Raw genomic sequence first — 288,358 nt, forward strand, 5'->3', positions numbered from 1 at the left:
ACGATAAGCCACAAGATCCCAGACAGGTCATGGCAAACAGTTGCTACTGATCTGTTCATATGGAACTATGAGAACTAAATGGTCACAGTACACGACTGCAGCAGGTACTGTATTTCTAGCTCGACAAACTACATAGCACAACAATCTCTGCGGTGATACTGAAATTGAAAGCACACTTCACCAGACACCATGCACCAGAGACTCTTACATCTGATATTGACCCTCAGTACAAATACAGGGTTCAAAATTGTTGCCAGCACCTTGGAGTTTACCTATATAACCATCAGTCTGCACCATCCCCAAATCAATGGCCTCACTGAGAAATCTGTGCTGGCTGCCAAATTGTTCATTGAAAATGGATTGCCAAATCGTTTATGGAGAGACCCCTCGCTGAGTCTCCAGCTGACAGCTTCAGATCACCAGCCCAGCTGTTTGTGAGTCGTCGCTTATGCTCAGTCCTACCCAACACCTACCAGCAGCTTCAGCCAAAGGTGATCAGCCATAGAGACAAGGTATGGATGGGATATCAAGTCGAGAAATATTCTGGATTCATAAGAATATATAAAATGGTGTAGACTGACTGCTACCCTTACACATACACACACACACACACACACACACACACACACACACACACACACAAATGTAATGTTACTGCTTGATATTGAGTTACACTAAATATATGTTTCTACAATCCAGTGTGTAAGCAAATTAAGTCATAGCTGAAAAAAAATGTTGTAGTGGTCATGTTTAAGTGTTGCATTATTATTGAGTTGTTTTTTTTTTGTTTTTTTTTTACAATATAAATTAGTTATCATTATTAACACCACACTGATAACATTAACAGGCTGCCTTCAGAAACATGTACATTGGTTATTTTCTTTAAAACAAGGTTTGACAAGGGTTGAGAGTGTTTGAGTTTGTTTGAGTCTGTCAGCGCAGCCTCAGTGTGAATGTTAAGCACACCTTCCTGCGAGACAGTCAACATGTATGCAAATAAATCCTTTGAGTTGTAGCACATCGTCATCTGGAGTTAATCGAGGCACACATTGCACAAAACAAGACAGACACTTCATGCCAGTGCAGGACCATCATCTGCCAAGTAGCAGGATGCTGCAGCCTGGATGTGCTGATCTGCATTCACTTGAATCTCTTCTGTTTCTATTCTCCACTGGATCACTCTAAAAAGTTAGTTACATTTTACATTCAAATTTTATAATATGAATAAACAAAGAAGCACAATTGGACACGTGGTTACATTTCTGTACATATCGTATGTAAATCTGAAGTCATTTGAATGCCCAGTGATGCGCATTTGCACACCCTGTGTATCACACCCGACTCTAAATTTGCAAATGTATAAACTGCAAACATCTGTAAGTTAGTCAGTAGTCAACATAGCAGGGATTGTTTCTAGCCTTGAGGAGCTTTGTATTAGCAAATATTAGCATGCATAATAATGCTGGTGCTGAATGGAATTTCAGCCCTGTTGAGTGAAACGAAAGCAAGCATGTGTTCAGCACCACAATACTGTATAAGTTCAGGATCCTTTTGTAGCCAAACAGCCAAGTCAAGGCTACTCTACAGAAAGCATGGCTGCAAACAGAGCCAGCTCTGTCCATACAATTATATTTTGCCTCATTAGCTGCATGTTAAACATATGCTTCAGGTTCTGCTCGTGCAGTTCCGGTTATGCACAGCGTTGTCTGCTTATCCTGATTATGTGAACCTGACTTCCCAAAGCAAAGGTTTTCCAGTTCAATAGAAACAGATGGCAATGAGCCACTCCCTAGAAAAGCATTTAGCGTGAAATGTATAGCAATACCTTTTTTATGCTAACAACAGCTTGGCTTACATAGTGTCTTCTTGTTAACTCTGCATGCAAATGCACACAAGTACACACACACACACACACACATCAAGCGAACAGAAGCACACAGCTCTTGACTCAAGGGCATTCAGCATATACTACCATCCTCCTCCTCGGCAAATAATTACAGTGCCATGACATGCTGTGCTGCAATAACATTGATGCAAGAGTAGGGAATGAGAGAGACATTTTTGAAATCCTGACGGCCAATGGATCACTTCACTCACTCCTCTGTAGCACAGTACCAGGCATGGTTGGAGAGGGTCGCCAAATCTCCCCAAGGGCAAACTCTTAATACACCTCTAAAGGTTTATTAAGTCCCACGTAATGGACTTTGCTTGACCTCCACTGGACATTCCTGGAGAACAGGGGTCACAAGCAGTAGCTGCCCCAACCTGTGTCTATTTTTATTGCTGTATTTTATAGCTTCTATTCGCTGCAGGGCTTTGTGATTGATGTGACATTGCTACTGTTCGAAAGACTGTATTTACCAACAGCTCCATTTGTTAACTTTATTAAAGCTGGTCAAAAGTCACGGGAGAGAGAGTGAATTATTATCCAATCACCCACCTCCTACCCTGCACCACTTTTGTTTGTTTTTTTGTTTTTTTTAAAGATAGCATGCAATCAACTCAATGAGTGCAAAGCAAAATTAGGTGTCTGGAAATTGTACCCACAAGTCATTCTGTCACAAATCTTCCTTGACATCAGAGGACACATTCAAATTGGCTTTGCCATCACAGAAAGCCATCTCCCTGGTGACTGGCGAGCACTGCTGCAAGAGCAAGTGTTTGTCACGGTGTGAGCTGTGCTATCATGCTCCCAAAACTGCTGACAATCTAACCACAGGTGGGCAATATGAGTGTGTGCAGGAGGATTATGTGTACAGGGAGCTAAGCTGACTACAAAAAAAAAAAAAAAAAAAAAAAAAAACCTTTGCTTTTGAATTATACATTAAGCAGAAGAATTTTGTAAACATTTTTGACACTTTTCAAATATTGTGACACAGGCAACATTCAGCCTTCAAGTTCTCAGGAACCTGTTTATTTATTTATTTATTTATTTGGAGGGATGATGCGAGATAATGAATTGATTCTAAACCATTTCAAAATGAAACCCTTCAACTGGGCAATTACTATTAATGATAACAAATCGCATGTGCCAGGCTGGAAGCACTCCATACTATTAGGCTACAATCAGTTTTCCTGCCAGTGTTAGGGAATGGACCGAAGATAATTGCTGCTATCTGAATGAATCCCACAAAGGCTTGGTGGGTAAATAATGCAGAGCTAATTGATTGGAAATACTCCCAATCGATTGGGATACGGAGGCCAGTGAATAAACTCAACGTCACTGGTGTGTGTGTGTGTGTGGCGTGCATGTGTGAAAGACACTGTACCAGCTTGCAAGCATTTACACACAAACACTCTGGTATGCAGAGCGCATATAGAGGGGCATGTCCTACTTATGATAGAGGGGAAACCCGTCCTCATTCTAGCAGTCATCAGCCTTGCACATCTCAGCTTTACTCTCCATTTATTTCCAGCGGTTTGTGCACAAGAGGCCATTACTCTTTGATCAGCAACAATCCGCTTTGTCAGGGGTAAGCAAGATTGAGGAGGAAAGATGCTGTTGCAGCGAAAGGGAAGAGGTCAGTATCCACGGTGTAAACGACTCACTGAGCCGCTTTATCAATTTGTCCCCGTACTATGCAGTGATTAACCTCGACCACGAGCTGTAAATCAGCGGGGAAGGAAATAGATAACATTTAGAGGGAGGCTCGGGGACAGATGCGACTAACAACCTGGCTAGCGCCGCAAAGCATCGTCTACCAGCCAAGCAGACAGACTGGCACTGTGGACGGTCTAGCACGTGTGGACTCAATGCTTGTGTTATTTGCCAGATTGGGGAGCTTGTTTGTTCATCTGCTGTTTTTCATGAAACTGGTGTATGCGCTAGACTTGCATTTTATTTGTCATTATTCTGCAGCGCTAATAGGGAGTGTATTCAGAGTCGCCGCTTTGGCAGTCAAACCCTTGTAATTGTGACAAGTTTGTGTACATAAGCCTGGAGCGCCAAGGGTAACTCAGAGTTTTACCTAATGACAACTTGGTTGTTTGTTTTCTTCTCTTTCCCTCAAATATGAACCAGGGAGTCTGCTTTAATTATAGGCTGTATGAATTTTGAATGAAAGAGATGTATTAATTTAGTCCTCAAGCTCAAACTGAGCAACTCTGGGTCAATGCGCGTCATTTGTGGCGCTTCCCTCGACGGCTGAGGAAGGACTTGCAATCACCTCATCAGTGAGACTCACAGCAGCGCCTCCTCTTGTCTCATGTCAGCTCAACTGAGGATTGCCTCCAAGCATCTGGGTAGAATAAAAGTTTGAATTATTTATCTAATTTGGTCTGCATGACACAGCCACCGCTCCATCAGCTGTCATAACACCGGGCAGAGTGAGTCTGTTTGCACTGCAAATCAGATTTGCTTGTGTTGGGACCAATCTAATTTGATAGGATACACCTCAACAAAGCTTGGAAATCTTCCAGCGATTACAGCCAAATAAATTTGGATCCAACATGCTGTGGATTGATAAAGTGAGTCGGAAGTTGGAGTCGGAGCTTTGAGCAGCCAATAACAGTATTTGTGGGATCTTACTTAAATTACAGTGTGACTGCTTCTTGTCAATGACTTTGCTGGTATAAACATAAAAATTTAGTAGATGTCTACTGGAGTATATTTTTGATATTTACTGATTTATACATCACTTAAATAGGTAATGCATTCACTGCTCTGTGTAAAAGTGGGCTATCCATAGTCAAAAAGATCCTGAGCGATATGAAAGCCAAAGCAAAGATGTGACACTGAAATGACAAGTCGTGCTCACGCTCAGTGAGATGTTGCCTGTCTCTGTCACATGGAATAGCATCTGACATTACAATAAGACACATGAGGGAATTTAAATATGTAAAGTTTTCAGCTCGGCTCTCAAGTCTCTCTTTGAAGATTACAAAATTATCCAACATATTTTATGAATGTGTTACTTGTATGGAATCCAGAGGGGGGGGGATATGAAGACTCAATCAGTGAATTTTTTTTTTTTTTTCACATATCAAAGACATGATGGCTTTGTCACTCAGGCAAGGACGCACTTGAATGAAGACCCTAAGCAAAGAAAATTTGTGGAAGATGGATAGAGTAGTGTGTATTTGATGGAGAAAATAAAAATGTGTCACCTTGAAAAAACTGGCTTTTACAGTTTTTATAGCTGAGGACAAAAAGCAAGAGGCATGTTCTTCATGTAACTAAGTTATGGCATTTTTCACGATTAAAGTTAATCAAATATCTTCATCCATTCCTCTGCCTTTGAAACCATTTTCACCTGTGGTAAAACAGCTCTCAGGCAAAGTATGCAGAAAACGGATCCATTTAAGCTGTGGAACAAAATATTTAGGTCAGTAATTTTGTCTAGTGCGCGTTGTTGACAGATGGAGACACATTTAGGCAGGAGCATCTTCCCCAAGCAGTGCTTTTCACTTATTAAAAGATCAATCAAATATTTATTGCACAAGCATGCCTTTCACAAGACAGAGGAACATGCTCATAGATTTCCAGTCATGTATGCTTTAGCAGTTTGGCTTAGACCATAAATGATGAATCCATTTCATTCTGTCTGCTTCACTAACTCTTCAGCCAACCATCTTTAACAATGCAGGATCACTTCCGTTTAAAACAAAGACAGACCCTTGAGGACAATTACTGATTCAAAGGAGGGGCATCCATTCCTGCGGTGCATTATCCGCTAATGTGCGGTGACTGATTTTGTATTCACAGTGGCAGGATTGTAATTCGCGGGTTTGAGAAACTCTTGCTGGGAGAAGCCAATTAGGATGCCAAAGAAGGGGCTGTGTAATAAGATTCTGTCGCTCTTTAATGGAGTGACAGGGCTGGTAATGAGGCTGGCACATGTCTCACGCTCTCACATTGAACAGGTTCCAATCAGGATCATCCTGGGAAGCATCAGTTGCCATTAAAGGGGAAGCCTTTCCTGGAGCAACCACCTACTTTGAGAATTGTGAAAGACGACGCTCTGCCCTCTTCAGATGTATGATTCATCGCACAGTTTCTACAATGCACAGAAGATATACAATATATAGCCGAAGAGGCTCTTGGAATGAGATATTCATGATTTAAAAAAAAAAAAAAGGCATCTTTGCTATTGGGCAATGAATGTGAAACATATATAACCCAACTGTACTACAGAGGGCAAGTCCATTCAAAGCTGTTTTAAGGGAACAAGAACAGTGTCAACATGAACTTGATGGTGTCATCTGAACTTTCTTGAAACTGGTCATCTGCCTTATTTAGTGTATTGCAAGTACCAGCTCCTTGCAACAAAGTGATTACAATCCATTAAAAGATCTTAAGAATAAGATTTTATCACACACTATTTAAGTACTTTGGCAAAATGTCCACAATGGTATCTAACTCTGTCTGGGGTATGATGTGGTATGAACATAATTACACTTTGCTCACTAAAAATTTCACTTAGGAAAGCACAGTGCAGTTGCTTTTTAATTATCTCCCTGGCATTTATTTTGAAATAACATTCAGGCCAAAGATGACAATGTATACAATAACCATTTGTTATGTAGTGTAAAATCACTAAGTAGTCAAAGGCATCTAAGATTGCATGGCTCTTTAGATCGTAGGTAGTTTTAGCAACTCTAAAAAAGAAAAGAAAAGAAAATCTAAAAGTAATTTTTGCTGTCTTTTAAAGACAGCAAAACTAATTCTTATGTCTGTCAAGATTGCGAATTTTCCTGCATGCATTAAACAACACAGCGAGTTGATGAATCCAAACTGTTCTCTGCAAGACTAAAGAGCACTTGAATTGATACGTGGTGACTCATGGCAGAGACACAGAAGAAAAGCAATTGAGATTCTGCAGGGTCGAGCGAAGCACTATTTACCTTGCCTGCCCAGAGCGAGCCTCTGGGCACAAAACAGCCGATGCCACAAGCAAAAATGTGCGCTGCAATCTCTCATGATGATCAAGAGGGTATTTAGGAAAAGATTTTCGCAGATATTCTATATTGTTGTGACCATTTGGGGCGTTTAGCTTCAGTAACACGTTTTGTGGTACTGAAACAGCTGTGGAAAATGTCTTCTCTTGGAAGTTCTTGTATTTAAATTGCCTATATATTCCCTATTGAAAGAAATGTATTACTTTTTTCACTCTGCAGTGGTTTTAAACAGTTTGAAAATGAACTTTGTGGACACATCAAGACAGTAAGCACTGTGCATTTGGCCAGGGAGAAATTGCCTGGTGAGTGGTGGAAACTCACACCCGACCCTTTGTAATCATTTGATGGTCGCTTCATCAGTCCTCTGAGACCAGCTTCCCATCTCAGTTTAAAAGCAACGTTGGCTAATTTATTCATTGCTGCAGATTTCCTGTAGATGACTGCATGTGTGCGCCGAGTGGCTAAACCCAACGTGGCTGCAGCCTCACATGCCAGATAATCTCTTGATTCACAACACCGTCTCGCTCGCAAAACTAATGGGGCGGTGGGTTAGAGGAGTGAAATTTTTTCGTGCTCATTGACTATGGATGAGCATCTGGTCAATGTGGGTGTGTGAACTGATCACTGTGCTCCTCCTAAGAGCATCACAGTCTGTTCCCTTATGCACAAAGACAAACATGCTGACTTAAAGAAGCCACAGAGTCACGCATTGCACACACACCGTCTTCTATGGTCACATCCTGATGCAAGTTTCACCTGACTTGATTCAGCTGGACGTTCTTTAACAAATGAACCAAGCATAGCAACTATAGAAAGCAAATTTGATTGTAAAACACAAGAAATATACATTAATCCTATTATAGTGAGTGGTTTAGTTAAGATTCTATGAGTAAGCCTCCTCCAGAGGTGGAAAAAACTGATTCATCCGGTCATAAAGAGACTAAATCTGATGCTGATGTAAGAAATGGACTTTGTGAACACTTAAACTGTACTCCTGTGATTTTATATGGATGCAGACACATGTTGTACCTCATAAATGTTGGTGCTAGAATGAAATATAGCTCATTTGGCTCTAGAGTCCACACACTTCATCTCTAGTGAGTCCATTATAATGTTCTCCAGCCCATGTAAATGGAACAGCCCTGGGTTTTGTCTCTTGATTACATAAAAATCCTTGGTTCTCTTCTAGCTGTGAAAGAGCTGGTCCCTTCCAGATTCCTGCCTGAGCTGTCTAAATCATTGAGTTAGCATGTGAATCTTATTTTGGAATGTATGTCTGCTTTAGCACTCTTTTCAAGTAAGAAAACACTGCTCACACACTTTTGATTTTTAGTATTCTGGTATCCGAAGACATAGACGGCTTGTCTTGAGCGATAAAACCACACTTTTTGTTGTCAACATAATTGCAGACTGTTGCATATGTATTCAATTTTTCCAGGACAACAGTCAGCAAAAGCCGGTGGCATTACCATGGGCAATTTTAATTATAAACTGTTTTGCAGGAGAGGTTCTGGCGCTGTGTCACTATTGGATGATCTTTATTCAGTAGACTTACACTGGCCATTCTGATTATTTATGTATGCTATGCTCTGTCTTTTAATTTTTGTGACCTTCCGTCCTTTTTCAGCTTTGGTTTGGCCAACTTAACTGATGTTCATGAAATAATTACATAAAAGCACCCTGATGTTCCAACTTTATCCAATTTATCATGTAAACATTTCTATTTGACATATTTACACTTTTTTGACTTAATTTGGATGCATCTCATCTATCTCCGCCACAGACGCTCATTTACATGAAGCCTCTGCACAGGTTTGCCAAACAGCATTTTTCAATTTGTCTTACGGATGTGAAACAACCTGCATTCTACCAAGGAAGTGTGGATGAACTGAAAATAAAACCAATCCATTTTTCAAGCACAATTTGATGATACAGAAAGTAACAACACGTTTTTTCTGGCTGAATCCATTATTACACTGCATTGTGTCTGTTTGAGGCATGGCCTCTGCTCTGTTCTTTGCCCTATCATCCATTTAAGTTCATTTTAAGCAAAGCAGAGGTCATTTTGTACTGTCAACAAGTTACATAATCATACTTCTGTTTTATGCTATACTTTAAAGGCATGACTAATCTGGTCTGGACATCCTCTGATGTGTAATGGCTGGAAAATAGCCTTCCGCACTCCAGGCAATACTCCAGAGTACTTCCATCTCGATAGACACAATCAAGACAAATGAACTAAGTGCCATCGAGCAGCGCGGTAAACACTGTCATGATTTATGTCAGCTACAGGACAACTAAAATAATTAACCCACGCCCACAGCCTGAGGTGAAAGTAAAGGGCTTTGGTTTCAAGGATGTACAGGAAGCATGTCTTGAGACGTTTTAGCAGCCAAGACCCCGGCTACTGGAACCATAAAGTGGAATAAAATGTCACCAGAGTTTCCTTCACTCTGCGCTCTACCCCTCTCAACTTTCACACTGTTTCAAAAAAGGAAACAACACACTCTCAATTTTTGTGGTGTTAATATTTGATAGATATGACTTCACCATGATGTGTGGCTATATATGAGCTGGTGCTGATGCATTCTGCAGGCTGAATTACCGCTGGGCATTGAATGCAAGCTACGTGAGCAAATACACAACTAAAGATGCACAGAAATATATGATACAGCAGTTGCTGACTTGTGAAACTGATAGTTCAGCAATATAGCATTTACCATAACGAAAAAAATAATATACTTACAGAGACATACTTGTGCTTTCACAAATTATTTTGCTGTGTAATATGAAGTATTTTTTTTATGCCTGAAATAGCATTAATACACTATATACATCCCCTGATGTCAGTATTCCTGCAATCCAAAACATTTGTCTCAAATTTTGAGAAATCAATTCATGATGAAAGAAAGTTGGCAGTCCAAACTTATCAGTGATTACATTTGTTCATCCCCGTTCACAGCAGACCAATGCAAGTACTGCACCAAGAAGTAAAAATAGTTACAAGTATACAGTAGTAGGCAAAAAAACTCAAATAAACATTCCAATCAACTTTAAATTAATTAAGTAATTAATCTTAATTAATTAATCAACATCTCACTTAAGGTGAACTTATGCAGTAGGATTTTCCTAATGATTTGAAATCATTAGGGTTTCACACACCACTTTTAAAGATAAAGGGAATAATCCTTTGTCAACCACTTGCTCACAGGTCTTTTGTGTTTTTTTTTGTTTTTTTTTTTCCAGTGCATACATCCTATTTGTGATTGCCACTTTGGTGCTTTATTAATTTAAAAAGTGTTGTCATGTGAGTTAGTAAGACAGTTTCTGATGCAGTTCTAGAGCAGAGATAAGTGAACACAAGGGTAAAAGTGTCAGAAGTCAGTTGGGGGCACAGATGGTGATCTTTCAAAAATGACTCACAGCATGAGCGGACGGATGGCTTATTGACGTTGTCCTTCTATTTACGGGAATGGACAACTTAGTACAAAGCCAATAAGTAAATGTAAAATATTTGATAAAATTTGTAGAAAAAAAAGACCAAAATTGATATCACAGTAGTCTCCATTACTTGCTGAACACCTGCAATGCCAACCAAGCCTGATTTCATTCTCAGAGTTTTTTTTTTTTTTTTTTTTAGTCCAAAAGTCAACGGTCTGCATTCATTCTACGCAGTTTGGGGGGCAGGTTGTCCTCTGGCCGACCCCCTGCCAACGGGATCTGTACTGAGGTCGGGGTTGGGGCAGCAATGAGGCTAAGAGCTGATGGCAGTCTGTGTTTCTCCACCTCCTCCTCCTCAGGATCTCCGTCCAGGGCCAGCAGCTGGACCTGCTCCTCAGGCTGCGCTTGCCTCGCAGCAGGGATAGAGCTGGATCTCAACCTCTGGATGCTCAGCGGCAGGTCTCCCGTGCTGGAGGCCTTCTCCCCGGGCAAGGCTGTCCCAGACCTCAGCACCCTGCGGAAGTGCTCCTCTTTGGTGGAGCTCATGCGCTGGAGTTTGCTGGGCAGCCTGTGTCCCTGGTCTTCTATATGGTCTGCGCAGTCCGCTGACAGCAGCCTTTCCCTGCGGCCTCCTCGGCCACCGTTACCCAGCGGAGGGGAGTTGGGGGTGGGTGCAGCGGGCAGAGGGTTGGGCGAATTCAGGGAGGACTTCTCCTCCTGTTCTTTGACACTGTATGGAGGTGTTGGGACCTCAAAGGTGTTGTGGAACTGAGAGTAGTCAACTCTGAAGAAACCCTCTTCCAGGGACATGACAGGAAGGAAGCGATGGCCCCACAGCACTTCATCCTCGGTGTAAGATGTCCGCGCCTGGCATGTCATACCTAGAATAGACACAGAAGGTTCGAGGAAAAATCAGAGGGTGAGAGACAGTGATTTAGCAAAAAAAATTATCAAAAGAAAAGGGGAACAAGAGGACAAGAAATATATAAAGGGGAGAGGAATAAAAGATGGAAGCAAAATTGCAGAGAAAAAATAGTAGAAAGTAGGCTATTCAAAAAAGATGGACAGAGAAATGGGGTTCAGAAATTAATGTGAAGAAGTGCTTGGAGGAAGAAAGACAGAGGTACTGGAAAAAGCGATCGAGACAGAGAAGAGCTTGTGCTATTGAATATTTAAAGACCATGAAATTAAATATTCTGTTAAATATTTGTACTTTTTGTACTAGGCTAAGGGCTAAATGGTACTGAAAAGACAGATGAGGGGGGAAAGCCTATTCAAAGTTACATTTTTTTTTTAAATGTCCTAAAAAAAAATCTGCTCTAACCTGTGGTTTCCACAATGCCCTCTAGGATGACAACGATCTCAAACTGCTCGTTCATGAGGGAGCGCTGCGACAGATCGAAGAACGGGCTCTTGGTGTTGATCTCATGACAGATGGTGAGGGGCGACACTAAGAAGAGCTGATCGGCCCCTGTCCCAAAGCCCACATCCAGCTCACACTGGTCCAGGGGCAGGAACTCCCCCTCTGGGGTCTGACGAGACTGGAAACACAAATGATCAGGACATTTTACATTTACATTTCAGGCATTTAGCCAACACTCTGGCCCAGAGCAGCTGACAGAGATCAGTTTATGTGACACTAGATTGATCCCTGTAGGATAATTCTCTATTAACTTGCAGAGCTAATTGTCAGCTATAGCAGTGGTTCCCAAAACGGGGTGCAGGGAGACGCAGGGGTCTTTGAATGGATTGAAATGGAAGTTTAACTTAAAAAAAAAAAAAAAGTTAGCACAAAAACATGACAACACCTATTGTGATCAGAGGTTTCACATCTGCAATATAAATCATGCTCAAAGACACTAACAGGGCAGATGTTTGCCAACGAAGGGACTTGAACCCAGGTACTCCGATAGAAAGGCCACTGGACCATCAGAGTCTTGTTTCACAACATTTTAACAGGACACATGACTGTTGATATGTCAAAGTTAAAATGAAGCAGCATTTTGAGAGCCTCTTGCTTCCTGAAAGTAGAGGTAATTTGATTGTCATATAGAAAAACAAACACACGAGCATGAAAAGGCATTTATTGTTAAATAAGTCAATATTCTGGCATGAAGATACATTTTACTGTTACTTTGGCCTGTTTAACTATGCTGCTCCCACTAGTGTGTTTGTCATTGCTGTATGGCCAATCTTTATTTATTTATTTATTTATTTATTTATTTATTTAAATTCTAGTAGAGATCCCAAGGTTTCCAAAACTACTAAATATGTCCCAAATATGTACAAAATGATGCTGAAGACGTCTAGCTCTTTTCTTTTTGATGTGATGGTACAGCCAAAAAACAATGGCATCTTGAGTTTGCATGCTTCTCTCAATATGAACATGATACACAGTACCTTTAAATGGTGTGTTACAGATATAGAGTATGCATGTGATGCCATATGATATGACCTTTGAAGCTATTTTTTTTTAAAAATGAAGTGAAACACAGAAATCAGAGTCTGACAGTATGCTATTTCAGGTGGATAATATGTGCCATTTTGCCTTACAGTTTTATATGTGCATACATTTTTTGCTGGTGTGATCCCGGTGGGAGCGAAACCTCTATATCTGAGGTATACCTGCCTGTTAGAGCTGAGCATAAGGATGTAAACGCAGCTTGAATCAAACACAGGAGGACTGCTTGGTCTTCCACTTGGTTTTTACATCATATTTGTCGAATTCCCCTGTGCGAATCTCATATCTCTGACAGAGAGGATAGGCACTGGGATCTTTTGTAATATGGAATACTTTATGATAACCATTTTCTCTGTGGATGCCTCCTCGTTCCCAGCACATCAGGGCTGCTTTGAAACTCTCTGCATTAGCCTGGCCTCCAACACAAGTATCATTAGATTATAAAGAAGACACTAGTGGTGCTTGCTCTTACTTCAAATGAGACAGCAAGTTTTTTTGAGTGGAACACACCAGAGTGAGATAAAGTATTATACTCCATTTGCTATCAAATTAAAATATGCAATTATGGAGAAGACTCAAGGAAGGGGAGCAAATTTGATACTTAGAGCTTATAAATCCTCTTTTCCTTTCAATCGCATGCCTCTAAATCCATCCGATATGCAAACGAGAAGATCATCCACAAAGGAAGGAGTGTTATTACAGAAGAAATGAAGCCAGTGGCTTTCCTGCACCCAGAAGATAGTGAAATGGTTTTAGAACCCCATAGGCCAAAGATAAAAAAAAAAAAAAAAAAAAAAAAAAACCCTGCAACTCATGTCTAGACTTTGCCTCTTGTTCTTTGATCTCCATAAATCCCACTGAATAAAATGCTAAAAATAACAAATAAAATCCTCCGTCCCCACAGATAACATTCATTACCCAGTCTAAGTTACTTTCTGCAGTAGCTCACTACAAATGGTTCTGCCCGCTGCCCTGTGTTCACTTGTATGCAAGGTGGGTGCCCTGGCCCTTTGAGCGAGGAGCCACTTGGCCCACAGATGGCAAACAGACTGTGATTTGTATTCACAGTAATGTTGAGGACAGAAGGGTGTGACATTTCACAGGAAGACGTCTGTGCCCACAGATCCCTGGCTTGCCTCGGTGAGGGAAAGCTGCTTCCTTCACCCTCTGCCAGAACGCCGTGTCAACCATCACGCCGTATATAAGTCATTTTTGCTCTCGGAACATGCAGACAGGGAGGATATAGTGCCTGTGTCACATGTGAATCGCATTTATTGCCAAGATAAATCTCTGAAAGAAAGAGGGATTAGGATAAAGGCTGATGTTTCGCAGCAAAGTGGGGAAGAGTGAGAAAGTGGATGGCTGAAGAGAAAGTCGAGGAAAAAATTCTTAATTTGAGAGCAAATGGAGTCACTGACAAGAACGACTGCAGAGAAACGCACCGCTTGTCTCTCCCTTAACCTCTCTGGCTTCAAAGGGAAGAATCTTGCAAGAAATCACACACCTTCCTGCAAAATATTCCCCAGAGTAAATCTGAGAGTCAGCAACATCATATTCCAGAGTTAACTGCAAACTATAAGCACTATAACCCGTCTCTTCATGTATCACCTGCTTGTGTTCTGCAGAAACTTGCAGATCGATGTTATTTTGATGTAACCGCGTACACTGACCCAGATTTGCTAAAAACTGAGTGGGTACTAAAATGTTTTCCATGTTCAAAGTCGGCATTAACACACGTCACTGGCGCAAGACCATCTTCATGATCAATCAGGGGTTATGTAATTGGCTTAAAGTTTTTGTGGACATTAAAGGCTTCAGCAAGACCGTGCCTTTGTTGTATCTCTACCTAAGGACTACTAATATAAACCCCAATAACAATAATAATAATAATAGTAATAATAACATCATGATAAACATTTTGAAATGACATTGAAGCTGCTCATTAGTCTCAATCTGTAATTTTAAAATAATTCTATCGCGATGAATGAAGGATAAAACCTGCTTGACAGTGAATGTTACAACAAGGTGGCAGATGGATTACTGATGCTAAAGAGTTGGTGCCACAAGGGGGGAATTAATGGCCTTCGGAAGAGGACCTGATATAGAGGGAATGCTTCATTTACCAAGCCACCTGAGATTCAGGTTGAGTGAAAGCAGGCCCCTTCCCCAGTGACTCACTTCCTCCACTGTGACAGCGTTTGCGTGCGTCTGTGTACGCTTGCGTCCTTGCATGTGTGCACACGCCCGTGCGTCTGCTCCTGTTTGAATTCAGCTGTGCGCTACTAAATGTTCCAGCTGGCCATCAGGTTTGAGCTTGTGTTCCCAATCTCTCACCAGCGCCGCAAGAACTAATTCAACTGTTCCCATTTCCCTTTACATCCCTCCTTCTCCCTCTCTCGTCTGACAGTTAGACCATGGCAGACGTGTCGAGTCACATTGACATGCTTGTCTGTCTAGCTGAATGCCTGCATCTCTGCCTGCCTATCCCACCAATGCTGTCCCTTATCAATTACCCCCTGCAATGCACCCACCTCGCTCAGAAAAGCTTCTGTCGGCACTGACAAGTACCACCCAGCTGTCAGTCTTTCTCGCTGTCTCTCCATCTTTTTTGTTCTTGCCATTTTGCCACACTGCACCATTTCTTTTCCCTCCTGTCCAAGCACTTTTATTGCCTGCCTAGTGATGAGGATGCTTCCCCAGTGCACTGCGAGGAAACTGGATTCTAACTGATGCAAAAATGATGCTCAGTTTTAAAAATGATATTGTGCCGATGGCGAATGGGTTGTTGCATCACTGCATTCTGTTGATTCCTAAATCAAAGCCACATAAACACTACTGGACAATCAAGGACAATTATCTTTTCAAAGGGATGCGCAGTGGTTATTGAGAAATACACAGCCATGCCAGGGCATAATTTGGCATCCTCTGATAATTCAATTTTTTTTATTAAATTCAAAAATTGCATAGTAGGAACTTGCAAGTCAGTGAACATGGACACCCTAATGGTCTGCCTTCACTGCTAATTTCAAGTGCTCTCTGGTCTGAGTGTTATGTCATTATAAGCTGCTGTTTAATGGCTTTTCGTGTGCAGTCTTTGCATAACCTTTATGCCAAGTGCTGCCCAGTGCACAACGCTTCCCAAAAATCATTTAGACATGGAACAGATATTTATATGATGGATGGTACCCACTAAAAAAAAAAATAATAATACAGTGCCAAAAGTTGAGAAAACATCTGTGGTCTGGTGCAGCTGGGTCTTCACTTTGTGAAATCAGGGTCTAAATATCAGAGATTAATTGGGAGAGATTACTTTTCCAATGCTGTTTAAATAGGATTTTTTTTTTTTTTTTAACTTCAGCATAACATCATGCTGTGAAACGTCTGATGATTTGCATGCTTTTCAGAAATTATACTTTGCTTTGAGAAGAAATTATGCCTTAAACTTCACCAAGAAAAAAATGTACAGAGATGTGAATTTCAGGTTTGTGCATGGGTTTTTACCTTTTTCCAATTTTTTGCTCATCACTAACCAAATAACCGTGTTGAGGTTTGCTCACATATTATTTCATTAAGCATGCAAACATTCAGGCAGCTCTCCAGCACAGTCATTATACTGTATTGTAAACAATATGTGAGCTCACCATTAATGTGATGAACCTTAACTGTTGGCACAGGTATCCAAGTCCCACAGGAATTTATTACCCATAAGTAGAGCCCAACCGATACTGGATTTTTGGGGCCAATGCCAATACCCATATTAGGGAGTAAAAAAAAAAATCCAATATTGATATATCTGCCAATACATGCATAAACACACATAAACACATTTTTTTGCAGTGATTCCTCAAATATTGTTAACAAAGACTTCTGACAAAGATAGGTAATGGAGACAGATATTTTACAGTTTAACAATAACAAACTTTATTGTCCAATATGGCATCAGTGCACTGATGTCAACTTCACTAGGAATTTGAGAATTATAAATAACTACAAATAAAAACACATATAACCACACATATAACAATATCTAAATCTCTCTATATCTGTTTATCTATCTCTATAGAGATGTCTATTTTTTGTCTATCTATCTATCTATCTATCTATCATGCTTTATTAAACTTTAATTAAGTCAAAGGATCAAATATTTATTTCTAAATTAGCCAATGCATCTTTTTTTCATATCAGCACATATCACACAAAATATATGCTGATACTGTTATATAACGATATACAGTATTTGTGAAAGGCCAATATCAGCTGATAATATCAGCCAACAGGTATATCGGTCGAGCTCTGTCCATGAGTATCGCTGACAAATGACTGCAGTTGTCATGTTGCAGTGCTTTTACACGGCTGCATGATTAGGATTTACTGCAACATGCCTCATTTCTCTTGTCAGCCCTGTTGGCAGCCCATCTGATAGTGACCTTGAGATGTGTGTTACCTCAATACCAGTCATGACATGGCTTCCACAGTTAAAGTGGAATACTGGAGAGTGATGTAGAGTCAATCTACTGTGCTTTATTGCTACTTTCACTGTGCAGCCTGTCACCACAGTTGCACTGAAATGTGTGCTGTAAAATCATCACTGTCATTTTGCTGGCAATACTGTTACCATAAAAGAAAGTTACAAATTCATAGCCATGGAAGAAGCCCTCCACTTTGCATTTATTCTATACTAATCCTGCAGTGGAATACTGCATACATGATCCATCTTAACAGGACTTTTAATCCTAAATAAAAATTAAAAATGCCAATTATCTCAAATATCAGCAAATGAGCTTTGAGCTTTCATTTTCTTTTTTTTCTGATTTGGGTTCATTTATTTTGAGAATTTTCTCAGCAAAAGTTCCCATATCTTAAGAAGCAGCTCAGTCTATTTGTTCCAACATGCTTGATAAATTGAATTACATTGGAGGTGACTAAAACTATAGAAGGCACTTGATAGAGCTCAAACTTCCACCAAATTGAAAAGCTGCAGCTTTTGTAATTGTTTATGTTAGATTATCATTTACTTTTTGGGGTTGATTTTCTGATTCAAGAGTATGTGAAAACAATACAGTTGAGCAACTGATGTGGAAGTCCCAGATGTGGGCCTTTCCAATCCGGTACTTGAACACAGCAGAATGGCTACAAACGGGAAAGGATAATCATCTAATCTCAGATATCCAAAATCCGGATCATCTCCAAAATGTAATCAATATCCTTTAGCCAAGGACTATCTGTCCACCTCATTTAATCCAAATCCATTAGTTACCTTCTGAGATATCTTTCTAACAAACATTACATGTGTTGCTGGGGGTAATTATCTTACCCTCCAGGCAGGTTCAGATTTCTTGTTTTAAGACAAAGGCTTTAGAATTAAATGCAAGACTTGCTATGATAAAGATCTTTTTGCAATGTAGCATCGTGTTGGTTCCCATTCCTGCACCTGCCCTGCGTTAGTATTGCAGCAGTGGCTGCACTTTGTTCCACTTTGAACGTTATGACTAGAGCTGAATAGGCACAAATCTGTCTCTCACACTACTTGTTGTCACTCTGTTCCTTGGGGCCTTCAGGTGTCAAAAAATAGAACATAATTTGAATTCAGCTAACAATTCCCCTCTCAACAAGAATCTGTCCTGTAACAAAGTGTTCTACAGTAGAATATACCAGGAAATGGCATATTCTATTGCTATCACTATATTCTCCCATTAAGTTTTCATTCTTCTGCAAATAACAGAACTAAAAATAACTTCAGTACTATCTCCTGCTGAAGATGGCGGGATATGTTGTGCAACACAGTGGTTACTATATGCAGTGGAGGGAATGCTACTTTATCCATCTTCTGCAAGGGCAGAAAACCAGAAAATACTGTGTTCAGTCTTTCAGCTCAAAACATTACACTGAAAAAGAGAATAAATGTCCTTTGGAGCATTCAGTAGTGCTGCATACTTTTTCACTGCATTAATTCCCTCTGGTGCTGTATTGACACACTGGTGCAAAGAGATTTCTTTGCATATCAAGGCTTTTAGTGCAAAACCAGAACATTTTTTTAAAGGTCCTCAGGAATACAGCATAAATGAAAGCACTTAGTTACTGGCTTTTTTTTTTTTTTTTTTTTTTTTTTTTATAACCGATTTCAACTGCTATTACTCTAAGGGATGCTATTTCATCTTTATGCAGTGGTCAAATGAAAGGTGTCAAATCAAAGTGATATTTAATACTCAGTAAATTATATTATATGCCAGGATAAAAACCATAATACTTTCTACAACACAAAACATTAATAATATTGTCTTGTGGCACAGGATTAATGATATCATCTTATACTGGAAGCTTTCTGGTGTTTCCCCACCCTTGCTTGTACCCTGAAGACTCTTCCCTAAAGGTTTATGTCATAAACTGTCACTTGAGATCGTCACGCTACTCAGCAAAGTGGACAAAACCACTTCTAGCCTGTCACAACAAAGCACGGCTGTCCTTTAGACATTCGCAAGTGTTTGGACTCTAGAAAAGAAGATTTCATGTATAAAAGATGCCTGCTAGTGAGCCAATGCAGAGCTGTGGCTGGCAAAAATGTTGACAAAAAAAATCATTTACTATTTATTGTGCTTAGTATGATGAATGTCAAAGTGTTGCTCCAGTTGTAGGTCATGGATTCTACACAGAACACATATTGTGAGGAGGAGTCAGACATTGCTTTCCACTGATAATAAAACAAACAGATGCATTTTGGAAATTACAGCGGCTCATATGGCAAATGCTGCGCCTTCCACAACAAAGTGTGCTCCTGTTCCCTTTTATCATAGCCAGGCCAACACAGCAGCTGTCTCAGCTCACCTTTCATCCTCGTTGCTGAAGCGACCATATTGAGACCAGAATACACTTCTTTTTAAAATCTCAGTAATCCAGATTAGTGGCACTTTTGTCTTTATGCAAGAGTGGCCATAGATAATCCAGTCAACACTTCATGGTGACTGATTAAGTATACAAGGAGAATTGGTTCAATACATCTTTTAGTCAATAAGCCCGGTTCCCCACCTACTGTCCCCCGGGGGGCCATACATCTCATCTACAGACAGTTGATGCAGAGGCTGATGTTGGATATATGGCCCGCTGACTGCCGTTCTGCTGACTGGAGGGACAATGACCCCCAGTGTACCAGAGAACAGACTCAGCATATCAAAATGAAGAGGGAGTGAAGGAAAAAGAGACAGACACATAGCAAGTTTACTGTGAGAGACTGTGTCCACGGCAGAGTCCATAACTGGCAAAGTGTAATTCGTGCAAGGGGGGGTTAATGTAAAATGGGCACTCATTAAAATACATCTTATTTTGGAACCTCAGGCAAATACAGCAGCCTCTGTGAAAATTCATCTTGTGGCCCTTAAGGGATGCAGTCAATTCTGGAGATGAATGGCAATCCAATGCATGAGTTGGAAAGCACTCATAAAGCATAATGGGTAATTTCAGAACACATTAAAGTGAATGTCAATTAATCTTGTGTCATGCTGAACGGGACTGGATCTTATTTCAGCCTTGATGGTATGAAAAGTGTTGAAATGGGGCACGAAGCAAACAGTTTTCAGCCTATTTCCACTGCGCCTCGGTGTTTTTTTTTTTTTTTTTTTTTTTTTAATTTGGACATGTTTTGTGCACCTTAACTGTTACCTGTAGCCTACCTTGATGAGCTTGCACCTGATCTGCGCGGACACCATGTGGCTGTTCCGCAGGTTCCCCACTCGGAACATGAGGCACAACTTCCCGTCCCGCTGCGAGATGACCGCGTCCTGGCTGAACATCAGCGTCTCTGCGCGCTTCTTCGGCTGCGACATCTTGATGAACATGCAGCCGATGAGAAAGGCGTCCACGATGGAACCCAGCAGCGACTGGAAGAGGAACAAGATGATCCCCTCGGGGCACTTCTCCGTGATGTAGCGATAGCCGTAGCCGATGGTCGCCTCCGTCTCAATGAAGAACAGGAACGCGGAGGGAAAGTTGTACACGTTGGCGACGCACGGGGTGTAGGACGAGTCGTGGCCGCCGTGGCTCAGGTCACCACGGATGTAGGCGATAACCCACCACATTGAAGCCATAACCAGCCATGCAACTGTGTAGGTGAGGATGAAGATGAGTAGGTTCCAGCGCCACTTGAGGTCCACCAGCGTGGTGAAGAGATCAGAGATGTACCGGCTGGTCTCCCCGCCAAGGTTACCGTGCTGGACGTTGCAGCGGCCGTTCTTCTCCACAAAGCGCTGTCTCTTTCTCTTCACCGGCGCAGAAAAAGTCATGCCCCGGTTAGTGTTCACCACCTGGTAGTCCTCGCCAAATTTCCTCCGTATCGCCGACATAATCAATACTTGTCTCTAATCAGATAGGCTACCCCTTTTGCGCAAGTTTGGCACCCCTACCCAAAAAACAATGCAATAACATTTAACACACCGCTCGCATCCTGTGAGATGGAGATGCGTCTCTCTCCTTGTAAATCACTCGCAAGTGAGTGGAGATTCTGCGCAATACATGTTTCGACTCTGGCATTTACGCAAAGGAGCTTATTGACCCCTGCAGCTGTCCCCGGCAAGTGCCAACTTTTTTAATTCACGTCTTAACATCCACGCGAAATATATAAAAGCAGTTCATACCAATACATATATAAAAGAACCTCACTTAATGGAAAAGCTGTGTCCTTGGTTGGTCCGCTGGTGTGCAGTCCGCATCCCTGCTATAAGCGTCCAGGCTGTAGAGCAGTGCGCACTTCTATCTGGGGACACGTTCAAGTACGACTGACTTCCAATTAAAGTCTTGAGAGGAACTGCGGCACCAGTGGCAAAAAACGCTTTTACTTTAGGGGGAGGGGAGCTGGTACACAGAGGAAAAAATGCTTTTTGGCCCATACCCAATCAGGTAAAAGCAACCGAGAGAACAAACAGAGCAGTAATAACATCATAACCCTGGACATCCTTTCACTACCTTGCTGTATTCTGAGACATCTAACACTTTGGAATGAGTTTGCGACAAAGATCTCTACCTTGATAGACATACACATACTATAAAGTGATTAATCTGGGGGAATATGTCGATTGGCAGCTATTTGGTTCCCTCTAGTGTTAACCAAGCGGAAGTACTAGTATCTGTTAAGAGTATTTTTTTTTTTTTTTTTTTTTTTTTCAGCCAGGATTCAGATGAACACTCCACTATTGTATCATCCTAAATCTACAGCTATTAATCAAGCTATGTAGTGGCCCTAGATTAATTATAAATTAAATTATAAATAGGCCTTGTAGCAGCTTTTGCACTGTGGTGATTCCCTCTGCAGATGATTCAGCTGTCAAGTAATAATCCCACTCTCCTCAAACATTTCACCAATCATGCTGTTTTCATTCAGAGAAAGAAGAGAGAGAGAAAGTATGAGGATCATAGGAAGCATCCGATGAGACTGAAGTGTAACACACTGCAAAAATCTCCATCTACGCAAGTCATTTACTCATAATCCTTCTTAAAATTGTGTTTTTATTAAAACAAGTGAATAAATTTGACAGTGGGGTGAGATTATTTCACTTGTTTCCAATGCTGATCACCTCGTTTGAGGAATTTTCTTGAATCAAATGTCATTCTCTTCATGCTAGATGGCTGATCTGCCTTATTTCTGCCCTGTTTCAGCATATTTATGTGTTCCCAGAGAAAAAAAAAAAATCCGGAAAACTGCAAGAAAACAAGTATCTCACCCCACTGTCTCAGTGCATGTGAAGGGTTACTTTCCAAACTGTTTATGTGCAATCAGAGTCAGAGATACTAAACTTTCTCTTACACTTTATTACACATTATCCTTCCACACACAAGTTCCATTTCCCATCCATGGTCTGTTGTGACCTCTATTTTGTAGCACACACACACACACACACACACACACACACACACACACACAGAGAGAGAGAGAGAGAGAGAGAGAGAGAGAGAGAGAGAGAGAGAGAGAGAGAGAGAGAGAGAGAGAGAGAGAGAGAGAGAGACAAACAAACAACCCGTGGGCTCTCATGTAACATCAGCTTCAGTTTCATCTAGTTGGTCCTTTTTCACAAATAGGTCTGAAGGAGGCACCATGTTACTACACTTCAGACACAATCACTTTGACCTCACCTCACAATGTGCAATATGTTAAAAATAATTAAAATAATATTAATAACTAACAAAAGCAACACTAAATAGGTCAAAGGTAATTAGTTTCCAAAATGTCACTGAGTGAACTTAAGACAATGAGTTCAGGTCACATTGACAAGTGACTGTCAGTTTAATCTACTGGCTGACAAACTGCATTCCAGTGTGATTTAGTCTTTAGCTTGTGTAGGTTTTGGTGTCACTCACTCATGTGTCAAGAGTGAATCGACTGGAGTGACACTGAAATTGACCTGAAATGACCCTGGATACCAAGAAGTGAGCAGCTGCCTCTGCACTGACTCAAGTGCAAGAGGTGTATACAGTATTTGGCAAACTTGTAGAGTAGACATTTGTAGAGATTGACATAGATACCATTTTTCTTTATGTTTGAACTTATTTTCATTTTAATCAGAAATAGAGGTAAGATTCACTTAACATACACACATGACAAGACTCTGTGCTGTAGCTTTAATTTAGATTCAGCTGTTGATCAGTTTAGTGAATGCTTGGTAACAAGTGCCCTCAAAAATATAGAAAACCAGTGCAGTTTCCTTAAAAAAAAAATAATAATAAAAATGAAAAAAAAATGCACTGGTGGGCATTGTCCGTGGGGGAAAAAAATCCTGCACATAACTTCAACTCACACCTTTTATCCCCAAGTCATGAACTCATAGTTGATAACAATCAGTTATGATTTGAAAGTTACAAACACATCTATATACACTGGGCTGATAAGCAAGCTGTTTTCACTGAACTGCATTATGTGTATGTGTATAAACTGTTACAGGCTCTGTTACTCTAACACAATGAACCACACCAAGTTATTTCACACACTATTTTCAGGACCTCAAAAACACACACTGGGAAGACATCACAACACGCAATAAGTCAGTCTCCTCTTTATGTATGTTTTTTATTGTGTTATTTGCAAGTAAAATATGTTATGAATGTGAAAAAAATCATTACAAACACCAGAGAGCAAAGAGAAACTGACGTCATTCAGAAACACATAAAGCCTGTCAGTAGGCTACTGTGTAGTTTGAAAATCCAAATAAACTTTGAATTGTTAGATGTATTTGTACTTTACACTGATCATGAGAAAGCATTCAGGTTAATAAAAAATAAGAATTCAGTTTTCAGTTGTTTCCCTTCAATTATTTAAGAATTCAGAATTGTTGGTGTTTTTGTTTTCTTGTTTGTTTGTTTGCTTTTTAACTGTGTGTCTACCTCAACCTAAGTTTAATATTGTGTAATAAACAAAAATAAAAAGCCACTCGTCTCTGAGAAGGTCCTCTGTCATTACAGACATGGCTGTTAAACTGAGATGATCCATCTGCCTTTAAATCAGTCCTAGAACATTTGATAAGTCTGTTACAAAATTAGATAACCACCATCTGAAAACAATAATAGCTTCTCCTAAAAAGTGGTTGATTGCGATCACAATGTTCTGTCCATTAAATCAAATTAGGCCTGTGTTATTTTGCAATAGGTGATGAGTATGGTTGACAAAATGTTTTTAGAAGCTTCAACGTGTCTATTTAAGAAACACGGACTAATACAATAGATAGAGGTCACGATTTTCAGCCAAAATGCCTTCATCAAGTCTTCATCTCTGTCTTTGTCTTTGTATATTGCTCGTGAAGGGGCCCGCGCGGAATGATCCATATTGGCTCAGATGGCCCATATCGACACACCGTGTGCTGCTGATTGTCCAGCTGAGGACTGCGTGGGTACATGTCTGCCTGTAAACTCGTCCATGCCCACAGATTTGTAGCAGTGTCCACTCAGGCTCTCACAAACTTGTGCAGCCCTCGCCTGTCTCCTCTCACGACCCGTCCGCTACACCCATAATTCCCCGCGCCAGGACAAGATGGAAGAAAGCAGCGACCGCCGGAGAACAATGTTTTGGCAATAAAACCCCGAAGCGGCGACTAAGGACGGAATATACGCACGTTTAAACCCAACTGCGGTCATGTGTAGGTAAGTGGGGAGGCAAAGCGACCTTTATTCGCGGATAGTGTTGGGGTTTTGTCGAGATTTACGCGATGGACTTGTCAAGCAAAACGCTCGGCGCAAACGGGAGATGCACTGAAAGCCAGCATCATTGTTTCTGTTGCATGGGCCGTAATGCGGGTTTTCACTGTGAGCGGCTAGCACTTAGCTAGCTCGTGGACGCTTGATTGTTATAAACACAACTGGCTCACAGGGTCCAGTTTTATTTAGCTCAGTCGTGGGATCTAATGTCCGCATGGACCACAAACGTCGAGGAATGTATTGCTAACTAAATGTAGTGAATGGCGTCCGGCTATAATTATAGCTAGCTATCAATAAATAGAGCGCCAGCTTTGCTTGCTGCCAGACAGATTTGATTTCACGAGTCTCATCAAAGCTTGGGAATTGGAGAATGACTAATTCGTGCCTTTGACTTTAAAGCAAGCTTTGCTAGCCATATATTCAACTAATCCACTATTAAAATGCAGCGTGTATTAGGATAAGTTAAATTTTACGGTTCGCCCCAACAATATTGCTGCTTTTAGTCTCACAACTACGTTTTATGGCACCAAATAATACCCATGTTAGCGGTGGCTAGCTTGGTAGCAACACTAGGTTAACAGGCTGAAATGGTACAATAGTTTGCTTTTAACAGGTCATCTCGTCAAATATTTGACGATAGTGTGCATTATTTCCAGCCACGTCGTTGTAAATGCCCGCATGGTTTTATCTAAATGATTGGCTGTGGCTTACATTATGGCTAAGGCAGCCTAGCCGATTGTTTTGATTGAGGACTTGGAGGTGCATTGATTGTGTCTCATTGTGGCTAGCTAACAATGCTAACTAGCTAGCGGGCTAACTACTATGCATCACAAAAGCTCATCCGCTTTCTGCAGAATTCAATGTCGCAAAGCCAAATGGTCGACAGGCTTTAGTCTTGTCCAAAAAACAAATCCCCCCTCCATTCATTCACGTTTGCTTGCGTCGATACACGTCCCGGTTAGATACTCGAGTAAGAACACCGCAAATGATTTAAATCTCCAGCTTGTTTTGACCTAAATATCGTTTGTTGTAGCCAAGTGTTTTGAACCGACGAGTTTGCCAATATTGCAGCCAACGTTAGGCACCAGCGTCTTCATTCATGCTAGGTAAATGGCCAAACGGGGCAAGTGTTTTTTGTACAGCATGAATTTATGAGAAGTATATTATAACCCACTGTACAAAAACAATTTTGTTATTGACAGTGATTGCAGTAGCAGAACAGATATTTTTTTGGCGACAGTCCAAGTTGCATGTGATACAAAATGTCGCACGTAGAGTAACACGTGATTTGCGTGAAATATTTTAAAGGCATAGTTTAATTAAATTCTTACCTCTTGCTGAACAGGAGACACAAAATGATATATATATATTTTAATTCGCAGTACAAAATATCAAATCACGGATTCTGTATTTTGTTGCGTTTACACGGCTTCACAGATCCGCTTTAGTGTAGGGTCATCTGATGGTCAAATATATAATGTATCACTGTTGATTTTTCACCTCTATGGTCTGTGTCTAAGTCTTTAGGTCGATTTATGAAGGGCACTGATGTTTTTATTTACCAGTATGCAGGAAATGGAATTTTAAGAAGTTATATCCCTGATGTTTATTCTTCAAAAGCTGCATGTGTATGTTGATTTGGGTTTGATATTAAACTCAGTGTAATGTAATATCTGTCTGTACCCGAGTTGACGGCATACAAGGTTTTTTTGAAATTCTAATCTTTGGCATGGTTTACTTAGGTTGTTTCTTTAATCTTTGGTGACCCATTGAGATAAAGATTTGAAGTGGCCAGCAAAGGGTTGTCCTGTGCTGATGATATGTCCAGTGTTTCTAGTGTATCCATATTGTCTCATTCCTGAGCTGAGGTAGAGGTATTAAGTGTGCAAGGCCTAATATAGTAGCCACTAAATGCTTTGCCTTTTGTTAGACATTTCATTGTGCACTTCAGTATTTCACAAAACCATAGTCAGGTGGGTGGAAGTTAAGCATGTATCGTGTCAGAATGAAATGTGTGTAAATGTTTGTTCGATAAAACACATTATAAGTGGACAGGTGTTGACCGAGTGTCCCAGAAACCAACAACTTTGCACCTGGTGTTCCATTTAGGCAAAGCCCAATAAATCCTATCAAGTCATTATTGGGTTACTGAGAAGAAATGTTGAGGACACAGTAATCTTTTGCTATGAAGACTATGTAGGTGTTACAAGCTAAATTTCCCTCATGAAAAGGACTTGCTATTTGATTGATCTTTCTGATGTTCAGATTGCCCAAACTATCTTAAATATCAAGATATTCACTCAGAACGAAAGGTGCTTGTTATTTGATCTTGTGGATCTATTTCTCATTTTCTGTATCAATACTTAACTTTTCATTTCCATCTCTGCCCTCTTTTACAGGATATCCTCTCCCTGCATTCCTTACTAGTTTTCTTGCCCTCCTTCCCCCTGCACGAAACAAAAACACCGCCATGAGTATTATCCAGGACAAACTAGGCAACGAGTTTCTGCGCAACGGTGGCATGGACCCCAACTTTGCTCCAGGCATGCTCATGTTTAGCCACCTGCCGCCCGTCACCAGCTTCACACGGCTGGCCTCCCAGTCCGTTATGGGCGAGCTGCCCCAGGAGATGATCCTCAAGAAGGAGCGTGACTCCCCCCCTGAACACCAGGGTGCCGCTGCCGCCAACACTGGGGGTTTCCTCCATGGCATGGGCATTAAGCAGGAGCGGCTGAGCGAACTGGACTACCGCATGCCCCTCTATAGTGGGGGTGGAGGAGGTGGAGGAGCAGGGGTGAACTGTGCTGGAGGGGGCGCGGGGAAGAGTGGCGCTGACATGCTGGAGATGTCCTTTGGCAGCCACCACCACAACCACCAGAACATGCTTCTGCATGATCTCAGCCTCAGCAACGTTCGGGCCATTGGAGAACCGGTGAGGAGGCGGGGGTCATTCTCTGTCCTGCTCTGTTGGCATATTAAGTGCCTCAGAAGTACTTGTGTCTAGTTGACATTGACATTTTAGTGATTACGTTTCTCTTCCTTGGTGCGTAGGAGATTATTGTCCAGTTGTTTGGAGAATCTACTAATACTTAACAGGCTTTTATTCACTCATGGAGTTGTCATTGCTGCCTCTGTCAGCGCCCCTTTGACTTTTATGTACTTTGTCCTCAGATGCCTGGAAGACCAGGAAAAGAGCCAAAAGAGTCTGCAGGTAGAAGAGGGCGGAGGAGCAACGGGGACGGGCAGGGAGGCAAAGCCCGCAGGAAACGCAGTGATGCCACAAAGGTCAAAGCCCTTTGTATTTTACCCATCTGAACTATACACACCAGAAAATGTTTCATATTTTTCAGCAAGAAAAAATTGGCGTATGATAACAGTAGTATTGCATCAATGTATTTATTTGATAAGCTGTAGTGTGATGATAGGTCATTAAATATTAATAATTTTTAGGACATAATGTAACCTCTTGAATTTCTTTTTCTTTTTCTTTTTTTTTTACAGGCCATGATGCTAGATGCAGATGGGGCCTGCCTGTCCCCCAACTCAAAACCACATATCTGTGAGCACTGCAACGCTGCCTTCCGCAGCTCCTACCACTTGCGCAGACACGTGCTCATCCACACAGGTGAGAGACTCTCAGTGCCTGAGAGATTTTTTCCCTTAGTCTGTGAGTATTTTCCCAGAACTGAGTATAAGCTAAAGGCACATTTATGCTCCTGTGTCAGATGCCTCTGTAGCTACACAGGAGGTGGCTGCAGTGCCTGCGTAGCCCGCAGAGGCAGCCACCCTAGGTTACCTGCTCCTCTCCAAAAATGCAGCTGTGCATAGGATGATGTAATACTTCAAGAACTGTGATTGGGTCTGCTTGACTGCTTTGTACCTGTTTCACCATGTTTCCTGCTGATTTCCATTAGTAGTAAAAGCAACATGAAGCCTACCGAAGTCTCAATATATTCATTTTATGACACCCCATCTCCACATTATAAAAATCATCAGTTTAGACACACCAGTGTGTCAAACTATTGACTCTTTTTTTTGGAGATACTTTGACATAAAACCATAATCAAGCTTATGCCATAGTCAAAATTGCTTTATTTTAACTATTTCTCACTTTTCAAACATAATGTGTTAGTCTGTTTGTTTTTGGCTTTGGCCATTGATAACATTTCATCATACTCTTGGATTGAGTTCTGTGACAACAGGATCAACGGCAGTATCAGATTTGCGTGTCTTCTATTACTTTACTATGCTTTAGCATGTTTAGTGAGTACAAGCTTCAAGAGCATTATTTCAAGTATTGCCAAATGCACCAGTGCACAGCACATACTGAATACACAGGGGTGAAGATGCTACCACTATTTATTGTACAGTATGAAGCTGATGAGATTTTGTTTGCCCCAAAATTCTGATATTGGTTTAAGAAGCAACACAGCAGCACATGCTTCCCTTTGCTGCAATTCCCACATCAGACCACAATACAGCTGACAGATCAATAATGTAATTAAAGCATCATTGTGCTGATGAGTCCTTTGCAATGTCGATGAAATTTGCAGACATAGCTGAAGCTGAAGTAAATGGAAATGTGCAAACGGACACCAGTCTGTTACTGAGGGGGACAAAGGAGTATAATACTTGATTTTCCATCTCCAAGTTATTCAGGACAGATTGAAAATAAATTTCAAATGTCCAGTGAAGAACATACTGTTCACTATCACTCAGCAGTGTTTATTCCTTTCAGCCTCACGAGTGACTGAGACCTTATGTACAACCAGACAGTTGCTAAAGTTAGGGATGAGTATGTAGTGACTCATGTATTTCAGGACATGTTAGTCATGCTCTTGCTGGGAATTCCTCACTAAGCTCTTTGAACTTGAACTCATAAAAGCCTTAACTAATTTCCTTGTTTTGTCTTTATTGCTCTTGATAATTTCCATTTGATAAATTACTGTTACTGAATTTGAATCCCCAAAAGAAAACTTTTTTTTTTTTTTTTTTTTTTTATACAGTTAGCTGCATCACAAAAATCTGTCAATCTGTCACAGTTGATCAAAAACTGAAAGCATTTGTACGTGACAAGTGAGACATCTTTTCAGAAGCACATATTGTGGATTTTAGTGGCCTTTTCCCTGCCAACGTATTTTCTGTATATTTTTAACAAGAAAAGGTAGTTCTTCTGGTATTCCCCCCCCCCTCTCAATCAATTGGTCGCTCGTTTTGCTGTTCCAAGATATATATAGTGCAACATCACAGGTTTGCTTCAACACATCCACTAACAGCCACTGTAGGGCATAGACCTATAGGACATAATTTACGAGGTAATCATGCTTTAGGTTTTTGATCGAATGTCACAGTTTCATTATTATTGTGAGCATATGGTGAACACAGTCATGTCTTGCTGGCCTCCAAGACAGGCCGAGCATTAATTAACGTGATGAGCGGATGGTTGTATTGTTGATCGCACAGGTGAGAGGCCTTTCCGGTGCAGCCAGTGCAACATGAGCTTCATTCAGAAGTATCTGCTGCAGCGGCACGAAAAGATCCACAGTGGTGAGTTTCTGTGTCTTCAGACATGAAAAGCTTCAATTTCAAGTTTTAATTCTATATTTTGTTGTCTGTTATCTTCCTAAAGTGGTTGCTAAAATATGACCCTAGAATAAGACAACCAACCAAAAACATATAAATGGCAAATAAAAGCAAAATTAGACAAATGAACAATTGATATTATTGAAAATTTGTCCAGAATTATGTCCAGAATCTAAGGCAAACTTTACTTTAACAGTAGAGTCACAGTAAAACATAACATCTCAATATTTAATTGATTAAAGGTTTTTGTTTTCAACATTATATTTTTGAGGTTAGTCAGTTTGGGTGTATAATCAGTGAAACCGTTGATTTCCAATAGCAACAGTTTACAGACTCTTGGAGCAATATTATGCCTTAACGCTGTCAATGCTCTCTATGTCTTTTGCAGGGGAGAAGCCTTTTAGCTGTGACCAGTGTAACATGCGCTTCATCCAGAAGTACCATATGGAGCGGCACAAAAGGACACACAGTGGCGAGAAGCCATATCGATGCGATACCTGCCAACAAGTATGCAACATGTAGCCTGTTGGCTAAATAGATTATCACTGTTTTTGCCCCTATTTCCTGCATTTTATTTTTATTTACTTTTTTCTGTTGATGTTTCTTTTAATTTTCTTTTTTTACACACTTTGATATTTGCTTTTAAGGAATAGTTCACACTATGCATTATCATTAGCAACATCTAGACAACTCAACAGTCCTCACTTCTCAATCTAACAGTTTATATCTAGTATAAAGCCATGGCCAGATTAGTTTTGCCAGAGGAGGCCAGGTAATGTAATTTTCACCAGTGTAATTTAGTTATCTTTAGTCCAGTACAGAATAAAAGTTACTTGTCACCATTACAGTATGTGGCAGTAAAGCTTACAAATAGCCCCTCTATACTTAGCAAACTCTGATGTCCCCTATCAGTTGTTAGTGCCATCTGAAATGAAGTCTGTGCCTGATTTAAAAAAAAAAAAAAAAAAAAAAAATGGTGCAGTAATTTTAAGAATTTTTTTTTAACATCATGTCCTGTTTATTGATAAATATAACTGTATGTAGCGTAATTTCAAGTTAGGTTTGTTCCTTCTCTGCTGAGAAGAATTGGGCTGAAGTAGTCTGTGATATTATTCTAAAAATGACCCCTTAAGTCATTTGTGGGAAAAAATAATAGTAGATAGTAGGTAAATCCCATGCAGATAAAACATTGATATGCTATGAAAGCAATGTCATTATGTCATAATGTCATTGACATTGTCCTGTAATATTAATAATTTCATTTTAATTTCAGATGAAGCTCACTTGCGATGTAGTCAGGCTTTTAAATGCCTTTTCTGATTTAAGCACTTAATTAATAATGGAATATTTTGTCATTCTGTCATCATAAACCTGCTGCTGCGTGCGCACTGGGCTTCACTGATGCACATTTTTCTTGTGGCATAACAGCTTTTCTCAGAAACACAGAATTTCATGTGTCTTTAACATTTAAATAAACGTATTTTTACACTGTTTCATTTTTGTCTTTACTCATCTGTGTCATCTTTCTCCCCTCTGTCTTTAGTTTTTCTCAAGAACAGACCGGTTACTGAAGCACAAACGGACTTGTGGAGAAGCCATAAAGAAGGGCCTGGACCCCAACATGCTGGAGCTCAGCGAGGCAGAGCTAGGCCAGGGCAGCTATTCACTCACTCAGGGAAACGCTACCACCTCTGGACGTAAGAGGGCCAAGTCCAAAAACAGCGAGGGCGGCGAGCGTAAGAGGAAGAAGAATGCCTCAGCAGTGGGGGGGGTGGCAGCGGCCTCGTCCTCTGGGGAGATGGCCCGTGACCTGGGCCTACAGGACTTCAGCATGGAACAACCCTCAGGCTCCGGCCCCCCCATGCAGGGGCGCACTCCCAAATTAGTCTTCAAAAAAGCCGGCCGTAAGGGTCTGGACAAGGGCCTCCTCTCCCTGGAAGACGGTGCCGAGTCCTCCACCTCCCTCCACGGACAGAAGCTGCTGTCCCAGAAACCAGGCTCGATGGATCATGTGGGGGGTGCAGGCCTGGATAACATGGGGCTGCTCCAGGGAGCAGGGGGCACCAAGCAAGGGCCCACCACCAGCAGCAACTATGACGACGCAATGCAGTTTGTGAAAAAGCGGCGCTACCTCCATGCGGCCAACAGTGACTACGGAGCCAGCTCACTGCATATGGCACCCCAGGGCAGTAGTGTAATCCAGGGCTCCCTGGGGCCTGAGCCTACTCTGGCCATGCTGGACTCCTCGCCTTTGGAACTCAAGCATGACAAGTCGGGCATCCCAGATGAGGTGCTGCAGAGCCTACTGGACCATTACAGCCACAAGCCAGAAGGCACACACCACCACGATGTGACTTTCGACCTGTCAGACCACCCGCACCATGTGGACCTGCAGCCCGCCGCCCCTGTCACCCCCGAGCTCGAGGATGACTCACCCAACAGTGGAGACAAAACAGTAGTGATGAGCGAGTACTCAAAGTTCCTTCTACAGGCTTTGGAGCGCACCAGCCACAGTGGACCCTTCCCAAGCCTGGGCCCCACTGGGCCCTTCCCACTCCTATCCAGCAGCTCCAGTCCCACAGGGCCCCTCTTTTCCGATAAGCATGTCTATACCACATCACCGCTGGAGTGCGGCTACCCGCCTGCCGTCTCCTCCCCAGTACCCATTGCCGCTCCCTCATCAACCTCCTCATCCTCTTCTTCCAAGTCCCACTTTGGCATGCTGGTTGGCTCTCCCTCCCAGGCGGGCTACCACCTCAGCTTGGAGTCAACCAGCCACCAGCAGCTTACTCCATCTCAGGAGCTGACCGAGCAGTTGGAGAAGCAACACTCCCCCGGCGCCTTTAACCTACCTCCCCAGGACCTGACTGCCCCGGCAGAGGGCCCAAAGGGGCAGCAGGTCAAGGCTGGAGGGAGCACCGCACCCACCAACGGCTCCAGCTACCCAGATCTGTCCCCACTGAACCCCCCCAAGGAAACCACATACCAGATTGAGAACTTCGCTCAGGCTTTTGGCTCCCAGTTCAAGTCGGGGCGCCGAACCCCTCTGAGCTACGGCAGCGATCCTGGGGCAGAGGTCGACCCCCGAATACGGACTCCAGTGTCAGAATTCTCAGGGTATACCAGTTTGTTAGCTGACGTCAGTGAGCCAGTGAGTACAGGATCGAAAACCCCGACAAGCCAAAGTTTCAGATAAGGGTCAAACGAGGTGAACCCAGTTGGGGGCTGTTCTATTACTCTCCGTGCTGTCCCTATACCCATCTTAATTTTGTTCTTGTAGCGAAGTAATTTTTTTAAAACACTGCCATTAAATGTTGATACAAAAAACTACCAGGGAGGGTCTTCCATGGCCTCAAATGCAATTTTTTAAATATTCTCTTTTTCATTATGTATTTAGTCGCTTAATTTTGTTTAGAGTAGTGGATATGATATGAACGTAAACCGTAGATTTAAACGTAATTTAAAACATTTAGAGGGTAGCTATGAACTTGCTTGATTGTTTCTTTTTCTTTCTCTGAACCCTTGTGTTTTACCAATCATCATACCATTGTAAAGTAATAATGAATAATGTTGATAATTTCAATAATAATAATGTTTGTGGCAGGGAAAGGCCCAGAATTCAAATGGCAAAAAAGTATATATTGTCTGTTACAAGAAACGTATTAACTCAGGAAATAGGCAAAATTGTGTAATAAGACTTTGTATTATGAGATGCAATTAGCACACTTTTTACAGGTGTACTTTGAGACTACAAAGCTTTCTTTTTTTCTTTTCTTTCTTTCTTTTCTTTTTTTTTTTTCTACTCATCAGAACAACAAAATACAATACGTGATCGTCCTGTTCGGTTTCTACTGCGTTTAGCTTTGTGGAGATTATGGTACTGTTGTGTCAATGTGAAGACATCCACTGACATTTTTTAAGAGCCACACTTGTACATGAGGTAGTATGGATTCTTGTGGATTTTTAACCCATGGTGTGCACACAGCATGTTCTGATCAGAAGAGGATGTTAATGACTGTTGTTTTGTCAGTATACAGTGTCAGTTGATGAAGACCGCCTAACCATGCACTCCTTCTGGTTGCGCCCTCCAGTGGCCCGTACAAGACACGTAAGCCTAGACAAAATCCTACCCAAAAGTCAAACTTCTCACTGAAGGCCGCTGCTCATTGGCATCATGGCCCTCCGTTTCCGAATGCAATGGACAACAGTCCTCCTTGATCTAGTAATCACTTCATCATGCTGTTGCCGACTTGATTTTTTTTCTCACCACTTTCAACTCCTTGCTGTTCATTTCTTATCAACGGAATCAAACAAGCACTTTTTTTTAACAAATCATTGGAAACGACAACAACCCATTCAAATTGCATATGTGATAAAAGTGATTATTATGATGATGATTATTAATATTATTTTAAGAGGAGAAAACTGTGAAAGAGGGTTGGGTGGGAGGGAGGGTGGGAGGGAGGGAGGGCGGCAGAGCGGGTTGGATGATTGTTTCATGGGGTTAGATAGGGGTTGACTAGGCATGACCATGGGCATTTAGATGTATATTGTTGCTTTTATTTTTTCCAAGGGTAGAAGGGAGGGGTGGGGGATTTCTTTTGTCCTTTATTGTTTTGATGGTTTGTCGGGTGATGTAAAAAGATGATTTGCCATAATTTTGTTATACAATATTCTGAGAGTACCTCTTTTGTATTTAAGTTGTTCTGTGAGAGGGGCTGATATGCTGGAACCTTTTTTTTTTTTTCAAACCCTCTGGGGATGATGGATGCATACCCAAACCCTTTTTATTTATTCTCAACTAGCCACAGCAGAACTCAGTAGCAGATATTTTTGGCAAGTAATCACCGGACCTACACCCCTATTCCCCTCTTTTTACTTTTTTTTTAAACCCCACAGTTTAAATAATTGCAAACTGGCTTCAGTGATACAACCTGAAAAGTTAAGGTATACCCCCCCACCCCCACCCCAAAATGCAGTCCTGCACTCACAAGAATAAACAATGGCCTTCTTTGTCTTCCATGGCTAAAGCCATTCTACCCCGGCAGCCAGGGTTGATATTTAATTTAGTTCATTTCCTGTGAGCCGTACCCCCCTTCCTTTTCCTATGTCTGTGAGCTCCACAGCCAAGAGACTTTGAAGCTGCTCAGATCGCAGGGAACAAAGACTGACTGACTGGCCACTTCACTCGAAACACACACTATGCTTTTAAAAGAGAGGAAAAAAAAGAGTGGGTGAGATGGAGATAAAAAAAGACAATAGGATTGACCTAAATATACCTCATATCACTAAAGCGTAAGAAAGCAGGGACACGCGTTTCATGTATTTAGTGGAAATATTTGTAGTATAGGTTTGACATATTGTATAATCATTTAACACCGCCTGTGTTTACAATTATAGAGAGCAATTGACTCGTCAAAATGCAAATGTATTATCTTATTTCTTTTTTCTTTTTTTTTTGTCTGTAAAAGCATTCACACCAAGCAGTGTTGCATTCTAGATGCCTGATAGAACGTTCATTTTTTTCATGTTATATCCCTTATTTTTGTTACTTGCCATAATGTGTTTTGATATGATCTCTAGAAGGATATTGTTTACAAAATGTACAAAAACACTAAAAATGTGTGTTCTCTCTCTCTCTCCCTCTCTTTTGTTTTTTGTTTTTGTTTTTGTTTTGTTTTTTTAGTTTTCTCCAATATGCATGATATGACATTTTTGTATGGCTTTTTTCTGACCGTCACCTCAACACCAAATTTTGTAGCAGAAGCCTCCCCTATCCCTATGTCTTATTTGTTCTAGACCCCTTGTGATATGATTTCCAGGGCTGTACCTGTTATCGAGATGACAAACGGATTAGAGAAGCCAATAAAAACTTTTTGTTACAAAAAAGTACTTGTGTTTGTTTTTTATTGCCTCTAAAAACATAATTTATGTTGCTTTATGTAGAGAGCATAAAATGAGGAAATTAGATACTAAAATCAGACACCAAATGTGTACTGCATATCAGATATCAAAGTAAAGTGCTTATTTTTCTTTAAACATAAAATATTAATTTATGATATCAGAGATTATTGATCTTTGTCTTTATTAGTCAGGAGAAAGTAATGGATTGGTATACTGTGCTGGCCAAAACTAATTTAATGCATTAATAATGCAGTAATAATAATAGCACTTCTCATAATGTTATATAGTGTTCATTTCATATTTTTTCCCTGCTGTTCTAATGCATAGTGCACACTGAACAGAGATAGTGTGATGATGTCATGCTATTCATTGGCTGCACACTCAACCATTAAAGCATGTCAGCTTGTTGGACCTGTATCACTGTCTCCAACCTCACAGGGCATTCTACATTTCAAGGTGCAGCCAGCATTTCTTCATCTGTCATTATAATCTGAACTACAGCTACAATATAAGTTACACTGTGTGGTTGACAGGGACCCTTTGACTAGGAGCAGATGAGGAGTAGATGCTTTATGTACATGGTTCATGGGATCCCAAGGCGTTCCCAGGCCATCCGGGATACATACTCCCCCCAGCAGGTCCTGGGTTTGCCCACGGGTCTCCTCCCCAGTGGTCGTGCCTGGAACACCTCCACCGGGAGGCGACAAGGAGGCATACTAACTAGATGCCTGAACCACCTCAAGTGGCTCCGCTCAAATGAAATCATGAAGTTTCAAACAGAGGTTTGAAAGTACATAATTACGTCCTGTTTTAAAGAATGTGAACCCCTTGAGCAGTTTAAAGTTTTCTGTTGTTTTACCATGATTTTATTTATTTATTTTTTATCATCACCAGTTTTTCATATATATATTTAATTGCATGCCCTTGTTTAGAGGGAATTGTGTGGGTAGCCAAAAAACTACCTGAAACATTGAATTAGTATATGTGCAAATGTAAGTGAACCCGTAGCTCCATTGGTAAAGTCAAGCAGGTAATAGATTCAGGTGAAATACATATGGATGCTTAATTAATCAATTAAGCAGACCAATCAAATGAGACATGGGAAAATGAGACTTAGAAAAGGGTTGGGCAACACTGATTGAAAAAGAGAGAAAACCAACCAAACCACTGTCGTGCTAAGGTGTACCCACACAGATGAAAAATGGGTCACAATCAAAACCACCATGTTTGGAGAAAACATTGCATATCAAGAAATGACCCTCCTCCAAATAGTCAAGCACGGCGGTGGAAATGTGAACGTCTGGGGCTTCTTTTCTGCTTCTAGACCTGGACAACTCCATATTTTCCAAGGAAACATGAATTCTCAGGCCTGTCAACAAATTCTTGATCAGAATCTCCTGCTGTCAGTCAGAGTTGAAGCTGGGCTGAAAATGCAACAAGACAATGACCCAAAGCATTCCAGCAAAACTACCAAGGAATGACCTACTTTTGCAGATGTCAGATTTTCAGTTTTTGTGAGATAAAGCAGTTTTATTGAATATAAATCATTGAAGTATTTTTTTCTCTGTGTGTCCATTATTTGGAAAGGTTTTTTTTTTTTTGCTTGTTTGTTGTTGTTGTTGTTGTTGTTGTTGTTGTTGTTTTTATAAAAGCAATGACCATATCTGGAGGGTTCACAAGCACTGGATATATTGAATTCTTATACTTTTGCCAAAGTTGTAATTTAGGCATTATAATACAGCAACTTTATTCTACTTTAACTTGGATGCCAGAAAAAAACTCACTCATTTTTGATGAAACATAACAATTCAACAGCTACAGCTGCTTAATTGTTGAATTTAGTTCAGTGTCTCAGTGTGTAGGCTATCATATAGTACCTGATAACCAGCTGCAAAGTGTTTTAAGAATGAGCCTGCAGAGGGCAGTATGAGAGAGGCTCCAATCACTGTATTGAAATGCATGTTATCCTTCTATTTGCTTCTGGTCCCAGCAAATAGTTCAACACATACCAGGGATTCCCCGTTGCGAGGTAACATAGAAATGTTGCATAGAGTAAAATCACAGCAGGAGTCATGGCTCGCCCCTGGCTTAGAGTCATTTCACAATCGCAACTTTGAATGTGGGATATAGTCACCCTTAACCAATTGGTTACTAAACTCCAATCTAATGCAGGGTTAGCTCTACTTTTTGGGGATGTCTCAGAAAAACTGGAGTTAAGGTCAGCAGTGTGAATCAAGGTGAGAACACTAACAAGGCAAGCCTTTGTATTTTGACTTGTAAATTCGTAACCTGGGGCTTACAGTATGAGTCCACCTCATTAATCTTGTAAAAAATGTTCTCTCTTCATCAGTATTGCATATGTTTTTTCACATGATCTATGAATATGCTAGTCCCTGTCCACAGCCCTGGCCACAAACCAGCTTCTAACTTGTATCGTATTTTATAATCTATCCATTAAAAAAAATACTCTGAGCTACACTAATATTGTTTATGTGAAGCAGCCATTTTTCAGTTGGTCTTGTTGAATTTTTCATAAACCTGGCCTGTCTGAATCTGGATTTTTGAGACTGTCCTTGGTGCACTGCAGGTTCAGAGCGGAAAATCTCAGCCATGGCTCTGACTGCTTATTTTGCTCCTGCTTTGTCCTATAGCATATCAGAAACACAACATGGGCATGTTAACAAGAAAAACTTGATTTTCATCAGAGGAGGTTTTTAAGCATAAATGTGCACAAGCCCAGGGCTGAAGTTAGCCTAGGTCTAAGAAATTCAAATGTGAAACCAGGTAAATAGAAAAGCAAGAAACACTTTTTTTGTTTTGTTTTGTTTTGTTTAAGAGCAATATTAATATAATAGCTTATGAATCTTACCCACCAAAATGATATCAGTAATTAAAACTCTGCTTAGAGTTTAAGTGAACAGACTGTAAACAGAGGAGCAACAGTTGCAAAACTGCAGCAAACTGAGATTTTCCCCCTTTTTCTGGGATCTTAAATCTTTCAAGCAGGGACCTAAACTTTTGACCATTAAAATGATACCATACTATTATTCTTACCATGTAGGAACCTACCAGAAACAGAAACAGGTTTATGGTCAATTTTGGACTCTGTTCTGTACTTTAACCCCCTTGACATCCTTTTGAGTTGCTTCATCAGTAGAATAAACTTTTTTCCCCCCTCATATTATATGTCAGTGTCAGATACATATTCTCTATCTACTTGTTCTAACATGTCATTGAAGCTTTATTACACTTAAAATGAGTGAAATACTTAAAACCCTGATGGCATATTTTTGGATCATAACAGAATGGGTAAATTGAATGGGATATATTTAGACTTCTTGTGCACAATTTTATTTATTTATTGTATTTCAGCAGGACATATGTGATATCTCTGGAAACATTTGTATCTTGATAAGGATTTAAAATAAAGTTCTATGCGTTTGAGCCAAAGTTTTGCCACGAAACCTGTGTTTGTAATGACAGAGCCACTGCTGGGACCAGAAGAGCTGAAAAGGTGAAGAGTCACCATGTTATCTAGATCTAGGCTCGCAATGGACCTCATCCTCAGCAACGTTAAATTCCCACACAATGATGTGAAATTGATAATTGGGTCATTCAGATTGGTCACAGTGCATTGGAGAAAGATTACACAGCAGGCAACTCTACCTGAAGGTCGTTTAGGCAGTGGCAACTCAAGTGAACATCATGTTCCAACCCTAATCATCACCTCATTGCCAGGAAGGCATGTTTGGGCGTGGAACAGAGATGGCCATAACTGTAAATGACTTTGGACTTTACCATGGCAAAAAGACACGAAGGCAGTCCAGCAGCTAATCTCAACTATCAGCCTCTCCTCTGTTGACATTCTTCAAACAAACTGTTCATAAAACCATGTAAAAGAAGGAAAGCTCCATTGGACCATTGGATTTGTCACATAAAATGGCTATAAACAGAAACCCTAAACTAAATTGTTTTGTTTATAGCTTTGTGTAATTCAGTTGCTGACTTGCTGAGTGGACTTAAAAACATACAGAATTCTTATTTTTATGTATATTTTATGTGTATTTGCACTCTAAATAGTTCTGTTGAGCCTTTTTGAGTAGGTCATATTTATCTTCAATATTAGTTTGTTTTGATAGTATTATTTCATAGCACTCAAATAGGAAGGAGCTTGTGTATGCTTTTTTTTTTTTTTTTTTTTGACAACACACTGATGTGTAAAAATGCTACATATAGCACCGTTATTAAGTTGTCTGGTGTTCTGTTTTATCTTGTGACATTCTAACTCACCACATAGGTATTCATTTTTTTTTTTTTAGTCATATACTGAAATACTGTATATCTTTAGAGGGAAGATCAGATTACCACATGTGAGGGTAAAAATAGTGTCAAATAGAAACAGTGCTAGGTGCAGGGAGGAGAGCTGGGCTGGAGCTATAAGGGTCCACTGCTTGGGTTTTGAATTTCAAATTAACAACCACATAAGAGTAGTGAAGGTAGTTCAGGTGGGTGGTGACTTCAGGGATGATAACAAGGCTGAGGAGACTGTAGGACCCCTACCAGCACTGCACCAGTACCCGTCCCAATACTACCATTTGCACAATGCTTTAAAGAACCTGTAGCCACGTAATGCGGATTGGTGTTTGCACTAATTTAGCTCAAGTTGCAGCACACCTCTTTTGCTCTTTAGGTCATTTCAATCTTTTTCCACTAACGCCCTTGATGACGTTAAAGTGGCATAACAGTTGCGCCGTGCCTTAGCTCAGGTATGTAATTGGGATCAAAGGTAACTTAGAGATAATATCATTTCATGGATGATGAGTTGATAACTCAGGACTCAGGACTTACACAGGACTCTTACACTAAATAATAGGAATTTAAAAATATTACTCTGGGCTTAACATCCATAAGGCTACAGTCTGAACAACTTTTTAATATTTCTAACCTAGTGTTTCAGCTGTCATGTTTCATCTTTCCACATCTTCCCACGTTTGTTTTAGCTGCTTTACAGGAGACCACAAGATCTTAATCTGCTCATGACATCTTTGAGCCAAAGGTCGGGATATTGGTAGAGGCCACCCTCTCGCTGCTGTTCCCTGGCCACTTAGTTTATAGATAATATTGTTGTCAGTGGGGTCAATCAGTTTCTGAAGTCACATTTTTCTGTGCCAACGCCTGGTTTTACATCAGTCCTTTTGACCATAGCCTTTTCACTGTTGTGGAGCTGTGACTAACTTAACTGAGCCTGTGTTGAAACTGTGTTTGTAGAAAGGTGGCTGGCAAAACTGATATGAATTCATAAAATGAGTGGCATGGAATGTGATCGTTGTCCCTCTTTTACAGCCACAGGCAATTATCACCTTTGTCAGTAACTTATAAAGTTGCAGCCTATAGAGCCTATAGATCTTTCAAAATAAGAATTGAGATCACAGCTACATTGTGCCATTTGTGCTGGCAGGGAGCTGTCGATTATTCAAAAGTGCATCCTGGGTTTCGGCATTCCCATTAATGCTAGAGGTGATCAAACATACAAATATTAAAGAAAATGACTTGATACAGCAAGTGATGGCATGTATGTATTAAGTGATGTTTGAAAACTACAAATTATGCTCCTTTGGCTGTTGGTCTGCTGTCAGGACAAAGGCTGATCAAGCATTTGCAGTTTGGACCCTGAAATTTAACTTCTTCACCTCTGCTGCTCCCATCAGGGCTTTCATCATTACAAATGCATGCTGCCTTGTTTAAACCCACTGAACTTTTATAGTTCTAATGCAGATCCCGAGGTTTCCAAAGATGCCAAATATGTGTTGCTGAATGACAGGGAAATGTGTATAAAATGGTGCACAAGACAGCTGGATATTTTCTACTTGATGTAATGGTGCAGCCATAAAACAATGGGCTCTTGGGTTTGAATATTTGACCAGAAGATACAGAATATTAATGTAATATATGTACACAATATAAATTGTGTATGGAAAACTCTTTTTTTTTTTTTTTTTTTTTTTACTTTGAAGCCATTTAAGATGAAATTTTGAGACTGAGAAATGTGACATGGGGTGCTGAAGGGGTAGCATGGAGTTTTGGCATGGTGGCTTATAGGGATTGTTGGGTAGGCAACCATAATTTAAATTAATTTAATTTACTTAACTTCAAGGTGCAATAATAATAACTACCTACAACTCGTCACATGAACCCCCTTCAATGAAAGAGCTAGACTCCTCCACGACCAGTGAGTTCAAACCAGGACCAAGACTTGCTGCTATACTATAGAATCACTGGGCATTTCTCAAAGCTGTTGATTTATATAATTTACATTGTAACATACTAATCCAAACCTCTAATCCCCACTATATGCACTACAAAGCTATGTGCTCTTAACATCAGACCTCTTACAAATGAATTTTTGATTTATGATCTTCTTTCCATGCATAATGTTGGCATTCTTCCTTGCTTGTAAAGGCCAATGAAGGGCACATGAGCATGAAAACTGTCATATCTAAGAACGTTTTGGTATATTTGTATATTTCGGACTAGTAACATTTTTTTTCCATTAGATTTTTTTTTTTTTTTTAAGAGTAGCAGCTGCCACCCATGTGGAGAACCTTATTTCAGTGAAATTGGGTGGTAATGTCAGCCTTCAGGCTCTTTACACAACTCTGCACTTTTGGAACAAACAAATTAACAAAAACAGATAGACAGACAGACAGACAGACATATAGATTATGCTTTGTTACCCTCAATCAAGTCATTTCTCTGTTATTGCGCCGTCGCCCAGTGGAGAGCTATGTTTCGGACTGATGTTTGGGCTGGTTGTGATGGAAACTGGGCTTCCGGGGCCACATGTGTCCATGTTGAGACAGACATGAAGACAGTGCCTCCCATGTGAGGAGTGGCTAATGAAGACAAGTGGCCGGACAGCCACCTGAGCCCTGCACACTCGCGTTTGTTAGACTATTAAACCTTTGTCCTCCCACAGCGCTGCCAGTGTTTCTGTCCGTCCTGCGGAGAAGTTGATCTGTTGTAATGGCCGGACGTATGGCGCGTAAACTCCTCATACTCCTCTGTCTTGCTGTGGCCGTTTATGGCTTTGGTAAGTAACCAAAAATTACTATTAGGCCTATTAATTTAAATTTTCATCGTGTGCAAAATCTTTTTCGGCCTATACAGAGCGGATATGGTCTCGTGTGTTAAGGTAGCCTACATGGCAAATTTATTAAGGGTGATATTCTTTCCTTTTAATTTAGTCTTATGAAATAATGCAATCAGCCAAGAATAAAAATTATCATAAGTATAGCTACATTAAAAATGTGATTTTAGGCTGCATATGCCACTGAGTTTTTTTCCTCCCATATTCGCAGTTCATTAGGTCACAGTAAATTGGTTGAAGAATACTGAAGTAATTATTAAGAGAATATAATCTATAAAGACTTAATTAGTGGTCTCAACATGTATATCTTTTGGTCTAAATCAAATTATTGCAGCTTAATCAAACTTAGCTACTATGTTATTATTCATAAATTACAGCTATGTTTGAAATGAACAAGGTTTTTGATGAAGTTCCCCTCAACAGGTGGTATTCTGTCTGTATCTGTACTATATCAATTTTCAAACATGTTTATTGTGATTTCCAACCACTGTTTACATATTTCAGGGTAAATGTAAGTTATTGCCCCTGTGTTTACCTAGTTTTAATGGAAAGTAGGCTAAGTAAACTTGCAGTAATGGGAACTGGTTGTGGTGCTTATGATGCCACAGGAGAGGAGCACCAGGTCATTTTTCTTTCATTTTTCTCTTCTTCATAAGGGAAATATTGTGTCCGTACATTTACTGGAGTATAGGTCACTTAGTATTGCGAAAGACTTTTTCATCCAGGGTTATTCTTATTTTTACCTCAGTTTCCAGACCGCCACAGAACACAAATTTCAAACAATCTGGGAATGAGCATTTACTATAAAGGCAGAAATTGCATAATGGTGTCAAAGTATGTCCTCCATCCACTCTTTACCGCAGGATTAAATCTGTGTTCACAGGCAACAGACAAATATTTGACCATTGTCTTGGTGCAGACAACCTGACCTCACTGGCCCTTTCTCAACCTGCCATTGGAAGGCTATTGCAATAGAGGAAGTCTTTTGGTTCCACTCAAAATCCACTGGTCTGGTTAATGCTTTACATGTTTACAACCAAAGTGAGCTGCAGAAAGCCTCTTTTATGACTTGAGGCCTGTCGCAGTTGTGATCCATATGGAGCGGATGAAAGATCTCCAGAAACTAAGTGTGTTTTAGCCTTGCATGAATGACCACAGTGCCTCTACAAACCTTGTTTGGGAAGTTCTTCATGTTATCAGGTGTATCCAAACTGAAATGACTTGGTGTGGTGGGCAGAACATTTTCATTTAGACGTGTTAGGTATCCTCATAAAATTTATGTGCCTTACAGGTAAAATAAAAGTGAAGTTATCAATCAAACAAGCAAAACAAACAAAACTTTATTGAGAAGCTTATTTGAAGGTTCGTAAATCGTCCTATGATAAAGTCCAGTCTTTTGAGAAGAATTGTTTCTGAACATGTTAAAAACTGAAATGATTCTTAACACACTCTTCTACTGGAAAACTTAACAACTTTTCCCTGTCTCAGTTTCAGTGTATGCATTGGAGAGTTTGACCAGTTCTGCCTAATAAAATAGCCACTAACCTATATATTCACTCAAAAAACCTGTTAAAATATACTCCAAACCCATTTGTTAAAAACACCATAAAGGTCTGGTATGGAGCACAGATACATGTGGATACATCATGAGGTCTTTTGGGCTTTACTCCAATTTGGAGAATTCACTTAGTTAAATTATGGATCTAAATAATAGAAATTCTTTAGCAGTAACTCAACAGCAGTCTGTTCAGTGTTATCAAATTGGTGTTATCAATTCTTGAAGAAGTAGTTGCTGGAAAACTGCATGGCCATGTTCAGGTGTCCCACATATACAGCATTTCAGTAGACAGCTCTAAGGAATCCTCAGAGAAGAAAAGAATTGGACAAATGTTGTACAAATTTAATGTCAATAACTCAGATACCTGCATTAATTGTGGGTCAGGAGAGGGAATATTGTACCATTGCATATGGGAATGTACTGAAATCCCAAACTTCTGGACAAATCTTATAAAAAAAATAATAATAATAAAAAAAAAAATGGTCTCACAGATAGCTGACAGTACAGCACCCTCGTGTCCACGCCTGTTTTTTCCAGGATCATTTTCAGAAGAGATCAAACTCCCCAGTATGACTCCTGCTTGGATCTAAATTCAAACAAAGTGCTTGAAGTGAGTGATGTGATAAATATGTTAAAATTCAATCAATACAGTGTTAAAAAAAAGAAAGAAAGAAAAGATAGCCACTGCGTTAGGAAAGGGCCCTTTATCCCGGGGATCCCAGCATAACCAGGAGATGTTTCTATGGTAATTTAGGATGGGACTCGGGACAGTGACTCAGCAGGTTACACTGAACAGCTGGCTCCTTCCAGGTCTTCTTCACACAACATGGCGTGGCAACACCTCGTCCACCGTCCACCTTAAGAGCCGATGTTTGTAGTTGCTATGTTTTGGTCCTCCTCTCTCCCAGTTAATGGCAAATCTGTGTCCATAAAAGCATAAATAATACTGCTATATCAGCAAGCTTGGGTTGTTATTATCCTAATCCATTACAGCATGTCGTATGATCCTGGTACACGGGCTTGACTTGAACTTTTATGACTTGATTCGTCTTGTATAACGATTGCTAACATCATGAAGAATCCTGTGACAAGTGTTGACCAAATCATAGACTGTGGCCGACAATATATTGCGTCTCCTGACTTTTTGTTGGAGTAAAGCAGTACCATTCATTGTTTACTGGGCCAGCTTCCAATGGGAGATTTCTATGAGATCTGCCCACCATACATGTACATACTCTCTCTCATAGTCAAGGATCTCCTTATCGATGATTTCCATGGGTCACGCTGAATTGTGAGCAAATGTGAAAGAATTCAAATCTGCTACTAACTACTATTATCAGAATCAGAATCAGAAATACTTTATTTATCTGCAAGAGGGAATTGGGGAAAAAAGAAATGAATGTCAAGAAAGTGACACTTTTTTTTTTTTTTTTTCAAACAAAATGACTACATTTTAACATCAATAAATCACCACCACTTTCAGGTTTGAAATGTTGGCATTTTAACTGAAAACAAATGAGACCATCACAGAGAAATCATCAACCTATCTTTTTATGTTGGATGCTACTGGATCAGATATCTCAGGAAATCTGGTGGATTGAGGACAAAATCGCTATTCTTCCAGCACAGGCAAAATGTTTGCCTGTTACATGTATGTAATGTATGTTTTTGTTTTTTTTTCAATGATAGGTGGTGCAACAAGTAGATTTGGATTGTGGAAAATCACTCCAGCATGTGTATTCTGTCGTGTAAAGCAAAAGAGGAAACCTTTGACAGTAGAATTTGACCATAGAAAGTGGCACAACAGGAACAGGAAGCATTTTCATTTTGAGAAATGCTCGCCCAAACAATACCCTTGGTATGACATAGAGCCCACCAGTCAGCTCCACTTTGGTATCATGTGTTTATGGGAATAAACATCCTGTGAAATTAAATTCAGATTGTTATATAGCCTTTTTTATCTGGGAGGCTAAATGTAGGAAAAACATACAGGGGATGATACAAGGAAGTCACTCAACCATTTCCTACACTCAGTATCCGTCCTTCTTCCACCAGCAGCTAGTGGCGAGTTTTCCATCCTCTTTTCCTGTTTGTTGGAGTTAAAAAAATACTGAAGCCAAACTTTTGGACAGCATCATCATCTGTAGTGTGTCATTTATTAATTACCTGTCACTGCGAGATCATTTGCCCCGCTGCCATCAGCTGGGACAGACTTCTTGCTTGACAGTGTTAGTGTACCCGTGGTTAACAACTCCTGAGCTCTTATGGAAACGCACCTGCCAAAGTGTATCCATGACTTTACAGTCTCTGTGACATTACACAAAGTCATTGACCTTTACTGTATCAGTTATAAAGGAGCAAAATAAAATATAACCTTTTTATCCCTTTGTAATCATGCAGTAATTTTCTTTTCTGTCACTGTACTGAACAGTGTGCTAGTCTCACAAACAAGAGCCGTGCATGATATTGCAATGAAACTTAAGCCAGGGGTTCTGGTGCTGTCAGGCTTGACTTTACAACCCTCCTACCTGGAAGCCAAGCTTTCTGTCTCACGCAACGGAACTGGTTTGTGATTAGAAAGATGTGTTGCACAACAGTAAATAGTGATTAAATGACACTGAATGATAACGCATGATTATTCTAGGGACAGAGGAATATGTGACTTGTCGGCCAGTTGTTGACATTGAGGTATAGTTTACCAGTAGTATTTTTAACCAGTATTAATACTTATTACCTCAAATAAAGAAAATGTCAGATGCCCCCAATTTACATGTAAGAGTCATATTTAACTATGTCAGGTGTTTAATTGCTCTTTTGGGTGTAAACCACCCAGAGGGGGGATGAGCACATTCAGCATATCTCTAATGGTTCAGAAAAGTCTGTTCTGAAAGGCCTGAGCAATTCCACTCCCATCTTTATTTCCCTAACCCTGGGCTTGGTTTACTGTAAATGACACTAAAGTACAAATCGAAACTTAAACATTAAGCTACTTTTATGATCCTTAATGACCATGTGACATGGTGAGGCAGCCTGCTTATGTGGAAACCCTGCAATGGGCAAAGATGGCACTGCATCAGTGGCGATATGCTGCTGAACTCACATTTTAGCTTATACTTAACTGAGATAGGTGTCACTTTGGAGGACATAATGCTTGCAGAAAATTTGGGATCCTGCTAAATCAAAGAAAGAAAGTTGTCCCAACTGTGGGAAAAAGAAGAAACTGAAATGCACAAAATGTTACAAGGAACAATATGCAAACCATAGTCACAAATGGAAATCTATTCATTTGTAGAGCATAGATTAAAAAATAAATAAATAAATAAATAAAAAATCTTGCTTTGGTTTGAGGTGCTAAGATTGTACCTGTGAGGCTGAAAATGCTACTTGCTAGAGTTGTTATAAAAATATTGGTTATACATCTTGGGACAGTCCACTGTCCATTCACAACTTCCTAATAAGTACACAGTAAAATAGGCTGAAACAGTAAGATGCTTTGAAAGAATGTTATGTTATGGAATGTTATTGAAATAATGAAAGGAATATATTTTTGGTAAATATGACCCTTAATCAAATACTCATTTGATACCAGTGATACCGTTTCACTCCCACCCATTTATACTAATGCTTTATCACAGATTCCACAAATTACCATCTTATCAAAGGCTGATCTAGACTGAGAATTTATGGCTTCCACAGGTCAATTATAAGCGGTTACAAATACATTATAGTTGTAGCAACAGCTCAGAAATATTTGATAAAACAAGTCACTTCATCTGTTTCTTGCAATGATTTTATTCTTCATCTGTTCCCTGTTTGTCTATGGGCAGAACAGCGTCCAGGAGTGTAGAATAGATTCAGGCTGTAAAACTAATATCCTGAAGGGAATACATCAGCTGCTTTGCAAGCTGGCTTTTTGTACAGTATTTGTTGGATGAAAAGACTGATAGCAGTTTCACCTTTGTGTGTCCACAGAGGAGGATACATGGGAAGCCACAGCAAAACCTTCAGAAACGCCTGACTTGAGCACGCCCAGCGTTCCACCCTCAGAAAACTCCACTGAAGCCACCAGTTCAGCTCCACCAAGTCCAACCGATCCAGAGCCCACAGACTCAGAACTGGGTATGTTCACCACCATATGATAGCCTCATTTCTAACCACAGCAACTGTCTTCCCAGTGTTGGGAAGGTTACTTTTGAAATGCAACAGGTTTCATATAAAAATGGAATTACTTCTTCAAAGTTATGTAACTGACTTACTTTTTGATTACTTTTCCAACAAATGTTTTAAACGGGGTAAAAAAAAAGTCCTAACAACCAAAAATTTAAACCATGCAGTGTAAACCTCACAGCAGTACCCATCACTGACTGTCAAACTTTTATTTAAACCTCCGCAATATAACTTGAAATAAGATTGCCATGCTTTAATTTTTAAGCACAACCACGAAAGTAAATCACAAGTCTGTAGGTCACAAACAACAAACCGCCTTGACGTGGCAGAAATGCACATTGATTTGATGGGCAGTGGAAATTCAAACAAGACAACCAATCAACAGCAACACTCAGACATTGAATGCGTACTGCCAAATGAAAAGAGCCTGTCTAGACGTAGAGATGGCTCCTGGGACTACCCTTGATGGTGTTGTGCTCAAATTTGTCCCAGTGGCTTTGCTGACCTGCGTTGTCCAGAAATCTGCCACAAGAAGGCATTTTTCCATGTCGAAAAGATGTAAAGCAACATAATGAACCTTACATTCTACATATAAGCTTTTCACCGAAAAGAATATATTTCAGTGTAACCCCTTTCTAATCACCAACATTTTGATTAGTATCTGCATTTTAATTACTTGTTTTTTTTTCCCTCAGTCACTTGGATTGAATTACAATTACACTTATTTTGTAATTTAATTGCATGTAACTAGTCACTCCCAATCACTGCTATCTCCATAGCAATGAGTAGTTTTAAGTGCTTACATACAATTAATGTGTGCTTTCTTTGACTTTAAAGATCCCTGTACCTCAAATCCATGTGGCAGTGGGAGCACTTGTGAAGCTCGCTACAATAACACCCATATTTGTTTGTGTTTGGCTGGCCAAATCTACGGTAATGGAATCTGTAGCCCCGGTGAGTGCTAGTAGTACCACTATGATGCTCTTGTTTTTTGCTCAGTGAGAAGATCTTGTAGAAAAACGTGGGCAACAATGAATGAGATGACTAAATGAAGGTTACTTACAATGCCAGAGTGTGACCTCTGGGATGTCATTAATTAAAAGCCCAGTTCACACAGGAATATTGTAGACTAGAGAGATTATTTTAAATTCATTCTGGTTTTTAGATCGCTGAAATCTGGTTTTATGGGGCCTGTACCAGACTAGCTCCTGTGAACCTGAATGGAAATAAGTATGTATGGAAAATGAATGATGAATGAATGAATGTTGGAAGACCAGTGCTATTCTAACCTTTGCATGGAAGACACTTCAACAACAGGCATAAAAAGGTATGGGAGCAGTACTTGTGGGACATTATAAAATGCTAATGTTTTTCTTTTTCAGCCAAGGTTTTCCCCGGAAACCTTGACACCGATATACCATATGATAGTAAAATGGAGAACATGAAATCAAAGGAATTCCAAGAAGCAGCTGATAAAATTACTGATTCAGTAAGCAATCACATTACCCCTCTTTTTTCATGTAATGGTGTTGCTGTCTTTGCAGCCACTAGATTATGTTGTTGTATAGATCAGTACTTGTGACTATCTTTCACTGATTTCTCTCTTTTTTGTTTATGCTTTAGACATATGACCTTTTCCTCATTAAACAGCTGTATACATAGGCACGGGTGGAGGGCCCTGTCCAACGCTGCTTGCAGCTTTAAGACTATAAGAGACAGATGCTTCTGATTGCTAAGCAGAAACAGAAGTGTGCCACTGTTAAGAGCAACAAACAGTGCGTGGAGAAAGCTGTGAACTGCATTGTTCGTAGTGATAATTTAGCCACCACTTTACCATAAGACTACCCTTATAAAGGGTTTATGAATGGTTTACAGTTAGGTAATTAATTAGGTTGGAAACACTTGGAAAGTCATTAATCAGCAGTTATAAATAAGGTGTAACACTGCTTTCATACATCAATGCAAGCTCACTATTTTGCAAGATCAAGTTATTGCTGCATTGCTTCTATTCTGTTGAATCTCAGATCTTTTGTTGCTAGTTGCTTACATTATCTTGTCCCTTTATTAGGCAGTCATCCATGGTATCTCTGATGATGTAAGAAAACTGTGTTATAACTAGTTTATAAGTGTTTTGTAAAGCATTTAATATCTAATTAACAACTTAATTATATACCATTCATAAAACCTCTACAAAAGTAGTCTTATGGTAAAGTGGTACCCTAAAGCGATGGGAATGGTGGTGAATGTACTTTACCAGATAATATTATTACACAATATTAATACTACAATATTATTACTATACCACAGTTGTAAAATAGCAAAATGATTTTAGAACTGAAAATTAACTTAGGGGACAGTTCATGTCCAGTCAAATGATGACCTAAACAAAATGACATTTTTCCTTCCAAAATACAGCTGGCGCTGGCCCTCAAAGAGACTGGTTACATTACATCTGTAGTGCTGAAGATCACGTAAGTGATAGAGTGACAATTATAAATCCCATCTCTTTGCAATATCTTTATGTATTGTCAGTGTAAAGCGTTTAATATTTATCCAAACTATTTAGTCACCTAACTATTTAATCTGATCACACTTCATGAGATCTGCCTTAACAACTGCAGAATACAGCCAACCTTAACTCTGCTTGTCACCCATACAGGCCCATACCAAAAGGAAAATACTGGTCACTAAGGAAGGATGAGCTTGTCAGTGCATCTGTAGAGAACATCTACGAACTACAATCTGACATCACAGAGGAAAAGATTACTGAGAACATTAAAAATAAAGTACCGGGAGCAACTTTCAATGGTATACTCAATTATCTTACCTAAACATGGGAGCTCATCGTCCCAAATAATGTCAGGATTCAATCACCCAAATAATCTTGTTTTCATGCAGTAAATAACTACATAATTATATATTAAAATGCTATATACCACTCCTATTATTATCATTAAAGGTATCTAGCGGAAACACACAGATGATTTTGGTGAAAATCCTCTCAGCTGTTGGTTAGGTGATCAGTGGTACAAACTCACAACATACTGATGTAGCCCTTTTAAAATATAATACTGCCATTGTCCAGATGTTAAACATGAAAAACATTTATCTGCCTATGCCTGGAGGTGTGGCTCATCCACTGGAGGCTCTAATTCTTTAACCCTAAACAAAATGATCTAGTCAGGGCATCAAGTCAAACGGAGGATAATATCTCACTTTGGAAAGTCTCTGTTTGTATCACGCTGAAATAGATGGAAAGAAATAGCTGTCTGGATTGTTGGAAAGCACATTCAGCCTTGCAAAGCAGTATGGTATGCTTTGTAAAATGGTCAATAGTAATTTAAAGTGTATGCGAGTTGCAGTAAATGGTTTAAAACACATTTCAGCTCCAACATTAATCTCGTAAAACATATTTTGCAAGTCATCAGCCGTGATGAACATATGAATAGGTATATATTTGTATTGCCCCTAGGTGTGCATGTGTGCGTGGATGTGTCTGTGTGTCTGTGTCAACCTTCAGGGTGTGTCCCTGTCCTCTGCGCAGTGAGCACTGGGATAGGCTTTGGCACCCTGCGGCCCTGATTGGGATAAGCAGCTTGGAGAATGAATGAATGAATGAATGAATGAATGAATGAATGAATATATTAGTAGACCGTCTGCTTGCACATATTGTGAAATTGCCCAGCCATTATCACAAAAAATACAGCAAACACTGAAAAAGTTCATCATGTTTTAAGTTCTCTGATAGATACTCGTTAATTGAGGCTTTCTGGACAAAGTTTTACTAAGATTGCCCTCTTCTGGTTCCTTCATTTATAGCCACAGATCTCTGTGACAGTAATGCCTGCGACTCTAACACGACTACATGTGAGGCTCGCTCTGGCGACTTCAACTGTACCTGTAAAAAGGGTTACGTTAAGTCCACCTATAGCACCAGAATATGCACAGGTAAGTGCAACTGTTTGAGATTTGTGCAAGAGCACAGATTTGTAAGTGCATTCTAGAGTGTGTGTGTGTGTGTGTGTGTGTGTGTGTGTGTGTGTGTGTGTGTGTGTGTGTGTGTGTGTGTGTGTGTGTGTGTGTCTGTGTGTGGGATGGGGGAGGACATAATTTGATCCTCTCTTATGTATACTGCAAACTAAATTAGAGAGCACTGTTACATTTGGTCATCTCATTTTCCACTCCTGCAGCTTGTCCCAGTGGTGAAAAAGCACCGGACGACAATACCCGCCCATGTGTCCCGTAAGTCTATCTATCTATCTATCTGTCTATCTATCTATCTATCTATCTATCTTGTTTGTAAAAGATAGGTGCTAAAAAACACACTGAAAAGAAAAGATAAGAAGAAGCTTAAAAAAACATTGGTTCTCCTTGTCTTTCAGTTGTCCCTTTGGATATTCTGGTTTCAACTGCAATGAATGTGAGTATTTTACAAATGAAAATTGATGAAAGCAAATTAGAAGCCTTCCGTGACATTTTGAAAGCCCTTATGCCAAAGTGTCACAGTGTTATTACAGTAAAGTGACTTTTTTTTTTTTTTTTTTTTGCTGTGTCTTTTTTGTTGTTGTGATTTTAAAGTGCTCTCAAAAGTTACAACAAAAAAGTCATTTAATTATTGTAGTCCTGTTGCTGACTTTTTATGTGCTGCATTGTCAATCTCTGGGATTTTTTTTTAGCATGGGAGCTGGTGCTTGTGATCGTTGGTTCTGTGCTCGGAGGACTGCTGCTCATCACACTCATCGCCCTGCCCCTTGTGATGCGCAAGTGAGTTTCTCACCTCTTGAAGCACTCAAGCAGTTTCCCAATAATTCGGCTTTTCCTCTGTGTCACATGCTTTTCTCACACATTTATCTGACCTTATATAACCAGGCAGGTTACTTCTGAACGACAGCCTGGAGGAGGTCATGTGTTTGGTCCTGTGTGTCTGTGTGTTTGTCAGCCTTTTTTTTTTTTTGCATAGTTATGACTGCATGATGTCTCTCTCTCTCTTTCTCTCTCTCTCCACATTGCCTACTGTGTCTCTCTTCATTCATTGTCTAGCTTGCTATTTTTTTTTTTTTCATCTTATTGTGGCCTTCACTCTGACTATGGGTGAAAATCCAGGACATGTATTGCATTTTACACATTGCTGTCAAGAAATACACACAGAACACAGAGCAGACACACAGGGCAAAAAACACTGTGAAGCGGCAGCAGGTTAAATAGCTTACATACCCTGATGCATCACAGCTGTAAAAACAACAACAACAAAAAAATGACAGGGCCGCTGTTTTATATGTCATCATGGGTCTTTAGTGTGTGTCTGTGTGTGTGTGTGAGAGAGTGAGAGAGAGTCAAAGAGAGAGAGAAAGAGAGACATTTAGTAGTAGTGCTGAGTCTCTACTGAGTTTTGCTCTACACATAGGGGAGCCTAGTCCAGAAAAGGGGAGATATGCCTGGTGTAGATATGCACTCTACTGGGTGAACTCTTCTAGTTTTACATATTATTTGATTTAAAAAAAAAAAAAAAAAAAAAAGATTTTAATCAGCCTGCATATACCTCTGTCCATTTAGATCATCAAAGAGTTCAAAGAAGAACCCAATGCCCGACATTGGGAACGCCTACATCAGCCACTCTCCTGCCAAGTCACCCTTGGTCAACAGAGAGTCAGCCAACCAGCAGCCAGCTTATGCCAATGCCGGGGTGCCTAGGATCCCACGGGCCACAACCAACAGCTGGGACCGTGGCACCAACCTGGAGATGACCCCAAGCAACAGCCGGCAAAACCTGGTCCCCGCAGGCAGGAGCATGGTGAGCATGTCTGTATCTGTAATCGAGGGAAGGGTGTGTGCTCATGCACGAAGAGCAGAAAGGTGGGAGGATAGTGGGGCATGGGGAGGAAATGAAAAAATCTGGGGGGGGAAATTGAAAATCTTTAAATGTGCACTATGCAAAATCAAGGGTCGACCGAAGTCAGGACTGTGTAGACTCAACTGACAAAAAAAAAAAAAAAAAAAAAAAAAAAAAAAAAACTGGACTAAGTGCTCGGTTTATGAGCGAGCCAGGCAGATGATGAGAACTGTGTAGACTCAACTGTCAAATTTAATGCTTACTACATGTTTTTTGTCAGTTGAGTCTAAAGGACTCAACTGACTTCTTTAAACCGATCCTTGGATATTTTACATAGTGTTTTTTTTTTTTTTTTTTTTTTTTTTTAAAGGAATAGTCAATAAACAAAAGTTCAGGTCAAACAAAAAGGAGATGCAATTTGGAATGGCAAGTAGTCAAGGTTATGAAAATATTTTCAATGGACAGAAGAAGAGAAAGACTAGGGTTAGACACAAATTTGTTTCTCCTCTTTCTGTTGCAGTCATAGTGTGTCCTCAGCTTTTATCTGTATGTCGTCCTTACAGAGGTGTCACTTGTGAAGAAACACTTTTTTTTTTGCACTGTAGATGCATGATGACCGTGATGTGAGAAATGGCAACCTAAACGCTCCTAATCGAGGCCAGACCAACCCATACGGCCAGAACCCATATGCTCAGAGCCGTGGCGTGACCAACACTCACTACCAGCATGATGATGGAAGAAGGCTCTATTAATGAGACACCCCAACAGTTCACTATGACAGCAATCCCAATCAATCCCAATCCCAAGCGATACCACTGAATTTGACTTCTCTTTAATGCATTCCTGAATATGTCTTTTATTTCATTTCACTGTGCACTCCTCATATGCCTTTATGGTAATTCCACTGTAGTTGTGTAGAAGAAAAAGACTTTGGGCAGTTGTGAAATTTGGTGCATAAACCACAAATAAAGAAGACAATCGCTGTTGTTGTTTAGCAGTCATGTTATGCTTCAGAAAGACAAGAACATTACACATCCAACCTTTTGAATGTTAAATGTATTACTTATTTATCACTATATACTTGTGTAATTGAGACTTATCCAAACATTGATGCTCTGAAAATGGGCTGAAGCGCTGAGAGGAGGAATAGCTTGGTATGGTTCTCTAGCCCAGGAAATATTTTGCTCGTCTGTGAATTTACCATAAATAATTCTGCATGTAATGTGAAAGGGTTTTTTTATGTGCCAAAATCTATATTCAATTAAGGGTTTGGTGTAAGCGAGTGATATACTACACATTTTTCTGCTTAATTCCAGTTTTTGTAAATGAGACGAGTTTCCTTTTTTTATATATATAAAATTGTAATGAAAATAAATATATTTTGATTGCTAAAATTGTCTTTTTTGTAAGCAAAATGTTGAATGTTGTTTTATGTGATATCATTTGGGCTTTAAAATGAATGATAAACAATCTCAATATATATTCATACTGATATATAGATGTGATGTCAAACAAAACTGATAATTTCTGCAATGTTCCCACAATAGCTCATTTTGTAAGGGTTTTTAAAGACATGTCACAATGTCCCCAAATCACAAGAACAAGTTCGCTGTCACCTCTTTCTACTGGTTTCTAGAGACAACAGATTTTCATCCTCCAGTTTGATTTGTTGTTATTTTCATAACTTCTACCAAGTGTACCCTACTCTGTTTCCCCTAATCTTATCACCACAAGACTGAAAAAGAAGATACAACTTTATGTGAGGAAAGTGCAAGTATGAGACAGTGAGGAAAATAATTGGCCCATGTGAAGACAGATGGAGCTGCAGATGGAAACAAGCCTGTGTGGCTAAATCTGGTACATTTCCATGATGGATCCAAGTGCTTATGGTCATTAATGTGCATCGTCCCTTCTTAATATACAGATGACTGGGGACTCCATGCTCACATACGGATTGGACTGTCCTTGAAAGTAGGACAAATATGAGTTCTTGGTTTCTATTTTATGTTATAAAGCTGATGGCTGCTTTATGTATAGAGAAAAACACATAATGCCTGTAAACCAGGGCCCTTATTCACAAAACATCTTATCTTACTACTAAGAGTACTCTTAAATGTCACTAAAACTTCTTAACTAAGAGTTTCCTCTTAAAAACAAAGAGGAGTCCAGCTGAAAAAGCTGCCGAGTCCAGCTTTTACTGAGGAATTTAGAAAACTCTTAAGCAAAGAGAAAGGGACATTGCTATGGATGATGTCACGTTTCAGGATCAAGTTGACTTAGTATACCTGCAGTGATTGGCTGATGGGGAATGGGTCTGTGTGAGTGATCTTAGAAATACTGCAGAAAGAGGTATTATGACGCTCTTGGAATATTTAAATAAAGATCTAAAAATAATAATAATAAAAAAAAATGCAGCCTTCTCTGGGCAGGGCTGACATCAAGATGCAAAAAAGAAGCATGGGAACAGATCTCTTTTCAGATCAGTAGGCCTACAGCTTTCCCACTCATCACCTGCACTTCAGTTTCAGGAGACGACTGAGATTACAGAGTTCAAGCACCAACAACAACTGCAACAGGTAACATATGAACCACTTATTTGTAAATACTCGAGACTACAATGTATTTCTCTCTATCATTCAATCTATTTAGCATATGGAAAAATTAACAAATGCTATACTGAACTTTGATACACATCATCAAATTATATTAACCTGTAAACTTTTACTATAAATCTTTATTGCATTTATTAGGAGGAGGCTCTGTACCCAAATCTTTATCACTTATTGCCATGATGGTATACAGTGTGCTTGGGCATTGCAACACCAGCATAACAGGGCTGGAGGGCTGACTTGGTCTTAGTGGCTTAGGAGTCCTCCTGACTGCCCTTAACTTGTCACAGAGCTAGGAGCTACTTTTAGTGCTAAGACCATTTGTGAAATTCTCTTAGCAGAAAAAATTAGGACTCCTAAAATTAGGACTGGCAACGCCATTATTTTTGAGAGTTTCTCCTAAATCGGCAGGTTAGGAGCTACTTTTAGCCTTAAAATGTTTTGTGAATACGGGCCCAGATTTCTGCGACTGAATTTGAACCAAGAGTGTTACTAACTGTGCAGGTCTGATGATTGCTAGTTGCATTATGAATTATTTTTATTTTTAATTTTTACACCTTGGAGTGGGCTAGTTCCATTTATCACAGGGCTTACCTCACCTTACAATGATGTACAGTCAGTTGTTGGCAGGACTCGAGTTGAGGGGGGGTGAGGGCGGATGGCATCAAAATCATCTCCCCCTGCAAAACTGCCACCCCCTTCTACCATCCTCCTTTTTAAAATGTAATTTTATCAATAAATGTTGAAACTGTAACTGTAATTTCAACATTTAAAGACTATTTAGCTTGTTGAGTAAAATATAATATAAAGGGCGAGCGGGCATGTACGGAAGCCCTAAAGGGCCATACATACATAAATTTTATTTCCTCCGTTTTCTCGTGATAACGAGATAATTCCTCCGTTTTCTCGTGATAACGAGATAATTTTCCTCCGTTTTCCCGTGATAACGAGATAATTTCCCTCCGTTTTCTCGTGATAACGAGATAATTTTCCTCCGTTTTCTCGTGATAACGAGATATTTTCCCTCCGTTTTGAATGAATGAATGAAACGTGATAGGCCTGAGATTTCCATCATACGTGACATGTCATGCTGACTGACGTCTCCTTGGACACATAAAGCAGGGGTCACCAATCATGTGCCATGGAGGGCCGAGAGGCTGCAGGTTTTCATTCCAACCAAGACCTCCACCAGGTGATTTCACCGATTAGCTCCAGGTGATCAGTGAAATCACCTGGTGGAGGTCTTGGTTGGAATGAAAACCTGCAGCCTCTCGGCCCTGCATGGCACATGATTGGTGACCCCTGACATAAAGCATAAAGCTATTTCAGCCTGTGTCAGGCCTTGATTGAACAGATAAGTGATGCGGTGATCGATATTCTCCTGCTCCTCTGACATTGCTACACTGACTGATGTCTGCAATGCTTTAATAAACTACACAATCGCTTTGTTTTCTCGATTTAATTATCTCGTTATCACGAGAAAACGGAGGAAAATTATCTCGTTATAACGAGAAAACGGAGGAAATTTATCTCGTTATCACGGGAAAACGGAGGAAATAAAATATATGTATGTATGGCCCTTTAGGGCTTCCGTAGGCATGCACACATGCAATGACACTTTTTTTTTTTTTTTTTTTTTTTTTTTTTTTAACCGATTGAGGCCAGAAGGAGCGGCAGGAGCTGCGGCACAGCGACGCCATCTTGTGGATATTGCAATGTGAGCATGATCAAACGGGCAGGTGGACAACTCTATCTCAGACTCAGAGACTTTTTCAAGAAGACAAAAACTACAGGTGAGAGATAGGTCAAGACTAAGGAATCTCACTCATTTTTTTTTTAGCTAGCTAGCTAAAACATGCTACTGGAGTGCTAAACACTGTTGGAAATGCATCATGTAGGAAGTACATCAGTAAGCTAATATGTCTACTTCAATTTACACCACCCTCTCATCCCCCATTTAAAAAAAAAAAAAAAAAAAAAAAGATGGAAAACTGTTGAAGTCATAACCTTGGCCATCCCTCCTGATTTTTTTTTTTTTTTTTTTTTTTTTTTTAATTACAACTTGACTACAGGTTGTTGGTAGATGTACATTGACAGGCCGCTGGAAGTTGGGGATAGTAACGTCTTTTTGACACTAGGGGTGGCATGAGTCAGCTGTTGACCGGACGTCTTTTTGTATGCAGCTTGCCAAGTTAACATTAGCTTAAGCAAGGCCTCATGAACATGGGACGTTTGCCGTTTGACTGCGCTTCATTCATTCGTAACACATTGGTATGGTGATGAGGCGCTGGCTGGTCCTGTGTCTATTACAGATTTATGACCAGAGTAACTTGACACAGTGCTGAGCTGCATCTCAAATCAATCTTCAGGTTTCCCGTATTCATATGATGAGTACCACTTATATTTGGTATCTACTTTTGACCTTTTCTCTCCCCCTGATGATACCCCCTCCAAAACAAGGGGTAAAAGGGTTAATAATAATAATAATAATAATAATAATAATAATAACTTAGATTTATATAGTGCCTTTCAAAACAAGGGTTGTTTGATGTTCAGATTTTTTTTTCTTTTATCTCACATGGCTTGACGCACATTGCACATATAGCTGCAGGAGATAGAGGGTTTGCACCATTGCTGTGTTATGAATAAGTGAGCTATATGGTAACTGCTGGAATTACACGGCCCTTTTATGCACCAAGATGTGCATATTCAGTGCCTCCAAACACATTGCTGAACAGTTTCAAGAATGGTAAGTCATTTGCACCCTCACCAGTCATCACATCCACTGATGGTTTCATTTATAGCCTCACTTGAGTCACATTGTTCAGTGTCTGCCTACTGAAGGTTTTATTTGTCTGCCTATTATTGTGCTATTTCTGCATATTATCTGTTAATTACATGTATGCTCCGCTTGTCTTAGTCTTGACTGTGCTCATATAGGTGTTTTTAATATATTATAAATATTTTATCAGTGTTTGTTTGTTTATCTGTTGTAAATTTCATTCTCCATCTTGCACAGGAACAACAGTTGAAAATCAGCCTACAGAAATGTTCATTAATGTGCATTGTCCCAGTAAAAATAAAATAAAATAAAATAAACTAGAACTCCACTGTCACTTCCCATAAACCCCATTCCATAGCTGCTGCTACTTACCCCCCTTGACTTTGCATGTGATTTTAAAGGTTTTGTCTCACTTGAATGAAGAGAATAAACATCTGACTCTGGCCACACAATGTACAATGAAGTGTGGAGACCAGCAGCCAGAGTTTACTGGTGATGGTCTTGTATGTTTCCCATAATTATATGACCATATTTATGTGGTTATGACCTTGTGTTAAAATGCTTCACCTTGCACCTATACTGATCAACCTTTTTTGCTTAGGAGAATTTACATGCTCATACAAATATCAAATATGCATGCGATCTGTAAATTCAGATTATAGTGTATATACCTGCGCATGTGTGTGTGTGTGTGTGTGTGTGGGTGGGTGTGTGTGCGCGCGTGACAAATCCACCTTCCTGCACCACTGTTATACAAAAATGAGTAGTTACACTTTCTTGCTGATGCAGACAACATCTCAGCAGGTAAAGGTTAATCTTAGATGACGTTTATGTAAAAGTGAGAGCCATAAAAAGTTGTAATACTACCTTTCATGTTGCTGGACCCCCAGTCATTTGGAGTTAGACTGCTAGTCAAGAAGGCACAATTATCCCCAAGCTCATTTTGGGTTGAGAGAAGGCAGGGTGCAGATTTACTAGGAATATATATATTTTGCCATTCTAAAAACTAAACAGTAAAACAACAGAGAATTGAGGGGGGAGACTGAGCATTCAGTTATGGGCCGTAAAGGTCTTCATCTTCTATGTCTTCTAATACTCACCCAAGGAATTCATCTTGTCAAAGGTATGTAGTTTACTGGTTGCAGAAAAATGCATGTGTTTTGCCTGCACTGTAAGATGATCTTTCCTCCTTCAAAGGATTTATACATTGTTCATTTATGTACCATTTCAAACTGGATAAAAATTCTTTCACCTCTAAATTAGGGAAGATATTATAAAATGAGATTTGAGAACTGCCACAGCCACTCTGACAAAAATAATTACATGACTATAAATCTTATTTTGTCTATAAAGGTCAGTGTTGGCTATTTTCTGTTCTTTACTCATTATTAATTTACATTTGGATGTAATAATCTGTGATATTAAAATATGATCATTAAGTAACAGTGTTGTTCCAAAGTGGGCACATAGCATTTGATTGAAATCCCTCACATGTTAATGGCAGAAGCTGTCACATAATGCTGTCTATTGTTAACCATGCAGGATTTTAACGCATTTATGCACATTAATCAAATCAGTCGTTCAGTTGATCCATTAGTTCATGCAGGTTTGAATCTCAAAGTGTTTTACAAAAAAAAAAAAAAAAAAAAAAAAACACTTTAGAACAGTAAAATTGAGAGAAAATACTTTTTAATTTTTTTTTTTTAATTTTTTGTCCTTGTCAAAGCTTGCTGTTTGAGAATGAAATTAGTCAACCAGGGTTACAGGCTTGCATCAACTGAGTTCGTTTAAGATGTAACATTTATTATCATTTCATTGTTTGCTTTGCTCTCTTTTTGGTGAAATTCTGCAAAGTATTGAGTGTTCTCCGGCCTCTGCTGATTCAGACACCATCCATCTATTTCAAATGATTGTCTCTCATCATGTCAAGGTCACAGCACAATCATTCACAGTGAAGAATTAACTACAGTTTAAAGGCCTGATCACATGTTGTCAGGTTCAAACGACACACATGCTGGAAATAGCGCTGGTTAGAAATGTCATAAATGTGGTCACTGAAACAATGAGCAATAAAATGGTGGACAGGGTAATAAAAAAAAATTTAAAAAAAAAAAATGTCTTGTCATCCCCAGCTGGCACTCAAGTTTTTGGCAGTCTAGTTCAAAAAATGTTGCCAGTCCAAAACTCTGATGTCTGAGTAGTAGTGAACACAGCATGGTGTGCGGAAACCTGTGGACAAATTCAAGACAGTGTGGTGCTGCAGCTTTTGTCAGTCTCACAGTCAGAGGTCTTGTGGATAGGCTGTGCATTAATGGATACAAAAATTTGTCATCACAGTGGAACATGGAGCACATGAACTGATACATTGTATACACTGTCTTGGGTCTTGAACAGCCAGTAGAGAGAGAAAGCCACACTGAGGGCCACTGACTGCTGACTGCTGTGATACAGAATGAGAGATTATATATATATTATAAATGCCATCTGTGTGTCTGTCTTTCTGTCTTTTCTGCAGGGGGGTGTAATGGTGGGGAGTTTCAGTGCTCCAGCGGTCAGTGTATCGACATCGACTGGAGGTGTGACGGCACTAAAGATTGCACAGATGACTCTGATGAGCTCAACTGTCGTGAGTATCATATCCACTACTGGCTAAGCAGTTAATTTTACAGTGCCTAATGTAAAAAGGCAGTGTTTACAGTGTATTTATTTTTTGGTTTCAGTGAGTGTTTCAAGTAAGACAATGGAAAACACACTGAGTGCATGACTCAAAACTTAGCAAGGAGAAGAACTGAATAACTAATTAGTAAGGAAATTGGCACAAAACAGCCCTGATGTAGAAAATGATAACAAGATTAGAGAGAAACCCCTCGTCTCACAGTAATAACATGATGCCTGATGTGTTGCTATGATTGACATGAAAGTCCTGCAACTGCACCTCATGTGTTCTCTGTGGCAGCTCCTCCATCTTGCAGCGCACAGGAATTTAAGTGTGTGACAAGCGGCGAGTGTATCTCCTTGGGATTTGTCTGTGATGGGGAGGAAGACTGCACTGACGGCTCAGATGAACAGAGAACCTGCGGTATGTAGACGGCTTCTTTAGTTTCTTTTCTTTTTTTTATATATATTTATTAAAAAAAAAAAAAAAAAAAGGGAGATTCAATGATTTTCTATAGCCTAAGTTTTGGACTTCCACTATACTTTTTAAAATTCCTACTTTATTGGAGATCATTTGAATCTGTCCAAATACTTACACCCTTACAAACACATACACCTTGAAATTGGAGGGCATAAAGAAAAAGTTTATAATTTTTTAAAACACCCAAAATGTAATACTAAGTCAATAATATGTGCATATTTTTGTGTTAATGTTAATGGCAGAGCCTCCTCCACATGCTCATGCTTGTGCATGCATCAAGCATGTGCAGCAAACCACTAGGTGGCATTTTCATGAACAAAGCCACAACCTTTAGGAAAATGAAGATAGTATCTACAGTATTTACCTTGTAAACTGAAACTGAAAAAACATTCAGCCTGAATGATTATGTAAACTAGAGATGATTTTAACAACAATGTCAAAATTTGGAGAGTAATTAATTAATTAAGTAAATAATTTTCTTTATTACAGTTTTTAATAGCTACTTTTATCCTTTAAGGCCATTTTAAGACATCTTCACGGCCCTCTTTATCAGGGTGCCACAAGTATTTCAACAGACTAAAATGATCTACTAGGAACTTTGATTAAAATCCTTCAAATGTCTTGGGCTCCCCTTTAAACTGAAGCAACCTGTGCTATGTTTTAATGTGAAGCCCAAACAATAAAAAATGTCTTGTTATCAAAATATGTCTGGAAAAGAGCATTTTGGAATGAAACTCCTCATACGCTCATGGTTTCAGAGGGTCGGACCTGCAGGCCAGACCAGTTCACCTGCCAGGAGGGCCAGTGCATTCCCAGCAGCTACAGATGTGACCACGTGACGGACTGCCTGGACAATTCAGACGAGAACAACTGCAGTAAGATCTTAACGTGTGCATTTTGGATCTAGATTTAGCAAACTGGTAGCAAGACTTGGCTTTAATACAGATTATGAAGTTGCACTGATGTATAACTATCCCACAATACAAGGTTATTAATATTAGTATTAGATTTTTATTACATACAGATGTATTATTTTACCTTCCCACAGATTACAGTAATACAAAAATTACTGGAATAAAGCCATTGTGAAGTTTTACCAAACTAGCCTGCTTGTGCCATGTCCTATTCTTATGAGCCATAGTTATAAGTTCAGATCCAATAAAAATACACACTATGTGCAAAACATGTGGGACACATTTTTCATGAAATAAACTGAAAGTGTGAAAAGCAATTATCCCTCTTTGATTTCTCCTATTACAATAAATCCTGTACTTGAAGCTCATTATGCTAGAAAATGTTGAAATGTTGGATTGTGCTTGGTGGTGTCACGTTGTAAATTCAACTAATTTTTGTATTTTGCTTTTTAATGAGCGAGCACTACACTGGACTTTAATCCTGTCATAATTTAGCAGTATAATATTAGCCTATAAGTATTTCAAGCTCTGCAGTCTGTTTGTAATTTAACACACTGACATACTGTAGTTGTGAGATATTGTAGTCCACACTTTTATAGATTTACATTAATTTTTATTTTACAGGCATCAGTTACAACGTCCTACTTTGACATTACGTTCAAATACATTTCACGCTCCTTCTGCATTTACAAGGAGCCTTAAAGACTTTTTCCCTTTATAGTAAGTTTGTGTCTGTTTTTCCCCAGACTACCCACCTTGCAGTGAGAGGACCTGTGCCAATGGGGCCTGCTACAACAACACTCAGCACTGCAACGGGATACAGAACTGCAGGGATGGCTCCGATGAATCCAACTGCAGTGAGTAGAAAAGACTCATCGGACAAAAAACACTCAAACACAGATGGCTGAATAGAACAATGATTCAGTTTATTCACTTATGAAAAACATATCTCTTTCTCTCTATCATTCTCCTTAATCCTTTCCTTGCTCTTGGCTCCTAAAGATTCTCAGGCTACAGAAATATTGTAAGGGCACCAAACCAACCTTTGTGCTTCTTATCACTGGTTGCATGTAGTTCTGGCCATCTAGGAAATGAAACTTATCCTACTATTGCTCTCCTTGTGAGCTGTTCTTGATAGCAGCACCAGCTAAAGGCCTGAGGTGTAAATAAATGTCAAATGATTTTAGGTCTATATCGAATCTTCCATCCCAAACATAACTTTTTTTTTTTTTTTTTATCTAAATGGCCATGTTGCTGTCTGTTGTGAGGATAAAATGTGGGTGTTAGACTTCAGCTGCAGTTATTCTAAATGTCCATCAATAATCAGCTTGTCTGCAGTGTAATCCAGATCCTTGGACATGCTAGAAATTTCAGCCCCGTTGATGTTACTGAAGTGTTTCCACAGGGCTGTTTCCTCTGGAGTGATGTGGTCAGCTACACTGTGAGGTGGCCTGGCCTCTTGTAATTTCAGTCACTGTGTTTCATTTCAGCGACTCAGCACTGCCCCCTGCACCAGTTTCAGTGTGCAAATGGATATTGCATCCCTCTGTCCTTTGTGTGCGACCACTGGGACGACTGTGGTGACAACAGTGATGAGCAAGGCTGTGGTGAGGATGACACAGACTGAAGTGCACAGACGCATAGCCTGTAGCCGTTTTGTTATGTCATTTTATCAGTTCAGGTTTGGTTTTAATTTTGGTTTTGTTAAGATGTTCATAGTTCAAGTTTTACCTCAGGTTATTTTTTAATTTTAACTGTTAAACTGTTTGCATGTGACCACAGATAAAAGTAGATAAAATACAATGATCTTGTTAAGACCAGTCTGGAATCCAGCCTTAAAGAAAAAGTGGATCATGGCACTAAACACCAAACCTTGATGCTTTTTTCAAGTTCAGGGTTTAATTGTATGCAATATTGAATAATGTACATTGGTAGCTGTTTGTTGATTTTCGTTGATTTATAATGCTTGTAACATTAAATTCAAGCAGAGCCCTATTAGGAGTTACAATGGGGTACACAACAGCTGCAAAGAACAAACTTTTAGGATGCAAAATTTACATGGCTGCCTTAGATCTTAATTGGAGGTTCCTAAACAAGTCTTGAAAACAGTCAAAATTTTGCACTAACATCATCATAAATCTTCAAATCCAATAAAGAAATTAAAGTTTGGAAAATTTTTAGGATCCCTGAATTTAAAAGAGCGATAACTGCGATCCATTTTTTTTCCCCATTAGAGTACCAGAGTTGTAGTGGAAGTGAGTTCACTTGCTCCAGTGGCCGGTGTATTCCTCAGCACTGGGTGTGTGATCACTTTAATGACTGTGGAGACTACAGTGATGAGAAAGGATGTGGTGAGTGACTCCCTGTTGATGACACACAAGTTACCTGAACTGGAAATTTGACACAGAGTTACTTTAGCATTTGGCAAAAGTCAGTCAAGCCAATTTCGACCTGTCTTTTAATCGTAGTTAACAACAATGTCATTATTGTAACATATTAACCTATTTATTAACTAATGGAAAGGTACTGGAAGCACGCAATAACACCTGGTTAAAAAGCAGAATATATTTTAAAGGTTGTAACACTCATATTTACACATTTCACTGCTCACTTAGTGTTGTTACTGTAGGTGCCTGTGCTGTGAAAACTAGTGTTTCCCTATTTCAACCTTTTCAGATAGCAACTCCAGAGACTGTTACCCTGGTGAGTGGGGCTGCCCAGGCTCTCCAGTGTGTATATCACTGAGCAAAGTGTGTGATGGCAAACCTGACTGTCCAGGAGGAACAGATGAGAGCAACACCACGGCTCAGCAAACCTGCAGTAAGCTATGCATCTGTTAATATGTACAGGGTGCATTTTTCAACTCTTTATGCCTCAGATGAAAAAAAATTCTCTAATGGGGAATTGGATGACTTGGACTTTGCGCATGTTTTAGACGTCTGGTCAGACATCAGACACACATTTACAGCATTTTCATAGGGCAGTAAAAGCTGAGTGTCAGGGTTAAAAGCATTATATTGTTCTCTTAAATGTTTCTCAATAATGTCTTGTTATCTGACACTGACACAATCACAATCCTATTACTTTGATTGCATTCACACACACTCGGTTTAAGATTAACTTTTAGATAAAGAAATGACTTCCTAAGGAGAGCTGCTAACTGCCCTCAGACTTTCAACTGCACTATCACAGGGGTGATGGTGATGATGATGGTGATTGGTAGTCAAAACAAATCTTTAATGGTATTTTGTGATAATGTGTCTTAGATATGACCAGTGTTTTGATAATGATTCCATCCTAACTCCCAGGTCTGGAAAGGTGCTCCGCCCTCAGCTGTGAGTTCCTCTGCCACTCGTCCCCTCAGGGAGGAGCCTGCTACTGTCCTGATGGTTTCATTGTGGGCAATGACAGCCGTTCATGTGTGGGTGAGTGTCAGCTCTGATAGTAGTTGTTATGAGGAACCAGAGCTGATGTGCACAGCCGCTATCACTGTATAAATATTGGAGGAAAGTATAGTTTTACATGCTACCAGTGACTTCAAAATAGAGGAAGTGGAAATATCCAGCAAAACAATGCTTGCACATTTAAATGAAAGGTGAACTTGGAGAACATGGAGTGTCAGTTTCTGAGATGTTTCAATATTGCTGCATGATATATGGTAAAGATACCCTCCAACATCTTGCAATGATCTCATCTGAGCTGGAGATCCGAGCAAATGCAGAGAAATGAAGCAACATTTAGAGCAGATCAGGGTCACAGAGGGTGACAGTGGGCTACAGTTGGACAGGATGGATGCAGTCCAAGTGTCTGGGCATGTTTACGCAAGACCACGGATGAAAGAGTAAAAGGAAATAGGACAGGGGGTCACAAGTGGCTGAATCCAAGCATGAAAGGCTGTGCTAAATGAATACATCAAAAGATATGAAAAAATGCAAAAATGCAGGTCCCTTTTTTTTTTCTTTTAATATCCAAAATAGTTACAGTTGCAGTATCTGCACCTCAAAATGTCAAAAAAAAAAAAAAAAAAAACTGTTAATTCATTCATTCATATTGAGGATCTTTAACATTATGTTTTCAGTATTCCACTGTCATCCTGGATAACAGTGTAACTGCAGTGCCTGAAATGTAAATAAATAAATAAATAGAGTAATGGCCGTTTCTTTTACTTCTCAGACTATGATGACTGTCAGATCTGGGGGATCTGTGACCAGCTGTGTGAAGATCGTCCTGGGACACATCACTGCAGCTGTGCTGATGGGTACTTCTTGGAGCAGGGTCACATCTGCAGAGCCAATATTTCAGGTGCTCAGAGGAACATACAGTTTTGTCTGTTTCTACCACAAACGAGCAATGATTTGTTTAAAAAAATCAATAATAATACTAAAACACAATTATTCTGTTAAGGAGATAAGACTTAAAATGATTATGATATAACCTCTGAGAATTATCAAGCAAAATAAATTCACAGATTAATTAAGTACTGGTGTCTGCAAATTGTGTGTTTTCCAGCTGGAATGCCACAGCTCATCTTCACCAACGGGGGTGATGTGATGATGGCCGACATACACGGGCGCTTTGTCAGAACTCTGGTGCCATCCCAGGGTAAAGGTTACTCTGTAGGGGTGGCATACCACTGGCACAGCCACACCGTCTTCTGGAGTGACACCAATACTCAAAAGGTCAGTCCATATAACTATCTTGTGAATGTTTTTTTGTTCCATGAGCAAGATTCAACATTTCAGAGCTATAGTTTAAAACATCAACCTATCTGTGAATCCAAATGTGTAACTAATGTTACCTGTAAGTGGACAAGCACCGTAATAAACACTACTAGCTCAACCTGTTGCATGACTGAAATTGTGCAATTTTAAATATAAGATTTGTTCAGAAAGGGTTTCTTTTTTAATTGCCTTGCTTAAGGGCACCAGGACAGTATTTGATGAGGTGAGAGAAACCTGTTCATCTCTCCTGTCCACACTGAAATCACCCCTTTGTGTTCCCAGGTCTACTCCGCCAACTACGATGGAGGTGACATTAAAGAGGTCCTTACCGCTGCGGTCCACAGTGTCCAGAACATCGCTGTCGACTGGATCAACTTCAAACTCTATGTCTTAGAGGCTCAGGTGGAGCGCATCGACATCTGTGACTTTGACGGGGGCAATCGAGTCACGCTGGTGGCTGAGAACCTGCAGGCTCCTCATGGGCTGGCGCTGGACCCTACAGTGGGGTGGGTCCTTTACACTGTCAAAGAGAAAATGTGCTTTCAGTGCTTCTGAGCATGCCTGAACAGCTATTTGATGCAGCTGTTTACACTATAACAAAAGAATCTAATTTGATGGTATAATGTTGGAGTGGCTATTAGTAGTAGAAAACGGTATTAATTTTATTATCGTTAATATTATTATCATCAGATCCCAATTAATATGTTGGCTGATCAATTGGTTATTGGCCAATATTAGCTTGTCATCACAGATTTATAGGTTGTGAGTTGACGGAGTATGAGCCTATAACAGCTGAGAAGTTGAGAGGTTTTATTACTACAAATGTATGTTCTTCTATCTAAAAAAAAAAAAAAAAAAAAAAAAAGCCAATATTATTATTACTTCCAAATAATGATAATTGTATTGGTGCCAAAAATCCAGTATGAGTTGGATTACACCAGTTACATCAGTTGGCCTGATGGGGACACTATCATAATTATTCTGTCTTCAGTTTAAAAGTTTGACCTTTAATTATAGTATAATTAAAGGTCAAAATTTAAAACTTTGAAAGGCCATGGCTGTGGCACTACCTGTACAGTTTTATTTTCCAAGACAAGAAAATTAAAAAGTTTACCGTGCATCAATGACTGTGCATCAGTGAATCTGGGTCTAAACCCATTGTGACTCATCGGTAAATCCATTTATTTCAGAGAAATTCCATGAGAGTTTACTAAAACTCTCACATGAGCTGGCTTTAAAAAAGCTACTGTCACCCCCCGAAGCCCACTAAATTGAGATTTTGGCTTTTTTGTAGCTACATGTTCTTCACAGACATGGGCTATGGCGGTGAGCAGGTGAAGCTTGAACGCGCCTACATGGATGGCAGCAACCGTGTGGAACTGGTGAAGAGGAGGCTCGGCATTCCAACAGGCATCACACTGGATATTGTTAACCAGAGGGTCTACTGGTCTGACAGCCATTTTGACATGATGGAGACGGTCACCTACAATGGTTTAGACAGGTAAAAACAAACAAACAAACAAAAAAACATCTGCGCCAATAAGTCATTCAAAATGTCTTCTTACCTAGACAGTAAATTAGGATTAAAGAGGGACGTATGATGTGTCTATATTGTGCTCTCCCTTTGTCTTTCCCCAGGAAAACAGTGCTCTATGGAGTAACCCAGGCTCCACATCCATTTGGTATTGCTGTGTTTGAGAACCACATGTTCTTCACCGACTGGACCAAGATGGCTGTAGTGAGAACCAACCGGTTCAATGGCAGCAACCCAACAGTCCTCTATCGCACCGCAAAACATCCAGGCCATATTGTCGTCTCACACCCTGTCCTGCAACCTGTTGGTAAGGAGTTGGCCTCCCTGCACAAACCAAGTCAGATATATCTCTTTAAAAAAAAATAAATATCTTATAAGAGCACTGATGAGTCTGATCCATAGAGTTTACACACCAAATATACTAGAGTGAGTGCAGTCTGTCTTGTCTTACAGTGATGAACCCTTGTGGGAGACACAACGGCGGCTGTCAGCACATTTGCGTCCTGAGTCACCATTCCGACAACGATGGTCTTGGCTTCCGCTGCAAATGTCGTCTTGGTTATGACCTGCAGGCTGACCAGCGCACCTGCTTCAGTGAGTTCCCTTGATGGAGGGGCCTGATGACCTGAATTTTAGAGACCCTGAAGTCGTGATACCTCTTAAAGCCTGTTGGTTTGTGACCATGGCTGGTATTCAACTAGACTAATGATAGTTCATAGGAATACACAAGTAATGAAAACATAATCAAAACTGCATTTTACAGTTGATGTTTACAGTTTTTAAGCTGCAGAAGGTCGCAGTTAGAGGCAAAGTTATTTCACAAAAGCCTTCTAAATAATGTCATGTGCTGGTTTCTTATAATTTATATAGATGTAGATATATGATATTGAGCATATACATACATATTGACATATGTTTCATCTCATAATACCAATATTCAGTTTAAAGATTGCAATATGATTTTTTGCCAATACTGTGCAGTCCTCACAGTTGAAACATCACAGACAATTTAAACATTTTTACCAATTATATACCTGGAAGTCACCACCTTCGCAACTTCTTTGAACAGAGGTGAAGGACTACTTGTTGGTGGCCACCTCCCTCGCCGTGCGGGGAATCCCACTGAACATTTCCCTCCAGGAGGACATCACCCTGCCCCTCACAGGCAATGGCCCCACGCTCACTGGCTCTGCTGTGGAGTTTGATGCCAATGAGGAAGCCATCTTCTATAATGACAGGGGCAGAGGCCTCATCTATAAATCAGAAGGGAACGGTGAGTCTTTCTGAGATTTGTGTGATGAACTGCCATAACTTCTACACTGAACAAAATCAACTATTTGTTTATATTGTGCTGAATGTGGAATCGGACGTTGATGTGTTATAACAGGTTGCAGGGTAAAGGATAGGTGACAGTGGCAGGTTTGGTTTTCAGAACAGTCACGGGTCACTCTATTGATGGCTTTATTAAGTGATTTTCTCTTGGCTCTCCAGGTAATCAGATTTTGACAGGCTACAGAGTAGGAATGGTTGATGCCATGGCCTATGATTGGACCTCCAAAGTGTTGTTCTGGACCACGAGTTCCTACAGGACTGTGGTGGCCTTCAAAGTAACAGACAAGTCCAGACGAGACATTGTGACTGGACTAAAGAACCCAAAGGGAATCGCGGTGGATCCCACTGCCGGGTGAGTGCTCTACCTTTTAAGTTGCAATAATTACTAGAGATTCCTTTCTCATGTCTATACAAGATATTGATTATTCTGAGGGGAATTCATTTGCAGACATTTACAGTTCAATTTCACAGTCCAGTGATGCCAACTTCCTTCCTTCCTAGTCACTTTCATCACCATGTTGTCTAGGCGACCCACACCTGAAAAGTTTACTTTCAAGACAAGTCTTAATTACTTACTGCCTGCTTTAAATTTTCATTACAACCACAGTTCATGACATAACTGTAATCAAGAATCACTTTTCCTTTCATATCTCCACCAGTTTAAAATACTAGGATGGATTGAATTTTAATTGTGCAATTATGTTTACTGTTACCATGACTGATGATTATTTCAGTTGATCAATCAAATAAACTTTTTTTCAGAGTAGTTATTATTGTAGTACCATTGCCTTGAGTGACATTATAAAAAATAAAATAAGATAAAATGAAATATAAATAAATAAAAAATATAGTTATTTGAATACAGTTAATTTCCGCATCAAAGTTTTCATTTTCACTAAAAGAAAGTATTTAGATGATGATGATGATATGATTTTTGCTGGGGGCTGGGTGTTGTTTGGGCTGGGTTTTTTCACATCTGGAGAGTAGCTATGATTTACAGGCCAGCACATGTCTGTATCATTTGAAGTGGTATTTGTCACACATTTAACCTTTATCAAAAACCTGCCTTTTGATTTGATTAAATGTTCAGCCCTACTTGATACATGTGTCCAATAACATGACATCAGGAATGATGAGTTCATTATATTTTAATGATACCAAACTTTCATACAATTAAATTGGACAGAAGAAACAAAGGGTAATTTAAAAGGAAAGAAAAAGTGCAAGGAAGGCTAACTTATCTCATCTTTTAGCTCATCATGTGGCTCCCTAAAATAATCAAACAAGGATACCAAACTCATGTACTCTGTTGACTGTTGGCCCACAGCTTCTTGTTCTGGTCAGACTGGTACCGTCCAGCGGTCATAATGCGAGCCTTCACTGATGGCAGCAATGCTGTTCCCCTCGTCAACACAACACTGGGATGGCCATTTGGACTCACTGTTGACTACATGTAAGCTCATTTACGATTAATGTGTTTTCAGTGGATTATTCTGAGGAAAATTTTCAAAGGAGATTACACTGAAATGCATTCTGGGCTGACAACTCCTTGTGCTTGTGTCTCTGCAGTTTTAGCAGGGTGTACTGGGTGGATGCCCTCTTGGACCAGATAGGTTACATTGGCATGGATGGCAGTGGAAGACAGATGTTCAGCAATATCGGCCAGATCACTCAGCCCTTCTCCCTCACAATTCACTCAGGTGTACACCTTTGTCTCACTTCATGACTCCTGCTGACTGTAACACACCTCTGTTGTTGTACATGTAAACAATATTATACGGATTGTTCGTTTTCAGATGTTATTCAGGATTAACCTTTCACACATTTCACCTTGACTGTAAAGCCATGACCAACCCATACTCCATTATTAGTCTGATAAATATATTGAGTGTATTTTATGTAACCCAATGCCAATGATCAAAACAGGGTCAAGTTGTGACCTCTGCTAGGTAAAATCAACTGTGCAACTAATGGAGGCAAATTGGAAGACACATATTTGAATAAAGTCAAAGTTGGCATTTAGCTCATTGGCAAGTCATACCCCAGATTATTTCCTTCATGTTATTGTGGAAGACCTTTGCACTTTGCACTCTTTCACTCTGTGTTAATTGATATACTGTAATAGCCCACAAGCACAGCTTGTGGCTTTTTTTTAAGTTTGATAAATGTGGATGGAAGGCTTTAGCACTGTCATAGTCTCTCTCTTCATACTGAGTCATGAATCTGTTGTCTTGCAGACCACCTTTTTGTGTCTGACACAAGGACCAAGGCAGTATTCCGGATGAGGAAGAGGGATGGGGGAGAAAACATTATGATAAGACAAGGAATCACCGGCATTATGAATGTGAAGGCTTACTCAGCTGACCTCCACAGCTGTAAGTCCACCATGCATGGGTACATTGGGGTCTGTGCATAGTCAGAATAGGACACTCCTGACTGCTTCCTCACCCTTCTCCCAACAGCGCTCATGAGCCAGTGCAACAGAGCACCTAACGGGCACTGCAGCCACTTCTGTTTCCCAACACCGTCTTCCTCTCGAGTGTGTGGCTGTCCGTACGGCATGAAACTTCAGGCCAATCAGATGGACTGCATCAAGGACGATTCAGTTCCCCCACCTGATACCAGCTGTGGAGATTATGCTTTTGAGTGTGATGAAGGAAGGTGCAAGCCCAACTCCTACCGCTGTGATGGGATCGCTGATTGCGTAGATAAGACTGATGAGGCCAACTGCACCGACACAGGTGTGGGAGTTAATGTGTGTGTCTGTTTGTGGAATGGAGGTGGCCGATTACTATGTATGTGAATGTATGTCAAATTATCAAACACTCACCCAATATGTGCACACTGTGTAAAATTGTTTTGCAGGCAAGACACCTGTTTTAAATCCCAAATTATATTGAGTGTCAGTCGGTGTAGTAAACCACAAGTCTGTCTGTCTCATACATCATTACCACTTCTCATCTGCCAGGGATGACCTGTTCTCCGAGGGCGTTCACCTGCAACAACAAGCACTGCATCCTGTCCAGTTGGCGCTGTGATGGCACCGATGACTGCGGTGATGGTTCTGATGAAATCAACTGCCCCACTCGAGTCCCCACCACCTGCGGCGCCAACTACTTTACCTGTGACAACAACAGGTGCATCTCCAAGAACTGGGTGTGTGACGGTGACAATGACTGTGGTGACGGCTCTGATGAGCAAAACTGCAGTAAGTAATGAAAAAACTGACCAAAAGCTGATTAAAAAAAAAAAAAAAAAAAGTTTCAGTTCATGTTCACCTCAGGCATCTTAGAGAGACACTTGAATGAACCCCCGAGCCTTTTTTATATGTGAAAAAAAGCATCTTGAGAAGGGACAATGTACATTGATCAACATTCAAAAAATGTAAAAATGCCCAAGTTAGTCTAAAGACTAGTTTTCATCAGGAGTACCTTTGCTAGATGTTGTTAGCCATCCTAGAACAACAAAATAATACAATATGCACAATATTTAAAAACATGGTTCACTGTAGGGAAAAAGTATTTACTATACAGTTAGACAGCAGGAGAGGATTAAATCCAATAGAAGTTATGGGTTAGTAAAATGGTAATATCTACTTCACACATTAAATCATGCAACACAGAATTGTAAGACACAACTATATGAGAACATACCAAATCATTAATAAAATACAAGTAGATATTCCATACATACCCTAATCATACAAAGCTGGCCGCCTGGCAACGAGGAAAGGACACAGGGCAAGTTAGGAGCAGGTTGGCGGGCAACAACAACAGTAATAACAGAATGAGAAATGTGCTATGTAGATTAGAAATGTTAAAATCTGATTTTCCAAAAGTCAGGGCTTGAGACTTTGTCTGAAGGGGTGGTAGGTGGTCCAGTTTCTTATTTCAGGTGATACGATGTTCCTCAGTTTAGAAGCTCTTACAGAAAAGCATGATTGTCAGAGCAGAGTAGATGTTGTAGACCTGTTATATGAATTTTTACAGAAGGGTCTTATATGTGAGCTGTGTCTGTGACTGGCAGATTCAACCATCTCAACATGTCCACCTGGCTACTTCTTGTGTCCCGACCACCGCTGCATCCACAGCTCCTACGTCTGTGATGGAGATCAGGACTGCATGGACGCCTCTGATGAAAAAGACTGTGGTAGGAACCAGTACAAGTTCACCCTTTGTTGCCTTGTTTTTCATCTATGCCAGGTAAAGCAAAATGATTCCTTATGGAGTCAAACTCAAGTTTGTTTGCATGTTTATTTGTTTTATATCTTCCCCATCTCCTTTTCTCTTGCTCCTTCAAGAGTTTGCCTGTGACTCCTATGAGTTCGCCTGCGCCAGTGGGGACCAGTGTGTCAATTCGGGATATCGGTGTGATGGAGTCTTTGACTGCAGGGACCATTCTGATGAAAGAGACTGTCGTAAGTTAGCTGCACTGACTTATTTGTGCATTGGTATTGAACATATTATGTCAGAAATATATTATATAATAATATAACATGGCTAACTAAAAATGGGAATTAAAAAAACAACATTCAGATTTCAGCTATTCGGAAATGTCTGTGCTCCTCAGCTACTCGAGGTCCAGGCCTCTGCCATGAAGATGAGTTCCAGTGCCAGATCGACGGCTTCTGCATACCAGACGAGTGGGAGTGTGATGGCCATCCAGACTGTGAGGATGGATCTGATGAACACAACTCCTGTTCGCCCGTCACCTGCCAGCCCAGCTACTTTCAGTGTGCCAACAAGATCTGCATCCCGCAGAGCTGGTTGTGTGACGGCGACAACGACTGCCGGGACATGAGTGATGAGCAGAACTGCCCCACACCTCCATTTAGATGTCCCTCCGGACAGTGGCAGTGTCCCACTGACCAGGTGTGCATTGACCTGGACAAAGTGTGTGATGGCCAGAGGGACTGTCCCAATGGAGCAGACGAGTCTCCCATCTGCAGTGAGTTTCAAAAGTACCATATACATGAATTCAAATCAAAAGGAACCATTATAACAAAATATGCGGTATACATAAAACGTAACTTAAAAGTATATTTAAATATAATGGGGAAGTGAATTACACCCAAGCTAAAGAAGAAACATTGGAACATTATAGGAAAAAAAACAAAGAAAACTTGAACAGATTCGTACAACTTTAATGCAGAACACAATTTGGAATTTGTCATGTTTACTTAAGTAAAGTAAGTAAGTAAAAAAACAAAAGATAAAAAAGACAAGGAGAAGTCAACATAAAGACAGTAGTACCACAATAGAAGTGGGTACAAATGAAAACAAGAAATCAAACTAAACCAAAACCCCCACAGCACAATGATTAAACATGCAACATTTTTCTCTCTTCGTTGTCATTCCCTTTAGACCAAGAGGACTGTGCACTGAACAATGGGGGCTGCAGTGACGGTTGTATCCAAGGGCCTTTCGGGGCCCAGTGCACCTGCCCGCCAGGATTTCAACTCCTTAACGACTCCAAAACCTGTGATGACATCAACGAGTGTCTGATCCCGGGTTTCTGCAGCCAGCAGTGCTACAACGAGAGAGGGAGTTTCAGATGCTACTGCTCAGACGGCTACCTGCTAGAGCCAGATGGACGCACCTGTAAAGCGGCTGGTGAGCAGTAAATCTAACATAACAAATAAAACTGACCCTTTAATCGGGTGTATTTCCTGTTGTAAATTCACATCACAGTGGTTCTTACATCTTTCTATTGGGCGTAATTACCTTACATATGAATATCCATATGTCCATTGCCCCAAAGCTAATGGTAACAGTCTATTCTGACAAGTCAAAGTGAGGTTGGAGGTTGGTATCAGCTGATACTTTGGTACTTTGAATCAGTATATGCAGTTTAAAAAAAATGTTACTGGTGCATCCATAATTGCAACAGGAAGACAATATAGGAATTTATAACTAGCTGTGCTGTTACTAACCTTGAAACTATATATGCTTGACATATGACTTGCACCAATATAGTTACACAACATGCAGTAACATTCCAGTAAGTGTCATAGTTGCAACCTCATGTAATAAACCCCACAGGGTAGGCCATTGGATCTGGTGAGCTTTACAGTTTCAGATTGTTTCGCATTATCAATCGATCAATCAAACATTATTTTTATAGCATATTTCATACAGCCAAATGCAACACAGTGTGCGTTGCAACTAAAATAAAATAAAGAGCTGTAGGAACTGTGAGAGTGATCATATTTCAGCATGGGAATGACATTCTCTGACTATACATCGTAAAAGTATTTGAATTGAACATACACTGGTATGGGAACAAAACCTTATACATAAATGACTGTATTCCAGCATAGGAGCTACTTTAATTTTCTGACATGACACCCTCTTGGGACTGAATGGTGCAACATGTACTGGACTTGTACAAACCTATGATGCACAATTGATACTGACAAGGATTACATACAGTAACTTGGATGGATGGATGGATGGATGAATGAACAAAATATAGCATTTACATCAACATACAGAATTCTTAAACTGCAACATTGCCCACAAAATCATCTGCAAATGAAAAGTTGGTAGAAATAATTTTTTTTCTCTCTAAACAGATCAGACAGCAGCAGTCCTTCTTGTTACCAAACGTAGCCAGATCATCGCCAACCGGATCAATATGAAACCGCCTCAGGTGCGACCTGTGATCAGCGGTTCAAACATTGTGACTGTGGATTTTGACCGTGTGACCTCCAGGATCTACTGGGCCGACGCCTCCCAGAAGAAGATATGGAGCGCCTACCAGAACGGCACCGACAGACAGGAGGTATGAGAATGCATTACCGGATTGCATTGAAACATGAAATTTTATTGTGTTAATCTAATATATACTTTGTCCACTTAATGACAAACACTATTTACACTTGCAACCTGTAGCATCACTGCTGTTCAAGTACACAAAAATTGCCCATGCACTTCTGTATCTGCTCTACCAGGTGTTCTCCACTGGTCTGATGGTACCAGAGAGCATAGCCGTGGACTGGGTGGGGCGGAACCTCTACTGGACCGACTCTGTCATGGAGAACATTGAGGTTTCCACTCTGGACGGCCGCTTCCGGAAAGTCCTCCTCACCAAAAACATTACCAGTCCACGTGGGCTGGTTCTGGACCCGCGTAACTAGTAAGTGTAGATTCTTCCTTTGGAGCTATATGATGAAAGCATTTAGGTTAACTTTGTCTTTTATTTAGCTTCATAAAAATATGTCCATCAGCATCAGATATTACAGAGGATTCCCTTTAGATTGGCCAGAAACAATGCTATTTATCTAGCTTCCTTGAGCCTCAATCAGTCCCAAAACAGAGTGAGAACTTTATTATTTAAACATGCTAATCAATCTGTGTTGTTCCTACCAGTACCAACCTGATGTTCTGGGCAGACTGGGGTCAAAACCCCAGGATAGAGCGGGCTGACATGGATGGAGCCATGAGACAGGTCATCGTCAGCACAAAACTCTACTGGCCCAACGGCCTGGCCTTGGACTACACCACTCGCAGGGTCTACTTTGGGGATGCTTACCTGAAGTACATTGACTACTGTGATTATGATGGAAACAACCGCCATCAGGTCATGGCAAGTGACATGGTAAGTTTAGTTTTGTGCATTTTTTTAAAAAAGAAAAAACACACAGATGAGAAGTAATAACATGAAGGTTGGCACAATTTTAAAGAAACAAGAATGACAATGAAGTCAGTCAGAACATTGCCTGTTTGTCAATTTTTGAGGAGATGGGGAAGATATAAAACAAATAAACATGCATTTGTTCTGAGCAAAAACTTTACCTGAATCAGGGTAAAAACTCTAAACCCAGTGGCCTTAGATTTAGATGCTCTTTCTCTTCAAGGTTCTCCAACACCCTCATGGTATGACCATCTTTGAGGACCACATCTACTGGTCAGAGCGCTACACCAGCAAAGTGATGAAGACCAACAAGTTCCACGGGGGCAACATCACCACTGTGCTCAACAATGTCTACCAGCCCATGGGCATCGTCATGGATCACCCCATCAAGCAGCCTACAGGTCACTTAAGTCAAACAACAGCTGTTTTAATTGTATATCAACTTATACTAAATGCTTTCTAAAACGTGGCCTATCTTATATTAGGATAATAATAAATGCGTTCATTTCATCTCAATGTTAAATGTAGGGAAACCTTTTTTGATTGTGTCCCTTAATCTATAGTCTGATTATCACTTCAACATCTCAAACTGATATGAAGACTGACGTGGAGATTGTGTGTGTAGCTCTCAACCCATGCAGGGAGCACCTGTGCAGTCAGCTGTGCCTCCTGTCCGGCATCAGACCCAGGTACTACACCTGCCACTGTCAGTCTGGTTGGAGGCTGGATGCTGACAAGCGAACCTGTATTAAAGGTACTTTTTAAAAAAAAAAAAAAAAAAAAAATAGCTTTTCCCTTTCACAATTAGCTCCACTTCAACAGTGTTTAGGTAATCTCACAATCATAGCACAAAGCACATGTTAATAGATGAATAATGTGATTGTAGTTCTGGTTGTCATGAATTGTAAACCCCCCGTTTCATTTTTGTTGATACATATGTATATTGCCCTTCATCAATTGCCTGTTCTCTATGTGGTGTATTCTCTTTTTTTCATCTTCTCTTCTCTTCTCTTCTCTTCTCTTCTCTTTTGTTCTTCAAGACGAGACTCCATTCCTGATGGTGGTGAGAGACTCAGTGATTTTTGGCATTCCTCTGGACCCTGCTGACTCCTCCAACAATGCAATGGCCCCTGTGTCTGGCATCTCTCAGGGGCGGGACATAGATTTTGACGACCAGGAGCAGTTTGTCTATTGGGTGCAGAGCACTGTGAGTGACAGCTCTTACACTGAGCCTTGAAAGCTCTTTTAATTGTGCCTCACCATTTTACTGTGGCATCAGGGTTAATTTTTGATTAAACAAACCTGTACAATATATGTACAATATATATTATCAAATGTCAGGTCTCACTAATTTTCTACATTCTACTCCCCCTATCAGGGATCTATATGGAGAGTGAAAACCAGTGGCACCAACAGGACACAGTTTGCTCCAGCTGCTATCATTGGCTCACCTTCTGGTCTGGCTTTTGATTGGATAAGCCGGATGATGTATTATACCAATCCAACAGTAAAAGCCATAGAGGTGAGGATGAATGAATCTCATCTGACAAAAAACTTTGTTGAGTTTAAGTGATAACTTACACTTGCATTCCCTTTTCACAGGGAGGGGAATGCAAGCAGTTAGAGGATGCGATTTTCTGGCACCAAACCAGCGACAAAGTTCATCTTACCTTTATCATTATTGATTATTCTGCTCAGGTTATCCGCGTGGATGGATACCAGCACTATAGGAAGACCCTCATCACGTCCACAGGCAAACCAGAGGGAGCAGGAGAGCCCATTGGAATAGCACTGGATCCAGCCCGAGGGTAAAACATCCCCTCTTTTTAAGTTGTTTTTTTTTTTTTTTTTTTTTTTTTTTTGACATGAGGATATGACAAACACAAATAGATGGCCGTAAGAAGAGCATGATGAAACAGTAACATAAAATTAATAAATGAAGGAAATAGAAATAGAAATAACCTAACTCATCCTCAGTCTGTTAAAGGGAATAATGAAATGAGTGAAAGATTAACAGCAATAATTAACAGCACCAGGAAAGTAAAAGTCAAATCCCTAGATGTTTCTCATGTTGACCCTTGCCCTCCACAGGAAGTTGTTTTGGACGGACAAGGGAGCTGACGGCGGGGTTCCTCCCAAGGTTGCCAGCTCTGACATGGATGGAGGCAACGTCAGAAACCTCTACACAGGCAACCTGGCTAACATAGGATTTATCACTGCAGACATCTCTACCAGCAAACTGTACTGGGGTGTGGCAAGCACAGGCGTGGTAGGTATTCATGTTTTAGACTAACAACAAAAATATAGACTGTATACAGTAAATGCTCTGTAATAATTGCAAAAAAGCCATTATGTCCTTAAGCAGGTTCTGTTTGTGTTGTCACTGGCATGCTGTTGGTCTTACACTTCTTACACTTAAGAATGTCCTCTTGGGTGTTACTGCCATATGAAGACAAGGTCTCATGAGAGGAAAACAAGGACAACAATAATTAAATCTATTCTGAACATATAAATATCTTTTGTTTATAAATTTACAAAGCTTTTCATTTACCATTATTAATCATCTCCAACTGTTCCCTCTCCTGTTTGTGCCCAGATTGAGTGTGGCACTATGGACGGTGTTAGCCGGGTGACGGTGGTCAGTGGCCTGTCCCATCCCTGGGGTCTGACGGTCTACCAGAACCACCTCTACTACACAGACCTGGACTATGAGGTCATTGAAAGGGTGGACAAGAACACCGGCGGCAATATGGTGGTGATGAGAAGCGGCATGTCTGGCCTGCGAGCCCTCAAAGTGCACGCCAGAGACAGTAGGTGGACGCAGTGGTTTTCAAGACAGTTACAGACGTAACTGTCTTGAGACTTGGTGTTTTAATCCAGAGTGACTTTGACTGCATCACACAATATCCATTTCGGCTAGTAATGGAGCAGGTAGGGGTTAAGTGACCAATAGTAGTAGCAGTAGTAGTAGTCAATATCGTAGTGGTGCAGCTGTATAGAGGACACTTCAGCTTCAATCAATTAATTGTGACCTCCACAATCCTCTGTTTCTGTCCAATCACAGACTCAGCAGGTACCAGCAATGCCTGCAGTGTCAACAACGGGGGCTGTCCCCACCTCTGCCTGCCCAAGCCAGGGAACCAAAAGACCTGTGCCTGCACCACAGGCTTTTACCCCTCTCAGGATGGATCTCGCTGCGAACAGTATGAATCCTTTGCCCTCATCTCCACCCCCAAGCATATCCGCGGCTTCCACATAAACAGCTCCGACCACTCTGAGGCGATGGTGCCTGTCGGTGGATGTAGGTTGGCTCCACGTTGTTACAAGTTTTATCTGATGGCCCATATTTTCAACTTCTCCATCATATTTTGTCTCCAAGCTAGGATAGACCCTTTAAAATAATTGATTAAAAATCCTTGCTAAATGTAAATGTCAGCTTAACCACAGTTCAGGATCTGATGAGCCAAACTATATTCTTTGCAGCCTCCTACACCATCAAGGACAAATTGGACCTTCATGTTGCATCTCGCTTTATTTACTGGACTGACAACAGCACCTACAGCTCCTACAGGGGTATCTACAGGGCCAGGACAGATGGAGGGTACTACAGCCATCTTATCACCTCAGGCATAGGAACAGGAGGCATCCAGGGCATCGCTGTAGATTGGATTGCAGGTAAAAAGCATCTTATTCATTCCACCCATCTATCCAGCGGTCCATGAATGTATCAACTTTTTCCATATGGAAGCACAAGAGACAAGCCCTCTACTTGTTTACGTTAAAGCACAAGCATGAAATAAGTCTGTGGAACATTAACATAGATGATAGAAAATACAATTGTGAAGATAATAACATTCTAAAATGTATGAATTTGATCCAGTATTAGTCCCTAACTAGCATAATGGTAATATAGCTCTCATAGCAGTTAGCTTATTAAAAAAATCTTCATGTAGACTTAGCATAGAAATAGACATAGAATGGTAATGCAGACCAGTAGATCTGCACTCTTGTCCATTATAGATTATGGTCTAGCCAGCAGAGGACTTAAATGGAGCACTTGAAACAGAGCATTTTAGGATAGGCCCATGTCTATGCCACATGCAATTCCCAGGTGGAGCTGCTATTTTAAAGCGAATCACTAAAGGGTGTTGAGAGCTCAAGCTACGCTTCATTGCTGCTTCCGGGTTCATGGTAAATCACTTGGATAAAAGTGAAAGTTAAGGTGAAAAATTGTGCTTTTGGGAAATTTGGGAAATTTCACTCTCAAGGGGCTCTTGTTGGAATACTTGGATTATTTTGAAAATGAGGTGAAGCTTCAGATTTTCTGCAACAAGGTAAGCAGCTGTAAGTGAACTTTTTCTGTTGCTGCAGTGCTTATTACAGTGACAGAGGCATTCACATCACTGAGCTGAAATTTGGAGGTGTTTATCTGCTGAATGTAACATTTCACAAAAGTTTTGAACAAAGCTGAAGAGGCAAAGAGGTGAAGAGAAAAGCATGCTTATCTGATCTTCTTTTTTTCCCCTCAAATCTCCATTCCTCGCTTAGGCAACCTGTATTTCACCAATGCTTTTGAGAGCCAGACCTTCCTAGAGGTGCTTGCTATCAACACCACCTATCGAATGGTTCTCGTCAAGTCCATGCAGGACAGGCCCCGTGACCTGGCTGTGAGCCCCAAGCTCCGCTACCTCTTCTGGACCGATGGAGGCCAGACGCCCAAGATTGAGCGGGCCCTGTTGGATGGCAGAAACTGCACTGTTCTGGCATCAGAGAGTCTGGCATCGCCCCGTGGTCTGACCATTGATTACACCAATGACTTCCTCTATTGGACGGATGATGTACTCGACATGATCTCTCGCATTGCTCCAGATGGCACGCAGAGGCAGATTGTCCGGTATGGGAGCCGGTATCCATCTCCAATGGGGATGGCCATATTTGGGAACTACATGCTGTGGGTGGATAAGAAACTTGGCAAACTCTTCCAGGCCAGTAAAGATCCAGCCAACACTGACCAACCGGAGGTGAGAGTGGGACACAATTACTGGGAATAATAAATCACCCTTTACCTCCCTTTACAATTAGTTTTTAAGTGTTTAGCTTATGCTGTTATCCATCCATACTGATTTGAATGAGTCCTGTATCTTTGTTACCATGTCTCTTACGATGATCATGAAATAGAGAATTGCTTATGAAAGTATTGAAATAAGAGTCAAGGAGAAAGACAGAGGAAATTCAGTACAGAGAATTCCAAGCCCAGACCACTTCCATGACTAAATGTTAATGTTTCTCTTAATGTTACCAGGTAATCCGCGATGGTATCGATGGTCTGCTGGATGTCACTGTATTTGACTCGCATGTTCAGCCTATATCTGCCAACCAGGTGGGCTTCAACCCATGCCAGGAAGATAATGGGCGCTGCCAGCAGCTCTGCTTTGCCATGCCAGGCCAGGAGAGACCCAAATGTGGTTGTGCTCATGGGTCCCTCCTTTCTAATGGGGTAACATGCGGTTACGGCCTTGACGAATTTCTAATTTTCACAACTGACTACACACTGAATAGCATGAGGCTAGACCCCGAGGATCACAGCAGCCCTTATCCAACGGTGAACCTGGGCTACAACTTGATGGCACTGGATTTTGACTTCAAGGACAAGCTGATTTTCTTCTCCCAGTACATGGGTATAGGCCGGAGCAGGATTGGCTATGTCAGTACTACATCCATCACCAGCTCACCTGTCATTATAGCTTCAAGTAAGTTAGCAGCTGTTACTCACTGTGTTGCCATTGTGGACAGTAATACCATTTTATATTTTTTTTCTCATTGTTTAGATAATGAATATTACATGACCTCAACCTTTTCCTCTTCATCTTTCCTCTTTTACAATTTCACTCTCTTACTGATCTCTCCCTGGATCTTAATTTCCATTCTGTTTTCTCACTTTTTTTTCTTTCTTCTTAACTTTACTTTCTGTTCTCTGTTTTCCCACTCAGATCTGGATGACCCTGAGGGGCTGGCATATGACTGGGTCAACAAGCGTCTCTACTTCACTGACTACTACAGCCGCAATGTTCAGGCTATAGGGGTGAATGGGCAGAACAGATCAATTATCGCCCATGCCAACCGCCCCAGGGCCATCATTGTCGACCCCTGCTATGGGTAAGACCAACAGGCCATTATCTCAGTGTCAGTTTTCTGAAGATTGGACATATAAATAATAAAAATCAGTGGATCTTTCTTTTGCATCAGTCTCTGCCTTATAATATCTGCTCTCTCTTTTTTCTCTGATATAACCACTCTTTCTGTTTTTCCTTCCTCCCACCTTCTCCGTGTTCAGCTACCTGTACTGGACTGACTGGGGTATCCCAGCTAAGATTGAGAGAGCCACACTGGGTGGAAATTTCCGGATACCCATCATCAACAGCAGCCTGACCACACCCAACGGCCTTACTCTGGACTATGAAGAGAGGATGCTGTACTGGGCTGATACCTCACTGTATGTCCAGCTTTTCACACGCAAAGAAGCTAAGAGACTAAGTTTATGGCAGAACTGATATAAAAGACACCCAGCTGTGTGCAATCCTCATTTCATAAGATCTTGTTTGTGTCCCTGTGTTATTCTCCATTTTCTTTGTCTTCCTCCCTCCCTGCCTGCTTCCCTCAGAGACAAGATTGAGAGGTCCTCACTGACTGGTGAGAATCGACAGGTAATTGTGCAGGGGGTCCAGTACCCCTTTGCCATGACAGTTTTCAAGCAGGACATCTTCTGGACCGACTGGACCTCCCGAGCCATCTACAGGGCTGGGAAGGATGACGGCTCTGGTTTTGCAGTGCTGGCTCAGCAGATGCAGTACAGGCCAAACGACATCCACGTCTATGCTGGATCCAAGCAGGAGAGCTGCTCCAGCCCCTGTCAGCAGTTTAATGGAGGCTGCAGTCATGTCTGTGTTCCTGGTAAGGGCAGAGTCATCGGCGAACAAGGCTCACTAATGCTCGCTAATGCTCGCTAATGCTCGCTAATGCTCCAACAGCTGCACACTGATAGAACAGTAGAAAACTGTACAGTTTATGTCAAATATGTCAGGCTAGCTGTGTCCTTTACATCATTCCTGGTGGTGTCTGCACAGTCAGAATAGTTGGAGACTTCAGGTCTCATTTTCCTGCCTTCAGATTTGCGGCCATTCATTCTTGCAGTAAGAAAAATAATTTAAACAGACCTGAAAATGGCCTGAGATCGATAATCTTTCACATATAATATGAAGCCTTAATTTTGTTTTGTTAAAGTTGCTGCTTTATTGTTATTTCTTGATAGCCTGTTTGTTTGTTTTTTGACACTGGCACATGCAGACCTTTATACTCTCCTTCCTGTTAGAAATATTTTTGTCACATTCATGTGTATTAGGTAGGTAGATTAGGTTTTATTAGTTAGGTTTGAAACCTTGAAGCCTGCTTTGACAACCTAAAGTACCAATAGCTGTGCTTCCTGAGGCAAATTCAGACGAATTAACAACAGAGATTATCTTCCTTCCTTCCCTTCCTTACTTCTCTGTTCTTACTATTGCCTGCCCTCCCCTGATCTCTCCTGCAGGTCCATCAGGTTCAGAGTGCCAGTGTCCCCACCAGGGAAACTGGTACCTGACCAACAATGGCAAGGACTGTATCCGAGACACTGGGAAGCGCTGCCAGCCAGAGCAGTTCACCTGTCTCAATGGCAACTGCATCTCAATACGATGGGTGTGTGACGGCTACAGCGACTGCCTGGATAATTCAGATGAGCTGGAGAGAGTTTGTGGTGAGAAAAGATGTTTCTCCTTTGTGTTCATGTGATATCAATGTATTATGTTCCCCTTTTAGTGTATGTCACACACCACTTATGCATAAACCCTTTCAAACACACAAGCAATTAGTCATCTGAAACACTGACTAATACATATTTATTTGCTGTAGGAAAACATCACTACACAGGGCAGAACAGAACAGAATGAAACTTTACAAATAGGCCACTACAAATAAAAAGACATCAACATCTATAGTTTGACCCACAATCCTGGTTGCCATAAAATTGGTAATTTAGAAATGTGGGTTTATTCAGCTGTGAGACTACTGCTGTGAGCTGCTCTTGATAAAAGGTGCTAACTAAAGTGTCTTCCTCTCTCCTCCCAGCATTCCACACTTGCTCAGCTATGGACTTTACCTGTGACAATGGGCGCTGCGTGCCAGTCAGCTACACCTGCGACTATGCGGACGACTGTGGTGACAACAGTGACGAGCGGGGCTGCCCCTTCCCCACCTGCAACCCCGACACCGAGTTCACCTGCACCAATGGACGCTGCATCAGCGCAGCCTTCGTCTGTGACGGCCACAACAACTGTAGAGACAACAACACCTCTGACGAGATCAACTGCCGTGAGTCATGACAGGCTGATTGATGGATTGATTGTCTGGCTGATTTACTGATGGACTCATTTTGGTGGATGAATGTGGAAAAATATGTGAAAGTAGAGAGTACATTTTTCACCAGCCTGAAGGTTAGAGGTGTGTACTTCTTACCTGAAAATCAATCATTACATTTACATGCATACAAGAAACTAGTAATCAGGTTAAGGCAAGAAATCAGATAAAGTGTTTGCATGCACTGCATTAGTGTCATTGTTAAAAAAAATATATCTATATATCTATCTATCTATATATGTCTATATCTATATCTATATCTATATCTATAGATATATAGATATAAATATAGATAGATAGATAGATAGATAGATAGATATGCTCTTTGGTTAGTAATCACATCACTTAAAATCATCAGAATTCTTCATCCATACCAAACCAAACCTTTGCCTTCCTCGCTCCTCTCCAGCTGACAGGACGTGTCCTTCAGGCCAGATCAAATGTGACAATACCAACATCTGCATCTACCCTGACAACTTGTGTGATGGCTACAACAACTGTGGTGACGGCAGTGATGAGAATCCTCTTTTCTGTGGTAAGGTGAACTCTCAGTGTTTGCCTTGTGGCTTATTTTTGTGTTTAGAAAAAAGAGGGCAAGGCATAGTTAGGACTGAACAAGTAATTGAAATTTTATTGAAATTGCAATTTGGCCAAATGCAATATCAAAATTTCAGAAGCTGCAAATTTTTGATAAAGGTTAAATTTGTGATATGTACCATTATAAAACATTATAAAAAGTATTGTGGTGCTATAGAGAAAATCAGCAAAAATGAAAATTATGAGGCAGAAATGATCATTATAGATAGAAGGAGAGAAATATCCGCACACCGAATTCCAGCTCTGGACTGCATCACTTTATTTGACTACCTAGGCACCCAAATAAAGTGTTGAGAGCTGTAATTCAGTGTGCAGATATTTTCCTCCCTCTATTTCCATATGTTTCTTTATTCCCACTTTTTTAACCTTTAACCAGGTAAATCTCAAGTAAAAAGTAGGAATTACTTTTCAACCCCCAAAATTAGTGTTTATTTAGCCCTTTTGAGTGAACACCATCAGGCACACACACAGTACATATGAATTTGTGTGCTTGTGCTGTGTTTCAGCGGGTCGCACATGCGCTCCGGGCCAGTTCCGTTGCGATGGAGGGACATGTATCCCTGAGTCCTGGGTCTGTGACTCCATGAGAGACTGCAATGATGGGACTGATGAACCTCCCTCCTGTGGTGAGTTCCCAATCTCTGCATTTTCTCTATATTATCATCAGCTGCCAAATATATCCACTGAGCAGGCTCAGCTGAGAGATTTTGATAAAACACATGATTTTTTCTGAATGAGATCAAACTCATGATCTTCTGTCCAGTATTAGTTACTCTGAAGTTTCAGTACAACATGGCATGGCTGTGGGATTATTTAATGCCCCTTTACAAATTATATCATTGTCCATGCATGCAGAGGAGCAGGGCAAGACATGCAGTCCGAGTCAGTTCACCTGCACCAATGGAAACTGCATCCCCCAGTCACTGACTTGTGATGGCAACAATGACTGTTGGGACAACAGTGATGAGGCTCCTGAACTGCAGTGTGGTGAGATAGCTTGTTTATATTTCTGTCATTGCACTCAGGAGGTGGCAACTGATTACTTTGGGTGGCACGAGATTGGCACATTCAGCAAATTGATTTTAATTACACATATATTCTGACATTCTGTATGTTTTACATCTAACTAAACATTACAATGTTTGAGAACAGATTTCTTCTTTGTTGTATGTCTGAAACAGTTTAGCAGATATACACTGTTAAATTCCAGTGTGATTTGTCAGTGGTAATGCAGGATTTTACCTCACCATCCATAGTTGCCGGTTCTCAAGGCCCACATCACCTGGCCTCTTTAAAGACATCATTACATTTCTCCAGCAGATGGCGTATTAAACCTAGAAATGTGCATTAATCTCAGCGTCAGCCAAAACAATTGTCTTATATTCCTACTCACTGTACAAGACGGGTAATCAAGAGTGACAGTGACTTGATAGGAATTCAATTTCCATACATGGGTCTTTTTTTATGTAAATATCTTCTACCTTATGAAACTAAATTGATTTTTTTTTCTGCAATCGAATTCATCAGAACATGAATGTTTTCATTTGCACATGGGAAAATGAACATGGAGTTCATCGAGACAGGTAGAACCAGCACTGCTCACTTTTCTTATACATTTTCACGGGATGTTTTTGAGAGCACAAGACAAATTCTGCTCAGATCATTCCCTAATTAGTACAGTCAGTCAGAAACAATGTGAAGTCCAGCCGCCCCTTTTGTTCATCACACAGTAATGTCAAATGTCTGCCAAAAACTCTTGAGTGCGTGACAGCCTGTCACACATGCAACTAGAAATGTTCTTTTAGGGTACATATTTCCAAATGCTCATGACAAACATGCATGTGGAAAAACAGAGAATTATGCTGCATGTTTGCATTTAGTTTTATACAAAATGTTTTTTTTACATTCTCAAATTTTGATGCAGAAGTTCAAAAGTGCAAATCAGAAGAGAACATTTGTGAAAGCAATATGGAAATTACCTCTAATGTATATCTGAAGTCTATAGCTTATATCTTAACCAAAAACAAAAGAAATCTTTTTTTAAAGAAAGGGTTGAAACCAATTCATTGGCTTTTCTTGCAGGTGAACGTACCTGCAGCTCCAACCAGTTCACCTGCCCCACCTGGTACCCCGGCCACCCGCGCTGTGTGCCCCTCAGCTTTGTGTGTGACGGGGAGAAAGACTGCGCCAATGCAGCTGATGAGCTCCACAACTGCCCCAACCGCAGCTGCCACATGAACGAGTTTGCCTGTAACAACGGGCTTTGCATCTTCCTCCCATACCAGTAAGTGAGGGTTCTGCGTGTGCATGTTTTGTGTGTGTGTGTGTGTGTGTGTGTGTGTGTGTGTGTAGGGAGGTAAACACCATGTCCAAGAATGTTAATCTAGTGCATTGTGTCCTTGTGGAGAAAATTACTCTCAAGAATGTGAATACAGAGTACAGTTTTGAATAGACAGTATGCTGGATATTGCACATTGTGCTCTTTAGCCGCCATGGCATTCATCAAAATTCAATGCATTCCTGTTTGACAGGTAAGCTTCAAGGTCTTAATCCAGCCTTCATCCATGTGTTTGTCCTTTAATTCCCGCTGGTGACTAAGTGGTTCATAACCTCAGGCAAGGCTTCAAGAAGTTAGTTGGCTTGCATGTGTTATATACACAGCAACAAATTTCCATCTTAACAAGTCATCTACTCTCATATTGACTCATAAAAGGTTGCTGTTTTTTGAAACAAGTGAGAAAAATCTGCCAGTGGGATGAGCTTTTTGTTTCCAATGCAGTTTTCCTTGTTTTAAGATTTTTTTCTGGCAGCAAACATAAATATGTTGTCGCAAGGCAGAATAAAGCAGATCAACTGACTAGGATCAAGAAAATAACATATGACTCAAAAATTGATCAGCATTGGAAACAACTGGGAGTATCTCATCCCACTGGCTGATTTTGCTACTTGTTTTCAGAGAAAAACAAAAAATTTCAAGACTGAATGTGACACTAAATGGGTTAATATGCAGATTTTCTGTACCCAGACATTAATGTTAATATTCTATTAATATTGAATGAAATGTAATGATTTGAATTAAATTCCCCCACCTCCCTGCCAGCTGTGACCGCGTCAACGACTGTGGGGATGGTAGTGATGAGTTGGGCTGCATCTATGATACATGTACCAGCAACCAGTTCACCTGTGGCAACGGAGCCTGCATCCCCATTTACTTCACCTGTGATGGGGACAACGACTGCACGGACGGGACGGACGAGGCAGAGAGCCTGTGCACCACGCCCCAGCCCACCTGCGCCCCCCAGCAGTACATGTGCAAGTCAGGCCAGTGCATAGACATCAACAAGGTGTGCAATGGACAAAAGGACTGCCAGGACAATAGTGATGAAAAGGGCTGCGGTAAGAGGCAAACAGAGACAAGAAGATGTTGTGACATTCTCGCATGATGGACATGTGGCGTCTCTCTCAGTGTCAACCTTTTGAAAGCCATCATAAATGAAAACGATGATGCTTTTAATAGACAGAAAACAAGCAAAAGGCTTTCATTCCAAAATGGATTATTCTATTGTTATTATGATATGTTAAATTCATCATCCACTTCCCAAAATTTTGAGGATCCAGTTGGTAAAGAGTAATTTTTAGGGGGGTAACTGTCACTTCTTTCAGATAATGGTTCGCTTATTTTAGAGGGAATCTCCTCAGTTTGTAAGAGAGCACAACTGTGCCATGGATTTTTTTTTTAATTGCCCCTGTGCTCTTGTTGAAGTTAATGTTGAAGTTATGTTACTATCCATCATCTGACTTTAGTATAGCTGTTGCACTTGGATTGTTTTAGCTCTTTAAAGTCTTCTTGATTTGTGCATGCTTGCTTTCAGATGTCTCACATACACAAGTCATCATTTATTTATGTCACCTCGCCTTCCTGTCTTCTTTACCTCTACTGTCCTCTGCTCTTTCTAGGTATCAACGAGTGCCGTAACCCCTCAGTCCACAAGTGTGCCCAAGTCTGCACCGACACTCTCACTGGCTACTACTGCTCCTGCAACCCCGGGTACCGCCTCATGCCAGATGGCAAGGCCTGCGACGATGTCAACGAGTGTCTCGACACACCCGCCGTCTGCAGCCAGATCTGTGAGAACGCAGTCGGCTCGTACCACTGCAAATGCGCCCCGGGGTACATCCGCGAACCGGACGGACGCACCTGTCGCCACAACAGCGGCATCGCCCCGTACCTGTTGTATAGCAATCGTTACTACATCCGGAATTTGACCACTGATGGGTCATATTTGAGTGTCGTCCTGCAAGGGTTGTCCAACGTGGTGGCTTTGGATTTTGACCATTATGAGAAGAGGCTGTATTGGTTGGACGCAGGGGTGGGTAAGATAGAGAGAATGCGTTTTGACGGCAGTGACAGGGAGACATTGGTGGACCACAACGTTGGTGGTGTAGAGGGCCTTGCATTGGACTGGGTGGGCAGGTGAGTCATGATAGTTCTTTAGTGTGCTATTAAGTGATAATACAACTGTGAGGAATGATGTAAACTGGCTGTCTCAAATACAACTGCAGAGACGGCAAGTGAAGGCATCTTTTGTGTCTGCTACAGGAAGCTGTACTGGGTGGACAGTTACTATGCCTCAGTTCATGTGATGGAGCTGGATGGGCGCTACAAGAAGAAGCTGCTGGCAGGAGCCATCCCTGGAGATAATGCCACTTACATCATCACCCGACCCCGAGCTGTGGCTGTCAACCCCAGATATGGGTATTGATATGCATACACACACACTCACCATGCTGTATTTACTTCTGCCTCAGTTAGGGGTTTCCTCCATTTCCTAGAATTACGTTCAACAATACCTAGATGAGGGGCATTTTTTTTTGTAGCCAACTTCTACTACTTACTGAAAATACAACATGTCTTGCAGATGTGTTGCATTGTGGTCTTGTTGAATCAGTATCTCTGGCTCGTCTACGACAGATTTCTCCCTGTATGATTTTTGCACATCGGTGCAGTCTAAAAAGAAGCTCTTTCTCTTTTATTCTAATGCACTGACACTAAAACTGGGTGTTTACTGATAATGTTTTTTCACCAAAAAGCATGAAACCCCATTTGGCCAATTATCCACAGGAATTAAAAAAAAAAAAAAAAAAAAAAAATACACCATTAAACCACAAAACAGTGCCAAAATAGAAAGCACATTGTCAGTGAGCTTTGTGTTTCAGATTGGATTTTTGCCCATGTTTGATCATTTCCCTGTTCTCTCCACTCCTTTTCTTTTTTTTTCCAGGTGGCTGTATTGGACAGACTGGGCTGACACTGCCTTCATTGGCAGGGTTGGCATGGATGGCACCAATGCCAGTGCCATCATCACTACCAAGCTTGAGTGGCCCAGTGCACTGACCATTGACTACACCACCAACAAAATCTTCTTTGCCGACGCCCACCTCAATTTCTTAGAGTGAGTTGGAGAAATTCATTGATTCATTTTGACTGTGCTGACATGGGCAGCGTGTTGAAGATATACTGTATGATCAGCCACAGTATATTATGTGTACTGTACTCATTGCCTGACATTTTATCTAGGGAAGTCATACTGAAATTCAGTCAATGTAAAATAGCTCCCAGCTAATATAGGAAAACAGAAATTGACCCCAGTAATAATATTTCTTTATTAGTCCCACAGTGGAGAAATTTCAAGCATTACAGCAGCAAAGTGAATAGCAAAATATGAAGCATAATTTACATTATAAACAGTATAAAGAGATAATAAATAGCAAAGAGCAATATAAACACTATAAACAAGGAATATAGAAAAAAATAGAAATATGAACAATTTAAACAGTAGTTTTTAAAGAGAGGAGCAGTCTACTTTCCCACAGGACTGTATTTGGTCTTTCATAAAGTTCAGTGAAGATCCAGCAGAAGCCAAATGTGGTTTGTCCATTCACAGATATGTTTCCAGTTGTTAAAGACAGAGCTGCAGGGCAAAACACAGACTGATTAGTTGAACTTTTGTTTTTTGTCTTATTGTATATTAGCAAGTGCCATGACTAGCCTCTTTTGTTTGAGGAGTTATGCCCTTGGAACCAAAGAGCACCTTTTTGATGCATCAGTGAAATACTAAAATGTAAACCTAACACTCTGGACCATAATATCATCTTTCTCCAGCTTTGCAGACATGAATGGCCAGAATCGCCACCGGGCCATCGCCGGCTCTCTCCCCCATGTCTACGCTGTTTCCCTGTTTGAGGACTGGGTCTACTGGACCGACTGGAACACACACACTGTGGAAAAGGCCCATAAATACACTGGTGAACAGCGCACAGTGATGGGCAACAACACACACCGGCCTTACGACATCCACGTCTATCACCCGTACAGACAGCCTCGCAGTACGTAACTTTGACCTTTGACCTTGACCTTATGTTTACACCCTTGCTTTGTTGTGCTTGCATCCCCAAGAGCTTGTTCTTGCTAAGGAGGACCATACAGCAAGGATTGTGTTTAAGTGGAGTCTAATTTATTTCAGCTGTGCCATCAACACAGCCTATCACAAAGTGCTTGATCGAGTCAAGAAATGATGAAATAGGTATAAATAAAACAAAAAAATTTTTTTAGAAGAGTCAACACACACAAATCCTTTTGTTATAAAATAAAAAAAAATGCTCGAAATTTGGCTTGCAAGTCTGCACAGCACATATAATGCACATCATACACATGAGTGAGCCACTCATAACGTAATTTACTGCATTATGGGGTCACTCCAGTCAATTGACTTTTTTTTGCCTTTTTATCAATGTATTTTCCCAGGTGACAGCCCATGTTCTTCCCATCACCTGACCTGCAGTCACATGTGTCTAATCGCCCCTGGTGGACTCAGCGCTACCTGCGAGTGTCCAGATGACTTCATAGGCATTCACCTGGGCTTCAAAGTCCAGTGTGTGGCCGACTGCTCCAGCACACAGTTCCGTTGTGGGGACAATGAGAAGTAAGTCTGATAGAAAATCCCTTTTGTTTACAATTAAGTTTTCACTGTTCACTTCCATTCATCAGGTCAATTGTAAAATTTGAAATTGCAAATAAATCCTGGAAATGTATGGACAAAACATCCACATAATCATAAATGATGTGCATATAAACACACACTGGAGATAGTAAATCTACAGTAATGTTATTTCACATAAAATAATAGCTGACATTGAAAACATCACTTCATCAGAGTAGGGACACAGAAATTTAGAATAAATAAAGCAAAGGTAACAGATTGCAAACTGAAGAAACTGGGCATGACTGGAAAATATACATTACAACATTGTGGTCATTGTGGTGAGATTACTCAATAATTTATATTGTTATGATTATATCATTTATGACCATATATTGGTATTTCAGAAATTGATCTCAGTCGTTGGCTTATTTAATCATATGTAGTGTATGACAATGACAGTAAGTTGAAAAAAAAAATACCCAAGATAATACTATCTTGGGAGTTAGGGGACATCAACTGCAGCTAACCATGGGAAACCATAAAGATGGAGAAGCCACAGATGGGTGTGATATGCATGTCAGGAATTTGACAGGTGGTGCTAGAAAACGCATAACCTCAGCTGATGCAGAACACTGCACCGCTTTGGTTGTCTGCCTGAATGAGCTCATAGGCTCCGCTTCATTTGTTTTACATTTGTAATTCCTCAAACCCTCTTCTCCCTGTCTAGGTGTATTTCTATATGGTGGAAGTGTGACGGCCACTCTGATTGTGGCGACGGCTCAGATGAACCTCAGACCTGCCCACCGCGCTACTGCCGCCCCGGCCAGTTCCAGTGTCAAGATGGCAACTGCACCCATCCTGGCTTCCTCTGCGACAGCGAATCAGACTGTCCTGACGGCTCAGACGAGGACGCCGCTCTCTGCAGTATGACACACACACTCAGCACAACTTTAAGTAGCTCACATCAAATGATGTGTATGAAATTAATTAGCTGGCTGCGTGCATCTTTTCTGCTGAAATACAACAGTTAAACCTCACTGACATGAGTTAACTTAATGGGTTAGGGTTTTTCTCTTTGGTTTTGACAGCTATCATCACAGGCTCAGGCATCCAGCATTAGGCGGGTTTACCCTCGTGAGAAGCGCTCACACTTTTTTGCTCAGTCTGGGCAGGAGTTTGAGTCTGCTTAAGTTTTCATACTAAAGTCAAGCTTTATTGTGTCCTGCTAGGTGACCATCGATGCCAGGAGAACCAGTTCCAGTGCAAGAACAAGCAGTGCATTCCTGTGTCCTTGCACTGTGATGGAGTCGACGACTGTTCAGATGGCAGCGACGAGGACCCAGAGGGATGTGCCCAGAGGACCTGCCGGCCGGGGGAGTTCCAGTGTGCCCAAGGCCGCTGTGTGCCATCTAGCTATGTGTGTGATTTTCAGGATGACTGTGGAGACGGATCTGATGAGATCCACGAAATCTGCAGTAAGTGGGACATGAAGGGACGGCAGGTGTGAATCAAGACAGGAGCACACTACCCAATATTTCTGTCTCTTGTAGTGGTCATTATGTGATATTGGGCATTCAGAGTGGCCAATCAATATACATCATCTTTCACAAATCCACATGCGACTGTATTGCCCATACTATGAGTTTATTTGTGCTTGTTTTACCTAATTCAAGAGGCACTGACTAACTTTATTCACTTTCCCTCCATCTGCCGTGCCGTCTTTCCTCTGCTTTCCCTGTTTCTCCCACTTTGCCACCTTTCCCTCTCTTCTACATCTGTCTCTGTGTCTGTCTCTCTCTCTCTGTCTCTCTCTCTCTCTCTCTGTCTTCTCTTCCCAGCGGGTCCAGACTATAAGTGCGATGCAGACACTGAGTTCTCCTGTGAGACCAACTACCGCTGTATTCCCCTGTCGGCCCGCTGTGACGGCACCAATGACTGCATTGACAACAGCGATGAGAAGGAATGTGGTTAGTGTGTTTGTGTGTGTTTGTGTATGTGTGTGTCTGCATGTGTTACAGCCTTGTGTGAAAGTGAGCAATAGAGAGGAAAGAGGCATTTGAATGTGTGTGTGTGTGTGTGTGTGTGAACAATTAACCATGCCCTTTTTGTTCAGTGACCAAACATTGATAGCTTGTTCAATTGACTCAAATGACAGACAAAATGTGTGTGAGTGTGTGTGTGCGTGTTGAGGGCAGATAAGAAACGCAGACACACCCTTGATTTAAAAATTGGGATACAAAAAACTCTGGTTGTTTTATTTATTTGTTTAGTTATTTATTTACCTTTTTCCACATAATATTACTGACTCATTAACAAAATTGTAAGTAGAACCTGCCATGTACCACTTTACAGATCATACAGAGCTATGCAAAGTGATCTATTAGTTTGATCACTTTGTTTTTCTCAGTCCCTAACATATACCCTTGACTTTGTCCTCCCCACACAGAGCAGGTGCCCTGCGACCCTCTGGGAGATTTCCGTTGTGACAACCACCGCTGTGTCCCCATCCGCTGGCAGTGTGACGGCAGCAACGACTGTGGCGACGGTTCTGACGAGAGGAACTGCCGTGAGTAACACACTGACTCACATTCAGCTTCACTCTCGCCTCTATATCCATCTATCCTTGTCACCATTACTTTGACCTTAAAGTCACAATGACTCAGTCCCTAAACTATAAATGCCAAGGATTTACTAAATTTAGATTTTTTTGAATCCAATTATTTCTACACACTGGAAAACTCTGTCATCAATCAGATGTCATGGTGTCTCTGTAGGCCTGAACAATAAAGTCTTCATCTGTAGGGTATAATCACCTCAATTCAGTGGATGTCTGTGTGTGTGTGTGTGTGTGTGTGTGTGTGTGCTCAGAGCCAAGGCCTTGCACAGAGAGCGAGTATCGCTGTGACAACAAGCAGTGCATCCCTGGGAACTGGGTGTGTGACCATGACAACGACTGCGGGGACAACTCAGACGAACGAGACTGTGGTGAGCGTGCACACACACACTTAATTCCTCGTAATATACTTTTAGTTTCAAATGCACACACACTCACACACGCAGCCTAATGCCATACAGTGCACAAGGACACGCATGAATGAATGCATGCACTCACACAGATTCAAACACTGACATGGATACATGCATATTGCCTCAAAATATTGCTCCTGTTCACAAACACTCCCACACACAAACACAGCCTCAGAATGCTTTTTCCTCTGTTAGACAAGCAAACACACTTTAATGTCCCGGTTTCTCTTTCAGAGCTGCACACGTGTCGCCCTGGTTCATTCCAGTGTCAGTCGGGTCACTGTGTCCCTGCCGCTCTGCAGTGTGACGGCCGGCCCGACTGTCAGGATCTGTCAGACGAGACCAGCTGTCGTAAGTAAACTCCATCAAAACAACACACTTATTATTGCCAGAAACACACCTGCAGCACATTTTCATTCTCTGTCAACAAATCCTTCCCTTTTTGTCCAATCTCTTCTAGCCACTCGTTACCCAGGGGGCCGTTGGTGCCCTCTGCACCAGTTCCAGTGTGGGAACCGTTTGTGTGTGAACCAGGGCTGGGTGTGTGACGCGGTGGACGACTGCGGGGACGGCTCTGATGAGGAGCTCACTTTGTGCTGTGGGTCACTTTGTGTATTATGCATAACAAACAATACTTCTATATGTTGTGCAGTCAGGAACACACATGGACACGCCTACAGGTGGTCATACATGCATTGTGGTACACATTTCACACATACTTTTTAGACATGCACATACAAACACAGTTATGATAAGTATATGACCCTTGAGGACCCTGTGGTCTTTCTATGAAATGGATTGACTTAATGAATGTGACGATGAAATCCATAATGAACATCCCTTATTAATTTTACTTCAGTCAAGTCGGAAATGTGTAAATTAAGGGTTAAAAACTGTTTTCTTAAGGCAATAGGATGGCCCTAATTCAGACGTGTGCATGTGCGTGTGTGTGTTTGTGTGTGTGTGACCAGTCAACATCACCTGTGAGATGCCGTCCAGGTTTCGCTGTGCCAACGGCTACTGCATCTACTCTGGTCTGCTGTGCAACAAGAAAGACGACTGTGGAGACGGCAGCGATGAGAAGGAAGACCTCTGTATGACACACACACGCGCACACACACACCACATGCACATAGGCTAAACATATGTACTGACTGACAGATCATCAATTTCATCACAAATAAAAAATGAGGCAAACGCAGTACACAGGAATATGGGAAGACATAAACACAGAGATAAGCGGATATGCAAACATGCACAGGCAGAAGTACATAGATAAACACTTACACATGCACGCACATTGATGCTGTGCTCTCATGCATCCAGATACACATAAACATTCATCAGAGTGCAGCTGATGACAGAAAGCCATCAGGTTCTGTTAGGGTGATCTCATAAGATTGAGCCCTCGTAGTTCCTCTATTCAATAACTGAGAGGGAGAGAGGAGCGGATTAAGTTGCACCTAAATACTTGGCATGTGTTCGAGGCGTGGTCTTTGTTCCCAGACTTAGTTATACAAGTTTATTTACACACAGCCTTAACCTGATCTGCACTAGGTTTAGCCTTCGTGATTTCACCACAGCTCATCAGTGTCTGGAATCACTGGGGATGAGCACTAATGCCTCCTGAACCTGCCCTCATATTCACAGGCCAGAGATACGGGAAACCCCAAATCGATGTCAGCGCATCAGGCACAGGACAAAAAGCCCAAAACTACAACATGAAGAGGATAAGAATTTAGTCTTTTTTGTGGAATTGTTGCACAATTGTTGCACAATCAGCTTAAAAATCAATCAGAGGAAATTGTTTCAGGAGGAGATTTAATAGTTTTGTGGAGAGCAGAGGTAGCTAGTCTAAGTTATAAAATAATAAGGGTGCATCTGTATTTGAGTGTTTGAATGTGTGGGAGCCTGCATATTTGTGCTAATGTGTGCCTGTGCGGATTTCCGTTATATGAAAAGGAGCGTGGGTGGTCCACTTACCTGTAGTGGTTATTTTATTTTATTTTATTTTTATTTTTATTTATTTTATTTTTCCACACAGTAAGAAAGTAGAGAGGCAGAGAGAGCGAGCTCTGGATTCATCACACACATTTCCAAAGACATGTTTTTGACAGTTTGACAATTTTATTTTTTATTGCTGTGTCCTTCCCAGGCCGGGAGCCGACGCTGCCACCGTGCACGTTGGATGAGTTCAAATGCAGCAACGGATACTGTGTGGCCCTGCCGTACGTGTGTGACCACAATGACAACTGTGGGGACCTCACCGATGAGCTGGGCTGCAGTAAGTTCAGCTGTTTCCTCTGGCAAAAAAGCCCTTTCTGGCAGCATATTGTCATACAGTCATACAGTGTAATGTCAGCTGTTAAATGACTATGAAAAAGTCATTTTGTATCATCTCAGAACTACAGATTTTCAAAATATACCTGACTAATAACTAAATATCTTAGATAAGATGGTGAAATCGTGATAATGTCTATGACAATGATTAAAAATCTCTAATTACTGAGATGTGCTTTTCTGCTTATGTCACTGTAGCATTTAAACTTCCTACTTCTTTCTTTTTCATTTCACATTTTCATACTTTTAATGGTGGACTGTTCTATGAGGGGGTGGGATGACATAGCTGGACAGAAATATCCTAAAATTGATTTATTCAAGGCAACAAGGAGTCTTACTTGCAGGCTATTAGTGAACAACCCTATCAGTGAAAAACATTTTTGTTTCACTGCATCAAAAGCAAACAGCTCTTTGGCAACTTTGGCTGTTATCACACTCTGTCCTGGTGGTGATGGAGGATGTGGTTTTTGTTGTCTGCCTTCAGATTTTGGTCATGATCGCAACTGTGATGAGAACAAGTGCCAACATGAGTGCACCAACCTGAACGGCACCGGCTTCATTTGCTCCTGCAGGCCGGGGTACAGGGTGGACCCAGACAACACCTACAGCTGCCTGGGTACATACACACACACACTCACACACACACACACACACACACACACACACACACAGGCATGCAAACACAGGAGCTGTAGACCACCGGACTGAACACTCATGCATCTAAAATAATATCTCCACTGCAGTGAGAATGTTGCTCTTGGCCTCCTGAATGTATTCCTTTATTGCGTGCACACATACACACACACACACACACACACACACACACACACACACAGGGGTAAACACATCGACAACATTCCACTCATAGCACCAGCTAGTAGATATAAACAAAATAAATATTTCATATGATTTTTAACAGGACCACTGCTTTCCTCCTGTCTTCGTCATTCAAATTTTCCATGTTGAAAAACAACTCAAGGCAACACAGGCTTTTACAGATCTGACTGGAGGGCCTGCAGAGCACACATGAACACAAGTGGGTCATTTGTTTTGTAAAGGTGCATAGCTGCCTGAGAGAGCAAAACATTCCAAAACGTTATCTTTCCAGCTTGGATTAAAATTGTTACCTGATGTTGGTGACTAAATCTTTGAAACATACACCTGATAAAGAAGGACGGTTTGGCGGGGCTCTCTGATTGGGTACCTGACATTGAACCCGGCCCATGAGCTTTGTTACATATATATCCCTTTTCCTTTCACCAAGTGCCAAAAATGTAAACTTTAAAAAATTGGACTAATTTGTAAGATTGCTAATCATTAATAATGAACCTTGCTTTCATATCATAAATATTTTGTTGCAGTAGGTTTCAAGTTTTTCATGCGTCTGATATGTCATTTTGGAATGACATTTTGCTATGAAGCCATATGTGAAACCACCATTTTGTGCAGAGTAACTCTTAATTCTCTGAGTTCGATTTCATTTTCCTTAATTTATTTGTTTTTGTTTGTTTGCTTGTTTTTGATACAGGGTTTTTATTTTCCATGATTTTTTTTAATGAAAGCACAAATAATACCATAGTCATAACATTTGCAGAATGATTTAACACTGTCCTATTTCATTTTTATTATCAGCTCTCATTTATATTACATACACCACAGACTATTAAACTGCCATAGTAATAAACCTACATCCACTATACCTCTTTAATAGTCTTAATATTGGTTGCTGGTAAAGATGGGAAGGAATGTTGCAATAATACAAAAAATATTATCTTAAGGCATAAAAATCTAAAACCTCTATGTAGTTTGGAAAAACACTTTGTAGAATGTGAATATTTCTTCAACCTTATCTCCTTCTTCCTCCAGACATCGATGAATGTGCGGTGTACGGCACCTGCCCTCAGGCCTGTAAAAACACCAAGGGGGGCTACGAGTGTGAGTGTGCGCCCGGCTACCGCAAAGTGGGAAACGGCAACATGTGTGAGGCTGAAGGTGAGAGCGCTTGTTCGATAAGCACTTGGTTGACTAAATGTAACATACATAACTGTGACTCTGACTTCTGAAACTGGGTTGAAAATACTCTGAACTGACTTAACACTCACTCAAGTGCAAATTTGGCTTCAGTCGAATAAAATAAAAACATAAAAAGACGGAGCTTGGGTGACATTTAAGCGGGACAGATGCTTGCTGTCACAGGGGCCTGAGCCAGGTGTTGCCACATGCACGTCACTTATAATTTCACACTCAAACTGGTGTCACTCTTGCAGTAAAATGTCCTGAAGAGAGACACAGATACCCCACTTTACTGATGCTGTGTATCATTCAGTTGGGAGCATCAGCTAAATGCCAAAAAAAAAGGTCAGTGTGAATGTTTTCCTCTCCCCCAGGGCCGACTCCCCTGCTGCTTCTGCCGGAGAACGTTCGTATCAGGAGGTTCAACCTGCAGACGGAGGCGTATCACGACTTCCTGCGAGAGGAGGAGCGCATCATGGCTCTAGACTACGACTGGGACCACAACAACACCGGACTCAGTAGGACACGAGCAGACATGACGAAATGCCATCCACACATGCTCACAGACAGCCACAGACACACAAACACAGCTGACACCTGCAAGAGAGACGGCTGTTTTCTCAAGTGTGACAGACTATGACCAAATTTAAGCAGAGAAACTTAACATAATGTCCACATGCTTTGCCAGGTATGGTGTACTTCACCGTGGCTGGTAAGGACTCTGCGCCAGGTGCCATTAAAAGAGCGTACATACCCTCAGTAGACGACGGCAGCAACAACATCGGTGCTGCTGTTGACCTCGGCATCAAGTACATCACCAGTCCAGATGGCATTGCTGTGGACTGGGTGGGCAGGTGAGCTGGTAGTAATGCATACCTGCTTGGTTCATGACATTATGGCGTCTGTGTATGCGTGTTTGCAACAGTGGGGCAACATTATCATGGTTGTCGTAGACAATTTGAATGAAAAAATTTGATTGATGGCACAAATATAATACACATTATGACTTTCTTTAAAGGATAATTAGGTAATGTGAGTCCTTGGCTGGCAAAATGGTAAATTTACAGCCTGGAGATACTATGTGCTATTGAATTATACTCTTACAGAACAATACTAACCTAATTTAAGGTTACAACCTCCTGATTAGTAGTTCAAATTACCCATGATCAGCACTTTTTTTTTTTTTTTTTTTTATATGCGTGCTATATCTCACCGGAAGTTTAACATTTGTTTGTTGTTTTGTTATTTTTAATTCAGAAAAGCATATTAGTAAGTCAAATCTATCTTGAATGTAGGTGGTCTACTCTAAATTCTGCTGTAAATAATCCTAGGTGTTAAAGTTAAACAATAATTAAAGCAGCATTGATTGATTGATTACCGTACTCACTTACTCAAGTCTGTGGAGGATGTTTTTCATACAAAATGAAAATGAATGGCAGCAAGTGGAAGATGAAATCTAAATGACATCTAAAACAAAAGAAGACAATGTGACAGTTGCCAACATGAATTATGTAAATGACAGACACAGCCTTACAATTACAGCACAGTCTTAGTGTGGTCTTTTAAGTGATTATTGCATATTATGTGAGAGTCTGTCTCTCCTCTGCCTGCAGGAACCTGTACTGGGCAGACTCCAGGGTGAAGAGGCTGGAGGTGGCCATGTTGGATGGACGCTACAGGAAGCACCTGGTCAAGACTGAGCTGGGACACCCCTCGGCCGTGGCCATCAACCCACGACTGGGGTGAGACAGACACTCTTTGAAATTCTCTGAGGCAGTTTGTTTAGTTTTAGTATAAGTGTTAGATTTGCATAAGTACGTTATTGTATTTTGAAAAAAATTCATTCCCAGTCAAAGAATTTGCTCTCAGTAGGGTAGATTCCAGCAATGACATGAAATGAATAACATGAAAATTCACTTTGTTTTATGGTGCATTTATAACCATGCACTTCAGTGTCTGTGTTCCATGAATTTAGTCCATACATGTGTCATTGTTGCTACAGATTAAGCAGTTGTTTTTACCTATCTGCATGACCTCCTGTGTTTCCCCAGGATGTTGTACTGGGCGGACCGAGGGACGGAGGCCAAGATCGAGTGTTCCTGGCTGGACGGCCAGCAGAGGAAAGTCCTGGTGGCAGAGGGTCTGGGTTGGCCCACCGGCTTATCAGTCGACTTCACCAACGGCGATCGGCTTTATTGGTCTGACTCCAAAGAAAGCCGCATAGAGTCTGTTTTACCCTCTGGAGAGGACCGGAGAACTGCCGTCTACATCGGTGAGTGGGAGTAGGAAGGACACAGTCATAAAAACTGCCTGAAAAGAGTTGCTGAATGAAAGACTTTGAATAGAATCCCATTTGATGAATAGCTGTTGTGTTATGTAATAGAAAAAATATGCTCAAACATAAATAAAGATAATGTGGCCAGCAGAGATTGAACAGCAGCACAAACACTGAAACAATGAAAGTACAAGAATAAATTTATCAGTAAAAATATCTGATCAGATATTATATTTTTAGAGACACAGGGATATTTCTTTCACTGTTGGATTTTAATGGAATTTAGGCTGATTTTGCTTTTGCTCGTAAAGCTGCTTTAAGCAATATTACATGCACATTTAACAGTAAAATGACCCAGTGCAGGGTCACCATTGTGGGTCCTCTTTCTACCAAACAATTTACACCCAACCTGTTGTTATTGCTTGGGTTGAGCTTTCTAAATTTCTGTTTCGGCCCCACAATAAGCCCCCTCTGCCTTCCTCTGCACCCCTTCATCACTTCACAACTTGATTCAACGCATCTCAGAAACTGCACATTCTGCAGATAAACACATCCAAGTTTCAGATGCTTGTGTTCAAAGCAGCTTACCTTGTAGCTGAAATTTAGGCAGTTTCCACATATTTTCAAATTAGAGGTGCTCTCGCCTCCCTCTAGTGGTCAGAAATTGTTTAGTGCAGCTATAATGTAAATTTAACAGCAAATTCATCAACTATTTAAAATGTAAATATCTATTTGTGTTATATTGTTCACTTAATTGCACTTGTTAACCCTGTGTATTGTTTCACCTTGCGCAGATGTGCGAAACCCCTTCAGCGTGAGTGTGTTTGAGGATCATGTTTACTGGAGCACCCAGGACAAAGGTGAGGTGTTCCGGCAGGACAAGTTCGGCAGAGGGACCATGACCAAGCTGATGACTGCTGGGCCCTGGCTCACCCAGATCTCCGTCTACCAGCAGCAGAGATACAACTCCATAAGCAGTTAGTTACACACTACTCACACATACACACACACTGTAACACATACAAATAACAGTACAAGTGCACTATAATCTGCAAAGTTGTCATATAAGTTAATGTCTGTTTTGCTACTAGCCAGTTCAAAACTTTACCTGTTTGCTGCCCAGGTGAGCCAGTGTCATTTCTCTCCCAAGAAAAATACTGTGGTGCATTTTTATGTTTCTGGCAGCTGCAGGAGCCATTTGTTTGGAATCAGATTTTACAAGAGGAATTTGATTGTCAGCAAAAGAAACATGCCAAACGTGCATTGCAGAATTCGCCTGAGAATTTTTCTCTTGAGATGAAGAATTTCAACTCACGCAAAAAAAATTCACATCACCTGGCGCAAGTTCCTGTCAGTTCGTGTTTTATTTGTATGTAACGAAAAACTCACTTTGTGTTTCGTCTGAACACACAGTTAGAGGGCAACAAGAACACAGCATCGATCACCAAACAACAAAGATGTCACCAAATAGAAAAAAATACAGAGCTCATTGATTACCCCTTTAAATTATCAGCTGAATATACAGTAGAAACAGTAAATGTATGGTGAGTCGTGCACGTCAACATGTAATTATAGACTCTAAAACATGGCTCCCTCTCTCTCCAGTGAAGAATCCATGTAAGGGCACCTGCAGCCACCTGTGCTTGCTCCGACCTAAAGGCTACACCTGTGCCTGCCCCGAGGGCACCAGCTTCCTCCCGGGCAGTAGCACCAAATGTGACGCCGGTAAGACAATGACAATTTTCTTCCATATACACTCGAGGATAAAAAAATGATTGTATCATGAATTGAAGGAGCATTAAGCAATCAGTGACCTTTATAGAGTCATAAGTAATCTAATCAGAGCAGATATCCCACAAGGCTTTGGGAGGGGAAGAATGGGTTGGATGCATGCATGATTTTAGAAGCCAAAAACTCCAGCCTTTGTTGATGTAATTTTTGAGTCATTGTTGTTAATTTACAACCTTAACCTCCAATAGATATGCTACTGTCACTTTTGCGGCAGGCCATTTATTACACAGAATGCCATACACTGTATGCTATATCTCCACCTCTATTATTTCTTGGTTCATCTAATGTTTTCCAGGGTTTGAGCCACAACCCACCATGCCCCCACCATGCCAGTGTCAAAATGGAGGCACCTGCTACTTTGATGACAACAAGGCACTTTGCAAGTGAGCATTTTTCTGAAATGTTTTAAATGTAGAATTTAAAACTGATGAATACATAAATACATTTCTCAACAAACACATGAAGAAATGCTGGAAATAAGTACACAAGTCTTGAGTCTTGTCTTGAACTGTTTCCCAGGTGCCCTCCAGAGTGGAGTGGAGACTACTGTCAGACAAATGTATACAACGTGGTTGCATCATCAGGTTTAGTTGTTGATTTTGTAATATAATAGCCAAATTCTGTGTTTTCATAACTTTTCTTAGTAGTAAGACCCTCTTTCCCTCTCAGTCGGGATAGCCATCGGGGTGACGGTTGTGATCGTGATTCTACTGGCTGCTCTGGTCTACGCTGCCAAGAGGAAATCCAACCCGCTGCAGGCGCTCAAAAGCAGCTTGCCCAGTTTGCCATCCTTGCCTTCCATGCCCAACGTGACAGTCTTCAGGTGAGTCAGAGGACGAAGAGAGATACCAAAGATGGGTGCTGCTGTCAAAATATGTCTCCTCACTAAAGATGTTACATCCCCAAGATGGTCTAGGGGTACAGGGGAGTAACATAAAGCCAGATGAATAACCTAAGGAGACATAAGGACAGTTTCAATAGTTTTATTGCCAGATTCTGGAGCATAAATATCAGGGAGAGCACAGGCCAACATAATAAACAAAACAGTCCCTATCTGGGAAACAAAAATGACTCTTGCTCTAATGAAAAGAAGAAGTTATAAACCTAGAGCTTCCTATCGTTCACAAAAACAGGAGAGAAAGGACTGAAAACAAAATGGCAAAATGGAACAAATCTTAATAAATCAAAGTCTCACAAAACAGAGCAGCAGGCAACAGCAAATGGCAGAGAGAGAATGAGTGCAGCTCCTCAGCTTTTATACCCCTCCAGCTGCAGCTGATGAGGCAATTGGGGTGCCCTGATTGGCTGGCAATACCCTGGCAACGCCCACTACACAGGGAGGAGCGGGAGAGAGTCCAGGGCTGAGGCCTACAGAGCAGCAGCACACAAATGAATAAACATTCACATTGGGATGTAACATAAGATATGGAGTGATTCATTCCATTATAAGATATCAACCATCTTAGAAATATGACTCTATTCCTTCAAAATGAAAACCAAACTAAAACAAATTAAAGCTCTAATGTATTCTAAGAAACTTTAGTCCTTGGTTCACAAATGCTACTGTAATATCTTCTCAAACTGGATGCTTTGTATTCAAGAAATCTGGAGCAACTTCAGATAATGACTTTTCTGAAATAGAAATTTTGTAAAGACTCTTAATTTGCTTAAATAAGGGGTGAACATTGTCTTTCTCCAAGGAGATTTAACCATTTCACCCACCGCTTCATCTCAGGACAGGTGGTCTTATGTATCATGTTCCAGCTGCGTCATAAATCTGTTTTTCCAGGTTTTTCAGAACATCTTCGTCTCCAAATACCTCTGAACCAGTGGGAGCTGAAAGGCAGAGCTCGGATGCGGTCAGTGGCATTGCACAGCCATGCATTACAAGAGATAATGTTTCACAGCCAATCAATCAACTGCCAGCCATTCACTTTTATCATAAATGCAATTTTTCACTACTTCTCACTCCTGTGCATCATATAAACAAACTTTTGACAAATGCCATTATTTCCTAATATCTAACATCTAACCGTACGGTCTGGTGCCAGGTGCCCTGCATGTCTGTGTCCATGGTGGAGCATGAAGACAAGAGTTTTGAGAACCCAGCATACGAGGCAGAAGAAAAACCTGCTGCCATCAGCACACCGACCGCCATCTTTGCTCCTAATGGAACAAACAAGGTCAATAAACTGCAATCATTGCTCTTCAGTAGACCGCATCGATTCAGCACACACCTCCTCTTGCTTGCAGCCTGCGGCATATATGACATGTCACACGGATAAAATTTTGAGGCAATGCCAGCGGACAATATTGCCAGCAACCTAGAACCAAGAGTACTTTTCCTTAGCACATTTACTTCTTGTTCCTTGTTGACGAGACATAAGGAAAAAAATGCCTTCTGTCTGGTTCCCTGCAGAACATCAGTAACCCCCTGTATGTGGAGGAGGTCCAAGTTGTAGACGAGCCCAGCAGAAGTGTAACGACACCTGCTAGTGCCATCGATGCCAAGGTCGGTTTCACAATTATCAAGAGTTCACCTGCAGCGAGCAGCCTGCCAAAATATTTCACACTCAACAGTTGAAGAATTTCATTGCAAGATGCTACATCCATTTCAGAGAAAAGCAGGAGATAATGTTGACTCTTGTCTCTCAGTTTAGTTAAAAAAATATTTAAACAAAGAAACTTAAGGCACTGCATAGTAAACTTAATTATCTACAATCATCTTCTAAAAGTATGAGTTGTTTTTTTTTTATTTCAGTTATTTTTTAGTATCAAGTTATTATGTATTGACCATCAACTGGTTTGATCCTCTTTTAAGCCTTTGTTTTTTTCATTGTAGGAGGCCTTTGAGAACCTGGCATATGGCTCAGAGTCAAATGATGTTGTCACCGTCCCTGAACACCCAGCTGCTCCGAGCGCACAGGTAGCCATGGAGACAGTATCAAATGTTACCTGATGTTAATTTCTCAAAATAAGTGCGTCCTCTGGAGGATTTGTGAGCAAATGGTTCAAACTGTCTGCTCGTGTCAGCAGTCTCCAGTGAGCAATGAGTTCATGCCAACAGTCAGTTTGTGTATGCGGTGTGTAGGTTAACTAAAATCACTTCCACTGCTCACCATCATGTGGTGGTTTTGCCATGAAACAGGACGTGAAAACTTTTTGTGCCTATGTGCGTGTGACTGCGTGTGAGCTTTTTATGTGTGCAATTTCTCCACAAAACTCCATAAAAACACTTTTGGAAGCATCTCATTCAGTCTTTTCCCCCAGCAGTTTGAACCCATTGGGGATGACAGCCTTGTTGACACATTCGCAAATCCCACATACACGGTGAGTACTGAGCAATGACAAGCCAGGAGTAAATATGCCATGGAAAAAAGGATAAATACTCTGCAACAGATAGCTCGCCAGAGTGTGACTGGATGAATTTCAGTGTTACTCACAGAACTGTAAAATTTGATACAGCACACAGATCATAAAACTTACATAATTCATTGCATCATGAGACGAGTCTTTATCCTCTTGAGCTCTGTTGGTCGCTGGGTTCAAAATTGACAATACGCAGCAGAGCTTTGTTCAAACACACAGTTCTAGTCAGGTTTTCCAAAGACACCGAATATGTGTTGCTAAGTTACAGGAAATCATATTGGAAATGATGCACAAGACACGTGGATATTTTCTATTTGATGTAATAGTGCAGCCACAAAACGATGCCATCTTAGGTTTAAATATTTCACTTAATATAAATGCAATGTTGCTTTAGTAAAGCACTGCAACCAACAGATACAGAATATGCATGTCACAATGTTGTACAATATGGGGAATTTTTTTTTTTTTTTTTTTTTTTTCTAACTTTAATCCTAAGGAGGCGATATTTAAGGGAAAAACTGAATGGCTAAGTTATGTTGCTATCATGTGAAAACTCATGTGAAAAGGTTATGTGACACAAGCCTTTTTTCCACAAAGATTTGACATTTTGAGGATGTAAGATGGTTTTATTGTGTGTGTATAAACTCTATGTATTCACCTCTGACACACAGCTTGGTAACAATACATGCCATTTCTGCCTTTGTGATTCCTTGCAGTGAACTCCCAACAGGGTCATTCCCATCCAGCCGCTCCAGAGATGACATCTGATCTGACTCCCACATCAGGGCTAAGTGCAGACCAGCGACTCCAGGAGTAAAACTCGACAAAGCCTTATTCCTATCTAGCCGTGTTAACTGTGCGCAGTAAGCAGAGCGTTAGATTAGCACCGTTACGGCTGCTTGTGCCACTCCAGCTGGGCACTGATGTAAAATGTCTACACTCACAATGTTGCAAACGATCATCTGCCAGCTTGAGTTTCTTTGTTAACTATTTTAACTTTTTCTCCGTGCATTGCAAACATAATGACTCACTGTGAAATCTATTTTTGTGCCACTTCGGTTGACTTTTGTACAAAAATCTTGTGGTTGAATATGCAGCACGAATGGAGCATCATTACATTTGAATGAAGATACATTCAACTTAGAATTGCATAGAAATGACAGAGCAGCAAATGAGCATAAGTATAGAAAAATTATAGTTTTTCAAAAAATAAACAGCTTCATAAGGTTGTATAACACCAAAACCACAATTTCTATGCCACACATCCATTTTTTTAAGGAAATCACTTCACATCAGTTTAGTATAGCCATAACATTAACAGACATAATTGCACTGATCAAAACACTTAAATGGCTCTGTTATGGTTTGTTATGTTGCTTTAAGTCTTTAAGTGCGTTGTGCTTATCGGAGTCACACTGTTGAAGAGCCTTCAGTTTTTGTAATTCTGTGCATTATCTGCTCAATAAAAAGTGTAATTATTTGACTGCAAATGATTGGGGATGTGCTTTACAGTTAATTGCATTCCAGATATCCATGCCAGAGCTGCCAGCACCACCAGCTTTCTTAATACTAGATTAAGCCGCTGATATTGAACGTTTTTTTTTTTTTTTTTTTTTTTTTGATTAACCAAAAAGCAGTTCTCTCTTTTCTCTCATCACATTTGTTCTTCCTCTCTTTGTCTATCTTCATCCCTCTTTCTCACACACTCTCTCCCCACCCTTTGCCTTGACGCACAGCCCTCCTACTCCTTAGTTTGTGTGATGGTGCACAAATCAAAGAGAGATCTGACATTACGGAGAGACTCCAGCTCCCACTAGATACTAAACACTAGAATAGCTGCCATCCTCACATCAGATTAACTGTCTAATGCCGGGTGACCCACTGAACTGAGCTGAAACGCTTTGTCATCACCCATTCAATCACACAGACAGCCACACTTCTCCACTGTGATCACAGACCAAAAAGCGACGACTGCTGTCATCCTCTCCTCTCCTCTCATCCCTCCCCTCTCACCATTATAAATGTCTCAGCAAATCAAGGTCTCCTCCCCAGGAGTGTACAGCAACTGGGGCGCAGGGAATACGGCAAGAAAGACAAAGAGTGGACAGGGAGAGAGGAGGAGAGGAGAGGAAACACAATGGTGGGGGTCCTGGGACCAGCCTGTTTATGTGGCTCATGGTGATTCATAGACTAGGTTTTTTTGGTTTCTTTGGTCTCCCACAAGGCATTTCTGCTTATTAGCTGAGGCATGTACCACTCACTGGGAGAGAGAGAGGCGCTCAGCATCGAGGGACAAATTGGAAAGGGGCGTGTTTACAATGCTGCCTTCAGGGGCTATTAGAAATGCAACGTTCATGAAACACTTAATTGAATACAAATTTCACATATGCCCCTGGACACATTTCAAGCTGAGAAATAGTTCTTGCTTTAAGTCGTTAAAATTATGCTGAACAAAGTGCTAATTATGGAAATGTTTATGGTTTCATATTGCATTAGAGTTGGGTGATATCGCAATGTTATTAATATTGTGATGTGGTAAGTACTGTCTTGTCTTTATTTTAAAGGCTCCATTACAGTAAAGGGATGTATTTTTTTTACTTATTACAAAAGAATGCAACTTTTCTATTCTATTCTTGCATCTACCTGCTTGGTTCATCATAACCACATTACCGATGATGTTTGTGTCAAAGATCTCCTGTGTATAAATATCTCAGGAAAACAATCACAACATCATCACAATATCAATATGGATGTATCCGGTCAAATATATTGTGATATTTAATTTTGTTGGTGTCATCCAGCACTAATTAGTATCAGGCTACTTATGACATCAGAGCCTATTTGAAATTTGATATGAACTTTTTTCTTTTTCTTTTTTTTTTTTTTTGCAACTTTTACACTAAATGTAATAAAAAAATATTATTCATATTCGCGCGTATTCATTCATTTAGTTTTTCTATTATTCGAACAAAAACGCATGTGCGACAGGTCGTGGGCTTTACGACTTGGAAACTCAGAAGTTGGAGCTTCCGAGGCGCACCTGAAGGCAGCAGAGGGGGGATAGTGAATGAGAGAGCGGGGAGGGGAGGGGGAGGCTTAGGGCGATAGATTGCAAGAATCGGGGATAGCCTATATATCCATGCCAGTGTTTGGCAGCGAAACAGTGAAGGGAGAAGAAAAGGCGAGAGCGAGAGAGAGAGAGAGGAAGGAAAACAGAGAGGGAGAGGAGGCAGCAGGCTGCTATCAGAGCAGGAGAAGGCGGAAACAGAGGGACTGTCAACACACAACAAGCGCGGCTGAGAGGTGAACCTGAGCAAGGTGAGGATGCTGGAGCACTCTGGTGATTTACAATGCAAACTGATTTACACAATCAGTGGGAGCCTGGGATGCAGCTCTTTGTGTGTGTGTGTGTGTGTGTGTGTGTGTGTGTGTGTGTGTTTGAGAGAGATAGGTCTCCTGGGACTCTGTCAGTCTAAAGCCTGATTTCCCCAAAACAAGGGTTAAGCAAAGGAGACAACAAAGCTCATTCTGTAATGCATCTATGGATTGCATCTTTTTTTTTTTTTTTTTTTTTTTTTTAACAAAACAATGTGATTCTCTCTCTCTCTCTCTCTCTCTCTCTCTCTCTCTCTCTCTCTCTCTCTCTCTCTCTCTCTCTCTCTCCCACTCCTGTGGATGCCTGACTGGATGTGCTGCGTGTTTGTGGGTGTGTGGATTCACCTGTGATTCATTGCCAACTCACATATTTAATCATACTAGTGTTTGTGTGTGAAAAAAATGCACTGTAATCACAGTCTGCACCAGCTAACTCAACTCCCTGTGACATGCCAGTGGGTGTGATTTGGATATATGATGCTCTGCTGCAGGGCAGGACATGTTACGGTGATGGCAGCATGAACCACATAAGATGGTCTTTTAGTATGGCGTCCTTGCTTTATTGGTCTGCAGGAAAGATAAGGGAAGCAAAGACATTGGCATTCAACAAATGTCAGGGCTGTGCACACAGACTCTGGGAGGGAAGTTGTGCAAAAAAAAAAAAAAAAAGTACATGTATTCATCTCAAACCCAGTCATGGGACAAAAGGGATGACTTATCATGTGAAGCTTTCCTTTTTCTATGGTTATCTTTCTATGTATTGTGAAAATGGTGGTATTTTCATAGAAATAAGCAAAAACAAATTAGTAGATCATTAAAAGGACATTTTATGCAGGACATTAGGAGCGCACTTAGTCTGTGGCAGGAACCTGAGTCCCTTAATTACACCCTGTCCATCCGCTCCTATCCATTCTCCATGTTATAGTCTACATATCATCATGAGCGAAATCGGAAATGAACACGAGCCACCAGTCAAGCGCTCCCAAAGTTTGGCTGCTCTACCAGCCGCTTTGGCAGTTAATCAGCTGTTATTTTGAGGTCTTTGAGCTACTCCAAAAATCGATTTGGCTTTTAAAATTCTGTATGTGTCTGATGAGCACTGGTCTGTGGACAGAAATGTTGGTTTCCTTCCTCGTTGAGCCAAACTGAAGCTCAAAGCATTACAAGTGCAGCGCAGGGGAACCTGATTCTTTAGTTTTCTGTGTCTTGGAGTGGGCGAAAGTGTGTTGAAGTGATTTTCATCTTTATAAGCCTTTAAAGAACTGTCTGGCTTCTGACCGCCCTTGCATTACATTTTCTTTTATTACCAGTGCTCTTTCATCTTTGTGCAATTAAAATCTAAAACTTTAATCTCGAGGTAGCTGCGTGGTAGCAAGGATCAGATTTTAAGTATATTCACCTGTTCAAGATTGTGCTTTGGTTTGTTGTGATCAAATGGATTTTGAACTGTGCCAGATAATTAATCTTTCTTGCTACGCAGATGGAGGAAAATATTTTGGCCTTTGACTGAGTTTAGGATGCAGACCTAAGGTGCCCCTCTTTTTCATTTTGGAAACAAAACATGAAAAATTTCAGTCAACAGGATAAACTCACCATTAATCATTTGTTGGCTTACTATAGATTATCATAATACGTCTGAGGATGCAATCATCTGACTTAGTGAAGTACAGAAATGTAGACGAGGCAACTTTTTTTTTTTTCCAAAACAGATATTGAGATGAAATCTCTCATTTCCAAATATCTGCACACCGTAATATATGTCAGAGCTGGCATGTGGGTGGTATCATAGGTGGTGGATGGTATTACAGATAGTATCATGCTCCACCACACACACACACACACACACTCTCACAGAGGCAGTGGTGGGCAGATGGCACTGCCTGTGTGTGTGTGCAACCTCGCCCCTCTCTGCCTCTCTCTCGGGATGCGTCCAACAGCAAATGAGTCTGGCAAACAGGTGGTGTGTGTGTGTGTGTGTGTGCGCGCATGCATGACTGTGCATATCAGTCTCCATGTATCTGTTTGTGTGTGCGTGTGTGTGTGTGTAAGTAGGGAGGACAATGACATAAGGTCTTTGAACAGGTCAGTATGGTAAAATGCCACTGGCTTTACTAGAGTTTTAATAACCTTGGCAGAATCCTGATCAAGTTTTCCAAAGATAAAAGAGTAAAAATAATGAGGTAGACCCACAGTTCAGCCATCAGCCCAAGCAAGCCACAGTGCGTGAGCATTTTACAGTCAGTTATTAACCTCAGTGCTCCACCATGCACAGTGTGAAGGCATGAAAAGGAGGCATGTGAATATGAAACATCAGCATGAGCCAGCACAGGAATAAAAGTGACTCTTTTGCACTGCAAGAGAAAAACGTGACTGGGAACAAGCCACGATGGTAAAAACCAATAAAAATACAATAAGGAGCACAGCCTTGACACCAGCATGCCGACATGGTAACAGTGCAAGATCATCCACTGTTTCTCATCTCAGGTTTAGCGTGCCATTTGGAAATGTAGCAGTAAATACGAGAAGAAGATGAACAATTGGCTCAAGTGAAAAACCATGTGGCAAGTGCATTTACCGACAGTTTTCAGTGCTGTGTCATATTCTGGTCTCTTATTTAGTAAATGACCTGTTTCTGATGAATTGCATTCAGAAAATGGCCTCATTGCATGGGAATACTTAATAATCGTAATCATAACACAGAAGGCACTCAGTAGAGCACATACCTCTGCCAATAGAATATGTATTAATGTACATATTGATCAATATAGATATTAACCAAAAGTTCATTGCACACACTGCCACGTCAGCCTGTGGCCAGTTAGTGACAAAGGTCAGTTCTTTCATACTGTAAAAACCCACCTTTCCACAATGTATCATGCAACTTTATTCATAATTTCATAACTAATAACCATCACGTTAAATAGTGAAACTTATGTCCATTGCACTGAACTGGATGGTAATATGAAATAATACAATAAAACACAAAAATGTACCTTGGTCAGAGGCTCTAAATTGTATACAGTTGTTTTCTAGTAACTTTGTGAGAGATTTTAATCACTATTTGGCTTTAATTATTAAACTGAGTATCACAATAACTTAATGTCATTTTGTCATCACAATATAATGGTTCTGAAAGAAATGAAATGATCATATTGACATGCCGGCCAGCCTTAGCAGGAGCCAAGGGAGTCCAGTTTCAGTATGAGTGCGGCCTTCATTTTCCTTGGTTGACGGGTTTTATAGTATCTGTCTTATAGTGTTTAATCTAAAGTATATGGTACAATTATTTTCTTAGAGATTCATAGGCATATTAGCTTGTAACGGTGGCTGCACTCTATTTCACTTTAGCCGCTGATAGATCCCTGGTGTTACTCTTATTTCTTTTACTAATCTTGCAGCGGAGTCTAATCCACTGCATTGTATTCACTGAAATCCTCAGTGAGGCATAACAGCCACAAGCTAGTGCAGTCTTAAATCAAGGAGACTAGATAATACCACCATATGGCCGGTGGGAACCCTGAGTCTTTAGATGACAGACTCGCTGAGTGAAGAGAGAGAGGGAGAGAGAGATAAATATGTCCACTCTAAGCCCTTCTCAGCCTCTTGTAATTAGAGAGAGAGAGAGAGAGAGAGAGAACGAGAGTAGGATGGAGGGAAAGGGGGTCAGGAGCGTGGGCCAAGTGGGCAGGGAGAAGGGCTGCGCGAAAACAGGGAAAGAGAGCGGGTGAGAAGAGGCGTGCAAGACTTCTTCACCCACTAAGCCACAACATCATTGTCTGAGCCAAATTTTCTCGATAGAGTGGAGACATCTGCTGAAGCTGTCTGTCACCGAAAAACAAAATGCAACCAAACCACACAGTGGAGAGGGAAAACAAAGAGGAAAGGGGAGTCAGGGCTCCTGACCGGGGTCATTGTTGGGGCGAAAGCCAAGGAATGGCAACGGGATATGATGTCACAGAAATACTCAGTGATGATCGGATTCAAAAGATATAAAATGACCTAAAACTTCAATGAAATGCTGAATCCAAATTTACTGACCAGGTGTATCTCCGCTTTTTGACAAATAAAGGTCGATCTCAGTAAGAAGTCAGGTCTAAATGAATTTTTGTGGTTTCCACAGATGCAGGGTTATTCATTTGCAATCACTCAATCAGTGTGTTATTTGGTTGCCTAATTTTTATATGGATAATATTCATGCTTAATGGTTTAAATAAACAATTACCCAACTATAAATTACACAGATTACCTCTGCTTACTTAACTGTTCTACTTAAAGCCAACAGCCCGGCCCAGTCCTAGTCATAATAACCTACTGCGATGGCTCTTGCATTCAATTCATCACTAACATGAGTCTAATTATTTAACAACACTATGTTACACATACACCAACTAAAGCAGATATCTGTACCACAATACATGATATGGGACAAAAATTCCAATTTCACTCCCAAATATAGAAACAAAAGGCAAGAGAAAAACACTAGTTAGAAATAGTCCAACAAATAGTTCAAATATACAAGCTAAATGTCCTGTAAAGATATCCAGATCAGTATTTTCATTAACAGCTCACCCATATAGTCTTTCAGTATATGTTTTTTTTTTCAGTGTGTTGAAAGTCTTCCATGTCTGTCATGACCTCGCTGAGCTCTTGGACGAGCAATGTCACGTCCACTCTGGCTGGAGTTAACTGGACGCAGGTGAAATCAGTCTGCACTGAGTCAGCGCTCTTATTAGGGGGGGAAACCACTGTTGTGTTTGCTCTGCCACCAACCAGCCCCGTGTCCCCTTACGCTTGTCGAGTGCCTCTGAAAGCGAGTTATTCTTCACTGTTTCCCAGTTTGGTAAGGCCATGCATTTGCTCAACTCCATTCATGACTAATTCTAGTTTTTAATTGATGTATTGTTTGTCTTAATGTGTCATCGAGTCGCCTATTCAGCCTTAAGATCTTTATTATTCTTGAACAAATAGGAAAATCTGCCTTATTCTGCCTTGTTTCAACACGTACTTGTGAAGTGAAAGTGAAACTCCATTGGATTGTCTTATCCCACTGGCAGATTTTTTCACTTGTTTGAAGAAAAACAAGCTTTTAAGATTCAATATGAGGCTGGATAAGTTAAGATGGAGATTTTCTGCAGTGCACTAAAGATTTTTTTCTTTCTTGCTCACATCAATAGCGCGTGGTTTGGTTGTGGGGAAAATAAAAATTGAAAGTGTAGGAGCAGTAAATCAAGCACACCCATTATGTCAGAGTTAGAGTCATGGAAGCTGCATAGTGTGTTTGCCCTGCTGTCCGTTTTGTTGGAATAAAACTGAAGATCATGAAACATGGCTTGTTTTAATTTACTTTTGAGACTTGTTGAAGAAATGACTGCCCACAGCATTCGATATTAGACTGCCCGCTGCAGCAGAAATTGATGTTAGCCAGTAACTAAACAGGTCTGGAGAGGCAGCAGGGGCTCCCTCCAACACGGATTAAAAGCCCACTGGTCTGTGCTGGGCAAAAACTCACTGGAAGAATTTCTAAGCAATTTATAAGAAAACTAAGTTGTTTGTGTTGACTTGCTGTTCAGTGTGTTTTCTTGTTGGAAAAGTGATTGACGGGTTGTGTGTGGGCTGTGGCAGGCGGCTGCTGTTCCCTCTTCTGGTACTGCAGCGCTGACTCCTTTAGTGGTACCGAGTACCAGATCTCACCGGCCTAAATTCACCTTGTAAAACGGACCCTGCTGAGGCTGATTGCACTAACAGAAGGAGCTGAAGTGAAAACAAAAGAATTCTTTTCTAAGTATTTGCCGTCTTGCATCGTGGACTTGAATCACTTGATGTTGAGCTTGTCAAAATGCAGCTCTACAACAAAGCAAGATGTAGTGTGTGGGAGTAGTTTTAGCCTGATCATTGTGTGACGGTCCAATATGTTTGACTGTAATTTCCACATCACTGAATTTGGGGGTAAAAACCTAATTGAGAGTGCAGACCTTTGCCACATTTCTGACTGATATCATTTGCTTTAATTTGAAGTGCAATTGATTTCCTCATCCTGCAAACACTGGATTTGAAATGAAGTTTTTCTTTCTTAGTTTTATATAACAAACAACACTCCAGACCAAAATCTAGACAATGTTTGTCTTGGCTCAACACCTATCTGTCCACCAAAGTGCCTGGAAGTGCATCCATGAATTTTTGAGGCAATTACCTAAAATTGTAGCAGCTGGCAGGTTTGGCAGAATATATGCTATGCTATTCCTAATTTGATAATGACCATATTCAGGGAGGAAATTCCAGAAGAGGGAGTCAAGAGAGGTAGCACGGCAGTGGTGCAGTAATTGGAACGAAGCAGACTGGAGGAATTATTATTAATGACTGTCTGAAGGTTATTTACTGTGTGGGGAGGTCAAGGGGTCAGCTTACAATCCAGCCGTTATCTCGCCTGGACACACACAGCATGTGATTACAGAATGCTGATGACACTACAGTAGTCGGTCTCTCTCTCTGCTCACGTGTATGCATTTCCATACATGTATGAAGTGCATCTTAGTATAGTTCCTTAGGATGCATAGTCATAAAACAAACAGCACATAAATGCCATCAGTATTCCTGTGTGCTTGTTGGATTGCATTTGCACACGCGACATGCGATTGTCAGTCACAGTACATCAGTGTAGCACGCTGCAGAGTAAATGAATTTGTTTTAGCATCATCAGTCAGCAGTCTGAGGCGCGGGGAAATGCATGATGGACTTTTAATTAACACGAGGCATCATTTCACTGTGGGCTGCTTTTTGTTGTGACTGACAAGCCGGTCCATTCTTGTGGCCAGTTTGGCAGGATGCTATTCTGTCATCAGTCAGTTTTTTCTATTCCAAAAATGTCCTTTGCAGCTGTGAAGGAAATCAGATGCTGCTTTTTTTTCACTTTTTTCCTCTCCCAGTCCGAGCAGGAGTTCAGAGATCTATTTGCCCCAGTATGTTGTCACTCGCTCACCGGGCAAAAGTGCAAATAACCACATGATCATAATAAATTAACATGATAAAATGTTCAGAAGTATACAACAGCTCATAACTCTCCCTGAAACAATCAACACCAACAAGAAGTGATTGGAAAATAAATTTGTAATATGAGATTTGTAACAAAATATGTTAGTGTTTTTGTTCATTGATGAATCTGGAAGACTAACCAGATGCTTTTCTGTCAATAGAACCAGCAGTTACATGGAAAAACAAACTAAAGAAAAGGCAGGGGTGGAAAGTCTCATGAGGCTCGTATCCATTTATGTCTTCCAAAACATTAATCAGACCTAATGGAGGGTTGTCAGCCACCTACTTTGCCAGCATGTTGATCAGGTGCTGCTGGATGTTGTAGCCATCAAGCGTGTGTGCCTGCGGTAAATGACGGTGGCTAAAAATGGAGCCAGCTTGATCTGCCTCACTAACAGCACAGGATTGTTTCAAAATGCTCAACCTGTGGAACTGTTGCTTCCACAAGTGAGGAAACCATCTTATTACCAGGTGAGAAACAGGAAGGCCAAAAACGCTTTCAACTGCCGGTCTAAACGAGACAACGATTGACCAATCAGTTGGCTCAAATCAGTATATTACTGCCTCTATGCCATCTATCAGGCAGTCCTTACTGCAAACCCTGGGAATGACATCAAAGTGCTTGTGATATTCTGAATTTTGTAACTGTATTTTTTATCCTGTTTTCATTTATCTGTGACTTTGTGAGCAGGCAGGGCTTCGGCGTCTCGCTCAAGGACACTTGCACAAGACATGCGGCTGCTGATAGACACACAGCAGCTCTTATTTGAATCAAATCTGCCTCTGTCTGTAAACCAGTAGGCCACCCTGTCCTACTGGCACACAAAAACAGCTTAATCTGCTCCAGAAACTGGAGGAAAAAATCCTCCCTTCTGATACTCTCACACTGTCAGATAACATCAGTTTGTGATGTCCCAGCGCAGTGATGAAGGAGTAGTATTACTTTCTGGTGTACACACTTCCCGTCAAGCTGCCTCACTACAGCAATTTCATAAGTCTCATAAGCTCTGGTATATCAGTGTTTCAATAGTATGTACATGCAATGAGTGTGGAGAGAGGACAGTGTTGTGCAATGCCTGCTTAATTTTTTTTTTTAAGTTGAAAAAAGCATATTTTAGTATATTAGTATTTTATATTAGAAAACATCTACAAATTAGTATATTTTTGCTGGTTTGAGGTATGTATTTTATATTATATTTATATTAATCTACAACAGATTCAGAAATGCAAGACTGGGTGCATTGCATTGTAGCCGTGTTCTGTCTTCTGTAAAGCCTCTGTTCAACATACACAACACCAATTATTTACCCAGTTTATGACTCTGGTCCTCGCCACTATTAGCTCTTACCTTTTGGCTTCAATACATCTGTGTACATGTTCAGCGTAAAGTGAAAGGCGGGCTGCAGGAGAAATCAGGCTAAAGTTATGTGTCTGCATTACAGTGCAGTGTGTGAGTCGGCATCGGAAAGGAACTGCAGTCGGTTTTGCTCAGCGGCTTTTATTACATCTTCAATTTCATTCTCATCTCTGTGCCTCAGAATGTCTTTAGATTCTGTAAAAGTGCTAACACTAAAACACTGACATTTATCACTGGTTTTTAGATGGCTAAAAAAAAAAAATCTTTATTAAACCAGTCAACCACAGGAACACCAAAAATACAACCAACAACAAAATGGGCCCAGGATTGTATTACCCAGTGGCTGCGTTAGAGTGTTTTAGGGTGTTTTTTTTTTTTTTTTTTTTTTTTTTTTTTTCTTATGAAGATGTACATCCTTACTCAGTTTATGGTTTGTGTGCTTATATTATAGTTGCAGTTGATGTTTATCTGCTGCTGTGGATGGATGTGACTCTGATCCGGTAGATTTGGTTTTCATCACCCCTAGCTGGCAGCTGCTGAGCCCTTCAGTCTGTTGATATTAGATAATGGGGGGATGCTCCATGTAGGAACAGGAACCAACACACACACACACATACACACATACACACACACGCAGACAGTGCTCACCTGGCACCTTATTACTGTGAATCTCCCACAGTTGTGTGTGTTAGAGCTCCAAATGGTGTTTTGGCCTCCCACCCACACAGCCAGCTATTCCTGGCACCGCAGCACCAGGTATGGAGGGTCTGGGCTTTGAGCCGTGCTATACCGCCGCCTCACCTTATGTGCCGGTGCGCTGCTTGTTGTAAATAAGAGTCTTGAGGCTTTGAAGTTGATACTCCGCTCTGACAAATGCACCATTTTGATGTCCCCACACTGACACTTGGAGATGAAAATTATCCAATATCCAAGGCGAGGTGCTGGCTCACTGACCCCGACAGCATACCTGCTGTCACTTTGCTCTAACATCCCGGTTATATGTTTACATCCTGTAGGCGCTCATCCAAATGGCATAAGTAACACTTTATGTCAGATACTGCAAGTTGGAAAATGTCAGTATATCTGCCAGCTTGTTTATTTTCATTTTGTTTGAGGGAAATGTGCCTCCAATTTGATTCTCAGAGATACTAAATAAATTAAATCAGTGGTTTTCAAAGTGCTGTGTGGAAATGAGTTCCTTCAGGGGCTTCCAGAAGGTCTGTTTAGTTTCATTTTATTATAATTGAATTCATTAGAAATTATTATGCTACAAAAACAGTGAGTGATTATTTTGTCATTATGTTTTAATCTCACCACTTTGAGTGTATTTGTCAGCGTTGGTGTATGACATCGAAACATTTTAATACTTAACACAAACCAAAAGATGTTTTCATATCAGGGTCCCGAGGGCAAAATCACTTCAACTTAATGGAAATCAATTTGGAAGGCAGCAACATGGAAAAACTTTGAAAGCCCCTGTATTAAATCATCAAACTCAGCGCAGCCAGTCTTTATTCGTGCCTTTAATCATTCCAATGTTTCCTGTTCTTAAAGTTTGACGTAGTGTTGGCAGTGCTGACCATCAAAAATAGCTGAAAATCATCCTGACAGCACACTAGGCCTCACAAAAAACACACAGTAGGACTTCATTTTACAATACCTTGACAATCTAAAATCATAATATCTGCCAGTGGGATAAGAAGGGTAAGAAGTGTGTCTGCTGTTAGGATATGGGATGGGTGAGCCCCCACCCAAACACCGCTCAGGATGGGCTGTTGCTTGCAGTGGCACAGATACAACCTTGGCAGTTAGACTCTTTAGAAGAAGCCCTCTTGATCAATATATTAGACGACCAAAAAAACTCTTGTATTGATTGCGGATTGAAGTAAACACATTGGGTTTATCACTCAATAAACTGTACACCAGGCCGGTGAAGTGCAAAATGTGAGATAAGTGTGGTCGAGTCCATTCAGTATGTCTGAAGCACTTGAATTGTACACAAACTATGCATGTCACCAAGGGGACAAATGAGATAAGGAATCCTATTGGACAACGGCGTTTGTGATTGTCTGACCTGAAATGAGCTGCTTCTCGTCTGACAGTGACATGTTTGGAGATGAAATTGGTGCCGCACGCCTCAGCGGTGAGAGAAACCATTAGCAAGGATTAATTATGTGGGGGTCTCGCTGCGGTAATGGCGTGGATTCATCACTGTCAGAGGCGGGACAAGCATGGCTGGTCGGCTGCGCCATAAAAATGGAAATCCAGTTTGCAGTCGTTCAAATGAGAAATGATAGACTTTGCTAAGTGAGCTCTGGTTTACTGAAACATATCTGCGTTACGTCACTCTGCGCGGTCGGATGTCTTTGGTCTCCGGCTCCAGCAGAGGCAAAAAAAATATGTCTGCATATGGATTCAGATGTTTGTTTGTTTTTTTTGTTTTTTTCATCTGTTGAGATTACCATAAGAAGATCAGACCTGTTTGCTGATTTTTGTGATATAATAATAACAATGGAAAACCACATGGGACATAATTTCTCATAGTTTATATACCCATAGGAAGCTACAGTTTAATATCATCGTAGGTGTCAGTGGGTGACTTTTTCAGTCAAGACAGCCCAAACAATTAATCAAAATATGATTGAAATCGCAATATCATAAAGTGCAATAATGACAAAATGTAAAATTTTGTAATGTGGTGCTACAAAGATGTGCTGGTCTACAAATTGCATTTCTGTTTGTTTGGTACAGACCCCAGCAGGAATTACATCATCAGTGTAATCGTTTTATTCTGTGAAAATTTAAAAAATATATGTCATTCCTATTAAAATTGTGAAAATTTGCCATATCTGTACAATTAATGACAATAAGATTTTCTTACCATATCATTCAGCCCTAGGGTCAGGGGATAAAATGATGAATGCTGTGAGCTGGTTTATCCTGCTTTTAACATAAAAAATGCAACCGATGCTGACATAACCAGAGGATTAACTTTACGATGCACACAACAAATAACATATTGTCATTTTTTCCGAACCCCTGTGGAAGCCTGTGTGGAATTGAAGCGTGAGGATTTTCATCCCCCCCGTTGTGTGTCTGTGATTTAACAGCTCGGCCATAACTGAGGAGCGGGAGGAGAGGAGCGCGCCTTTTTATTTTCCTCCTTCCCCTGTTCATCCCATCTGGCCCCTCCAGCCTCCTCTAAATGATTGAAGCCATGCCCATCGTGTCTGCAAGCACAGGTACAGTCGCACTCCCTGATGCATGGCATGTTTCTGATGCATAATGCATGTGTCGATACATCTTAATACATCAGTCATACATAATTGATGCTTTAACTTTGGGTTTTTTGTGTATATGATGTTTACACTGTGAATGAAATAAAACACTTGGAGTTCATGTTTCCCAAAACCTTGAGCAAGATAAAAAAAAAAAAAAAAAAAAAAAAAAAGCTTCCAAAGTGAGGCTACTGCAGGCTTATATTTGGAATGGACTATTATTGTTGAAACTTGGCTTAACCGGCAACCTGTCATCAAATTTTTGTGGTATTGGCAATTGATCATAATGTTAAAACATCATTGAAAGTGAATTGAAACCATATAAATAAACTTATTTCATTAAACAATGGTCGATTTAAACTCAATCCTGATGTATGTACAGCTTAGTTTCCATTAAAAATTAATGATGGCTGCAGGAAAATCAATCCAGGTTGATGTACAGCTTTATCTGTCATTATGTTGACAAGACATCATACCTCATATTCAGTGAACTGAGGAGTCAGCGTGCTCCCAGGTTTCCTTCTCATCACATTTTGGTGTCTCAGCACATCTGAGGAACAAAATCAGCCTGCAGAAGTATCGTTTTTTGTTTTCCCAGCTTCCAGTCGAAGTTTATAATTCTTAAAAATGAAAGAACTAACATACTTTTCGTTCTATTATTGCACTTCATTAAGTAACTGTCAGAAGAAACTGTGGAAAATAAAACTGTCACTGCCTGAGAAATGGTATCCATTTTCCAGTTTTCATCGTTGGCTGCAAGTCTGGGCATCTGTTGTGATGTGTGTGTGTGTGTGTGTGTGTGTGTGTGTGTGTGTGTGTGTGTGTGTGACAGCACTTCTAGAGAGGCCAACTGCTCCAACAAACCAAGACAACCATATGCTTTGTAAACAGGAAAGAGGAAGAAGGAATGGTTCCGGCTTTTAATTTTGCAGATGGACTCTTCAGGTCTTGGAGAGGCCGGGACTTGAAGCGTCCGTTGTTTGCAAACTTTGCTGATATCTTGACTTTCCCCTTTATCTCAAGTGCTGTTAACTTGATAACCAAAAAATGATGTCAAGGTATCTCTTCAGTGAGACACTAAAAGCGCACATTTACAGAAAATTATCAAGGCAAAGTGTGTTTGGCTCTTCATTTCCTGTTAATATCCTGCTTAAAGAGGAAAACCGAGACAAAACAGACGTGATCAGTAGATATTGGAGGAGCAATTTCTTCCATTGCAATGTTGATGCCAGAACAAAAATCTCACCAGGGACAGAATGACAGACGTGTGATGTAGGACAACTGTTATCCAATATTACCTTCATTACAATATCAGCTGTTGGTGCTCACATCAAACAGTTTGAGATGCAATCACAAATAATTTCAGCATGTATGTATGTATAATTTGATCTTCAAATCAGCAAAAATGTCCATCAGAGTGTCCCAGTGTCATCATATATCACCGTTTTCATGTATCCTATATGGACTGATTTATGCATGCATGTCGCTAAGAAATGGCTCGCTTTGTGTGATTGCAGGGCTGCATGAGACTCTTGCTCTGCTTACCTCTCAGCTCCATCCGGATGCCAACCACAAAGAAGACATGGTCTTCCTCAAGGATGTCTTCAGTGAGAGAAGCCTCGGTTACCTCATGAAGGTAGGGCATCAGTAGCGCCCCAGTTTCTCTTGCTCACCGCTCGATGTTTGATGGCGGACTGGAGTGAGCATGATGACACATGAGGCAGTTTTTTTGGGGCAGTGTTCCCTAGAACTGACAGAAAAGCGAAACACTCGTTCAAACATCTATTCACATGCTTCCAAGGAAAAAATGTTCCCATAAAGCGACGAGAAAGCATTTGGACAAGTGCAAAACTTTGCCAACTTGCACAGCTGCAGCCTCCATGAAGGTTCATGCTTCTTTGGGATTGGTCTTTCTGGGTTTGATTGTCACATAAAATAGCACCTGAGTGCGGCGCTGGTTATAAACCAACTTTGTAATCCCACATATGGAATTTCCTACCAGCACATGAATGCAGCGTACGCTTAAAGTCATGGCTTGAACAGGATTCTTGTCACATGGTGGGAATCACAGATCGAGATCATCAGAAGTTATTCGACAGATCCTTGAGCCGAGGGCGATCTGACCACCACATCACATCCAAAACCAGCTGATACTCTTCGACGTAACTGGCTACCAAACAGACAAAACAATGTCGATGGCGATAACGTTGATTTGTATCAAAAACTGTGTCGTGTATCAACACCCTGAATTTGCCCTTGTGTGTGTGTGTGCGCGTGTGTGTGTGTGTTCATTTGGTTGTTACATCCCAGATGCATGAGAAACTGAAGCAGTACGAGAAGCAGAGCCCGACGCCGGTTCTGCACAGCGCCTCCTGTCTGGCAGAGGATGTAAGTGAAATCATGAATCTTTCAACATTTTTTTGTGGGCACCCATTGTACTTTTCCTTGTAAACACATTTGGTTTTGTTTACATTCAAATTTCCTCGCCGAAACACATTGTTTGTGTTCTTCAGGCCTAATAAAAGTGTTGATTCCATTTTCAAGCTATCGTTCGAATATCGTTCATAATGTTGTGTGTAATATGTCATCTCCTTTCCAATGGTGTGCTATAAAATACATGCATTTGATGATACTGTAAACAAAAGTTAAATATTATAGATTATTATAGTTTTTGGTCTTTATTTCAAGATATAGACATTTTTAAAAACTTTTTTTTTTATGAATGTTGTTCTGATTCCAGCTGGCCGAAGAGCTCCAGAGTGGACCGATGGAGGATGATGAAAGGGAACTGCTGCTCCTGCTGAGCACTCCTCACCTCAAGGTACACACACACACTTTCTCTGTCTCTCTCTCTCACACACCCTTTCGTTCCTCCTACTGTTCAGTCTGTTAAATACTGGATTGGTGCCTCTCACTCCTTTTCCGTACTGCTCTTTTTTTCTCTGCTAAGATAATCTTCCATTACATAATGTCAGCCTCGGCGCTGCGCTGTCTGCAACCCCTCTCCTCCCCTCAGACGCAGACATTCCTGCCTAATCACACTTATCTAGTGATTATGTTCAATTTATTGGCTTTTTTCTGGCGAGTGGGAAGAGGTGTCATCTTGGGACACTTACATGGCAATTTCTTAAATGGGAACATTTGCAAAAGTAGCCACTGGGGATGTTTTGTCTCTCTCTCCCTGTCTTCTCTTATTCTTCTTGACATCTTTCATTGTCTTTTACTGGATGTCTACACCCTTCCCCGTTCGTTTAGTAGTAGTTTTCTTCTAGTGTCGAATGCTATTCACTTCTCTTGCTCTCTTAATTTGTTTTGTCGATTTTTTTTTTTTTTTTTTTTGTCGCTTTGACAACGATTGATTGCATTTTCTGTCTCAGTATTCAGCACCAAGTCATTCACACTCTTATATTCTTATTTGTGTGTGTGTTTATGTCTTCTCCAGGCGGTGCTGTCGGCCCATGACACGGTGGCCCAGAAGAACTTTGACCCGGTGCTGCCGCCGCTCCCGGAGGAGCTGGATGACGACCTGGAGGAGGAGTCTGTGAAGATTGTCCGTCTGGTGAAGAACAAGGAACCCTTGGTGAGAGCTGGAATCAGACCTGGGAAAGCCGACGAATCCCTAAACTAACACTCTTCCCTTCTGCAGCAACCCCTGTCATTATGCCTTCAAGCAAGGATTTTAAACACATTTGGTTCAGTGGAGCTGATTTGAGAGCAGCTGTAGAGTTCAGGTGTGAATGCATGTAACTGTGTCATTGCACAGCAGAGGGAACAGAGCATTCATGTTCAATTAAAAAAAAATTTAGTTAACAATGAGAGGAGTGGGATGAGACAGCAAAAGGAAACACCACATATTAAGTCTCCTCATTCACACCCTATGACAAAATTTCCATCTTTAACAAGTGATTTACAAGTTCTAATATCAGATTTTCTTTACAGTATAGACAATATAAGCAGCATGTCTTACATAGATTTTGATGCTACAGTGAAACAAATGCACTCATGTCGAACCACTGAAATACTATCTATTGAATTAAGTCACAATCTGTTTTGCAAAAGCAGCAAAAGCGTATGAAAAAAGTGAAATATTGACTGTACAGCTTATTTAAACCCAATGAAGGTGGGAGAATGTGAGCTTTGAAAGCTTAATACCAGTGATACAAACTCTTGTTTTCTTGAACTTTGGCATAAACTCTCTGAAGACACCTTTCCTATTCTCACTCAAACTTTTGAGTTGAAAGGGGGAAAAAATATTTCATGCAGATTCAAAAATGGTTCTGCCACTTTTCAGCGTGCCGTACTGTCTGATAGAGTAAAATAAATCACACCACATGGAAATCAAACATGTGAAACCTTCTACAAAGATATGGAATAGCTGGATTAAATCTGAAAGGAGAACTTGTTGAAACTAGTTGGTGGAGCACAACAACAACCGTGGCAATGGGAGAGAGAAAAAAAATGGGAGACAGAAAAAAAAACACTAATTAAAAGAGGAGAAGTGGCTTGCACATCTGTTGCTATGATACGGAAATATCAAATTTAATCGCAACTACACAGTGGCCTTCGTTAGCGTCCCAAACCTTGGAGAGTTATTCACTCCGGTCAGTGGAGGGAGGGGCCCCCCGATGATCTGGACCGCTGGTTTATTGGTTGATCTCGTTCACCAGGGGGCGACTATTCGACGAGACGAGGTGACGGGGGCTGTGATCGTGGCCAGAATCATGAGGGGAGGGGCAGCCGACCGCAGTGGTGAGAGCAACAACACCCACACATCACATGTTGCACACATACTCACAAACACTCTCATGTCAATTACGTTCTTTTATTTCAAAAAAAAAAAAAAAAAAAAAAAAAAAAAAAACCCACAGATGAGAAAATTACCCATGGCCTGGCTCATCATCCCTCTAATGCCACAAGCTATTTGTCTGACTGCTGACACAAAGTAAAGTCATCTGCTCTAAGATGGTAAATAGGAACAGAGAAACTGCACTCTCTCTGCCAACAGGACTTTCTTATCAATACTGATGCAATACAATACAATACAATCGACTTTATTATTCCCACTAGGGACAATATGTTTGGAGCAGCTTGTTATGCACAAAACACAGTAACATACAAACAAAATAAATTGTACAATTTACAGAGAAATGTACAGAGAAAAAATCACCAGCGAGCTTCATGTGGAATAAAATCTATAAATAATTGATAAATCAACTTGATAACTTGGTGATATGCCGACATGGAGAGGACAGGGGATTATGTTGCTGTGTGACCCCGCTAAAATGGAAATACTTCACCGCAAACTGTCTGCAGAAATGAAATCCTTGAGATTAGTGCCCTGAGATTGCATCTTGAGAGATTATAAACAAGGGTTACTCAACGCCCGTTGCCATGGCGATATCATCGACTTTATGGCGACAGAAAATTGCATCTGTTTGGTTCATATCTGGTGCTTACACTTGGAAACGCCTCTGAAAATATTCCTGTTAGAATCACACATGCTGGGATATTCCTTTGCTGGTTTTAATTTGTCTAGGGTGTGTGTGTGTGTGTGTGTGTGTGTTTGTGTGTGTTTGCAGGTCTGGTACATGTGGGAGATGAACTTCGAGAGGTCAATGGAAATCTAATAATACACAAAAGGCCAGATGAAATTAGTCAGATTCTGGTAAGAAAACAGTGTTTACATGTAATAAATTGCAGCCTAGTATCAAACTGGTTCAGACTCTGTATGACTGATGACTGATCGATGTTGGTGTCGCTACGATGTGCCGAGCAGTCCCAGTCACAAGGCTCCATCACCCTCAAAATCATTCCAGCCATCATAGAAGAAGACAAACTGAAGGAAAGCAGGGTGAGCAATCATTTTCCTGCAATACTATTTTATCTGGCCCTTATAAAAATGCAGCCAGTGTGTCTGAGTAAAGGTCAACCTGCCTTCTCTTACATGAGATGGTAAAAAATGATGTTTTGTGTAAAATTCCATTTATGCCAACCAATGACTTTTCATCATGAATAAGAGAATGTATGTGTATTTGTTATTTTTCTCTGTCAATCATATATCATTCATGCTGGTTACTGGAGTCAATTTGCCTCTTTGAAAACCCCCAGGTCTACCTTCGGGCGTTGTTTGACTACATGCCCTTTGAGGACAAGGCCACGCCCTGCCAGGAGGCGGGACTTCCTTTTAGCAGGGGGGACATTCTGCAGGTGGTGAGCCAGGACGACCCCACCTGGTGGCAGGCCAAGAGAGTGGGAGACTGTAACCTCCGTGCCGCCCTCATCCCCTCCACGCAGTTCCAGGAGAGGTGAGATCAGCTGTGCCTCTCAGATGAAGAACAAAAAAAAAAAAAAAAAAAACTGTTTTAGGCTTTTGGATTGGTCATAATTTTATACCACATTTTATAATGAAGTTAAGTAAGATGGTAAGCTTTAATGTGGCGTACATTCATAGACCTGATTTACAGGCAGTAAACGCTGTATGCTTTGGCTTAATGGGGGGCATTCACTGTCCCAAATTATTTTGACTAGTAATAATATAAATAACAGTGATTCTTTCAAGCAAAGCAAATGAAAGACTACATAAAACTTAGTCAGTAAGAAATTCATCAGTTATGGCCAGTATAAGGAGAACAGATGAAAAGTCTAGCAAGTTGAGGCTGTTATTCCAAATAAATAATACAAATTCTTGGTTTTCTTTCCCAGGCGCCTGAGGTACAGGATGAAAATGGGCTCCTTCCCTGCCCCTGTGTCCCCTAAAACTCCCACATGTAAGCTTATTTCACCTTTTTATGACATAAGAGGTATTTCCATCTTGACTAATCTTTACGAACCATACCAAGATGGAAATGAGGCTATTCTTCTTGGGTCTACTGATACCAAATGTGTTGCTGATCTGATCTGATCTTGATAAAGAGATTTCAAAAAAAGAGAATAGAATGTGAAAATAAAATATATAATCGAGAGTTCATTCACAAAAGGTGGAGGCTGAATCAGCTTTCCTTTTATATCTGCCTTTTGAAAAGTGACAGTTTGCCATTTGATAATCTGGCTCTGAAGAGAGATCTGCCTGATGACAATAGTGTTCCAAGTTTTTTTACATAAATACTGAGATACATAAAAAAAAAAAAAAAAAAAAAAAGTCAAAATGATTATTAAAGTATTTGAAAAAAAAAAAAAGTTGCCTGGGGGTCACTTTTATTTTGGAGTCCAGGTCTGTTTGCAGGCCCACCACCTACTTGAGTTTGAAAATATTTCATTGTGATCGCAAAATGACTTCATTAAATTGCATTGGTCTTATTTTGGTTCATATATCAGAATCAGAAGAAATATTTTATTGATCCTCGAGGGGAAATTGGGTAGTGTGGGCAGAGTGACCAATAAGACAAACCTTTTTGTAATTTTTGATTGGTGGAAACTGTAGCGTGAATGTGACGTTTTAATGATGTTTCTCACTATTAATCATGTGCGCTGGTGGGAGCAGCACAGTGTTTGTAATATTTTGTCCTTCTCTACAGTGATACTCTGTGTAATTCCTTGCATTGCTAACCTCAGATGATCGGGCTGACAGAGGTAGGTGGACATCACCCCTCCTACCAGGAAAACAGGCCTCACCCCAACACTGCTTGCACTAACCACATGTTTTAATGGCCAGAATTTCTCAGTGAAATTCTGTTTGCCCCCCATCATAGACTCACATATACGCACACACAACCTTAACACTGTCCATTAACCCACTGTTGCCTTCATGGCCACAACCCCCCACATGTCCCTACTGTATTTTCCTCTTGTGCAACGTCAAAGCTTCCTAACCTCAAACCCTTCCTTGATGCACTTCGTTCAGCACCCTCTCCTCCCTCCCTTCCTCCTCTTACCCTGTCTTCTCTTCCTGCTTGCTGTCCTGCAGAAGACTGTGACAGTGAGGGCACTCTGAATGGACAGGACATAGGTGAGGAGGCATGATGAATGCATTTAGGTAACACCTCCTCAATGCATCGCTGTGCACTAAGCCATCACTTTTTCTTTAGCCGTAGCGAGCCCTCGCTCTTGTGTAGGGATCGTAGTGGACTGACAGAATGAGCCCTTCTTGCTTTGCCCCTCTTTGTTTTGCTTTGTCCAGATTTCATTTTGGATCATGGGAGATTAGTGTCAGGTTGAACACTTTGAAGCATTAAAGGTTATTTCGCCAGCAGTTTAAACAACACCAGATATAACCTACCTGACCCACCGCTGCACTCTCAAAATGTTAAAAGCAGATAGAAAAGCAAATGGTGAGCAGATAGCTCGACTGTTCACCTGCTCCTGACCTGTACAAAAAGGAGAATGTTGTTGCCTTCTCAATTAAGCTCACCAGTTTGTCTGCTAGGCTTCCTGGCTGCTCTTCATGCTGTGATCATGCTTCTCTGGGTTTTATGTGGCATTTTGTGATTTAAAGCATTACTCCAGGAATCCTCGACCTGGCCTGGGCAGGATTTCCCCATCTTGTTGCATCATACCAACTGTTTCTAACCAAAATCGACATGCATCTTGCTTGCCAGGGTCCAATACAGTCCTACAGGGCCAGTGAATATTCAAAAAGTTGATCGCTTGCTCTGAGATGAGCCGGCTGCAGGTGCCCAGCTGTCTACATGCACCTGTGTGTCAGATTGCGCAAAATAAACAGATATAGTTGTCAGATTATGCAGAAAATTAAAATTTGAATGTCTCATTTTAAAGTAAGTGTCAGTATTGGAGAATACCACACTATAGCATGCAAGAAGTAAGTAAGATTTTGGTTTAAATTGATCGGTGTGATTAAAAAATCGATGGGAAAATAGCGTCTAATTTGAAAATGACTTGTGCTGTAACGGTTCTTCTTCACTTTTAAATGGAGTTTATTATGTCAGGAATTGATCATAAAGACAAATGAAAAGGCAACGTGTTGTGGGTGTGTTTTTACCTTCTGCCATTGTATAGAAGAGCTAAGCGCTCTTTGTGTGGGTCTCCATTCGTGTGCTTATCACTCCAGGCGGCGTGTATTGTGTGCTGCCATCAAGCTTCTGTGAAGGTCTTTGTGGCGCCTCAGCTTCATTACGCTTCACAAATGACCTCTCTTCATGCTACATGCCACAGGTGCTGTCTTTGTTTTTGGCAAAGCGGTCGCTGCCCTAGTAGAAACAGCATGCATGGCTTCCGAGCTCAATCACTTGTGTAATGTTGATGAGATGCACTGAGCTGGTTGAATAAATGGTCTAATGCGAGCTGTAGTTTCTCCCAAGAGTAAGGCAGCCCCTGCCTTCTGTGGCCATACTTTCTCATGGGATTTTTACTCAGGTACTGTCACTGATTTCTACTGGTGTTGTTCAGTGTGTCAGTGTTGTTTGGTGTGGCTGAGTGACATTGATCAGGAGTTGAATTGTAATCAGAGAAGCCAAGATGTAATATGCAAGTTATAAGTGAGGGCACTGTCTAATTTTGAGCTCCAACTGGTTTTAAAGTGGCACTGTGAGTGTCAGGCCTCTGCAGTGTGCTTTTCAAAGAGTTTGTTTTCTGTGTGGATCTCTGCCCGTCAGTCTTACCTGTGTCTGTCTCTTTGACCACAGCCGGCCTGCGCAGAAGTTTCCGCCTGAGGAAAGATCGTCATGGCTCATCGGGAGAACCTTGCACCCCTGACGCCAGCCAGTCAGATTTTCTAATTTACGAGGAAGTAACACAATATGTGCCACGCCGTGGTGAACGGCCACGCCTTATAGTATTGATCGGTATGTTGTTCTGTCGGCTTTTAAGAGACTAATCTTATCATAAAGCAGTTTGGTACTTACCATTAAAGCTGCACTATGGAAGATTTTTAGGTATAAAAAAAAAATACACACACCTTAGCAGCCAAAGACACAAACACAGGCTGCAGTAGAGAAGAGCAGCCCATTCTCATCATGTGGAACTTGTAAATTTGCCCAAATAAAATTCTAGTGTTTGTCCACAGAAGTGACAAATTGAAATAGAACCCATTTCCTAAATAGCAGCGAGTTAGCACTACCTCCTGAAGTTATCACAGACCAGTTGGGTTGGTAAACATAGATGTGATGTGTGCAGTTTACTGAGGCCATGTAGCCTTTTACCCAGTAAATACTGCATGCTGGAGCTGCCAATATGCAGATTTGGCCAGTGTAGCTGTGAAATGCAGGCTTTGTCCATGCTGCATCGTATAGGATTTATATGCCTATTTGCATGCATTTGCTGTTGGATTGCAGTAGGTTTTATGCAGTGTGGCACTATTTACAACAGTAAAATATCTGCCCCAAAAAGATGTCTTACCGGAGAGATTTCTTGTGTTATGCAATGCCCAGTCTGGATGACAGTCTGGGTGTAGATTTTAGTCTTAAAATCTGTGGTGTTGGTGAGCCAGAGTCTAGTTCTGCCTTTTTACATCATCATCAGTTAGAGGTTTCCAAATGTGAAAAAGACCATAAAGCCTAGAGCAGTGTAGTCGCTCTAGTTTTTAGGAGAGACCTCAACCTGCATACAAAAATGTTTCCCAGCACAAAATCATTTTGCTCACCTGTATCCTCTGCTACTGTCTGTCTGGCCACAGGTTCCCTCGGGGCTCGGATCACAGAGCTCAAACAGAAGGTGATCTCTGAGAACCCTCGACGTTACGGTGTGGCCGTGCCTCGTGAGTCTTTTTTTTTTTTCTTCAGCTAGTGCTCTGTCATACACCATCTTTCTACAGAGATATTTTTTTTTGTATTATCAGGATTGTACAGGCTTTTACCTGTGCACCTATTGGTGGTTGTAATGTTGGTGATCTAGGATTTTAATCTTATTCCACTGCTGCAAACATTGTAATCCTCTCGGGGTTAAGAGCATCAACTAAAATGCAAATGTAAATATCATCTCTCACGCAAGTATGACAATATATGCACTGACTGAAGCCTTTTCTGCTTTTCACTAGAAACAAGTGTAGAGTAGATATGTGACTCATGGTTAGTATATGTGGCTTGCAAACACGTCCTTGACAATTTGCTATTTGGGAGTTGAAAAGACCACAACGCCTACAAGAAGATTCCTTTGTATAGTGTTCCCAGCTCTTACTCTCGATGCATATGTGCACAAACAACACAGGCTCACTCACACATCCAAGTATATGCAAACATTCAATTACTGCTTTTTTCCTCCTTTCTCCGCATGGTTGGGTTCGAATGGCGTTTCTACAGACACCACTCGAGCCAGGAAGAGTCACGAGAGAGAGGGAGTGGAGTACCACTTCATTACAAAAGCAGCCTTCGAGGCAGACATCCAGAATAACAGGTGGGTGCTCAGACTGGATAGCTATAAAATGCATCGAATCATTAACTTCCTGCTCTGAAATCATTCAAAAATAAAAGGAGCTCAACAGTTTTGCATTTGAGTCAGGAATGAATCGATTAACCTGAAATTATTGGAGCTGTAGACTCTTACATTACCTTAAAGTCCACAACCTTAATTGTTAATCTCTAAATAACCTATAATTAATAAGACTTAAACCTATCACCCCTTTTTAAAGTTATAGCTGGCCTTTACAGCGCTCTGTCATAACAATTTGCAATGGGCTGTATTTCTGCAGATTTATTGAGTATGGGGAGTATAAGGACAACCTGTACGGCACCAGTCTGGAGTCCATCAACAGCGTTTTAGATCAAAACAAGGTGTGCTTGGTGGACGTACAGCCAGAGGTTAGTATCTTAACCAGCATGTAACACTGCCAACCCCAATACATTTTAGATCCGAAACACAACCTCTTTCATCTCCAAGTGCAATTAATTCACAGTTATTTTGGGCAGTGTCTGATATTGCCATAAATTTTTGCATTTTGCAAAGTGTAGAGAATGCAGCAGAAAAGATTTCAATCGGTGCCAAATAGAAATACAATATTGACGTATAAACTCTGGTTACAAAAGTCTAAAGGTGACTTTGCCAACAGGGCTGAAGCACAATAGGTCAGTAAATGCAACATGTTTTTCATATTTCCCTTTACCTTTTTATTTTGTACAGTACCTGGATAGCAGTGTGGGTTTTAAATGACGGATGTTCTTCCCACCAACAGGCACTGAAAACTTTGCGCACCGCTGAGTTCAAACCATATATCATATTTGTAAGACCTCGGATCCACGATCCTCACTGCAAACAGCTCAGCTCCTCTTCTTCCTCGCTCAGTGCAGGGATCACGGTAGGTTGAATAAACTGTCAGCTTTCTATGTAAATATAAACACTTGACAATTAGGAATGTCTTGGTTTTTGCAGTACTTCTGTACTCTTTGATGTTGATTATTTAAACCAGTGTTGGCTTTATACTCACACAAGCCTTGCACTACGCTAGATGTTTAGTGCTGTTACCAATTTGTAATAATTGATGTACTTTGGCTAAAATGTCATTGTATGTGCCAAACAACTCCAAAATGACCTATACTCCAGTCAAAAGTTCCATGATGCAACTGTATATTCTCTATGAAAAGTGCAGTAGCACCTAAAACGCTGTTCTAAATCAGTATCCCTCCCTCCTGTGCCGACTAGGAGGAGGACCTGCAGGAAATGCTGCAGTCGGCTGAGCGGATGGACGAGCGCTATGGCCATTGGGTGGACTACGTCCTGGTGAAGGAAGACCCAGTCAGTGCCTTAGCAGAGCTCCAGGTTGTGCTAGAGAGGGTGGAGGTCGAGCCCCACTGGGTGCCTGTGTCATGGGTCAGGACCTAGCCAGGTCACTTGCGTCAGCTCGGCCAGTGTCACAGCGGATCGCTGTGGACCGCTGCTTGAGGAGGACAGATAAAACTGCAGGGATCCTCTGAAGGTTCTCTAGGTTTGGGTGACCCAGTGTTCACTGCCATAGTATACAACCATTCCACCAGTAAAGGTCTGTGCGGTATTTGGATGAGTGGAGTCAGTCCTACAAAAGAACACTGATTTGCACTGAGGTTTGAGAGCAGCATGTTCATCCATCTGAGTATCAGGCGAGCCTGTTCATCTTAGATTGTTCAGTGTGAAATGAGTGGGGTAGTTAACAGATATTGTGCTAAAATAAATATATCTAAACTGTACAAACTGTAATTGGCAGTGCAGTGGCTCTGAAAGGGCATGTGGTACATGCATGCAGGATAAAGTTTGTGAAATGAGTGTTAGTCTAAGACTTGCACTCGGTGTGACAGACAGTTTTAAACATCTAGTATGTTACAGCATCTATATTGGAAAGGTAAAGTGCCATATCCAACAATATGTAAAACATTTGACAAAGTTTAAGGTAAAATGAAATTAAATCAATATGCAGACAACTTATTCTTGCTGGAAACTGTGCTAATGTGCATATTATCTGACTTCAAATATTTAATTTTGGTTATGACAAAATACGCTTGAATAAAGAGAAAGTAAGAAAAATTCACATTTTAAATTCATTTTCCACCTGCTTCCACTGACACTTTGTTATTTCAAGGCATCTTATTTTGGAGGATAAAGAGCCATCAGCCATCCAGTATTATTTGGAGAAATCATTTACTTTAGAATGACTTATGTAACAATTACAAACCAAACCATAAACAAAAGAAGAAAAATATACATATGTGTTTGCAGGGGGGGCGGGGTCTCTGCAAGAATACACAAGGCCGTTTACTTCCAGAGCTTCTTGATGGACATGTTCTTCTCGCTATCTTTCTGCATCACCTGGTGAAGAGAACACGGAACACTCAAGGGGGTACAGGAGCAGAAATGTACATTATCACTGAAAATGTACAGTATCACAAAATGGGTGAGGGAGTAATGCTGGAAACCTGCTGCTGCTGAAGAGACAGCTGAGCTAACTGGAGGTCCAAACACCACAGGGTTAGGAGAGGACACACCAGAGAAAAACTGATCATACTAACCTTTGCCACAGCCATCTCAAAGTCCTCCTGAGTGACGTGAACTCTCCTCTCTCTCAGAGCGTACATCCCTGACTCTGTGCACACACCCTAACAACACACACACACACACAGAGTAAAGGTTGAAAAAGGCTTGCTGAGTACTACTTATTGCCCCAACTTGGTACGAGGCAGTGGTCCAATTTTAAATAGTTTGAGCCTCTCACCTTAACCTCAGCACCTGAGGCTCCAGGCATGAGCTCTGCAATCTTCCTCAGATTAATGCCGCGTGTCAGGTTCATCTTCCTGGAGTGGATCTTCAGGATGTCCAAACGGGCCTGGTGGTGGAAAAAAAAAAAAACAGCATGCAATAAAATAGAATTAGCCAAAGTACACAGCACTGATTTTAGTGAGAAAATGAATAAATTCCACCGTTAATTAGCTTAACCAATACAGCGACCTTATAAAATGATCTTACAGGCAGCCAAGGAGACTACACAGTGTTTAGTGTGAACCTGGAGCAGTAATTACCTCTTCATTGGGAGGGGGAAACTCAATCTTCCTGTCGATCCTGCCTGGCCTGAGCAGAGCTGAGTCCAAGATGTCAATACGGTTGGTGGCCATGATGACCTGTGTGGGAGAACGGAGGGAGAGGAAAAGACAGAGAGAGAGAGTGGATATTTGGTCAAACGACACAGAAGACATTACAGCTTCAACAGAATATTTATGATTAAATTATTCAAACATCATAAGTTTCAGACTACCTTGCCAAATAAAGTATGAATAAGCACTACCAGAGATAACGTATGGATATCTGTTGAATACATTAACTGTGGGAGAGGGTGCTCTGTATCTTCTACGCTAAAATGCATGATAAAAGATCCATTTTGGTATACCAGATGAAAATTTGTGTGTGTGCTACCTTGATGTTCTTGGTGGCCTCGAAGCCATCCAGTTGATTGAGCAGCTCCAGCATCGTCCTCTGCACCTCACTGTCTCCTCCCGAGCCGCCCTCCAGACGAGACGAACCAATGGAGTCAATCTCGTCCATGAAGATGATGGAGGGAGCGTGCTCTCTGGCCATGACAAACAACTCGCGCACCATACGGGCACCTGTGAAAAAAGGGGAATCACGTTCAGATAACCTGTTTTTGACAGACATTTGAATTGCATGACCCCATGCATTGGGAGCTCACCCTCTCCGATGAACTTCTGGACGAGCTCGGAGCCAGAAACCCTGATGAAGGTGCAGTCGGTGTGGTGGGCTACAGCTCTAGCCAGCAGGGTCTTCCCTGTGCCTGGGGGCCCGTACAACAGCACACCCTGAGGGCACAAAGAGGGAAACAGATGAGAACCACAGGGGTGGCATAGGGATTAGGTAAGTGTATCTCATCTGGGAGTCCCTACAACACCAAGCGTCTCAGCTGTCAGCAAGACACAAAATCCCTATCAGAAGTGCTGCTGTCACCTACTTGTAGAGGGTGAATTTCTCATTTATGGTTAAGAGGTCATTAAAAGAGTCTGCTGTTACAACAGTGCAAGTAGTAACAGCTCTTTTGCTTAATACATCAGCTCTTGTGTTGTTTACCCACCTTGGGCTGTGCGATACCCAAAGCCTCAAAGAGCTCCGGGTGCTTGACAGGCAGCTCAATCACTTCCTTGATCTCCTTGATCTGCTTATCCAGGCCTCCGATCATTTCATAGGTGGAGTCCGGCACCTTCTCCACCATCATCAGGGACACCAGGGGGTCCACCTTGTTGGGCAGGATCTTATGGAGGGTGTAGCTGTCATTGCGCAGAGCCACGCGACAATTTGGAGTCACCTGGTCAGGGTGTGACAAATCAGAAATTATTAGTAAAAGAATTACTCACTTTAACTTAAATATTCCTTAGTACGTAACTGTACAGAGAAGTAAAAATATTGCATCTTTATTATTCTTTAAATCTCTGTCGCATTTGGTTAGGTTGTTTATTCTGTCTCAAGTGTATGTCAATGCTGTGATATCTGCCTCACATTTGTGCTGTTTATCTATGGTCACCATGAAAACAATACCACCACAACTAAATATTTAAAACTACAGTCATGATTAAGTCAACAAAAATGACAAAAAAAAAACAAAAAAACAAAATTAGAGTACTTACATCATTGATGTCAATGTTCTTGTCCACATCCACAACAAATTTTCCCTCTGGATGCACCTAAAAAATGTGAGGAAAGTGAGGAGAGTTAGCTTTAAGGACTGGCTCGTTGTCAGTTTAAAATAAGTTGCAATGTGCAGTATTTACCTTGACCAGCACTTTCTTTTTGTCCATGACCCGAACTACTTCTCCCACGTAGGATCCCTGTTCCTGGAGCAACTGCAGCTCCTCACGAAGCAGACGCACTAAGATCACAGGAAAATTCTGACTTTAGTAAGCACAGCCTCTGCACAGCTCTGTTTAACAGAGAGAGGTTATGCCTTGAAAGAGATCTGTCACAGAAACAAAGTGTACCTTTAGCGTTGAGCTCATTCCTCTGCGCCTGCAGACGTCTGAGATTCTGGCTCTTTTCATTCACTGTCAACTGGAGAGAAAACATCGGGTCCAGTTTGATAAGCAAAGAGAAACTGTTCAATCAAACAGCAGAGTTTGCAGAAATACTGAGCCCTCTTACCTGTAACTCTTCTATTTTAGACAAGTAATACTGCCGGAGCCCTGAGCCTCCTTTACTCTCCCCCATCTCCATCTGTCATGGACAAAACATCACATCAACGCATGAGCAACAACATAATGTGAGGGAACAGCTGATGAGTCTCATGTTATCTGAAACCGCTGACTAACACTGGCATAACATTTGCTAAGACCACCGATAAAATGCTTCTCTTATCATTTTACTGAAACTACCTTAAGGAAATGAATTGAGTCAATGTGAAAGCTGACTGGCAATACAAATCCGACCAATGCCAAACACTGTGACTGACCGCAATAACCAATATTTACATTTAACTTTATATGCACAATTCACCTCGTTCATTGTCGGTTTGAACATAAAAAACAGCTAATTTTGAAGCTACTTGTTAGGTGGGAGATACTACAGATATCGGGCTGTATTCCAGTTAATTTAGCTGGCAAATATACGTGTTTTAAATGTAAAAATAACAGCGGACATAGCTGTGTTAATAGTGTAAGTGGAGGGCTAAAGAGTTAAGGTGTCTGACAGCAAACTTTAGCTGGCCGGCTAATGCTAGGCGTCTTAGCTAGCTACAATGAGACAGCAAATGGGCAGCTTTCTTAGCACTGTATGCATTCATTGTCTCACAAGATACGTCATTTCAGTATTTTCAGCACCCTCGCACACTCATTTTACAAATTATCCTCATCAGCTTTTCAATTAACACCGTAGAAGCAAGGTTTCGTGGGAAATATAGCCAGAAAGGCAACAAAATGATAGAAAACTCGCTTACATGATCCATCCCGTCCACCTCCATCTTGAAATTTTAGCATCCGTTTGACAGCGCTTGCACTTCCGGCATTCTTCTTCAGGATTTTTTTTGTCAAGTGAATGCACACATTACTGCCACCTACAGGTTTTATTGGTAACTGCACATTGTTTTTCAGGTAGTGGGCGTAATATCTGTTGACGAGCCTCTATATGAGCACCAAGTGGTCATCAAATCGCATGTATGATCATCATGACTATTAATGATATTTTATAAATAAGTTCATAATGTCAGACATACAGCTCCTAACACCATTCGGTCCCGTGTCATGTTAGGGTTTACTAAATCAGGGCAGTACTCTAAAGAACTTAATTAGATTGGCTGGTATTGAAGAGTGGTCAACAGGCAGAGGTGGAAGTAACTAATTACATTTACTCACGTTACTGTAATTGAGTAACTTTTGTGTACTTTCACCTTTTTGTATTTTTTCAAGCCACTTAAGTACATGTTTTTTTCTTGATTATGGCGCTTCACTACATTTTAAATCATATCCGTTACAGAGAGCAAATGATCAGTGACAGAGTGTGAAGCCTTTCACGGTGAACGCTCAGTCTGCAAAGATGAGAGGAGGAATCGGCTTCTTCTTTGGAGGTTCTACTTTTTGTCATTTCCAAATTTCCAATAAGAGGTGCATGATGAAAAATTATATATGGCGATAGAGGCGAGGACCTCTAGACTCAGCCGGCAAAAATGTGGAATAGGTGGGAAAAAAGGGAGTCATTGTTTTAACTCTAACTTTTACACAGAGTATATTTTAAATTAGCTACTTTTTGCTTTTACAGCAGTAGTTCTACTCAAGTAAAATACCAATGTCACAGTACTTCTACTTGAGAGGAAATTTGTTGTTGTCTTTCCCTCACTGTCAATAGGTATTGTCAACTCTTTGAAACAGGCAGGACCAGCCTTACCTGTTGAAACACTCCTATTCTGCAGAGGCACAAGCTTTTCAACCAGCCTGAACATGAACGCGACCTCAGTTCAACTTTCAGCAGCAACTGAGTGCTGCAAATATTAGGCCACAGATGGCATCATACATAAAACTCATCACACAAGAGTCTGGCCTTGTCAAGATGGTTATTTAAGTGCTGTGTGTAAAAATATATTATGGCAAAAAAAACAAACAAAAAAAAAACAACCTCTAACACCATGATCTTTTGCAGGTGTATTTATTGTACAAAAAACTCCAAACGTATAAAAAAGATAAAGGCTTTTGATTGATGATACACAAACATGCAAATATTTTACAAAGATGCTGTAGTAAAAAAAAGACAGCAACATTTCTCAAAATCTAAGTGCCTCTTTCACATCAAGAGTTTTGGCAAAGTGACACATTTACAATTATGGAATGTTCAAAGACATTTGGAGATATCCCTCAAGTAAAACCCTGCCAAAATAGCATTTAAATGTAAATGTACGCTAACATTAACTCAAAAAAAAAAAAAAAAATTATGAACTACACACAACAATTTGGTGCATTGTTTAGTTGACATACTACAATTTTCATTCCTATTTTATCAATACCAGTTAACTTCCTAAAGAGGTATGAATCAAATGTACTCTCTGTAGGGAAGCTTCCCTCGACCCACATATACGGCAAAAAAAAAAAAAAAAAAAAAAAAAAAAAATCCCTCCCGGCATCAAGACAACAAAACACCCCAACAATAAATGAAGAAAACAGCATGTAAACATTCAACCAGTACAAAAAGTCTCTTATTCACTAAATTACAACGGCTGGACTGAGTGGATTTGTGTCCTTATACAAATGAGGAGCTCCCAAAACATCCTTCCCCAGAACAGAATTTTCCTGAAAACATGGATTCTTGCATATTATTATTGAAGAGTTTCACTTCAAATGAGACATCCGCCATTTGAAATAAATGGCACTTACATTTGTGAAATTGTTAGTATCAAAATATAGCACCTTATAGGTTACTATTTAAGTTATGAGACATCTTTAAGACTTAAGAGTTGAGGACAGAATCTCAAATATCTGAAGGTTTTTGAAATAATAAATGTGAATTTCAAGTGGCAACAATTTTTCCAATATGGATATGTAGCATTTAGTAATGAAGCTCTTCATTTCTACCTTGCCTTACAACTCTGGCTTACTGAGATGTTACCAGACATCAGGTATTGTTCCTACCAGAAGGTTATGGCTTTCAAAAAATTAGGGTTTGCAGAAACCCTTTCAAAGTGGCACTTATAGGTGAAATCACCTAGAAAGCACCAATACTTAAACATTTTTAAGCAAACTGTACCATAAACAAATACGAACATATTGTAAATCAAGGCAAAGCCTGTATGAACCACCGGTTCAAAACAACATTGAAAGGCATTTTTTTCTATTAAGAATATGTAAATCTTTAAATCGGTTCTATATACTCTATTTTCTTTAGAACTGTTAACTGTGGGACGATAATAAAGACAAAGCTGGCATTAAAGATTGTATCTCATCATGTCCTCAAGGATGGCTTGTGACAGAAAGAACACAAACTGCAACATTTGCTTGTTGATTTCCAAGCCAATTCCAATTTCAATTTGAGATTTTAAAATGTGAGGTGTAAAACTGACTTTTTTTTAAAACTGGTTGGAATATTTTGATATTATGCATTCAGGTAAGTCGAATACCCAACACCTGCTCCAACTCTTGTTTTCTCTGCTGCACCTAAAACAAAGGAAGAACTAGTGTTAGAAAATAAGTACATCATTAACTGGGCCTGAAATTAACTTAAGCAGGAACATTCAGCAGCATTAAATATTAGTAGATCCAGTAGGTGTGGGCTTTGTGTTTACCTACCTTGGAGTAAATGTATCTGCCCACTGCCTCTGGCAGCCAGGCAGCCTGGTAAAACTCGGTCCTCCTTTCCTCCTCCGGGTTCCCTGCCACATCCGTCATCAACTGGAAAAATAAATAAATACCAGATATTGTATGGAAAATGTTAAAGTAAGGGTTTTACTTGCATTAATGTAAAAACTGACAAAGTATCACTGAGTCACTGACAAATGTTGCATACAAAACAGTTCTACTTTAGAGCTCCTGTTTGATATTCCATTTCATTTCATTTGAAATATTCAAATGAAACATTCAAGGTTAAGTACTATAGAAACTAGTATCAATAAAACAGGAAGATGCTTGTTGCTATGACAAGAGGATACCTGTACTGACATAGTGGGAACAGAAATGTAGCTTCAACAAGTGAAGGTATGGAAGGTTGATTATATTTGCTAAAATGACTACAACCCCACTGACACTGACCTTTCATTTTGTATGTATTTGTATTATTTTGTCAACTCTTTATTTCAACAGATTCACTCATTTCATCATATTGTACTTGGTAGATAGGAGAACATAATTTTATAGAACAATACTATTCTTAAAGGAAACAGTATCACATCCTTCATTGACTAGTGGAGAGATGAGTATGTGGAGCTGGTGGCCGTTTACCTTCAGATCTCTGCACTGAGACTTAAGCCAGTCCTGAATGAAATCCTGTGGATTGTTGCTGAAGCTCAGCATGAAGTCTCTCTGGGTCTTCAGCTGGTTGATGGACTCGATCGTCTCATGGATCTGCAGGGTATACAGAAACCAACACGCCTGAATGGACAACACTCCATGTACAAGATAATGATCAACTTCCAAAGCAAGACAACCTCTTTCTTAAAGTTAGTCTTGTCAACTGTACCTCAAATTTGAATAATTCATAACATTTTCATATGAATGAATATCTGCTCTGTTAACAACAGACAGCAGCAATTAACAGCAAACAATGTAACACAGTGAGTATTATATAACAGCCGTGATGTCACGTAGGTTTTTCATGGGAAAAATGCTGTCTTAAATTTCATCTTCATATTTCCCTTTGGTTACAAAGCCTGTTAATTGTAGACATCAGTGCTGGGTTGGAAGGCCATACCTTCATCTCCAAGGCAGCAATTTCCTGCTGGTTGGTTGTGGAGGACAGGAAGCTGTTCATCTGTCCCTTCAGTGGGTCATCTACCTCAACATCAATGTCATAGCAAGCCGTCTTCTTCTGGTCATTGGGGTCCACGCTGCTTACAGGGAAACAAGATAAATACAGGTAGTCAGAATTCAGAAGTCTGATTATAACATGGGAGAAACAGTTACACTGAAGGAAAACTGTTAAGGGGAGACTTGCAGTAGTAAAGCTGATAAATGATAAGCTATTTCATACGGATAAGATAACTGTGGAAAAAATTTGCAGCAATCAGTGAGCTAAAAGCAAACCATCCATTTCTGTTATACTGCTATGGAAAACGAGTAGACAAATAAATTAGAGATGGATGTCCCCTTGAAAAGAACACCTTAAATCAGCTCTAGAGGAGTAACTGTGACAAAGATCTACTCCATACTGGAGGGTATTTCACAGCTGTAATTTATTATCATAAATTAACTGTAATCTGTAACTATAATCTGTTTCAGCCACAGACGATTTGTAAAACAACCATAAATGTATGTATTCTCATCTTTTGACAGTTATTTAAAAGTTCACCATGCTAAAAATAATTAAAAACAAAAAAAGAAAATGTTGTAAAAACTATTTAGTTCCATTAGTGCATTATCAATGAAATAAATGGCAGTATCAATGTACTTGGCACTATCAGCCAGTAAAACTGATACTGACGCCCTAGCTACAGCAATAGCCTTTGACAGACAAATAAAATGATTTATTATATATATACAAAAAAAAAAAAAAACACAAGTACTGTTACAGAATAAAACAATTTCAGCCAATATGATTCATGTGCATGCGCGCACACACACACACACACACACACACAGAGAGAGAGAGAGAGAGAGAGAAGGAGAAAGGGAGAAACATATGGGACATGCATCCCTACCTAATGATGTGATTGATGATGATGGGGTCAGGGTGCTGAAGCAAGCCCGCCAGTTTCATGGGGATCTCAGAGAACCTCATGCGAGGACAGCCAAAAATCTGCACAGCATTAGAGGACAGAGAGAACTGGACCCACTGTAGCCAAACTTGGACATCAATTTATCTTGCAATAAGCCATGAAAAATTCTTTAAAAAGAGACATACTGGGTATCAGCTGAAGACTTAAATTTCTGATATGGTCACATATCTCATGTTATGGTTAATAAAAAGTCTTTCTAAAGCATATGCAATAGTTAAGGCAACACTGAGAAATATGATCATTAAAACAGTAAAAACTCCAGTGGGAGGCATTTAGCAGCTCTGTGTGCTTGTCTGTTGTGAATGCCGTTCCTGTAGGCTACCTGTCTGAAGTAGCGGTTGCAGTTGATGTACTCCTTCTCATGGCTATCCTGCAGCTTGTTGTTTTTGATGTAAAGCCACAGGGCCTGCATTATGCTGGCCCGTGTCTGGGTGTGCACACCCAGCAGACGTGCCAGCCGTGGGTCCAGTTTGTACTGAGGAGGCTGAAAAAGAACGGGGCAATGTCACACACTGTTAGTGGGAGGAGTGAAGTGGGAAGGATATGAGGATGGTAGGGAGCATATATCTAGACACTGGTGCTGTGCAGCCAACTATATTAGTTTGATTCTTTGTGGTGCAACAACAAAATACATGCTCATGGTATTATGGGACTTTGGCATGTCCATCATATACCAGATTTAAAGGTACCCAATATCGTTTTCCTCATAAACACACTTTGTTTTGTTTACAGTCAAAATTACTCATGATAATACATTGTGTCTGTGAGGCGTATGAAATGAATGCATTTCATACATCAAAATACATTTGCAAAGCCTGACTTTGTGAAATTTTAAAAGTTGCACTGTCTACACTGCATGTGTGATACACTGTCCCCTTGGTCATGGCAGGCCTAAAGTACAAACTACATTGTATCTTTAAGCTTTTGGGAATTTGAGGTCTCCACCTCCTTGTATTGCAAAAGGGCTGATAAAGTAGTACTACCCAGGCATACAACTACTATTTGCAAGATGATAACTGAGTGAAAAGTGTGCACACAAACCTGATGGTCAAGCATTAGCAGTAGGGTGCATTTGACGTTCACATCGCCGGGTCTTTTGACCTGGAAGCCATCTGTCTCCTGAGTGGTGGGCATTCTATGCCACTAGCAGAAAAATAAATGTAGAGGGGGCAATCAGTCTAAAATAAGTGGAATCCATCGTCTAATGAATAAAAGGGGAGAAGTTGCTGTATGTAGGCATTTGCAAACGCTGCCATATGATAATGCTTAGGCACCACTATCACCACATGAAGCAATCACTGCAAACTTGTGGCTTACTTGTATTACCACTGCTGTTTATTGTGTGTGAGATACTCAACAGAGAAGTAATTATTCAGTCAAGTGAGCTGGACACAGTGGGCATGCTGCTTATGTTGGAGACTTGACAAGATCAAAACATTGTTTTAGAGCCCAATGAGAAAATCCTATAAATATGGAGAAACTCAACTGGAATCAAAAGATTTTGGAACGGTTCAATCTGAACCTATCATAAAGTTGAGGGTTCACATAGTAGTCACACAGGATTTTTGGGCTGTGCATCCCAAAACAGTTCCCTTCGAGATTCTTTAAGGGCTCTTAACAATCCCACTGCCCTGTCAAACAGGCCCCGAAAAGCGTGGTTCCAAAATTTGAATGATTCCAGCTGATTTCTGTTTTTCGTCCAGGGCTGGGAAACAGACTTGTGATTGTGACTTTTTTGGGTCCATGCACTTCATTTGCACTGATATGTTTGTGGAAAACGCTTTCAAAACTATGTTATACCTCAACCAAGTGGTTGTCAGGTCCATAGAGCTCCTTGTCAAGCTCAATTACCAGGCTCTTGAAGAAAGATGAGAACTTCCTCTTCTGCTTACCGGGCTACAAATAGAAATGGCATAAAAAGAGTGTGAAAAAAAAGACAAACAAGATTGCTATTTAAGTTTCATTATGTTGTTGTGTCGGTCTGTGCAGCTGCATTGTTTTGGCTCTGACCACATAGGGGGTGGTTGAAGCTGGGGAGGCACAAAATTGTGGAGAACTAGCAAGCACTGTTGCACCCCCCGCCCTCTTCCCAGTCCTGCCAAAGGGTGTGTTTGCGCAACATGCCCCCTCTCACCCCATTCTCACTCATTCCCTCACATCCCTTTCTATTTCTGTTCCTCCCTCCAACACTCCCACGCATGCCTTAACCACTGAGGAAAAGGGGAAAAAGAGCAGGGAAAAAAATCCTCTTTTTCTCATGTGGCCCAACTGACACAATGAGTTTGAGTTGGAACTGATGGAGGGAGGGGATACATGTCAGCTCGTGGCACGTAACGGCCAGTGGTTTCAATTCCCTGTTTCAAAGGGGAACATGAGCTTGCTTTTGTGTGTGTGTGTGTGTGTGTGTGTGTGTGTGTGTGTGTGCTAGGGGGTGGAGGGTGGTGGGGTAAACACACATCTGGTTGCGTGGTGTGAGCCAAGGACACAGGCCAACCAGGGCTGAATGACTCTGAAGTTTTCAGCAACACAATAACAGAGCCTGAAATGCTTTGGAGCCAGACAATGCCGTGATGAGAGGAACAGGGCAAGGGCAAAAAGATTCAGATGTAGTGATTGTTTTGTTCTCTTACATCCTCGAGAAGTTTGCCCTCCACCCTCAGTTCCCAGGAGGACACCTTCTCCGCCTCCTCACCCTCAAGCTTGCCAGGGGTGTATGTGTTGGATATGTAGATCCGAAGCTTGCGCTTTTGCTGTGAGACAGAAGATGAGAGAGCACATGAAAAACTCAACATGTCAGATATTCCATTGAAAACTGTGTAGCATGAACAATTTGATCAGATTCAAATGGCAAGTACACTTTGCATGATGCAGACAGCTCTCAGACAAAACAACAAGCTGTAATAAATTATACATCTAAGACAGCCATTTAATGTTCTCTCTTTCCTTGCATAAAACATTATGACTTGGCAGAGCTGCACAAAGCCTGAACGTTATCACAAAACATCACTTTCATTCATTATATTAAAAGCTGACCATAAACTATCATGGGGCAATACCGTAATGGGCTTCTTGATGGCCTCCTGGATCTCCATGCGCTTGCGGGCAATAGTCTGATCCAGTTTCCTCTCAAAGGCCAAAAGATCCATGTAGGCCTGGGACTCTGGGACCAGGTCTCGGATCTAAAGAGCCAACAGCAGGACTTCATTGTCAAGGAACTGCAGCCAACCACGATCAAAAGGGAACAGGGATCCATTTAAGATGTGATTTAAGAGGTAAAAGTTGGCCTACCCTTTGTGGGAGAACCTTGTCAGCCATCTTGCGTCTTTTTGCCCTAAAACATATGTGAAAGAAAATATGTATGCACATTAATTTTCAAAGCATATGTCCATTGTCCATTTTGTAAAAACACTGCCTGACATTCACTCTCTAAAATATTTCCGGTGTGTATTAGTATGTTGAATTATTAATTCAACCACTGACTTCTGTTTCATGTTCCCTCAAAAAAATCATTTAATTTTGTTTTTCAAATTGTAGATGTCACTTTTGGCAAATGCTTCATATTTTCTGATCCTGTTATTATCAACTTGCACAGCTACAAAAAGACTCTTACTGACACTTTATAAGAAACTAACTCTCAACACAAAAGAAAATACACATGAGGGCCTTTTATTTGGCTATGGATATGTGAAAAAGTCACACTGTGCTTTAATGATCTTGGCCACTAGTCCTCAAACTGAGAATCTAAGGCTCCCACTTATCACCACAGCTGCCTAAATAACAAAAGCCCTCTGTCATTAGGAGTAAATTTAATTCTCAGGAACTTTTGTAAGAGTTCAAGATGAAACTTTCTGCCCTGTGGCTCCCTGATCCTCCTATACTAAGCTAATCATTGTTATGAGACAAACCTCAGAAGACAAGAGACGCATTGTGGATGAAACTGTAAATAATGCCACACATCATGGCTCACCAGATTTACAAGCAAGGAGCATCAATGGTTATTTTGAAGTCAAAAATACCCACTACATCTTTGCTGCTTTGAGGGCATTAAGGGCTGGTCATGAGATGCTTCTATCTAGTGTTGAGGTCACTTTGTGTTATCTGATCTAGGGTGTGTTGAGCTGTACAGAAGCTCAACAAACTGACTGTAGAAGTAAAGACACAACCTTAATGCAGTGGGATGCTTATTTGTCATAGGAACAACAATGTGTATTTAACATTATATGCAAGAGTTGACTTGTTTGTCATTTAAAACAGATAAAATGGCAAACACTACTTACTAGATATGGAAAATTATTGTTGGAATTTAAAATTCATGTGTATTAAAACTGTATGATACATTTAAGCATGAACACTACACTCTGACATTTCTGAGAAAACAGGTCTGATCAGACAATGACCTGCACTTTGACATAGTTAACTTTTTTAATTTAAATTTTAGCAGATGCTACATATGATGGTCAATTGTGATATAAAATCTTTCCTTTCCACCACAAGTTTGTTCAAGCATTGACTGGTTCCCAGAGGCAGAGATGTCCAAATTTTATCCATCAACAACCTAGCCACTAGGACAAACATAACTTATGCTGATGCTGCAAAGAGTGACTACTTTAATGTATAAATTAGGTGGAAATTTCAATATTTGTGACAGAATAACAACATAAGTTCTCCATACTAATCCTGCTTACTGAAAACTTGCCATGAAGTTAAGGAGGAGAGTAAATGCAAATGTTGTGCATGAATGAAACAAAACAATGCAGTCATTTGAATACCCAGTATTATTTCAAGTTCAAGAAAAAAGGGGCTTGGCAAATACTGCATGTGACAGTTATGTCTGGACCAATGTGATAAAAGCTGTGGCATTGCCAATCCACAATTTGTCCCACTGTGTCATGGTGAATCATCATCCTCAGCACTGATTCCTTCTTTTCTTCTCTGTGACACGCAAGCAAAAACACACACACAGCAATCCAACATTTACCCGCGTCTTAGGCCTCCCAGCGCTCCTTGTTGCTGCTGCTGTTGCTGCTGCTGATGATGAAGGAACCTCTTCCTTGAGGCATCCATGCTCGGAGGCCCCATGGCTTGTCGTATGGGCATGCTCCCACTACCATAAGAGGGCCCCGGGAGCTGGGCCCCCATTGACACTACACCCCCCAAAGGGCCCCCTCCCCTTGTGGGTGGCATCCCTGGGCGCTAAACAAGGGGGGGAGAGCTAAGATTATGATTTGTGAATGATGAACACATTAAACGCAGTAGAGTGGAACAAGCTCTAGAGGCATGATGAAATAAACAAAATAATAAAAACGCATTTAATGATTTTGTATCACTTTGATATAGGATGTTTGGTGGATACATGATGCCCCGATTGATAGTAGGACTAGGCGATATGGGCAAACTCAAATATCACAATATTTTTGACAAAACCTTTCATAAACAACCATTAGAAAAGTAGATAAAATGACCAAGCAGATGGAGGCAAAACTGCATTGTTTTACTGTAATGCAGCCTAACCAGGAAGACAGCATTCATGCTGTCTCGATGTTACAAAGTCCAAAATCCCAGACAATATTTCATCTCATATCATGATATCAATAACAGAAGATCACCCAGTGGTACACGGTACTCAATTTCTTTCTATTTGCATAAGAACTTTGACCATTACTCATTAAAATAAAAGCATAATCAAGGTGAAAGAAAATTACAAGCACTGATAAAAATCTGCATTTGAGCTGTCCCAGCTTCCTCTCTGCGCCAGTGTATTTTCTCTCTACATCTCACCCCTCTCCTTTTCTTCTTTTCTTAGATGATCTAATTTATTATGAAATGTTCATGCTAATTTTCTGTTTCTAAATGTGTCACTGTCGACTTAGCCTGCTCTTTTTTCGTAAGAGAGAAGCAAATATCTGCATCCATGCGTACCTAATTGACAAGCTAAGGGATCAGTGCAAGTCTAAATTAGCTACAGGTCATGTGAAGCTACAGATGGCGGCAAGACATATGCAGATTTCGTTTTTGTTTGTGACAGATGGTGGTCATGATAAAATAAACTATTGTTTTCCCGCAACTTGACAGGAGGTTAAGGGCAGCCACGTGAATGCCAATATTTCTCTCTCTTTCTCTCTCTCATGCACAAAAGAACAGCATTGTCCTACTATCAGTTACTTAAATAAGACCAGAAATCGACAACACACACTGCAATAACCATCAATCACAAGTACACCCACCTTAAAAAATGTCAGCCTAATTTAGGAAACTACAAAATCTTTTCAAACGCGGAAGTAATGTTCACACCTTATAACTAAATACTTAAGCTCTCAATTTTATTTCTCCCTGATGTACTTGCCTAAATCGGGGACTTTTAGTATAAATCCACTTGTAGGATTTTGCATTTAATACAAATAAATAAATAACTGCGTAAACCAAGAGAAGGAAGCAGGCACACCACCGACTTCACACACCTTCCGCTTGTCACTAAAGATCGCACTAACCAGCCTGGTATTTTATGATAAATACAATGCAAGCAGCAACCCACCTGGTACTGGGGGACGCTGTTTATGGATCGGGGGTATCCCGCCGGAGGCTGCGGCATTCCTGGTATCCTCATTCCCGCAGCGTGTCCAGCGTTCATGGGGTTCACATTTGGATTCATCGGAGGACCCGAAAAGCCTCCTCTTGAAGCCATTACTCAAAGCTACAAGTGGTTGAAAGTTACAGAAACTTTTACAAATCCCGTGTAACGCGGAGTCTAGCAAGCTGCCAGCTGAACGTCCAAGCAACGACTAAAAATTCACAGTTACTTCAGATAAGGTCAGGCTCGGCTCTGACAGCGACCACACTGTCAACAAAAAGCTAGCTACTGCTAGCTAGTTGGCTAACGTTTCAAGTTCCGGGGTTTGCTTCACCGAGAACGACTGTGTTTTTTTTCTTGTTTTTGGACACCAAGTGGTGGCCGCTGTGCTTGTCATCCCCTCCCCCTTCGTTATCCTTGAGTTTGCTAAACCTCGCTATCTTTTCGGTTGTTCCACTGTTTGGTTGAAGAAAAAACACGTTAACAGCTATAACAGCTAACCCCACGCCTGACCAACTGAACTGCCTATCAACTATTCATGTTCAGCTGCGTGCGTGCCTCGTGCTGCCTTCAGGTGCGACCAGAAATATTGTGATTCCCATGTGCGGTGTGTATTCATGCCGCGCCACACCTCTGGTTCACGGAGGCGGTAGCTTCTTCTTCGTCTTCTTTTGGTTTTAGTGGCTGGGAGGCGGTATAGTGACAATACACAACAATATGCTTTGTTTAAACGCACATAAACAGACCAACAAAGTAGTGAATGCAACTGTTTGGCGTGCCATGTAAAAACCTGGTCCGTTGTGTGTTCTATTTTCTCTAATGTAACACATATAGAATTTACTAATTTCCAGATTTTAGCTAGTAAATTAAAGCATTATCAACGTGACTGTGTACTTCATTTTGTCTGTGGCACTTAAATCATACATCAGCCATCCTCCAAAAATATTTTAATTCCAAAGTCAATGTTGTTAATATTTTTCTGACTATCAGCAATTGAGTATGTGACGAGCATGGTAGAAAATGATATTTATGACTTTAAGAATTCGGAGTTTCGGATGAGTACAGGAAGGCAGCATTGCTCAACTCACTCTTATGTTTAGTCAGTTCTGGGAACTGACCACAGAGCGAGTTACTTTGAAGACTGACGCTGTTACCGTCTATCGGTCTCCCAAGGACAAAATCTGTACAGCTATATTCACAATATTATTCTCTTTAAACAGGGGTACCCACCCATCTCAGCCGGTGATAATAATAGAAATAGTAGCGCTCACATGCTTACTTCATCATTTAAGCAACAGCGTCCCCTGCTGGCAGCTCTCTGCCTGTTATATGGGGTGTCCTGCTTATTCATGATCTTTGCCAGCTTTTGGATTAGAGTACTGAGATTTTTTTTTGGTTGTTTGTTTTTCGTCTTAAGTCCACACTGAATGCCTTTGCAGACATCAAATAAGAAAACATAAGGTAACAGTAACAAATCTTTTATTATGGTAGTCGGATGAACAAACTCAGCCATGATAGCAGCAATTCAACTATTGGAATATTTACACTATCACATCACACCGAGGATACATGTAACCCTTTACAATGTAAACACATGATACAAAGACATTTTTTAAATGCTAGAAAACAAGCCCAACTATCCACCGAAAAATGAAACAAAAGAAACCCGCTTTCACAGCAAATGTCTGCTTGTACAATAAGGGGTTCATTTTCTGAACATTTCAAAACATGGTTCCACAGATGAACAACTGACAGAGTTGTCTCTCTCTCTCTCTCTCTCTCTCTCACTCACTCACTCTCTCTCTCACTCACACACACACACAGTATTGTAATGTCATACCTAGAGAAGTGTGATCTTAGTGAAGATGAAAATAAAAGACAAACCATTAGTCATGATTGTCTGATAGGTAACATGACACCTTGTCATTACTTTTTCAAAAATGGAGAGCTAAAACTGTGAAGGAATAAGTGCACCTCATGTATAACTTCTGTTTTAAGAAACAACATAAGTGCACACATAACCAGACCTTGTAAGAGTTGTAGCTCTTTGCACAGCTGCCTCTGCTTGGCCACTGGATCACTTACACCAGCATCTACCTCCATGCAGTGAAAATGTCTATCTCTCATTATTTTGGACTCAAGCAAATAATTTACAAAACAAAATCAACTGAAAAAAGGGGGGAAAAATGAGTGTTGGTAAGATGATTATGTGAAAAGTAGAATGAGTCAAGTATACAGTGGTAGGTCTGGGCTGCTTTTGCAGAACAGCAAACACCGTAGATGTCACCTATAACATCAATGTCCATTGTGTTAACGACAAAAAGAGCCAAGGGTGAAAAGTTATTTGTTTTCCCCTGTGTGTTTATGTGTGTGTGTGTGTGTGTGTGTGTGTGTGTGTGTGTATCTGTGTATGAGTGTGTGTTCGTGCATGGGAGAATATATATGTGGTTGTGGCTGAGTGTATTACTGAGGGAATGCCTCATCTTTCATGAGCATGCGCGGGCTTTCCTGGTTGTCCATACGGCGTCGAGGTCCCATCATGCCTGAGGAAGAGTACGAAACAGCCATTTAATTTATAACAGCTCATTGAGGGGTAATTTGATTGACGAGGACATTTGATTAACAAGCCACTTTTAAATAGGCAGACTTCTATTATACCGTAAAAGTGTTTGGCATGATCTTTATGCAAAAATACACCCTCCCTCTTGGTATAAACTCTTAAGCATGACTTCAACACCCTATCTGCCCAAATTAAATCTCTATTAATACAGAAAGAGCTTCTGAATCAACCACAACTAACAACTGGCAACTGGTAAACATGAGCATGCAGTGTGAGTGTAGTGATTTCATGCTATATTCATGTATATTCTTGTTTTCATTGTATTAATTGTTTTAAATGGCATGGGAGACAACTGCTGGGGGATCATGCAGATCATGTCAAGGAACTTGGCGACCTATGTATGCTATATTACTATTATCATTCAGGATAGATTTTCAAATATTTTGCCGTGCTTGTCCAACTATTGTGGCATTTATTATATTGTTCTATAATACAAAATTTCACCCAAAATCTTATTTGCCACAGGTCTGCCTAGAAGGAGTTCGCTGCATACTGACCTACTCCTATAATACTGCCTAAGTGTCATCAAATTTTAAGTATGGTTTCCTCAAAATTGCATGCTGAAAATGTATACAGTGTTGACATCCAGTATCAGTTTAGGAATTAATTTCAACTTACTGCTTTTATGCTTGAATGATTTGGATCTTCTGGGCGAGTTTGGATTCTGAGAGGCAAAGAAAAACATCAAATTGTATTCAAGAATGTAAACCAGTGATAAAATGGGTTCAAGTAAATCTTGGAACTGGTTGGTAAATGTTCTTACTTTGTTACTATAACTTGCTCGATGATAGTGATAATAAGAATGCATTTAGTAGAAATGTCCCAGAAATACAACGTTCAAAGCACAGTTCAAGCAAAATGCTAAGGCTTGTACGATGGCTATGTTGCTTTAAAAAACTAGGACTGTGTTTACATGCACAATAATTCTCCAAGAATAGTGCACCTGCCAAATAAGATACTGTTCATAGGGTTCATCAGCATCCCAAATAAAAATATCCCTATATTTAGCAGCTAATTCCCCAAACACGAGCACAAGGCATATGCTGAATAAGCTGTTCACACGGAATCATATTTTGAATATGATCAATATATCCAAGATCCCTTGTCCAAATATATTCATATCCCAAATACAAATGGAATAAGGTGCCTACATAATCATCTCATTTTAAGAATATTTGAAAATTCAGAATATTAACAGCCAATTGATGTGCATGTAAACACAATCAGTGATCACATCCCCCAAAATTCAGCTAGATTTCCTCTCATGCAAAGCCCTGATACTCAGGGGGGCGTTGAATTTCTTTAAGAGATAAACTGGGTGGGACATCAGGATACACCGCCATCGAGGGGCTATGCAACATTCCCTCAGACTGAATAAAGCACAAGGAATTTTTTCAAGTACCTTATCAGATTTCCGTTTCTTGGCTGGAAAAGAAAAGATAACAGGTTTTAGATTTTGACATTTGAGCCATTTCACGCATGTCAATCTGTGCTAAAAGACTTGTATTAGGAAGTACAACACCATGTCACCAAAAATAAACTAATAAAAACAGCAGTACATCACCTTTCTTTTCTGCCCCATAGGACCAGTCGTTGTCATTGACGTCGTCGTTATCCTCTTGGTCACTCTCTGACTTGTTGTTGGTGTTGTTACCGGTGACTATTCTGCAAAACAGGGGAGGATGAGGCATGACGCAGTGACTCAGCATTACTTCCACAACTCACTGGAGATCACAACTTGAATATAAAACAAGTTCATTCTGATCTGAGACAGCCCATTATGCCTTCAACAGCTACATCTACGTTTGAATAATCGCCTCTGTGTTGCAAGAAAGTGTAATTACAATAATGGCAGTCACGTTCTCTGCACATTAGTTTGTGCACTGACTATCAATTGCATTATGTATCTTAATCCTGACAGTCAGAGTAGGAGAGACTGTTACTGACATGTGAGTGGACTTTATTAGGCCCAGACAATGCAGGAAGCAGGGAACCTCTGCAACACAAATTTTACATCTGTCTCCTGTACACAAGAGCCAACGCGTCCTAAAAGCATCTTAGCAGTAAGATCTTATTAGCTCTCATGTGAGCAAAGATTGACCTTGACGCCAGGACGGTTATCTGGTTTAGTCCCATACCTGCGGTTGGCGATACGGCTGCTGTTGCGTCCCATCCCCAGGCATTTCTCCAGGTGTGGGGCAAAGCGTGAAGCTGCAATGCTCCGGCTACAGTTGGGACAGACACACTCCTTGTTCTTCCACTGGTTGTACACCTGGCCAAACACATCCACTCCCGGCTGGTCCACAATTTCTAGATATTTAAAACAAAAGGCATGAAAGCGTTCAAGCAATCTTTCCTCTTCGGCAGCTTTATCAAAACATCTAGTGTTTGAAACTTTGGTGTGAATTCAGTTGTACTTCATTGTACTTCATAGTGAATGTCCCCATGCTCACCATAGTCCCTCATGCTTTCTTGGTCCGTGTCATCCAGGAAAAAGTAGCCCTGCTTGACGGCCCGATGGACCTCAAAGCAAAGGCCCAGGCACGCATCCTCCACCAAGTCAGACAGGATGTCCTGAGCTAGGCCCTGGCAGGGAAGAAACAAGCTTTTGTAAGAAACACAAGTCCGAGTTGTGTCACTTCATGGCTGGTGCTATGTTGTCACTGTCTCAGCTTGCATCCACCAGATTTGCCCTGGGCACTGCTGATGTAATGTGCAACTCAAAGGCTGAAGGCTTGAATAACTCATATTGCCATGGCCTTGCTCTACTGTACCTCCAGCTTGCTGTTGTCCAGGCTGGACATTGAAACCTCCTCCATTTTCATTTGCCAGAACTACAAGATGAGCCGACACTGCTGTGGTCATGCTGTAGCGCAGCAAGCATCGGCCAAAACAGGGCTGCAGCGAGAGGGAAACACAGTTGGTAGCGTTGTGGCAGAATAGTCTCTTCACCAATGAATTTCCCACACAGTGTGAGGGCTACAGCTGACCCGTAAAATGTGATGTACTTACAACTGCACGTTGAACACTGCCAGGGAGTTGATTTCAGACTTCCCACGTTTATAACCTACTAACAACACACAACACAAAGCCAAGTTAACGTCGCTTTTGTGCTGAAACATGTCGAGGATCAACACAAACTGCACACAAAATAGCCCAATTTTCAGACAAACAGTGACCAGCTGATTCGATCGCCACTGTCTAATGAATGTAGCTTAGCCGAAATCTTGCTAAACAAAACAAAGAGCATGGCTATGAATAGGGGGAGGAATTGAAAATGCCAAGATAATGGATTAACGCTGAAAGAGGCGGCATTCTCCGGTACAAAAGCACCGAGTCGACAGGAGCGACCATCGGGAATTGAATGTAACAGACGTTTTCGACAGAGGAAATAGACACAATGTTGCACATTAGTCGCTCATTGAATGGTTTTGCTGTTGAAGAAACACACTGGGCTGCTGCGAGCCTTGTCCCCGACCCAACACTGCTGCACTGCGGCTGCTGCCTTCACAAGTGTCCGTACAGCCGGTCAGGGAGAAATACTCATGTTTGTGCCCCGCTACAAAAGGCAAAACGCGAAGAATACAGCAATCACGGCCGTGCAAATTGGTAATTGTGTTTATTTACCAAATTCGGCAGGCATCCATCTTCACATCGGGGAGATCAGGCAGTAGCAATCGATCGCTACACGAGTTTCCACGAAGTCCTTCCCTTGCTGCTGCACCGCCGAGGATTGACTCAAGTCAGCTCCGCTCGGCTGGACAAGCGGATTTGTCGCCCACACGATCGTCAGACCCCGCCTTGCCTCACATCAGCACTTCAACTTTTGTGAAGTCACTTTTTGTTTCGCTTTGTTCCATCAGCGACTTGCGACTGCGTCTGGTTTGTGCTCCGGTTGTGTGGATTTCCCAATAAATCATGTAATCCCGGAGATGAATCACACCGTTATGTTACAAACATGTTTATTTGATGAACATCTCGATTGCTGAGGTTACAGAATGATAAGAGGTTCACAGAAGTAAAAAAAAAAAAAAAAAAATCATGTTTAATCATGTTACATTGTCTACACACACTTTCCTAAGTCAAAACATAGGCACTCTCTCTTGATTAAGGGCAAAAGTAAAGTTTTATCTGACCCATCAGTATTTTGCAGTTGTATTTACCCATAAACTTAATCTGCAAGCAACCTAAACTCCCATGTGAAACATTACAGAGGAAGACTGGAGAGATCAGAGCGGTTCATCTTCCCAAAGCGGCCCGCTCTGTGATGAAGGTGTGCACAAGTCTTCTGGAGTGGCTCTCCATCTCATCTCACACACATAGGGTGACAATGTCATCTTTCTCCTCTTCCTCACTCTATACATCAACAGACCAATGTTGTTGTTAATTAACAGCACACTGCAATATTTCTTCCACTTGATTTCCAATTCCACTGCACTCTCATCATGTTGCACACATCAGATCACTGTTTTGTGTTCATGTTTGCAGTTTATATTTCATCAACATGTACAGCATAATAAGTTTCTGTATATTATGACTGGGTGTGCATATGTCTTCAAATATTTTGCTGCATAGTTGGGCCACACACCCAGTTTTTTCCACTGCCCTTGTGTAAAGTTTAATGTGACAACAAACATGATTTCATGGATGGTGCCCAAATGAAAAAAATGTCTCAGATCTCCTATACTAACCTCCTCCATGATCAAATGTTCCTCTTCGTCACTGCTGCTGTCCTCAAGGTCCTCATCCTCCGAATCCTATGCAACACAGAGCAGATGCAGATTATGAACTCTGAAAGCAGCTTTAGAAATCAGGGTTTATTTCTTGCACAGAGACTTAGAAAGAGTATAAAAGTATCTTCATCCCATAAATTAGATGACTTACCCATTCAGTATATAAATGTCATATTCAATATATTTCGCTTGCTTTAAATTCCATTGTAAAGCTAAGACCCATATTATTAGAGAAATCTCCATTAGTCACATAATGGATGTATAATTGAGACTGCTGAATTACATGTTTTAGGATGTTGTGTTGCCTCATGTCAACTTACGGATGGTCTGCTTGGTGCCATAGCTTCTTTGGAATGAACCTTTATTTTGCCATCAATGTATTTACATTTCTGCAAAAAAAAAAAAAAAAAAAAACAGATTATAAATTTAAGACAACACAAGTAAGCGACCTGAAAAGCATATTTCTAAACAATCAAGTAATTGATTTTCATGCCTACTTACACTGCGGTTATGCTGACGGTAGTCTTCCTGCTCTGATGCTGTCAAGCTCTAAAGAATTTAAATACAAAATTACAGCAGAGATTTTGAAAAAGCAGGCCTAGATCAAACATCAGTTCACCGTGCCAGCCCAACGAGGGTGTCTTCATACCTTAAACCACGTCTTCAGCTTCACTGTGTACTCTCTGAAGTTGCTGTCGGCTTCTTTTTTGTAGTCATCCTTCTCCTCTTGTGAGAGGCCGTGCCACATTTGACTGGCCTTGGACATGCGCTCCCTTGAAGTCATGATCGTGTCCACAAGTTTGATCTGCTTTCTGCAGAACAATAAATGACCTGACCTGTGTGAGGAAGAACAACAATCACAGGCTCTGCTTTGTCTTCAGAAAAGCAACTAAAGATTTGATTTGTTACAACACATTTCATTTGGAGATCTAAATTAAGCCTGGGCATGGCATCTTGAAGACATGATTTTTGCATGGTCATTTTTGGTTATTTCTGCATATATATAAATAAGTTGTACTAACCGAGAGGGCATCGGGGGCTCACCAGGAAATTTCAGCGCAGATTTTCTTCTTTTAGAGACCTGTATATTAATCACAGACATTTTGGCAATCAATTATTATTTTTTGGAGTAAGAGTGCACCCTCCATCCCCGTTAAGTATAAGCTTTTGGGAAAGCAAAGTGAAGAAACACAACTAAACAAAAAGCACTGACAGTGAAGTTCACTCAAATAAGAGAGAAGGTAGCCCACATCTTAAGTGCTAAAGTGAAACAGTTTTAAATTACAATAGCTTCTTGGTGAATTTTAAGTGCCTTATAATGGTAAATGAAACGTTTAAATTTTTCAGATTTTCCATGCTGGATTTGGAGAGGGTCTATGTTCATTATGATGTGTGCGCTGATAATATCAGGGCAGTGTGACTGACAGGTAACCCATATCATTTAGTCGCTGAAGATTATTCTTATGGAAAGTGTCATAACATGTGAATTAAATGAGTTTGCAGCTACTGAAAAAATGTCCTCATTACTGGGACTGAGCACCATGCAAGTCCCAAACTTTCTAAGACCTTTAAATGATCAAATTCATTCAAACATTTCCAGAGCCATGTAGGCATCCTAAACTGATGTCTGACCTTAGGGGGTTTCTTGAGGCCATACTGCTCTTGGATCTGCTGCTGCTGCTCCTCACTGTAATCCTGAGGAACACAAACACCTTCACGTCACGTAACATCTGTGTCAGCATCAGCTTGTGTTTTAATCAGAGATCTGATCGTGCAATATTACTTACATACAGATATTCCCTCCGCTTCTTCTCATGTTCACTCCTCAACTGAAAAAAGAAATGCATTTTGGTCAGATTTGACAGATTTATAAAACCCAACATGATAAACATCACGGTCATGTCGACTGGATCCAAATGTCAACACACCAGACTGGCAGACCCTGCCCCTGCCACTTGAAATTACTTTAAGTAGCTGAGAATTTTAACTCTTAATACTCTGCTCACATGAACCCCTGACCCGAGGAGTGTCTCGTTCCTATGAAAAAGTGTTCACATTTTCCCCTCACTTCCAATGAAAACCAACGTTTGTTCATCTGACTCTGCAGATTGCAAAATACAAATGCAACATCAAGAAATTAGGCGTTTTATGTATGTGTGCAATGTCGAACCGCATTACATACATGTAAAACGGAAATATTTTTTCTACAAAAAGCCAGAAGGTAAAATCAGATTTTTATTGCAATGAATTTTGCACTAGAGAAGTCTGCACCACAGCAAACTGTCTGGAAGTTCACATGAAAGTCTGCATGGGCCTCCTTGTGGACTAAATGAACTGCAGAGCTGCACAGCCCTGGCAGCTTTGGACTGTTTAAGCCTCTAATCCGCAAGTGCCATAACGTCCAAACACTTGGATCCAGCCATAATGAGTGAGGCATTGCAAGTAAGTTACAGTTGCGAGTAAAAAAATAAATACATGTGTGTTCAGACCTGGTTGCAGCGTGTCTTGTAGTTGTCCTTCTCTTCCTGGGGCATCTTGTGCCAGCGCTGGGCGCATAGAAAGATTTGATTGGGGAGGCCTTTACAAGACCCCCAGTGCTCTTTACAGAACAGTTGATAGGCACTGCTACACACACACACACACACACACACACACACACACACACAAATACACAAAAAAAAACTGTGAAAGCTGCAGTAAGTGGTTATGAGGCACTCATCTGCCAAACTTAACCATCATAACATCTTTGACCGAATACAGACATTGTGACTTTGTTGTAGGAATGAATATTGGTGCTTTTATAAGACGATATGCAAAATCCCAAATTGTATCTAATCTTAAATCACAGTACTGATATAATAATCAATATATCACCCAGTCCTAGATTCACTTTGTTTGCTCATAAAGTGATAAAACATAGAGGCAAATGGATAAAAAGAGCAATTAAAAAGAAAGAAAGATATGAACCGTTCTAATTTCTGATCACAAGATTGAGAGCTTCATGTTAAATTGTAGTTATTGTTACTGTGCATGGGTATCATCAATTTCCTCTGGTGTTTGTTGTGGCTTACACAGGAGGCTTGTCAGGTGGGCCACTGCCGGGTCCAAGCTGGTCCTCATTAGTCCGTCCTTTCTGCATCAGCAAGAGAGCCCGCAAATAAAAGTACAATTTAAAATGATTACAAATGCTAAGCCAGCTCAGGAGCAGACCTGAACTTATGTGTGTCTGTATACCTCATACTGCCTCTTATCTAGGAAAAGGCTGACCCACTTGAGCTGAATTTTATCTGCTATGTGATGTGTTCTTTTATTTTGGAACTGTAAAGCCATTTGAGACTGTAAACAGTGATTTGGGGTTCTAAATAAAGTTGACATTGCATTCAAGATGCTGCTACTGATGGCCTTTATGACAGTCACTTACATCTTTGCTGGACTGCGACTTGTGATGGGGTATTCTGAAAAACAAAGGATGGACTTGAAACTTAAATTATACACACAGTCTCTCAATCAATACAACACAAAATTCAACTGTTTTCAAAATGACTGTTTTTTTTTTTTTTTTATTCACTACCTGAGCTGCAGTTTCCTCTGCATATATTCGTCTCTTGCAAGCTGGAATTTATTAACATAAATGGCCTGTGACGAAAGAAAAAAAAGGAAAAAAACAGTTTATTTCATAATTTAAAACATAGGGGGTTAGTACAGCACTGGTTGAGAACCACTCACTCAGTCTTAGGATTTCCTTTTCAGTACCTTTTTGTGAGGGGGGAGATCCGTGTACTTCTTGCTGGCCAATTTAAAGAGCTTCTGGCGGCTAAGCTCCGGGTGCTTCTTCTTAAACTTGGCAAAATTTTCCTGAAAAAATATGGCATTTGCGGGGCCCGGTCTCACCGGGAGCGCTGGCTGGAGAGAAAAGTCATTCACTGTAAAAGCAGAGCATCAAAACTTCCGACTCGTCCTCCAGTCTGCAATAAATCCAAATTTCTGCCTTTACCTTGAGATCAGCCTTGGCTTACCTTAGAGTTATTAATGGTATCCTCCGCTTCAACAATGAGCTCTGTCAGCGTCCGAATTTTGCGTATCTAAGCAGGAAAACATCAGCATTTTATTCCATCAAACACAGAGCTTGTATTAAAGGAGTACTTCAACATTCTGAATTCTAATTATAATGAAAATAGATAATTCAATTTCCCTGTGAGCAATAAAACCTTCCTTCCATGTTCAAGTCACCATGGCAAGTTTGAGCAAGACACTAAATCCCTACCGAGCTCCATGGGTGCTGTTCTGTAGAGCGAGTAAAAGAGACAGCTTCCCTAATAGCATCATCAGAGTATCATATTAATAGATTTCAGTACTACAGTCTCCATTAACTAATAATTTCACTTCAGCCGCTGCATAATCTCTAAACTAAAATCTAGGGCCAAAATGTGGCACGTTGGAGCTTTTTTTTTTTTTTCTCATGTCACCACTTTCTCCAAAAACCCCTTGAAAAAAATCTTGTGGTAATGACGGATTCTCAAGGCAATTTATGTCCTTTGTTAGCGGTTTATGGGACTATGGAGAGTGAAAAACCATCTTCTGATGCTGCTGGACACATCATCTCGCATACCCAGATCTATCATCGTTCTGAAACAGTGAAAATGCCAAATTTGTTACCGCACCTTCTGTGAAATATCTTGCCACTTCTGTTTACATTCTTGAGCAGAGTAAGGTTGGAAAGCCACCTTGTCCCATTCAAGAATCCTCTGTCCCTTGCTATATATGTCAGCTTCATGGCATTTGGTGATGCGGCGTTTCATAGCATGCAGGAGCCTCTGCAGGTCAGACTTGCTCCACACTGTAATCAAAGCCACACAAACAAGGCACTGACATTAACACAACAAAAATGGTGCCTTATTGCCGGTAACTGAATGCAATTCAAACTCTCCACTCACTCAGAAAAGTCATCTTGAGGGATCACTTGGCTTCACAAATAACCAGAAATAACTGAAAATGTAAAAAAAAAAAAAAAAAAAAAAAAAAAAAAAAAGTTAGCTGAGGCACATCACTCAACCTACCTTTTTCCCCTGCCTCCGCTGGCTCTTGACTCATGTTTCCTTCCACAGCGTGTCGGGTCTCCTACTGTACTGGAGTAAATGTTTAGGTATACGTTAGCTATATGCTAAAAAAATAATAATAATAATAATAATAATAAAAATAATAATAAAAGTTATAATGACAAATTTTGGCTTGAAAAGAGTGTCTCCAAGAGCCTGTGCAGTCAGCTACCTAGCTAAGTTAGCTAACTTGACTTGAACACCAAAACTAACTTCTCGGTGGCGTCATTTTACAAACTGCAGTGCCAACGATGATGAGCTGGACGTAAACCACGGAAGCAGCCTGTATATTTAATGATGCAGCCTGTATATTTGCTGTACCTTAAGCTCTGCCAATGCTTTCACCACATGAGACCGAGCATCGTCTTCTTCTTCCTGTTTATTAACGGCGGTTGGCATCCAGGGCGTCAGGGACAAGAGCGCCACCTTGTGCTCCGGAGTGTGGACCACAGGTTGACAACACGCTTGGCCTCTCCTTAAGGTTGTGAAGGCGGGTCTTTGTCGAGGGAACAACCAATCACATGCGAATATTTAGCTGCGCAGCCCGATACAGCGTTTTTATAAGTGAAAAAAAAAAAAACAACAACAACACTTTTTTCATAAGAAATGATTGACAAATCAGTTGTCAACCAATGTATCTGAATAAACTGAAAGCATTTCTCATCCATTTCTCATCCTTTGATAGATAGCTAGATGGATAACTCAGTAATTTATGTAATTTGCTTGTTTGTTTGTTTGTTTTTAAGGTAAAATAAGTGGCAGACAATGTCTCAACAAAATAAAACTTTGTGATAAAATAAATATTTTTTTGTGAAATTTAGAATTCATAAAAGGGGAAGAAGGGCCTGATAAGACACCCCCCACCCCTCTCTCTCTCTCTCTCTCTCTGTGTGTGTGTGTGTGTGTGTGTGTGTGTGTTACCTATGATGCATGTTGGGGATGCAACGTTTACTATTTTTGGAGGTAGTTTTATTATTTATTGAGAGATGACATGAAGACAACAATATAACACACAATACAAAATTCAACAACAAATGTTGCCATTTCCTCTTTAAATGTTATTGCTACTAAACAGTGTTGTTGTCCTTTTGCTCCCCAGCACACATGTTGCCATTTTGTTCATTTGGGCCGGAATGTGCACGTTTTGTTTGTTTCCTTTCCTTTCCTCAATATCATCTCTACTTCAACAGCATAATCCTTACACTACATAATTTATGTCATTACTAAGCAAATGAATACAACAGTAATTTTATAGGGCATAAAACAAGATTACATTCTGTGTGGAACTGCCTCAAAAAATATAGACACTTGGCTTTTGACAGAACAATATCATACATTTTCCACGCAGACATTAGCTGTGGAGTGGTGACAAGACTTGAGATATTTCATTTTAAAAAGAGGAATTTTGTAAAAAAAAAAAAAAAAAAAAAAAAAAAAAATGCCATAATCTTTGCAATGAAAACAGTCTAGAAGATACAATCTGTTTTATTGGTATGAGAAACAATTAATGAACATCATATGCAAACAATTCACCGAGTAGCTGTTGAAAAAATACACCTTTTGAAATAACTGACCAAATTGTTACAGGATATAAAAATATGTATATATACCTACATTGGCGATATACATTTGCAATACAATGGTCAAGTGAGAGATAGATATATGGGCTTTACATTGCTCACAAGTGAAGAATAATACAAAACTTTAATTTGAGCCGATTATAAATAAAAGTCTCTTCATTATAGTTAAGGCATGATGGGGGTTGTCTACAATGGCATCTGAGATTCATAGTATACGTCCTGCCCGGGCTCCTCCTCAAATGTCACTTTAGCGTCATCTGCATCCAACTGGAACACAACAGACACACAGGAATGAGGACCATTCAGACACACACACACACACACCATATAAACACAACTTTTCAAGCACCACGTATCCATTTATTCTAAAGAATATTCCCTGAGCTTGTACTTTCATGCTGTGTTAATCAAAATGAGACGCTATGACCACTTACACATTTCATTTCCAGTTCAGTGAAGAGGCGGCCGGTCATACACATGCGGAGGGGGATGGTGAGGATGAGAATGAAGGGAAGTGCCAGGGACGCTGGACTGGACTTTATAATCCACAGTACTGCAAGACACACGATCTGGATGGCCGTGAACAAGTGCATTCTGCCGGTGCTGACCTGTGTCCAACATGTGAGACATGACATGGCATGAAAATACTTTACATGGTAAGACAAAATATCATGATATGATATCACATCGCACAGCATTAGCCAAAGAGAAGGAAACTTTTGTTCCTTGCTTTTTGCCTCAAGCTCTCTTAGGCCCATGTGATGTTATGGTTAGAGGTAAGGTTAATATCACGTGATGTGATGTGATGTGACGTGACGTGACGCAATGCTACACCCGCCAATACACCTGGAAGTTCAAACCCTGTGTTAAGCCATGCCTCCTTCCAATTTATGTGCAAATTCATCCAGTACTTTTTGAATTATCCTGCTGGCATACAAACAGGCGGAAGCACATCACGTGACATAATGTCACATCACAGCACATCTCATATTACATGATGTATCAGGTAGGTGCTTTTATCCAAGTGTTTGTGGTGCTCAACAGTATCATCAATGCATTTTTTTTTATTATTATGAATAGCCAAGGTGGGAATCAACTCCCTAATTCAGCACCATTTACTCATGTTACAGATCATGTCAGTATCATGGAACTCGTACCCTGGTGGCGTAGGGTTCATCGGGGTGGTACTTCTTAGGAATGAGGAGCAGCAGCATGCGATCCCACAACTGGATGCCATTGAGGGAAGTAATCCCCATGTAGAGGAATATCCCAAACAGGGCAGCCATGGGAATCATCTTTAGGATTGGCTCCATCAGAATAGATAACCCTTAGCACAAACAGACATTCATTTAAGGAATAATATAATGCATTGTACTGAGCATTGAAGACTGATGCTGGCTTGAGTTTTTTACAAGGTATGCTCAAGCTGTACCCAGTTTTACCTAATGGATTTGAATAGTTGAGAATTAATGACAATTTTACTAATTTCTCAATCAACCTGAAACTAGATAAGATGTGCATGATTAGAAATATGATTAGGAATCCATGAAAGTTAGATAAACACATTGCACCTACCAACCAGCAGGGCCACCACAATGCCACTGATCCTCTGCTCCATCACCTTCTCGATCACAGGCTTTGGTCCTTTGCTCATGACTGTAAGGGCATTGGCATGAGTGACAGAACGCACGGTGGCAGCACTGAGCCACGGCACACCAAATATAGCACTCATTCCTCCCATGCCCACCAGAACAAGCAGGTCAAAGTGGAACCCGGAGCCCTTGACCATCTTCCTCTCAGGTTTACTCACAATCAGACTGGGAAGAGATATGGTGTATGAATAAGACAATGGTTGGAGGCCGGACATGCCATGCTTTCCAAGGTGATCATTTCAGTAACTGATGTTGATATGAGTAATATTGCTGTAGAAATATGAGTTTTACTCACGTGGTGATCTGTGACTCCAGAAAGATCAGAATGAAGACAAGCAAGGCTGGTACACAGCATGCAAACATCACCCACACAGGGAAAGGCTTGTGCTCTCCAAAGGGGTTGATAAGCCAGCCTCTTTTTGCTGGGTTAGACACCATAAGGCCTTTGGGGACCACCAGTTTCTGAACAGATATAAAGACACTGATTTTTGTCCTGTCTAATCTACCCATACTGTTTGTATTTTGTCAGCCTATTTAATCAGAAATGTACTCAACACAGAAACTGCCTGACCATGAGCTCTGAAGAGCAAGAACCAACCTGAGTGTAGGTATCGTCAATGTTGATGTCCACAACAACCATGAGGAAAATGGCAATGGGCACCCCAAAGTCACCAATCAATCGCCTGACCTGAAAAGCACAGATTGAAACATTCTTATTAATTTAAAAATTAAAAAAAAAAAAAAAAAGATCTTTGTCCACTGAGATCGTGTTTTTTTGAAAGATCAAGAAAAACCGAATTAAATCACTGGAAAAATGTAGATGAAAGCAGTTCATTCCAGTTGGAATTTTTTTTTTTTTTTAATAATATCTGCAAGTTGTTTAAGGAATACAGTATCACTGCTAATTTCTCTCACCTTTCCAGGGAGAAAGGTTCCATTCTTGAACTGGCGCAGGAAGTAGGCAATAAAGAAACAGCCCAACATGAGGCACATGGAGAGTAGGGCAGTGTTGGGGTAAGGCTGTTTGACAGTGGTTTTGACAACAGTCGTGTTACCAGTGGTGTTGTCATAGAAGTGCTCCTCGATCACCACTGGATGCCAGGGATTTTCTACTGATGCATTCAGGTGGTTGTAATTCAGAACCAGCGGATGAGCCTTGAAGATCTGGAAATGTATATAGTTAAGACAGTGTGGATGAAGAGTGATTCTAATCGGCTCATGAAAAACAACAGTATAATCATGCAAATTTAAAAGAATGACTAAAGTGTCAGGATTAGCTAATTTCAGTATCTTGTGTGGGCAAGGATGGAAACTGTCGGTGAATGGTATATCTTGAAACAAATATAGACACAATGCATCTGGATGGATGAAATGTGCATCATTGGATGGCTGAATGTGAGAAGTGGATGGAAATGGTATACCCTCCCCAGTTTGGCAAACGTTTCGTAGATGAAGATGAGGGAGATGAGGATGGAGAAGATCTCCTGGGTGAAGCGGGAGATGAATCGCACCAGGAAGCTGCCCTCACAGGCCACAATGATCACCACAATGATGACGAGCCACACGCCAACCCACACTCTCCCAACGATATATTCAATTCCTTGGGACTTGCAGAACTGACAGGGGATGATAAGTGCACTTAGGATGAATGAATGAATGAATGAATGAATGAATGTTTTATTTCGGTCATTTTCAAGCGGCAGAAATCAAATACACCTATGAATAGACAATTACTTATGCACAAATATTTAAACAATAAATAATATTTTATTTCCTTTCAGTGGAAAACCAAAACAAATATATAAAGAGAGAATAAATGGAATGAGTCACTCATGATTTTAGCATGTGTCACACAGCTTCATTCATATAGCATAAGTCATATGGAACACAACTTATTATAGGTGATTTGGCTGATGGAACTACGCTCTAAAATTTGCCTACATGTGGATGTTTTTCAGTGGTACAACTCACAGCAAAGAAGGCCTCTTCAAACACTAGTAGAGGACCAGAGAAGCCGATGACCAGGACGGGCTGAGCGGCGACAAAGCAGAAGATGATCCCCTGGATGCTGGTGGAGATGAGGAGCTCAGACACACCCATCATATTTTCCACCTTATCAGCTGGAGCAGCAAAAACGAAGGACATGATTACAGGATCTGTCACATTAGAAGGCTACAGGAAACACAAGATCTGCAAAACACGCACAAACACAGACACACACAGAACACTCACACAAATACACACACACCCAGCAGTCCGCCAAAGGTGATAGCAGGAGACAGGGCAGCGAAGTAGATGAAGATGATGGCAGCAAGGACCTGGGCATTGAGAGCATCTGTGATGTCACTCTTGTAGTGCTGGTAGCGTCTCTTTATGTCTCGAATCATACCACCGAATGGCCGACCCGTGCGGGCCAGAGGATCCTCAGGTAGAGACCCAGAAGCTTTGGAAGCTGAAGGAGAACAGTGTAAATCTATGTTTATGTTTATCCTTACTGTGATGCATTGAAGACTATCAATTGAGAAGACCATCAGTTGTTTAAATCTTCTATTGTCAATGTTCAATGAAAAATGTATCTCCAAAATGTATGCTTTTCAAGAACTGTTTTTAGCTTGACCACCCACAGAGAAGGAGATAATGCTTCAAATGAAGTTGAAAACACCGTTGAAATGATAACAATTAAGTTGTCTGTTTGTGGTGAGTGTCTGTTTGCAGAGCAGGTATGTGCAACACTCACGCCTGCGAGGCTTGGCATCGAGACACAGCGTGGGTTCAGTGGGCCGCAGCCTGTCCCGCAGCAACTTCTTCTGAAAGTTAATGATTGAGGAGAGCATCGCCTCGTTCTGGATCTCGGTGGGTGGGATGACAATGCTGCAATCCATGAAGTCGGCCACAGCATCCGTCAGTCCGCGGGCACTCTGTGCCTGGAATGCTGCCTGGTTGAATACCTGGGATGGAGAGAGCAGAGAGGAGGTGATGATTGCAGGCTATGTTATAATGAAACAAAGCAGCATTTCACAATGGACGTTTGTGCTTATTTCATATTTATTTCATAGTGTCAATGTTCTGAACATTCCCCTGATCCTCAGTTTTTTAGAGTTGTAAAATTGTGTAAACTTGTATTGTGTTTGATCAATATGGTCAGCAAGACACACATTAACACGTAATCTGAATATCACAATTGTAGAGTTCATGTATGTTTATAGCAGTGCTGTAGTTCTTGAGTCCTGGGCAGGACTTTAGTATGACTTCAGTTCCAGTATGTGGAGTCAGTTTGACCTGGATTTGATGACTGGTGACTTGACTCTAGCGCTGGTTTATGGCTGAGCAGGATTTGATACATGCTTTATATTTTAACTTGACTCCCCAAGTTTCACTTTGGGCAACATGGTTCTTGTGACTGGACTCTGCAGCCACAGGTTTACATGTTTAACCACTTCAAAAGCCAATTTACCTTTCAACAATAAATGTCTTGTGTTTGAGTGCATGAGAAATCACTGCCACTCATTGTGACTTGTTGGGGAAAAATGGTGTGAGCTACATGCCTAAAACACAATTACAAATGCCATTTCCTGACTCACTTTATCAGCCATGAGGGCTGCCATAGCACGGCCAGTCTCATGGTAGTCCATGTCCGTTTTTCCAGGGCCTACTAGAACAAAGACAAAGCGTACAGGTACCGGGGCCTCCAAGGCAGACTCCAACACTACTGCCTCCTTCAGGCGCACAAACGCAACTGTGGGTCTCTCCAGGAAGTCCAGGGCTCCTGATACAAAAGGAAACATGCATGATATACATACAATACATGCATATATATATATATATATATATATATATATATATATATATATATATATATACACACACACACACATACATACGCAAACAACAAACACATCTGAGCACAAGGGCACACTTGCACATTCACATGCAGAAATATATGCAAGTACACACACTGGTGGGTGGGCAGGGGTGTATTCCAGAAAGTGGGTTTAATGAAAACTCTGACTCAGCAAATTTTTACTTGTTCACTTGTGTCACAAGTAAAAATTTGCTTGTTCACTTGTGTCACAAGTAAAAATTTGCTTGTTCCATTGGCAGAATATGTTTCTTGTTTCTAGCAAATTTTAACTTGTTTCAAGTAAATTTTCACTTGAAACAAGTGAAAATTGTCTAAAGACAAGTTATTTCTGAGCTGATCATGTCTTATTTTAAGTGTAATGAGATATTTTGACTAGAAATAAGACATTTTTACTTGAAATAAGACAAATACTCTTGGTAAGATTTTGACTTTTTGCAGTGTAGAAACAGAGGAACAGCATCCAATAATGGAAAAATGGAAATGGTGGCTGACCTACTAGAACCATGGACGCCTCAACACTGTCAGATGCTTCTCTCTGAAAGAAAAAAAAAGAGCATGCAGATTTTTTCAGTCATCCGATAAGTGTTCATATTGTAAAGATTGCATTTTCTGTCACCAAAACTGCATATTTCCTTCTTCTAACAAAAGCCAGTACTTAAAGCAGTTACTTACACAGACATCCTGTTTTCACTGACAAAAAAGTTTCAAGACAATTTTGCTCAACCATTGAGTGAGAGCTCCCAAAATATATCCAAAAAGGCTGAGGTGACGAAAAACAGAACAAAAAATGAATATAGATGTATGAAAATTCTCCAGAAAATGGAACCACCTCAACCCTTTAGTTGTATGACTGATTTTGCCAACTGGTCTTATGCCAGCAGTCACCTTTAAGATAGCTGTTATCACCACACTATTGTTACGATATCAGGAGCACTGCTGCATTATCTGCGATGATCCATTCACACGTGATCACATCAGCAGAGAAACCCACCCGCTCTTTCACTGAAAACCTCTGCATCTCTGTCCCATCGGTCAGGGCTTGGCTCTCTGGGTCAGTTGATTGGCTAGAGGGAGAAAATTGCACACTTGTCATTGGCTGTATATGTCTGTGTGTGTGTGTGTGTGTGTGTGTGTGTGTGTGTGTGTGTGTGTGTGTATGTGTGTGTGTGTGTGTGTGTGTGTGTGTGTGTGTGTGTGTTTGGGCTGTGTCTGGATGGTGACCCTGGGAAACTCTCACACACTTAACCTAATCTTAACCTTAACCCTATAACCACAGACGACAGACTAGTGGACTCATCACTGGTTGTCCATGTCCAGCTCAGAGGAGAGCATGAACACATTCACTTGCTTCAATAAAAGTTCAGTGAAATAAATAATCACATATTGAACCGTTTTATTTGAAACAGTGTTGCGTCATCATTCACAATACCCAAATGATATTTATCGTTGACAGAATGCAATTTTTTAAAACTCTTATATGAATGGTGGACTCTACTGTTTACCATTCATAATTCACAATTCCCAACCACTCAGTGTGTGTGGTTTTTGACTGACATTTTGGGCAGAAGTAAAAAAATTACAGTGAGACAAGACAACCAAAAATATAATACAACAGTAACTGACCAACTGGCTGATGTGTACTTGCTATGGTGGATAGAGATGAAACATGTAACACACAAAACTTAAATGCCACTTAAAGGTCACATGGTCTCAGATTGTAATTTCTACCCCAAACCTTTCAATGTAATACACATTTATACATATTGCACTATATAAAAAAATCTACTCATTTTGAAGTTTACACTTGAATGGTCTGTATAAATGTCTTTCCACCTTGACCATTTTAGAATGATGTGCCCTGCTACTTTTAACCAGTGCTAGGCAATTACATTGGATTAAAAGGTGATTTACACTGGATGCACTGGACATGTAATGTCTTGGTGATACCTGCGGTTCTGGAGCAGAGATTTTAGCACCCCTTCCCGATCTCCGGGCCTTATCTCCTTCTTCTTAACCATCTCATCAACTATCTTCCCGGCGATGCTCTCCAGGGTCCGATCCTCACAGTCAAAAATCACCACACCTGGTCAGATGGCCACAAACAACAATGGTGCACATGGAGAGAGAGGGTAAAAAAAAGTCAGAAAAGAACATTAGGGGATGGTGAGAGAGAGAGAGAGAGAAAGAAGGAGAAGGAGGAGCAGTAGGAGAGAGGTGGAACAGGGAGCTGCGATGAGTGTGCTGCAACAGGTTGAATTACAGTGTGCTTGAAGTGTGGACTTCCATGATTCAGCACTCTGGTCCAGAGATTGTTTGTTTGTTTACTTGTTTTTCATAATGTAGGGAGTCAGACAAATGAGTACTTCATAGGTTAAGCTATTGGCCAGTTCCAATGTTTCTACTAGTAATATTGCCACTACTACTACTACTACCAAGAATAAGAATGAAAAATGTGCGTGCAATGTATATAACACCACTTTATGTTGACGAGAGTGAAACCATGGCTCATTCTCATTCATTCATTCATTCATTACATAGGGGTTGATCCGTTCATCGTCATCACTGACCTGTATTCATGGTGCGTCGGAGCTGGATGAGACTCTTGAAGGTGAGGTAGGAGATGTGCGAGGACCCCCAGGATCCGGCCTGAGGGTCGTAGCTCTCCTCGTAGCCCACCCATCGGCCAGTCTCCTGCCAGTAGGCCTGCTGGTTTTGGTCCTTCATCAGCTCGTTCAGCTCCACGTATGCCTGAAAATACAGAAGAGCACAGGATAAGAAGGTAAAAAGTTTTTATGGACATAAAAATGAGCAATAGTTTTAACCTTAATGTTGCAAAAGTCGGTTTATGAACCCAGGTGGGCAGGGGAATTCTGAACCTGGCAAGTGAATGAATAAAACATCCTCTTGACGGACCATCAAAGGGCCCTTGAGCAAGACACTCCATCTCCAAATGCTCAAGGAGAGGGGCCCATGGCCAACAACCTCCTCTTCATCAGTGTGTACAACCATATGACTGTGAAGCAGGCAGCTACATGGCCTGCATGATCAGCATAACTCCTCCCTGGACGAGTAATGGTTATAGATGTATGATTTCTCAACTGTTTTCTGAACTGATTTGGAGGTCAGGAAAATCATGCTCTTTGCCCAATACTCTTTTAAAATGCTCCTGTTGATTCAAAAATGTATCCTTGGTCTGAAATCAGCTGCTACTTTGAGGTGGTTAAAGACGACTACAGCATGAACAGCAAGCCGCCTCACTATGCACGTTGCATAGTTTTCACAGAGGCCACTGTGTAGTCAAAAAAAAATGTGAAGGGTAGTTTTTTCCTTTAAATCCTAGGTGATGATTAATCCTAAATGGCCAATATTATTACCAAGTAAGAAGTAAAATTTGCAATTAAATAGTGTATTAACCAATATTCCTGTGTTCCTGGATTGCTCATCTATGATCAAGAAGAGGCAGGATAAAAAGCAAACCAAGTTAGAGACGTTTTTTTGTTCGTTTTGTTTTGTTTTCAATTTTTTCTTATCAGGACAGAGTCAGATAAACCCAAATTTACACTAGACAACATAACTAAAACATGGCCTTTAATGACATTTGGTGCTGTTTTTCAGTGCAACAAGCTGGAATATCACATCAGTCATTGTCCTCTCCATCAACTTCCTGGTAGCTCATTCTGTGAGTGTGGATATGGATCAGACTAATGCGGAAAGCAGACATCCAGGTGACACTTTGTGTCTACAAGGTAAACATGGTGGCTGTCTTGGCTGAGCCCTCTGCCAGCTCCAGGCTGCGGCCCACTGCTAGTTTCCGGTGGGACGCTGCTCACGCTCTCCTTGGACGTGTTTAGACTGTCAATAGATGCTGTGTGCCAAGAGCAGGTATGCAGTGTGTGCGTGTGTCTCTGTGTGTGTGCGTGTTTGCACAGGCTGCATGCGCCTGTTTGTGTTTGTGTATGTACACATGTGCATGTGCGTGTATATGAACCAGTACCATAGGGGTTGACTTGCAATGTTGTTCATCCTTGTCAGATCATTTGCTCTAAACCAGGGTTTTTGAAGTCTGAGACTGCGGGCCTCCCCTCAGGCAAAGAGTTGAAAAAGCCCGTCCCTTAGCTCAGCTCAGTTGCTGGACAACTATGGGATCGTGTAGCTGCTATTTGACCTTTAAGACATTCAGTAATCCAATTAAATTTGCTTCATTGCTCCAAAGGGATATCTTTGTTTGTTGTGACTCAGGGTGTGTAGGAAAAGTAGAAACCTTCTCAGGACTATCTCTTTTACCAAGTGATAGATATTTGGGCGATTGCATAGTGTGGTCTCCTTTTGATAACTCATGAAGATATTTTTCAGTCTTTCAATCTCCCTTTGACACCCCAAAGGGCCAACTCCCATTTGTTCTGAACTAACACATTTATGGAAATTATTGAGGCAAAAGGCCTCTGTTACTCATAATTACAGATGGACCTACACCTGTGTAAAGTGAACATGATACCTCGTGTGTGTGTGTGTGTGTGCGCGCGCGTGTGTGTGCGCATGTGTTTGTGTGTGTGTTCACATACCTGACACTCTCCCCTGGGGTTGGCGTTGGTGTTGATGTTCCAGGCAGCTGGAGCAGAAACAATAGGCTTGGTAAGAAACCAGACTGATTTTCAACAGCCATACATTTTACACATTTAAATTTACATTTAGAAACAAATAGTAATATAGAAAATAATTATTTTATTGTAATAATTAGAATAAAATAAAATGGATAAACAGAGGAGCATATTGGCTTCCATTTACGGAATGTAAAAATCATTGCAGTTACTGCAGCTTTCTAAATTATTAGACTGCTCGCATTGTAAAACGAATTCTTTGACCTACATATGACAAGGTCTACTTTAGCCAATAGGATAGTGTGATTGCATTATGTGATTGTATTTTATTTGTGTCTTGTGTGTAACCATTCTGCTTTGGTGCTGCTGTCTTGGCCAGGTCACTCTTGGAAAAGAGATTTTAAATCTCAATGAGTTTTTTACCTGGTTAAATAAAGGATATTATTTATTATATAGTGTGCTTTGGTTTGTCAAACATAATAATGTTTTACAACATTCAGACTGTTTGTTAAAATGCGGAGAATGAGCCCCTGAAACAGATGAGATTATGTTCCCTGGTGCAAATGACAATCAGTGTGTCATCTAATAACGGTAAAAAAATGAATAGAATGAAAGAATGAATGAAAGAATGAGTGAATCGAAGGGCAATTTTATTTTCTACCTTAAGACACACAGTCTGTGTTTCTAAATGTGAAACATGGATTAATAGTCAATGAATCCACGAGTCAGTGAGCTCACAGTCAAAAAGTGTGTGACAGCCTTTCTAAAATCTATGATGCCCCATCAGAGCTGCCATGTCACATCAGACTGGAAGTGAGCACTGAAGTTGTCTATGACAACAGAATAATTTATTTCCAAAACACAGCTGAGCAAAGGGGTAGAAGAGTCAGATTAGTCTGAGTAGACATTATGTCACATGTGTGTGTGTGTGTGTGTGTGTGTGTGTGTGTGTGTGTGTGTGTGTGTGTGTGTGTGTGACTGCATATGTGTGTGAGTACTCGAGGGTGAATATGCTTCCCTATGTCTGATTCCATAAGTGTGTGTGTCCTCATTATGGCCTTTTAGTGACTGTGCATCCAGTAGATACATGCAAGAACACACCTCTGCAAGTCTATCTGAGCAGGTTTCTTAAATGTATCAAGTGTATCAAAGTGTATCAAGCTGACAGTATTTTCTTCAGCTTCATCTATACTCCTATCCTTTTTTTTTTTTTTTTTTATGGTGGGTGAGTGACTGCACACATGGCTGCCCAAAGACAGGTACACATGTTAAGAAAGATGCACATTTACAGATGTTTCATACATGAGAAAAACTGCATACATTTTATTTATTTTTTTTAATTTAATTTAATTTAATTTAATTTTATTATTATTTTTTTAATTTCCATCTACTAAACAGGACTTTACTTTTCAGGACTGCAGAATAACATTTGAACAGCATGGAAGTAGAAAGTAGATGTGTTGCATTTTCCCATCAGTTGCCTCAGATTATGCAATAAATTGGCAAGCCATCTGCATGCTGCAACAGTCCTCCAATATGGCTACCTACATGTACAAATTGGTATTTGTAATTTAGGCATCATCTGAATGAGGTATTACACAAAATATTGCATTGAGCTACAATATTTATTACAACACTGGTTGTAAAGCAACAAAATTCAATATGCCATTTCCAAGGAGTGTACAGTTCTTATATCTTTCATGTTGCAAAGTTACACTTGCATTTCTATTATTGCTCTATTGTCATTTGTAATTCTAGCAGAAAAGATGACACTTACCTTTTGCGCACACAAGCCAAGCTGACAGCAGTGACAAGTGACTGACCCCACAGTGGCAAAAAAGCATGACTTTATAAACACCACCTCTTTAGAGCTGCCCGTGTGTGTGTGTGTGTGTGTGTGTTGTGTGTGTGTGTGTGTGTGTGTGTGTGTGTGTGTGCGCGCGCGTGTGTGTGTGTGCGCGCTGTCTGATGATGGGTGGGACTATGATACACGCACGCATACACTCACCCTCACATATACATACATGAATGTACATGCACATACACATAAACTACAATTCATTCTCTCTCTCTCTCTTTCTCTCTCTCTCTCTCTCACACACACACACACACACACACACACACACACACACACATACCACTGAGCAATGTGTTCTGGTCCAACCCATAATATTGATAGTAAATACAACAACTTGATAAGCGCACCAGACCAGTCGCACTGTGTCATTATCCAACCAGCATCTTATCATCACGTATATTGTCAGTGTTTGGAGGTCAACAAAGTTTAGGGTTACACTGCCGGGTCTCTGTCGCTCACCTTCAACATCACCGCGGCGGATGGTGAACATTTGGAGGAAGCCGTCTCTATCCGTCTCCTCTTCCACCCTGCTTTCCTCCAAAACGGCCAACATCTTATATCCATCGCTGTCCTGAAACTGAGACCTGTAACAGGGAAACAGACAAGGCTGCACTTTCTGAAATCATAAAGTAGCCTTGTTTAATTCAGGGTGTAGAGTATGGTATCGATGCTGTTTGATTTCCACTCAGGCCATCCATAAAATTACATAGGGATGGGTAAGAGCATCTACAAACTGACTTCTGTCCTCCATCTTTTCACAAATTCACAAGAGTAGAATATTTTTTATACTGAATGATGGAAATTTCATAATGGGCTTTGAAGGGTTTCATGGGCTCTGCAGGGCCCTGGGAGGAGGTGAAGTGCGGAAAGGAGCCCTTTCAGATAGGAGAGTTAATGCTGTAGTTAGTTGGATGCACTGATGTTGAGCATCATAAATGAGTCATGAATGCTTAGGGAATGTGTTCGGGGCTGGAATCCATGATACAAAACAAGAAAAGTCAGACAACTGAGGTTGCAGGCAACAGAGCAGGAACAGAGCTCAATCACCTGTCAACTCCGTGTTTTTGATTTTCCAAAATACAGGTTTGTAAACTGTTATGTACGCTGTAATATATATGTATATGGCAATTTATGTTTTGTGAGAGAAGGATTACTAACTCATATGGAATAAGCAAATGGGAATCCAGTCAATAAATAAATAAATAAATAAAGGAGCTGAACCCTTGCTCTTGATTTACCTCCTCTTCCAATATGTAATCAAAATCTATTGATGCAATATTATAGGCAGTGTTTTTTCCTTAGGATGGCGAGGTCATGGCCTAATTGACTTAATATTCATTCTCTACAGCCTCTCCTAATCTTAGCCACAGCCAGTTTATGCCCTAACCCTAACTTTAACCCTGACCTTAAACAACAAGCCAAAATGACCACTCACATGACTTTGCAAAAAAAAAAAAAAAAAAAAAAAAAAAAAAAAAGGTGTACAGAACATATTTTAATCTTGAATCTTCTTTACAGTGTCCATCAATGAGAGACAGAGTCATCTTTGTATTGACACAGTCAACATGGAGCAGGGAGGCTCTACTCCCGCTGGTGGAGGGGAAAAGCAGTGAGCAGTAACTTACCTCCTGAAAGGTATGTAGAGGGAGGAGTCCTGTTCCTCACACACTATTCCACTGCTCTGTAAGAGTTGAAGACACAGATGAGGGGGTGGGTATCCTTGTTAGCATTCAGATAACATTGAGAAGAAATGTTTCAGCCTGCTCAGACTTTGAAAGGAGGCCGACATTGGCACACAGGGGTCTCCTCACTTACAGTCCCGAGTGAAAGGTCAGTGTCCATCGACATATGTAACCCCAGTCCTTAACTCTGTGTCCTTTGGATGAGTCAGCAATCTGTGAATATAACCTGGAGGACATCGCACCAAGAGCAAGAGGAAAAAAGAAAATTAAATAAGAAGAAGTCTTGATGTTTCACAGCGTTTTCCCAATGCAGCGATTTTCATTCAGTTTTTAACACTGAGGTTCTTATCAGATGAAGTGCACGTGCATGGTGTGGTTTTTCAGTAGATCTTACACAAGTGATCACACACACACGCACACAGACACACACACACACACACATACAGACACACATACACACACACACACACACACACAGAGACACACACACACACACACGCTTGGCTGCACATCAGCATGCAACTCATGGCTAAAGATAGGCGATGGAAGCAACACATAACAAATATGTCTTGTAGCTACTGTCTAAATGTGACTGTATGCATCATTAAATACCAATAGAATCACTCTATGTTTTACAGTTTCCCGAAATTTTGAAATTCTTGAGATTAGCCTTTAAATATTCAAAAATGGAGCATGATTCCAAACTGAGATATCCACTATTTGATAAAAATTTGACTGTTAAATGAGAGGGAATTTCTTTTAGTGAAAAGACCATCACTTAAAGCATTTATTTGTATTTATTTGTTCCCGTGTAGAGTATAATCTATTAAAGAGTAAAAAAATTATCAACTGAATTAATTTATTAACCTAGTAACCAACTAACCTCAAATGGATCTCAAAAGTTACTCCTGTCCAGTTAAAATGTTAAAATGATTAAGATTACCTGCCCATGTAGAGCGCATAGTAAATAAGATGTAGTCTTATAGCTTAACTGGTAGGTTATGTAGTATAATAGTACCTAAACTATATTATGCAAATTTAAATATTTGCAGAGATATAATAGAATTTTTAAGTAATTGAACCAAAAAAATATTTTTTAAGCAATCCTGTAAACACTATTTTATTTGATGTGATCAACGATACATGGCACTGTTGATTACAAATACTAATTACTACTATCATGCAAAATCTATAGCTCATTCATGTATTTTGATCTTGACTAAATTTGAGGATCTGCATGAAATATGACTTTGATGCAGAAAACATCTTCACTGAATGTGATGGTGAGTTATACTTCAGGGTAATAATTCACCCATAATGCCACTAAATCAATGAACTACACATACTTGTGTTGCAATCTGTCCTCAGAGATCATTAAATCCCGTCTTACCTGTGCAGAGGTGTTCCAGATGTGGCGCTGTGCCAGGACGTTCAGGCAGTTCACCGGGCGCCTGGGCGGCCACTTTTCAGAAACCATGATGCATAACAGTGGGAACCACCCACCCTGGGGTCCCACTTGCCAAAGCTCAGTGTGACCCCCAGACTGATAGGTGGTCAGTGTGTTCAGGTGCAGGTCAGCTCTGTTACACAGAGGCTCGTCAGTGCAAAACGACCCCAGACCAGTGCCAAGACTTAAGGCTCAACATCCAGTTACACACCACTCCCTTCCACAGAGGGGGGAGATAAAACCTGTCCAGGGGCGCTGGATACTATCGGTCACCCACATCTGGTTCACACAAGGGGGCTATCCCACCAAGGATGACCCCCTCCCTTAACTCCCACCCCACCCACCCAGGGGCCACAGGTGCACCATCCTGCTTACTACAGTAGTGAAATGAGGAATGGACGTCAGACAGGCCATGATGCTAAATTTAGCAGAGTGAGTTTGTGAAAGCCTGAGTGAAATGGATATGACATCTTCAGTTTTGAGTTAGGACATCCTTTTTGGCACTGAGCCAAGGGGATTCCCTTTTTGAGCCGCCAGGTGAGAGTAAAGCTATACCAGAGGTTTTACAAGCCCGGTGCACGCCACTGTTTTGCTTCTCTCAAGTGCCGTCTAGAGCGGAGACAATTACTCACACATCAGAGAACATATTCTGCCGCACATTGGCTGCTTTGTTAGTCTGATATTTTATTGTGGCTTAGTGGCGGGGAGTGGTGTGTTACTGGGTTTTGAGCCACAAGTCTTGGCACACGTCTGGCACAAATACCTTTGGAGCCAACAATGTGTTTTGCCTCATTAGTTCCTTATTGAATTAATTATTTTTTTGTGATTCAGTGAGATGAAAATAGCTTGCTCCTTTGATCTGTGTTGACAGAAAATAAAGCTATTTTGTCTGATTTTTCTTTAGTACATGCCACGGGCACACTGTCAGCACAAATGATATAGGCCAAGTTATGTAAATAATGTGTGCTCCTTGGTTGTTAAATACAGATAATGAGACTGAAAATACTTTTAGTTACAGATTTATGGTTGGTTGATAAAGCTGATTGACCATCAAGACAATAAAGGACCTAAGAGCATGGTTTTATAGTGTTCAAACCGCACCAACTGGTAGGCACTTCCACTTTGGTATGAACTTTACTGTAATTACAGTATGGCATGAAGACACAGGGCAACACTTGTACCAAGGCTGCCAACTAAGCTGAATACAAAATAAACATTAGTAATTCAAGTCTCCTGGGATTATAGCACTGAGATTTGAGCCAGAGATGCCTTAACTGGCAGCGATACAGCTGTCCCATGTGTATGCCACTGATATGAGGGCGGAGACGGTTATTTTGAGAGCTCTCTGGCAAGTGCTGCAGTTGGAGAGATGCAATCACGTCAACATATGCACAACTATAATTTCTAGCAAATGAGGTGACTGGCTTGACATTAAGCTGCATCTGCATGGATTTATTCATTTCCACAGTGATAAAACATAGTGAAGTGGTAAAACATACTGTGACAAATGATGGTAAAAGCCCAGAAAGAAGGTATGCAGTTATTCATTTATTCAGGTGAAATGAAAACTTCTCACTTCATATTGGCACCCTTGAACTTGGCCTTGTCATGACCATGCATCTGCTGTTGAGTCATATATATGGGTGATTACGATTAATAATGAATATTTAAGAAATTAACTTTTCTTCAAGCCACTAAAGACAATTTCTGACTTTCAGGATGTTTTTAATGCCGAAATCTATGCATGCAATATATTTTGAGTCACTGCATGATTTAAATTTCGGCAATGTTGGACCCAGAGTTCAAAAATACCATGTTGCTAAATGTTGTCTCTCTTGCTTAGTGAAAAGATGTTAGGGGGAAAATTGTGTCAGTGCTAAAAATAGCAGCAGGCTATCAGTGGGGTCCATGCATCGCTCCACTCAACAAACTATTATCTTGTTTGTAACAGAGAAACACAAGATATAGCGCTGGCCAGAGCCTTTTAGTGTTTACATACTCATATGTTCGGAGACTCCTGAGGTTCCCAAACTTTTGCATGTCAAGGAAGCCTTTGCACAGAAGACCTACATTTGATAAAACTTTGTTGGAACGAGCCTGAAAATATCTATGCAGGTAGTTATGGTGATGTATCAGTGAAAACTATGATAATCACAATCATAATAATACATTCTCTCATCTTGCTAACCTTTAAATGACATATGAACAAAATTAAACTATTCCTCATTTTGGCGAACCTAAAGAGCTGCTCAAGGATGACTGGAGGTTTCTGGATTCCAATTTGTTAATCACCATCAAAATAAGAATAATTTTATTTACATCTATCTTATTTTTTCTTCTTCTTCATCTTCCTCTTATAATTATTAATTTTATCTCTCTGTTATCTGTTTTTATGTCTGTAATGCACTTTCTAAATCCTGTGCTATAGAAACAAATTGGAGGAAGTTAGCACATCCTCTGGATCCCTATTGTGAATTGCTGACTCTTGTTTTTGTTGACTCAACATATGTTTTTAATAGGTGGTAATAGGTGGTAGGATCTGACATCACCTCCCACAGTGAAATTTAAATAGCATGTCAATATCAGCCATGAGGGGTGATCAGCAGGGGGCAGCATTACATTTGCATTTGAACTGAAGCCTCCCTTACAGCAACAGCTAAATATTTAGGAGCAAGGCACTCTAGCAATGCCTCAGTTTCATTCACAATGAGTAGTGATTTTCCAGCCCGCAGCTTCTTATGATCAAACAAAATAAAAGGAGAGACTTCAACAAACAGGAAAAAAATATCACCAGTCACGAGAACAATGAATGAACGCATAAATAAATAAATAAATAAATAAATACAGATAAAATATAAAGTGCACACCAAAAAATTAAATTAAGTAAAACAAAGTACTATATGTCTTGAAAAATGTTGAGCATGCATAAGAAGATTAAGTATAGGTGCTGAAAAATATTCCTAGTAAAACTTGTAAAACCCATGATAAAAAAAAAAATAGTAATTTAGTATTACAAAGTGCTTCCGCATAACTCATCAAACGTGCTCATAAAACATGCTAAAATGCTTTAACACACCTAAGATATTAAACAGTTCTTATGTGATCAACACATAAAAGCTATAAAAAGAAACCCGACAAGCCCTCTACTCACTCACTGGAATTTCCCTGCACATTTGCATATGCTAGGCCATCAATTAATGTGAATATAATGATACTGAGGCAGATAAAATCAATAAAAAAAGTGCAGGCATATTGTTTATTATAGTAAGTGGGATGCTCATCTCTGTGCAGAGGTGTTGGTGAGGTCAGAGGGTCTGTTCCCACCATTTTCCTCTGTCCACTCTGACATTTGCAGGAGGGAAGAGGATGGCCCACTGAAAAAAAGAGAGAGGCTGTGTCAGCAGCCGAGGAGCTTGTCATGTTTGTGAGGAAGACAAAAGTAAAAGTGAGGTCATCAGAGTGGGACTGCGGTTAGGGTGAAGGGTGATACGTCTGAAGAGGAACCAAACCCTGATCAGTGTGGAGGAAATGTGGCAGGGGAGAGGGCTAGAGTTACATACAGCATTCTGTAGTGTTGCTGCAAATAGACAAGGAACACTCTGTTGAGCATCTACAAAGTCATCTTTTTTATTTTATTTTTTTTTGCATGCTGTATTGATTTAGAAAATGTGAAAATGTATCCAGTTATTTTCCAATTACAGAAAATTACCATTTGCTGATTGACATTTTTCAGTAAACATACACAACACAATGTACAATAAAATGATGTGCAAATGCTACAAAAATTAAATATTTTCTATATTTTCTGTCACCAATATTTAGACATCTTTACTGCTTACCTTCCCCATGGGACAAGAGGAAACTGAACAAAAGATAAAATGGAAAGATTTCATTCATTTTAATATAACATTTGAAGTCAGTCTGACATTCTTTAAATATAACTAATCAGACAGCTGTAATAAAAAAAAATACATTTTTGAAGAAAAAGTGTAGTATAGCACCTGTTTTGACTATAGACCAATAGAAAAGAATACATATTATTTTGAGCACCGTTTGTGTGCATGTGTGTGCCCCATATGTGTGAGCACCCCAGTGTCTGACAGCACATAATGGGCTGCATTGACAGTCTGCAGCCTGAGGCTCATTATAAGCCCCAGTGTGTTAAACTGAACTTTGTCTGGCCAAATTTGATCAATGCAAAAGCCTGTTCACCCCCCAATACAGTCTCTTCATTGTCTGCCCTCTGTGTGATGTCAAAAGGACAACACATGCAGCCGAAAACAATGCTCATCCTATTGACTCAGACGGGAGCATGTGTGAGTAAATATGTTTTACACACTGGCAGAAAATTACATACATGTTTCATGGACGGAAGCATGCACTTATACATGCACGCAAACACACACACACACACACACACACCACTGCAACCATGACATAGACACTGTGGAACTTGTCGGAGTTCAAGTCAGGTCGCTGTCTGAGGGGTCATGTCATATGTGGTAGAATAGAGAGGACTCATTCATTCATTCATTCATTCATTCATTCATTCACCCCTGTAGGTTTTAGAGGAATGGACCAGGTGGTGACTGTTCCACTGCAGATGCTCCTGATGATGAAAAAGAACAAACCAGTCACCAAAATAAAATGTTGCCATGTTATGTCTCTAAAACCCAACAAATACATGAAATGTCAACGTCTCTGCACCAAAGCTATGTTGCATGTCGTCATTTGGACTTACAGCCTTAGCGACTTTAGCCACTTTTGTTTGCTTCATTCGCTTCGTTTGCCGCCAAAAACTACTTGGTTAAGGTTAGGAAAAGGTCATGTTAACATTACAAAATGTTAGTGAACATTCGCTAATGTTACCAAGTAGCTCTCACTAGACATGGGGCTCAGATCCCGGTCCTGCTGGTTTGCTTTACACTAATGTCAAAAAACTCTAAAATGTGACATTTCAGCATATCCTTGATTGGCAGAAACATTTTTTCCAGGCAACTCGGATGAAAAGAATTGACTCCAATGTTACTGTGTTCATTTTTAACTTCTTTAGTGTAAAATATATACATGATCAGATGTAAACTGTTAAATATCAAGTATTGTATGGCTACTAAAATATTTATTTTTCAAATACAAACCAGTGTGTGCAGAGAGTTATTTGGACAGCTGACGGCTGGGTTGTCACCAGGACAGGAACCTTGTGTTTTTTCCACGGACCATCACAGTGAATTCACCAGCCAATTTCATCGTCTTTCCAGATAGATCATTTTCGAAATACGATTGTTTCTTAGCCAGCGTTTGGCTGGTGGGTGGTTATGTTTTCAGTGCTGGCTGGCACACCACAGCCTGAAACTTGATCTCTGCCAGGATCCAGCGCAAAGTATTAAAACTGATACACTGTCACATTGTTAGTGACTTTAAACACATCTGACTTTGACAGGTAAAGGTCAGTAAAGGCAAGAATGTTCCAGACTGAGGAGGCGAACCTGAATTCCCAGGAACCTTAAAAAAAAAAAAAAAAAAAAAAAAAATTATGCAGTTTATCATTATCATCAGTATCACGTATCACTGATTTTTAAGACCTATAATTAAGCATGTATACTTGTTTTGTGTTGATTTTATCTGTGTAATGACAAAAACTGTTTGCACTGTGTAATATTTTTTTCGAGGTGAAATGTGATATACTGTCATATCGGCCATATACAGAGCAAAGGCAGTGGGAGACACAATGTAGGGAACTGAGCAAGAGAGAGAGAGAGAGAGAGAGAGAGAGAGAGAGGCTGCAGCAAGCAGATAAATAATGCATGAATGCAGAGAGAGACACACACAGACAGACATGCAGAAAATCCCTTTTACCGTCAGCTATGTGGGCTTAAATAAGCTAAGCTACTTTAGAAAAGGGAATCACGGACTGAGGAATACACTGTTGTGTTCTGAATGCGATTTTGTTTGTGCTGAAAGTTGTAGTGGTTCCTTGGTATTTCAAAGAATAGAATATGAGCATTTAATCTATAGACTATATAAATGCTCAGAGTGACTGCTTTGTTGGAATATAAAATATTCCTTATACTCTATATAAAATTCTTTTTTGGATATGAGGGTGAGTGGTGCAAACAATTTTCCAGGGAATCCTAAATTATATGAAAATTCACTGCTATGGTGTGAAGAGTCACCGCTGACACAGTGGTAGAGCTTTGATTCTTCTTACTGGACACTGCTCAATAACAAATGTGATTTGGTGAGTTGGTTCTTTCAGTAATAACATGAGGTGGAGAGAAGCATCTGGCTCTTGACTGACTGATCCGAATTCGCCTCTGGGTGATAACAGCAGCTGTGGTCAAAACTGAGCTTCAAAGGATGTGTGAGTATCTTCATTTCAAAATATCTTATATTTTGCAAAAAGGTAGAAATATGTTCACTTTACCTGTTACACCCACAATGTGAACTTCTGGCACTTCTTATAAACACTGGTCCAACATAATTTTCTTAATACAAAAAAATATGCATAAAAAAGTAGACAATCATTCATGCAGATGTGCACACACATACACACACACTGACCATCTGCCATCACTGAATGGACAGAGGATGGGTGGTCCCGGACACACTGACTGTCCCATCTCAGGTTCCCAGAAAAGGATTCAGCTCCAGGTGGCAAGCCCCGAGGAAAAAGAGTATCTGTATATGTATGTGCTTCTCCATATGTATGTGTGTGTGTGTGTGTGTGTGTGTGTGTGTGTGTGTGTGTGTGTGTGTGTGTGTGTGTGTGTGAGTGTGTGTGTGTATGCATTTTACAAACACGTTTCCTTATGACTCATGTTGGCATTTCATTACTGTGTCACCCACACACACGCACGTGTTGACATCCTACGTGTGTGAACATTGTTTTTGTTACAGTGAATCTGAACTGGGAGACCACCTGTCAGCAGCAATAGACAAGCACTGACACTGGCAACGTGATCCACCATCTCCCAGCTACCTTCCCTTCTAATGTACTGTAATAGATAGAGAGGCATCATATGACTGGCCAAGGAAGCCCTAACATTACTTTGAGTGCACTCACGAGAGTGATATCATGTCCATAGTGAAAACTTTTAAACAGTCCATCTGCATTCTCCATTTAGTTCAACCACCAAGTGCCTTGAGGTGTAATAGGGGTTCGCCTTGGCAAGCTGGTACCAACACTCTACATCATCTGTCACTCCGGGCTGGCTGTGATGATTAATAAAAATGATTGGACAGCCCATTTTGCACAGTGCCAGGGTGAACCTTGGGCAGGCCAGATGGCAATGCTCCCTGTTCCTTCCCATGGGATCCCCTCATGGGCATTATTGATCTGCTCTGTCCATTACTCTTCCTCTCTGTCTATGTACGTCTTTCCCTCCATCCAGTGGTCATGGCCTCTCTAGTTTCCTCTATGACAAAAAAAGAGGAAATAAAAGCAGCATCAAGCTGTCCGGATATGGATAAATAACCATTCTTGTATCTTCCATGAACTTACACTACAGTCATCTGTGTCTGATGATTTAACCTTGAAATTTATTTTGAATAATGAATTGGAAATGGCTTAAAAACAGACACACATTCAAATTGTAGAGGTTCAAGTTTCTAGATTATAACAGCTTGAAGAGATGACGAGCAACCCGATAGGTTCTTCTTCTTCTTCTTCTTCTTCTTCTTCTTCTTCTTCTTCTTCTTCTTCTTCTTCTTCTTCTTCTTCTTCTTCTGCTTCTTCTGCACCTTCTGCTCAGAGTTGCAATGATAGAGTTGGTAAGACAGACCACGCCTTGGGAGCTATGTGTGCCCCAACTGTCTTAGCAGTAAATCCCACCAAAGCTTTCCCGACTGGAAAAACTGGAAATATGAAAAACATAAAAATGTTGGCCTCATCAGTTTCTCCCTGAACCTAATAAGATGAAATATTTATAGCAAATTGCTGCTTGTTTAAAAGATACAACAGTACACATAAGAGCTTGATGGGGTCACTTCAGTCCCACTTGCTTTCCTGTGCATGTGCATGCAGACACACACACACACACACACACACACATACACACACACATCTGTGAGAGGTCAAGGAAACGAATGCTGATTTATACAATGCCTTCCATAATTCACAAACTATAACTCAGTTATGAACACTAGATTGCTGATTCTTTTCTTTTCTTTTCTTTTCTTTTCTTTTCTTTTCTTTTCTTTTCTTTTCTTTTCTTCTAAATTGAGAAAGTCCTTCACAAGCAGTGCTAATTCAAAGTTTCTCTTTTTGACCTCAACCGCAAATGAAGATTCTGGTCAGATTTCAACATGGACTACACAGCACTTTGTTGTCTCGGTCTCCTCAAATCTTGGGGGTGGGCTGTGGGGTGTGGGCTGTGGTTTGTGAGGCCTGGAGAAAATAAAGAAAAATAAAAGCCATCATGCGCAAACATTTCCAACTCGGAGCACATTAACTAAACAACATTATCAGTCTGTTCTTTATCTGTCTGTTGTCTATTCATCTGCTCTTCTGTCTCTGTACAGTGTACGCGGCGGGGTGGCACGTATGGTCATGATGTGAACCCATGACACCACAAGAACAAGGCGTGCTCCCCAGTTTACTAGGCCAACATGCGCCCTAGGTATCAGCTTTTTCAAATGCTGGCAAGATCACCCCTCAGCATAAAGGCAGCTCTGTTTATAAGCCGCAACTTTGTGATCCCAGTTAACTGCCATAGCTAAACGACACACAGCATATTCAAGCTCGAAAAGTCAGAGAGTAAAATCCATAATTTGTTTTATTTAAAGAAAGGGCACAGTAATCACATTACAGATTGTGTGGACCTGAAATAATGGTTAGTCGTGACTGTGGATGCTTTTGCTATTGAACACTGGAGTAAATTGTTCGCTTCATTTGATAATGAACAGAGTTTGGAAGCAAAATAACGCACAAACAGCTGAGATAATACAAATCCAATTGAGTCGTCGTAAAACATGACACTGGTTCCACATTTTAAGAGGAAATCAGTAATTTCAAATCTATTTTGCACAACAAAAGCCATTGATGAATTGCTTCAACTGCCAATCCATAGTATTGTATAACACAAAGTATTCCACATGGCATTACATTTTGAAAGGAGCCTTCCCAAAGATGAATACTGGGTTACGACCAAATCTGAGCTGATATGAGATGGTTAAGGATGGACAGAGGTGAACGGAGAGGGATTCATTCAGTTTGGTTTGGTTTGATTTAGATGTGATTTGGTTTGGTTGGCGTCACTTCAATTCAGTAAATATACAAACACCCACACACTCATGGGGCAGGGGGAGATTCAGGCATGTAGGTTTCTGGGTTAGAGGTGAATTCAGTCTTTCTGCTGAGAAGAAATCTTGGTGAGTGTTGTGGATGTGGCCTCTTGTCAGCCTTGGGGTGACGAGGTGGTAAAACAAGGCCAGTTCATCGCCTGGGGACGGGACACTCAGCCAGAGAGACAACAGACTGATCCTTCTCTCAAAGTTGTCAAAAGGTGATGGAAAATTAAATTACATCTGTTTGTCTTGCTTATTCAGGAAGAGCAGAGACGATGTGTGACCAATTTAGGACAAGGCTTTATTTTCTCTGAGGGGGCTGACATTAAATTAGGGGTTTAAAATAGAAACAACAATAGTGCATACTTTTAATCCCGTGTGTGTGTGTGTGTGTGTGTGTGTGTGTGTGTGTGTGTGTGTGTGTGTGTTGGGGGGCGTGGCGGAGGTCCTGACTCCTTCCCTGGAGCCCTTGAGCTGAGCTCTGAGTGTCATATGAGCTCAGGAGAGAAAGGAGCAGCGACTTCCTCAGCGGGGCAGCCCGATGCGCCAATCTCAGCAGGTTGCTCGCTGAGAGGATTTTCTCTGTGGCGGCAGCGCACCGACAGACAGATTTCCCCGTCTTTTAGACACGGGACTGTTTCCAGAAGAGTTAGTAGGAGGGTCTACTTCTCCCGACCGCGAACCAAAGAGGGGGTACAAGCGCAGTGATGACATCTGAGTGTGTTTCCCCTCGAAATAAATGAGTTTCGCATCCTCTGTTGCGCCTGTCCGCTGACCTGTCGGAGAGTAGTAAAACCGGAGATGCTGGGGAGGTACAGGATGGATTACGTTTGCATAACAGTGTTACTTTCAGCGGTGAGTAGCCTCTCACATAAACAATTTCTGTGTCAAATGCTTCCTGTAAACTTTAGGACTTTTGGTTAATTGCTGAGCCCATTATGGGGACCTTTCGCTCCGCACACTTGCGCAATTGCGCATCAGCGCAGCCCAGAACAGCTGGGGTAGGTAATGGTAGGAGCTTGGGCAATAACACCGTAATTATATGACAAAGTTTGCTCTCTTCCACACACTTTCTCCAAACAGTCCTGACTCTTCTGTTATCAAATCTGCGAAAACGTCCCATCTTTGTTGACCACAAATCTGTGCTGTGCAGCTATTTCAAGACGCACGAAACACCAATGTTACATTCTCACAGCCCATTCCTGTTGAAAATCAGGGGCATCATACTTTGTAGTTTTGCACTAGTGTATTTTGTAAAGGATTGTAATACCTCTTTTTCACTGAGGAAACCAAATTTATTTCATTAGAAAGATTAGACAGAGTGCGCGCTCGCACCTGCCCCATCTTCAGTCCTGTCCTGGCTTTATAATGCATAACCTCGCCTCTCTATGCAGCAGGCATTGAGGTTGTTACTTTAGCTGGAAGTTGTTTGGTCCATAGTTCCACCCTTCTCAGTTACATGTGGGCCTACAGACAGGACGATATGTTACAGTGGCCTCTGTGGGGGAGGTCACCATGAACCCATGTGTTAACTAAAGGCAGAGCAGTCATGCTCGGTGATTCTGAATATTTCTGAGCAGCACCATCTGATGTCTGTGTCACCATTATATAGATGGAATTTTTTAAATTATTATTATATCTATTAAACTTTATTTAAGCGGTCACTTTAAAATGAGCTTTTGCCAAATGAGCCAAGTCCAAGAGGGCTTCATGGAAAAAGTTAATAATCAGCAAAAAAGAGGAACAAGGCATGTAGAAGAGACGGAGACATGAGGGAGGGATGACTCTAATCTCTCTGCTTTATTTCAATGTCCCATGACGGCGCCCTGGAAGGAAATATATTTTGTCAATGTCTTGTGTCTGACAGGACATGGCCAGGGCTGCACAGTGCAGCGGGCTTGTCAAGGTCCCAGTTTTGGAACAGGCTGCATCACTGATACAGGACAGCTGCTCCCACTGATGGGTATGCATCCTCTGCTGCCTCAGCGCATGCAATATTGATACAGGCTGAACCATCCCCCTCGCTTTTCCTCTCCTCCTTTCACCTCTCTCTCTCTCTCTCTCTCTCTCTCTCTCTCTCTCTCTCTCTCTCTCCCACACACACATCTTTCTCACTCCCCTTTTCTCTGTCTGTCTGTCTGTCTGTCTGTCTCCCTCTCTCTCGCTCCCTCTCTCTTTGTCAGAGATGATGATTCAGCATTGCTTGGGAAGGCATTAGCTGTAATGTCATTGCTGCTGGTGTTCCCATAGCAGTTCAGGATCCACCCTGAACAGAAGCCCCGGCTTTAAATTAGGCCCAGGTTACTGGAAGGCTGGTATAGTGGAACTCTAATGGCTTAACAAGCGATGACAGCTGAGGTCCAGAGGTTAAGTGCCTCCAACTGAAAATTGACTGGAGCATTAGTAAGATTGGTAGGAACTCTGAAGTTAAGAGTCCAGATGCTGTTCAGAGCGCCTGTGTGCATGCATGGGTGTGTGTATGTAACTGTACATGTGTGTGCTGGTTGCTGTGCGAGTGTGTGTGAAGAGTAAGGAAGAGAACAGGCCTGAGATCAACTTTCTATTCACCTCAGCTTCAGGCAGAACAGCCTGCAAAAAGCTGAACAGTACGACCCTGAACCACCCATCTAAAAACCAAGTACAGCAAACAGCAAGCCAAGTTTCAACTTGCAAAGAGTGGAACGTCCTTTTCCTTTTTGCCATTAGATAATTGCTCAGTCAAATTGCCCTCTAATTCATCGGTGTACACAACATTGCAGTCATTAGTGAGGCACTTGGTCTTGGTTTTTGCTGTTTTGCTGTTGCGCCCGCACCTGAAGCTAGGAAGCCAGTGCAGTGAGGAGGACAAAAACAAGGTGAACAGAGGCCAGGCACTAAAACGTGGAGTCACATCAGGAGGTTCAGGCAGACGTTTTTGAACAGGTTTGTTCACATGTGAGGTTGTTTATGTGTGTGCCGCTGCGTGCGTGGATGGGTGTGTACAGTATACGAGGAGGCAGTTCAGAGGAATAAGGAAAATGACAGATTTCATTCATGGCTCTAAACACCTTGTTGTGTAAGCTATAAAGGAGAGATAGATAAAAGGAGAGTGAAAGGTCACAGTGAAATTCTGAAAAGCCCAATACTGTCAATATGCTTTCACAAACTAATTCATGTACCATGTACTGTGGCATCAAGCAAATAGGTAGTACGAAGTAGCACAACTTTCTTCTTGTTTCGTATTCCGCAAATGTTTTTTTCTGCTGTAACAAGAGGGCAAACTTCAAAATACATTGAAATTATCTGGAGTGTTCACCAGTTTCCCCACATCACCAAATATACACTTTTGAACTACATGACTAATTGAATTGTAGATTCTTGAACACGAATGGGCCATAACATGTTCAAGGGAGAGAGAAGGGGGTGGTGCGTGTATGTATATGTAGAAGGCAAAAATACACACCCATATGTGAACACACACTCTCACGAATGTACACACTTGTAGTTGTACAAACATAGATGCATACACATTTGCATGTGCACGTATACACACACACACACACACACACACACACACATTGACTGACAGCTGACTCACAGATGCCTAAAGGGACACTTGATGTTTTGCGGAGGGCCTGTCTCTTGTCAGCAGCATTCCACACACACCTGAACCTCGACACTTGGCGATTTACGGATACGCCTCCTTCGAAGTAATGCCCTCTACCCCATTAAGTAAGGAATGCACCAGCTGACAGAAAAATATACTAAATGACTGCCCAAAAGGATCACGCCTCATGTATCCTGAAAGAATGACAGAGAGGCCTCTCCTGTGGTCTGTCAGAACATATTTGCATCTTTTTTTTTTTTCAAGGTTTGCTTTGGAGATCAGTGTGAAGAGAAGGTAAAAGCACCGGTGTAAGAATGAGATAAGAAAGCATTCTCACTTAAAAGAGTTCCCTTAACTTGCTTTGAAGTTAGATGTTTTTTTTGTTTTTGTTTTTTTTTTGTAATATTGTATGACAATGACACACAAATATTCGAGGTGTGCTGGTTGCCACACATCATTCCAACTCTAATGCACTGATATTGAGTGAAGTATTCAAAGGCAAGTTGCCGTGCAGCATGCATTTGTAATGACGAATCCATCAATGCGACAAACACCAACTAACAGATGCGTTCATGTGTAAGCGTGAGCGCATGCATGTGCACTTGCACACAGAGATGCACACAAACATCTCAACCTCCCATCAGCCACTAAAATATAGCATTCAACAGGTCGTTTAAAAGAATGCACACATGCACAGAGGACATAATTCAACACTTGACCACACTGTGTCTCCTGTGTATGTTTGTAATTCTGTTGAGGTGTCAATGAACTTGAGCTCTGGAAGGATTACATATTTGAGGGTTGAGGTCAGAGCTGGTTGGTTGGTTGGTTGGTTGGTTGGTTGAGTTGGTTTAAAGGACAGGTTAGGTATCTTTTATTCCGGGTGATATTAAAATGTTGGACACCTATCAATTATAATCTTGCATCACTCAACCTCACAGCGAGGTTGAGTGTAAAGCTCAAGCTTTATTAGCCTTCAACACTTTCCAACAGGGCACATTTACTTTCGGCCCCAAAATGTCCTTTTTGATAACAGGAAACTCACACCGCAGCCAAATATGTTTTAAAAAGAGGAAATGCAGCTTTATAACAGATTTTTAGTTTGCATTTACTATAACACACTGACTTGTAAATATTCATGTTGTTGAGCTGCCAATTTTGCGGTTGTAATGCTGCAGTCACTTGAACTCGGACTTCTGAATTTCTGTCTTGTAAATTTCCAACCTGTCACAAAACTGTATTCTCAGTGTCAGCTCAGAAAAAATGGTGTATATTTTCTCTTACAGTCCTGTGGTGGAAAAATTCAGAGTTTCTTCTTGTGAGCATTCCTTTATCCCATGTTGACAAGGTGAAAGACCATGTTGTTGCAGATCGCAAATTTACAAGACAATTGTAAAAACAAGATGTATTTTACTGTGGGGCAACATTCCCCTTTTCAAAAAGGACATTTTTAATGGCTTTTGAGGCCGTAAACAAGTGCCCTGTTGGATTGTGCTGAAGGCTAGCGAGAAGCTGCAGCGGAGCAGTTTGTTGCCACTAAAGCTAGCAGTGCTGTTGTGCTGTGTATGATTATAAACTATGAGAGTCACCATTTTGATGATACATAGGTTGAAAAACACCAATCACATCCTTTAAAAAAATGAACATAGCCAATTTAGTGCGTAAATAGTCAGCATAATCTCATGTATGCAGCTGAATACCAACGCTCTTTGCTTGTCCCATTTTTACTTATCTCTCCGTTGACTGGCAGGTCGGGGTTCTGGCCAATCAGGAGCATTGTCCCTCGGGCCAGTATACTGCCGACGGAGAATGCTGCAGGCAGTGCCAGCCTGGAGAGGGAGTCGTCGAACCATGTGGAGCTACACAGACTGTCTGCAAGCCCTGCCTTGACAGTGGGTAGCACATGCACAAACACAATTGTATGAATGTTATGTACGCACTCTCTCTCTCTCTCTCTCTCTCTCTCTCTCTCTCTCCCTCTCTCTCTCTCTCTCTCACTCTCTCACACACACACGCACACACAATCTCACACACACACGTAAACACTGCATTTGTCACATGTGTATCAGATCACAGACGGTTACACCACAGAGGAAAATCATGTGTGCACATGAATACATGCATAGTAACAATCATCCAGTCACACACAAGGACACATGTATGTATATACACACACACGTAAGCATGCATGCACACATTCTGCACACTCCATGTGCATGGGCGTACACAAACACACAAATACACACACGCACGGGCACACACTTAATGCCATTTATTCAGTTTTGGCTCTAATGATAGTGATTTAGTGGCATCTCTGCCACATACAATTTGAAATGTATGACACTGTGACGCTCTTTCTGTAAGAGTTATGTCTTCCTCACACAGATATTCTACTGTACTAGTTGTCTATGGAGGAGACATGCTGCAAACAGTAGACTTTTTGAGCTATGCATGTGTGGTAGGACAGAGTAATTGAGTCAAACCCTCACAGGACTGGAAATTAGGGCAGTTTTTGTTTGTCTAACAGGTTGCATGGTAGTGTTATATTAATCCTACAGAGAAATTTTCTAAAATTTCTTCATCAGAACTAAAGGCCAAATGAAATAACTCAAATTTCTTAAGTTTGGAACACTTAAAACTGACCACACTCTGTGGGATTAGTCAACGTAATTGACCTTGAAATCAACCTGGGTCATAAGTTTGAACTTACTCGCATTTAACATTGAACATTTCTGCTGCATGTGGCATGTGATTGCCCAACGTCTTGACAATTATGCTGATGTTAGCCCAAGTGTTAATCTTGGATGGATTTCCTAACAGTATTCCAGCACCGCTGCCCTCCTTATGGCCCTCGCCATGTAGGGAGAAAAGCCGTGTTAGACTGGAGGTCTCTATGAGGACAGTGATGTGGAGAGGATACTAGATTCAGACCAAATACAAAACTTGTTGCCCAAGAGGAAGCAAAATGTCCAGTAAAGGCCATTAAATGTAATGGGACATAACCAAGTTATTATGCTATAATGATTAAGATTATAAATAGTATACATTGAGATTTTCTTGCAGGAAAACAGTGAATATTTAAGACCACTAAAGTAGCCGTTGAGTACCCTTTTCAAGTCTCTCTGACTTATGTAAACATGTAGACAGAGCTTGGAAGATCAGAGAAGAAATGAGCATTTGAAGTTGTATGTAACTGAATCTGCCTTATTGCATGTTGGGCTTGTAAGGTTAAAGGTCAGGCTTGAGCCTGCAGAGGCCAGGATTGGTCCAGAGCCAGCTCCTGCCCTGTTCCCAGAGTTTTACTTGCTGTCTGTGTGAATTCCTCTGCAATCCTCCGTCCACGCCAGGAAGTACTTGTAAACCTTCGTGGGTCACAACTTTCAGTGAAGGATGGCAAACCCCGAGCCAAGGAACTCCACGGACAGCAAATTATTCAGACTAGGTCATGAGAGAAGTCAGGGATAATGTGGACATGGAGAAAATGATTTGTTTTCCATTTTACGGGGGCTTTTGGCAGTGATTTATGTTTGTGTGAGTGTAATTCATCTGAAGAGTTACTCCTTGAAGATATATCCTTGCTTTGTATAAAAACATCTTTGTTTCAAATTGCTTTTTTCAGCAATGTAATACAGTTATGAAAAAACCTACTCCTGAGGTTTTGCCATACTACTAGGTTTTCCTCATACTTTACTGGCCAAGCCTGATACAAAATAATTTTCACTTGTGATACATCAGCTGTGTGTGTAGTGTTGAATGGTTTGGCACAACATGGGGTACAATTTTCCGGCTGTTAATTCTGTCTAATTGTTCTTGTGTTGCTCTGACACGAACAAACACTGACAAAACTTGTTCCCGACTCAAAAAAAAAAAAAAAAAAAAAAAAAAACTGTCACGAGACCACACAAGCTCTGTGGTGACTCATGGAACAACTAAAGGAGGAGATAAATAATACAAAGCATACAGGATAACAGCTCATCAGATAACAGAATCGTGCACTGATATTTAAAGCTCAGATCAAACGTTTTGATTGTATCTACCGTGCAAAACGATAATGCTTCTGGTGAGCTATGCACATGCAGAACTAGTTGTACAGTGACTTGGTTTTCAAACTGAAGAGTCGATCTCAGCCATCTCTGAGTCATTTATCCTCCTACCAGTCACTTACTGGAGATCCTAATCATTACATTTCCTGTTTCTTCGCATTACTCTGCCCCTTGGAAGGGAAACTGCCTAAAGGACAGCGTGCATTTACATCTTTGTCCCAGATGTGAAATATGTTTTTTTCTGTTTATCTTTTCATCCAGCACAATGCAAATTGTCAGGGGAGGTAATGATTTTTCCCTCCACCAACTTCACTTCTAGCACACCATCTATCTCATCTTCTTTCACCATGTCCTCCCACCCATGTTATTTGTTTGTGTGTGCCCATATTTGATAGCATCTAATAATATGCTCAAGCACGCACTTATAAGAGACAGACTGTGGTTTCCAGACAGTGTTCAAGGTTGATTTAGTGCAGATAGTTAGCAGGGGCCTGGCTGACATGCTGAAAAGGAGGGCCAGCTCAAACACACCACGGAGTCAGGGTGAATGAACAGATGACTGGAGATGAAATGGAGCAAGCACAGCTGTACAGTTGGAAGGAAGACAAGGCAGGCGTCTCAGCCAGCAGCTAATGGTTCATCCTCACACATATGCGTGCTCAAACACACCCCTGAAAACACACAAACATACACACACCTACATACTCGCACATGCATGCAGTCATGCAAGACGCACAAAGCTCTCCCTCGCCTCTTGTCATACTCAAGATCTCATTCACAGGATGCTCGCAGATAGACTCACAGCAGATACACTACTAGCACACACACACACACACACACACACACACACACAATGCATACACACATAATGCACACACAGCCGCCTCCAACTTCCTCTCGCACATACACTCAACACACACCTCACACTCTGTGGTAGGCAGAGCTGGCCAAGTCAGGAGGCCTTTTATGGGAGTTGAAAACAAAGCAAAGGAGTGAATGTTAGACCAGAGGCTAAAGTACTGTTATATTATCAAATGCTTAGCCAGGGAAAGATAGTCTGACCAACCTCTCCACACACCCCCTCCCCTTCACACACACACAAACACACACACACAAAGACACAGACCGCGCTGCAGGCTAGCGTTATTAATGTATTGACTTGCATTATTGATGCATGGCATTATGATAATGGCTCTGAGAGCACTTGTGGGTAGAAGGTGGGGGCAGGGTGTGTGTGTATGTGTGTTTGAAGAGAGAGGGGGGCTGCAGGAGATAATTGGGTGAGGGTGGGCAACAGTGCACGACTGGACACAAGTCTAGCAGACGCACATAAATATATGCAAGGTAATGCATACACACACACACACACACACCAGACCAAATTGCACGGGGCACCATCGGACACCATTCGACACCCTCCGCTTTAAACACAGAATTGCACTAACGCACAAAAATCTGTGCTCATCTCAAATGACACTACAGTTTCATAGCAAGGTGAAAAACACTGACCATCCTGCCTCGAAAACAAGGGAGCTCCAGTTTCCTCCGTGTCCCCTTTTCAGTCTCCATCTTTGTCTCCACCTCTGTCTCTATCTGTCTCCATCTCTTATTGTCTCTGGGACGTCGGAGCGTTTTTCGTTGTTGGTGGGCTGGTGGGGCAGACTGAACATCTGATATGCTATGGGACACCGAGCTCTGCTGTAGAGAGTCTATATAGATAAAATTTGACCACCCACCCCTTCACCCTGCATCTCCTCATGACATTAGTTTAGTTAAGTCATTTGCACAGACCTAAAAAAAAAAAAAAAACACAGAAAGAACACAAAAATACCAGTACTTAAAAAAAAAAAAAACTCCAGGACAAATACAATAGTGTTTGATGAAGATTTTGAGTTCTTTCAGTTCTTAGTTTCGAAGCCAATCCCTGACACACACACACACACACACACACACACACACACACACACACACACACACACACACACTCAGCACACACACACACAAACACATGCTGCTCTTACAAATGGGTCTGTTGCATAATTTAGTGTGTTTCCCAGTTCTCTATCCAGCCGAAATACAATTCCATAAAACATACAATATTGATTGGGTTCTCTGCATAGATATCTGTCTTAGGAAATCTTTCAGGTATACAAACCATTTATGTAATGTATGTATTCATTTAAAAAAAAAAAAAAAAAAAAAAAAAAACACGCTTTAAAAAACTGTTTTTGGCATTATACCTCAACTAGGCCCCTAGGTTTGTTTTTTTATGCTTATCCATATTTTTAGAATCTCTTTTTTTTTTTTTTTTTTTGGAAGTGACTCACATGCAGCTGCATATCCACCCACTGGAGCAACTCTGACCAATTGCTTTTAAGCAGGACTCACCCTCCAACAGCCTCCACATGTTACAGTGACCTTGGAGAACTGAGTCTTAATTTAATTTGTCAGGCTCTGATTCATTTAAGAGGAGCTTTTACACATTTGGCCGATGTCCGTCATTTGGACGGGGTTTCTAATACTCACTTAAATATTGTTTAAAATGTCAGAGGTCACAGGAGTAAGAGTTACTATTAGGCAAGAATGCATTACAGCATCACATATGCATACAATGTTAATGTGATTGTAGAGGGATGACTGAAGAGACAGAGATAAACCCTCTGACAGTCTGAATGGCCAATTATTTCTCTTTTCTTTCAGGTGAGACTTTCTCAGAAAATTTGAGTCACACTGAGAAATGCCAGCTTTGCACCCACTGCACGGGTCTCTTCCGCATGAAGACGCCTTGCACCGACACCAACGACGCCATCTGTGTGTGCGACTACGGCTACTACATGAACGAATTTTCCAACAAGTGTGAGCGATGCACCAAATGTCCTGAGGGCCAAGGCATGCTCTACCGCTGTGATTATGACCGTGACACAGTGTGTGAGGAGTGCACCGGGGATACGTACTCGGACCAGGAAAGTTCCCGGGAACCCTGCCTCCCTTGCACTCTCTGTGATGAAGCAGAGGAGCTACAGATACAGCCCTGCAACTCCTCCAGTGACACAGTCTGTAAAGGTAAGAGAAATTGCTTGTGTAGGCCCCCATAAAAGAGTGCTAATTGAGGAACAGTGCACCCAAAATACAAAAAAAGAGATGTTCCCACTAATCCCTAGTGCAGTCTATCCATTCAGATAGTTCCTGTCTTCCAATATCTTCCCTGTCTCTGCACCTCAATACAACAGGGCTAAATGGATATTTGTTTGTGGGGTTCAAATAATCAAAAATGTATATGTGTTCACAAACAATGGTGCAGATACCCTGTAGAACCCAGCCTTTGGGACAACGAGTTTTGCTGGGGGCTGTTTCCATCCAAAGGACAACAGCAATATTTATCCATCCACCTGCAAATTGCTCGTGTTGTTTGGTAGAAAATAGTTCCAAACAAAAATCTTTGTGCCAACCTCTGTGCGTTATGCTGAGTATTTGTGCCACAGATTCAGCTCTATTGTGTTCCAGTCAGGGGTCGACATGAATGGTCAGCGTGGAAACCTCACCAAATCGCACCGAAACTATGTGGATGAATTGACTTGGGTAAATGGGCAAATATCTTTTTTTTTTTTTGTATTCTGGGGCAAACTGTTCCTTTAACAGAATGTTTCCAGCAATTTGAGATAATATATCAGGACCTCAGGAGTGTTTTTAGTGAGGACTATATTAGTTACTGAGACAATCGATTCACTCACTCACAGTGATTTATTTTTCAACCATTTAGTAAATGGATTTGTGGGATTGACCCTGTCTAACCTCTGGAGAAGTTGATCATGAACTTCTGTGCAGAACCAGCGTGAAATGCTGAATGGGTGCGCTTCCCTGAGGCGATATGGGCCGAACAGAATCTATGTCAGCGCATATCCGCTGCTCAACATTGTACTGACAGTACAATGTACTGGGCATCCACATTGTCAAGCACATAATCAGATCGTCTCACTGTGACACTAGACATTGTTGACCCAGCGACCTAAATGCCATGGCAAAGCTCGTCTCATTGTCTACATGGACTCATCCCATCAAAAGATACAAAGAGCACACTCTCTCTATCTTGAGGGATTAGGAGAAGGTCATATCTATGAGTGCGTTTCTGAATTACTTTTATATCATTAGACCCCGTGGGCATCAAAATACCCCAAAACATGAATTCCTCATGACTGTCGTCAGTGCTCATAGCAATGACCCGATGCCTCACAGATTAAATCCATGCTTTTGGGGCATAACAATAAAAAGAGTCTGTTGAGCAGCCATGGAGCGGGCCGCTGTGGTAGCGGTCAGAAGGATGTTGTTATCACAGTTGGGAAGACAGAGGGAGTCTTGGGCTAAAGGGAGTCTTTTGTGCCTCTCCCATGATCCCATTTGGCCTATGAGGACTTCTGAGTTTGCCCGTGGGACTATTTGATGGAGCTTCTAATGAGTAAAACAGACAATGAAACTAATGTATGCACGTCCTCCATGTATGTTTTTGACCACCTCTCCTTTAGACAGAGATAGAATTGTTTGTCTTGTTTCATCAAGTTCAGGGAATTGAGCCTTGAGTCATAATACTGCGACTTCAGATGTTTTATTGTCAAGGCCTTACAGATATCAATGGAAGTCGTTTGCTTATGACGTGCAAGGAAAATACTACAGCCAAAAGGGTTATTTGATAAGTACAAGTGGACACAACATGTATTGATGTTTTTCCACCAAGAGCCATATAGCACTGCGTAAAATATCATCCACTGAAAACTCCTGAGGATCACAGAGGAGGACTATTTATGTTACATGGCCTGAGACAGAGAGAAGGGGAAAATGAGATGCTCGTGGAGGACACAGAGACGCTTTATCTCAGATATTAGGCCTACAGAGGAGCCAGGGCTCAAACTCTAAAATTTTAGATGGATAACATAGTATGCCTCCATCTGAACCCTCTGTGTGTTTCCAGGCATGATGGCTCACAGACCACTGTGTTTCAGGCTCATCATCATATGTTATTACTCACTCTAACCCAATCATGTGCTCTTCATATCTAATTTAATCTTTTTAACAAAAGCACGCGCTTTATCAGTACTCACAAATCTGTTGTGCTGCCAGATGTCCATATCCATTAGTGTTGTGGAGTGAGCTTATGTAGCCCTCGAGGCTAAACACAGGCCAAACACAGTTAGTGGGGTGCAGGGAGACAAGGCAGGAGGCAATACAGGGAAGACCGCTGCCTATGTATGGACAAGTTGTAACTTGAGACATGGGAGACATAGTTTAACTCAAGGTGCAGGGGCCAGAAAATAATCATCAGACAGCACTGTAGGCTATCTTGTGAGAAAAAGGTGGATTTATTGTTGCTACTGTTAGGATTTTGTTGAAACGGAGAACGATGAATTCTGAGTTTTCTCTTGTGATGAATTGGCACCTTGTGATGTGGATATTAGCCCTGCCGCTATTGGAGGTGAAAATCCAATTTCCTCCATCACAACCAAAGGGATTAGTGTTTTGTTCTCAGCCATATGAGGAAAAAACTCACTCTGTTCATCTCTCCTTGATATCCAAATATGCTAATACAGAGCAGACTTTGTCAGGCTAGACCCCCCAGAGTCAACTTAAGGGTCTGAAGGCAAGATTAAATCTAAAGAAAGTGTGATATGACTTCCACTCCTCTGCAGGCCACTGAGCAAGGTCAGAGGTTGAAGGTCATGGGAGGATTGTGTGTAGAAGGGCCTTTGAGGGGAAGTAGAGGCAGTATGGGATTCCCCAAGGAATATGAAAAGAGAAACATGGCTTAAACCTTTCAATCCCTTCGGGGGCCACAACAACACCGGGTCAAGTGAAGTTGATTAGTAATATTGGTCTTATTAACCAGCCTACACAGGTCCATCCACTGTGTTGTCAGAAATAAACTGATGGTTCTGTAGCAGTTGGGTATGATTAGCCCCTATCGCTGCTGGAGGGCTTTGCTTTACAAAGGAATGGGAATGGCATGAAAGTGGCATGTAATACGGCTAATAACAGGGTTGGTTACAGGGGGATGCTTGTGAAGACCAGAAAGGAAAAGGTGTGTCTGTGGGTGTGTGTGAGTCTACATGTGCACCACATGCCCTGAAAAACTCATCACCTGTAGGAGTGGCAAGCCGCGCTAACACACAGTGACAGGGCCCTCTTACAGGAAACATGAATGAGTAATGCTTTGACAGAGCAATCGCTGCCGGTTTCTATCAATCTGAAGCTTTGGCTAAATGCCCTCAAGGCTAGTAGGAAACAGAAGCCCTCTCTCCATGACCCCCGTTCTTTCTTGGGATTGCTCTGAGGATGGACTGCACGTTTTTGGGCTGACCCGTCACCCTAAGATGGGTTCCTGATCCCAAGGCTTCAGGGGCAGCAGGTTGGAGTTTGCAGCTGCCATCGAAATGCATTATGTATGCACAAGCACACACAGAAAAGAAGTTCATGGGTTTACATGAATATCAGACACATGCACGCATGTACATAGCACATATCGAAGTTGATGAGTTATGTCACTAACTTACTGAACATCACAGATCTTAGAGAACATAGGGAGCGATGAAGGTCAGATGTGTGGGGTTGAAAGCAGGAGGGCAGCTGGGCCAAGTGCATTTTGTTGTTGAACTGGTGGGTCAGAAAGAGTAAGGAGGCGTAGGAACTGTTTCCATCCCGTTTTTGGTTAACCTTAATGATCTGCAGGCTGCCCTTTAGAAATTGGGATGCTTACCCCTGGATGCACCATTCAGGAACTAGCCTGGGTCCGGCCCTTGTCAGGGGTTCAGGTTCTGTCCGGATCCTAAAAAAAATTAAATTCTCCAGATCTGGAGCAGATATTCTTATATTTCTGTTATAAGTAAGTACAATCTCTAATCCATGTAATTAAAATTCAGATTTTGATTGTATTGCCCCACATGGGAAATTTGACTTGCAGCATGACTCCAATCAGACACTAAAATCAGTAAGCATAAAAGCAAATAATAACAACAGAGGCTGGGTGAAACTGCTCGGTTAATTGCTTAAGTGAAAGTACATTATTATTTGTTCAAATTAAACAAATTTATTACACACACTACACACATTACACACAAATGAATGTTTAAAATCCATTGCACCTGGCCCTGGGAAATCTGTACCATCTTCTTCCTATATAGATGAATATGCATGCTGACATTGACATTTCTTACTTTGAAGAGGCATTTTTACAAGACAAAATGCAGCATGATAAGATTTCAGCGATATTTAAAAAAAAAAAAAAAAAAAAAGATTTTACTTCCAGGAACTGGAATCCAGAAATCCACATTTTTAGGATCCAGCTGTATCCGGGATCTAGCCAGATTTTAAAAATCTGGATCTGGTGCATACCTATCAGGAAAAAAGCAGTTCAACCAGTATTTAAGTATGACAGAAAAACAGAGGGAACTAATATATGGAAGGAAAAACGGAGAAAGGAAGGGAGGAGGAGAGAGAGTGAGAGAGGGGGCGTTTGTTTGTGTCTGTCTACAGTAAATACAACACACCACGTGCAGCGACAGCAAGCATCTGACACAGGAATGCAGAGATGGAGACATATGGGAAAAACGACAAAGGGCAGATGCCGTCGACATTCCCGAAACCCTGCGTCCAAAGCATTACCACATCAATAGCGGTGAAGAATCCCTAACCCCGGCCCAACAGCACAATTCACTGTCTTTATATGCACAGTCACTCATTGTATAGCTTAGCCCTCACTGACACACAGGCTTATATCAGTTCTACTCACTCGGGCTCGACGGCCAGAATTGACCTTCTGTCTTTAACCCTTTGCTCCCTGCGCCACACAGTATGAGCATTGTGACGATGAAGGAAGTTTCAAAGTCCTATGCCTCTTCCTCTGCATGCAAAAAAGAATCGTCCCCTTGTGGCAATGACTCAGTCTCCTGAAGCCGCCTGCCATTCCCCTGGAATTTGCCTCTCGACATTCCAGGGGGAATTTTTGGAGGTGCTTTGGCACGGGCGAGCCGGTCTGGTCCAAGGGTGACCACAACACTTGTGCTTTCGCTCGTGCCGTTCATTCCCTGCCAAACGCACTGCTCATGGAGCCAAGGTTTTATCCTCATGAGGATTGATGTGTTGGAGAATTGTTACCATGCCAGGCTAACCCACAGTGATATTTATCTTCTAATCTGCCATAACGATCAAGAGCTGAATTACTGCATTGTAGCATTTTGGGGGGAATTTCAAGGAATTTTGTGTTATCAGTTCATTTGGTGCATTGTATTGTGCTGCGATGAAAGCTGGTTTTGTTGGCTTTCCACTTCTCCACTTTCAGATATAAAAGTTGTGTCATTATTCCACTAAATTTATAAAGGTGAATGTGTGTGTGCGCACAAACTAGCTTGGTTAAAAATACATAACCAGTCAAAGTATTCTGCTTGATATTAACTGACTTTGTTGGGGTTTTTTGCACCTAATTCAGAGAAAAGAAACAAAATACAAATTTGGCCTTTTTAGGAAGCAAGATCAAGTTGCATAGAATAGCTTGTCTCAAGAAGCAAAACAACAAAAAATCCGATCAGAATGACAAGCACAGACACAACTGAATTGGATTATGTATGGGAACCAAAGCTAAATAAGAATAAAAACAAGAGTAAAACGGTGCATAAGAAGGAGAAAGAGAGAGGAGAGGGATGGGCTGAAAAGAAAGAGATGGAGAAAGCCTAAAAGAGTGGAGAGTGGGAACAGACGCTGAGAATGTGGCCTGGTCGATAAAAGCGATGGAATTACTCCTCCTCATTCTCGGGTTTCTCTGGTTGACCTCTACGAGTGCTGATCACATTCTGCCGCAGAGCAGGCACACACACACACACACACACACACACACATACACAGACGCCCCCACACACACAACATACATCTTCACAAACATGCATGCACACGCAGGGGTGTGTTCAGTCTGCAGCACGTGGGCAGAAAAATGAGATGGGTCATGTGAGGTAGGAATAAAGTGAGACATCTCAAGGAGAAAGGAGGAAGTGTGAGAAAGAGACACGGGAAGGAGAAAAGAAAAGAATCCTAAATCATGAATGTAGACAGGGATTAAAAATTTAAAAAAAACATCCGCTCTTATTAATCCTCAATCATTCCTTCTCTTGTGCTTGTTTTAACAATTTTAGACATAAAAAAAAAATCCTTGAGAGACAGTTCTGGTTTTGAAGGCAAGTCTTGGCAACAGTTGCGGTAGTGACATGTGTAACGACACGTATAAAAACCAACTTGTGTCAGAAGCTCCTCCCTTTCCCTTTTGTTTAAATTTCAAGGCTGAAAGTACACAGCGGAGTGTGTTGAAACTGCAGGAACACCTGTTGACAGCAGTCTGGAGACAGGTTTGAATGACAGGTTTGGCTCAGGTGTGGCTGCTGCAGAATACCCCTCAACCACCACCACCACCACACACACACACACACACACATACTTACACACACTCACATGCACTCACAACATGCATGTACTTACCACTTACACCACACACAGAAACAGAGCAAAGCATTTTTCTGTATAATTACTTGTTTACAAGCACAAGTGTGTCTGGATTTCCAGTAATGTGTTAGTCATTAACACATAAAGCCTTATGGAAATTTCCAGTCATTTCAACAACTAAAGAACACTTAACAGTAAATATATGGTGTGTGCTTGTGAATTATAGTTGACTTAAAATTATATTGTCAGTTCCATGCCTTTCCGGTTTTATGATCGCAGTAACATGCAGTTTACAAGTTTTGACCGCAGGAACATTTATCTCTAACTTGAATGGCGTTTTAAACAATGAAACAAACACAATTATGTACCTGCAAAACCAATATGACATCTGCACATCTGTCCCATTTTAATGTTAGGATTAAAGATATGACGATATTAAGGAAGAATTTTTACTAGCGCTGAACAATTAACCATGTCATTATCAAAATCTCAGTATGGTCAAGAGCAATATTCAAATCACAGGAGCTGCAATTTTTTTGAAAAAGGTAAAATGAATGACAAAATCCTATTACAAATGAAGTATGCAGAGATGGCCTGGCCCATTAATTGTTAGAAAACATCTTTGTTAGGTACAGATCAGCTACCAAAACTCATATCAGCATATGTTCATACTTTTTAAGTGGAAATGAAAATTAGGATGCAAAAATTAACATTAAAACGAAGATCATGAATAGTGTTGCAATTACTGTATCTGTCAGAATAATTGTGATATGGCACCCTACTGTTCAGAGCTAACTCGTGAGGGAACTGCTGGTGAAAGGAGTGGGTCCTGGGTCCAGACTGAGAAACCAAAAGCCACCTCGCTTCTCAGTGGAAACAAGCTGAGCTCAGCAGGGGAAGGTCACTCCCTCTGAGGCCAAACTATATGCCATATGAGCTGCAGAGCCAGTGGTACAGCAAAGGCACATTAGGACCCCTGCTTGTTGAATACAGCGAGACAGAGGAAGAGGGAATGCAGCGGGATGATGCGGAGATGCACAAAGGAGAGCGGAGGGATGAACAAGAGAAGAGCAAGATTAGGCAAAAGGGAGAGCAAACAAGAGAGAAAGACAGAAAGGTGATGGAGCAGGGTGGTGGGGGAGGGTGGTAGGGGATTGGAGTCCAAATGACCACAGGATCCACTGACACAAAAGGAAATGCAAGATAGGAGTGAGTAAGAGCGCAGGCAATGGTGAAATTGGGAGGAGAGATGGATGGAAGGTTAGAAAGGCTAGGAGGGGTGGGGGGCATTTGTGTTGGACAAAGAAGGTCTCTGTCAATGAATGGTGTCTGGTATCCTTTCTAGTATGGTACAGGGATATAATGGGGGCACAGGGGGAGGGGTAGAGAGAGACAGAGAAGTCAGACTGGTGATGGTTTGGGGTGGGCGGGAGAGGGGAGGTGGTGATAATGAGGAGGCCAGAGAGGAACTTGGATGCTGTTACCTTCCAGGCATTCAAATGCATACATTTCCAATATTTTCATTGTTTTTTGTCAGTTCTATCCAACACGTTCCAGAGTGTCATCGGAAGCAAATCTGCATTTATCTGGGGTTTCATAGACACTTCATACAAATATCTAAACCCACGAATAATCTCTTAAACTCCTCTTCTCCCTTAATTTCCACGTTTTTTCCTTATTGTAGGACGATGTCATGTAAATATTCTGTATCTGCTGCCTGCAACACTTCATTGAAGCTACGTCACACACTTTTTGAGTGACACATTCAGACCCAACATGCCATTGTTTTAAGGCTGCAGCATGACAAAAAATAGAAAATATCTGTATGTCTTGTGCATCATTTTATACACATTTCCCTGTAGTTCAACAAGACATGTTTGGTATATTTGGAAACCTTGGGATATCCACTGGAATTTAAAATTAAATTCTGTAGGTTTGAACAGACGTCAGATGCAGAGCATGTATTTGTAATGACTAACTACTGATGGACCAGCAGGGTGGAAGAGACAAATGGCGGAGGAGTTAGATGAAAAAATAATGTCATGTCAGTCAAAATGAGCATGACAGAGAGTGTGATGAGAAGGAGAATACAGTGCATAAAGGGTTCTGTGTAGTTGTGCGTGCGTGTGTGTGTGTGTGTGTGTGTGTGTGTGTGTGGTCAGAGCTAGTCACTCGCAGCTAAGGCGTGCTCTGCTGAGTGGGCTGGAAGCACCTGCAGGTCACTTGACAGGAGCACACGGCTCATTGGGCACAGCAGGACGGGACAGGCTCCACTGACCTCGCAGTCAAAGCAGGTATTTGGCACCAGACGGATGCCAGCAAATTAGCAGTCAGACAAACAGGCAAAACCAGGCGTCACACAAAGTGTTGGTTCAGGATAACATCAAGGTAGTCAACTTGCACTCAAAACCGACACGCTGACCAAAAAAAAAAAAATCAAGATCCAAAGGCAGTTCAAGGTCCACACCCTCAATCTTTATGTGTTAAACATTCAAGGGTGCACAGAGCTTTTTGAGTGGTGTGAAGGCTCAACACATAAATACTACAGACAACACAAAGAAATCTACCTTCATGCGCCTTTCACCTCAATTAAAAATGTTATCTTTATTTGTCCCCACATGGGCAACTGGTTTTTGCAGCGGATTAAAACACACTAAGACAGAAACCACATAAGCAAAAACAGATAAGAGGCCATAAAGTACAACCGATTAAAAAAGGCACATAAGTTAAATCCCATTGTGTTAATAAGTTAAATCAATCAATCAATAAATAAATCAATAAATAAATCAATAGATAAAACATGTTTCCTTGAAGTGTAAAGTGAAATATGACACCTAGAACATCATGAGACAAGAAGTATGGTTGGTATTTTTTTAAATCTATGCCTGTGTAGTTAAATGATTAAGGATTAAGGGCATCCAGTATAATAACTTAATGAAGGATGTCCAGCAAACTGACTGTGGTTACTCGGGCCTAAAGTGCTTATTGCATCCTCAAAAACTCTCTCAGCTAAATGCCTCGCACAACAACAACAACGACGTTAAAAATGTTTCACCTCATTAGTGAAAAATGGCCATGTCTCACTCAGCAGCTCTCCTGAGGTATTTAGAGCCCTTGGAGCCCAACAGGATGATTTCCTGTTGATGATGTGAGTAACTGTAAGTAAATGACAGGCGAGGATAGGTTTCCACATCCGCTGCAAGCATGTCTGCTTAGCGTTAATGGTCAGGGAGAGTGGGCGTGCTAGCCGCCTTGCTCTTACCCTCGTTAATGACACTCGGGGGAGCTCGGAAAATGACCGGGTGATGTGGGATGTAGTGTGTGTGGTGAGTGTGTACGTAGGAGGGGATTTTGGCTTGAGGATGGACAGTCTGTCTTTTACGCAGCGCTGTTGCAGCCATAGTGAAATCGTCCTTATAGTCCATTCCTCTGCCCTCAGGGTTCAACCGTATCATAGCGTCCAAGATCTCCCCGCTGGCAAAGCATCAAAGAATCCACAGTATGCAGTGCATGTAGTGTTGTGCTATGTGTGTTATGTGTGTGTGTGTGTGTGTGTGTGTGCTATGTGTGTTATGCAGTGTTGTGCAAGTTCACAGTTTACAAGAACTCGCTCAAAGTTGGGCCTGGTAATGAATAAATAACAATAATTAGCACAATATGTTGTCCCTCAGTATAAATATACAAATGCCCAATAAGATACTGATCAATTTAAAACACAGATTGTGTGTAGCAAGACAAAGGTCTGGTTGCACGCCAGGTCATGAAGTGAGGAGACACACACCGCACACAGGAACTGCACACTGTGTTGTTTTGAGGACATAAAGAGACAAACATAATGCTAATTATTAACAGTCTGGATTGTCCAGAATTCACACAGAAGCAAGAAGTAGTCTTTAAATGTGACGTAAATATTAGTTGATGTATTTGGAAATCATTATTGATATCAACTGAAGTAAGACATTTTATTGTGGTAACATTTTTGGCCACATCACCCAGCCCTAACTCAAAGTTCAGTTCACACAGTTTCAGAAATTGACTATTTCATGTTTATTTCTTCCATTTTTTTTAAATGAGCTGATCTAAGCTGTTCTTTATCAATAGACCCAACCACCATTCATCCTCAGGCCCCAGTCATTACTTTGACCCACTTCCCTGTCATTTGTTGACTGACTTGCGTTTCACCCGGCAGGCACAGTTAGCACAAAAATGTACGATTTTTTTCCACTGGAGTTGGTGCCGATTTCTTCATAAAACTCATTCACATATTCATAGGGATGCAGCAGCAGCTGTGTTGTCTGAATTGGCTTGGCTTTGTGTGCCGTGAAACAAAGCGTGATCTTTGTAACCCCTGCAAAAATGAACTACGCTCACGCACTGTTTTGCGGACTGTTTCCCATTCACATTCATTAGTTACAACTGTTCAATGAACGCTGCTCTTTTAGCACGATAATGCACAGCACTGACAGAAAGTTTCTCCACCTGCTGCTGCTGATGGAGGCTGCACCCTTGGGCTGCAGCAGTTCATTACTAGATGGTTGGCCTTTTAAAGTCTTGGTTTGATTTGATTTGATTAACAGAAAAACAGACGATCCAAAAGAATGAATCTATGTGATGCTCAGCAAATTTTATCCCCTGGTGAAGGCCCATCTCACTAGTTGGTACTTGTCAATTATTTAGGGAAAGGGAATTCTGTTCCCTAAGGTATAGCAGCTCTAATTTAGCAGAAAGCAGGTGTTCTCAAAAATACTATACGACCAAACACAAGGGAACATGCCCTGCATTCCAAATCACATACTAGTTTTTACTTTTAGTATGTACTGCAGCTGCCTTTACAAAGTACGGAGTGTAGTATGCAGTATGCATGCGTATGCATACTGTTGGGACACACTACATACATCATCCCTGAAGTCCGACCCTCTTGCTCACTTCCGCCGCCGTCCGTAGCGCCACATTTGAATGTTGTTGTCAAAATGACGGTGCTGTTTCATACTGCGCTGTCGTCTGTCATATTTCTTATCTTCTGTCTTTCTGTCGCTTCTGCTGTCACTGAGCGAGGTGAGTGCGATGTGTGTGTCGTGTTGTCTTCTGTATGTGGGCGTGGCCTGTACACGCAGCTCAGTCAGTGTGACGTAATATCCACTGCGCAAAGGATTGTGGGTCAGAATGGCCAGAGAATCCTGATGAAATGCATACTGCGAAATCTGACCGGATGTCCTGGTACTCTTGGCATCCTGCATCTGACATACTATGTATTGGGACATACTAATTCTTTTTTTTTTCCCTACTAAATAGTATGGTAGTATGGGTATTGGAACGCAGGGATGGTGTTTTACAGGCAAACAGTAATTCAGCCTATTACAGATGCAGTATAATTTCACTGTACTTTAAGAGCGCTCATTTTCTTAGGTCCCTTTGGCACAAAACATTATGATAAATTACACTGGGATCATTGCTCTGTCCTGCAACATCAAACATTTGGCCCAGCCTGAACTGGAAAGATGGATTAACTGTTTATGTTACCGTGTGAAAATTGCTCTTTCCAAGAAAACTCATAAAGAACATGAGTACATCTTGGCACTGATAATTAACAGATAAACACACACATAGTTTTATTAGGTGCAGGTGTGTCAGTTTGTCAGTCTGGTTTGAGTGCTTTTGGCTCGCAGCCAGTGGGAACAAAATCAGTCCCCGCCCCCCCCCCTGGCTTCAGAGATCATCGACCGAACTGTGGGATGTAAATATTCAAATCTGTGTTTGCGCAAACCTGTTGAGGCATAACAAACTTGAAATGAGATCTCACACGACACACAGAGACGTGGGTATTATCAGGCAAAAGGAGAAGGTGAGCTACAGTAATTTAAGAGAGCTGGCCTTACATCAAGGCTGTGTCCTCACTGCAGTCTCTCTGTACTGTCACTGTCAAATAAGGCAGGAATGCATTAAACAAAAAAAGTCTTTGAAAATACAAGGGAGAGCTGGCCGAGTGGTGGCAAGACTGGCAGGTTGTCATGTAATTGAAAAGTCACAGGTTCAGCCCTGTAAGACCCTGACCCCCTGCTCACTGTTTTTAATCAGCTCTGGGTAAGCATCCGTTCAGTATTTCAAATGTAAATGCACTTTGTTTCGATATTGTCTTTTAGTGTTGTATTCATAAAAACGTATGCAAAACCTCTCATTGTCTTTTTCTCCCCTCCCAGATCTGAAGCCCACAGGGATCTCTCCTTCTCCCTGGCCGTTCACGCCTTCCACGCCCTACGACGACTTCCCGCCGGACGCCCCCCCGCCGGACGAGCCCACAGGCAGCGTCACCACCACCACCGACGGGGATTCCCCCGAGCTGATCTACCAGGGCTTGAACAACAAACTTATCCCCATCTACTGCTCGATCCTCGCTGCCGTGGTGGTTGGCCTCGTGGCTTTCATCATCTTCAAGAGGTGAGGAGGGAAAAGAGGTCATACTCAACTGAAAAAAAATATGCATCTTAGCAACTTATTCACTCTCAAATTCATTCTTTAAATCCTGTTTTTTCTTAAGACCAGTGAAAAAATCTGCCAGTGGGATGAGGTATTCCACTTGTTTCTTGAATCAAGTGTCATTTTCTTGTTACCAGTGGGCTGATCCGCCTTATTCAGCCCTGTTTCAACAAATGTATTCATGCTCCCAAAAAATTTCTGCACTTTTTTTCCCCGTGTGATAGAGAAAGGATGAGATGTTGAAAGCACTTAACCCACATGAACCCACACTGAGGCGATGCATCTACCAAGCAAAAGAACATTGGGCAAATTATTTAAGTTTGTTAATTTGCTGAAGGAATGTGAGCATGGTTCTGCTTCGTTAGGACTGAGCTGACCGCCTGCTGAAACATATTTTGATACAGTTTTTAACTTGGAGGAAGCCTTAGAGAATGTGATCTTGTGGTCTGAAGGATTATAAGTGCATCCATTTACCCATATCTCTGGATTTTCTTCAATACGGTGGGATTACAAGTTTGGTTTAAAAACAGACACTCCAAAAAGTGTGAGATTGAACAGCTGAGAGGACGTGACCAGGGATGTGAAAAACATAATAAATTCATAGGAGCAAGCATGGCTCATCTGATTTTGAATTTCACCTGTTTCATGTTTAATGAAATCATGTGTCACTTTTCTGGGTGAGAGCACAAGGCTTTCCCTTTCTGTCCTGGGGTTTGCCGTGTTGCCTATGTTTTGAACTCATACACTGGAAGTCCACGCCCGTGTTAACGCCTACACACACTTTTCGATGTTAACCACTTTAATATTGAATGCGTGTTTACTCAACTATGCTGCACTGCGATGCAAAGGTTGCAACCCAGTCATTCAGTACATATCACAACACAGTCTGGTAAACATCGGAGCTGACAGCGGTCTTTTAAATATTCAGCTCTATAACTACCTCAATGAATGGAAAAAAAATTGACCCACTTTACTCTTTTAAGAAAGCCGAGAGAATGCCCAAATTGTCGTCATCTCTCAAATTATTTGAGTAGAAAATGTGTATTTTGGCGCATAAAACTCACAAAAAATAAACACAATGCAAGACTTTATCTCTGTTACTCTATATTTGTACTTATTACAACATTGGGCAACTGTTCAAGAAAAAGCCTTTGTCAGAGTGTTGATTTTAAAGCGAATTAGTTTAGTCATTTGCGGTTATCGTTTTTGGCAGAGCCCAAGGCAGCCCATTTACAATATGCACGATAAGGCACACCTATCGTGTTCTTTATTAATCTCAAGGGTGTGCTTCGAAAGCTTGTTTTAAAAGGTCTGGGTGTGGGCTAAAAGATCAAAAGTTCAAGCCCTCACGCGGGTTTTAGTTGTTTGCTCTGCCGAGAGTTAACAATATAAACCTGAAATGGATTCTGACCTGAAACGTCTGCCCGGTTAAAAGTTGCTGTAAACCAATTTTAGACATCTATTGACATCCAAACTGGCAGATAAGAAATAGAGGACAGATGGCTTCTAGATTGAATTACTTTAAAGATATCAGGTGTAGATCCCAATCAGCTCTGTTGAACAAGAAGTGACTGCTACTTTCTGTGTGTGTGTGTGTGTGTGTGTGTGTGTGTGTGTGTGTGTGTGTGTTGGGGGCAAGAGATCCTTTGGTTTTTAGATCTGGAGTTACGCACTTGTACATTATGGAGACTTTTATTAAAAGGGGCTATAAGTAAGATTTTTATGGCCCCATAGCACAAAATGTTCCAAACATATTTGTGGGGGTTTGATGGGATTATTGTTCAATACCAGTGACTCATTACTTCACCATCTGCTGAGATTTCAGGCTTTCAAAGCTTGTTTCCTGTCTTTCTGTGGGACTGAGATGATTAGTTCTATCTATCTTGTTGCAGTTCCTACTAGTCAGAGTTCAATGTAAGTCTAATATGACTTAATGCACATTAGTTACAGCCGCAAGAATTGAAAACTCTAATTTCTCTCGTTGTCCTGTTTCATTTTTTTTTTTCCACCATTGGGGATTTAACAAAGATCGCCAAGGTCTGAAAAGAAGCAGCATTCTTATGTGGTGAAAGGCCTCGTCATGTAATTTGATGATTTTCTCCAGAACCAGCATCTCTGGTTTTCAGCAGGCAGGATTACCTTGGCACTATTAAGGATCAAGACTGTTTAAAAGGAACTGTCACATGTGATTTATCCTGGTATCATAGAATTAAATCTGCAAATCCACGCTCACTGCACTTACAGCCACAGTTTTAGACGCACAGTTACCTTTCCAAAACATAAACCCAGTAAATGGCTCTTCTGGTTATGAAAACCCTCATGCATTTGTAAAAATAAATAAATAAATAAATAAAAAATAAAAAAGGAAGATGATACATTAAAAGCTGAACTCATTATATGAAAAATATATACATTTCCTGTCTCCTACTGTAGCTTGGAGCAATCGGCTTTGGTTTTTTCCCTTGAGACCTCTGTGCAGCAGAGATACTAATAGAAACAGAGCAGGTCTTTGGAAAAATCACTTTTCTCCTGATTTCTTTGCCCAAAAATGACCAATTTTCTGTTAAAATATTCAGTGTATCATGGAAATTGGGTCCAGTATTCCAGATTATGACTGAGAAGAGTCATAATCTGCACTCAGAATAGACTCAGGAGCTGGCATTGTTCTCATGCGGGGGGAAGCAGCATTAAACACATGACACAAATACAGGAAATGACTCAACTGTGACATCAGTGAGAAATAAAGGTTTTTCAATTCAGTTTTGCCAAAAGTATTTTCATGACTTCCCCATCATATACAGGCAGATACATTTGTTTAAAGCCATTGTTTCTTAATGCTTTCATCAAAATTAATGATCATTGGTGCTGATGATTCCCACAACCACTCCGTGTTGATTTCCAGCTCTTTGCCTTATTCACAAATGTCTTTAAGTGCATTTTTATCACTTCCTGCCTTATTTTCATACCAGGTGGAACAGCTGTAAACAGAACAAGCAAGGAGCCAACAACTGCACGGCCAACCAGAACCAGACACCGTCACCTGAGGGGGAGAAACTGCACAGCGACAGCGGCATTTCTGTGGACAGCCAGAGTCTGCAGGAGCAGCAGGGCCAGACGCAGGCACAGACAGGTAACACCGACACACACAAACCCACAGACACGTGCACACTAGCAGGGCAGCGCCGTGTCTCATGTCACAGAAGCCACTCTTCTAATTGTTTTTCAGAAGGTGAAACTGAAATCGAATTCCTCCATTAATTGATCGGTCTAGGTGTTTGACTAAACCAAGGTGTAAGTCTACAATAAATACGTTTGATAGATTGCTTGCCTGATTTTTTGGATTAACAGTGTACACATTAGCAGCACTCTGTACAGTGCCACCATGGCAGCTGAAAGGGAAGAATTTCCCCTGAGGAATGAGCCGTCTGGTGACTTTGTCAACTCTACCTTGAAAACGACCTTTCAAACCTCCTGCAACAAATCAACAGGCAAGGGTAACAGGTCTGACGGTGTTACAGTGTGTGTTTCCTGCCGGCATTTGCTCCCGGCAGTTTGGAGTTCTGCCCTGACAAACCAGTTTGAGAGTATTTAAGACTTTTAAAACCACATGCTCACCCAGGTAATGTCAAGGAAAGGAAAATATAATGTCAAACAACATGAAAAGGAATTAGTAGTTGAAGCAAAAATAAATGCTTAATGCATACTCTGTCCACGCTGAGCAATATCTGGAAGTTGGAGTCTATAAGGTTGTTTGTGAGGTTTGATTTTATTTGGGTTTAGAGATACATTTATTAGTGCTAAGTGGTCACTAATGTGGAGGCTTTGCACTCCACATCCTGAAGTTTTCTTGGCAGTCACTTTGCTCAGCATTTTCCATGGATTATGTGACGATGAAGTTTGCATTTTCTGTGGGTGGTGCTCTTTTCTTTGTCTCTTTGGACATTGCAGCTGTCACCACTCTTGTTATCCACATATTTCTGCTGTGGGTGCTTCTGACAATGTAAAATGCAGCATCCCCTGTGTACCAGAGCATTTTTACACAGAAAACATAAACATTATTGTGTTATGTCAAATATAAATTATGTCAAATGTGAATTTGTTGTTTTATACTACAAAATAGAAATGTTTCTATATGAAAAATGTTATGGATTATTGTTTTAACAAGTCAGTCAGTGATGCCTGATTTATTCCCCTTACTTTTTGTGGACACTAGAGATGAATACTTCTTACAGGTGCACTGTAAAATTGCAGATGGTCAGCTAAAGTGAGGAAAGACACAACTGACAAAAACCATTTGATAAGCATGTAATTTGATGATAGAGTCTGCACCTGATACGCTGATGGATTATGTGCTTATTCCACCCTTTTCAGTTGAGTTGAAAAGGTCCTCGACTCTTTGCAGTTTTGCAAAGTGCACCTTTAAACGCCTTTTTGTCCCCCTACAGTTGTCACCATGGATGAAGAGCCTTGCTTGCTCCTTCCTCTCCACACCAGAGAGGAGGTCGAGAGGCTGCTGTACAGGGGCTGCGAAGGAGACGATCCCAACAACATGGACGACAGCGACTGGTGCAACCTGGCGGGTCTCCTGGGGTATGAAGAGGAGCGGATTGCCAGCTTCCGGCAGGAGGTGCATCCTGTCCGCGCGCTCCTGTCTGACTGGGCGAGCCAGGACTGCGCCAGCATGGACACGCTGTGCACGGCGCTGCGCAAGATCAACCGAGACGACATCGCCCAGAGTCTGCTGCTCAGCCCCAGCGCTGCGAAGCCCACCGCCACATCTGTGGTGTGATCTAGGCCTAACAAAGAAGGAGCCATTAGACCCTTAACTTCAAAATATTCTTCAGTTGCCTCAGTCCAGATAATTCATGCTATTACCGCTTGATTGATTAAGCTTTTCCCTCATGAAGCCAGCAGTTACACTGATGATCAAACACACCGATTCCAGTCAGATCATTTGATCATTAAGGAAGCTCAAATGAGACAAAAACAGTGACTGTAAGCACATCCAAAACCTTTCTCTCAAGGCTGTAACTATCAGGATGTCATTGTAATCAATCTTTCTGTATTTTACAATTCCCAGCTTGTGAAAACCATAATAAAGGACAGCATCTACCAACTCTTCCAACTCCACCCCTCGATGTCAGAAACAACCATATAGTCATTCTGATGTGAGCCTGGAGATTAGACTGTGTTTCCAACGTGCCCACACCACTCGACACCCAGCTTCCCAATTCTCTGCCTTGTACAGCATCAAACCCGGAGTAGCAATGGGCTAAAAAAAAAACAAACAAAAACACTGAGCAGGAATGTGCTGCCTTTTTGAATTTATACTGGATCCCTGGTTCTTTTATTCTGACACCTTGTTTTATTTGCTTCACCGTTCTTGATTCTCAAACTTGCATGCCCTTCCACTTTCATCTATAATTCAGTGTTCTAAGTTTCACTTTTCTGATTTATGCTACAAGAGGAGAGTAAACTCCTGTAGACCCATGCCTGAGGAGCAGCATTATTTACATGCCAAATTATTGTAAGACTTTTTTTCTTTCTTTCTTTCTTTTTTTTTTTTTAAGTTGACAAATGGATTGTGCCTCATACTATTATGGATGTAATCTTACTCTTAACCTGGCTGCATACCACAGAGGACCTGGATCTTTACAAAAACAACTACCTGAGCAAGGATATTTGAGCCTGTTCTCCCTCAGCGATCGTCAAACTTAACTCCAGCTATTCACCGTTATTTTAAATGATTCCTTATTGTAGATTGTATTGTAGAGTTTTAAGCTGACACTTCGGTGTTTTGCTCATGAACACTGTGACAGGACTTGAGGCGGCGGACACACATTAGGTGACGCAGGTACTTAACCTCGAGCTATTCAACACTGTCTTAAATGGTTCCCGCAGACTCTTCTTTTCCGGCAAGTGCTATAACAACTGGCTGGACTTTGCCAACTAGGCTTTCTGTGAGGCTGGCCGAGGCAACATGACTCCATCCAACAGTATGTGCTCAGGCCGATCTGCATAACACTGGAGCTCCCACACAGGGCCCTTTACACTGACCCAGATAGCAGAGGACATGGTATTCAAAATGCATTCACCCAGTAACAACTACGTATCTGTACATAGGCAGATAACTTCACATGAAAGCATATACACACACATACAGTAGTATGTAACCATGCATGTATGTACCGTATACAGGTATACACACACACACACATCAGTATCCATTACATTCAGTATGTGTTAACACTCTCTTGTTCATACTAGGAGACACAAAATTTCAGCCAAGAAGATCCTGCCATATATAAAGCACTCTAATGAGGGGCTGGATGATCTACTATATAATCTCTGGTCAATAGCCAATGTAAAGGTAGCTGAGAGTGTTTCAAAAGTGTTGAAATTTATATTAAATGTCATGTTTGCTGTGTGTTATGGATGGTGAAATGCTATCTTACTGGTAAATGCAACAGCATGTAGAAACTAGCAACTCATACTCAAGCAGTGCACAAATACCACGACGAAATGCACATGTAGATAAACATAGAGCTGAACAGAACGGTCAAGATGCAAAACAGAAATCCAGGGTTTTCTATCTTTTTGCTTAATTTCTCAGGGTATCTTGAGAGACTGTGTTATGACATCAACCTTACCTGGCATTGTGCCCTTATCGATTAAAGCGTGAACAATCTGAATCAATTTGAAATTTTAGTTGTTGAGGAAGGCACGCCCCTTTCTCGAGCGTGTTTATCCAAAGCGGTGATTCCTGCGGCTGACAATCCTTCAAACAGGTGAATGAGAGAGGGAAGCAGGTCAGAGGAAAACTAAAGGGTGTCTGGTTTCCTCATTGTTTCCAACAATGACCTCTGAATAAAAGGCAAGTTGTTAGAGACAGAAGGGATGTGGAATGAATTTAGACCACGGCATACAGCAAAAGAGTGAATCTGAAATTCAAAGCTTTGGCTTTCTCTGATTTTTGATGATACTTAGACCTAAATGGCCAAAGAAACTGCATTTGCATTGGTCAGTTTGTAGCATGCATTCCTCAATTCATTACTCTATGTGCTTTGCTGCATTGTGTTGCTTTGCACACCTTAAATTGTTAAATTATTAAATTGTCAAAGCATGCTTACTCAACATTATTATTATGACATTATTGTATCATGCCACCTAAAGAAAAGGACCAGATTTCACCTCACACCTATTTCTAGAAGTATTCACATTTTTTCTTTTTTTTTTTCTTCTTTTGTTCACAATGTCTGCCTTTTGGGGAAAAAATTGAAGGAGGAAATGTTTCATTATGTTGAACTAACTTATGCCACCATGTGTATCTGGTACTCTTGAGTACAGTTTGTACATTGTTATTAACCACTAGCCCACTGGGCTTTGAGCAGTAGTGTCGTTATGAATGAAGGTATTCTCACTCTACTCTTTAAAGGTTGTTATATTTTAATTTCCTGATAACAACTGTAAATGGTATCATTCCTTTTTATCTTCTTGTCTTGCTAAGTTAGATTGTAGCACTTAAATATGTAGGTGAGTAATGTCAATTCTGCATCACAAGTGCCTGGGAATAATTTCAGGTGTCCACTGATGATGTATTTTTTAAGTATTTTTTAATTTTTTAAATTGTTTTTTGTATCATTTGTTAATAATATGTCATTTTAGAGTTTAGTTCAAGCCTGGAAGGCTTCCTGTACAATATCTATGTACAATACCTATGTGAATGGGATTTTCTTACAATATAAATGCTGTCCTGGTTCAAAAATGTTGGAGAGGTAAATGGAGGGGTGTTCCTATACTGAGTTAACAAATTATTATTAACAATAGTGTGGTGTATTGATCACCTTTAAGACTACGCAGAACTTGGTGAGCCCTAATCTTAGAAATGGAAAAAATATCCCCTGAATAGCAAAGATATTACATCATTAGAGTTTTGATATAAAATGATTTAATACATTACAACTCCATACCTACTGTGGTATTTACATACTTGTCCTTCATGGACATACAGTAGATGTGATCATAGTATATAGCCCAAATCATGATTTGATTTTTCAGCTGAAAGGCTTGAACCCCTGAAGTTCAGTGTTGAATCATCACGATTTGGGAGTGACATAATGCAAGCCCTGAGTTGTCTTGAATGCATGGAAAATTGCACCAGCAAGATGTTATGTCACTAACCAGAGAAGAGAGGTTCCCTGAGTTTGACCAGGTGATCGACTATAACCACAAACAAACACAACTTTACTATGACAGAATGTAAGGGATTTGGCAAACAGTTTCATCTTACTTTGACACTTGATTCTAAAAAAAAATATACATTTTGGTTAAATGGATGGGTTCAGTATTAGTCATCATCATTTAATAACCTGTCCTAAACTTCAACACCTTGCTATATGTTGCCTAGGTCAATAACTGTCCACAACTCTATCACTCAGTCCAACTGTTAAACCCCTGCTTCATGTACCTCCTCTGAGTTAGTCTCCCTGTAAGAAACTGTGACTGAAGACGGAGATTTTTTCTTCGGACAGTATTTGCCTTGTTTGATGGAGATAAAAGATTTCGTCAAGTAAAGCTGACAAGGCATTGTCTTACCTGTACAGCAAACCCAACTGAAGGTGAACCTAAATGTCATGACATTGCACTTGAACATAACCAAGTAACAATACAAGGAAGACGAGGGTGGTGGGAGGGCGGGGCTTGAGAGAGAGAAGACTGTCTTTGGAGGATAACGGTGGGGAGAAAAAGTATGGGTTCAGCATATAGCCCTGGTAATGTAAGCTCATGGTGACAAGACTGGCCGTGTGCCGGGACTGAATTGTACAGAGCCGAAAAATACTGAATGTTCCTTGTATTTACTAATACATATACTGTATGATACTTAATGTGAATTTGCAAAATTCCTACATCAGATAAACAGTAAAATCAATACGATAAATAAAGCTCTTATATCCATTTGTCCTCTGTATGGTATGTATTGATCACACACCCACAGTATGCTGATGCAGAGAAATGCACCTAAGCTTATGCTCACTTGCATACACAGGACCATGCACATAAACCCTTAACCAATGCGCATATATGCATACACGCACACACACACAAACACACGCACACAATTTGTGGTTTGGTTTTGAGACAGCCCTGGATCCTTATGAATTTTGTCCTTGAGATGAAGAAGATCTGGACAGTTTCCTGCAAAGCCTCTGATATGTAACCTAAGCCAAATTAGACAGACTTATTACCGGAGGCCTCACAAGTTGGAGAGCAAGGAAGGGTAGCAGCCCAAAGGGGGAAGGAAACAGAGAACACAGGATGGTCTAGTTTCTCCCTGGCAGCATAAATTATGGAAATGCATATGGTCAGTGTGATAGTGGCAACACAATACTATCATAACAGAGACAAACGCTCTGTCAACACAATTTCACCTATGCTGTTGAGTAATATGGCTAGATAATGATGTGTGAAACGACACATACTTCCACACCGGCTCCCACTGGTTTCACATGTGTCGGTCTTTATGGGATTATGGGAATATTATAGATGTGAACATATTCTGTTATGGGCTTTCATCCCACGAGATCAAATGACGGTGGGAAGATATGGTAAATAAGTCAGAATTTATGTGTACTTGAGAACGTTTTACAGATGGCTGTAAATAAAAAAATTTTGTGAACGGTACAGCAGGTCATTGAAAGAGAAATTGGCATGCTGTATTTGTGCTACTGCTTATAAAACCACCCAACCTGTCCCAAGTTACCCTGCCACAGGAAAGACAAACTTTGTGGGAAAACCTGCACTCCGTAAGCTCACCATAATTCAATTTTATCTTCATGCCCAGCTAAATCGAATTTGATCTGGCGTTACCGAAGTGCTTGACCCACGCACTGGCTCTCTCCGCCCTCACCTGTTCTCAGCTTAGTCTGATCAGAAGTGGCATCAACAGACCTCCCTGCCCTGAGCCAGCCTCAGGACCCTAGATCAGATTCTCAGTCCCTCATGGTTCAAATGGAAAACACATTCCCTCCACTAACTGCTCCTAACCTCCAGTGCGTTGTTAGTGGGGGGAAAATGTTTGATGTGTGAAGAGAACCATGTGTATTGGAGTGACATGTGGTGGTGAAAGAGGATAGGGCATGTAAGGTTCAGTGACCGCTTGATTTTAGGCTCAGTTAAGTGACTTCTGTGTTCACCGAGTCACTTACATCGAATTAACATCATTGCACTTTCTGGTTTGGACTCTAAAAAACGTCCTCTTCTGCAGTTAATTCAGGCAGATGGAACTTAACTTTCCTCACAAAGAGACGTATCTGCCGTAGATTTGACAGTAATGTGATATTGCTGTATTGTTACCATGCGTTGTAATTTGCAAACTACTCTGCCATTTAAGAGGCATGGCTACTACTAAATCAGTTTTTCCTTTTGCCAGTCAGCATGATATCTAACATTTGAATTAAGTGGTGTAGATAGAAATGATAGATATACAAAATTAGACAATACTATGGTATTTTTACAGTGAAGTACAGGGGTAAAGTCTATTGCTGTCAAAATGTTTGTTAAACTGCAACCATGATGATGAATGATATTTCATATAAAATCTTTACATGGTGCAAAGTTAACGTTTAAGTTAGAGCTGCTGTGACCAAGTTTACAGCTTGTTACGGTCAATTAACAGACTCTATGCGGTCTCAAAGTAACATGCTTATTTACTCTACAAATCATCCCCGGGGTGAAGTGAGAATGTGGAAACAGGGTACTCCCTCAGGAATATCCAGAAATGTGAGGTTATGGCATGAAAAGACCTTTCCACGGGTCCTGTACAAAATAAAAAGAGGCTTATCTCTGAAGTCTATCCTTCAACCGGCACAGGAACAGTTGATCCCCTGTTTGCTCCACCGCCTGCCTCTCCGTCTTGATTTTCTACCCCTTTTTCCTTTGTCCCACTTGTGTTGTCTGGGTGAGTTGTGTATTTAGTCTGAGTTTGTCCTCAAGGTTGGGGGGTTATCGTCCTGCTCACTAAGGTTCCCGGTGTTTCTTACCATCACACACCGCCTTCCTGTCTTCAATCAATCTAGCCCTGCTCCTCTACACATCAGCTGATCTCCATTAGTCATTAGTCTTCAGTAGCATATACAGGCTTTGTCCCACCACCCACACTTGCGGTCTTTGTACTCAGCCAAGTGGCCACTTGAGTTGAGAATTTCCGGGAGCTGGCCACAGCATACAAGTAGGCGTGAAGATGGCAAGTGTTTGGAGGTTTTGTCAACACATATTGTAATGGACTTGGCAAAAGGGAGATGTTTCGAGTTGCACCTCCAGTTACCGGTGTTTATGCCCCAAGAATGACATTTGATATGTGAATTAAAGGCCCAGTTAGCAATCCAAACATTAAGACAACAGGGTCAGTCAAAATCATTTAAATACATGAACAAATAAGCAAATTGGGATGGAAATAAATGAGCAAATAATAAATCACCCTTACGTAATTTATACTGGGCATACTGCCCAATGATAAAGGCTACAATAACTTAATATAAGTTTTATCGACATATTATTATTTCACATACTTTTGATTTTGCTGATTGCAGATTAATTAATTTCATAGTCTTTTCATAGTTTTCAAAGGTAAAATTAACAAATCTCTAACTCTAATCCTGAATCTTCAAACCCTGAAAATGAAGAATTAAGTGACAATATACACATACAATTTTACCTTATATTTCAACTCTATGATTTGCTATCCTAATGACCATGACTCACTAAAATAACACAACTCTTACATCTGAAACATATTGTCAAAATAGAGGGGGCTGTTACTGAAGATCAGATAAAGTTGAAATATATTACTCTGTTGTTTTAATGTAAGACATTATGTGCAGCTCCCATAGACTAATGTTGGCACTTACATGAAATGAATTTGCAGAAAAGCATTTAAATGACTCATGAGTTTCATAGATCTTGTAGAACAACACAGTGTTTGAAATCCAGCTGCCATCCTGCTTAAACAAGAGAACAGGCAGAAATATTCTACTCAGTCTTCTAACCTCTGTGCCTTTTGCATCCCATACCATTCAAGTTAGCACAGCGTTCCTTAAAAAGGTACTCATTTAGATGAGGTGAGAGGTCAAAAGCATTTCCATCTTTACGATCGGGGGAAGAGCATCTCTCTGAGGATCAGATTAGGCTCTCATGATGATGTATGACACTGTGTAACAAGTCCACAGATCATTCCAGATGAGAACGTGGGCACACGTGTTCTGGTTGGTCATGGTGGACTGTAATAGCAGATCAAACACCAGAGGCTGCCTTTGAAAACAGAAAAAGGGACAGTAGGGAAGAGTTGAGTGATCACTGCACTCAAAGGCCAGTGTTTGACAAGGTAATATAACAGAGCAATTTTTTTCTGTTTGTCCAAAACAAATAGGCATACATTTGTCAAGTCAGATTTAACTGGTGAGTCAGGTTTATACCGTACATTAGAGGATGTAGGCCAACTAAAAAGACATTTTGGGGGGGAATTTAACATCTTGTCTTCCACTAACAATTCAGTCTCTCTCCTGGCCAATCAGTATATAATATATCACATTGATATGACCTGTAATTGTAACACCTCCATTGGGGATGCCAGTGTAATGTGGAAGTTCCATTAAAAGTTTGGGAATGGTTTGAGTAATTAGATTTAATTAAAAACTAAAAATTTGCCCAACTATTGACTTTTAAATAAAAACAAGTAGCTCTAACATTTAGACTATCTGATTTGATCATCATAAAATAATGACACAAGAGCAATTCTGTTGCTATAACCTGAATTGGGCTGAAAAGTGAAGAACAAAGCTGAGATACTGGATACTACAACTACTGGACAAATGTCACAGTTGAATGATTAATAGTTCCACCCAATGCTGACAAAACATTTCTTAAAAGTCTCAAAACATGAAATTATTAATTTTCTAAGTATAATCTAGCTTTCATGTTTACATAAAAGCTTCAGGTTCATGTTTCATTTTAAATTCTATACTATATTCTTTATACTCTTCATCTGAATTTAAACTCTATTTTCCACCGTATGAAAAAGTGTCCATCTTAGGAGGCATTGGCCAAGGATCCCAGTGTGACTGCATGAAATACTTCTTCTGTGTTTACACTCAACTACTCAGAGGGGACCGCCTAAGCTATCACTTTTACAAGCTGTCCATCTGAAAAAATGAAGTGATGCGGTTTCCCACTCTGTTCTATTATTCTGCTCCTCTTCTTCCTCTCCCACCTGCCTCTGTTTGCTGGAAGAGAGAGTGAGGTTCTGCCAGCAATGCATGCAATTAAGTGAAGAGTTATGAAATTATATCTCTGGCCTGGGCAAATGGAAGGATGGCAGGATGGAAGGGAGGAAAAGTGGGAAGGAGGGAGAGTCCATTCTTTCCCCCTGTGGGGCTGAGAGAAATTCTATTAGGCCTCATAATAGGGCCATTTTTCACCTCCCTCCGCATCAGTCTATTCTATCCTTCCTCCTCCTGTCCTTTCCTCTCGCCTCTCTTCTCCTCTTTACCCTGCTTTTTCTCAGTACTGTATCTTCCTGTTTTTCACTCTCTCGCTATCTCTGTCTTGCTTTTTGATTGCTCTTCCACAAGATTTAATGAAGACAAAAATGTCTTAATGGTGGCCTCAAAACAAAGACGCAATGAGTAACAGTTCAATACTGTTCATCGTCAACATAGTTCACAAAACATCAAGTGTATTCAAATTTAATGGGAAAAAAACTACCTAATTAAAGGAATTCTTCCACAGAAGGCTAGGCTACATATTTTGTATCATTTACTTGTCCTGAATGTTCACAGATTTTTTTTTTTTTTTACTGTTCTAAAAGAGGGTTCTGAAACATTTCTGTTAGAATGGAGTTGATTGGCAACTTTGACAAACAGAGGCAAAAGGATATGAAAATGCCTGTTTGAAATGCTCATTATCTTCCAAGCCAATGTAATTCACTAACAAATACCTATATAAACCTTTTCCAAAAACATTCTGTTGTACGCATACCTATGTGCGACTGATGAGTATTGTTCACCCCAAAAAACCTGTGTTTTCTTAAGCTTTTTTTAGTGAGCTATATATCAAGATTTGGATTCAATTTCATTAAAAAAGTGAGAATTTCAAACAGGATGAAAATTAGAGGTTCATTCAGCATGGTGGCTTTGATGTCATTAAGCTCAACCTCCCCGTTGTGACTAATGTATCATTTCAGGGTGCTGGACTTCAGGTGGGCCCCTGCATGCACTGTGGGGAGTTTCCAGGTCTTGAGATCTTGAGAGCTTCCATGTCTGTAACTGGCCAGCTCTCTATACCAGCTGGGTACCTGATGACTGGCATGTTGGTATGGTATGGTGTGTTGATGAGCTTGGATTTTGTTCGTTCCATTGAGCTGACAATGCAGGACTTCTCTTACTCTATGGATGTCCTTGGATGTTGCTGTCATTCTTGCCAAGTCATCACAGTTCCTATATGACCCAAGTTATGTACAGCTATCATATATATCTGTTATATGACCATCTTGTGTCTGGCCCCTTCATCCGCCCACACTTCTCCAGTCCGAATGGCATTCCAGTGTCATTGCTGTAGATCCTGGTTAGGCAGATGGGTGAGTCAGTGTCTCACTCATTTTTGCCATACAAGTTGATGTCATCCATGTAGATGAGGTGGCTGCTGGTAGCCCTCCTTTTTAATCTGACTGATGTAGCTGAGGGGGTTCAGGCTTAGTTAATCATACAGAACAGCAGCAGGAAGCCACAAATGATGGTCACATGTGGAACTCACATTAATTTCTAGTGTTTCCACTGACCCACTGAGCTCTTGATCAAGGCTGTTAGTGCCTTGTTGACCTTGAAGGAGCCAGGCATTCAAGTATATGTTTAAATTATGTGTGGCTTTAAGCCTTTTTTGTAGTTAATTCAGACTGTGCTCAGACTGGTCTGTTGGACCTTAGAACTCTTGGGTGACGGCTCTGTCTACCAGCGGCTGATGCTTTGAGCCTCTGTTTTCTCCAGTCCTTTTCTGAGCAATGTTCATGTATTGACACATATGTGCTGGTGTCTTGTGGGGGTCTTTCATAATCAATATTGTCTTGCCTTGTGTTAGCCAGTCAGGGTGGGAGCCTGCTGTTAGTGGCTGGTACATTTGTATGTATGTGCCATCTGCATGACACTCAATATATCTGGACCCTGTTTTCTGCATGGAGCTGACAGGAAAACTGCAACTCTATCCCCTTATTCTACCTCATGAAATCTGATTGGCCTTAGAAATACCCAAGGACAAATGTTGATGTTCTGTATCTAATATAATACACAAGCTTGAATTTCAATCTGAAGCACCCGTCTCTTTGATGAATGCCTGGTATAGAGTGATGGTCATGATGTCACATTGATATGGCCTCTAAATAAAAGAGTGATGTAATATTGCACTTTTGAGTTGGAATGGGAAAGGGGAGCGGATTATTGTACTCAAAAAGACAATACAGCTCTCTAGGATGACATGGACCTTTCCCACATCTATAAAAAGACATCCAAGAAAGAGAGAGCCTGTGGGTTTTAGTATTTTATCCCTGTATCTTTTATATATCCCTGTACATCTTTTATGTAATAAAGAAGCTGACATCATGTTAAGGAACTAAGAGCTTTTCCAGTGGCATCCTCTCAGTGGGAACCACTGGGCTGACATGCCACAAAATACCACAGTTTCTTGTGGAAGGTTCACTCAGTCAGGCAAAAAGCCCTCTTGGCCAAGGACAAAGTGGTTAAGTAGACCAATGGGTTTGGCGGATGATATGCACACAGCTACTACATGGATTTATAATATGTATGGTTACTGCACTGATTCATACTATTACATATTCATATTGTTGTTAGGTGACACTCTCCAAAATTGCAAATAATGACAGTGCACCTGACATTGACATTTTCCTGTTTTGAAAGAACATTATTTGTACAAAAATTCTCAACCTTAAGAGGACCATGTAATCCTTCAACTGAAATGAAACCATGACAATCACCTAAATTCCTGTTAGGAGGTTTCGACAGGACAACAGCAACCTGCAGCTACCGCATAGGTTCAAATTCCATAACCTGCTGCCTCGTTACATTTTTCTCCAGTCTGTTCTGTCAGTTTCCCCCCAACTAATAGCCATAAATTTAGGAAATACTTAGGGATGTTACAGTTTTCAAAAAGGCCTGAATATGACCCAACACAGTGAACAATTCAAACATTGTAAGTTCCTGGTATGTTGTCCTTTCTATTGAAGTCTTCTGGTATGTTCCATAGTCAGTGATGACAGACAGGAGCCCATTCGGTCAACATCAGTTCTAGTGCTGTCCTGAGGCAATATGTGTCGCAGCTTGTCTTCTTATCTTCTTATGATGTATGTAAACGGCAGTGGGGATCTTGTCCATTGAGACAAGATCCCTTCTATAAGTAACCTTTATGAGCACACGCTCACATGCACACACACACACACACCACACACACACACACACACACGCACGCATACACACCTTTTTCTTTGAATGCCCCCATGAATCCCAAGGGATTTTTGGGCAGTCACTGTCTAAAAGGCTTTTCTCTCGATTAAATTCAGGGGGGCTCAGATTGCCCATTGCTCTATCACTCAGCCAATAGCGAACTTTGCAGCTAATGCTGCTGGGGCCCATCTGTAGCACCTGTGGAAGGTGGGCCACGCAGCCTTCAAATACACTCAAAATGTCTCTTGAGAAGAACTGCCTTCAAGAAATAAGACAAAGAGACAAAGTTGCTCTTCAGAAGGTACAAAGTTACTCCAAAGATACTGATGTAGACAACTTCAGGTGTATAAGAAATATGCTGAAATGGGCTAAACCCATATGGACAGATGATGCAATGAGTGCATACAATTTTTCATATATTCACTCATATTCTGGCAAAACATTTATTCAGCATATTTTGTTGAAAGACGCTGAAAGATACATCTTGCAATGTGTTCAGATACATCATCAATGATGTTATGCTGGGTCATAGGTTGTTTTGGGTCTTTCGAACACTATACACCCTCTTCTGGGTGACTCAGCCAGGGTTTATTAGGCCCTGACTTGTGTGTGATGGCTGTTGTCTTGGCTGGTGTTTCGGTTTTACCCAGCAGAACAGGTTAGCTAAACTTTGGACAGATGGTATCAGGTGATGGAGCTCAGCTTGCAACAGCTCACCCTAGGAAATGTTATGGTCCATTGCCCGGTCACATTTAGTCCATGAAACCTGCTGCCGCATGCCCACATTCTTACTAGCATATATCTCCTCCAATCTTGCCCTCACCTCCTGCTGGATCATCTGGCATCTTTCCCTACCTGTGGCCTTGTTGTAATGGGTTGTCTGTAACGTGCCCAGACCTCACCTTGGCCACTGTGACTAATAACACAATGTGTCACAGACAGGACTTGGCAGCCAGGGATTTCCACTTCGTTCCATTCCTCATGCCGATGCCCACTTGAGAAGCCTTGGGGTCCTGGGACTTCTTGTACTGGAGCACCTCCCTGGAGTGGACCACTATGAACTCCTCATAGCTGCTGAATGGTCGTGTCAGCTTGTTGCTCTTCCAATACAGGTGGGATGTTGCTCAGACTCAAGGGAAGGCCCAACCTCCTGCGCAGATGCTCTGTGATCTTTCTCACAAAGTCCTCTACAGTTGACAGCCATCGCACACCAGGAGAGGCCGCAGGATCTGGGGCAAAATGCCATGTTGGTACATCCAAGCCTTGAACTTTCCCAGGATCCCTAACTCGACAACTACCATCAGGCATGTCTGCTGTTCCTCACCAGCCTCTCTAATTAATGCTGTGTGTCTGAAGATGGTGCTGAAGATCTTGCCAAGACTTTTGACAGGTTTCTCTGAAAGGGTTGGGATTGGGGTAGCCCCCCATTCTAAAGCAGAGGTTGCCTTCCACTGCCTTCCCTCTCTTGAGATCCAAGGATCTCAGACCTCTAAGGTTTTAAAGTCATCCAGGTCCAACCCGTGAGGATTCACCCTTATCCTGGCACACTGACACATTCCCCCAACTCTTGCTCCCTGGTACTGTTTGAGTAGCTGTCACAGAGATGGTGGTTCATCTCCTCTTCCAGGCAAGACGGGCAGCCACTCCATTTCTGTCCCAGGAGCTTCTTGGTGAAGCCAAGTGGGTCAGCAATGAAGGCTCACTGCAGGGTGATGATTTGGCCTCTCATGATGTCACGCAGTTCTGTCAATGCACTCCTCTCCTTTGCTGCCCCCTTAAACTGGCACTGGAGTGACCTCAGCTCCTGCCACAACTGGCTGATGCTGGCAACCTTTCAGTTCATCACATAAGGTGTGCTGGCCCTATGCTTCCTCTCAGTGATGAATCATTCTGCTGTAAGGTGACAATGAGCTTTGTCATGAGCTGGAGTTTTTGTCTGCATCCCCCCTTGAAGCTTCACTGAGTATCCTGTTCATGTCTTTGTCAACCTGCTGCCACTAATCATTCTTTACAGGAGGCCATTGACCTGCCACTGTTCTGATGAGTGCTCAACAATGATGCTAGCAGTCCACAGAGGTTCTGGGCACTGTAGGGTGACTCTGGGCCTGGCTGGTATAACTGAATCTTAACCAGTATTTCTGTATTTACAATTAAATTATGATTTTAAAAAAAAATTGTATAACTGAACGTCTTATGTAATATTGATACATCGCAGTTATATTAATCAATCCCTGCAGATAGTGGAATGACTGTGTGCATGCAAACACCCTGAATGACTTACATATATTGCTACCTACTTAGTCATAGCTTCTGTAATCATGCAAATATGTAACAGCAACAAAAAGAAGAGGAACTTGTTTGCAATAAGACGGCTTCAGTATAGGACATGACCTGTTGGACTGAGTTTAACTAAGAGGGTCATCATGTCTGTCTGGCACACAAAAAAGACAGATCCTCTGGCATTCTCCCTTGTGCCTCTCAATCCCATTCTCCTCTTCCTATGCTGGATTTCTACAGAGGTAGCACTGAGTGTCAGGTTTAGCTACAGTATCAGCTGTCAGGGATTGGAATCAGATCAAAGTGGGACGGTGAAAAGAGTGCGATCCACACCCTGACTCCTGACCATACAAAGAAGCTAAGGAGCAAACCCCCTCCCCCGGGAGTTGTAATGGGAGCGGCCGATTACCCCTGTGGACCAGAGCCATATGGTTCCAGCCCAAGGGAGCCGCACAGTTCACCATGTTGCCTTACATATTGTAGTGTGTGAAGAGTGAGAGAGATGACAGGGCTGAGAGCATGGGTGTTGGAGGGCACTTGTTCTCCAGATTAAGGGTGAGCATTTTTTGGCATCACCAATCGCAGAAATCAAGAGATTATGGGAATAGCGAGCACTTGGTATTTGCAGTGATTAGTATGCCATGTTAAAAGAAAAAAAAAATGTTTTGTTTTGTTGTTCAAATTTCAAAAACCTCTCAGTGCAATTCAACAGTATATCATAGTCACTCATGGTAATATAAGCTTAATGATGTAAGCCAGTTCGTGGACGCTTTCAGAGTAAGTGCCTTAAAGTACAAAGAGTGAATGCATTTTGAATATGTATGGATCCAGTACGAATGGCACCAATTACCCTGGTGACATTAGTGGTATGCTTTCCCCATTAAGCTATAAAGAACTACATAATATGAGTCATGGCTAAGTAATGGAGGCAAAGCTAATGTAAAGCAACTAGCTATATGTGTGTCAAGTGTGCCAAATGCCCTTTTCATCACTGCCTTCAATTTTGCAGTGTTTGCTCATCACAAAGTATTGCTTTTGCAATTTCACAAACTCATTCTTTGCAACACACCTTGCAATCAACAGACCCACGTTCACCCCATACTTATCTATGTCAGTCTGGTACTGCCCTCATCTGCTCCATCATATAGTGCCATCCTCCTCTTCCCTCTCAGAGATCAAGAGCAAATTGAGTTAGGACCGATCTGCTGCCCAATTTATCTCAAATCCTCGCTGATGCAGATCTAATTTCAGCCTCTTAGTACCGCAAACAGGAAGACGAAGCCAGTCGATAAACAGCCCATGGTCACTGCTGGAGGGGGTGAAGATTGGGGGTGTGGAGGAAGGAGAATATGGTGACACAGTGGAAAAGGGAAGCAGTGAGGTTGTCATTATCCTTCCTCTAGTGCATCACTCAGCCATCAACCTCTGGCCCTCTAATTCCTGAGATAAACCTAATTGGGCTCTGTAGGCAAATTAGCTAAAAGCATTTCAAGTGAATTGAAAATACTCTGACAACTGTTTGTAATCGTCTCTGTCCAAGAGGCTCACTCAGTGAGCCTAGCTTATTAACCACATTTTAGCTGTGATATTTGCTTGTTTATACGTATACATTTAAGTGTATATAAAGGTGTGACGATTCATCAGAAGGGAATCCAGAAAAATTCCAATTCATACAGCTTCATTGACTTCAACGGGCTACAATCTAACTTTGTGCAACAGAATTAAACAATACCCATTCAATCCCAGAAACAATACAACTGAGGCCTATATGTACAGAGGTATCAAGATGTAAAATCTGAAGCCACCCTGTGGAAAATGAGCTGGGGAAAAATGAAAAACGTGAGGTCATCCAAGAGGATTTTCAAAGGGTGAGATGTAAAATTAAGGTTCACTGCTGAACACTACAATACTACTGTAGAGGGGGGAAAATCACCCTAGAAAACAAATGCAAAATCATTCTATGTGTCTACAAATGTGTGTTGTCTGACACTAGATACACCAATATGATGAAGGTGGCAATTGTTCTACTATTACTACTCAATATTATTACAAGGAGCAGCGAAAGTGGTCATGGGTTAACCAGATGGCAAGAGGACGCCCTCTAAACCATGACCTAATATTTCAAATAGTAGCTTAATGGAAAAAGCTTGACCACAGACAACATAATTCACAAATATACATCATGCCTTGGAGAGATTGGCTGATAAACAACAATTCAATTTTCAGTTTTATTTCACTTTAAATGGGCTGTAATATAATGTTTTGACAATAAAGAAAAGCACCGAGGCAAAATAAATAACTTCTGGTGACATATCAGGCTTATGTCATTCTAGGACAGGATATGTGGTAAGCCGCAGCGGGCTACATCCACAAAGAGGACAGCATGGGTAGAGAGCATGGTTCATGTTTTTCACCTAACAAAGTCTTGATTTTCCCCACTTTGTTTGCTGAGTCAATTTCATGACTTCTAGGATTGCAGCCACAGTCCCCTGAGTGTCCAAGCTTCTCAGGAGTATAGAATTCACCAGGGAAATCCAATTACTGGCAAGAGTAACAGTAGATGGCCGGATATGTCTTTATCAAAAGAGGTCTTATCAAATCTATAAAAAAAAAAGAGAAAAACAAGGGAAAGAAAAATGCATTCCGAGGATTTTCTTTCCAAACGGGAAGGAAAGGAGAGATGTTTGCTATTCCACACTGATTTAGCCATGCAGCTGGGTTCCATTGTCAAAACCCAATTCACTTGATAAAGTTTCCTCTCAATGCTCTGTTTCCTTCAGCACAAATGGTGTGAAGGCAGGTCTTTAACGAGCAATAACGAGAATGTAAATAGCTGACGCTAACGTTTTCATAAATTTTTTACATTTTTTTTTTTTATTATTATTATTTTATGACAGGCTAGTTTTATCCTAACAATGGTTTGGAGGAGTTCAAGTAAAATAATGGAATTGCCAATTTATTTTTAGTAAACATACAGAACCCAAACAAAGATATACTACTTTTAATTACCTCTTATGTCAACCTGTGAAATTAAAATTGAAATCATCCGAAGACATGATTATGCCAATTCACAAATTCACTTTTACCATAAGTGGCTTTTTCCATTTTTCTGCTGACACAGAAACACACTGAGAAAGCCCAACCCTGAGCAGACATCAATATGAAATAATTAAAAACTAGTTGCACACCAGTTACGTTAGCTGTGACAATATTAGAAAATTCAAAATCTGACCTTATCACCACTAACATGGGCTTATAGAAGCAACACAAATTATGACAAGGTTTAATTTTCCTCAGTTACAGCCTTGCTTACAATGACAAAGTCCAATAAATGATATGTAGACCTGGGCTTCAGTTAGAAAACAAACAATCCAGATACAGTTTTAAGTCATCCTATCTGGTGAATACTTGTTTTACTCGATTACAATCCTCTCAATACAAAATGTGTTCAAAGATGGAAGACGTTTTTGGTTAAGATGGTTTGGTTTTGGTTAATGAGTAAATGTGGGCCCTATCTCCTAATTTGACTTCGCTACAAGAAGTCAGCCAATCGGAGCGCCCCATAGCTCACCAGATAAGAGCATGTACCACTTGTTAAGGCTGAGTCCTGATCGCAGCATCCTGGGTTCAAATCCAACCTCACGCCATTTGCTGCATGTCATCCACTCTCTCCACTGCCTTTCCTGTCTCTCTGTACTGTGACTGTCAAATAAAGCAGAAATGCCAAAAAGAAGTCACACTGCCTAGTTGTACAACAACACTACAAGCCCATGCAAGCTCGACATTACCGAATTGTCACAGGTAAAACTGTACAGTAACTGCATGCCCTTTTAAAAACAATCTATAACTTGACTGTGTGCTTGACATGACTGTTTACAGTTGACATGGTGACTTCACGGGGCTTCGAAAGGCAGGATATCTTGCTGTTGTATTGTTATTGCTTTTCTTTGGCACAAATGTCCTTAATGCCTCCATTTGGAATACAATTTGGGAGGATCCCTAAATATGAAAAGGCAATGGCAATACATATTCCACAAGGTTAGATATAGGCAACTCTGCATCCAAGGAGATAGGACTGTGGTCTTGTTGTTGGCACTAGGATCTTTCATATTAAATGTTTTCTTGATTACAAATACAAGGAGCTGGATTCTTACATAAATAGGCTCAAGTTCAAATGTAATTATGTTTTGAACTGCATAGCGGTCAGTGCTGACATGCACTGTGGCATATGGGGAATAGCGGAGGTCAAATGTCAGATGAGACCACTGCTGACCCCTCCAACATACCACACTGGGGACCCAATGAGGGAAACCAATTTAGCCAGCAAAGCCCTCAACATCTTGTAAAAGTCAACAAGCCATCACTCTTGTTTCCCAGTCGCTCCACCTCCTACTTCCACCATCCTTCTCGCTACTCTCTCTCATGCCTCTTACCTCCCTCCTGAGGCTACAAATAAGCAAAGACACCCCCTGCCAAGACACAGTGCTGGCACAGAGAACAGCTCTAATGTGAGTTGGAGGGATCAGTGTGACATGTCAGAGCTGGAAACTGAAAGTCAGCTTTCAGTAGACACTCCTTGCTAGAAAAATCCCACCTGGAGGGTGCAGGAGAAGAGAAGTCGTGTTATGGAGTACTTGAAGTCGTGTTGACTTGTTACATGTATGGCATTTCTTTGAAATGAGTTTTGGTGCTAAGAAACATCATACATGCTGTAGGTATGCTTATGTATTATGTCATGAGCACAGGCTGTTGAGACATTTTGGCCATTTCATTGATCTGCAGACTAATGGATGAACACACTTGCCATTAGCTTATCAACTAAAGGTAAACTATATTTAGCTACATGTGGATGTGGTTAGGTTTGAAAGATGTGATGGGGAGGTCAAGGAGGAAGGCACGACCTGTGTGGCTGCAGGAGCTCCATTTAGTTAACTGAATTAGATGCAGGATAGACGAGAGAGAACGGACAGCGAATGAAGGAGCTGAAAAGAAGACGTGACTGAAGGGCCATATGCATTTTGACCAGATACATTTTACCTTAGATTTGGAGAATTTTGAGATTTTTTTTTTTTGGTCAGTTTAAGGACCCTCAGATTCATTGCTTGTGTAGTCCAGTGACTGCAGGTCACCTTAGCCCTGCCCTGAGCCTCATTTGTAGACATGTCATCCTCAACATCTTAAGATATTTTTGAATACTTTAAGTGTGCGAGTACACATTTTCTATACAATAGTAACTATGACTAGCTGATGTAATTATGGCATGCACTGATGAATGTCTGTGCAAAATAGCAGTACTTATTTTTTTATTTATATCAATTTAATTAAAGGTGAGGTGATGAAGACCTTATCAGCTGTTTGATGATAAGGCCTTCACCCCCCCCTCCCCAAACTCCCCTTTATCCCTTTTCATTCATGCTCACATGTCGACATTGTAAACCTGCAAAAGCCACATAAGCCACAGGATTAACCTCCCAATGGGACATTGTTAAACCAGCCACGCTACATGAGAGACACACACTTATCAAAGAACCACGTTTACTCCCACGCACACACACACTGACTTTTTGCTTGAGCTGCCATTATGCAAATGTGAATGTGGCAGATACACAAACCATGAAAACTTTTCAAACAAAATACATAAAAGTAAATATTTGCTTTTGTTCTAAAACCAACACACATACTACATGATCCCTCTGTATCCTGTTTGAATGTGTTCACAGTGGACGAGGAAGTAAATGTATTGTGCCATGAGATCCTGGACTTCTTGTTCCTCTCTTAAGTCTTTCACCGTACCAATGACAAATTACATGTTGTGGGTGTGTGATAAGCGTTGTTATGTCTATGGTCTCACCCTATACTGTTTGGGACATATTCACTGACAATGATGAATTTCCACCCCTGACAAGAAGACACAGGAGATCTCAGCACTGTCTGTCTCATCCCTGGCCCCAACAAAGGAGATGCAGAACAAAAGGAAGAAACACGACCTCATGTATCCCTGACAGCTCCTTTCATGTCAAATGAGAAACATTGTGTATTAATGGTTTGGATTGTGGTTTTTCTTACATAAAGGTGTCTTATGCATGTTGTGAAATTGTGAAGTTTTGCTAACTTGCTTCTATCTATGCAATTTCCAAGACCTTTTTCCAAACTTTTTTAGACATATCATGAAGCAAGATATTTATTTATCTTGTTGAAGAATTCAGACACTGAGAGAAAAAAACTTGTGAGACACGGTGGCATCTCTAAATGCAGAGCAGCAACAGATACAATAGACTGAAAGAATGCACAGTAAGATTCAAAGACATATTTCATCACCTCATTTGTTATCTGCACCTTCTTTATTCATGAAACACTTACATAACAGACTTTAAGACATTACCTAGTGATAATCACAGCAATTGACCACAGGATGCAATCAACAAACACCATGCACTGGAAATAGTAACAAGGAGATGTAGATCTCATCCTAAAGTGTATGTGTGTGTGTGTGTGTGCTGCCCCCTACTGTTGTACACAAAAAATACTTCAATTTTCCTTTTCATGACTTAAATTTTTTATGTATTTGTCTGCCTGTGTGTGTATCCGTGATCTTCCTAAATCAGAGCTGTGGCAGTCAGTGCACTGACGAGCAGAGTCACCAGGGAGGCAAACTGGAACGGAGCATCACTTGATTTTGCTTTTCTTCTATCAGAATGAAGCAGAAGGTCTGTAAAAAAAAAAAAAAAATAATACAAAAATGAAACTCCTGTACTAGAGATATGCCATACTTACATGCAAATGTAAATGGTGCTTTGCTCACTTTATTGGATTCACAGTTGACTTTCTACAAATGTGTAATATTTTAAAGTTGCTGCTACTAAAATATTTGGGCAATGATAAAATTTCTTACACTTATTTTTAACATTAAAACATTGCAGTTTTAATTTACATGATACATTGATTGGATTATTGGCTTCAAAAATGTGCAAATTAAGAAATGTTCCAATTAGATAAAAGAGGCGTACTTTGGTCACTGTGCTTCAAGAACAGAGGTCCCACAGAGATGGCTGCAGTGTCATGGAAGGACACATCCCTAGAAACCCTCACGTGATATCCTGGGTAGCAGCGCTGCAGGAAAACAACATTATCAGCATTCAGCTGATGCTCTTATTCAGAGTGACTTACAGTAAAAATCTTTACAACCACAAGATCGGTATGCCGCCCTTGGCATTCCACTAGTGCCACCATCAGTGTGTATATTCCTCGATGTTACAACAGATGATACCACAGAATATTCAGAGTAGATGAGCAGCTTGTACGTACAGCGGTGCAGTTATTGTGTCTCAGAAGACACAGGTGGACCTGGCAGTGTAGGTAGATCGTGGAAAAGTTGGTGAAGGTGAACATCTTGAAGGAGAAACGGGACACAGTGGAGATGCCATTCTGCAGCAGCTCCACTGTACCGTCTGCTTCGTTGGGACACCTGGAGCACAGCGAGGGAGGAGGCAGATAGACAGGTTAGGAAGGGAATTTCAAAGTAAAAGCCTTAAGTTAGTAAAGAGAGGATGAGTGCTCAGTGAGCTATGAATTACAAGAGAACAATTGTATCCAAATATCTTGTAGAGTCACAACTTCAGACCAAATACACTGCATGTTTGGACATTTTCAGAGCAATCAGTGAATAAAATACAGCTAATCAATGCATTACAACTTAAAATACAACAACTCCTTTACTGTGAGATGAGGAGATCCCATCGGACAGGGTAGCTGGCCAGATTGACAGGTGTGGCCCAACAGGAGTCCAGAACGGTGGAAATCTGCCGACTGTCAACTCCATCTGTCCGCAGCTCCACATACAACCTTTGGTCCACTTCCATTTCTATGTTGCTGGAAGTGGTGAAGGGAAAGCGGAAACCAGCATCCTGATAGGGGATCATCCTCATATGATAGCGACCTTGACCAGCTGGAAGCTTCTTGCTCACAATGCTGCAGAAAAACAATATACAAGGTAATTTCAGAACAATTCCAGCCAAGTTTCGGTAAAATCCAACTTCATTTGTTACTCCTTGGTTTGAGCAGTTGACACAGCCAGTTTAGTTTTGTGAATGACACACGTTTCAGGGCCGGATATAATCTGGGCATGAAAGGCATTTGGGACATGTTTTCTGTACTGTGTACTGTTTAGGCAAGTTCATACTTGTGCTGACAGTAGTTGGATTCCCATCCAAATGTATAAAAAACTTTAACCAATTTTTCAGAAAACCAGTGAAAGTAAATGTAAATGAATACAGGTTTCTATCAACTACTTTATGCAAATTAAAAGATCTCTTTACTTCTATGTAATCAAATGCCGGCAGCCAAACAGAAGAAGGAGTGAAAGAGTGTTTGGATAGAGTTGTGATCAGATGCAATGCGCTGTATATGCCAAGTAGATTGCCCCATGGATAATGTTTTTATCACAGATCAGTAGATTGCCTCCCACCACAGAATAACTCCCTTACCACTGCAATGAACATGAGCTATGGTAAATCCCATTCAGCAAATGATGATGTTGACTTTACAAATTTGAGGCCAGTAAGTATTACCAGAAAATTTGTTGTGTCTCTTTGATAGGCAAAATTAACAAGGATTAGTCAGGCTAGGTAGGCATTCTCTGGCAGGGGCATGATCCGCAGCAAGTCATGTGAGTTACATGTTCACTATGTCAGAACGTATTCAGTAAAGGTGTTTCCATCTCCCATTTAGTGCATTAACTTTTCTGAAAAAGGCAAAAAAAAACTCCTCAAGAGTTTTTGTGAAATGTTGTCGAATCTCACATTTTCCATCCATTTCCATCAACCTCTTCTACTATGATACTTCAAAATGTGAATAAAAATACGTTGCTGGAAATATGACAACAAAGCAGGGCTGGCTTTTGGCATAGGCGGTATAGGCAGTTGCCTAGGGCGCCATCTGCTGGAGGGGTGCCATTAGCGGCCAGAGGGACACCACCAACATAGGTAGAGCTGGCACTGCAACAAAGTGTAGATAAGCCCTCACCAGTGATATGGCACATGAACAAACAGGATCTATATAGGCTCTAAACATTTCCCTTGTCACTGGCAAAGGGCCCTCTTGTAGGTTTTTAGTATTTTATGTGGCCAAAAGTTGTTTTACCATCATCATTACTGAGGAGGAAAAACATGGAAAAGAGAATCCAACTTCAATCCACTCATTCTTCTTTGAGCACTCTGGGTGTTAGGTGTTAGGAATGATACACTTCATATCTCACACATACTCCCTCTCCAATTTCGTAGTACAGGCAGCTTTCAAGGTGAGTTTTCAACAGAGAAGGCACTAGCCCACGTCTGTGACTTGTCTGCCACAACAACACGCCCCGACACCGGTTCAGACTTAATGTGAAACCATGTGGCAGCTCCTGATGCCTGGTACTGGGCGGCACGAGTCTGTCAGACTTGGAATCACCTCATCACCTCAGTCTTTACGTGTTGGGGCCCTTTGTCCTGTCAGATAAGCTACATGTATGGTCAGATGTTCCTAAGGGGTTGTGAGGAATCTTCCTTACAACCCCTTAGTAACTACCTGTGGTGAGGGTTCTGTATGGATCCCAAAAGCCTGCGACGCCTCCGCTATGCTCCCAATGCCATCACAAAGGTTGGTTGTTAGTAATTTATTATTAGACAAATGAATCAGAAGTAGCTATTCTCTCTCACACTATTTTTGCCATGTGGGATTGAAATGTATGTGCTTTGTGAGGATGTTGTGATCGTCACCTCTCTACAGGGTTGATGCCCACATTCATAGACAGTGACTGGCTCAGGGGATACTCGCAGCAGAAACGCAGGTGGATGTTCCTCTGGCGGCTGATCAGCCCCTCATGGGGGTCCACATCGCCCTGGACGGTGTTCTCGTAAATGAAGTGGGTTCCATTGCTCTATGAAGGGAGATGCAAAAATGAGCTTACTCCAAAACAGTCCAAGTAAAACTTTAAGTATAAATAGTGTTAGTGTAAAAGTTGTGCGCACTGTGCTAATGCTTTTTGCTCATCTGTATTTAGCTGTCTTGCGGAAATCGGCATGTGTTAACTGATATTACTGGGATTAAGGTGTAGCAAAATGACCTTGTTACGTGATAATCATTATTTGTATGTCCATTTTCACCATGGATCTACTTGCCAGCTTCTTATTATTAACAGGTTTTCTGACTTTCGTTGTCGTGCCAACACTAAGCTAATCCCCAACTCCCACGTCACCCCCTCTGCTCTCCGACCCCACGACGGCTGTAGCTCCTCCACTGGTCACATTGTTTGCTGAATGCTACCAGCTTAGCAAAGGCTGAGACACACAGTGAAGATAACAGCAAAACACCTGCTATAGATGAGAACCAAGTGCTAAACCAGAAACTTAAATATTAGTCACACAAACTGGTAGGCAATGCAAGGTGGAAAAACCTCAGGGCAACATAGGATTGGCCAGGGACACCTGATGTGGTCTGAGATCCAAAAAAGGACTGACAACTAATGCAAAAATTGCACTGATGAAACTGAACTATTTTCTCGCAAACCTTTTGGCAACAAATTAGCGTAATAATAATCTGCAGGATAATCTGTTGTCATTTGAAACTATAGCCTGTACCCTGAGAATTGTCCCACACAGCTGCTCATCATTATCAAAGTGGAATATGAGTCGTCCGTCCTGGACTGTCCCATTGCAGGAATGGTCCCTGAGGTGGAGGGCATCAGGATGGAAGCCGGCCTCAAACAGCTGGCAGCGGGACACAGACATGGTGCCTGAACTACTAACACAGGAGATGGATGAATCTATGGTAGGGAGATAGAAATATAAAACATATTTGGAGATTGCAATGGCCAAACTTAACATTTACAGTAAAACTTCTGTCATATTAATACAGTGAACAAGGACAAAGGAACGGTCCGCACCATAACTCTCATTGTTGGGCCGATGGTGTCTCTCATCGCAGAAGCAGCCGTAAACTCCATCCTTCTCCCCACACCACTCATAGTCTGTGCAGTCCAGCTGATCACAGGGGTCTGACTCCGCTGGAGAAACAGAGGGAAAAGGAAGAGACCGAGAAACAATTGGTCAAAGGGTTGATACATACAACACCACCAAGGCCGAAAGGCAAATTCTACTGATCTTCAATATGTCTATTTTTTTCATCAGTCTATCTTGATTATTGGCTACTCCTTTGCAGACATACCACACAGCAAATCAGAACGCCATGAGGGAATATCCAACCCCAAAATGGAGCAGGCTCTCTCATAGGCTGACACAGCAGAACACAGCATGCCATTGGCTGGAGTGTAGAGGCAGAGATCGTAGACACAGGCAGTAAAAAACGGCTGGGGGTCCGAGTGCATGTGGCAGGTGCTGAATGGCCCAGTAGTGTTGGTGATGATACTGCAGAGATTAGAGTACTCCTCCGTGAAGGGGCAGTCGTCCACTCCACCACCACTACGATCATCTGTGGATCCACATCTACAGAAGACATTGAGGGTTACATTTAACACTGCAACTGACTTTGTTTACTTTGTTGCCCAATGTGTCCTTGACACCCTCTGAAGGTGTGTGTATCTTGTCTCCGAAGATACACTCAACCACACTCACACCATTCACTTGTGATCAGATCACCTGAGACAGATGTCAAAGTGTGAATGGGATATAAAGGATGCATTGTGGTGAAGGCGCAAAGCAAGGCTGTGTACTAAAATGTACTAAAATGAGTTTGTAAATCTGCTGCCATCACAATTACCATTTAGTTAAAGCAACTCACCCTGGCTGGCTGGTGGATGACTTCCAACCATCCCCAAAGTCATTGTCATTCCTTGCCATCGTGCCATTGGGCAAGACTTTGTCATCTGCAGCATCACCATTGAAGTTTCCACACATGCCAGTCACTGTGTCACGATGGCTCTGGCCCAGTCTGACCAGCAAAGTACTTCGGCCATCAAACTGAACTATGATGTTATCGGTGTTTACCACCACGTAGCTTCCCTGCCTCATCACCTGAGCTAGAGTTCCTGCAGGGGTGGGAAGTGAAACTGCACCACCATTTACCTGGAAGGATAAGAGTTTTTGTTAGCTAGGCCCACAGCAGTACCAGTCCTGTAAAGACAATTATAATGTTAAAATTATAATTAAGAGTAAATTTACCTTCACTCTTTTGCTGGGTTCAATCCTGACATGGACAATCTCTGATTGATTTGAGAGGTATATGTCCACAGTCGACACAAATGACACACGGTTGTTGCCCCGGTGATTATTAGTGGCTACTACTCGGAAATGGGTGCTGTTGGTGCTGCCCCTCACACTCTCAGTGATGATGTAAGAGCATGTGCCCTGGAAATGAGCCACTGCGCCATCGAAGGTGACATAGTGCGGGTCGCCCCACACGGTACAGGTGGACCATGCATCAAAGCAGCCCAGTTGGCCATTTCTGATTGTGCACTCCTGTGTGGAGGTACAAGATGCTGCAGAACATCGCAGGTCATTGGGGGCGTAGCATTCACATCGCTGGGAACAGCCTTGTGTCCAGAAAAAGTCACCAGCCTGCACCATGTGAGAGAGTAATACTATTTATAGAGGACTGTATGGAAACAAAAGTTTTGTGATATTATCAGTCTATGCATGCAATGTATAAGGAATTTAAAATAGGAGTATCAAATAAGAAGTTGTGTGACTGATTAAAGTTAGCCAGTTATGACTTGTAATGTGCTGCTGGTTACATGCTATCACATGCTACTGGTTGTTCCTAACCACATAAGCCAGACTGGATCATACTATGGGGTCTTATGCATTGCTGATGAGTGTTTCTTGTAACAATAAAATACATTAATGAGACTGAAAATAACATTTTCCCATGAAAATATTAGACTGTACACTTTTAAAATCTGTAGTATTTGTGGGATGTGACTCACATTGTAGTAGAACCCATCGTATTGGCAGCCACAGCTTTCCACAGGGACACACCTTCCTCCACTCCTCAGGAAGCCCTCATCACAGAAACATCCCTCAGAACATTCCCTCTCACAGCTGGCATCGATGCTGCTGGCACAGGTGTGCCCACAGTCTGTACCACACAGCTCATAATGGCTGTTGGCTGGACAGTCAAGCCCTTCAGTAGAATGAATAAGTTAGCGATAACTTCCACCATGTTCATGCAACACCTAAGCATATTTGCAGAGAGGTCTTAAGACTCAGCTAAAATACATCACATATTGACTGGCTGACTCACTGCAGGTGGTGCTCTGCCTCCAAGGGTAGATTCGAACGTTAGCAGACTGACAGGCACTGACATATGCCTCAATGGCCCTGCACAGAAGATCTTGACCTCTGTTTCCTGAGATACACACATCAAACACACAGTCGCTGAAATATGGCTCTGGGTCCACCTCTTCATGGCAGAAGCTGAAGGGGCCCTCAGCTGCCCGAATCACCTCACACTGGGCCCTAGCAGGAGACTCATCGGCACAACGTGGGCAGGATGAGCCACAGCCATCACTGCATGTGTGGTTGTCTGCCACTTTCCAAGCTGAGCCAAACTGAGAGGGAGTGGTGACCATTACTCCAGAGGGAGTGAGGAACTCGTCATTTCTGTCTCCATTGAAGTTCCCGCAAAGCCCACATGTTTTTCCACTGTATTGGTGATAATGAAAATGGCAATCAATGTTTTGCATCAGAAGATATGTTGTTGTTGTTTTTTTTTAATTTGAACATATCGGTATTTCGAAATATCATTTTTCGACACAGATTAGAATGAATTACACGAACCTGTAATTTGAAGGCACAGAGATAGACACCGTACTCCATCCATCGTAACTGACACTCACACCAAAATCAGCACTGACAAATGTTCGGTGTCCACTTGCATAGATGGAAACACGACTGCCATTCAGGAGAATAGGTAAGCTACTGGTTATGCCGTCCACCTAATACAGAAATCGAAAGAACTATCAGCTTTATATCTTTCTATTGTTTTCATTGTTGCTCTAACATGTTCCTCATATTGACTAAGATGAGACAGAATCTCTGTTTTTTTTTTCTCTCCAAACAAATGTACAAATTGCAAGCAAAAATATGTAGAAGCAAAATAAATTTTGTCCCTGCACACACTTGATCATGAGAAACATGAAATTTCACTTACGAACAGCAATAATCTGACAAGGCAATTCAGTAATTCAGGGTCTAACAACTCACTTGTACCACACCGCGCCTCTCCCTTGACATATGCACTCGGTAGCCCCACACATCAACAAACACTTCGGCTGTGATTGAAACTGGTAACCCTCTCCACGGCTCATTCTTGGCCTCCACTTGAAAATGATGCAGCCCGTCAGTGTTATTGCACAGGGTCACCAGAACGTAACGGCAGGTTCCCTGGAAGTCATAGGCCTTGCCATCAAAGGTGAGGTAGTGGGGGTCCCCGGAGGCAGAACAGGTGCCACGGGGGCTGGGATGGCAGCCAAAGTCACCCTCCACCACACGGCAGGACTCCTGGGCAGTGCAGGTGTGGGGGGTACAGTGGACTGTCCCTGTGATGCCGTTACAAGTGCAGAAGCTCTGACACTCCTCACCAACCCAGAATTGCTCACCACCTTGCCGATAGCGCCCTTCATGGTGGCAACCACAGGCAGTGGGTCGCACACACTGATTACCATTGAGGACAAATCCATCATCACACTGGCACCCCTCTTGGCACACAGTGACACAGGAGAAGGGGAATGACAGGCTGGGGCAAGTGGAAGGGCATGAGGTTCCACATTCTTCGTAGTGGCTGTTTGGAGGGCAGGTTTGATCTGGAGATTTAAAAAAAAGACAAAGAGTGATTGAAAAAAAAGTCAGAACAATTTATCAGCACCTGAGCTGTCCTTTAGGTGGAAAAGGTCTTACCACATCCAGTTGCATTTCTCCAGTCTCCTAAGGCAATGCCAGCCTGTTGGCACATGAGTGCATAATCTCTTAGGACCTCACAGAGCACAGCTGATGGGTCTCTAGAGCCCCTCATGATTGCCATACACTCCTCTACATGCTCCTGTGGGTTCACCATGTTCCAACATGCGGTGAATGGCCCACTTGACGATGCGATGATGCCACAGTACTGACTAGAATTATAATTTGTTGTGTTCCCCTCAGCCACCCTGTCTCCTCTCTCCACGCAGTGTGCTGCGAGGGAGCCATCTCGCCAGCTGTCTCCGAAGCTCTGAGAACTGTTGACCAGGATACCATTTGGTGTACGGAAATCATCGTGTTGGTGACCATTGTAGTTTCCACAGAGTCCGCCAAGGGAACCATTGTAGACGCCTGGTGCAGTGATACGCACAAAGTGAGGCCAGACTGTTTGCACAGTCACACCAAAGGATGTGTGAAGGATGATACTGTGAATGTTGTTATGGTAGACACGAATTCGGTTGGATGCTGAGCTGAAGGGTAGTCTGATGAGCTGACCATCAACCTAAAAATAAAAAGTGGCAAAGAAAAGATTAGGTAAAAGGTAGAAGTAGTTTCCCAGAGGACTTAGCATTTAATTCCAAAGCTCTTTAAATCCTTTTTTGAAAAGAAAAAGCTTCCTGATTGCAAGATTATAGGACTACATCCATATTACTATTGAGGAGGGAAAAATACAACAATGACATTTTTCAAATTGTGCACATCTCTTTTAGAATGAAATATGTTTCAAGCACTTACATGTACTCTGCTACTACCTCCTATCTCAATTGACACTTGTGTCCCCTCTGCCTCAAACTTCAGCAAACGTGCAAAACCCTGCTGGCCTCTGGGCACCTTTTCTGCTGTCACCATGAAATGAGGGTGATGGGACAATCCCATTACTCTAGTTAGAGTCAGTCGACATGCCCCGGGGTACTGGTATCTCTGTCCATCAAACGTATTATAAGACCCTGGGCCCCTTATCCAGCATGTTGCATAGCTGGTAGGTCTGCACCCTCTTTCTCCGTCCTCCACACTGCAAGACTCCAGCGGTTCACAACCATGGGAGTGGCAGGTCATGGAGCCAGATCTGCAAGTACAGCGCCTCCCACAGTCCTCATCTAGTATCGCTGTTTGTCCAGAGCGATAGTAGCGGCCTTCAAAAGTGCAGCCACACTGGGCAAGAGGCACGCAGACCTCAGCACTCAGGACATATCCAGAGTTGCAGATGCAGCTCTCTTGAGCAGGAATAGGGCAGTTATGGGAAGCATAGGTGTTCACACAGGTAGCGGGACATCCTGTTCCTTCTGACTCAAAGTGGCTGTTGGCTGGGCAGGGGATTTCTAAGCAAAGACAATAAACATTATGCAATATTTACAATATGGGCATTATTTCTCAAAGGATTAAATGACAAAATGATGTGTGATTTAACCATACCACAGAAGCCTTGTCGTCTCCAGCTTGGCAGCTGTATGCCATTCTGTTGACACTGACTGGCATACACATTTAAGGCCTGGCACAGAATAGGTTGGTACCCTCCTCCTACACATAGATCATACACACAACTGTCCACAAAGTTCTCTGGAGGAAGTTGTTGGTGGCAGGCAGCAAAAGGTCCAGAGCGGTTCTGGAGGATACCACAATGGGCAGAATTGCCATATAGAGCTGTCTGGGCTGCCGTGCAGGAAATACAGCCCCGTCCCCCACATCGGGCTTCACAACCTGGCTCACTGTCCCCTGGTGCTTGCCAGCTATTGGCAAAAGTAACATCAGAGCTGACGACCTGGCCTTGGCGTGTTCGAAAGTCATCCCCACCATGATTGTTGAAATTTCCACACAGGCCACATGTGGCATTTTGGTAACTGTAGGGCACACTGATCCTGACGTAGTTGTTGGCATCATAAGATACCACCAAGCCAAAGTCAGTGCTGACAACAACAGAGAAACCTGACTGATAGACCTGGATGCTGCCGTTCCTGAGGGAGAATGGAGTGCTAGCAAAGGTTCCATTTACCTGGAAACACATTAATAATTAAATCAAGAGTGTTAAAAGCCTTTCAAAGACATATTTAGATTTTATGTTAAGAAGTCCTGTATAAAGTTAAAATTACTGACCAGTGCCTCTGCACGATGTCCTTTGGCAAGCTCGATTTTTTCATCATAGACATACACTTTGACCAGGCGTGTCCAAGACACGCGGGTGCTGCCTCGGTGCTCGTTCTTGCCCTCCACACGATAGTAGGGCAGCCCATGACCACACTGCTCAGAGAGGACATAAGTGCAAGTGCCCTGGAAATGAAACACAGTTCCATCGAAGGTATAGTAGTGTGGATCACCAGCAATGGTGCAGGTGCGCCTCTGTATTGTCTGGCAGGAGAACTGAACATCACTCGGCTGGCAGATTTGGGAAAAGGAACAGGTTTGGCTCTGACATTGCACACCTTGAGAGGTGCAGGTGCACAACCGTGTGCAGGTGCTGTCACTCCAGAATGAACGACCCAGCGGGATGGTGGAGCCTTGAAAAGATTGAAGGGATAAGATGTCATTCAAGTGTAATTGGCTTGCAGATAAAAATACGAATTTAAATCATGTAGTTTTGAAAAGGAAATGTATTCTGCCAGACCAGCACAAAGAGCAGTACCAGAAACATTACAGCCTCTTGTTCCACTGTCTGTCCGAAAAGCCCAGCGACCAGGTACATTGACATTGCTGCCCTGCCTGAAAACTGAGTTACTGCCTGTGGCTGTGCTGGAGAATGACCCAGGGATGGAGAAGTAGTGGTGGGAGCTGATTGTGTCATAGCCAGCCTGGAAATACATGTCATATAAATGAGATGGATCGGATGTAAGATTTGTTTGTGTTACTTCATGCTGATCAAATAAATGGTGTGTCTTGTGGGGGGACTTGTCCCCCCCCCGATGTATATGGACGTTTGGTCTCTGCAGTGTTGGGACCAATTACTGACAAAACTAATAAGTTACAATTACTAATTACTTCTGTAAAAAAGTAATTTTGATTACTACTCAATTACTGCCGCAGAAGAGTAATTCAATTACTGGGGAAAGTAATTTGAAGATTACTTTTTTTCTTTTCTTAAATCCTCTCATTAATGTACATATTTTTGCGTTGCTGTTGCAGTGTGGACATTGCTGTCATATTTCATCTATCATTGTCAGTGTTGGGCACGTTACTTTGAAAAAGTAATTCATCATAGTGATGCCAGCTTGCCCGGGTGGAGAACTGAACCCCCGGTCTTCTGTATGGCAGGCAGAGACACTATCCACTCTGCTGTCAAGGAACACATATGCTTCTTGTAATTTGTGCTCATTCTCCATGCATGTTGATAAGTTACGAAAAACTGCCCACCCGTCCCACCCGTTTGAAAATTGACACACCGCTTTTTCTCCACAAGACGCACATTTTTCGAATAGGATAATAAAATAACAACAACAACAACAACAACAAAAATAATAATAAGTATTAGTAGTAAGTAACGGCTAGTAACGGCACATTTTATTGTCAGTAACGGTAACGGCGTTGTAACGGGGGAAACAGTAATTTCTTTGATTACTCGTTAGTGATAAAAGTAACGCTGCTAGTAACGCCGTTTATTTATAACGCCGTTACTCCCACCACAAGACTCTTGTGTGTGCAAGACAATGCTCTTGTGCTCATATTTAGATGTAGCACTTAAAGCTCATATTTAATAAGTCATATATGTTTTTTAATTCTAACCTGTACATTGCGAGATGTTTGGGCTATTGTCCCGTAGTTCATCAGCACAAATGAGTACTGTCCACCGGAGATCAACACTGCCTGGAAGGTTGTCCGCTGGAAAAAAGATTCATAATAATCTAAAATACATAAATCTGACTTCTTCAATTATTTCATTGATTCTGTCATTATGTATTATGTATGTACTGTACTTGTCCTTAGACAGTTAATTTTATTTTCACCATTTATACAGGAGAATATTTTCATGTAACACTGGATTAAGTTGACTTACTGTTCCTGATGTTGAATAATAGGCGACCTCGTACCACGTGGCAACAAAGACCCAGTTGGCAACAAAATTAAGGTCTGGGAAGTAGGTATTGATGTCTTGTGTAGCCCGCTGGAGGACACTGCCACTGGTGTACTGATTATATAAGACTTGACCATTCTGCGTGTTGTCCAGATCCGTCCAGAATGGAGCTATGAGATCTCTGGATGGATTTCCTGGGAACCGGTAGGGAGTAAACCTGCCCCATGCAGCGTCAAAGGTCAAGTGTCCATTGTTGTTAACCTGAAAACCATACCATCATCATCATCATCATCATCATCATCATCATCATCATCATCTTCAATCATTCCAAGCATTATTTATTATTATTATTATCATTATTATTTTGTTTTATGCTATTTCACAACACAAGAAATACAGTAGAAATAGTAGAAATGTTGACAGCCCACACAACATATGAATACTGCATTTTGTCAAAAAAAATTTTACATACATATATCTGATTGTATTGCCGTCCAAAATAGACAAACGGTCGCTGCAGGACAATAAGAGAAGAACTTCCATCATCGATTTGACCATTCGCTGTTCCAGACCTTGGGTAAAAGGATCCTGGGAATGACAAAATGTAGGTCACAACAAAAATACCCATCAAAATACAAGTCTCATAGGTTTCTACATCATACCAACAACCAAAAAATATTTTCAAAAACTTGCATTTTATGGATGAAAGAAAAACTGAAGGATTGCAAGTGACGTCCATGTCTCTCTGTGTATCACTCTTTTCTCTTGCACAAAGTGCAGCTACCTACAATGGCCACAAGGTGTCAATCTTCTTATAGGTGCATGGATCTCTGTCAGGCAAAGATTCCTGCACCTATTATTTTCCCAAATCAGGGTATATATATCTTACAAAACAATGAAGACATGGGATCTTAATTTTGTTACCACTGTGTTCAAAGGTGAACAATACATAAATAAATCTATATATAATAAATAAGTTTAAAGTGATATGTTTGAGGCAAGGCAACTTCATTTAAATTGCACATTTCATACACAGAGGCAATTCAGTGTGCTTTACATAATGATAAAATACAGTAAAATAAGTAGACTTGAAGGAAAAATAGAATCAAAAGAGGTCTCAGGGTTCAGTTTCATTACATTTCAGAGCACACAGTCGGGAACTTACAGGTTTTACATACAATACATGCTGCATGATAAATGAATAATAGTAAAATGCTGCTTCACTAGTTCTAACTCTTGGGACAGCCATCAGACCAGTCCTAGATGACCTTAGAGTCCCTGAAGATTCATATGACACAAGCATGTCAGAGACATATTTCAGCCCAAAACCAAAGATTTGTAGAGAAGAAGCAAGATTTTAATATCAGCTTTCTCATCGATTGGTAACCAGCGTAGGGATTTTAGGACTGGTGTAATGTCTGTGTATTACGTAGCTTTTGACCAAACTCTGGCAGCAGCATCTTGAATAAGTTGATTTTGCCAAAGAGCTTTTTTTTGAAAGTCCTATAAGAACAGATTATTACAGTAGCCTTGTCTACTGGAAACAATGGCATTTTTTTGGATAGTGCTAAGCTGACAAAGTTATTGATTTGATGGTCCAGGAGATGATGGCAAGATTTTACCCTTTGTATCGAAGCTACAAGACAAAGGGATATGATCTGAACGGCCCACAAAGTCCCACCTAGTTTTCTTATCACAATAATGGTGTTGTGTGGTCTACATCAGTGATTGTTAACTGACAGCCTGCCGACAACATCTGGCCTCCAAAGCTTCCTATCCATTCCACAGAATTTTCATGAATTCAGAAAATGTACACAGGATAAAAATGTGTCCCAGTATTCATGATATCTCACATTTTTTTATTCCTACATTGAGGCAACACCAGAAAATTGAAATGGAAATAATTATAAACCAATAAACCAATTACATGATTAATTTTCCTTGAGTTGTCTTCATAAATGATCATTTTTACTGTTAGTAATTGTACATTTACTTGAGTATAGATGTGTTCATTAGTTGACTTGGTTGAGTTACCAAAAAAAGTAATAAAATTAAAAAAATAAAGTTAAAAAGAGGAAAAATTCAAAGTATGTTTTCATAAACAAAAATAAAAACCTGGGAAAAGCTGATGATAAATATCAAATTTCATATAATGGGCCACACCATTTTATAACAGCTACAATAGCTACAATGTCAGATTGTGCCTTCAGGTTGTTTTATAATAACACACAAAACATTTCTCCAGAGTGAAACACAACAGAGCCATGATGCATTACCAAAGAAGGTCGAAGAATTTCATGAATGCATAAAAATTCAAAGATGATAACCATTTTTTTTTTATGTCCAAACAATAGACAGTCTAACAAAGACAGCCCTGCGGTGAGATAGTTGTGTATCAGACAGCTCATTTTAAACCACAGTGCCAATCACGATAATCACAATCACATCAAATCATAAAAATGGTTCAGAACAAACTTTACAAAGCAGTTTATAGATAAAAGAGCAGAAAATATGGGAATGAAATAACAAAGTAACAAAGAGGAATAAAAGAAATGGAAAAGAGAACATAAACAAGCAGAAGAAGATCAAGTCATTCCTAACATCAGTAAATTCATTAATAAAAGTTTAATTTAAAAAAAAAATGGCACTTAAATGAAGTTGAAGATGTGATTTTAAGAAGGCTAGTGAATAATATGATTTCAGTTATGTTTTGTCAGATTATTATTTTTAGGGCTCTTATTCTTTGCAGTAGTAGGTTAAAGTCAGTTGATCAGAACAGTTTGGTTAAAGTCAGGGTAACATCAATTCTGATCTGTAGATCAATGCTGACAGGCTACATCACCTACATGGGAGCACATCTTTGTAGGTACAGGAGCTGCAGCCTACAACTTTAATCTGAGCAAGTGGAATGAGGTATTATCTTACCAAAGTAATAGCAGCTATGAGATACAGATTCTGGCATGATTTGAAATGACCCATTTGCAGAGTAAAACCAATTAAATAACAATCAGTGAAACTTGGCAAACCTTTCTGGCAAACACAGAGATAATATATAATCACACAAGAGTGTGGAATATATTTTATATAAGAATACTGGATATATGTTTCAATGTAGGCTTCAATAGCCTTCAACTTACCTGTGGTCTGAGTGGTCACCAAACCTGTAAGTTAAAGACAGATGAGCAAAGCAGATGAGCATAATATTTACATTACATTAAAAAAAAAAAAAAAAAAAAAAAAAAAAAATCAGAGTAACTGGATCAATTATGAAATTTGACTCTTTCTACAAAATTAAACTGTAACTCACAGTAACTACAGATTTTTTCATGATTTGGAATGACTCATTTGCAGAGTAAAACCAATTAAATAACATTCAATGAGACTTGGTCAAAGAACTAACAAAGTGTGTGCATACCGTTCATTATTTTATCAACATCAGCCTCAACTGAACATTTAAAATAGTTGTGATTACATACCATTAAAATAAATAGGTGATGTTTGTGATGAAATGAAATGCAATGCAATGAAAAATTAGAAGATGTCTAAACGTAGTTTTAACCGCCTTCAACTTACCTGTGGTCTGAGTGGTCACCAAACCTGTTAATTAGAGACAGATGAGCAAAGCAGATGAGCATAATATTTACATTACATAACAAAAAAACAAAACAAACAAACACAAAAAACAAAAAAAAAAAACAAACAAATAAAAAAATCTGAGTAACTGGATCAAATATGAAATTTGACTCTTTCTATGAAATTAAACTGTAACTCACAGTAACTACAGATTTTTTCATGACTTGGAATGACCCATTTGCAGAGTAAAACCAGTTAAACTTGGCAAACCTTTCTGGCAAACACAGAGATAATATATAACCACACAAGTGTGGAATATTTTTTATATAAGAATACTCAATATATGCTTCAATGTAGGCTTCAATAGCCTTCAACTTACCTGTGGTCTGAGTGGTCACCAAACCTGTAAGTTAAAGACAGATGAGCAAAGCAGATGAGCATAATATTTACATTACATAAAAAAAATAAAAAAAAAAACCCAGAGTAACTGGATCAATTATGAAATTTGACTCTTTCTACAAAATTAAACTGTAACTCACAGTAACTACAGATTTTTTCATGATTTGGAATGACTCATTTGCAGAGAAAAACCAATTGAATAACAATCAATGAAACTTGGTCAAAGAACTAACAAAGTGTGTGCATAACGTTCATTATTTTATCAGCCTCAACTGAACATTTAAAATAGTTGTAATTACATGCCATTAAAATAAATAGGTGATGTTTGTGATGAAATGCAATGCAATGCAATGAAAAATTAGAAGATGTCTAAATGTAGTTTTAACCGCCTTCAACTTACCTGTGGTCTGAGTGGTCACCAAACCTATTAATTAGAAACAGATGAGCAAAGCAGATGAGCATAATATTTACATTACATTAAAAAAAAAACAAACAAACACAAAAAAAAAACAAAAAAAAAAAAACAAACAAACAAAAAAATCAGAGTAACTGGATCAAATATGAAATTTGACTCTTTCTATGAAATTAAACTGTAACTCACAGTAACTACAGATTTTTTCATGATTTGGAATGACCCATTTGCAGAGTAAAACCAGTTAAACTTGGCAAACCTTTCTGGCAAACACAGAGATAATATATAACCACGCAAGTGTGGAATATTTTTTATATAAGAATACTCAATATATGCTTCAATATAGGCTTCAATAGCCTTCAATTTACCTGTGGTCTGAGTGGTCACCAAACCTGTAAGTTAAAGACAGATGAGCAAAGCAGATGAGCATAATACTTACATTACATTAAAAAAAAAAAAAAAAAAAAAATCAGTGTAACTGGATCAATTATGAAATTTGACTCTTTCTACAAAATTAAACTGTAACTCACAGTAACTACAGATTTTTTCATGATTTGGAATGACTCATTTGCAGAGAAAAACCAATGGAATAACAATCAATGAAACTTGGTCAAAGAACTAACAAAGTGTGTGCATACCGTTCATTATTTTATCAGCCTCAACTGAACATTTAAAATAGTTGTAATTACATGCCATTAAAATAAATAGGTGATGTTTGTGATGAAATGAAATGCAATGCAATGAAAAATTAGAAGATGTCTAAATGTAGTTTTAACCGCCTTCAACTTACCTGTGGTCTGAGAGGTCACCAAACCTATTAATTAGAAACAGATGAGCAAAGCAGATGAGCATAATATTTACATTACATTAAAAAAAAAAAAAAAAAAAATCAGAGTAACTGGATCAATTATGAAATTTGACTCTTTCTACAAAATTAAACTGTAACTCACAGTAACTGCAGATTTTTTCATGATTTGGAATGACTCATTTGCAGAGAAAAACCAATTGAATAACAATCAATGAAACTTGGTCAAAGAACTAACAAAGTGTGTGCATACCGTTCATTATTTTATCAACATCAGCCTCATCTGAACATTTAAAATAGTTGTAATTACATGCCATTAAAATAAATAGGTGATGTTTGTGATGAAATGAAATGCAATGCAATGAAAAATTAGAAGATGTCTAAACGTAGTTTTAACCGCCTTCAACTTACCTGTGGTCTGAGTGGTCACCAAACCTATTAATTAGAAACAGATGAGCAAAGCAGATGAGCATAATATTTACATTACATAAAAAAAAAAAATCAGAGTAACTGGATCAAATATGAAATTTGACTCTTTCTATAAAATTAAACTGTAACTCACAGTAACTACAGATTTTTTTTCATGATTTGGAATGACCCATTTGCAGAGTAAAACCAATTAAATAACAATCAGTGAAACTTGGCAAACCTTTCTGGCAAACACAGAGATAATATATAACCACACAAGAGTGTGGAATATATTTTATATAAGAATACTGGGTATATGCTTCAATGCAGGCTTCAATAGCCTTCAACTTACCTGTGGTCTGAGTGGTCACCAAACCTGTAAGTTAAAGACAGATGAGCAAAGCAGATGAGCATAATATTTACATTACATAAAAAAAAAAAAAAAAAAAAAAAAAAAATCAGAGTAACTGGATCAAATATGAAATTTGACTCTTTCTATAAAATTAAACTGTAACTCACAGTAACTACAGATTTTTTCATGATTAGGAATGACCCATTTGCAGAGTAAAACCAATTAAATAACATTCAATGAAACTTGGTCAAAGAACTAACAAAGTGTGTGCATACCGTTCATTATTTTATCAACATCAGCCTCAACTGAACATTTAAAATAGTTGTGATTACATACCATTAAAATAAATAGGTGATGTTTGTGATGAAATGAAATGCAATGCAATGAAAAATTAGAAGATGTCTAAACATAGTTTTAACCGCCTTCAACTTACCTGTGGTCTGAGAGGTCACCAAACCTGTTAATTAGAGAAAGATGAGCAAAGCAGAAGAGCATAATATTTACATAACAAAAAAACAAAACAAACAAACAAAAAAATCAGAGTAACTGGATCAATTATGAAATTTGACTCTTTCTATAAAATTAAACTGTAACTCACAGTAACTACAGATTTTTTCATGACTTGGAATGACCCATTTGCAGAGTAAAAAAAGTTAAATTTGGCAAACCTTTCTGGCAAACACAGAGATAATATATAACCACACAAGAGTGTGGAATATTTTTTATATAAGAATACTCGGTTTATACTTCAATGCAGGCTTCAATAGCCTTCAACTTACCTGTGGTCTGAGTGGTCACCAAACCTGTAAGTTAAAGACAGATGAGCAAAGCAGATGAGCATAATATTTACATTACATAAAAAAAAAAAAAAAAAAAAAAATCAGAGTAACTGGATCAAATATGAAATTTGACTCTTTCTACAAACTCTTTCAGCCTCAACTGAACATTTAAAATAGTTGTAATTGCATGCCATTAAAATAAATAGGTGATGTTTGTGATGAAATGAAATGCAATGCAATGAAAAATTAGAAGATGTCTAAATGTAGTTTTAACCACCTTCAACTTACCTGTGGTCTGAGAGGTCACCAAACCTGTTAATTAGAGACAGATGAGCAAAGCAGATGAGCATAATATTTACATTACATAAAAAAAAAAAAAAAAAAAAACTCAGAGTAACTGGATCAAATATGAAATTTGACTCTTTCTATAAAATTAAACTGTAACTCACAGTAACTACAGATTTTTTCATGATTTGGAATGACCCATTTGCAGAGTAAAACCAATTAAATAACAATCAGTGAAACTTGGCAAACCTTTCTGGCAAACACAGAGATAATATATAACCACACAAGAGTGTGGAATATATTTTATATAAGAATACTGGGTATATGCTTCAATGCAGGCTTCAATAGCCTTCAACTTACCTGTGGTCTGAGTGGTCACCAAACCTGTAAGTTAAAGACAGATGAGCAAAGCAGAAGAGCATAATATTTACATAACAAAAAAACAAAACAAACAAACAAAAAAATCAGAGTAACTGGATCAATTATGAAATTTGACTCTTTCTATAAAATTAAACTGTAACTCACAGTAACTACAGATTTTTTCATGATTAGGAATGACCCATTTGCAGAGTAAAACCAATTAAATAACATTCAATGAAACTTGGTCAAAGAACTAACAAAGTGTGTGCATACCGTTCATTATTTTATCAACATCAGCCTCAACTGAACATTTAAAATAGTTGTGATTACATACCATTAAAATAAATAGGTGATGTTTGTGATGAAATGAAATGCAATGCAATGAAAAATTAGAAGATGTCTAAACATAGTTTTAACCGCCTTCAACTTACCTGTGGTCTGAGAGGTCACCAAACCTGTTAATTAGAGAAAGATGAGCAAAGCAGAAGAGCATAATATTTACATAACAAAAAAACAAAACAAACAAACAAAAAAATCAGAGTAACTGGATCAATTATGAAATTTGACTCTTTCTATAAAATTAAACTGTAACTCACAGTAACTACAGATTTTTTCATGACTTGGAATGACCCATTTGCAGAGTAAAAAAAGTTAAATTTGGCAAACCTTTCTGGCAAACACAGAGATAATATATAACCACACAAGAGTGTGGAATATTTTTTATATAAGAATACTCGGTTTATACTTCAATGCAGGCTTCAATAGCCTTCAACTTACCTGTGGTCTGAGTGGTCACCAAACCTGTAAGTTAAAGACAGATGAGCAAAGCAGATGAGCATAATATTTACATTACATAAAAAAAAATAAATAAATAAATAAATAAATAAATCAGAGTAACTGGATCAAATATGAAATTTGACTCTTTCTACAAACTCTTTCAGCCTCAACTGAACATTTAAAATAGTTGTAATTGCATGCCATTAAAATAAATAGGTGATGTTTGTGATGAAATGAAATGCAATGCAATGAAAAATTAGAAGATGTCTAAATCTAGTTTTAACCACCTTCAACTTACCTGTGGTCTGAGTGGTCACCAAACCTATTAATTAGAAACAGATGAGCAAAGCAGATGAGCATAATATTTACATTACATAAAAAAAAAAAAAAAAAAAAAAAAACTCAGAGTAACTGGATCAAATATGAAATTTGACTCTTTCTATAAAATTAAACTGTAACTCACAGTAACTACAGATTTTTTCATGACTTGGAATGACCCATTTGCAGAGTAAAACCAATTAAATAACAATCAGTGAAACTTGGCAAATCTTTCTGGCAAACACAGAGATAATACATAACCACACAAGAGTGTGGAATATAATTTACATAAGAATACTGGGTAAATGCTTCAATGTAGGCTTCAATAGCCTTCAACTTACCTGTGGTCTGAGAGGTCACCAAACCTGTAAGTTAAAGACAGATGAGCAAAGCAGATGAGTATAATATTTACATTACATTAAAAAAAAAAAAAAAAAAAAAAAATCAGAGTAAGAAACAAATCAGAATAACTGGATCAAATGTGAAATTTGACTCTTTCTTTTCCCATTTCTAAAACAGTTAATTAGCACAATTAGTAAGACACTTACCTATCATTCCCACGAGCAGCACAGACAAAATCATTGGACTGGCCATTCTCCCAGGCTCACAATTCAAATCTGCTGACCAAACATAAAATAAATCATATTGCTCAAATTATTTAATTAGATTTTCATTTGTGTTATAGATCTAACAGGTAAAAACTATTGGTTATCAATGAAATACTCTCACAATGAGTCATACTTTCTTGAAAATAAAGTTTTACATTTGCGAATTAATCACCTGTGATTCTCTCTCTCTCTCTCTCTCTCTCTCTCTCTCTCTCTCTCTCTCTCTCTCTGACACTGCAGCACTGGAGCAGCGCTTTATAAGGGCTGGTCACTTTCTCATAAACCTGTTGCACCAGTTACCAAAGTATCTGCAGTATTTAAGATTCCTTTAATCATTGGATCAAATAGATAAGCATTTCTTGTAATCACACACACACACAGAAAATCTGTTGTACACTGACAATAATGAAATATATTGAATTATATGCAGCATAAATAGGAAAAAAAATACACCATTGTTTAAATGAATGAAATGCAACCTATTTACTGTAGTATAGTAGCCTACCAAACATTTGAGTTAGGACACTGCAAAAGAGACAAATAGGCCTACTTTTCCCAAAAAGTTAATGGTCAACATTTTTCTGTGTCACAAGATGATATCAGTTAACAGCAATGCGGTAAATATTTACTGCCATGGAAACAGACATCAGTAAAGACATTTACAGTCCCTGAGCCGTGACAGTCTCTGTCCTTACCATAATCTTGGCCTGAAAAATGTGATCCATAAGCAAAAGAAAAACGAACTGCAACATTAACTGAGAAACAAGTGAAGGCCCTGCAGTGGGGGCATAGGTGGATGGAAGGGGCATCCCCTGTGCCAATGTTGTATTGCAGCAGGTTAATGCAGGTGCAGTCCTCCCTGGCTGCAAAGATGTCCTCGAACTGCTGCAGCAAGTCCTTCAGCTGGTGATGCTAGCTGATGTCTAGCCCGTCGCAACAAGTTGTCAAGAGCCTGTTTGGTCTCAAAAGAGAAACTGTGGCGGTGACATGGGCGGCTGTGTTGTTGCTAAGCTAAAGCCTCCCATCCTTCTCAGCATTGCCTTGATCCAACTCGTGAAACTGTGTTGGGGTCATACCTTCCAGCCTCTGTGCTCTCATTGTGTTGAGTTCAGCTGCAGAGGGGAGATTTTGCAGCTTGCAAATTCTCATAACAAAGTCAAATGCCATTGCTAGTTGAGGTTAGAGCTCAAGGGTTGCTGTAATCAAATAATAAACTAGATGACTGCTTTATCTGTACTGATTTCCATTTCAACCAAATTCACACTGGTTGGACAGAATGACAAAGGATGCACACAGGACCTGAATGTGCACTAATGGTATAAATGGTAGTCATGTGTGCCAAGCTTGAATTTACACCTACGAATGACCATATTTAGTACCAATATTCTGGCACACATCTGAAATGTCAAATTGTGGAGCGTTTCGGAGTACGTATGTCAAGGGACAGCGTGAGTTATAACCAGCATGGCTGAAACACCTTGTCAGAAATCCTGACAGGCCGGCTGCCAGGTGCTCTTTGCCAGCTGCAAGTTGGCTGAATTACAGTCGGTAACAAGGGACAGCCTAGTGACCAGGGGTGTGCCTGTATATGGGGATTTTCGGTAATCTGCTTAAGGTAACACATGAAAACACCTCACCCGATTCCCTGCCATAACCTAGTTACTCACAATGATCAGATTTCTTGTGTATGTCAATGTAGTGACTGAGACACCCGCCAGGCCCCAGTGTGAGGTGCCTCAGCCAGCTGAAGGTCACTTCAGCTTGTGCTGTCAGCATGTGGATCCATTACCACATTTCAGTGTTTGATTAGTGCGTGCACTTGGAGGTAGAGAAGCAAAACTGCCAGTCGGGGATATGTCAGTGCCCGTCAGTCTGCTGAAGTCTGGATCTTCAGTTGGAGACAGAACTCCACCTGCAGTCAGTCAACTAGTCAATTTGTGAAGTGTGACAGAGATTAATAAACAGTCAGAGTTCTGTCACTGTGGCTGACTCTCCTGACTTTCACATAGGTGTTGTGTGAAAACACTGACCTTTTTTTAATTACATAATTTGTTCCATCACAGGCCTTGAACAGGGCTCTCAAGTTTTGAACTGAGTTCATGAGTGGCGGGGCAGCAGTGGTTACATCGTGGTAAGATCCCTCTTTATCCCACTTTGCATCTTCCCTTCTTAGCCAAAGCCAGAAATTCCCTCGCTCTGCTTCCTCCACCAGATCCCTGAGTGTCTTTTTCTGTCTGGACCCAGTGATTCCAAGGATTAATGGGTGGATTTTCCGAAACCTTTGCAAGCGAATTGCACCAGATGCTGCTTCTGTGCATATACACAGTGTCAGGAAAGGTAGTCTGTTAGTACATGCATGGCTCATAATGCATTTACTTATAAAGTTATATCCTAATCCCAACAGGGCTAGTCAACTGGTTGTCACACTTTTTACTCTTGTGTGAACTGCTCATCATCTGAACATATTTCAATAGTCATTCCTACATTAAATGGAAGCTTAAGGTCTTGGCTTGAAATGTGTATCCCTTTCATTTTTCAAATTATTGTAACAAAGCGGTAATTAACCATCAAAGACACTCTGACACATTGTGACAACCAACCCCATTACAGGGTTGGTTGTCACAAGGTATGGGGTTGGTTGTCCCTATAGTTATCAATGGGGTTTCAGTAAAAAAAAAAATAAGTGATTTAAAATAACAAATAACTTTTTAGTTTTTTAAGCTAGAAACACCAATATGTTTTAAAAGGAATACTAATAGTACTCATCAATGCTCCTTGTCTTTAAAACATGAATTTGAACCAGGTGATTATTTTTTTGAGTTGTCTGTAATAATAGGTGAAATTAAGGAATGTACAGTGCTGAAAAAATCTAGCCTTTATTAAAAACAAACATTTCATGAATGCAATATGTACCGTAGTAAATATCAGAGGCCTTCATGACGTAGATTTCCAGCTGCTTTTCTTGGTCAGTACTGAAAATCTAACGATTTTTGATATAGCCAGTCCTTAGCTGTGCTGCGTATGTTTTTGCCTGCCATTTTCACCTCCCTCACAGCCTTGAGCATAACATCTGGTGGCATGCTGCCCCTGTCTGTCTTCCTTTTGAGGTTCCTGACCATTCTGCCAACAAAGAAACAGTTGTATTTGAAATCCATAGCTGAAAAAACATTTGTTACGCGTGTGACAACCAACCCCCAGAGCAGTGAGACAACCATCCCCAACCAACCTCTTGACAAACATTTTAGGCTAGCCACCACATGGCTTTAGCTAGCTAGCTAAAAGCTGACTCAAATCAAAGCTATTACCTTCGACTTTTGTCGAAGTGTTTGATTTTTAATTGACCAATAACCTACAAGCTTTTAATACAAAAACAATACCAACATAAAAAATTACTCTGACCCATAAAAATCACATAATATCTCCTCACCTCAATGTTTTGTGTTTTATCAACAAGATGACCAGTGCAAAATGAGCAGGATGTCAGGCCAACTGTTTGATGTCAATATCACATTACAGCGTCCTCTAGTGTGGCTGTAATAAGCAATGTGACAACCAACCCGTGTGACAACCAGCCCTGGTCTCCCCTACTACAGATCTCACAACACATAATCAAAATACCTCAATTTTAAATAAGACACCCACCTTGTAATATTGTGCTTCTGTGGCTAATACTATCATTGCTGTTCACAAACTGTGGAACTGATCATTTACAGTGTAAAACAAACGCTTCCCCGGGGACTGTTCTTCTGACGAAAGTCTCTGAAAGTTAATTTTCATTCGCAGTGGAAGAATAGCAAACAATAGCTGGATAAAAAATATGAAAAATGATAGGTCTAAAATATGACTGCTTGCTTGTCAATGATTTGATTGAATTGTAAGTTAAGAAGATTCTACCCTCTTTGAGGAAACCACATTTAATTCAGCATTTGTTTAAAAAAGAAATACAGCTTAATCTCAGCAGTGACAATCAGTATCATTTTAGCAAATCTGAAGGTGTGCAGCAGCTCTCTCCCAATCAGGAGGTAAAATGATTAATTTAAAATCGCGACTGAGGTTCAGGTTCCCGATCTGAACTTTTTTTTTTTTTTTTTAATACACATCTTTAACTGCAGGACATATGGGGGACCAAAACTGACTTCTGTGAAAATGCATAAATAAATAAAATGCCTGATGTCAAACCCTTGTTTGATATCCTCTCTTTTAGATGCTGTGAAATGATTGGCCAAGCATGGATCTGGACAATCCCTCACAGTTTGACTGACATCCCTATAATTTAAATATTCAAGGTGAAATAAATTAGGTCACACACTGAGGTAAATCCTGCTGGAAAATAATTCTCAAGAAAAATAAACCTTGAAATAGCAATAAAGTATTAAGTAATTTGCAATTATGTAATTCATACATTGGGAGATTTATTTCTTTATGAATTTTATTTATTCATTCATTTATTTCCTTATTCATTCACTTATTATTTGGGGGCACTGCTGAACTAGTCAGGTTCAACAGTGCCATAATAACCATGACATTTAATATGTTCTTTCCTATATTTTTTAAAAAATTTTCACTAATTTGGTTGGTGGTAAGGCATTTATGCGCTACAGTCTTGAGGACATTGTGTACACATTGCACTAGATTGATGCTGATCACTGCAGACACTATGGCTGGTCGTGTCTTGCTGTCAGCTGTAGCTAGAAGTGATGTCTCAGTCATCTGGGTGACAAAACAAAAAAAAAAAGAAAAGTCCGTCAGCCTGAGAAGCAGCAGCCTGATCATAACTACCAAGAAAACCTCCTCAAGTGAAAGCCAGTGAGTCATTTATCACACCACTTGTTCACCAAGCACAAGGTTGTAATATGAAAAGTGATATTTTCCCCCTGCTTGGTCCAAAACCTGCCTCTTTCAGCTCACTGTTTAAGCTAATAGCTAATGATTGTTTCCATTCCAAACTCAAGCGAGTGCAGGACAGTGAGGGAAGGAGAAGACAGACCACAGGAGGAGCAAATAGGTTTTTTTTTTTTATTCTTTCAAAAAGTCTGTCAGGATATTAATGTCAGAAATAGTTCATATTTTACTGATATTTTGAGTTTGTCTCTAGATATCTACTTTTTTTTTTTTTTTTTTTTTTTTTTTTTAATTAAAAGTAGGCTGTTTGTACTTTGAGTTTGATAGGCCCACAGTTACACTTTATAATTTAAATGTATAAGGGCTGTGCATTTTAAGTTGCATTATTTTGTGGCATGGTTTCATTTCATTTTCTTATTTTATCTAACGGGGACAGTGTACAGCTCAAACATATAGTCACTATTTGATGTCATATCTTGCTTTGTTTTTTGTTGACACTACAATAAATCTGTTTTTTGTAGAAAAGTTTGATGTACTTGGATTATTCAAGGTATTTCCTCTAGTTTTAGAGCTTCTTTTGAGTTTCTAGTTCTTATAAAGCTACTTTGATGGACCATAGTAGAAATTAAAACAGTGAGCAAAGAAATTTGGTTAGAGGATTATTGCTTTTAATAGCATTATTTAAAACATATGAACATGCTGGTGGCACCACATCTGTTCAACCACCAAATTTTAGCATAAGACGGGTCACAACAGCAGAATACAAGAGATCTTTAATCACCTGCTTGAATGAAAATAAGGAGCCCATATGAACTTTTTAAGTCAGGGCACCCCCAAAACCTTGGGCCGGCCCTGGACCAAGGCAGGTTGAAGTCAATCTCCTGGGAGCCTCAGATTCCAGATTTTCACTTGTTTTGTTTTCCATACTGTAAAACCCAAATTGGACAAAATATTCTGTGCGGATTGCAACATGTCATTGAAGCCACACACTGAGTGGAATATTCAAATTCAAAATCAAGAATTTGAGAGAGATTCAAGAGAATATTGAGAGGTCTTGTGTATCGCCTCATGCAAACAACAAAGCAGGAAATACTAGTATTACATGTGTGTCGTTGTCGGGTGCCAAATTCCACACAACTCCCACAGCTTTTTCAATTTCACTTTACTCGAAATTTATGTCAGTGTTCCATTTAATGGGAATTGACCTACTTTTACACATTAATGAGACACTCTGGCTCAGACATTCACAGTAGAGCAAAAGTGTGTCGACCAGTGAACAATCTATACATCTATACATTCAAAATGAAAATGTAGTCCACAAGTGCAATTCTTACAGTGTGTTTGTTATTATAGTTCTTAGGTGCGGTGATAATAATGCTAGAAGATAAGAATAATTGGAAGCAGTAAATTTTTAATATTTGTCATTATTGGTAGCAATGATTAAAAGAAAATCCATTAGTTTAATTTTCTTTTTCTTTTTTTTTTTTTGGATTCTTTATAATCTGTTGTATCTTAGATGCAACAATTATTTTGAAACTACAGAAGAAAGAAAGCACTATTTGGTTGCCACCTTAATGGGGAGGTTTATGGAATGTCACTCAACTAGAAGGAGATTTCCTTGTTCCTTGTTCTTTAATGACACAAAGCAGTTGTGATTTATAGTTTATATTGGATGCCAAATATGTTGTGCATTGTTATTGTGTGTTGTTTACTCCATGAATAACCTTTTTAGTTTTGTGGGTCATAAAAATGGAAGATACATGAAGCTTCAGCTGCCAAGACCCAATCTCAAGCCTGCCCTAAAAGATATATACTACTCACAAAAAGTTAGGGATATTTGGCTTTTGGGTGAAATTTATGGAAAATGTAAAATGTTCACACTACAGTGATATTATATCATGAAAGTAGGGCATTTAAGTAGAAGCATACACTGGTGATTTCCTCATCTCAAACAATTTCTTGAAACAAAAGCCAACAACAATGGTGGATATACCACAACAAAAAATGTCAGTGTCAATAACTTGTCATGTGCCCTTGAGCATCAATTACAGCTTGACAACGATGTCTCATGCTGTTCACAAGTCGACTTATTGTCTGCTGAGGCATGGCATCCCACTCTTCTTGAAGGGCGGCCCTCAGGACATTGAGGTTCTGGGGTACAGAGCTCCGAGCCTCTACACGGCGACTCAGCTGATCCCATAGGTTTTCTATGGCATTCAGGTCTGAGAAAGTGAAGGCCACTCCATTTGAGGTACCCCAGTCTCCAGCAACCATTCCCTAATGATATGACCTCGATGAGCTGGAGCATCAAACACCTGATGTGAATTTTGCCGTTAAACTCCTTGTTAGAGAACAGCAACTTGTGCAAAAAGTACTGAAACACTGAACAGTTGGACATGTGCATTCAAAAGTTTACAGAAGGTCACATTAAGTTCACCTGTAAAGGTTATAATGCATTTTAGGTTCATCCTGAAATTTCACCCGAAAGCCGAATATCCCTAACTTTTTGTGAGTAGTGTAAGTAGGCTACACCTGCTAACTGTATAGACCATGAGTCTATACAGTTAGCATGATGTTAGCTCAAAACAGCTGGGGGATGCATTTTTTATTGACACTGACATTTTTTATTGTGGTATATCCACCACTGTTGTTGGCTTTTGTTTCAAGAAATTGTTTGAGATGAGGAAATCACCAGTGTATGCTTCTACTTAAATGCCCTACTTTCATGATATAATATCACTGTAGTGTGAACATTTTACATTTTCCATAAATTTCACCCAAAAGCCAAATATCCCTAACTTTTTGTGAGTAGTGTAAGTACTAAAACCTGTGTGAACTGTTTTCAAAGTTTTCTATCATTGTTCAAACACAGCAATCAAAAAACCTTGATCATGGAAATTTTACTTTGGAGAGCAAAAAAATGTTTTTTGAACTTAAATGTGCTTACTTCTCAAGCCATGTGTCTCCCTTCTTTGCAGGATGAGTGAAATGGATGCCTCTTCTACAATATGTGGTCACATGACCAACTTCTTCTATAGTTTTCTAGATAACAGGGGTGGCACTACTTGCCCCTTGGCACAGATTACCCCACTCTCCCCTATGTTTTTATGATTATCAACGTCACTTGAACCAAAGACAACCCTTCCTTTTTCTGTTGACTCAAATATAATATCAGCTCTTTAAAATGACTAAAGTGACTGTTTCAGCCAGTTCTTTTCAGCCTTTGTATTACACTGTGGGCTGCTTGTAGAAACTGAAAAATTTGAAGAAAACGGTTGTAAATTATTGGATATAAGGCTCCTGTTGGGTTACTTTGTCTCTGCGCTTCCATGTAGTGAAAACAGTTGCACTTGCACCACTGATCTCTGGGCTTCTGTACAATTTTTGTAGAGTGAAATGATTCCATGTTTTCTCTTCCATTTTTTAACCTTGTATCCCTCTCTCCTTCAGGTTTACATCGACAATGTACCCATGCAAAAGCCAGAGGACTGACCTTCCTATAGGACATTGTTAAACCAGTTATCTACATAATTTCAACTTAATTACACTGTTTTCCATCTTTTCCTTCTTCTTGTTCTGAGAAAGGATTATTGGACATTGTTTGTCTGTCTGTCATTTGTGAATTCTGAGCCTAAGCTGTTTTGGGCTAAACTTGAGGGAATGATGGATTTTGAGGCTGGGGTCTGGGCTGATATTGTTATGTGGGGAAATGCATAAATAAATAAAATGCCTGATGTCAAACCCTTGTTTGATATCCTCTCTGTTAGACCCTGTGAAATAATTGGCCAATCATGGATCTGTGACAATCCCTCATAGTTTGCCAGACATCCCTATAATTTATATATTTAAGGTGAAATAAATTAGGTCACACACCAAGTTGCACAAAATATTCTGTGCTGGTTGCAACATGTCATTGAAGCCACACAGTGAGTGAGAGTGAAATATTCAAATTCAAAATCAAGAATTTGAGTGAGATTCAAGAGAATATCGAGAGGTCTTGTGTATCGCCTCATGCAAACAACACAGCAGGCAGGGGCGAGCGGTCATATAAGCTATAAATGCAGCGCATGCCCAAGCCCTTCAATTAAAATCTTTAAAATGTTGGTCTCCTAGTGTGTCCTTTTATAATATACCTTATTTCTATCATTTTGGTTGCAAACCGCTGCCTTATACACGTATCTATCTCAATTTGCTAGCGAAATGCTGGAAAGTTGACAGCCTGAGGCGCGCATGCGCTCTGTGATACCGAATATTTACAGTAGTTTTGTAGCCGGTGTTTCCTGTACATGGGCGTTTTGAATGGAAAATAAGCTGTCTGCAAATCAGCTTTTCAGAAGACGCATGCGCAACACAAGTTGCTACGTAGCAAGTTCGCTTGAAATGTTCAGCGGCAACTGCAAGTCATTCACTTGACGGCTAGCTACCGTTAACGTCGTTAGCTGGCTAGCTAGTATGGGAACGTTAACATTACTTTGCTCTTTCATCTGCATCGTGCCAATCAAAATGGGGGAAAATATAACTTCAATTGAGTAACCTGGCATGTTTCATCGATGTGGCATGTTTCATCGAGGCCGGCCCAAAACCTTGGGCCGGCCCTGGACCAAGGCAGGTTGAAGTCAATCTCCTGGGAGCCTCAGATTCCAGATTTTCACTTGTTTTGTTTTCCATACTGTAAAACCCAAATTGGACAAAATATTCTGTGCGGATTGCAACATGTCATTGAAGCCACACACTGAGTGAAATATTCAAATTCAAAATCAAGAATTTGAGAGAGATTCAAGAGAATATTGAGAGGTCTTGTGTATCGCCTCATGCAAACAACAAAGCAGGAAATACTAGTATTACAAGTGTGTCGCTGTCGGGTGCCAAATTCCACACAACTCCCACAGCTTTTTCAATTTCACTTTACTCGAAATTTATGTCAGTGTTCCATTTAATGGGAATTGACCTACTTTTACACATTAATGAGACACTCTGGCTCAGACATTCACAGTAGAGCAAAAGTGTGTCGACCAGTGAACAATCTATACATCTATACATTCAAAATGAAAATGTAGTCCACAAGTGCAATTCTTACAGTGTGTTTGTTATTATAGTTCTTAGGTGCGGTGATAATAATGCTAGAAGATAAGAATAATTGGAAGCAGTAAATTTTTAATATTTGTCATTATTGGTAGCAATGATTAAAAGAAAATCCATTAGTTTAATTTTCTTTTTCTTTTTTCTTTTTTTTGGATTCTTTATAATCTGTTGTATCTTAGATGCAACAATTATTTTGAAACTACAGAAGAAAGAAAGCACTATTTGGTTGCCACCTTAATGGGGAGGTTTATGGAATGTCACTCAACTAGAAGGAGATTTCCTTGTTCCTTGTTCTTTAATGACACAAAGCAGTTGTGATTTATAGTTTATATTGGATGCCAAATATGTTGTGCATTGTTATTGTGTGTTGTTTACTCCATGAATAACCTTTTTAGTTTTGTGGGTCATAAAAATGGAAGATACATGAAGCTTCAGCTGCCAAGACCCAATCTCAAGCCTGCCCTAAAAGATATATACTACTCACAAAAAGTTAGGGATATTTGGCTTTTGGGTGAAATTTATGGAAAATGTAAAATGTTCACACTACAGTGATATTATATCATGAAAGTAGGGCATTTAAGTAGAAGCATACACTGGTGATTTCCTCATCTCAAACAATTTCTTGAAACAAAAGCCAACAACAGTGGTGGATATACCACAACAAAAAATGTCAGTGTCAATAAAAAATGCATCCCCCAGCTGTTTTGAGCTAACATCATGCTAACTGTATAGACTCATGGTCTATACAGTTAGCAGTGGTCTATACAGTTAGCATAAGGCTCCTGTTGGGTTACTTTGTCTCTGCGCTTCCATGTAGTGAAAACAGTTGCACTTGCACCACTGATCTCTGGGCTTCTGTACAATTTTTGTAGAGTGAAATGATTCCATGTTTTCTCTTCCATTTTTTAACCTTGTATCCCTCTCTCCTTCAGGTTTACATCGACAATGTACCCATGCAAAAGCCAGAGGACTGACCTTCCTATAGGACATTGTTAAACCAGTTATCTACATAATTTCAACTTAATTACACTGTTTTCCATCTTTTCCTTCTTCTTGTTCTGAGAAAGGATTATTGGACATTGTTTGTCTGTCTGTCATTTGTGAATTCTGAGCCTAAGCTGTTTTGGGCTAAACTTGAGGGAATGATGGATTTTGAGGCTGGGGTCTGGGCTGATATTGTTATGTGGGGAAATGCATAAATAAATAAAATGCCTGATGTCAAACCCTTGTTTGATATCCTCTCTGTTAGACCCTGTGAAATAATTGGCCAATCATGGATCTGTGACAATCCCTCATAGTTTGCCAGACATCCCTATAATTTATATATTTAAGGTGAAATAAATTAGGTCACACACCAAGTTGCACAAAATATTCTGTGCTGGTTGCAACATGTCATTGAAGCCACACAGTGAGTGAGAGTGAAATATTCAAATTCAAAATCAAGAATTTGAGTGAGATTCAAGAGAATATCGAGAGGTCTTGTGTATCGCCTCATGCAAACAACACAGCAGGCAGGGGCGAGCGGTCATATAAGCTATAAATGCAGCGCATGCCCAAGCCCTTCAATTAAAATCTTTAAAATGTTGGTCTCCTAGTGTGTCCTTTTATAATATACCTTATTTCTATCATTTTGGTTGCAAACCGCTGCCTATATACACGTATCTATCTCAATTTGCTAGCGAAATGCTGGAAAGTTGACAGCCTGAGGCGCGCATGCGCTCTGTGATACCGAATATTTACAGTAGTTTTGTAGCCGGTGTTTCCTGTACATGGGCGTTTTGAATGGAAAATAAGCTGTCTGCAAATCAGCTTTTCAGAAGACGCATGCGCAACACAAGTTGCTACGTAGCAAGTTCGCTTGAAATGTTCAGCGGCAACTGCAAGTCATTCACTTGACGGCTAGCTACCGTTAACGTCGTTAGCTGGCTAGCTAGTATGGGAACGTTAACATTACTTTGCTCTTTCATCTGCATCGTGCCAATCAAAATGGGGGAAAATATAACTTCAGTTGAGTAACCTGGCATGTTTCATCGATGTTGGCTATTGTAGGTGTTATGAAAAAGAGGTGTTCTCTGACGGGGGGCATAGGACTGCATACAGTCCTATGCCTGAATTAATAGCCTACACCTCTTATTTTTCCCGATTTCCCGAGCATTTATATGGGCTAGGCAAACTTCAATCCACATGATAAAAATTAATCTGTTAGGACCCGATTCTTTTGTTGAATGCCCAAGGACAGACCGGAGTCAATCTTCAGCTCTCAGATATAATATTTATTTGGTCACAGGTAAAGCAAAGCAGCGCTGGTCTCAGTGTGACAGAGCTCTCGCAGGATCTCAGTCAGAATGAGTGTCAATATCAGGAAATGATACATATTTATGTTCTTGGGCTTGGGCCTGCCCCGTACATAGGTTGGACTTTAAACGCAACCGAGAATAATTGGCCAGTTACCGGACATGGACAGGCCAACCACTGTCCATGCCTTGATCTCGGAATGTGTGATGCTATGTGTATGTATGTTGATTGGGCGTGTATCTAATGCAATAGACCTAACAAATAAGATAGAGAAAATATGTCTGGTTCCAGCTTTGTTTACCTTCTGCTAATAGTCAAGTTGTTCTGAATAATACAAGAAGCATTGAACTTTAACACGCATTGAATAGCTACTGCAAGAGACATGAACTATAAGGCCAATTATAACAAATCTATGGACCACCAAAGTAACGTTTGACTGTTTAATTAAATCAACTTAACCACGGTTGGAGGGGGTGTGCTCCAGTATGGTACGGACGCTCATAGTACGGGCGCTCATGCACCAGCACATGCACAGTCATGCACGCAGCGTGCGAACGTGGATACAACGTAAATCATGCCGTCCTCCTGCTTCTGCAAAATAGTTTAATGCGCGCAGCGCGATTAACTGCGAGTCGCGGCATTGCACAATCAATAATCAACTAATAATAATAATCAACCAGATCCAGCACACCTGATCGGATGGAGTGGAAAAATTTACAATAGAAAACAAGTCAGATTTGGCGTGAGATTTCTCTCTCGAGCGTGAGAGCGTGAGATTGAGGCTGAATGCGTGACTGTCACGGCCAATGCGTGAGAGTTGGCAACCCTGTTATCACTTTGGTGCGTAGCCTGCCTCATGGGCAATTGGGCATGTTTGCGTGTCATTTCATTGACCTTGTAGGCTAGCTGGTGACATTGCTGCGTGTTTGCATCACCCCGTGGCACGTCCAAATAGTTCCGATCTCATGGTAAATTCCAACATTTTGTTGGTAACATTGTGAGCATGTTCATGTGTCATTTGCTCGACTCTGTAACTGGTTATTACTGCATCATCCGTCCGTTCTAATAATTTCTGCTTTCATTTACACTGCAAATTGCAACACATTGTTGTTGGTAACATTGGAGTAAAATGCGCACGCGTGTCTATCAAAATCGAGTTGTCGAGTTGATATAGTATAGTTAAAAACCATATTATGCGTTTTTATTAATAAATAAATGCCCAAAAAATTTTGAGCTCGCACCCTCGCGGGCACTCACATGAAATTGGGACCACAGCATGACTACACAAAAATGTCACCGCTCGCCACTGACAGCAGGAAATACTATTATTACATGTGTGTCGTTGTCGGGTGCCAAATTCCACACAACTCCCACAGCTTTTTCATTTTCACTTCACTCGAAATTTATGTCAGTGTTCCATTTAATGGGAACTGACATACTTTTACACATTAATGAGACACTCTGGCTCAGACATTCACAGCGGAACAAAAGTGTGTCAACCAGTGAACAATGAACACTGAAATCTATACATTCAAATTGAAAATGTCCACAAATGCAATTCTTACAGTGTGTTAGTTGTTAGGCGCGGTGATAATAATGCTAGAAGATAATAATTGCAAGCAGTAATTTTTTAATATTTGTCATTATTGGTAGCAATGATTAAAAGAAAATCCATTAGTTTAATTTTCTTGTTTTTTTTTTTTTTTTTTATTCTTTATAATCTGTTGTATCTTAGATGCAACAATTATTTTGAAACTACAGAAGAAAGAAAGCACTATTTGGTTACCACCTTAATGGGGAGGTTTATGGAATGTCACTCAACTAGAAGGAGATTTCCTTGTTCCTTGTTCTTTAATGACGCAAAGCAGTTGTAATTTATAGTTTATATTGGATGCCAAATGTTGTGAATTGTTGTTGTGTGTTGTTTACTGCATGAATAACCTTTATAGTTTTGTGGGTCATAAAAATGGAAGGTACATGAAGCTTCAGCTGCTAAGACCCAATCTCAAGCCTACCCTAAAAGATATGTATATTGATGTGGAAAACACTTTCCCGATCAGGCCAGATTGACTGCAAAAACCTTCTTAGACTTGGTACCAAAAAACACCAATAAAATAGTCTTGGAGTCTTCAAAAATAAAGACTTGAACCAGGCAAAGTCTTAAGCAGGCAAGTTTATTTGCATTTGAGATCTCAAATGAAACAAACAAGGAGTCGTTTCACAAAGGAAAGACGACTGCAGTTCTCCGTCTAAGCACCTGCTTTTATGTAACACAAAATTCAGCGATTCTGTTCAAAGAGATCATACATGATCACAGGAGTAGTGGCGCCTACGTCATGCCAGCTGGGGAGATAAGGACTTTTTAATTGGGCTTGAGTTACCTTGGGTTTGTAGCTCTTGGACTCCGGCCCGTGGCTAGCAGGCCTTTCCTTTGTACAGGGAAAAGCTGACTAGACACTTTCAAACTAGGTCAGGCTTTTGATCTGCCTTAAGGCTTGGCTTAGAGTCTTACTTACAGAAAGAGGTGCAGTTACTACAGAATACCACTAGAGGCTTAGTGAGCCTTTATGTCAACCCAGTGAGAAAAGCACCATCTAATGGCTAGGCCATTACTTCAAAGTCTTACTGATAGTGTTTGAGCCCTAGTGCTTCCAGACTGATGCTGATTTATGTTCTTCATTGCGAGCTCTTTTATCTTTATTACCCTCTACAATGTTGATATTTTTCAGAGTCAGAATTTCCTCTACAATATATTATGTAACATCAGCTCTCTGATAACCCCTGTATAATAAAGATACTATAATTATCTATGATTATAACTCTGCTGTTTCCAAATTACCCTTGAAGAGTGTGAGAAAACCCCTGGATTCATTAAACATCCTTGTCTCCTCATCGCTATAACGCTATATGTTTTTCTCATTATCATTATCAACGTCACTTGAACCAAAGAGAACCCTTCCTTTTTCTGACTCAAATAATATCAGCTCTTTAAAATGACTAAAGTGACTGTTTCAGCCAGTTCTTTTCAGCCTTTGTATTACACTGTGGGTTGCTTGTAGAAACTGAAAAATTTGAAGAAAACAGTTGTAAATTGTTGGATATAAGGCTCCTGTTGGGTTACTTTGTCTCTGAGCTTCCATGCAGTGAAAACAGTTGCACTTGCACCACTGATCTCTGAGCTTCTGTACAATTTTTGTAGAGTGAAATGATTCCATGATTTCTCTTTTTCCATGCGGTTGCTGTTTGGCTTTCTCCAGTGAAAGTAGTGATGCACAAGTTGGTTTGTTGCTTGTTCAACTTGAATGATTGCATAGTAACCTAGGTTCTCTGAGTGGAGAGACTATCTCTCCAACCCTACATATTTCATATGTACGGGGACTGACCCCACTGGGGCAGCTGTTGTGGATTACTCTTTAAGACACATCACCTGTGGTGGCCACACACTGATTGGCAACCTATGGTTATATAAGCCCCACCTCTGTGTGGCCACGCCGGTTAACCTTGATTGGAACGTGGTTCAGAGCGGCTCATAGCTGGAGAGATAGTCTCTCCACTCAGAGAACCTTGGCTGACACAACAGGCCGACACAATAGCCAACAAGAATGCCGTCTTGAGGGAAAGCCATTTCAGCTCCACTGTTGCCAGAGGCTCAAATGGCCCGTGCCTCAAAGCCAACAGAACCAACTCCAAATCCCATGGGGGGACACTCGGCCTTCTGGAAGGGGGAGAAACCTGACGAGCACCCCTAAGGAACTGAGTAACAAGGTCACAGCAGTCCCTTGTCAGTTTACGAGGCTCGACATGGGCAGCCTTTATGGCTGCCACCATCCCCCTCAAAGTTGAAGGAGACTTCCCCACATCCAACATTTCCTGGAGGAACCGAAGGATATCAGGAGCCATGCAGGAGAGGGGATCCACCTGTCTTGCGGAATACCATGATTGAAACACTCCCCAACGGTAGGAATAAGCAGCCCTGGTTGATGGAGCCCGGGTCCTCTGCAAAGTGCCAACCACAGACTGGGGCAACCCCATGGCTAGGAACTCGGCCCTCTCAGGAGCCAAGCCCAAAGCCTGAGACCCTGGGGAAACAGATGAAACAGAGTCCCCTGGGCCTGGGACAGGAGATCCCATTGAAGGGGTGCAATCTCTGCAAACCAAACCATCTGGGGCCAGTTGGGGGCAACCAGGATGAGGTTCACTTCCTCCACCTGGACTCTCTGTAGGAGTTGGTGCAGGAGGACAAAGGGAGGGAAGGCATACAGGAGGTCCTGTAGCCACTGATGTGCCATAGCATCTGTGCCCAAGGGAGGATTGTCCCTCCCCATGGAAAAAAAGAGAGGACAATGCGTGGTCTCCCTGGATGCAAAGAGGTTGGCCACGGCTGTGCCGAAGCGATCCCATATTTGGCTGACAAACTCTGGATGCAGCCGCCACTCTCCGGGTAGGGGTCCTCCCCTTGAGAGCCGATCCCCTTGAGGTTCGTCTAACCCAGCACATGTGTAGCCCTCAGGGACTTGAAGCGGGGATGAGCCCATTCCAAAATTATCCGAGCCAGTCTGCAAAGGCGAGGGGAACCCAGGCCCCTTTGCCTGTTGATGTACGCTGCTGCTACTGTACTGTCGGTTCTCACCAGCACATGGCGGCCCTGCAGCGCTGGCAGAAAGTGCAGAAGACCCAGATGGACTGCCTTCAGCTCCAACACATTTATGTGCTGCGCTAACCAGGGTCCCTGCCAAAGGCCGCTGATGCCCTCACCTTCGCGGACAGCTCCCCAGCCTACCAGGGATGTGTCTGATGACACTACCTGGCAACACAACACTGGTCCTAAAGCCTTCCCCCGTGCCAAGTTGGTTGGCTCTTGCCACCAATGGAGAGATGCACGCAGTTTGCATGTCACCAACACCTGGGCTTGCAGATCTCTCTGTGGACAAAGTCCAAGACCCAGGAGGCAACGCTGCACTGGGCGCATGTTCAGAAGAGCCAGGGGTATAACATGCACTGTGGCAGCCATCAACCCCAAGAGGCGGAGACACAGTCTCCAGGTCACCGTGGCCCCAAGCTGAAACTGGAATAAGCAAGCCCTGAGGGTGTCCTGTCTCGCAGGAGTCAAGGAAAGAGTCCCTGCTCTGGCCTCCAACCGCATGCCCAGGAACTCAGTGGATTGTGTGAGACAGAGTCTGCTCTTTTTCTTGTTGAGACGCAGGCCTAGGTACTCTAAGTGCTGCAGGAGCCGAGTTACAGCTCTGCTGCACTGTTCCTTGGAGCAAGTACGCACCAACCAGTCGTCGAGGTAATTGAGGATGCGAATACCCTCCCGACGCAAGGGTCCCAGTACCACATCCATGCACCTTGTGAACGTGCGTGGGGCAAGTGATATGCCAAACGGGAGGACACAGAACTTGAATGTTCTGCTGTTGAAGGCAAACCGGAGATAATGCCTGTGCCCTTCCCATATTGGGATCTGAAAATATGCATCCTCCAGGTCGATCGTGGCAAACCAATCGCCTTGGAGGACAGCTTGACAAACCCTCGGCACAGTCAACATCTTGCAACGAAGGGGCCTCAAAAACTTGTTCAGCCCCCTCAAATGCAAGATCGGCTTCAGCCTCCCATCATTCTTGGGAATGAGGAAGTACCGTGAATAAAACCCCGCCTGATGATTGTCCTGCATCACCTCCCTGATGGCTCTCTTTGCTAAGAGAGTGTCGACCTCTGTCGCCAGAACCTCCCTGTGCTGGGGATCTGCCACCAGCGTGAAGGTGGCTGACTTTGTCAGAGGGGGTGGGTGCAGAAATTGCAATCGATAACCCTGTGTCATGGTGGATACCACCCAGGGGTGTGCCCCAAGAGTCTCCTAGGGATGTTTGTGCCGGCCTGGGAGGCAAGGGGGGACAGGGACTCAATAATTGTCAGGAAGAAGTAGATGGCCTGGGGGGGCACCCTGGCCACGACCCTGCCCACTCTGCTGACGGCGTCTAGCTCTACCACGTCGACTGGCCTCCAATTGGACCCTAAGGTCACTGGAAGCTGCAGAACCCAACTGTTGTGGTCTTGCCTGCAGGGCTGGTGAAATGTGCTGGATACGGCCCTGCCAGAGCATACCAGACATTTCCTTAGCACATTGGCGAGCTTCTTTAGCCTGCTGAAGCATTGCCTGGGCATCTGGTCCAAACATGGCAGATGGGATCACAGGCAGCCGGAGTAGACAGGCCCGGTCTTCCCCTTGGAGCCGTGACTGAGACAGCCAAAGGCGCCTCACCATGCAGAGCAAAGCCAAGGCCCTACTGGTTGCCACAGCCTGCTCCTTTATCAGTCTTGCCAGAAGTGATGACACTTGCTGCACTTCAGCCATTAGGCTAGAGTTGTCCACCAACTGACTGGCCAGCTGGCATTGATATAAGGCTAAAATAGCCCCAGTATTAACCAACTGGCCCTGTACAGCCATGGCCCCATGCAGCACACTGAAGTAAACTGGCGGAGGTGTGTGTGCTCCGCTTATTTGTTTTTCATCGGAATTACTCGCGGTCAGATACGCCCGTGCGGATTTACGAGCAGTTATTGGCAGTATGTGTCAGGTAGCGCTGCCACCGACGCACACAAGCCACACCTGGGTGCTGTATTGTTATCAGCTAGGAAGCATGCTCCACATTACCTCCGACGAGGTCGGATTTCACGGGAGACAATGGCAACAAATGGAACGGTCAAATCATTGTCACAAGCTGCCACGCTTTCACCAGCCTGGGCAAAGACAGTTGCAGCTATCCAGAGGGGGGCCCGTAGACCAGCTCTCCCAGCACTAAGTAAGCGGATATTGCACGCAATCTGTCACATACGCTACCCAAGAGAACACACACAACTGCTTGCAGTGGAAATCAAGGAATCGGCGTGGCCACACAGAGGTGGGGCTTATATAACCTTAGGTTGCCAATCAGTGTGTGGCCACCACAGGTGATGTGTCTTAAAGAGTAATCCACAACAGCTGCCCCAGTGGGGTCAGTCCCCGTACATATGGAATATATAGGGTGGAGAGATAGTCTTGACACGATAGAGAACTCTGTGTAACACAAATGCTAAAGAATGAAATAAAAAAAATTAAAAAAATAAAAAAGTCCAATTTTTGTCACTTTGCTTAAAAATTGCAAAGATATACAACACATAATGTTCTCAGCATTATTGGGTCTGAGAGAATTATGATTGATGATGTGTTATGACACATCAGACCATTTTATGGCTTAATTTGGCAGATGTAATGTGCTGTGCAAGCTAATACAAAGGTTTCATCTTTCGTACGCTGTTTACTTTGGCGCTAGTGTTAAAATAACCATTCTGAACCATGAACATATAATAATACATTCTATCAACAACTTTGAATAATATATTAATGCCATGCATAATTATAAGCATTTATGATGCCTTTAGAGCATCCTATACACATAGATAACCTTTACTGAATGAGTCACCTTAAATGTTTATATAGATGACTGAAATCTGTCAGCACAGAGGAGAAAGCAAGATGATATGCAGAGCAGATGCAACAAAATATAAGTAAAAATAAAACTGTGCTTTCTTCCATCTATGACACTACATAAGTGAAAGAATGTATATAATGTTAAATAGAAGTAAACAAATAATAGGTTATGTGCTGCCTTTAAGTTAAAATAAGTTGGAAAAATAAGCAAAAGGCTGAAAAGGTTACAAAAATTTAGCCTTATGATAGAGAAGTGTATAAAGAGTTAATTTTTTTGTATCATTCTGTGTTCTGTCATGCCACCTACTGGTGAAAGTTTTGTCTGCAGTTAAGCTTAGATTTCAGTTGAGCTCACATGCTCACAGCTATGTCCATGTTGTTTGGACATGATTTCTGACACGCTTCTGCCTTGGAGACCATGTGTCTGTAAGTAGTGTGTATAGAATGATTGTGTTTTTGTGAATGTGACCAAATGTCATGATGTTAGCTGTTTAGAGAACCAGGTGCGCTGCTAGCTAGTAGCAGCTAGCTCTAGTGTTTGTTAGCTTTGTGATAATAGCTATTGCTGGAGTTAAGATGTTTTGTCATACAGTAGAGTGCTTGTTTGATAATATTTAAGTGATTGTATGATTTAGAAAACCATAGAAGAAGTTGGTCATGTGACCACATATTTTTGAATATTTTTTGCATCCATTTCACTCATCCTGCAAAGAAGGGAGACACATGGCTTGAGAGGTAAGCACATTTAAGTTCAAAAAACATTTTTTTGCCCTCCAAAGTAAAATTTTTATGATCAAGGTTTTTTGATTGCTGTGTTTGAACAATGATAGAAAACTTTGAAAACAGTTCACACAGGTTTTAGTACTTTAGTAAGCTACACCGTGAGTCTATACAGTTAGCATGATGTTAGCTCAAAACAGCTGGGGGATTCATTTTTTTCAAAACGGTGGGCCTGGGGTAAGTTGTGCCAGTGGCACAAATTGTGATGATATACTATATATTACTTAATTGTATTTTATTGTTATTGTACATTGTCTCCTTACCTTTGATCACTAAAACTATTCAGATTCAGATTCAGATGATTTGCAGGTGCTCATTTTGGAATTTTTATTTTGTTCTGGGTGTGTGTTCATGTGGTGCTAGGCCTCGTTATAGAAAAGTGGCCTGTGATCTTGTTAAAATAATAAATAAATGTTAAATGTTAAATAATTTTGCATTGAATTTGTTTTGCTTTTATATAGCATTATCATTTGTGAGATTAAAATGATCTGTTTTAGTTCAATTATCAATGGCACAATTTACCCCAGTGTATTCTCTCTAATGGCACAATTTACCCCGCACCGGGGTTTTGTACCACAAAACCACTTTTTTTTATACAGTTTATATGAGATCCAAAGTGATTGTTCCCAGGGATGCACAACATCCTAAACTATATGTGCCTATTTTAGTTGGAGGCATTACTGTAATCCCCTCGCTTTAAAGGCACTTTAAGTAAAAATTGGCACTAAATACCCCACTCTCCCCTACAAGTTAGCTGAGCCTAACTCTAACCTTAACTAATGAGCTAAAATGACCAGCCAAACTGAAAAATCCATTGCATACCTTTGAATTTTGTGTGTGTGTGTGTGTGTGTGTGTGTGTGTGTGTGTGTGTGTGTGTGTGTGTGTGTGTGTGTGTGTGTGTGTGTGTCCGGTGCTTGATCAAATCGTGTTTGTGATTTCTGTGTGTGCACATGGCCCTGCAGTCTCATGCCCGTTTTATGGGGATTGGCGGGGAGTTTACTGATGTGCAATGAAATAAAAAAAAAAAAAAAGAAAAGAAAAAATTTAGGGAGGGAATGAGGCCCAGTGAGTCTATGATTATTGTACATAGCACCATCTTGTGGTCGATTGGTGGTAAAACACCCAGAAACTTCATTTGACTGTTACATAGGCCTGCAGGCGAACCTGATGGACTAGTGACTGTTTCAGCCAGTTCTTTTCAGCCTTTGTGTTGCACTGTGGGTTGCTTGTAGAAACTGAAAAATTTGAAGAAAACGGTTGTAAATTGTTGGATATAAGGCTCTTGTTGGGTCACAGCAAAATAAAAATCATGGTAGATTCTGCAAGCACTATAGTTATTGCCCAGTAGTTAAAGTACACATAATGTATTTGGGCATAAGTATTTGTCTGTCTGTGTGTGTATCCATCCATCCTAAGTCAGAGCTGTGGCAGTCAGTACACTGACGAGCAGAGTCACCAGGGAGGCAAACTGGATCGGAGCATCACTTGATTCTGCGTTTCTTCTGTTCAAATGAAGCAGAAGGTTTGTAAAATAAAAAATAAATAAATAAATAAAACTACTGAAGTATGCCATAGTTACAGTCAAATGTATATGATGCTGTGGTTAATTTACAGTGGATTTTCTCCAAGTGTACAATATTTAAAAGTTGTTGCTATTAAAAAATTTGATCTTTAGTATAGCACCTTTCATATATTTATAGCATTAAAACATTGCAGTGTTGAGGCATTGATTGGATTGTCAGCTTCAAAAATATTGAAGAAATTAAGAAATGTGCCGTTGGTACTTTGGTCACTGTGCATCATGGTCAGAGGTCCCACAGAGATGGCTGCAGTGTCATGGAAGGACACATCCCGAAACCCTCGTGTGATGTCCTGGGTAGCAGCGCTGCAGGAACACAACATTATCAGCATTCAGCTGATGCTCTTATTCAGAGTGACTTACAGTAAAAGACCACTGACATACTCAAGGACATCATAAAATCATGGCTTTGCATGGATGCATTGCCTGTTGCAGTGCTCAAAGCTGTTGCCTTTTAAAAAACCGAAAAATCTCTACAATGACCACATCGCTGTGTCATGACGTTGTAAACCTGCAAAAGTCACATAAGCCACAGGATTAACCTCCCATTGTTAAACCAGCGACGCTACATGAGAGACACACACTTATCAAAGAACCACGTTTACTCCCACACACACACACTGACTTTTTGCTTGAGCTGCCATTATGCAAATGTGAATGTGGCAGATACACAAACAGGGCCGCCCCTCCCTACACGCAGAACACGCAGCTGCGTAGGACCTCACGATCCGTGGGGGGCCTCATTTTGCCCGCGGGCGCGCGCGCGCAAAATACACGCGCGTCACCCGCGGTATATGCGCGTCACCCGCGGTACACGCGCGATGCGGACGATGCGTGTGGCTCGCGCGCAATGCCCGTGAGACTAGATCACCAAGTCAGCCCAAGCCAGGAGGAGAGAAAAAAGAGACCTGTAATCTGTCAATTCAGATATTTGCCAGGTTGAAGTGACTTTTTTTTTTTTTTTTTTTTTTTTTTAGGAAAACATCTTTTGTTCAAATTATTTTTTTAATTGATGACTATTTGAGACTAATTTATTTATTTATTCTATATAGTTATTTAGTAAGTTATTTAACTAGTTAAGTAACTAGTAAGTTGTTTTTTTTAGTTGACTCATACAGTACTGCTTCTTCCACTTACGGTACTTTGTTCTTACTAATACAGCTTGTCAAGTTTAATGGAATATCTTTGTGCCATCATTTTATTCCTATTATACATCTGGGATTGTGTGGTCAGCGGGAGGTGGCACGCCAAAAATCCGGTAATTTTTGAGTGTGTGTGTGTGTGGGGGGGCGCAAATTGGGGCCGCTTAGGGCCCCAATTTGGTCAGGGGCAGCCCTGTACACAAACCATGAAAACTTTTCAAACAAAATACATACAAGTAAATATTTGCTTTTGTTCTAAAACCAACACACATATTACATGATCCCTCTGTATCCTGTTTGAATGTGTTCACAGTGGACGAGGAAGTAAATGTATTGTGCCATGAGATCCTGGACTTCTTGTTCCTCTCTTAAGTCTTTCACCGTACCAATGACAAATTACATGATCTGGGTGTGTGATAAGCGTTGTTATGTCTATGGTCTCACCTTATATTGTTTGGGACATATTCACTGACAATGATGAATTTCCACCCCTGACAAGAAGACACAGGAGATCTCAGCACTGTCTGTCTCATCCCTGGCCCCAACAAAGGAGATGCAGAACAAAAGGGAGAAACTCGGCCTCATGTATCCCTGACAGCTCCTTTCATGTCAAATGAGAAACATTGTGTATTAGTGGTTTGGATTGTGGTTTTGCTTACATAAAGGTGTCTTGTGCATGTTGTGAAATTGTGAAGTTTTGCTAACTTGCTTCTATCTATGCAGTTTCCAAGACTTTTTTCCAGACTTTTTTAGACATATCATGAAGCAAGATATTTATTTATCTTGTTGAAGAATTCAGACACAGAGAAAAAACTTGTGAGACACAGTGGCATCTCTAAATGCAGAGCAGCAACAGATACAACAGACTGAAAGAATGCACAGTAAGATTCAAAGACATATTTCATCACCTCATTTGTTATCTGCACCTTCTTTATACATGAAACACTTACATAACAGACTTTAAGACATTACCTAGTGATAATCACAGCAATTGACCGCAGGATGCAATCAACAAACACCATGCACTGGAAATAGTAACAAGGAGATGTAGATCCCATGCTAAAGTGTGTGTGTGTGCTGCCCCCTACTGTTGTACACAAAAAATACTTCAATTTTCCTTTTCATGACTTAAATTTTCCCTTCATTAGCAAGTACAAAAAGAAAGAAACAATATGATCAACAACAAACCATGGCAAACTATATCATGAATATCTGTAATTATCTTTACCATTAAAAAATTGTTCCCAACAACATTGTTCCCATCCATTTTAGCAACAACCATCTAATTCCATAGTTTTTCTTTTGTTTCAAGCATGTTATAACTTCCCTCACCATCCTTTAATCCCACCCTTGTAAACCCTCAGTTACACTTGGAAATGTAATTTTTAACTATATCATAGCAGAAGTAAAAACCATAGTAAATTCTAATTCCTGCAGTATTTTGGGTGCTATAGTTACTGCCCAGTGATTAAAGTACAAGTAAAGAATAATATATTTGGACATATGTATTTGTCGGCCTGTGTGTGTATCCGTGATCTTCCTAAATCAGAGCTGTGGCAGTCAGTGCACTGACGAGCAGAGTCACCAGGGAGGCAAACTGGAACGGAGCATCACTTGATTTTGCTTTTCTTGTATCAGAATGAAGCAGAAGGTCTGTAAAAAAAAAAAAATAATAATAATACAAAAATGAAACTCCTGTACTAGCGATATGCCATACTTACATGCAAATGTAAATGGTGCTTTGCTCACTTTACTGGATTCACAGTTGACTTTCTACAAATGTGTAATATTTTAAAGTTGCTGCTACTAAAATATTTGGGCAATAATAAAATTTCTTACACTTATTTTTAA

General features: G+C 40.8%; 13 protein-coding genes and 1 long non-coding RNA gene across 29 annotated transcripts in view; 5 read left to right on the forward strand and 9 right to left on the reverse strand.

The window, feature by feature from the left end:
• Positions 1-9,998: 9,998 nt before the first annotated feature.
• On the reverse strand, positions 9,999-21,365 carry LOC115377774 (G protein-activated inward rectifier potassium channel 1-like). Of its 2 annotated transcripts, XM_030077782.1 has the most exons (4): positions 20,480-21,365; positions 16,171-16,195; positions 11,663-11,870; positions 9,999-11,219 (listed from the first exon to the last, which is right to left on the reverse strand). In XM_030077782.1, the coding sequence occupies exons 1-4, from the start codon at positions 21,130-21,132 to the stop codon at positions 10,546-10,548; spliced, it is 1,560 nt and encodes a 519-aa protein (XP_029933642.1). In that variant the 5' UTR covers positions 21,133-21,365; the 3' UTR covers positions 9,999-10,545. The 2 variants fall into 2 exon arrangements, with proteins under 2 accessions (XP_029933642.1, XP_029933641.1); XM_030077781.1 differs by lacking the exon at positions 16,171-16,195 and having other exon boundaries at positions 11,663-11,879; positions 20,464-21,365.
• A 3,413-nt stretch (positions 21,366-24,778) lies between these two features.
• znf281b (zinc finger protein 281b) lies at positions 24,779-36,188 on the forward strand. 3 transcript variants are annotated; one of them, XM_030078197.1, is made up of 7 exons: positions 24,779-24,913; positions 27,367-27,899; positions 28,139-28,252; positions 28,469-28,592; positions 30,431-30,514; positions 30,939-31,057; positions 32,094-36,188. In XM_030078197.1, the coding sequence occupies exons 2-7, from the start codon at positions 27,438-27,440 to the stop codon at positions 33,744-33,746; spliced, it is 2,556 nt and encodes an 851-aa protein (XP_029934057.1). In that variant the 5' UTR covers positions 24,779-24,913; positions 27,367-27,437; the 3' UTR covers positions 33,747-36,188. The 3 variants fall into 3 exon arrangements, with proteins under 3 accessions (XP_029934057.1, XP_029934058.1, XP_029934056.1); XM_030078198.1 differs by having other exon boundaries at positions 24,792-24,909; XM_030078196.1 differs by lacking the exon at positions 24,779-24,913 and adding an exon at positions 26,021-26,073.
• Positions 36,189-51,735: 15,547 nt separating this feature from the next.
• On the forward strand, positions 51,736-55,908 carry LOC115378187 (mucin-13-like; the record flags this gene model as incomplete). The annotated part of the gene is made up of 8 exons (XM_030078370.1): positions 51,736-51,797; positions 51,986-52,134; positions 53,146-53,274; positions 53,517-53,568; positions 53,709-53,746; positions 54,003-54,090; positions 54,880-55,117; positions 55,762-55,908. Coding segments are annotated over 8 exons (903 nt in total), but the record flags the coding sequence as incomplete, so codon positions are not given.
• Positions 55,909-61,603: 5,695 nt separating this feature from the next.
• On the forward strand, positions 61,604-112,152 carry lrp2b (low density lipoprotein receptor-related protein 2b). The gene is made up of 81 exons (XM_030078647.1): positions 61,604-61,670; positions 63,063-63,173; positions 63,504-63,626; positions 64,442-64,558; positions 65,344-65,454; positions 66,088-66,204; positions 66,832-66,948; positions 67,274-67,417; positions 67,906-68,022; positions 68,771-68,899; positions 69,107-69,276; positions 69,601-69,824; positions 70,613-70,819; positions 70,957-71,159; positions 71,306-71,446; positions 71,922-72,125; positions 72,344-72,536; positions 73,512-73,637; positions 73,754-73,884; positions 74,422-74,559; positions 74,647-74,925; positions 75,153-75,392; positions 76,211-76,333; positions 76,485-76,601; positions 76,754-77,131; positions 77,548-77,796; positions 78,759-78,967; positions 79,137-79,321; positions 79,555-79,783; positions 80,043-80,220; positions 80,445-80,573; positions 80,860-81,026; positions 81,198-81,341; positions 81,518-81,627; positions 81,911-82,088; positions 82,416-82,629; positions 82,884-83,120; positions 83,303-83,494; positions 84,368-84,840; positions 85,122-85,569; positions 85,810-85,975; positions 86,154-86,312; positions 86,481-86,770; positions 87,405-87,608; positions 87,980-88,222; positions 88,677-88,802; positions 89,371-89,490; positions 89,720-89,851; positions 90,947-91,148; positions 91,965-92,260; positions 92,822-93,338; positions 93,465-93,620; positions 94,147-94,317; positions 95,028-95,251; positions 95,670-95,847; positions 96,575-96,771; positions 97,077-97,322; positions 97,686-97,814; positions 98,294-98,413; positions 98,716-98,832; positions 99,109-99,225; positions 99,335-99,472; positions 99,846-99,968; positions 101,030-101,158; positions 101,699-101,830; positions 103,081-103,206; positions 103,602-103,745; positions 103,916-104,081; positions 104,841-104,969; positions 105,279-105,499; positions 106,297-106,479; positions 107,108-107,227; positions 107,589-107,676; positions 107,813-107,877; positions 107,963-108,116; positions 109,083-109,152; positions 109,345-109,476; positions 109,713-109,805; positions 110,136-110,219; positions 110,567-110,623; positions 111,379-112,152. Exons 1-81 carry the CDS (start codon positions 61,604-61,606, stop codon positions 111,379-111,381), a joined length of 13,836 nt encoding a protein of 4,611 aa, XP_029934507.1. The 3' UTR covers positions 111,382-112,152.
• On the reverse strand, positions 107,682-108,522 carry LOC115378395 (uncharacterized). Its single transcript, XR_003930117.1, has 2 exons — positions 108,489-108,522; positions 107,682-108,245 (listed from the first exon to the last, which is right to left on the reverse strand). It is a non-coding gene; the product is annotated as an uncharacterized LOC115378395 (long non-coding RNA).
• Positions 112,153-113,812: 1,660 nt separating the features above from the next.
• Positions 113,813-139,087, forward strand: LOC115378068 (MAGUK p55 subfamily member 3-like). 3 transcript variants are annotated; one of them, XM_030078189.1, is made up of 19 exons: positions 113,813-113,980; positions 125,534-125,665; positions 127,219-127,337; positions 128,012-128,089; positions 128,442-128,522; positions 129,144-129,281; positions 130,369-130,450; positions 131,281-131,366; positions 131,478-131,552; positions 131,810-132,006; positions 132,404-132,468; positions 133,253-133,270; positions 133,605-133,646; positions 135,280-135,438; positions 136,269-136,349; positions 136,891-136,984; positions 137,280-137,388; positions 137,760-137,882; positions 138,227-138,406. In XM_030078189.1, exons 2-19 carry the CDS (start codon positions 125,629-125,631, stop codon positions 138,404-138,406), a joined length of 1,764 nt encoding a protein of 587 aa, XP_029934049.1. In that variant the 5' UTR covers positions 113,813-113,980; positions 125,534-125,628. The 3 variants fall into 3 exon arrangements, with proteins under 3 accessions (XP_029934049.1, XP_029934050.1, XP_029934051.1); XM_030078190.1 differs by lacking the exon at positions 113,813-113,980 and adding an exon at positions 118,801-118,877 and having other exon boundaries at positions 138,227-139,087; XM_030078191.1 differs by lacking the exons at positions 113,813-113,980; positions 133,605-133,646 and adding an exon at positions 118,801-118,877 and having other exon boundaries at positions 138,227-139,087.
• An 86-nt stretch (positions 139,088-139,173) lies between these two features.
• psmc5 (proteasome 26S subunit, ATPase 5) lies at positions 139,174-143,071 on the reverse strand. The gene is made up of 12 exons (XM_030078193.1): positions 142,983-143,071; positions 142,193-142,264; positions 142,033-142,102; positions 141,826-141,923; positions 141,682-141,738; positions 141,132-141,362; positions 140,736-140,862; positions 140,462-140,652; positions 140,071-140,169; positions 139,767-139,877; positions 139,564-139,650; positions 139,174-139,363 (listed from the first exon to the last, which is right to left on the reverse strand). The coding sequence occupies exons 1-12, from the start codon at positions 143,004-143,006 to the stop codon at positions 139,310-139,312; spliced, it is 1,221 nt and encodes a 406-aa protein (XP_029934053.1). The 5' UTR covers positions 143,007-143,071; the 3' UTR covers positions 139,174-139,309.
• A 1,097-nt stretch (positions 143,072-144,168) lies between these two features.
• On the reverse strand, positions 144,169-155,063 carry smarcd2 (SWI/SNF related BAF chromatin remodeling complex subunit D2). 2 transcript variants are annotated; one of them, XM_030077676.1, is made up of 13 exons: positions 154,489-155,063; positions 152,935-153,149; positions 151,245-151,287; positions 151,013-151,135; positions 150,587-150,706; positions 149,757-149,852; positions 148,998-149,099; positions 148,279-148,440; positions 147,879-147,976; positions 146,933-147,071; positions 146,464-146,586; positions 145,816-145,917; positions 144,169-145,683 (listed from the first exon to the last, which is right to left on the reverse strand). In XM_030077676.1, the coding sequence occupies exons 1-13, from the start codon at positions 154,636-154,638 to the stop codon at positions 145,630-145,632; spliced, it is 1,527 nt and encodes a 508-aa protein (XP_029933536.1). In that variant the 5' UTR covers positions 154,639-155,063; the 3' UTR covers positions 144,169-145,629. The 2 variants fall into 2 exon arrangements, with proteins under 2 accessions (XP_029933536.1, XP_029933537.1); XM_030077677.1 differs by having other exon boundaries at positions 146,933-147,068; positions 154,489-154,638.
• Positions 155,064-155,986: 923 nt separating this feature from the next.
• Positions 155,987-160,906, reverse strand: atxn7l3b (ataxin 7 like 3b). 2 transcript variants are annotated; one of them, XM_030077686.1, is made up of 9 exons: positions 160,772-160,906; positions 160,157-160,214; positions 159,919-160,042; positions 159,598-159,730; positions 159,283-159,454; positions 158,709-158,809; positions 158,547-158,569; positions 157,763-157,808; positions 155,987-157,067 (listed from the first exon to the last, which is right to left on the reverse strand). In XM_030077686.1, the coding sequence occupies exons 3-9, from the start codon at positions 159,967-159,969 to the stop codon at positions 156,988-156,990; spliced, it is 606 nt and encodes a 201-aa protein (XP_029933546.1). In that variant the 5' UTR covers positions 159,970-160,042; positions 160,157-160,214; positions 160,772-160,906; the 3' UTR covers positions 155,987-156,987. The 2 variants fall into 2 exon arrangements, with proteins under 2 accessions (XP_029933546.1, XP_029933547.1); XM_030077687.1 differs by having other exon boundaries at positions 160,157-160,211; positions 160,772-160,905.
• A 183-nt stretch (positions 160,907-161,089) lies between these two features.
• LOC115377727 (nucleolar transcription factor 1-B-like) lies at positions 161,090-167,419 on the reverse strand. Of its 7 annotated transcripts, none has more exons than XM_030077684.1 (17): positions 167,295-167,419; positions 166,935-167,003; positions 166,539-166,714; positions 165,894-165,959; positions 165,631-165,780; positions 165,449-165,513; positions 165,299-165,332; positions 164,949-165,010; positions 164,367-164,502; positions 163,665-163,706; positions 163,510-163,572; positions 162,900-162,958; positions 162,527-162,713; positions 162,379-162,426; positions 162,198-162,266; positions 161,836-161,901; positions 161,090-161,500 (listed from the first exon to the last, which is right to left on the reverse strand). In XM_030077684.1, exons 2-17 carry the CDS (start codon positions 166,966-166,968, stop codon positions 161,456-161,458), a joined length of 1,302 nt encoding a protein of 433 aa, XP_029933544.1. In that variant the 5' UTR covers positions 166,969-167,003; positions 167,295-167,419; the 3' UTR covers positions 161,090-161,455. The 7 variants fall into 7 exon arrangements, with proteins under 7 accessions (XP_029933544.1, XP_029933545.1, XP_029933539.1 ...); XM_030077685.1 differs by having other exon boundaries at positions 162,527-162,689; positions 164,949-165,028; XM_030077679.1 differs by having other exon boundaries at positions 164,949-165,028.
• A 1,265-nt stretch (positions 167,420-168,684) lies between these two features.
• Positions 168,685-180,516, reverse strand: slc4a1b (solute carrier family 4 member 1b (Diego blood group)). Of its 2 annotated transcripts, none has more exons than XM_030078516.1 (18): positions 180,453-180,516; positions 178,630-178,686; positions 176,635-176,815; positions 176,015-176,150; positions 175,059-175,131; positions 174,560-174,602; positions 173,787-173,971; positions 172,943-173,153; positions 172,454-172,657; positions 172,177-172,325; positions 171,627-171,821; positions 171,121-171,369; positions 170,804-170,893; positions 170,501-170,667; positions 170,129-170,370; positions 169,711-169,880; positions 168,988-169,161; positions 168,685-168,820 (listed from the first exon to the last, which is right to left on the reverse strand). In XM_030078516.1, exons 1-18 carry the CDS (start codon positions 180,507-180,509, stop codon positions 168,740-168,742), a joined length of 2,664 nt encoding a protein of 887 aa, XP_029934376.1. In that variant the 5' UTR covers positions 180,510-180,516; the 3' UTR covers positions 168,685-168,739. The 2 variants fall into 2 exon arrangements, with proteins under 2 accessions (XP_029934376.1, XP_029934377.1); XM_030078517.1 differs by having other exon boundaries at positions 168,686-168,820; positions 178,630-178,676; positions 180,443-180,478.
• A 12,983-nt stretch (positions 180,517-193,499) lies between these two features.
• On the forward strand, positions 193,500-223,085 carry ngfrb (nerve growth factor receptor b). The gene is made up of 6 exons (XM_030078671.1): positions 193,500-193,792; positions 198,274-198,415; positions 203,267-203,629; positions 216,235-216,472; positions 219,481-219,641; positions 220,957-223,085. Exons 1-6 carry the CDS (start codon positions 193,739-193,741, stop codon positions 221,298-221,300), a joined length of 1,302 nt encoding a protein of 433 aa, XP_029934531.1. The 5' UTR covers positions 193,500-193,738; the 3' UTR covers positions 221,301-223,085.
• A 6,914-nt stretch (positions 223,086-229,999) lies between these two features.
• LOC115378188 (alpha-tectorin-like) lies at positions 230,000-263,303 on the reverse strand. Its single transcript, XM_030078371.1, has 39 exons — positions 263,258-263,303; positions 263,051-263,074; positions 262,690-262,713; positions 262,392-262,415; positions 262,046-262,069; positions 261,615-261,638; positions 261,258-261,281; positions 260,970-260,993; positions 260,624-260,647; positions 260,191-260,214; positions 259,842-259,865; positions 259,416-259,439; positions 258,994-259,017; positions 258,614-258,637; positions 258,194-258,217; positions 257,815-257,838; positions 257,379-257,402; positions 254,714-254,829; positions 254,224-254,502; positions 253,953-254,048; positions 252,859-253,024; positions 252,333-252,733; positions 251,655-252,231; positions 250,977-251,560; positions 250,182-250,743; positions 249,489-250,087; positions 249,063-249,220; positions 248,527-248,927; positions 248,210-248,406; positions 247,446-247,841; positions 247,066-247,349; positions 246,493-246,770; positions 246,212-246,331; positions 245,907-246,091; positions 245,046-245,206; positions 243,007-243,258; positions 242,596-242,755; positions 242,298-242,400; positions 230,000-230,031 (listed from the first exon to the last, which is right to left on the reverse strand). The coding sequence occupies exons 1-39, from the start codon at positions 263,301-263,303 to the stop codon at positions 230,000-230,002; spliced, it is 6,537 nt and encodes a 2,178-aa protein (XP_029934231.1).
• A 24,116-nt stretch (positions 263,304-287,419) lies between these two features.
• LOC115378046 (alpha-tectorin-like) overlaps positions 287,420-288,358 on the reverse strand; it is an 18,085-nt gene continuing 17,146 nt past the window's right edge. For both annotated transcript variants that reach the window (XM_030078161.1, XM_030078162.1), the window contains exon 25: positions 287,420-288,160. In XM_030078161.1, coding sequence (XP_029934021.1) covers positions 288,048-288,160 — 113 coding nt within the window. In that variant the 3' untranslated portion in view covers positions 287,420-288,047. The remainder of the gene's footprint in view (positions 288,161-288,358) is intronic.

This window comes from Myripristis murdjan, chromosome 19 (genome assembly GCF_902150065.1).
Source record: "Myripristis murdjan chromosome 19, fMyrMur1.1, whole genome shotgun sequence".
Classification (NCBI taxonomy): domain Eukaryota; kingdom Metazoa; phylum Chordata; class Actinopteri; order Holocentriformes; family Holocentridae; genus Myripristis; species Myripristis murdjan.

Excerpts from the sequence above, each read along its gene's own strand:
- ngfrb (XM_030078671.1), top strand. The coding sequence starts at position 193,739 with ATGCTGGGGAGGTACAGGATGGATTACGTTTGCATAACAGTGTTACTT. Across the intron at positions 198,416-203,266 it reads CTGCAAGCCCTGCCTTGACA|GTGAGACTTTCTCAGAAAAT; the intron begins GTGGGTAGCACA and ends CTTTTCTTTCAG. Across the intron at positions 219,642-220,956 it reads CCAGACGCAGGCACAGACAG|TTGTCACCATGGATGAAGAG; the intron begins GTAACACCGACA and ends GTCCCCCTACAG.
- LOC115378068 (XM_030078189.1), top strand. The coding sequence starts at position 125,629 with ATGATTGAAGCCATGCCCATCGTGTCTGCAAGCACAG. Across the intron at positions 127,338-128,011 it reads GCCTCGGTTACCTCATGAAG|ATGCATGAGAAACTGAAGCA; the intron begins GTAGGGCATCAG and ends GTTACATCCCAG. Across the intron at positions 128,090-128,441 it reads CCTCCTGTCTGGCAGAGGAT|CTGGCCGAAGAGCTCCAGAG; the intron begins GTAAGTGAAATC and ends TTCTGATTCCAG.
- LOC115377727 (XM_030077679.1), bottom strand. The coding sequence starts at position 166,968 with ATGAGTCAAGAGCCAGCGGAGGCAGGGGAAAAAG. Across the intron at positions 163,707-164,366 it reads ACAAGACACGCTGCAACCAG|TTGAGGAGTGAACATGAGAA; the intron begins GTCTGAACACAC and ends TTCTTTTTTCAG. Across the intron at positions 161,902-162,197 it reads TGGCACCAAGCAGACCATCC|GATTCGGAGGATGAGGACCT; the intron begins GTAAGTTGACAT and ends TGTGTTGCATAG.
- atxn7l3b (XM_030077686.1), bottom strand. The coding sequence starts at position 159,969 with ATGAAAATGGAGGAGGTTTCAATGTCCAGCCTGGACAACAGCAAGCTG. Across the intron at positions 159,731-159,918 it reads TGGACAACAGCAAGCTGGAG|GGCCTAGCTCAGGACATCCT; the intron begins GTACAGTAGAGC and ends CTTCCCTGCCAG. Across the intron at positions 157,809-158,546 it reads AGAAACGGAAATCTGATAAG|AATCCAAACTCGCCCAGAAG; the intron begins GTACTTGAAAAA and ends TTTGCCTCTCAG.
- smarcd2 (XM_030077676.1), bottom strand. The coding sequence starts at position 154,638 with ATGGCTTCAAGAGGAGGCTTTTCGGGTCCTCCGATGAATCCAAATGTG. Across the intron at positions 150,707-151,012 it reads CCATCAAGAAGCCCATTACG|CAAAAGCGCAAGCTTCGGAT; the intron begins GTATTGCCCCAT and ends TCTGTCTCACAG. Across the intron at positions 149,853-150,586 it reads AGGGCAAACTTCTCGAGGAT|CCCGGTAAGCAGAAGAGGAA; the intron begins GTAAGAGAACAA and ends TTCTATTTGTAG.
- LOC115378188 (XM_030078371.1), bottom strand. The coding sequence starts at position 263,303 with ATGGCCAGTCCAATGATTTTGTCTGTGCTGCTCGTGGGAATGATAG. Across the intron at positions 245,207-245,906 it reads TGTGTGGGACAATTCTCAGG|AGCAATGGAACCCACTTCAT; the intron begins GTACAGGCTATA and ends CTCCCTTCATAG. Across the intron at positions 242,756-243,006 it reads TGGGATCTCCTCATCTCACA|GTGTCCCAACGAAGCAGACG; the intron begins GTAAAGGAGTTG and ends GCTGTGCTCCAG.
- lrp2b (XM_030078647.1), top strand. The coding sequence starts at position 61,604 with ATGGGCCGTAAAGGTCTTCATCTTCTATGTCTTCTAATACTCACCCAA. Across the intron at positions 66,949-67,273 it reads CAGTGATGAGAAAGGATGTG|ATAGCAACTCCAGAGACTGT; the intron begins GTGAGTGACTCC and ends CAACCTTTTCAG. Across the intron at positions 72,126-72,343 it reads CTATAAATCAGAAGGGAACG|GTAATCAGATTTTGACAGGC; the intron begins GTGAGTCTTTCT and ends TTGGCTCTCCAG.
- psmc5 (XM_030078193.1), bottom strand. The coding sequence starts at position 143,006 with ATGGAGGTGGACGGGATGGATCAT. Across the intron at positions 142,265-142,982 it reads AGGTGGACGGGATGGATCAT|ATGGAGATGGGGGAGAGTAA; the intron begins GTAAGCGAGTTT and ends TGTCCATGACAG. Across the intron at positions 141,924-142,032 it reads GAATGAGCTCAACGCTAAAG|TGCGTCTGCTTCGTGAGGAG; the intron begins GTACACTTTGTT and ends CTGTGATCTTAG.
- slc4a1b (XM_030078516.1), bottom strand. The coding sequence starts at position 180,509 with ATGCTTTTTTGCCACTGTGGGGTCAGTCACTTGTCACTGCTGTCAGCT. Across the intron at positions 178,687-180,452 it reads TGCTGTCAGCTTGGCTTGTG|TCTGCTCCAGCTGCCTGGAA; the intron begins TGCGCAAAAGGT and ends AAGCCTATTGTT. Across the intron at positions 169,162-169,710 it reads ATGAACCCTACGCCACCAGG|GTCAGCACCGGCAGAATGCA; the intron begins GTACGAGTTCCA and ends TGTTGGACACAG.
- znf281b (XM_030078196.1), top strand. Across the intron at positions 27,900-28,138 it reads TTCGGGCCATTGGAGAACCG|ATGCCTGGAAGACCAGGAAA; the intron begins GTGAGGAGGCGG and ends CTTTGTCCTCAG. Across the intron at positions 28,253-28,468 it reads AACGCAGTGATGCCACAAAG|GCCATGATGCTAGATGCAGA; the intron begins GTCAAAGCCCTT and ends TTTTTTTTACAG.
- LOC115377774 (XM_030077782.1), bottom strand. The coding sequence starts at position 21,132 with ATGTCGGCGATACGGAGGAAATTTGGCGAGGACTACCAGGTGGTGAAC. Across the intron at positions 16,196-20,479 it reads ATGGTGTCCGCGCAGATCAG|CATGCAAATCATCAGACGTT; the intron begins GTGCAAGCTCAT and ends ATTTCTGAAAAG. Across the intron at positions 11,220-11,662 it reads GGGCATTGTGGAAACCACAG|GTATGACATGCCAGGCGCGG; the intron begins GTTAGAGCAGAT and ends TGTCTATTCTAG.